We start from the raw sequence: 288,358 nt of genomic DNA on the forward strand, positions 1-288,358 counted from the left end.
CTCCCTGGGTGGCACATGCCAGGAGGCGGCATTTTTGAGGGGGTAAAAATAGAAAATAGAAATAATCTCCATATATAATAAAATGACTTTAGAAATTCCCCTCTAGACCAAAGTATCATAGGTTTGCAACAACGGATGCCACATATATCTGTGCTATTAGCCGCTATCTTATGTAACTTTTGAACACCTTTACAGACACATTCAATCGTGATAATAAAATACCACATTACATCCTAGGAGCAACACCACCACAATCACACCATTTCTAGAGAAAGAGGTACTTACTTTCCATCTAAATATTTAGTCCTTCCGCCGCCACCAGTCAACACCAGAAGGAAGTCCACACATATTCTAGACTTACACTGTCTATAACTGGCTCATAAAAATGCAGACATTCCATTAACTTTCACGCATTGTAATAAAAAAATAATAAAGTCTCCCGCCAGAAAATCTACTGCCTCTGATTGGTTGCCGGCTAATTCTCTTATTCCTTAATTAGATCATTTTAAACTAACACTTCAAAACATCACATTATGACATTGCTAGGACACAGTAGTCAGTGTATCTTCTACATCCTTCTTTATTTCTGTCTTTCTTTGTGTTTGTCAAAATAAACAACCTACCGTAATAAATTCAGAAACTTTACTGGTTGTATTCATTTCTTTTTATTGGCAACTGTTTTTCCTGTTTAATTTTTTTTTTTTAAGTTTGTTTCTTTCAATTATCGAAGACATATATTTTTGGCTTTGCTTGTGTATGAAAAGTTCGTTTGCTACTACGTTATTCAGCCCCTACAACAAATGATAATAATCCCCGAAGTTAAGCAATGATGAGTCTGGCCAGTACCAGATGGATGACCATTTTGGGAATGCTAGGCGCCGTATGTGTTTGAGACAACACCTGCATCTAGTATCACGCTTGGTCCTCTTGACTCTGTCTGGCCATAGGTGTGTCAGAAACTTTGTGAAAAATATTGAATAATTCGACCCTCTGTCTTTCCAAGCTTATAACTACTCGAAAAATGTAATTCAAACCCTATTTTTTTTTTCAATTAAAGGAGCAAGGAGCAAGGTTTCATTTAAAAAAAAATACAAACAACGTGTTTTTTTTTTGTTGTTTTTTTTAAAAAAAAGGTTTTAAACTTCGGACTTTACAGGTAAATTTTCCAAAAAACTGTTCTGTTTTTTGTTTTAAATTAGAATATATTATTTATTGATATTTTATCTTCAATTTGTGATATATAAAACTTTGGCACATAAATTAATTATTTACTTTTTAATAGACATTTCAAAATGGGGGGGGGCGTGAATTAATTCGACCCCCTGCCTTTCCAAGCTTATAACTACTCGAAAAATGTAATTCAACCCCTAATTTTTTTTTCAATTAAAGGGGCAAGGACCAAGGTTTTACTTTAAAAAAAAAAATACAAACAACGTGGTTAAAAAAAAAAGGCTTTAAACTCCGGACTTTACAGGTAAATTTCGAAAAAAAACTGTTCTTTTTTTTTCTTCTTTTTAAATTAGAATATATTATTTATTGACCTTTTATCTTCAATTTGTGATATATAAAACTTTGGCACATAAATTAATTATTTACTTTTTAATAGACATTTCAAAATAGGGGGGCGTGAATTAAAAAAAACGTTTGTCTAAAATATTATATTCGGCTTATTGGAAAGCGCATAAAATTTCACGTTGACTCTGAAAATATCGTAAAAATAGAATCAATAGAAAAATTGTGATAGATTTTTAAAGTTTAAAAATTGAAAAATACTGAACTCGTAGAAAATCAATTAATTTCATTAATGTTTTTTAAAAAATAAAAAAAATAATATTTCTATTACTTTTTATACAACTTTGATAGTTTATTTTGGAAGTATAATCCATAAAGAAAATAAACAACCTACTTTTAAAAGAGAAATTACGAGTTTTTTTATATTTTATTCGCAGTTTCATGTTAGAGGTGTCAAAAATTCCTACAAAAATTCTGATACACCTAGAGGACCAAGTGTTTCTGGACAATAGAGTGTGGTGGATGCAAGTCCTCACACTTTTAACTAAGTCAAGCTCAAGTCACAGATCATCATCAGCGGCACATTTGGACGTAATTTTGGACAAAGAAGAGGTAACAACTGTTTGTAAATACAGAACTGTTTTTTTTAGGCCGCATGATCTTTCATAGATGAAAAAATAATACATAACAACAAATTGTCGAAAGAAATTACTGTATTTTTAGCAAAATGCGCAGTTATTTATTGATTTTTTTTCCTTTTTTTGGTATCGATACTTCAAAGCGTTTCGTATATAATAGTATATTGGCAATATGGGGCTCACTAAAAAGAAATTATTAATTTATTTTTCAAAGATTTAAAAATAGTGTTTTTCGTAAAAATAATATATATATATATATATATATATATATATATATATATATATATATATATATATATGCTAATCTGAAAGATAATAATAATTAAAATATTGAACGAATTTCACACTTCAAAACACAAAAGATGAAAAATTATACACATTCAAAATTCGGATTTTCAATCTTAAAATCTGATAGGTGCGCTGTTGGTTTTTTGTTTGTTTGTTTTATTTCCAATCCTCGCACTCCTCGCCATACAATATATTTTGTTCAGTTTTGACTGATTATTTTAAGCATATTTGTACCCACAAATAAAGAGGGGGTGGGGTTGTAGGCAAAAATATATGTATATGAATATCGATTATGAGTAAACAATTACACTATTATACAGTCGTTCTTCACTTAATAATCCTTGCAAATTGCGTATTGATTGGATAATTACTTGATTATTTTAGAAGATTTTTAAAGAGAAACTCTGTCAAAAAATATTTGTTCCTTCCTTCCGGTTTGACCATGCCTATGTAAAGGGACATTAGATGCCCCCATTGGGCACTACAAGCGAGGGAAAAGACCATTCGAGCTTGTCTTCATAGACTTTGTTACAATACCCAATTTGGAAGGAAATATTAGATAGTTTCAGCGTACATTTTACAGCCATGCCATGTACAAGATACTGTCCTATCGACGCCGTCAGTGGATTGTACCCGTTTTTCCTTCAGTGCAGAAAGATTCCATGCATATTATCCTCTAACCGAGGCATACACTTCACGGGAGAAGTCTATCAACAATTCTGTAATCAGATGTCTATTACGCAGGAGCTCTACTGCTCTTAGTGCCCACAAAGTTCAGAAAACATCGAGAGACAAGACCGCACGATAAAAAAAAAAAAAAAAAAAAACACCCTATATATGATATGCAAGGACAGAAACTGTGAATGGACAGATGTTCTTAAATCCATCGTTTTGTCTATGAATGACACGGTCAACAATGTCACTTAATCCCATTGTTTGTATTTTTCTTGCGACTATACACTTATTTATGACAATATTTACGAGTTTCCCTAGTGAAGCAAGATAATTTAATGTGGATGGTTATTATAATGGTACTAGTTATCGAGTTGTGTACTACTACGCTTCCAGCATTCTAAACTCTTTGCAAATGTCTTCCTTTCCCCACAACTATTTAGTTTATATTTAGATTGATCAATAGATTTTTTTTTTTTATTTATTCATTTTTTTTTTTTTTAATGAAGAAGCGAGGATAGTGTGTCTCGGTCCACAATATTCAATAAATACATTTTGTGACATATTTTGTAAGTAATCTTTTTAAAAATCGGGGGAAAATAACGCAAAATCTTGTGAATAAAAGTAAACTAACAATAAACAAAAGGAAGGCAAAATATAACAAGGAGTAAATGAAATCCAGACCCCAAAAGTATATCAGTTTGGTCAAATTTTATTGACAGAAATAAAATGTGTGTGCCGATAATCTGTTTGTCTTCTTGTTCGACAGGCCGGCAAATTTAATTTCTGTCTTTTACAGAAAAATATCCCAGTTTCTTTGTTGGTCCTTTTTGAGGCTAACTATTTCCCAGTAGGTAAGGCTTATAGAATAAGAGACAATGAAATGGAGTTTCATCCTATATTCAAAAGCAACTTTATTTGTCATCTTTGTTAGTAGCATGTACAAGAGAGGAACAGGTTAGCAGGTGGAAGTGTTCTTGTGTAAAGATAGATTTAATATATTGCCGTCTTGTTGAGGAGAGAATAGTTCTGTTGACACGTGTTTATAGCTAGTAGTCGTCGGGACAAAGGAGGTTGGTTAAAGGAGAAAGAAAGAGCAAATTCTTTAGTGTATTTAAGTGCTGTAGTGAGTTTGTGTGTGTCGGTATATCGACGAGAGCAGTTCTTTAGCATGATAAAGAATGTCTGTTTGGGTACCACACGTGGAAACAAATGGGAGTTAGAAGGTCGCCATGTTAGCTTGTTGTACTTATGTTCGGCCTAGTGTCAAAGGCCCAGGCGAACTCTGCTGCCCAACAGTGTCAGGAGGAAAGAGGAGTAAGAGTTTCAGATTTTATGTACTCGGTCACGTGATTGAGAGCTGGCGTGTGATTGGACAAGCCAGGGAGAAAATGGATTTCAAATCTCAAACTGCGAGAATTAACTCCTGCCTATGATTGTAGCAAGTTTTTGCAGCTACAGGTCTCAGAGCCTTATAATTAACTGAGAATGAAATTGTAACATCAACGTTGTGTTTAACGTTAAAAAAAAGGTTTTAGACAACGTTCGAAGCCCAGCATCTTATGCTGATGTCGACTAACTCAAAACTAGTGTAAATGGGCAAAAGGCCCTTCCTCGCCCCTCACTCCTGTCAGGGCTAGGAAGGTGAATGCTGTATAGTAATGATGATGATGATGATGATGATGATGATGATGATGATGATGATGAAGCAAAGGATTACAGCACCACCACTAGCTACACCAGGTCAAGAAGTGTAAGCTTTCCACAGCACAAAGGCAAAAGCGTGCTACATCCCACCTTGCCTCCTGGCACTGCTAGGATTTAAAAAAAAAAAAAATCTCAAACTAGACAACTCAGTTTGAACTACCAAGACAAAAATAGAGATCAAATTCATCTTTGCAATGCCTACGAATTACTATTAATTTTTAAAAAAAAATGATTTTCTATATGAAAAAAAAAACACTGCTTCATTAATTTACACAATTTTGGGAATACAACATTTTCGTTCCATAACAGGTGCGTATATTATAAAGATTTTGTTGTGTTTCTTCATTATTATTGCGAAATTTGAAAAATTGAAATATTGAATTTCAAGTAAAAAAATTTTTTTTAAAAACTTAATTGTCATGTCACGCAAATGAACATATAAAAAAAATACTTAACATTATCATCCTAACTTTTTTACCTTTTAAAGAAGAAGCTTCAAATAAACTGCTAATATATTTTTTTAATTTTACAACATACCAAAATAATGAAAATGCAACACTAAAATCGCGTTTACATTATCGATGCTTTAAAACAACATTCCTGTGTAGTGACGTTTTTGAAGCTGTAAACATATCCATGTTTTAAGAAATCTAGCAAAAATCAAATAATCGTCATATTTCCCTGAAATTTTTTATATTTATTCATTAATAAATAAACTTACATAATAAAAGTAGGTTTCGTTAAATATATTAGATGAAATATTTTTTAGGTGTTCTACCTCCTATAATTCATGTTACGAAAACTAAACAAAATAAATGTGGATCCATAAAAATTTCAACATTTTTCAAAGTTTTAAAGATCAAATACGTTTTTTAAAAAAATCATTTTTTAATATATATAAAATCCTGTTATTTATTTCAATTACTTTAAAGTTGTAAATAAAATTAAACATAAAATCCATATTATTATATTAAAAAAAAAATTAATAAACACTTTTTCTTGATAATTTTTTTCTCGGTAATATAATTATTTGAATTACAACAACAACAACAACAACAACAACAAACAGAATTCTAAACAATAATAATTTTTTAACAGCTTTAAATCATATTAAATTCCGATATTCCGAGAAATGAAGTTTAAGCAAAGATTTTTTTTTTATAACAGGTTTCAATATTATAAAAAAAATATATTCATATTGTAGAATATATGGCTCCTGATATAATAAAAATCCAAAATCGGCCTAAAAAATTCGTTTGGATTTTATTATTTAAATTGATAGAGTGTGAACTTTATTTTTGCGCCTTTTTCCAAAAAAACTACGAAGGCCTTTAAGCAGTATTATCTTTAGATACAGAAGACGTTCAAATAAATTTTATTAACTCTCGTCTATGTAGTTCGTAAAAAAATCTATAACTATGAAAATCCGATAGCAAAAACCATTATATCGCCAATGCCCATGCCCATGCCCATCCATAGAAATTGACACAGAAAATAGCAAACACACGAAATGATGACGTTGCTGTTATTGTGTAAAACGCTGACGTTTTACACAAAGCTGTAGGGGGGGGGGCTAATGTACTCTAATTATCTTCGAAAACTATTTTCATTAATAATTAACTTTCTACCATATCGTTTTTTGTAACTTTTGGATATGTTAATTAACTTCATTACTTTGGCATGACATTTAAGTAGAGGGCATCGGTTTTACTTGAAATTTGATATTTCGAATTTCACTCTAATAACGAAGCACAGATTTTCCATAGAAAAGATGAAGCTCACCGTCAGTAGATTTGTATGCAAATATTGCAAAAAACTTGAAATGAACAGTGAATTGTTTTAATGTAATCTCGTGGTTCTAGTTTACTTTCTTGGTTTAAATCAATTTGTCAATACGACCACTTCACCGTTTTTGCTTTTCCTTAATAGTTTCGAAAAGTAAACATTATTTTAATCCAACATACGCCTCTTTTGTTATTTCCTATTCATTTATAAGCAGTTGTCCCTTAAACATCGACAAATACAAGCCTAAGTTTATTGAAAAACGTTTCCTCATGTCTAAGTCGCAAAGGAACCTTTTATGACAGGAACAAAACAATTATCTACACCGCTTCATGATGTTCGTATTTGTTTAACAGTCAAGATTTAAAAAAATATATTTTCATTTTTAAATAGTGTATTTATTATTTAATTTTCATTCTATATTCATATATTTTATTTTAAATGTATTGTACACACACAACAGGAACTCCAACAAACCGACCCAATATTTTTTGGGGGAACGCAAAATAAGTCAACTCGTTTTTTTATGTTTTTGTTTCGTATTGAATTAAAAGGTAAGATTGTTCAATAACTTTTCAAACAATTTTAAATATGCGTTTATGTCAACGGAGTTGTTAATCTAAAGGAAAAGGATAACTAGTATTGACCAATCAAAAATAAGCATATTTTGCGAGAGACAATTTACGACGCCAAATAATCAATCGGAGAATGAAATAATTTTAAATGATAAAAAGAAAAAAAAAATTTTTAACTTAAAAAAATTAATCTCCACAAGCGCCTAATGAAGTTAGTCCTAGAAATCGCCGAAACAGCTTACGGTACTTCTACACTTTATCGCCGAAGCTGGAGACGCCATTTTATTTCACGCACCTGCCGTAAAAATGCAAGGGAGAAATCAGTATTTTAAACTATGGCCGAAGTTAGAAATAAATAACAAAAAAATTAAACTAGATAAAATTCCGGGAAGAACTATGAACAAAAAAAAGTAAATAAAGAAAGTGAAAGAGAACATATATCCGTAATTGTTTAATTGGAAATGTTTCGATTTAATTAATGAAAACGGGGAAGTTTTTCATGAAACATAATTTTTTATTAATAAAAACAAAATGAAATGACATTCATAATTGTTTAAACTAGGCGAGCGTTGTTATTTACTTGACGCTTCGGCCATAGTTTAAAATACTGATTTCTTCCTTGGATTTTTATGGCGAGTGCATAATTAATTTCGGCACTTCTGCATGTCAGTGAGATATTAGCAACCGAGATGAGTTATCGACCCCTGTTCTTCGAAAGAGAACTGACGTCTAGTGAGCATTATGTGAACCTCAAATATAAACAAGTGTTTACGATAACGCAAAAATATATAATCTATATATATAAAAGCAAAAATGTGTGTATGTATGTATGTATGCGTGTTCGCTTTTTGTGTATGTCTGTAAAAAGCTTTTTTTGCTGGACTTTTTGCTTGGCTCATTCCTTCTTAAAACTTTTTATATCACGTCTAAATGGGATTATATATGAGTTACGAATGGGGGTCGCCTGTCTATTTAATTTGCCCGACTTTAACACCTTATTTTTTCCAGATTTTTAGAGCGTCCCGTGTATCTTTTGCTTTTCAGTATAAAACAAGCGAAACCTGGCTTACAGCTGCATCATGTTCAAGGTCAAACATCACGCAACTTAAGGTTCTCACACCTGTTAATTTCATTTTATAAACGTTAAATTAAGAGGTTTCTCATTCCTCTTCTCTCGTAGCCGAGATGGCTAGGTCCCGGGGTTTTTTTCCATTTCATTTCCATCTCCACGTCAAAGGTTCGGGCTTCAAGCCTACTTTTCTACTAAAACTTTTTTTTCTCTCCCTTTTACACCTCCTAACACCTGGCCAACACACACACCTACAAACACCCATGCCACGCCAGGTACCCCCCCCCCGCTAGTAACAAAATAAATAGCACAAAAATATGAAAATCGAAACATTTATTGCATAAAAAATGTATCAAAATATAATTTGGCAAATGTGTATTTCAGCCGCGTAAATTATTTGACAGACAAAAATTTATAAAAATTATTTATTTTTATATAAAACACATTATTAGACCCTAAGGCTGAAATGAAACCCGAAAAAATTTAATCTGTATTATTTTTTCAACGTTTTTTATTAGGCTAAATATACAACAATCAAGGCCGCCATTTTTTAAAATTTGGCCTTTCTAAGGCTTGCCAGATTGGCTTTTTTTAGGCCAAATTTGGCCTCAAAAAGGCTAATCTGGCAAGCCTTAGAAAGGCTAAATTTTCAAAACAAGATGGCAGCCTCGATTGTTGTACATTTAGTCTAATAAAAAAAAATTATACAAATTAATTTTTTTCGGGTTTTATTTCAACCTTAGGGTCTAATAATGTGTTTTATATAAAAATAAATAATTGTTATAAATTTTTGTCTGTCAAATAATTTACACGGCTGAAATACACATTTGCCTACACTTTTAATGTATTGGTATAACTTCTTTTCCATGAGTGATATGATAAAAAGCAGAAAACATTTATAGATTGTTTTTAGAATTATTTGTTTGTTTGTTTTTTACGGTAAGGTTCTATAAAAAATGTAGTAAAATATAATTTTAAAAAACATGAAACATAGATTTAAGAATATTTTTTTTGTACCGAAACATTGTATAAAAGTGTAGCAGAATATAATTTTAGTTTGCAAGCACTTTTAGAAAGGAAGAGTTATCGACCCCTTTTTTTGGCTGACAAGTGACATATGTCGACGGTTCTTGAAACTAAAATACATACATTCGCCTAATGTCACTGACATGCAGAAGTGCCTTAATTTCTGCAAATAAAAAAGGAAACCTAAAATAAATAACTTTATGTGGTTGCTTATGGTGACGATCGTGTACTGTTTCGGCAATTTCAGGGATTAACTTCATTTGACGCTTTTGTTTCATTTTAATTAAATACTTCTTTTAATATAAACATTATAATAATAAAAAACTCCTTACTCCTTTATGCAAGCGAATGCACAATAACGTAGGCATGACACTAATTCTCCACACCCATAAAAGTATAACTAAAAACTAGTAAAATAAAATTAATTTATCGTAATTTTTACTCTAGATTGAAGAAGGACTAAAGTTTAAATCACATATAAACATTGTTGGTACTTGTACAGTTTAGTCAAAATATTAAAAAATGAAAATATCGAAAAAAAGTTTAAATTGTATGTATCTGTTATGGAATGAAGTTCTCCGAAAAAAATTTCACTTAATTTCATCAAGTAGTTTTTGTTTTACAGCAAAAATACAATTTGTTATGATACCGAGCAAAGTAATTGTCTGTATTTTTGAGATGAGGTGTTTTTATTGATTGAGATTGTCAGACTGACTTCCTCATCTTGGTTGTTATTGTCACAACGTTTCGGCCGTTTTGCCCTCCGGCCTTCGTCAGGTGTTTTGTATCAAACTGAGGAACCGTTTGTTAAGAGTCTCGAACCCAACCCTTTATTATTATTATGGGGGTACCGTGTTCGGACTCCAGCTAGGCTTTGGGACATAGTTGCTGATTCTCTGTTTTGAATGTTACTTTTTCACTGCCTTCGTTCAGGATTGAACTCAGCACCTTTGGGTAACTGTAAACTTTGATACAACGTCTAGGACCACACGGCCATATGTCACTCAGCAACTATGTCCCAAAGCCTAGCTGGAGTCCGAACACGGTACCCCCGTAATAATAATAAAGGGTTGGGTTCGAGACTCCTAACAAACGGTTCGCCAGTTCGATACAAAACACCTGACAAAGGCCGGAGGGCAAAACGGCCGAAACGTTGTGACAATAACAACCAAGATGAGGAAGTCAGTCCGACAATCTCAATCACCGAGCAAAAGGTTCGATTTTTAAGAAGAAACGCTAGTATTAAAGATGGGGAGGGAGTGTCGGCGCTTTAACTGGAGTTATCTTCCATGACGTTTCTAAACTCCAAACAAAAATTAAGAAAAAATCCAAGATGTCTGTTATAAAAACGTGTTTTTCTGCTGTAAAAAAAAAAAAAAAAAAAAAAAAAAACTACTTGATCAAATTAAATGAAAATTTTTTTCGGAGATCTTCAGTTCATAATAGATACGTACAATATAACCTTTTTTCGATATTTTCATTTTTTTAATGTCTTGATTAAACTGTACAAGTACCACATTTTTTTTTCACTTCATAAAACGGCGAAATTTAATTCGATCATCACCAAATGACAAAACCTTAAAAAAAACGACAAAAATTTAAAATGGCTGTAAATTTTTCGTAGATACAATAAAACTAGTCCAATTGATCATAAAAACACAGGAAAAAAAATTAGTGCAAATATACATTATACTTTGTTAAAATTTTAGTTCAATTATTAGTCAAGTAAAATATAACAGTAAAAACCTTACCTTTGGCTTGAAATATGATAACATAGACATTTAATTTTTGTATATAAAAATGTCACATCTGAAACTCATAAAACTTACAACAGTTGCAATTCCGTTTACTATGAAAGAAACTAAGTGTAAGGATTTCATCGTTTATTAACAGATGATAAAAAAAACATGGAAAAACATTAAGTAATGTTTTATGGAGTAAACTAAATTCCATTTCTTTAAATAAATGTATTTATTTCTAATTATAAGATTACAAAATAATAAATTTTCATGTTTGTTTATAGAAAAATATATTCCATTTGATCAAACAGAAAGTAAATTAATTAAAATATTTTTCGATATCGTAATTTGTAGCCCGAAAAAGTAATATTTAAATCACTTTTATGAAATTCCTCTTTATTCTAGAAAATATCAATTATCCTATAACAAAACATTATTTAAATTTTAAATCTTAGAATTAATGCACTAAAATAATGTTATTTCGAAACACATTCTTAACATGGGAGGGTGTTTCACGATTTTGTCAGAGAAAACGTTTGGAATCAATTTTGGTATGAACTCTGAAGAAAACGTCTGTCGTGTACAAGAAAAAGCGAAATATGTAATAACTATGTATTTATTTTTTTTCATATTCTACATTTTTCTTCTTTTCCGCTACCAAAACACCTTCAATATGAAAACATTTTTATAACCACCGAGTAATTTTGAAGTCGGCACCGAAAAGCGTTTAGATTATTTCACACCATTTTGCTAATTAGACATACTGACATCTTTACCGAATTCAAAACAACTCATAGCGAGGTGTGAAAATTGAATATTTTAGAATAAAAAAGACAACGACAACGAACTAGGATTACCTTTGAAGAAAACACTCTAATTTTTTTTCTATATTGGTCTATTGTACTCGAAATTATTCACATTCGAATGAAAATTATTTTTTATTTATTCAATGACCAAAAACGGCATCGATTTATTTTTTGTAATTATTAACAGTAAGATTGTCTGTTTATTCATAATAAATTGTAAGACCGAATTTTCCACATTTTTTTCACTAACCTTGAAAAATTCAATCATTAAAAAAAAAAAGATAAGAAATAATTTCAGAAATCATTTGAAATTACACAGGTAAAAACTGTCAAATGTAAATGATAAATAATTTTTTAAATTTTCGTAAAACTAAAATAATTTTGTAGCTTCTTTTTTTTTTTTTTTTTTTTTTTGAAAAATCGAGCAAAATCATATAAATCAATAACGTTTGTGACCCAAAAATTAATATATTTATTTCATCCCCCTATTCTGATAAGATCGTGTTGGGAGGAAGGGGGGAATATGAGAAATATTTTTGTATCAGTTTATATATAATTGAGATTTTTCTTTTGAAATATTTCAAAAGAAAAATCTCAATTACATATAAACTGATAAAAAAAAAAATTCTCATATTTTGTAATGTATGTAAAAAAAGTTAACGAAATTGATTAATCATTTGATTTTTGAGAAAATTTTAAAAATCACGTTGCTTCTATTGTTTACATCAAAATATGTAGAAATAAACATTGGATTTCATTTTTCCCGTTTTTAGCTTTTTGAGGAATTTTTGAAAATTCACCGGCTTTATGGAGAGTAAAAAAATGAGATTTTTTAGGATCTTTCTTCTTGAGAATACTATCAAAATTATAATGAATCAATTCTATGCCACAAGTTTTTAATGTTATTATTTGCTATGAGGGTCGAAAATTCTGCCTTCCTTATGATCATGCCTAACAATAACGTTAGTCTTGGGTTACTTTTATATTTTATTTCGAGACATTAAAAAAATGAAAATATTGAAAAAAGGTTATATTGTACGTATCCGTTTTTGACTGAAGATCTCCAAAAAGAATTCACTTAATTTGATCGAGCAGTTTTGTTTTTTTTTTACATCGGAAAAACATGTATTTATGACAGCACATTAAAGTTAGCCATCTTGAAGTTTTTGAACACGCCACGCGGAGATAACTCAGGTTAAAGCACCAACACTCATTCCCCATCTTTAATATTATTTTCTTCCTAAAAATCGAACCTTTTGCTCGGTATCATAACAAATTGTTTTTTCACTGTAAAAAAAAACAAAACAAAAACTACTTGATGAAATTAAGTGAATTTTTTTTTTCAGAGAACTTCATTTCATAACAGATACATACAATATAAACTTTTTTCAATATTTTCATTTTTTTAATGTCTTGACTAAACTGTACAAGTACCTATTTCGAAATTACTAGCCGATTTAATTTATTATCATATGATGGAAAGAAGAGAAAAGGAAAGAAAACTGAACATATGACTCACAACTAAAATAATACACAGACGAAGTGTCGAATGAATACAATGTTTAGTTTGTTTTTTTATTTTTTTTTCAATCACCTGTTCTTGTTTATCTTTGTCTGCGTTGCAGAAAAATGTTATTCACACATTTATTTGCGGGTATGCTTAAAATAATTAGCCAAAACTGAGCAAAATATATTGTATTGTGGGGAGGGTAAGGATTGTAGATTAAAACAAAAACAACTGTGCACGTATCAGATTTTAAGGTTGAAAATCCAAATTTTGAATGTGTTTAATTTTTCATTTTTTGTTTAAAATTTTGTGTAAAATTCATTGAATATGATAATAATAATTATTATCTTTCAGATTATAAACAAAAAAGTATACATTTTCATTATTTTTGCGAAAAACACTACTTTTAAATCTTTGAAAAATAAATTTATAATTTTCTTTTAATGAGCCCAATATTGCTAACATACCATTAAATAGAAAATGCTTTGAAGAATTGATACCAAAAAAGCAAAACATCTATAAATAATTGTGCATTTTGCTAAAATATGATAATTTCTTTCGGCAATTCCTTGTTTATTCATCTATGGTAGCCCAATATTGATCTTAGAGGCAGGAGTTGTTTTATTCATATACGACACCTAGCATTCCCAAAATGGTCATCCATCTGATACTGGCCAGCCTCATCGTTGCTTAACTTTGGGGGTTACATAGCCAACAAATATATATATATATATATATATATATATATATATATTTAAAATTTATGGCATGAAATGGTAAAATTTCAAATCAAGAAAATTTTTATTATTATATGTAAGACAAAGAATACATTTCAATTAGTATATCTCCTTAACCTATAGGTTTTCAATGTCTACCATCTCTTCAGAAGAGAAAATCTTAGCAAATATTATAATGGTTTACACCTAATTTGCTAAAAAAAACAATATGAGTAAAAGTTACTAAAATCATTCTGGCAACAAAAGATTCTTTAATTTATGAAATATTTGATTGAAGGAAACTTTCCTTTCCAGTCCTGATTTGGATCCATTTCACACTAAGACGGATGAGAAGAAAACATGACTTCTGTGTTCAAATTATAAATAACAGATGTACACTGGCAGAACTTCCACGTATTTGCAGTACACAACTTTCAGTAAATCTGAACGAAAGCATTTCTACTACAAAATAGGTTATACTCATAAAAAATAAAATTGATAACATTGTTAGAAGTAAACAAACTTAGCTTGTATACTACCAGAGGACAAAATTGTTGACCTTCCTCTCAGTAAACATATCATAGCAAATGTTCAAACACATGATATCCTGGAGTTTTATACCAACCAATAAAACATGACAGGTTCAAAAGATGTAAAACCTGTTATGATGCAAGATGATGTAGGGGAATTATGGAAATGACACCGGTTGTAAATACACTGGTGAGTGGTTTCCCTTGGCTGACAAGGAATTCAAGAAAGCACTTCTCCCATATGGTGAATCAAAACCCATGTTAGAGAAAGTATGTAACCTCACAGGGTAGGACACACTTATCTTCCATGTTAGATACAAGCCTTAGATTGATGGAAGATATCCATCCAATCAATAATAGAGGTCTCCACCAAGTGGGTGAATTATTAACATTTTTATTGCATTTTTATGTTGTGTTACTTGTCCATATTGCATTTGCAATGTGTTAATAAATGTTTATATTTGTACTTGAGTTCCGTCCAGTTAAGCATTATACATAATTCATGCTTGTGAAATATTTTCTGTTTTAGATTGATTAAGGTGTGCTTTCAGTAGAGGTTTCTGTGCCAAACACTTCATTGATATTGTGAGCTGTTTTAGCAGCTTTTCAGCCTAGCTCGAACTGAAATAAGAAAATTGTGTGAATTTGCTTTTTTCCATATTGTATTTAATGTTCTGAAAAGAAAACATAATTGTTTTAAAACGATTATAATTTAAGTGATTACATGAGGCGATAAACACTGTTTAAAATGATATATTAAGTAACGGTATTATAACAAAAACTTATTTGAAAATACCTCATTTGAAATCAAAATTGAAAATTCAACAAGACTTTTCTTGTCAACCTATTGATAGTAACTACAATTTATGCTTGTTTCACAAATCTCATAAAGCATTGTAAAACTATTGTGTTATTCTGTCTTGTTTCTCTGATTATTTCCAGTGCTTTGTGCAAATTATGTGCTGCCATTTTTACTGCAAAATATAAGAAGGTATTTCTAATAAAAATTAATTTTAAAAAAGTAAAACTATCTGATGTGGCAAAAACCTTTAAACTTAATAATCATAAAACTCTCTGAACCACGAAAAAAGAAAGAAAGAATATTTTTTGAGTAAGGTCTGTACGTTCTAGGTAAGTGTTGGGAAAAGTTTAAAAAATAAGCAAATCACAATCTCATCTCACAAAGATTGCACTGTCATATTGCTCCAGGAAAGAAAATAGTGGACAGAAAGAGGAGGCGAAGAGGAAGAAATGAGAATAAGGTAAAAGAGCAAAAATAAATTTCACTTGAAAATTCTGCAATAAATCGAGCATTGATAGGCATGAAGCACCAATAAGTTATCGTTTCTGAATTTTTGAAATAAAGATTGATTATTGTCGAATTCGGGTATCTTTCTGTTAAATTTGGAAGTTTTGAATGAAACCCTGTATTTAATGCACTGGGGTAGCATGTTTTTGTTCTATCAGACAAGACTCGGTAAAAGTCCTAAATAATTTGCAGTTGTAATTTGAGTGTCGACCACACTAAGGATTCAAAATTCAATCTCCAGAAAAGTGTAACATTACATCTTAATTTTATCAAGTACTTTTTCTACTCTGCAAGGATCCATGAATCATGACTTGTTTTTGACTTCTCTCAAGTCATGGCTGACAGAACGAGAGCATGTTACCCCTGTTGATTAAATAAAGGGTTCCATTCAAGATACGATACATATTGTTGAAGTCTTACAGGAAGATTCCTTAGTTCAACAAGATACACTTGAAGAAAAAGGTTATATCAACTGAAATGTTGCAAAAATAATACTGAAGATGAGGGCAGTAGCCCAAATAATTTAAATAATATGAAATCATCATTAATTCAGATTCTCCTACTCTACATTTAAAATAGAAAATGCCATAACCCACTGATCATCTAAATATGACAATTCAATGGTAAATTAATCTGAATATCAAGCCATAATGTTTTCAAGGGAAATCACAGAACTTCTTCAATAATTGAATTCATTATTTTCAAGATTAATAAAAAGGCTGATCTAATCACTAATATTTCCCAGAAAAAGATTAACAATCGCATGATTTTTGTAAACTTACAAATACTGTGTCAAAGCAAAAAAAAAACTACCAACAAAATATGTCAGGTCGTTGACATTAAATATTTCCAAACTACGTAAACCAATATTGAAAGCACTCACATCCGCTTTCAGTAAGACTCAAAGAGATGTGGTTTCTTTCACTCGACTATTCATGTGATATTACAAAACTGACACACTTTTCCTCCTATATTAGGCAAATCACAAAGTTTCAAATTCTAGACATTTCTATGAAACCGCACATCAACAAATTATAGACAAAACTTGCCAAACCAGAGGCGTAAAACATTTTTAAATCACAAGATTCAACAAATATTGCAAAAACGTTCCAAGATTGACATGCCACAAAAGTTAATCAAATACAAACTAAGAAAAATAAGAGATCCTTTATTTGATCCATTTAATTGTTATGTATATTTTAAATGTCTCATATCAAAATGTTTTGTTGTTTATTCATCATAATTAAAGTTACATAGAACATCTAGTTAAAATTCACTCTAATTTTGTAACTGACATAAATAACACTTGTCGGGGCTCTACGGACAAATTTATTTTTAGTTGACCTTGGACAACTAAATATTTTCGTTTACTAGCCAAATAGAAAAGTTACTAGCCAAACCAACGTGATTTTTTGAATATGACATTATCATTATGTGTACAAAGTTTTCCCCGTATTTTTAATAAGTGTAATTCTTAATATACAACAAATTTTATGTTGAATGTATTAACGTTCTAATCTCTTCAGATATATGTTTTTAAACATCCTTCGTTAAAAAGTATATATTGTTCTCTTAAACTTTTATTGTTTTAATAATTTAACTTTGTTCGTTTTATTAAAAAAAATGAAAACATATTTTGCATTCAGTAGTGAGCTTTGGAAGATTATCAGCAAAAGAAATGCAATCGTCAAAAGATAAGCGTTTCATTATTTCTAGTTGCCACTTTGAAAAATCACTTGCAAATGTGACTGTTTCACTCGCAATATAGAGTCCTGCTTGTATCCATTTTGATATGTACCATATACAGACATCTTGGGTTATTCTCAATAATAATAATAAATTGAATGCTTGTGTGCCTGCAAACAATAAAATTTGAATTTCATTTATTTCTTTTACAGATTCTCCTGCTTGAAAACTATTTCCGAATTTGAAATGATCATTATTTTTTTTTTACTATACAGACAAGTATGCTTATGCATGAAAAATCAAAGAAAAGTTTGCTGTGAAATACTATTTTGGATTCTGCTATTTAATCACCGTTTTATTATTGAAAAATCATGCAACTTTAACAGATGTCAGTTCTGTTGCATAATTTCTTAAAACAAAATGCAATTCAACTATATATTGAGTGTTTTTTTTAGTAAAATCGAGTTTTAAATATCAAATATGTAAAAAGCAAATTTATTAATCTATTACATGTAGGACACTTTTTTTAATGAACAAATGTGAAAAGTATTATAAAAATTCATAGGTGAAATAACTAATATTTTCATTATAAATACATTTCAATTTTAAAAAACCCAATATTCGAAAAAACAATGGAAGCTCACACGCCAGAGAAGACATATATTTGCAAAAAATGTGACATTATGTTTACAAATGAAGCAAATTTAACAGAGCACATGAAAACACACCCCAAAGAGATTCTGTATACTTGTGATAAATGTGCATATTCTTGTTCAATTAAATCAAACTTTGAGAAACACACCCGATCACACAATAGAGAAGGGTGTCATGCATGTGAAGTGTGTGGCTCTTCTTTTACTAAGAAATCACATTTAGTTGCACATGTTAGAACTCACACCGGCGAAAAACCATATTCTTGTAAAGTATGTGCATATTCCTGTTCACAGAAGTCTCATTTAGTGAAACATACTGCGATTCACAGTGGAGAAAAGCCATATTCTTGCAAACTGTGTGAATATTCCTGTGTTCAGAAATCAAATTTTGTTCGACATATGCAGACGCACAGTGATGAAAAACCATTTTCTTGCAATGTGTGTGAATCTTCTTTTGCTCAGAAATCATATCTAGTGAAGCATATGCAAATTCACACTGGGGAGAGGCCATATTCTTGTGAAGTATGTGGCTCATCTTTTATGTATAAATCGAATTTAGTTCGACACACACGGACTCATACTGGCGAGAAACCATATTCTTGTAAATTATGTGAATATTCTTGTTCTCACAGATCAAGTTTAGTTATGCATATTCAGACACACAGTGAAGAGAAGCCATATTCTTGTGAAGTATGTAGATATTCTTGTTATTTGAAATCGAATTTGGTGACACATATGAGAACTCACACTGGAGAAAAGCCATATTCTTGTGAAGTTTGCCATTCTTCTTTTACCACAAAATCAAGCTTAGTAAAACATATGAGAATTCATACTGGTGAGAAACCATATTCCTGTAAATTATGTGAATATACGTGTTCTGAGAATTCAAATTTAACAAAACATATACATGCGCACCATGGACGAAAGCAATATTCTTGCAAGGTGTGTGGGCATTCATATTCATATAATTCAAGTTTACTAACACATATGAAAACTCATACGGGAGAGAAACCCTATTCTTGTGAAGTATGCATGACTTCATTTACTAGCAAATCAGATTTAGTTCGGCATATCAGAACTCATACTGGTGAAAAACCATTTTCTTGTGAATTATGCGATTATACTTGTTCTCAGAAATCAGGTTTAGTGATCCATATGAGGAGTCACACTGGGGAAAAGCCATATTCTTGCGAAGTTTGCAGCTGCTCTTTTACCATGAAATCAAGTTTAGTGAAACATATGAGAAAACACAGTGGAGAAAAGCCTTATTCATGTAAACTGTGTGTGTACTCCTCTGCTAACAAATCAAATTTAGTGACACATATGCAGACACACAATGGTGAAAATAAAGTGAGGTATCCACCAAGGAAAAAAGAAGTGGGAGTCACCTCGATCCCATTGGATGAAGATCTTTAAGAACATTGAGGGAAATGTTGGTAAACAGCATTAATAATATATTTTCTCATCTTTTAACAATCCATAATAAGACGTTTTAGTTTTATCATTTGAATGTTTATGCATTTTTAAACTTTTTAATGAATTGAATACCCAAATCAGATTGTGATAGGAAATGAAATCCCAAAGAACCGATCAAATTTCCTGTTTTCAGAACATGGTATTTGTTTTTTCGTATTGAATTTCAGGAATGTATATAAACCTAGCCATGCCCCAACGCCTCTCCTCAGGTCATGTCAGAGATCGGACACAGATATAAAGTTCTTGGCAACCCCACGCATCACTGAGCCTCATAACATTGAAAGTTCACAACTTGTGATAACCGAGTAATACCTTGTCAATATCTAGTGTTGTGCAGTACGTCTCTGCTGTAGAAAAAAAATAAAGAATTCCCCATTCTTCTGTGTTCGCCCCTGCTGTATAAAGAGTGGATTACTTCTTAGGTGGTCAGTTTGAAGCCCGTCACTATTTAAAAAAAATCCTTTCAAATGTTCCAATAGAATTAAAAACAAACTCGACAAGAAGTGAATTTATGCAAAAATATATCCTAGGAATCACTAGTAGACGAATACAAGTTGTTGATCACAGAAAAACAAAAATAATTCGCTATAATATTTGAATTTGCATGTATATAGTCGTGCATAAACCAATACCCTTTTTTCTTTTTGTTTGTCAGTGGTAATTAAAAGTATGTTTAATTGTCATTGCTGGTCATTAACAGGAAAGATGGAGGGGAGAGTATGGCAGTAATATATGCGCCCTCTCAATCTCAGCCTGTGTTTCAGTTTTACTTTCAAGATTCCACCACAAAGAAAAAAATCTTTCTCTGGTTCACAAATCACCATTTGATTTTAACAGGGGAGTAATTTCTTGGCTGATATATTCTGATATGCTGTGTTGCTCTCGAGGAAGGGATCCCAGAAACATGCTCTAAACCTCTCTCTCTCTCTCTCTCTCTCTCTCTCTCTCTCTCTCTCTCTCAATTTTAGCTGTATAGCACTTTTTATACTCAGGTAAGTGGTGTGGTATTGGCAATTTCCCTAACCACCAAAGTCAATAAGTAAATCTCACCCAATCTTTTGACTCTCAGACATTGGTTTATCCCAATCAAACAGGTGTGTTCATCTGCACAGTATAATTCTTTGATTCTCACAACAGGAGAAACATTTGGGTCATCCTTGATACTAGCTTGATATCAATTGTCATTATAACAACTTTTAATCAAAATGATACCAAGTGCACCTAGCTAGGATTTTTAGCTAAACCAAAACAATTGTATTTTCTCACCCATCATTTGGGAGAATTTCAGCTGACCAGTAATCTATTATATAAAAAGCAAAATGAACACGCGCATTTTTGTATGTCCAAGAAAGGCTTTTTTCGCTGGGCTTCTCGATAAGGTTACTATTTTTGAGAAGTTTCCTTCTACCCCTAGATTATAATATCTCGGATTCGAAAACGGACATTGTCTCTATCTTTATTTTGATCGAGTTTTTAAAAAATCCCTGGTTTCCAGTGTTTGTTTGTCTTTCTCATACAAATAAAGCGAAACTAATTGAAACAAAGTGACGCGCCTGGCCTTTGTGGCTAGGACGTCTTGAAGGCAATAAGCTTTGATCAATGTGGTATCAGACAATTGCTATTCATTTGGACACTGCCAAAGCTCCTTTTTTTAGCGGGAGCTGGTTTTCTCCAACATTGTGGGGAAACAAGTATGGGGCAGAAAGCTGAAAGCTTAACTGGCCTCCAGCTAGACAATAATTTCTATGCCTGCATGAACTCATTCACTTAACTATCCATTTCTGCAAGTCAACTTTTTGATTGACATCGCTAAATTTGAATGCTTGTCACTTCCTGTTGCATGATGGCGTAGCGGTAAGATGTCAGGTTTTCTTTCACTTTCTTTTCTGCCTTTGCATCATGAGTTCAAGCCTGCCTGCCATTTTTTTTTCTGTGCTCAACAAACACCCGGGCAACGCTGGCCACCCCCGCTAATGAAAAAGTAAATGAAAATGAATGTCGAAGATCTACTCAGTTGATCTGAGGACAGTTCGCTAGGTCTAGTCTCTGACCAAATAGAGTTGGTTCGACATTAATTTTCACTTTTATCTGAGAATTATTGGTCTATTTTGCTACAGCAAAGTGGTTATGTCATGGTAAGATAAAAAAAAATATTCTATTTTATTCTTAATTTCGAGCTGAATGAATTTTAAGGAGTATAATTAAAATATGTGAATAAATAACTAAACAAATATTGAATGTTTCAATATTGTAAAATTGCAGGTTTAAAACCTTGATAAAAACAGCAAATCTTAATCGTGACAATCGCAATAGTTTTATTTGCGTTTTCTAAAAAATAAATGTTGCTTTGCACGTCATTTATATTTTCTTTCATACATTTTCCTTATACTGATCCAATTTCATTTTTTGCCTCATTCCATAAGAAATAAATTAAAGAGTTATTCACATGTTTATACACTAATTTCACGGATTACAAGACAAATATCTCCGAAGTATCTGAACTCATTAACTTGTCATGATCCTAATATTTTCACAAACTATTTGCTTAATTGAAAACTCGTACTCATTAGAAATGGTATTGGTTTATAATTGAGGTATAAGATTAGTGTCGCATCATTACGAAAGGTTTGTGGGCAGATAATGAACAGTTAATTAACTGCAATGTGTTAATGTAATTATCAGAAAATTTCAAAGCATTTTCTACTGTAATAAACGAATGTGGAAAGGAACTAAAACTCAGTGAATTTAAATTTCCCTTCAGTAAAGATATCATAAAAAAGAATCAATGGGGTGTCATAGTAAACAAAAACAAAAACGACGTATGAGGCTATAGGGAAAACTGATGCAACGTGTTTGAGTATAGAAATAATTAAATACCTGAATTTTATAATACATTGTAATAATACGTTATAAACTTTTGAGAAATTGCTTTTTATCTTGCAAACTGGATAAACTGATGGAAAAATGTTTCCTTTTGAAATAATATATTTTTATAAGCTTTCACCTGTTTTCCACGTTAAACATTTCTGCTTTCTATTTTGAACTAATATGTGTGTGTGTTTTGAATGCGATTGATTGTACTTGCTTTGTTGCGATATATCCTCAGATATCATTTCTTAGTAATTACTTTTGAATTTGTGGAATTTATGTTTACCTTCCTTAAAGCAAACTTTTTTCACATATGACTGCCTTTAATATTTATCGGAATCCAGTATGCTTATGGCAAAAGTAAATATAAAATTCGCCTACATTAAAAAATGAGTATGAATATAAAAATCATGATTGTGGATTGACTTTTCGTGGTAATTGAAATATAAATGGGTGTATATATATATATATATATATATATATATATATATATATATATATATAATAGGATTTTCAGAATGTGAGAGATTGTATAATAAATTCCACAACCAAACAACGTCGCAGCCTACAAGAGCCATGACAGTCAACGAACCGGAAGTCCAAGACTTCCGGTTCGTTGACTGTCATGGCTCTTGTAGGCTGCGACGTTGTTTGGCTGTGGAATTTATTATATATATATTATATATATATATATATATATATATATATATATATATATATATATATATATATGTGTGTGTCTGTATGTATGTATGTATGTATGTATGCATGTATATGGAAGTTAAAATGTGTGAGAAGTATTTTGTTAAAACATTATTTCTCTCACACTCTGAAGTTTTCAAACTATGTGCTAACCAACAAAATTATAGCTAGTCAATATAAATGTTATTTTGCTGTTTTTGCTCTGAGGATAATAGTTCAGTAGCCATTCTTTGAAACTCCATGGAATGGGAAATAATTATTTTTAATCTGTATCCATTATTTCAAATAATAAATGTTGTAAATTATAATCTTCAAAATGTTTACTTCTTTCATATACGGATGCTCTATTTTGAATTTTGAATATTGAGCATGTTCATCCGGTTAGGATCGTCCTATATAAATACAAGTATTAATTTTTATATATCCTCTTAAAATTTCTAAAATTTTACATTTTGTAAACTTGAATTTCTGAACTATACACACACACACATTAATATTTTATGATTTATTCTTTTTATATATATTAGTATAAATAATAACTGTATTTTTCGCCATTTTCTTATTGGCGAAGTGGTATTATCCACGGGAGTGGCATGTATTTAATAGCTGTCCTGTTTTAAATCTCCGAAACAGCTACATTGTAGCCAGCTGAGGATCCTCGTTTTTCATTTTTAAATTTTAGTTAAGGTTTCCTTTTTCATTTTTATATAGATTAATTCTCTTTTATAACTTAATACTTTTAAGAAATCGGCTTATGCAAGTGCTGAGTCCCTTTTTATTTAACGATTTTAGTGAAGGCTTTTTTTTCATCCTTATATAATTGAATTCTCTTTTGTAATTATAACTTTTTTAGTAGTCGGATTATGTAGGTGCGAAGTTTGTGATAGGGTAAATTAAGTTTCTTTTTGTCCGGGAATTTAAACTGCATTCTTTATTTTTATTTTTATATTTTTTTTCCACTCGAAGATTCTTTAGACTTTTAGGGTTTAGATGCTTTTAGGGCACAACCTAATAAAATAAATAATTCAATACAAGCTTCTGAAATGACGAACGCAACAACTTCATAAAATGTAACACATAACAGGTTTATTAAGGAGAATGTCTACCAGATGATTTGTTCCTGGTCAAAAGCTGGACTCCGGCTACCTGGTGCTATTGTGGTAGTTATTCGTTAATACCGGTTGAAATAACACTGAGGTGGAGAGAGCGAAGAAAAAGGGTCTGTTCCGTTTGGTGTCTCTCTCAGTAAGGGAGAGTTCTTATTCTTCAAACCGGATGCTGGCCAATTTCCTTAGGGGATAGGAAGGATCAATGTACCGTACGCCTGATTGGTCAGTATGTGGCCAAATAGCACAGGGGAGAGGCATTGATTCGTGAAAGAAAAAAGTTTCCATTTATTTCTGCTACATAACCCCCTGCTTAGGCTGAAAGCCGACAGAAAAAGGTAGCATAAAAAATAGTGAAAAATAAAAATGTCTTTTTATTGTATTTATTTTTACGAGAAAGAAAAAAAAAATGTTCTTACTTTTGTGTGAAAAGTTGGGGAATATTTGCAACTTCTTGTAATAGAATATTCTTTTTTCTTCTTTAAATGCTTTAGAAGTCTGTTGTTTATGGTCTGTTATCTGGTGTTTCAGCTCGCGTTTTCTTCCAAGAGAATATATCGACCACGTGCATCTAAAGATGTGGCGCTCACCCCTTAAAATATATTTTTGTATATATTTATTCTCCGGTTAAGAAAACGGTAAAGGTCCGGTGCACTGCAGAACAAGGAAATAGCGTCTTTTCTTATTTTTCTCAAGGAAATGTATCTGGTTGAAACGTTTTTATTTTTATTTTTTGTAAAAATGTGGGCAGAATTTCCTATATGTAGCCGTCATAAAAGAAAAAGATGTTTTTTCTTTGTTTTGTTCTGTTTCGAGGAAGTGTATCCGGTTTTACAAAAAATGTTCAGATCACGTCGGGGTAACCATTTTAGGGTTTTGATGCTTTTAGGGCACAACCTAAGAAAATAAATAATTCAATACAAACTTATGAAATGACAAATGCAACAACTTCATAAAATGTAACACATAACAGGTTTATTAAGGAGAATGTGTACTGGGTGATATGTTCCTGGTCAGAAGCTGGACTCCAGCTACCTAGTGCTATCACGGTAGCTATTCCAGTGGAATCGTCAATACCGGTTGAAATAACACTGAGATGCGGAGAGCAAATAAAAAGGGTCTGTTCCGTTTGGTGTCTCTCTCAGTAAGGGAGAGTTCTTATTCTTCAAACCGGATGCTGGCCGAATTCCTTAGGAGATAGAAAAGATCAATGCACCGTACCCCTGATTAGTAGGTATGTGGCCAAATAGCACAGGGGAGAGGTATTGATTCGTGAAAGAAAAAAGTTCCATTTATTTCTGCTACAGACTATATATATATATATATATATATATATATATATATATATATATGTATGTATATATATATATATATATATATATATATATATATATATGATTACTTCATTTAATCACATAAATTAATATACAAAAGTATAAATTTATGCATAAACTTTAAGAATTTACTTCAACAGTGCTCAATACGTAGGTAGAGCTAGGTAGTAAGATATAAAATATAGTGTGGATGAAACGTGGAATATTCTGTGTAGCTTAATTGCAATATATATTTTATAAGTTACTATATATATATATATATATATACATTTTTCTTAAATCAGCCTTGACAGCTGTGTTTTAAAATCTCTCCATTTCTCCCTTTTTTTTTCTTGATTCCATTTATTGAATTATTCCACAGAATTCTGCCTTTTGGATTACTTTGAACTATCTTCCATTGACGTGGTTCCTTTGGATTTTACTTGTGGAAGGGGAAATTTAATTAACTTTTATGGATTTTACCGTTATTGGATATTTGACCCTTCACCAGACCATCATTTCACATGAAATTACCTTTTTCTTCCCCCTATTCCCTCTGCTTCACTATTTTTTACCAAGTATATCTATGACTTACTTGTAGTTTCATTAAATACTTTTGCAATCAAAATCCGATCCCGCATTTTGCTAATCCCTACCCTCTGATGAGAAGGAAAGCATTTCTTCGAATCTCCGTGGATTAAAGACTATCTACTTATTTTGTGCTCCCTTTTAAAATTTAAATATGTTTCTAACCCTTTTTCAGGGTGTTATATAATAATAATTATAATAATAATAATACATAAAGAACAAGTAGCTAATAAAGCATGTTAATAAAACATGTTAAAAAGCACCCTGATTGAAATGAAAAGGTATATGGTGGGTTTCTCGTAGGGTAGCAGCATTGAGCTTTTGTAGGTCCATCGTATATCTCGGTGACCCATTCTTTTTCAGTGCAACCACCATTCTGGAGCACTATGTTGTACGTGTACCCACTGGTACAGGTTCTATGATGCCCAATGCCACTACTCGGTCGAGGTCCTCCTTAACTCTTTTCTTTCAATGGTGTGGGACTGGGATTGAGATATGAACAGCTGGTGTCCATGGGTTTTCCTTTCATCGCCTGCAGCCGTTGATGTGAGCATACATTGAATGCACTGGATTCAAAATGCTCCTTCATCCGTCGTTCCAATCAGGGTCTGTTTTCTTCCATAGGAGAAAAAGGGATACTGTCCAGTTTAGGTGGGGCATTAGTTCTTTGTGGCCACCCACATGGTGCTTTTCCGCCATCACTAGTTGCTACATTCTGCTAGGAAGTTGGGTCTGAAAAGTTCTCTGGTACCAGACCAAGGTCTTTTAAGGCTGACTCAGACAGGCAGAAATCTGATGTATTTTTTGATACATAATCTGATGTGTTTCCGTGATCCTACTCTGATTTTAGCAAATATCACGCCTTTTATGTTTAGTAGGTTTTCTGTGATTCCCTGAATTTGGTGACTGGTCGGTACTAGATATTTGTCTGGAAACTTCAGAATTTTTGGGATTTCTGGTCCACTAGAGCATGTCTGTGCCCCAGTGTCTGTGATCGCATCAACCGGTGAGTATGGAGACCAGCTGGTCCTATGGAAATTGTCTCTGGCAGTTTGTACCGAGATTTAGGGAAACCATTTTGTATCAATTCGGCGAGGGTACGACATTCTTCAGACAGGATTGTGGTTGCAGCTGCTACTGATGAAGAATGTCGTACCCTCGCCAAATTCATACAAAATGGTTTCCCTAAATCTCGGTACGAACTGCCAGAGACAATTCGCTGGTTTTGGCATATGAAAGAGAAGTTATATTGCTTGGAAAGGGTGACGATAATGGAAAATAAAATCCTCATACCCAGAAAACTATGTGCGGAGGTACTGGAATCGCTCCATTCAGCACATCAGGGTGTTAATGGAATGTTGGCAAATGCCAGACAACGGCTGTTTTGGCCAGGATTGAACACATTTGTCAGACCCAGGCCAAGTGCAAAGTATGCAACATAATGGTCTGTCAAAACCCAGGGAACTTCTAATGCTGCCCTCAAACCCCGAGTTCCCATTTCAGAAGACTGTGATGGACTTTTCCGATTTACGAGGGAAGAATTACCTAGTATGTGCAGATAGATACACCGGATAGGTAGAAGTCACTCTGATGTCATCCAGGAATGTCAAGGCCACATGTGATGCTCTACAAAACCAGTTCTGCATGTACGGTGTCCCAGAGGAACTGTCAACCAATGGTGGACCACCATCTGATTCCAGTGAAACAGTTCCTAGATAATTCGGGCATAAGGAAACAAACACCGTTGGCATATTATCCTCAAAGCAATGAGAGAGCAGAATTGGCCATTAAAACAGCTAAAAGGACACTTATTGAAAGCACAGACAGTTGCAGTCACCTATGCCATGACCAGGCTGCTAGGTCCCTATTGACTCATTGCAACACCCCGGTACAAGACCTACATATGTCTCCAGCGATGATGCTCTATGGTCACATGAAAAAGAATCAGCTCCAGGACTGATATCGAATCCATAAACACTGGAGAGAAATTAGTTATTATAGGGAAATAGTGATGGCAAAAAGACATGAAATGAAAAGGAATACAATGTAAAAAGTCGCCCACTTCAGGAACTGAAAATCGGGGAAATGGTGCAGGTCCAAAACAAAGTTGGTCCACATTTGCGCTGATGGGCAAAGATGGGAAGGGTGGTGGAAACGCTGGGTAACCGGCACTATAATGTACGCATTAATGGGAGTAACCGGGTAACTCGTCACAATCGCAGATTCCTCCGAAGAATAAACCTTCTGGTAGATACCCCTTGTCACTCGATACCTGAGGAGCCCCCAGGAATGTTGGATAGCATAGACAACCTAACAGGGCCCAAGATACCGGGAGAATGGTCCAACACAGATAGGAATCAACACCAGCCCAAAACATCCGGCACTTTGCCAGAACAGATGGAGGTGGATAATACAGCATCCCCTGGGATGATGGAGGTTGAAGAAGACCAACCGGTGTGTCATAGCAGAAGGGTGACATGAACACTCAGGAACCTATCCCCACTGACATGGGGCACATCGCACAACTACTCCAGAGCTTCAAAACATTGGACCACAACGCGAGTATCTTGTGACCCCAGTACATGTACACTATATGTCGTTGGCTGTGCTTGAACTGCCTTTCACAGTGAGTGCAGACAACTCCATTCCGATTTGGAAGGTTGACTTGAGAGCGTTCTTATATGAATCCAGTAGATGATATTGCCGACATTTTTTTTAATGAGCAGTGCCAAAGAAATTCCTGGAGGTAGCTGTTAAAACTTGTCAATCTATAACATTAATAACAAAAAGTAAGCTTAAACTTTACAAAAAAAAAAGAAAGAAAATGCAACGATAATTGCAGAGGAATTGTGTAGAGTTGAATGTAATAAAGAAGAAAATGCCCGCATATGTGTGCATTGTGTGGTCATACAACTTACCTTCGCATGGGATCTGAGAAAGAGAGAAATTAAAGATGGCAGCCATGGATTTATAAGGTGTAGTCTCATGGAATCTAATGAGATTTCATCTTCCACTGCACATCTATGCAAATGGAATGGGGTCAGGTTTCTAATAAAATGCCTGTTGCCAGAGGTGGTTGGGGGAACACATGCTGGAAGTTGAAAGAGAAAGCTGACAATTCTAGCTGAACTTTTGCTTATTGTATTTTATTTTGTTTTGCTGTTTACCAGCCCATTTAACTGCAAGCTATTTCGACGTAATGGGGGACAAGTTTGACCATAAGTTAATACCAGTACTCGATGTCTTAACTGGGTGGAGAAGGTGGAACTTCATTGCCTGGTGTCTAGTGTGAAGAGCATTGAACATGTGGTTCCTCTACGTCTGTCTGGCGGGGCTTTCGCGGTACATCAACAGCTTAGTCTTGAGGAAAAACAGGATTATGAAAGGATCAAGGCAGCATTATACAAAGCATTTGCTATCGACCCCGCCACTGTGAAGTGAGGCTTGGACAGCCGCATGGAAGTGGTCGGAAAACCAGGAATCAGCCAAACTGCGACCAAATGAGGCCTGCATATGAAGAGGAACTTCGTGAAAGGATCGAGGCAGCATTATACAAGGCGTTTGCTATCGACCCCACCCCTGCTTGGGAGCAATTTGAGGCAAGATCAGTGTGCGCACCAAGGCAGCCAGCGAGATGCTGATCAGACGGAGGTTGGAGACCATAAAAAAGCTGGTAACAAAGTACAACCTGTCTGTCACTGGTCACTTCAAATTGCAACCTTGCTGATAGGCTCACTCAGGTGGCCTAGAGATGGTATGACACCATGAAGAAGAAAGCCGAGCCAGTACCATTATGTACCGCCTCTATTGAGGTGGTGGATGAAATCAGGAAAATACACCACCTCAGTGGACACCCCGGAGTGAGACAGACATGTTATTTTGTGCAGTTGTCTAATCTGTCGGTGTCCAAAAGTGCAGTGAAAGCGGTAGTCCAGAAATGCTAAACATGGGGTCAATTGACCCCATCCCGGCCAGATGGCGAAAAGGTCAGCTGGGAGTAGACTTGGAGCCGACTGGGTATGGACATAACCCACTACAGCAGCCAGCACTTCCTCACCCTGATTGATGGGTGACCAATCAAAGAAGAAAGCGCCGGCATGTGTTTGTATATTATGTGGTTATACAACTTACATTTGGATGGGATTTGAGAGAGAAAGAAATTAAAGATGGCAACCATGAATTTATAAGGTGTAGTCTCGTGGAATCTCATGAGATCTCATCTTCCACTGCACACCTATGCAAATGGAATGGGGTCAGTTTTCTAATAAAATGTCTGTTTGAAGAGGTGGTTGGGGGAACACGTGCTGGAAGTTGAGAGAGAAAGTTGGTAGTGACGAATTCTAGCTGCACTTTTGCTTATTGTATTTATTTATTTATTTTATTTTTTTTTTTTTTGCTGTTTACCAGCCCATTTAACTGTAAATTGTAATAAAAAAAAAATATCAGGTGCGTATCGTCCTCAAGGTTGCCAAAAGACCATAAAAATATTTGAAGTAAAAAAAATGGCCCAAAAAGGTCAAATTATTAACTGTAGCCGAATTTTCAAACAAAGATGCCAAATCGAAATTACAAAGATTGTATGCGTTTATATATAAACATTTAAATGATTTATTGTTATGTTGCGGACTAACGTTGTGTTGACATTAATCCCGCAAATTCAAAGTGATAATAATCGAGTGTAAAACGGAGTTGAAACAATCAAGCAAGATGACTGAGACGAATGGATTAAATACAAAATTTGTTTTTAAAAAAAAATTGTAAATGAATGAAAAGAGAAAGTAAGAAAGTTTCTTCTTAATTGAAAGTTTCTTCCTGCGACTGAGGTGATTGAATGAAAAGATGTAGAAAAGTGAAAGTTCTTGGTTAGAAATAACCAGTCTTTTTACGAAGAATTAAACGGTACTTGTACAGTTTAATCAAGCCATTAAAAAATGAAAATATCGAAAAAAAAGTTTAAATTGTATGTATCCGTTATAGAACAAAGTTCTCCGAAAAAAAATTTCACTAAATTTCATCAAGTAGTGTTTTTATTTTACAGCGGAAAAACACGTTCTTATGAGAGCGCGTTGAAGGCGGCCATCTTGGATTTAAAAAAAAAATTGTTTGAATTTTAGAAATGCCAAAGGGAGATAACTCCAGTTAAAGCGCTGACACCCCTTTCCATCTTTAATACTAGCTTTTCTTCCTAAAAATCGAACATTTTGCTCAGTATCATAACAAATTGTTTTTTCGCTGTAAAAAAAAAAAAAAAAAAAAAAAACTACTCGATGAAATTAAGTGAATTTTTTTTTTTTTTGAGAACTTCATTCCATAACGAATACATACAATTTAAACTTTTTTCGATATTTTCATTTTTTTAATGTCTTGACTAAATTGTACAAGTACCAATTAAACAATATAAAACGTCACCGCTTACTTAGCGGAGAGATAGAAAAGGGTAAAAATAAAAAGTCCATTAGGGTAGCATAGCAAGTCCGTATCCACTGGAGGAATTAATTGACGGGCGCGTGTGTGTTTAACGTCCAAACGCGGACGGGTCGCTGTTGATGTTTACGACATGGTGCTCAAAGGTCGACTGCCCTTTTTAAGCGCAAAAATGCCCTAATTATACCTCTCTGACCGGCTCCAGAGAACATTCTGCTGAGAGAAGATGTTTTTTCAAAATGCGCGGGGGGAAATGGAATGAATAATGTTTCGTTATTTGCGCCTGCATGTGTGTGTGTGTGTGTGTGTGTGTGTGTGTGTGTGTGTGTGTGTGTGTGCGCGCGCGCGCATGTGCGTGCATGCACGCGCAAATACTCCCCCCAGATTGAAAAAAAGATATAAAACTGTTTTCTTTTTGTTTTTTTGTTTTTTAATATGTCAAAATATGTTGGAACTTCCTGTAGGCAAGGAAGGGTGTAAGAAAATAGCCGGCATGGCAAAACATAAGCTACGATGTGCGCGCACGCACTGCGACAGTTATTTGTGTGTGTGTGTGTGTGTGCTTGTGTGGATTGGTAATGTGGTGTGTAAAAATTACGAAAATGGCTCCTTAGAAAAATAATTATTAAAAACAAAACTTTCTAAGTTGCGATTTTAATTTAACCCTTCCAAAATCGAAATCAAGAAAGATAACTGCAACTGAAATATACGTAATTGTTGAAAATAGACGTCAATTCTCTGAATTTGATTAATTTGATTGATTTGACTAGGGATCCCCAAAAACTGATTGAATTTCTTCAATCGGAAAATCTATTGGCATCTCCACGAACATCAGGCACATTCTAATAAATTAATTTAACCCAAAAATATGATATTTAAAGGGTTTGTACACATAGATTCGAAAAAGTTGAAAAAAAAACAAACAAATATATAACAAATAAATGTTATCAAAGGCAAGATAAGCTATTTTTCTACCTTACTGGATGTTTTTAGTGTTTTTATTTAATGTAACATGTTTATTCAGTTCGAAAACATACAGTGTTTACCGATGTATTGGAAAATTTTAGATGGCGCTCGACTCTCTCTTTGACACGGTAAGTTTGGGAAAAGGAGTTATAAATTAAAAACTAGACAAAATATTGTTATAAACTCGCTCAATACCGTCTGACATATATTCGGTGGGGTTTTAACAGTATTTTGCATATTTTTTAATATTTTTAAATATCATTTTGATAAAGAATGGATAAGAACGAGAACTAAAGAATACAGGCTTTATTTGAATTATTTATTTTCTTAGGTTGTGCCCTAAAACCACAAAACCATAAAGACGTCATGACAGTCCCCATGACAGTCATATGTACAGGGGAAGTAACTCTTCCTAACTTCATATTTGTCCAAGGGACTTAACTTAACTTAACAACATCTCCCTTCTTCAATTGAGAATGAGTTCATCTAATTATTTTATTTATTTATTGTTCATGAGAGAATATAGTATTATTGGTGTAATAGTGTGGTGAGCTTTATAGGTCTAGTCGCCGTGGAACCTTTATGCATCTGCGGGATCTTCTCGGCTTGAGGGTAGATATACAGGACAGGTGTAATTTACTAATCAGCTGCATTATGCCTGATCCTCCAACCCCTTCCTCTAGCTAAGGTCTAGGGATGACCTGCTCTGAGGTGTGTGATAAGTTTTTTAGCACTATCGATTCCAATGGTTTATGATTTGTGTGGATTGTTATTTTGTTAACCCCCCTTCCCTCCACACACACATAATGGTGAAATCTCTCCAAGGCAAAAATGATGGCTAACATTTCCCTCTCGATGTTTGAGTATTGAGTTTCTGGTCCTGAAAGCCTCTTGCTTCGAATGCAACTAACATCCTCTTTTGTAGCAGAGCTGCACATATACCTGCAGTCGATGCATCCACATGAAACACAATGGGTTCCTTTGGGTCAAAATATCAGAGTGTTGTATTTCTTCCGATCTCTTCTTTGATTTCCCCAAATGCCTTTTGTTGCTGGGGTGACCATGTGAATTCATTTCTGTTTGATGTCAAGTCATAAAGGAGTTTAGTCAAAGTTGTACGTTGTTGTGGTGAAAATTTGTTCAAGTAATTAACCAATCCTAGGAAACTGGGTCGTTGCATTTAAATAATCGCCTCTACTTTCTTAGGATCAGGTTTGATACCGTGTTTCAAAATGATGTGACTAAAAATGGGTATTTCGGATGTTTTTACCACAAATTTTTCCGAGTTGAATTTGCAGTTTTTCCTCTTGCCCTAAACATTAGTTGCTTAAGTTCTTCGTCATGATCACTACCATCTTCTTCGAATCAATATATGATTACGTCATCACATATAGAAAGAACGTTTTTAAGGTCACTAAAATTCTTTTGCATGGCTCTCTGAAATTCATTCTGGGCACATTTTATTCCCATGGGAAACATGTTGAACGAGTATCTACCGTATAATGTTATGAATGTCGTAAGTCATCTGCAATTCTCGTTCAGTTTTAGATGCCAGTACCCAGATTTAATGTTGATGGTGTGAATCATCTTGCGCTATTTCACTCAGCAGTGACGTCCTCAAATGTTGGAGTTGCATAATGTGGTCTGCACACTGTTTTATTTTTCAGGATGCCTTGTGCTACTAAGAAGTCTAATTCCATTTTTAACTTCTCTTTGAGAGCTATTGGGATTCGTCGTGGTGGGTGTACATCTGGTGGTACTTTGGGGTCCACATGAATAATTTATTCACCAAGTAGACAAGACCATTAGCATCAAATACATTGGGAAATTCCTGAATATTTTTTTTTCTTTCATTTAAATTCCCTTTCCAACTTGATCTTAGCATTGGAATGGGCTATGTATTTTTTGTGATGCTTGCTCATTATTTGTTTGCACCTGATGATTTTTTAACCGTCTGGATCGACTGACTTCACAGCTAAGTTTAGGGTCATTAACCCTAACTCCTGTGATGTCTGTAGTCCTTTCAATATGGGCCATTTTGAATTCATAACCTGGAATGTTGCACCGACAAATTTTGTTGCAGAATCTTACCCCCAGCTGGCAGTTTCCTTCTTGGTCAATTGTTGTTCCACCAAAAGCAATTAGCCATATAGCTGTTGCTTTGAGCAGTACTCCATGTAGTTTTTTGTATATTTCCTTAGATAGAAGGTTGCTCATAGCATCTGTATCAACCTCCACATCAATGTCTATTTGCCTCTGATTATTGCCACTTTTTAATATAGCATATGCCTCGGTAGTGGATGATGGCAACTGTTGAATGGTGTGGAAATAAATGTCTTCTCTTGAATGTTACTTTCGCCTTGCATCGCCATGTGGATTCATTTGTTTTTATGCTACTGTGGCTGTGTTGTTCTTTTCTGGTCTTTTATCTTCCATCTTGGAGCGGCAAACATTGGCAACGTGTCCTTTTTTGTTGTATATCGTGCACGATTTTCCTTTTGCTGGACATTCTCCACGAGGATGTCCTTTGCCGCGATATCACCACTCTGTTGGCTTTTTACTATTCCTAGCCTGAATTGCATGTGTACTGCTCTCTTCCACTGGGGTGCGTATCGTTTCAACTTGCTTGCAAGTTGCCTCCTCTGTCTCTACTACGCATAGTTCTTTTGCTATAGTCAGATCATTACTTTCTTTGATTAAGGATTTCTGTGCTGACTTTAGATAAATTTAGAATATGAAGAGATCGACTAGAAGAGTATCCTCCACTATTTGGTCATATTCACGTTGTTTAGCTACTTGATGAAGCAGTTTAAAAAATGAGTGTGCCGATTCATCCGAATTTTGTCTGCACTGTTTGTGTCTTGCCACGGGAAAATTCGACCTTAGGTTTCATATACTATCTAAAATATTTAATGTAGTTTTTGACTGTCCTTTCTTCTTCATGCTAAAAGACGAATGTGTCACTTATTTCTTGTCCTTCAACACCAGCCCATAACAAAAGATATCTAACCTTGATATCGTTGTTAACACTGTGCATCAGACCTTCAAAATGAAACTGTCGAATAAATCTGTCCCTCGATTTGGTGAGGTTTGCTCTAGACAAATCTATTGTTGGTGATGGAACTTGGGATGAAACTGCCATGCTAAATAATATTGATTTGGTATAAGATAATTATCTTACCTTTCGTGTTTAATCGCTATGCATGTGGTCGTCACTTTTTTTAATATTTTTTTTAACTTGTGTGGCAAAATAAATATGACTGCTTATTCATTATTTCCAATTCGATTTGTTTGGGTAAAAAAGATGTCCTTGTAATCCCACTTTTGACACCATGTTATGTTGGGGGTTTAATCCAAAAGAATAGTTGTGATACAGGATGGATAAGAACAAGAGCTAAAAAATACCGGCTTTATTTACAACGGACACCATGACAGCAAGTGTACAAGAGAAGCAACTATTCCTTACTTCTGATTTATCCAAGGGACATAACTAACGTAACAATTGTATATTAATTTTTATTTATTGCGGACTATTATCCTCATCTTAATAAATAATACTTATCTCAATGAATTCCAATTAAGTAATATATAACAATTGTAATTATTTTTCTGCTGAACCATTTTTCATATTTTATGGGATTTATACTAATTTCAGCATGACACGTAAGTATGTAATAATGTTTTTCTATCGTCGCCCTAAAGAAAACAACACATGCACATACTTTATTTGGCTTGTCGTTGGAAAGCATAAGGTTATTACATACAAACTATTTATCAGCAACAATTTTATATGCGATATTCGTTTTCAGAATACCCAAAAACCTTGCAGCAACTGCTGTATACAGCCGGAACAAATCTTCGGCAGAGATATTTCATAGAAATCACCATTTTTAATACACATGCGTATGAAGTATGCGCAAGCTTACAATATCATAATTTGCCCATTTGCAATAAAGGAACAACATTATGTTTTGCGCACAGTGACATAAAAAATAGTTTGAGATGTTCTAGAACACAGTTATATAAGCTTTTGCGCACATAAATCAAACCATCCAAGATGCAATTCTACGAGTAATCATTTTCTGGAGCAAAAAGAAAAAGGATTAATTGCTAAAGTGACATACGTGTGTGTGTATTCAGTTCATATGAAAACAGCTGTTTGGAATAACTTGTTGAAAAGAATTAATTCTCGTTCAATATGGTAACTTTCCATGCTAAGAATTGAGGTGAATGATGTGCGCAAAGTAATGTTGGTGATTTAATGTCCCACAAAACGGAGCCAGGCAGCAATGATATTTACTCGTACAACTACATCCTGGACTGGTTTGATTTATGCATGCTAAAGCTTATATACTTGTGTTCTAGAACGTTCCAAACTGTTTATTGTATCACTAAGCACAAAATGCACGTGTGCGGATGGGCAAATTACGACGTCGTAAGCTTGCGTGTGCATGTTGAAAATGGTAACTGCTATCAAATGTCTCTGCCTAAGATTTGTTCCGGCCATACATAGCTGTTGCTATAACCTTTAAATGTCATCAAAAACAATCTTTTGTTAATTCATACTAATTTCAACAGGACACATAAGTAAGTACATAATAATGTTTTCACCTGAAATGGGTCGGCTTAAAACATCACCAATCTACACAAACAATGAAAAATATATAAATGTTTATCTATTTATACACACACACTGTTATTTTTGTTAGCAATTTTTATGTTTCTTGTTTCTGCAATCTTCACTGTTTCCTTTAAAGCATCTACGAAAAAATGCAATTTTCCCAATTTTTCTGTAAAATTACCTTTAACTATGGATAACTTTCTACTCGATGAATTTTCATAATTTTTGGATATATTACTATTTTCGTCATAGCGTTTAAATAAGTAATATTGTTTTTGCTTAAAAGAAAGGCACTTATGTATGACAGTGATATATTAGCATCAGAAACGAGTTATCAATCCCTGTTCTTGGAAAGAGAACTACCACCTAGTGGCCATTATATGAACCTCAAATATAAACAAGTGTTTACGATAATGCAAAACGAAATAAATAACACAAAAATATATGAAAATCGAAACATTTATACAATATAAAAAATGTATGAAAATATAATCTTAATGAATTAATATAATTTCTTTTTAATGGTTGATTCTATGGCAGTTACCATAAATTTTAACGACGTTTGAAAAGGGGTCACCATTTCAGTCGGTCCCCCTTTTGGGGCACCTTCGACATTAGAGAGAGAACAAGAGTGCTGAAAAAGAATGGTTCTGGAAAAGAAAACATTGGTTATAATTAAGTGCGACGAGACTTTAGGATTGAGGATGTTTTATAAACGTTTCCAAGATATATTGGTACAAAGAGGATGGTACATTTTTTTGATAAAAGTCTTTACCCAGGGAAACTGGTCCGTCACATGTTGATGCTTCTATTGTTTCCGCATGTCTGAGACAGATTTCTTCTTTGTATCTCCCTCCAACACAGTCCTCTATTCCGATTGGCTGAAACCTCTGGTGACGTTGAGAGAAGAAAGGAAGGGAAAAGTAGAAGAGTAGGGAGAAAGAGAGAAATAAGGGAAGCATACTGTAGCAGCATTATAGTAGTAGTTCACTACACGAGTCCCCCTCCAAATAACGGAGTTAAGTACCCTCCACAGAATTATTAAATATGTGTATTGTCTAAATTTGTTTAAAAATAAAAGTACTCATTTTTATTTTTCCACGTTACTTTCCTACCAGATCTAGACTTATATGTGTCAGCAATTTTATCTTCAACTTTGTCGGTACATCTGTCTTAATAAGTTTATCATTAGTAGTACCGTCATTTGTCTGTGCCTTCTCAGTCGGTCTAATTTTATTAGTACTAGTTGGTTCTATGTACGGCTTTAATCTATCTATTGATACGTGTGTATGAGTACCATTGTTCATATCGATCTGATAATGCTTATCTGATCGAGTCAAAACTTTATAAGTACCTGAGTACAGGGCTTCTAATGGTTTCCTAACTCGATCAACTCTGAGCCATACTTTTTCACAGGAAGATAAACCTTTTGGTATAAATGTTTTGGGACTGTCATGGATATATCCTTTTCTGTTGTCGAGTACATCAATTTGGGACATCCATTCACACAAATTACGTATGTACTGGATATTAACTGGAGTTTCTCCTACTCTCTGCTTGTGTATCAACTGCTGAGGAATCAATATCAGAGCTCCAGTAACAGACGTAAAAGGGGAAAAGCCTGATTCATTAGGGGTGCTACATATACCCAGCAGAATCACCGGTATCGCTTTCATCCATGATTCTTTTTGAGTCATTATTGCCGCTTTAAGGGTACGGTGTGCTCTTTCGATCATTCTGTTACTTTGAGGGTGATAGGAAGTTTTCCTCAATTGGTAAAAACCTACCTTGGCTAATTCCTGGAACAATTCGCTCTCAAACTGACTACCTCTGTCAGTTACAACATGCAGTAGGACTCCAAATCGAGATATCCATGCATTGATAAATGCTTCTGCTACCGACTGTGCAGTTATCTCAGTCATAGGATGTACTTCAATCCAGCGAATTGCACGATCGATGCAAGTAAGCAAATATTTGTAAGGGCTCATTGCGCATTAAGGGCAGGAGTATAATGATATCGATATGTACCGTCTGGAAACGTGCAGATGGTAACTCAAATTCTTGGACTGCAAACTTTGTGTGTCTGTTAACTTTTGATTGTTGACACACTACACACTACACATTCTGCACAGAATTGTTTAATCGTTTTATCTAAACTAGGCCAAAAGTATCTGGACTTGACCAGTTTTATAGATGCTACCATACCAGGATGCGCTAAGATATGTAAACTGTTGAAATAGTCTGGGGTACTTTGTTGAAGTATCGCATAGGACTGAGCCGACTTCGTTTGACACACAGTATTCTTTCAAATTAGTGTATGACTTAATTTCGTTGTCACCTTTTTGTGTCTGGGCTATTTCAGCCAAGTCGCATGCATCTATCTGCACAGCTAATGCAGGCCGAGACATACAGTCTGCAACTATATTCTCAGCTCCTTTAATGTACTCCACATTAGCAATATATTCGGCAAGCACTGATTAGTGTCGCTGTTGTCGATCTGACTTTGCTGGTGTCTGACTATAAAAGGCTCCGCATAATGGCTTATGATCAGTGAATAATGTCACATGACGACCTTCTATTCTACTTATACAACATAATCTGCTAAGTCTATTTTGTTAATCACTACAGCATCGATTCCCATTACTGCATTGACTGTAATTTCACGCTCCGTTATGTTATCACGGATGGATCTATTTTTACAATCCACTATAATGTTAAATTTGTTTAAGAACTCAAATCCTAACAAAGGGTTAGTGACATCTGTGATCACTAAAATCCATTGAAAAGATCTTCTCAAACAGGATATCTTAACTTCGAAGTTTGTCTGACCATAGCATTTTATGCTTTCACCGTTAGCGGTAGAGATATGAACTGGAGTTGGCTCCAGAGTAATTCCATTTACTACGGAATGTGGTAAAATGGAAACACTGGCTCCTGTATCTATGATAAAATTGATTTTAGACACTCCTATTTTAGCAGAAACTTCTAATAACGGCGGCACTACTGGAACAAACGCAGTCCACCTTTCTAGTTTTCCGAATCACTAGGGGTGGGAGAGGAAGGGCGCGAGTTAGGCAGAGTCTGTAAACTATTCTTTTTCTATGGCCACTTACACCATGGCTTACATGTACGAGCCTCCTCCGCAAAATATATATGGGCTCTACATATCTTCGGCCGCTGTTTCCTTCCATATGGACATAGGCTGGCTGGAATGGTTTCACTAGACTGTCTGGTAGTAATATAGTCGTTTTTCCAAGCTCGACTCTCAACCGCCTGAAATACTGACATATTTTCTATTAACGGCATCAAGTTGTCGGATCGTCGAACCAACTCCGTTAAGGGCATTTCAGTGTGGGCTGCTATTACTGAGGTGATTTGCTTCAGAAGTGTGTGTATGAATTTATGGCGCACTATCTCGTCACTTGCCCCTATTCTATGTGTGACCGTTACCATCTCCTCGAGGAATAATGATGGACGACCAGCTAACGTAGTGGTCTTCATCAACTTCTTCAGGAGTTCAGGTCTGGTCTTTTCATATGCAGACAGCACAGACTCCTTTAACTTCGCATAGTTTAGGGACTGCAGAATTGCTGGAGGTATATTTGTTACCACATCAGGCGGCAATGTGCTGATAACCGTATAGAACTTAGTATCATCGCTCGTAATGTGTCTGAGATGGAATTGAGCTTCTGTTATCAAAAACCATCCCTTGACACTTGTCTCCATAAATTGTGAGGGTTTTATGCTAACCTGTTGTGCGTCCATTATTATTATTACTAATTATTATTATTAATTATTATTATTATTATTATTATTACTAATTATTATTATTATTATTATTATTACTATTAATTATTATTATTATTATTATTATTATTATTATTATTATTATTATTATTATTAATTATTATTATTCCTATGATTATTATTAGTTACTATTATTATTATTTATTCATTTATTTATTTTTTATTTGTAGCTGCAACTAAAGGAAATGACTGGGGTGTGATAAGCAAGAAGAGGGAAAAGCGAGTACTCACCAGAGGTTAATGAAACATAGATTGTTTTTAGAATTGTTTTTTTTTTCGGTAAGGTTGAATAAAAATGTAGCAAAATATAATTTAAAAAACATGAAAAATATATAGAAGTTTAAGAATAATTTGCTTTTTTATTTTTTGTACAGAAAGATTGTAAAAAAAATATAAAAATATAATTTAGTTTGCACTAACTTTTAGAAAAGGAAGAGTTAAGGGGTCGATAAGTTATCGACCCCTTATAAGCGATATCTGTCGGCGGTTCTTGAAACTAAAATACAAACATTTACCTCATGTCACCATCATGCATAAGTGCCAACAGTCGCCTCTCTTTGACTATTTCTATGTATAGTTTTAAATGCAAATGTGTAGTTTTTAGCGGCATAAATGATTTGACAGACAAAAAATTATAAAACTATTTACTTTTTTTTATATAAAAAACATTATTAGACCCTAAGACTGAAATAAACCCCGAAAGAATTTCATTTTTATTATGTTTTTTATCATTTTTATTAGACTAAACGTACGACAATCGAAGCCACTGTATTGCTTTTAAAAATTTGGCCTTTTTAAGGTTTGGCAGATTGGCTTTTTTAAATAGAAAGCGGAAGTCAAAAAGAAACAGATGTAACATAACTTAGTTGTTCCTATTTACAATGTCTCCCCACGGGACAGAGTTAGACACCAGGGTCGTTTTTTTAATGTGGAGAAAAGGAACAAAAATAAAAATTGTCTCAGTCGTGGAGGATTTCTCCTCCACTGACAGAGAACAAGAACTTGAAGTGCACTGCAGCAGTGCAGCGCAGCACTGCAGCAGTGCAGCACTGCAGCATCTGAAGAATAGATACTACACTTTGATCTTGACCCGAAGGCCAAGTAGTTCGAATTTCGAATGTTTGTGCCACTCGGAATCCCTACGTTTGTATTTTTTTATATGTAAAATTCCAAATATGAGATTTTTATCGTCCGATTATTTGGTTTGAATCTTTGTGTAATTCATATTCACCCTTAATTATTTCAGTCTGGAAAATTAATAAATAATTTCTAAAACTTGATAGCAACTTACCACACGTTTCCATAACTTGTAACTAATGAACGGACCTCTTTCACACAAGGAACGTTTCAATGCTTGACACCGTTTCATATTGACGTGAAGTTTTTTTTGTGTGAAATGAGTACTTTCACATTAAAAAGGTGGAATTTTTTTTTTATTCGTCCAGTGATCTTTTTGTCTTTTATTATTTGTGGATAAACAAAAGAAAGAAATTGTGACGATTGATTAAGAAATCCCAACACGAGCAAATTTTGTTTTGAACATAAAACAAAAAAAACATAATCTCGATTTTTGCTTTTGCTTGTTTCACATTCTAATTTCTCCAGTTGAAGGTAAGATTTTAAATATTTAATTTTTTTTTTTAATAATTTTAATATTTGAAGAAGATGATTTTTTTTTATTTAAATATTTACATGAGTTTTTTTTTTTTAATTTTATTTTAAATTTCAATCTAATAAAAATTTTGATTGCGTCATCATAGGTAACTGAAAAAAATATTAATTTTCGGGTTTTTTTTACTATACACATATATTTGAAAAATATATAACAAATAAATGTTATCAAAGGCAAGATAAGTTACTCTTCTACCTATCTGGAAAAGATTTTAGCGGTTTTCTCACATGTAATTGTTTCGAAATCATACAGTGTTTATCGCTATATTTGACAGACAAATGACGGCGTGCTCTGTTTTAAATACGTTAAGTTTGGGAAAATGAGTTCAAACTAAAAAAAAAATTTTTTTTTTTAAATCCTCTCTCCATGTTAAGCATAGCTTTCTAAATAATGACGCTATTATTTCAACACGGTTCAAGTACCGAGATTTTAAAAATAGAAAATTCTATTTAAAAATAGAACGATTCAATAAATGCACAAACACTAAAATTTATCCCAGCTTATACTTGAAGATAAATGTGTGTGCTTTTTGTTTTGTTTTTTGTTTTGTTTTCAACATATAGGTTACAATAAATAGTTACAACATTAACATAAATCTGAAATCATTATATTGCAATAATGGCTCCCAACTTCCGGTATATTTTAGTAGCAATACCAGACCATTTTTTTTTCTTTACATCCAATAAACTCAATTTAAATATTAATGAAAAGAGCATTGAAAAAAAAAAAAAAAAAAAAAAAACAAGGAAAAAGGTCTTCAGATTTGTTTTAATCGGTCCATTAGAACTGGAGTTATAACCATTCAAGTATAAAAAAAAATGCATGTCCCACTGGAGATTTTGTCTTAAGTGTGGTAAATAATGAGCTAACTTACCAAGTGTAACTGCTGGGGCGAGGAGGTTCTTATAACGTCTAAAGTCAAATAATAGCTTGGTGAATATTTATACTAATAGAGGAGGGTTCGTTTTGTTATAAAAACCTTTCTCACTAGTGGAGAGTTACTATCGTTTTGTTACTAGTAGTTAAGAAGAGACCTGAGAAAAGGGTCATGAAGGAAGTAATTCTTTCGCAACCTCAACCTCGCTTCAGGCCAGCTACAGTGAAACTATTTTCTTTTTGCAACAGTTTGTGATAAAATTACATAACGGTCAACTCAAATTCCTAACGGAACATCAAACGGCATTATCAACAACAAACAAGTGACAAAAGTTTCACTTTCGTTACAAGTCATGAAAACCTCTAATACATAAACTGTGGTGGCTTCCAGGGAGCAGCACCTGACCAGAATATCCATTCTGAAAATGAAAATTAAGGGAAGGCTTCGATTGTCCCATGGTGTAGAAATTACTCCTGCTACATTTTGTATATTCCACCAAAAAATTTTGGCGTACATAAATGAAATCGAGATTTTCATCTGTAAACCATAGATTTCCTGGGTCTTAGATGAGGAAAGAGAGCAGATGGAGTCTGATTCGTTAAGTTCTCAACTGGCTATTCAAAAGGAATTAGAAGATCTCTCTTCCCATTTATATCTGCCAGAGGCCAGTGGTTATTTGTTTGGAGCAACCTTCACTTCCCTATATGTCTGTATCTTCTACAAATAGAACTTCTTTATTGTTTTCAGTCAGACTTCCTCAGGTCCAGATTATGGGACCCACATTCAGAAATAGTGAAATAGAAAACAATAGAATGAGCTTCTATAATTTTCTTGTCTAGATTTGAGAATTGTGCTGCAGGCATGGCAAAATATGCAAAAAAATTGAATTTTTTAAAATGCTCTCTATCCTGAAGACCTCTGCTCTTGATTAATCACTCGAGTTTTGTCAATGCGAATTATTAGCAGGCACTCCTGGTGTTAAAAAAGGAATATCTAGATGTCAATGATATTATTGACAAAATATTTCAAGATATTACTGATTTTTCCCGAAAAAAGAATGGTTCTTATGCAGATCTTGGGGGGTTTCATCAGCAGGACTGCTTCTATTTTGAAGGAATTGGCCAGCTCACTTGATCGCGACTTCTTTGATGATTCGGCGGGGGGGGGGGGTTAATGGCCAAAATTCTATTTTTTAAGTTTTCAAGAGAGTTGAAGAACAAGCTGATTCTATTATGTGGAACTAGAATTGTGAAACACCAATGAGGCAACCAAGCGTTTGTGTAGCAGAATTAGCAATTCTCTCTTTCTACAGTCCTTTCACCAGTCTACACCCGGGAAATATATACGCATTCATATGTCCTCCAGTTACCCTTCTTAATTGGATTATAAACTTCTGTACAAAGCATTAACTTTTCATTTGCCTTTCACAAAATAATGATTTCTCCCTTACACATTTCCATCCCTTTTCATTGGTTGCTACCTCTCAACCCACTTATTCGAGAATAGATACCTTATTGAATAAACGAACACATTAGTTGTTAGAAAAAACATGGCCAATAAACAGCCGGTTTCTTTTCTGTTTCATTTTCCTTCTCCCCACAATATTAATTAACTTTTTCTACTGTTGTCATTACAACTTAGTGTTTTATGCAAATTAAGACAAAGACATAATCACGATATTCGAGGTTTGCAATACCAGCGGGTGAACAACATATTTCGTAAACATCTACACACAGACACATCAACATACACAAAGTAAGATAGACTTATAGGGAGGCATGCTGAGAGGCAGATACACTGATACCTACATAGAGAAAGAGTGAGAGAGAGAGAGAAGGAAAGAGAAACACATTTGGAATAAAAAAAACACAATTATTTTACTTCAAAACAATATGGATAGAATTTTTTTGGTATTTTTTTTATTTTTAACCTTATACATCGTTACTATAAATTTAATACACCGAACTACTTATGATTTTTATGGGAAAATAATATGATTACAAAAAATACCTCATTGCAATCGTCTGCAAATAAGTAGTTTTTCAATTATTAATCAATATAATTGTTTCGTGAGCATTATTATTTTTTTATGACTATTTTGTACCAAAATGACTGATGTAGGGGAGTAATCTATGTGCATAAGCACAAAACTATTTTATAGAAAATACAGTTGCAAAATTATTTTTTTAAACAAATATTTTGATTTACCTACAATAAACACAAATTTATTTTATAGAAAATACAGTTGCAAAATTATTTTTTTAAACAAATATTTTGGTTTACCTACAATAAACACAAATTTATTTTATAGAAAATACAGTTGCAAAATTATTTTTTTAAACAAATATTTTGATTTACCTACAATAAACACAAATTTATTTTATAGAAAATACAGTTGCAAAATTATTTTTTTAAACAAATATTTTGGTTTACCTACAATAAACACAAATTTATTTTATAGAAAATACAGTTGCGAAATTATTTTTAAAAAAATAATAAAGTAAAATTTTGCTTTATCTCCAATATTTGGGATGTATTTGCATTTTTAGCACAAAATTATTTTATAGAAAATACAGTTGCAAAATTGATAAAATAAAAATGATCGTTTACCTACATTATTAGTGACCTACTCATTGTATGGAAATAGGTAGTTTTTTGAATATTAAGCAATATAACTTTTTTTAATACTATTTCTTGTAAAATATACTGCTGGGTTAAATCAACGTGATTAAGCAAAAATTTATTTCATAGAAACTAAAGTTGCAAAGTTATTAAAAAAAAAATAACAAAAACATTTTCATTTACCTACGTATTTGTGACATTTGTGTTATACAAACACTAATATTTATTAGCAGTTTTCGGGCAATGTAGTTACCGATTTTCCATATTCTTTCTTTTTTTTCTTACAAAGGAATCACCACTTATCAAGGCCCAGAGGCCACTCGAGGATAAGGGTTACAGAGTGTATAGTAGTCAAAGAGATAATATAATAGCAATCATTAGAAGTGTAAATTTGGTAAATTGGATTGCTTAAGGGGAACGACTCATCAAGAACTTGTTTACATTAGACTTGAAGACGAATATATTGTAGTCAGCTGGAAAGCAGGCAAATGGAAGAGACTTCCACAGATGTGCAGTTCTAAGACAGAAGCTTTGTTCATGGAATCCACATTTAGGTCTAGGCACAGGTAAAGAATGGAGGAAACTATTAATAGTGTTTTCAGCTAGATGGGTGTTTCTTGTGAATGTTTGGTGAGGTGGGACACTAGATTGGAGCTCAGACGAGCACTTGCCATGAAAATAATGATAAAGAAGAGACAGGCTTGCAACATCTCTTCTGTGAGAAAGAGGTTGCAGGGAAGAGAAAAGGGCATCCCCCAGTAGGCTACTAAGTCTATTTTGAACTCTATCAAGGCAGGATAAGACCTTTCTAGCAGCTCCTGCTCAGATGTGGCAACAATACTCCATTTTTTGGACATACCTGGCTCTTATATAGGTAGAGAATTGCATCAGCAGTAGATATTTATTGGATCAATAGAAGGATCCTACCATTTTTCCAGCGACCTTAGCAATGGATTTGATGTATGTGTTCCATTTCAGATCAGGAGTAAACATCAAGCCCAGAAGCTTGTCAAAACATGGAGCCGCTCCAAGACGAGAGCCATTCATTTCAATTGATGCCAGATGAGGATCAGAGTGTTGATGATGTAAAGATAGAAGCTTGGTTTTAGATGCATTAAAAGTAACCAGCTACTTTTTCCCCCTATTGTACCACATGCTCAAAATCAGAGGAGAGAAAATCAGAGAACTTGGTTGTTTACGGCCTTTGATGTGCTGCCATAGATCGTAGTGTCATCAGCATACATGTCTGCAAATGATCTAAGGATGTGATTTGGAAGATCATTGATGTAGATCAGGAAGAGTTGGACCCAGGATGTACTCCTGAGGGACTCCAGCATTAATACTAGGAACTTCTGATTTCTGCCTATCAACCACTACTCTTATTAACCTATCAGAGAGAAATGATTTAATAATTGAGAAGACATTTCCAGCTATACCATAGCTAAATATTTTGTGAAGTAGAGCTTTATGCCATGCCCTATCAAAAGCCTTTGATATGTCAAGAGCAATTGCCCTAGAAAGGAAACCTCTATCAAGAGATTCACTAATTCTATGCAATATAATTGTAAGCACATCTGCTGTAGATCTAGCAGAATGGAAACCATATTGTATGTCACTAAGAAGATTATTTTTATTTTTTACTGTTTTATTTTTCTTGATCGATGCACATCTAATCAGATGAATTTCTGTACAAAACATATTTAACAACACTGCCAAATAAATTACCTTTGTGTTAAATTTGCAAAAGATAGGTTCAGCTGTTTCAGTACCTATGAGGAAGGAACTCATATACATACACCCACACATGGAAAGTGACTTTTATATAATAGTATATATATATATATATATATTATATATATATATATATATATATATATATATATATATAATGTATTCTAATAATAAATGTCCTTTGCTTTTAAATAAAAGTATGTTTTTAAAAAAAATTGAAATGCATATGGAATGCGATTTGAAAAAACAATTTAAAATTGGTAAATTGTTTTGTTTTTCATTCTATTTGGATGCCTGAAAAATAAAAGAAAGAAAATTAAATTCATCATATAAAAACAACAGTAACGATGTTAAAGATTTGAGTGTGTTAATTGATCTTTTACCGGTAAAATACAGACTCACAGAATCAGATTATTCTGGATATTAGATACCTGCAAAATGAATGGCCGATCCTTAAAATGTAAAAAACAGTTTGACTTCTGCCTTTACTCAAAAAATCACCAAAATTCACGAAATCAACTGATTTTAATGAATTTTTCAGAATTTAATAAAGGTCAGTAGATATAATAAACGCATTAATTTTTTTTTTAATCTAGTGAAAAAATACATGAAAAGTACAATTGCAAATTTCTACCCAGTCATGGCTGATACGATGAAAGCATCCTACGCCATTAAATAAAAGGTTCTGTTCAAAATTCTCTGCAGATTCCTGAGTTTAACAGAAAGATTCAAAAGTTTGATAAGATACACCTGGAGAAGGTCGGAGGTTGCATTGGACGAAACGAGAATAATACTCAATATGAAAACATATTCCAAATCTGCAAAACTTTTTTATTTATTTTAAGTTGTTTTTCAGTGTTTTCACATGTAATTCTGAATACATAGTAGGATGGGGTTTTTTTGAGGGGGGAGTAGCTAAAGGTATTAATCTTTTTAATCAAATAAAATAATTTTTGGTACTCATGCAGAGAGTGATCCGTGCTGAAATGATAACGTTATTATTTAAAAAGCCATTCTTAACATGGGGAGGGGAGGGTGTTTTGTACCAATTCTGTACTTTAACCGTACAATTGAATAAAAAACATATCATAAAACATTAATTAAGTGTGGAAATACGATTTAAAAAATAGCACGGATCACTCTCTGCATTAGCACCTAATTTTTTCCTCTATCTCATCAGCAATTATAGAAATTCTGCTTATTCTTTTTTGCTAGCCAACAAGGCCAATTCTGTTGTATGTGTAGGATGCTTTATTCCACATCCCAGTTCCATTGAATAAATGGATAGCAGTTTAGTAACATTAACAAAGTCACTTCAGTATTAATACTAACACATTAATTTCTTTTTTTACCTTAATTTTGAATTTCTCAGATTCGATTAATGTAAGAAGAAAAACTATCATTACTCTGAAGAAATTCAGCTCTTATTAGAACTTAATTTTATTTAGGACTAGCAAGGGGTACCCGGCGTTGCCCAGGTGTTTGGAGGTGTGTGTGGAAACTCCGGGGAGGGGGGGGGGTAAAAAAAAAGTAAGTATGAGGATCGAACGCGAACCCTTGAGGCAAAGTTGTAAATTCAAGTGTGAAAAAAAAGACCTGTGACGTTAACCATTGCCCCACCGCAACATGCTAACGGAAACACATTTGAATTTATTTAATTACTTGGATTTAGCAGGTGCCCATTTTAATGAGTTAATGAGGTGACTGCGGGATTTCATTTACTGCTGAACGCTTTTTTTCCCCCCCAAGATACAACCCACATGCGGCGAGCAACAAATGTTGAATATTTATCTTCCCGAAATCGAGCAAATTAAATAGACAGGCGAGCTCTGTTGTTTACTGTGAGATATTACGATTTATATGTGATATAAAAAGTTTTAAAAACTTGTGAAGCGAGCAACCGCATTTCTGAAAAAAGCCTTTTGTAGACACACAGAAAAAGCAAACACACATACATACATACATACATACATACATACATACATTTTCGCTTTTATATTTATAGATTATGCTTCAGATTCTATTTGCAAACAATTAACATCAACCTGTCTGAATAATAAAAAACTGCTAAAACTTTTCTAAACTCATTTCTGACTTTATTTTATTTAGTTTTATTGTTATTATTTGTACTCACTAGAAGTATCATTAGAGGTTGCTCACTGACAAAACCAGTGGTATTCCCTGAAGTCTGGGGGATAAGTCTCCTTAAGATTACCAGTATTCTTCACCTATTTTGATATCCTTTGCAAATGAATTTGTGTTATTGCAATAGTAGTTTACCATTGACTTCCTGTTAGTAATGGCCATTAGTTTTCATTGGAATTTGGGCAACTAAGCCTCATTAAAGTCTCATCTTTCACTCCTTGGTTTTTCCATCCTCATTGACTCTTTGACTGGCACTACATTTTTCGGAGCGGGGGCTAGGGGTAATGATATATTTAATTATAATTTTGAAGTTTTAGTTTTCTTGTTGCATTTTTGTTTTACTTCTGATGCATTTTCTATATGACTGATTAGCATTTCTCATTCATGTAGATTAAATTCTGCAATTGAGTCTTCCTTAAGATTTCAGCAGTTTTCAGTATTACTGTCCATTGCATATTCTGAGTTTTCTCCTTGGATCTGAATTCCCTTAGTCTTTTTTCCAAGTTGTTTGGGACTATTCTGAATGCTTCTACAGTTATTCGTATTATGTTGATTTTCTTCAGTTTTCATATTCCTTTCAGTTCTCTGACAAGTTCTGCATATTTGCTTCGTTTTTCTGTTTCTTAAATCTTCACTCTGTGGTCTTCTGGGGTGGCAAAATCTTCAGTTTGATGTATTCTTTCTTATTTATTATTATTATATGGATGGATGAATAAGATGCACAGAAATATATTGGTAAGTTGAAATGCAAAATGTTCAGTTTAATAATAATAATAATAATAATAATAATAATAAACAAATATGTTAATGTCTACATGTAAATGATACAATTTTAATTTCATTATTTTTTATTTACAGATATTGTTTGATGAAAACCATTTATGAATCGATATGGATCCCTATCTTATATATGATTTGCAATAAAATCATATATTTCTTCATGAAAACAAAAGCAAATTCTATTTTGAAAATATTGTCTCTGGATTTCGCTTTTAAACAAAGTTTCACAAACGTTGGAAGAAAAGAAACATGCTGAATATTAGAATGTTCTTGTAAACTGACTTAAATTCAAGAATAACATCTGTAGGTGGTTAAATATTTCTGATTATGTTTATGATAAAATAAAGAAATCAGATAAGTCACTAGATTCATGTCTATAAAAAAAGCTTTTGAAATCTAGACAAAATCATATTCAAATGACAAATGTTATTTATCATTTTTAAGTAACTTAACACTGGATAATGGAGGAACAAAGTGAAGAAATGACAGATCCTTGCCATGTCTTTGAGATGCCTTTTACTCCTGAATCAACCATGGAAGAACACGTTTATGCACATCGAAATGGTAAACGACATAGTTGTAAACTATGTGACGTTTCTTTCACAAGTAAATCAAATCTTATCAAACATATTCGCACACATACAGGAGAAAAGCCATATCGTTGTGAAATGTGTTTGTCGTCATTTTCAATCAAATCAAATCTTGTTGTGCATATGCGGCAACACACAGGGGAGAAACCATACTCATGTCATATCTGCGGATCTTCGTTCATCCGGAAATCAGCTTTGGATGTGCACATTGGAAAACACACTGGAGAAAAACCATTTTCTTGCGGAGTATGTGCCTCTTCGTTTTCAATGAAGTCACATTTATTTGCGCATATGCGAACACATTCTGGCGAAAAGCCATATTCTTGTGAGGTATGTGGATATTCTTTCACCCAATATTCACATTTGATTGTGCACGTTCGGAAACACACTGGAGAAAAACCATATTCTTGCAATGCATGTGGATATTCGTGCACTCAGAAATCAAGTTTAGTTGCACACATGGAACGGCACACGGGTGACAAGTCATATTCTTGTAAAACATGTAAATCTTCATTTAGTACTCAGTCGCTGTTGATTGAGCATAGGAAAACACACGCTGGGGAGAAGCCTTATTCTTGTGAGATATGTGGATATTCAACAACTCGGAAGTCACACTTGGCCATCCATATGCAAACACATACTGGAGAGAAACCATTCTCTTGTAAAGTATGTGGCTCGTCGTTTTCAACAAAATCCCATATCAATGAACACATGCGAATCCATACAGGTGAGCGGCCATTTTCCTGCGAAGTATGTGGCTCTTCTTTCGTTAGGAAATCTCATTTACATGTACACATGCGCAGGCACAAAAAAACTTAATACTTGGAAACAATGCCTGGAAGGCCAAGTTGTAATGAAATACAGTTAGCAACCATAAAAAGAACAATGTCTATTCTTACAAAAGCCCTTGGATATAAATCCAAATCTAAATGAAATAAAGTGTTAGCTCCAAGAGTTGATGTTTTGAAACTAAATGAAATAAATAAAAAAAAAGATAAGCATTAAGCTGGATACCCTACCAGACTAGATGGATTGTTTTAGAATCTGGTATGATCAAGAAACCACTAAAATGATATATTATAACAGGATTAGCTGGTTAATTAGGGAGAGGAAATGTTTGCCACTTTTTGCTAACTCAACATTTAAAAGGTACAGGAGAATTTAATGGAACACTGTAATACCGATATATCTCATATAGAGATCAAGTATTTTCTCCAAGAAGAGGCTCCTTGATTTCTGTGAACTTCTATTGAAAATAAAAGTGAAAAAATCCCTACCATTGTAAAGTTTGTGGATTTGGGTTTTCACAGAGTTCTAATCTGAAAATTCACATGCAAACATGCACAGAATCTTAAAAAGATATCTCGGTTGGAGTGACTAAAATAGTAGGTGAATATCTGGCATCCGGTATAATGCACCATCCACAATAGAAACAAAATGGTAAGAAAATTAAAACAAAATAGATTGAATTACTAGACACTACTAGCCTAAAGTATCTTCAATCTCTCTATACAAGGGTTTGTCGGAACACCTTGACATGAGAATAATTCAGCCTACAAGTAAACCCTGATTTAATATTCACAATAACATAAGATTTACAAACCAAAAAAGATTTCTTCTAGTGATGTTACGTGTGCATATCTTGAGATACACTAATGATGGACCCTATTCTTTTACTCCAAAATCAAATTTAGCCACTCATATGTTAAAACACATATCAAACATCTACCTTTGTTAAAAACGTGTAGCTCTTCTCTTTCTAAGAAATTACATTTATTTATGCATAACTATTAAAGAACTTGAGAGACAGAAGTTGGATGCCAACTAGACACTGTCCTTGAGTGTCACAAACAGCAACACATTAAACTGGATACTCCATCAGACTAAATAATTTTGTGTGATGGATGTGTAATGTGGCTCTTAAAGGCTAGCTTAGATTTACTGACTTCTAAAGGTCATCCAACACATGCTAGCATATCAAACACTTTAAGAAGTAGAAGAAACCAGATTTAAACAAAATCTTAGTTATCAGCCAAAGAAATTTCATCAGAGTTATATTTGGAGTGCTACACAACAAAAAGATCTACGTAGAAAAACTTTTTTAAAAGACAATAGTTTTTTTTTCGTTTATCTACCATTTGTATTGTTCAGAAGTTAACTCAATCATGAAAGAAAAAATTGAAAAAAGTAACATTTTTAAAGAAAATATTGTACACAACAAATGCCATATTACTGGAGAGTTTGAATCTCATACTAGACACCATCCCCTAGTGGCTTCAGTCTCTCTGTACAAGGGTTTGTCAGGACAACCTGACACAAGGATTCTTCACTCTACAAATAAACTCTGATCAAATATTCAAAATAACATATTATTCAAAGCCCAAATAAGATTCACTTGACGCGTTTATACATTGACTCGCATGAGGAATGGTGCATCTTCCTGTTATGGTATCTCATCAGCATTTAGTTAAGTACTCCAATGAATTAAATAAATTTTTGTTCTCAAATCTATTGAGACAAAGAGATCAAAATAAATATCTACTATTATGTAACTAGTTAATAAGTGAGAGGAAAATTAATATTCCTAGCTTCTTTACTAACTTAGCGTTTGAGAGAAAAACGTGAACTCTAATTGAATATTTGACTATTCATGCATCTACCTTTGATTTTTGAGAATTTCTACTAATATAAAATGAAACAAAGCGGGTATAAGCCATCTTCTCAAAATAAAATTCAGATATGCTAAAATAGATATAAGATAACAGATCCAGTAAGGAACATGTACTCAGACCAACTTCACTGTGAAGAAAGAAAAAAGAATACCGTTCACTTCACACCGGTTTGACCTTTACATTCGTAGTTCGCACACATTGGTTTTGTAAACAAATACCGCAACAAGAAAACTTTTCTAAACTAAACTTTGTACTGATAAATATATTTTAAAAATAATAACAAAATGAGTTATATTATGTTGCAACAATAAAACTTTCTTAAACCAAACTTTGCAGTGACATATTTTAAAATAATAATAAAATTGAGTTATATTATGTTGCAACAATAAAACTTTCTTAAACCAAACTTTGCAGTGATATATTTTAAAATAATAATAAAATTGAGTTATATTATTACATTGCGGCAATAAAACTTTTTAAACCAAACTTTGGATTGCTTTTTTATTAAATAATAATAAAACGGTTTATATTATTCACTTGCGGCCAAAATTGATTTTTCTCAAGAGTGCATTTATATATTTATGTGACCTTTTAGAAAATATTTTGTGGGGAACACAATTTTCTCTATATTAAAAACCGATGTTAGAATTGAGAATTTAGGACACTGATCTCCTGTCAGCATTCAGTTGAGAAGAAACAAGTGAGATTTAAAAATTACATTATTTTCTTATAACTTTTATTGTTATAAAGATGTATAGTAGTATCACAACATGCAAATTTTTCTATAACTTTTATTTTCCATAAAAAAAAATTGCTATTTGCTTATTTCCTCACAAGGGCAAAAAACTAAACGTTACAAAAACATTTCAAAATAAATCATGTATTTTATTAATATTATAGATTATTATCAGGACGTTGATCTTTTCTGTCAGTGGTCAACAAAGAAATCCTAGACCGAGGCAATTTTATCAAAATAACATAATAATCACTAATACAATACAAATTTTCTTTAGAAATGTTTTTATAACGTTTATTTTTTATTTAAAAAACAAACTTTGCTATTTGATTACCTCCCCACAAGGGCAAGGTTAAATACAAGATAAGTAAGGAGAAAAAGATCAAAACAGAAATCACACACCTAAACATTGATTTAAGAAACAGTTTAGGGCGATTCATCTCAATGTTCTGAATTTTAAATTCTTACGTCGGTTTTTAATGTAGCGATAATCCGCTTCCCCACAAAATATTTTGTAAAAAACTTATGTAAGTATCTAAACGCACTTTACAAAAACAAAAGATATGATTTGGGAATCTTTCAGTAGGACGACCCCCCCCCAGTGTGTTTGCGATATTGTGATGAATGATAAGCCTAGCTAGGACTAGCATAGAGACCAACCAAACGTACAGTGACGAGGATGATCATAGACCCCCTCTCCCCAATTTTTGAATGGTCTTGTGCCTAATTTTTTTTTTTCTATTGTGTTTTTGTACATTTCAGGAAAATAAAAAATATATAGCTCAATCTTGGCCACGAGTAAAAAAACAATTCCAAGTTTGTTTTAAAAAGTTTTCTTATCGCGATATAAGTTTTTTTTTTTTTTAATTATTTTTAAAAATAAAGCAATTCAAAGTTTGCTTTTTAAAGTTTTATTGTCACAATATAAGTCGAGGGAAAGGTGTCCTTTTTTTTTTTACTTTACAGTTAAGTCAGTCGGGGTACATATTCCCTACTTGGTCCAAAACACCTGCATCCATCCTTTAGAAACAGTAATGCTTTTCTTTTGAAGAAATCACACTTATTTATACATAACTGAACAAACACTACTTCAATATTCATCACCGAAACGTCTGTGGCGAAACACAACTTAATAGATCCCAGTATATTTGAAAGCATTTACCTCTACTCAGAATCAAATAGAATAGAATGGTGACTGCTTGTTTACTAATATGCAGGCCAAAATACTTATTATTGTTTTAGCAATCTATCTCCACTGAAACATGCGTGGCTTTACACTGACAGATCCCAGTATATCTGAGAGAATATACCTCCACTCAACATCAAAGAGAATGGGAAAATGACACTTTTTCATTACAAACAAATACAAGCCAACATAGCTACTATTGCTATAACATCATATCATCTTTGATCTTGGTTCTAACGAGGCCAATATTTAGCAAACCTCATTTCAACCTGGGAAATAAGGTATGAAATTGTCTTGGTTGGGTAATTGAATCCAGGCATTTTGTAAGAAAAATAAAGGCAACACCAAGCGAAATTCCTTACAATCGATTCATTTCTTGGAGGAACGAATAAAAAAAAGATTTACAGGCAGGCGTCAACAAAGATTGACCAGTAGAGAAATGGGCAGATTTTGATCTATTAAATTTATTGGCCACTTGTACAGTTTAATCAACACATTTAAAAGATGAAAATATCGAAAAAAGGTTATATTGTATGTGTTCGTTTTGGACCGAAGATCTCCGAAAAAAAATTTTTTCACTTAATTTAATCGAGATCTTTTTTTTTTTTTTTTTTTTTACAGCGGAAAAACACTTTTTTATGACAGTGCATTGAAGGTAGACATCTTTGGATTTTTTGAACATGCCACGGAGAGATAACTGAATTTAAAGCACTGACACTCTCTCCCCATCTTTAATACTAGCTTTTCTTCCTAAAAATCGAACATTTTGCTCGGTATCATAACAAATTGTTTTTTCGCTGTAAAAAAAAAAAAAAACTACTTGATAAAATTAAGTGAAATTTTTTTCCAGAGAACTTCATTCCATAACGGATACATATAATATAAACGTTTTTCGGTATTTTCAGTTTTTAATGTCTTGATTAAACTATACAAGTACCAGTTATTCTAATAGAGCTGCAATAGAAAGAATTCATAATAAATAGGAGGATAAAGAGATGTAGGCAGCGAGTTATTTTTAACAATTATGACTTTTACAAAAAAGAAACAAATCTTTAATCATGCAGTCTCAATTGAACTGAAGACAAAAAAAAAAGGGTTCAAGAATTTTCCTCGTTCGTCTTTCATTGCCCACGCAGTCAACAAATTGTATTCTTCTTCTTCACAAAATCACAATTACATTCAATCGTGTTAACAAGTTTGCGTTCTGTCTCTCGCAAAAAATAAAAATAAAAAAACGTCCTGATATGCAGTCATTTTTAATCCCGACGGTACCACAATTTGCATATCTCTCTTTGTACTGGACGGATTCCCGGTTCAAATGAGAGCGGTTCCTTTGTGAATCTTATTTTGTCGATTCTGCAAGAACAAATGTAACCAATCATCGCAATACCTGTAATGGCTGACACATCACCATTAATACAGTCACCAATGTCTGTTCCTTCTGTACCACATAAAAGTAAACTCAATGCAATGAAAAATAAAACCAATATTATCAAACCACAAAATGGATCTGTAACCTTGCTATTCAATCAAGACTCAAAAGCTAACTGTTCAATGCGAGTTATTTTCGATCTAATCAACTTGAGCAAGTCATAAAAGAACATTCATCAAATCAATATCAATTGATCAATTTGCCTGCTGACAAGGAAATCAATATGTAGTCAGTTTGCAATGAATTTGAACTGAAAAAAAGCATTTAGACGTTTGGCTGTTTTCGATGCCATATTAAAGGATCACAATTCGGAATCTACCAGCAACAATTTATTCATTTTTTTAGAAGTGTATGTTTGTTGCGTTAGTGATTGCGCAAGGACTAATTGTTTGAAATATATCACGAAAACAAAATATGTATTTGTGTTTCTGGAAGCAGTTTTAAAATAAATAAAAAAAACAATGATTCACATTTTTTATGATTATTTTTTATTAATTTTTGTTTCTTTCAGAAGCTTATATATATATATATATATATATATATATATATATATATATATATATATATATATATATATATATATATATAGTAAGTTATAAAATATATATGGCGATTAAGCTACACTGAATATTCCGCGTTTCATCCACTCTAGGACTCCTCATGCTTATGCGCAAATTTTGTGGTTGTCTGTCGTTTTTATATACGCACCTTCTATTGAGATTTTTGTTAGCCAATCAGCTTTCTAGTATCCACCGCGCCCTTCCTATCAGCCCATGAACATGCACTTACCGGACAAAGGACCATTTGACCTCTGGTTGACCTGTTCCTTTGTGTGTGCTCTGTTTTAGCCTGGATATCTTGTTTCCTGACCTGTTTTAAATCTAGGTTAGTTTTTTATGTTAGTTTATATATGTATATATATATATGTGTGTGTATATATATATATATATATATATATATATATATATATATATATATATATATATATGATAGTTTATGTATATTCATGTTTATTTAATTTATTTATTTGTTTATTTTCTATTGTTTTTGTTAGTTTTAAATTTATTTTGTATCGCTAGTAAATTTTATTCTGTGAACATAGTTGTTTGCTATTTCTCTTCTACAGTTTAATAGATGTTGGGGTTCTTTAAAGTACAGGATAGCAATATATATATAATCTAAAGAAGGTTTGAGTAAAAAAAAATGTAAAAATAAAAATAAAGAATGCAGCTTAAATTCCCGGGAAAAAAAAACAAACTAAATTTAACCTATCGCAGATGAAGCACCTACATAATCCGACGTCTAAAAAGTTTACAATTGCAATAGAGATACATTTTTTATTTGTTTTACATAAGCATTAATATGTTGCTGCACGTTCATGAGCATGTTTTAGTCAATCAGCTACAAGTAACTAAAGACCTGTTCAGACGAGATTGCTTATAGTTTAGTCTGTAATCATTACGGATTAAAGTTTTATATAAGCAATATCGCCTAATTATTTGAAGCTGGCTGACTGAAACATTCTCATGAATGTGTAGCGACATAAATATGTTTATGTAAAACTAATAAACAGGATGTCTTACCCTACTTTGGTATTGAGCACTCTTGCATTAACCTCTTCAAAACTTCGTCAGTTGATTTATCTCCAAAAAATATTAACCTGAAATATATATATATATATATATATGAGCAAACAGTTAATAAAATATGTTAAAAAAACACTTGGAAATGAGTTAAAAACATATTTAATCTGAAAAGGAAACACTAGATAAATGGATAGTCCTTAATCCGCGGAGTTTCGAAGAAATACTTTCCTTCTCATCAGAGGGTAGGAATTAGAAAAATGCGGGATCGGATTTTGCATGCAGAAGCATTTGATGAAACAACAAGTAAGTCAAAGATCTTACTTGAAAACAAAAAAAGTGAAGCAGAGGGAATATGGTGAAGAAAAAGGTGATTTTAAAAAAAGGTGATCATTATTCTTTTATCTCCCCCATATATATATATTAAAAGAATAATATCGATTCTTTAAGAGGAAACTTATCGGGATTATGCAAAGTTCAACAAATTGTTTTGGAGCTTATGCAGAGTATCAATAAAGTAAGAAAATGACTATAAAAATATATACTAATATACATAGAGATTTATTCAATAAGGGTGATACATCAATTAGGGGTGTAGGGTAAGTCAAAAATCTTTATACCATAGTATTCTGAAGCCTAATGCTTCTCATGAGAAGAGGAAAGAAAATGCTAGGTAACATAATAGGGATGCAACGTCTAGCAATAATTACATTAGGAGTGAAATAATTGTGCTGTGAGATATTAAATATTGAAGCTGTTTGGGGGTGGGGGAATTAAATTGATCTCTGTGATATAGGAGGAGTATAGTTTTATTATGTAATGAAGGTATGTGTGTAGTATATCTGCCATGGTGGGTTAAATATATGTTGTACAATATGTGTGATTGAACTCTTGGGAAGAACATAGGGTAAGTGAATTGAAAGAAGATGCTTATTTAATCATGTGTATTAATGGGTTACAGCTATGGAAGGGGTTTACTTGAAATAGGCGATTTATGCTATGTCGGTATGTTTTAGAAGAGGTATTTGAAATTATAACAGGACTTAAATGAAATATAAATTTTTAGGAATAATACTATAATGAGATAATAAATGTGAGGGGATAAATTATAAAGGTTACAATATAGAAAGATTTTTTAAGTGAATAAGATAGAGAATAAACAGAAGTGTAATAAGAGGATAAAAATACAAAGGAGTATGGGACATAAATATAAAAAATATAAGGAGTATAGAGTAATAATAAATAATAAAGGTATAAGAAATACAAAGTTATTAAATATAGGAGGATAAAAAATAGATATAAAAAATAAGCATAAAAGTATAAGAACCAAGTGCAAAAAAGAAATGAAATAAAATGAAAATATGCCAATAAGGGAAATTTGCAGTAGGAGAAACTTCTTAAAGGCAGAGGAGTAGAGATGTTATACAAAGTTTTTAAGTCCTTGATGAGTGCAAAGCAGTATCAAACTATTTTTTTAAACGTTAATAAATAAATAGAAGTTCCTCCCTGAGAAATACAGTCCTAATACAGTTTAAACAGTTATTTAAAGTAACGTGTTGTGGTTGGTGATGGAAATTTTGCAATCTTTTAAGATATTAAAGCTGGGACAAACATATAATGAATTAACATTACTTGTTTCGAGAGGAAATGGTTGGAAACGGCAATTAATTTCAGGGTGTGTTTTTTGATTCCAAGTTTCTCATGTCTGGTATGAAAATACGTTGGTCCTTGGTTGATGATGTAGGTATTTCTGATTTCCGTTTGCATATCCCAAAAGGATTCAAGTAATGTTATAATTATTTGTAGAAGTAATTCTTGGTTAGAGATAAGCGCAAACCAAAATGTTGGGAATAAAATGTAACACAGTTTGGAACTGAAGCAAATGATTAAGTAGTTGGAAACTCATGGTAAAAGACACAGGAATATAAAATATCAGTAGCTCAGTAAAGATGAGGAACAAAGAGATGAGGGAGGAGTAGGGTGAAGTGAATGCGCTAAAAGCCACTGGTAAGGGAGGCGATGGGTCTTAAAGTTAGTGCCAGTTTAGTTAGTAGGATTGGGTTAATTATTGAGAATTTATTTTGGTATGGTCGCTTATATTGGGTTATATGTCATGCGTAGTAACTGTGAGACTTCTCTGTTGTAATTAAAACTATATCGTGTCAGAATGAGCCAAATTTATTAAGATTTCATGTTGAATTTGTATAAAGAAATGGCAATTATAGGGATCTATTTGAAGGGAAAGTTAAATTCTAAAGAGGAAACCCAGAGGGTGCTTTTAGATATTAGGACTCAATTGTGGGGTGAGGGGGTGGCAGTTACAGAAAAATTTAATTTTATGCTTTAAGTGAAAATAAAGGGGGCTATGAGTAAAACCTGTTTGAGATGTTGTATTGGGGAGAATTCGATAAGTGATGATGAATATATAAAGAAGATATATAAAAATATTTCGTTACTATTGCATATCAACATTGGTGTGGATAGGTTGGTTGCTGGATAGGTTCAATAGGACGAGGGGAGGATGTATCCAGAGATGATCTAAGCATATGCTGGTAATATTTCTATTTTGTCGTTAAGAATAAATGTAGTGATGAGAGAAAATCCCTATAGGTGAGGTCTTGTGAGAGAAATGTAAATGGGAAGGAGTACAATAGTTGAATTACTAAAAGAAAAAAAAAATTAAGCTAAGTAGAAATTGTGTAAATGGGCAGCAGTACACTGGTCGAATTAATAATAAAATAAATATATAATAGGCAAAGAAGGAATTATGTGAATGGGCAGGAGTTCACTGGTTGAATTACTAAAAAAAACAAAATGATAATAGGCCAAGTAGAAATTGTGTAAATGGGCAGGAGTACAATAGTTGAATTACAGAAAAAAAAAAAAATAATAGGCAAAGTAGAAATCGTATAAATTGGCAGGAGTATACTTGTTGAATTACTGACAATAAAAAAGATAATAGGCAAAGTAAAAAAATTGGGTAAATGGACAGGAGTACACTGGTTGAATTAATAATAAAAAAAAGATAGTAGGCAAAGTAGAAATTGTATAAATTGGCAGGAGTATACTAGTGTAATTACTGAAAAAAAAACGAAAAGATTATAGGCAAAGTAGAAATTGTATAAATGGGCAGGAGTACACTGGTTGAATTACTGAAAAAACAAAAATGATTATAGGAAATGTAGAAATTGTGTAAATTGGCAGGAGTATACTGGTTGGATTACTGAAAAAAGAACAAAAAGATAATAGGCAAAATAGAAATTGTGTAAATGGGCAGGAGTACACTGGTGGAATTAATAAAAAAAAACAAAAAAGATAATAGGCAAAGTCGAAATTGTGTGAATGTGCAGGAGTACACTGGTTGAATTACGGAAAAAAAACGATCATAAGCAAAGTAGAAATTTTATAAATGGGCAGGAGTACGCTGGTTGAATTAATAAAAAAACAAAAAAGATAATAGGCAAAGTAGAAATTGTATAAATGGGCAGGAGTACGCTGGTTGAATTACAGAAAAAAAACGATCATAAGCAAAGTAGAAATTTTATAAATGGGCAGGAGTACACTGGTTGAATTACTGAAAAAAAAAATTAAAAGATTATAGGCAAAGTAGAAATTGTGTAAACGGGCAGGAGTAAATTGGTTGAATTACTGAAAAAAAATAGGCAATGTAGTAATTGTGTAAATGAAGAGGAGTGCACAGGTTGAATTACTTAAAAATAAAACAAAAATGTAAGTAGAAATTGTGTAAATGGGCAGGACTACACAGGCTGAATTACTAAAAAGCAAAACGAAAATATAATAGGCAAAGTAGAAATTGTGTAAATGGGCAGGAGTACACTGGTTTAATTACTGAAAAAAAAAAATTAAAAGATTATAGGCAAAGTAGAAACTATGTAAATGGGCAGGATTACTTTGGTTGAATTACTAAAAAAAAAAAAAAAAGATAATACGCAAAATAGAAATTGTGTAAATGGCAGGAGTACACTGGTTAAATTAATAAAAAAAACAAAAAAGATAATACGCAACGTAGAAATTGTGTAAATGGGTAGGAGTACACTGGTGTAATTACTGAAAAAAAAATGAAAAGATTATAGGCAAAGTATAAATTGTGTAAATGGGCAGGATTACATTGGTTGAATTACGAAAAAAAAATATATAATAGGCAAAGTAGAAATTGTATAACTGGGCAGGAGTATACTTGTTGAATTACTGACAAAAAAAAAGATAATACGCAAAATAGAAATTGTGTAAATGGCAGGAGTACACTGGTTAAATTACAAAAAAAAAAAAAGATAATAGGCAAAGTAGAAATCGTAAAAATGGGCAGGAGTACACTGGTTGAATTAATAAAAAAAACAAAAAAGGTAATAGGCAAAGTAGAAATTGTATAAATGGGCAGGAGTACACTGGTTGAATTACTGAAAAAAAAACAAATAAAAAGGTAATAGGCAAAGTACAAATTTGTAAATGGGCAGGAGTACACTGGTCGAATTAAAAAAAAAAAGAAAGATAATAAGCAAAGTAGAAATTGTGTAAATGGTTGAATTACTAAAAAAAAGCAAAAAAGGTGGAGTTCTAGTGTCAGATACTGAGTGCTAGATTGGGCATGTAAGAGAGGTTGGTCAACCGTTTATAGCAATGGGCAGGAATTGTAAATAGTGAGGCAGGTAGGGTTTATATCTCACAGGTGACTTAAGGACTTACAGATATTAATCCTGGTCGAAGGAGGTTTATTGACAGAGTTTAGGTTGTTTCCATACTAAAATTTTCTTTTGTACTCGCATTTGTATATTATTTCTGATTTACAATTCAGGATATTTAATTTTTCTAGTGCTGTTATTATCACTGTGGCCTCTGCGTTGCAGAGGAGGCAGTATTATGAACCCTGGGCTATACGACCTAGACTTGCTTAGTATTTCCCATTTTAGGAAGAAATTTATGTGTTTTTCTTTTAAGTTTCTTACTAGACTAAAGAAGATAGTTTTCGCCTTAGGTGTCTCACTAGAAAATGATTACAGGTGATTAGAGATTCTAGTTTTATCGGGAAGGAGGATAGTTCTACGTATGCGTGTATTTTGGGGGTGGAATGTGGTATATTCGAGGGTCTAATGTCTAGGGGGAGTAGTTGAGTACAGGTGTGCCGAAGATTGTTCATTGCACGATTTAGTTATGTCTATTCCTACTGGCTGCAGGATTGGTTGTTCAATAGATGTGTCATTATTTATTAAGTTATGAGTATCATTGTGGGTAGTTCTAGTTATTTGGGTTTGACTGGTCATGAGGTTGTCTGTTGTAGTAAGGGGCAATTCTGTCACTATGCATAAGTATATGAGATCTGAGTGCATTCCGGCAATTCTTCAGCGGGAAATTTTCGAGGGTATTATAGTTACTGTTAGAGTATGTTGGGTTTGATATTTTACTCTGCAGATTTTATTATTTTTATTATTAAAGTTTATAATTGTTTGTGCTAGTTTGGCATAGTAGAGAAGGATATGTTGATGGAATTTTTATTTAGGATAGGACTGAGGGTGTTTTAATGAGTTTTCTGTTGTCTTGAAGAATTCTTTCGGAATATTGGTTTTTACCCTTTTGTTATAGGGTTGGTTGAACCAAATGTTGGCCTTTCCTCTAATTCTTTTATTTTTTTTTTGGGGGGGGGGAGGTATGCTTTTTTTCTAAGTTATTCTTTGTATGTTTGTTTTGATTATGGTTATTAGGATTTGGTATTCTTGCATTTTTTTGTTTATATTTGCATTTAGTCATGTTATGGGTTATTATGCTTGGGGTGCCAGGATATTTTTTATTATTATTTGTATTGTACTTTATTTTGTCAGTGTATCCTGAGTTAGCGAGCGCAGTGTTGTAAAAGTTAGAATTTTATTCGAATATAGTTGGCAGGTAGGTTGGGAATTCTGTTAAATACTGATTCTGGGATTGCTTTAATGACAGATCTAGGGTTGTTGGAGAATTTAGGACATAGTGTAATGATAGATTAGGCTTATGGTAAGGACAGTATGACCCTTCATTTAGGTTTAGGGTTACGTCTAGGAAATTTGAGGTATTTTTTTTCATTTTCTATTTTACGCTAAAGCCATAACTACCAAAAGATTCTTTTAATTTAATAATGGTTCTATTATGGTTCTAGATACTAATAGTGCTTCGTCCCTATATAGGCCTCCTTGTAAATCGTTATTCTTAAATCTACATAGTACCCATAACTATATCAAAGTAATCTGGAGTGTCTTTCCTTGTCCAGAGTTTGTTATCAAATTGTATTAGTGTTTTTCTGTCTAGTAATATTAGCCTAATTTCCAATTCAGAGAGGTCTTAATTGTTTTTGCTAGGATGAGTTTAATAGGATATGACAGATAGATTGGTAATAATTTTCTATGTCAAAGGTTAACTTAGATAGGTTTTTTTAGATTTAGGAAGCATTCTATAACATCTTTTTAGATTTAGGAAGCATTCTATAACATTGTCTGAAGATTGCCAAAGAAGCTTATTTTCTTTTTATAGCACGGATGATTCAGTCTAAGATATTTTTACTTATTTTGCTCAAAGCTGATTTAGAAAGGCAAATTAGTCTGATAGATGGGTTACTTCTCAAGTTAGGTTTATAGTTCTTTAAAGAAAATCTTGTAGTAGCTGTGGTTAGAATTTCCGTGTGGTTATTTAAATGTAGGGTGGTTTGCTTGGTCATTAATGGTGTGTATTGAATTAAGGGTACTACTTCATAGGATTTGTTTAGTTCATTGTATATTAAATCCTTGTAAGTTTCGTAATTCAGTTTGTAATAATTTTTAGTTTTATCAGCACAAAGAGTTCTGTTTTAGTTTTAACTTTACATGCAATGCCATTTATTTTTTTAACTATTGGGTTAGGATGCTTGTTGGACTTCTTGCATTTTATTTTTTTGATTAGATTGATTAAGTTGCTTTCAAATTCCCCTAGATGTTCATTGGCCTTAGGAAAATAGGACTGATCCTCTCAATTATTGCCATAACAGTCTTCTTTTCGCTAAAATCTTTGAGACCATAATTAATCAAGCACTCGTTCACCACCTCGCTAAAGCACATCTCTCTAAAAAGCAGTATTAATTTAGGCAATGTCATTCTACTGCAGATATTTTAAACAGCCATCTCTAAATGCATATACCGTGCACTTGATAAGGCAGGCGAAGCCAGGGCTGTAGCCATTGACAAAATTTGGCACAAAGGGCTGCTAATAAAAATCAAATCGTACAGTATAACTGGACATATATTAAATATAATTAGATCCTTCTTGGACAATACGACCATCCAGACTGTCATTCATGGACGTCAATCTAAGCTGCAGAACATTAATGCAGGAGTGCCTCAGGGGTCGATCATTGGACCACTATTATTACTGATATTCATTAATGACCTCCCTGATAATATTGTGTCCGAGATGGGTATATTTGTTGATCATACACCACTCTATAACATGCACGAAGGAAGAACGGATGTATACATATATCTAAGACAATGGCAAAATCGTTAAAAAATGACCTCCAGACCATAGTGAAATGGGACCGCAAATGGATAGTAACATTTGATACTACTAAGACTAAGCTGCTTTCCTTTAAAAGTTACAAAACGCTTGTCCAAATACTGATATCCATGACAAATAGCACCCTACCTGAGAATTCTTCCTTCAAACTCTTCGGCATAACATTCACGGGTAATATGAACTGAAACAAATACATTGAGGATATTGTAAAGGCTGCTGCAAAGAAGGTGGGTTCCCTGTACCGAGTTAGAACACTACTCACACCTGAAAGTATCCTGTACCTCTACAAGGCTATCATTCGCTCATGTATGGAGTATTGTTACGACATCTAGGTTGCTGCATCTACCACTAGTCTCTCCCTCTTGGATAGAGTCCAAAAAAGAGTTTTCAATCTAATAGGTCCCACTTTGTCAACTAAGTTCCAACCCCTGTCCCATCACCACAATGTTGCATTTCTGTGCCTGTTTTATAAATATTCTAATGGAATATTTTCTGATGAATTCGTTGCACTTGTGCCTCCTCGACATACATATCTGTGACAAACCCACTTAGCAATAAAATCTCATCCCTTCACTGTTGAGGTCTCTAAATGCCAGAAAGCTTTCTACTCTAATTGTTTCTACCCTTGAACAGCTAGACGTTGAAATTCCCTTCTTGCTATCTGCTTCCCTGGCTCTACTGATATACAGAAATTTAAATGTAATGTTACATTTAAATTTCTACAATCAACATCTTGTAAATGTTTCCTAGTTCTGGTCCCAAATAGTAGCTTCTTACATCCAAGTGGCGATATACTTTGTAAGGGGTGAACATGAGGGAAAAAAAAGAAAGAAAAAACGAAATTTGCATAAATTAAAATATATTTGAGCCTATTTTACAACCGGCCAATTCCAGGTGACTACTAATATATATATATATATATATATATATATATATATATATATATATATATATATATATTAAATTTATTTATACAAACATTAATGGCTACATATGTGCATACATGTTTCTGTAGTCACCCGCATTGGGGGATTACGTCTTCAGGCCAAGAATTACCGTCGAAACTGATATTTCAACCAAATACATTTTCCTATTTCGTTTGTCAAGTTAGAATGTAACCTGGGTGGGAGTCATAAAACGGTGAGAGGACAAGTGAGGTCTTTGAAGATAATAAACATCTTTTTCATTTCCCTTTCCCCTTATCCAACCCATCTTTTGGTTTTTATGGCATAAGACACTTGAGAATTTAGTTTTTTTGTCTTGGAATCTGCAAATTAAGAACATTTACTATGGTCACTAAGTACTGACCGGTGTCTTTCAATCTACACCCATCCACACACATACATGCATGAAAATGAAAATATAAGACTATCTATTAGTATATATAGGTTTATTCATTTATTAAAAAGGGTATACATCAATTAGGGGTATGAAGAGTTCTTACTTACCTAACACCTTTATATCAACAATTGGCAATGTGCATATACCAATAAAAATTAAGTCAAAGCAAATTGACTCAAATATTAATCTTCATGATTATCATATATCAGTTTCTGGAATCAAACATTCATATAAAGTTTTCAAAACTAAGACAGCAAGAAATTAAAATTTGGAGCATTGTATTGTGTATTTTTCATGAATGTTAAAATTGTTTGGACACCATTCGGACAATTTCCAACTTTGTTATTCAAAAATATTCCAGAATGTCGTCTCATCAGACATTTAGAAAATAAAAATTATTTCCACCATCTTTGTTTCTTTCTTTCGTTCTAACTTTTGCTCGCTCTTTCTTTCCTTCCTTCCTTCCTGCCTTCCTGCCCCTTCTCTGGCATTCATGCCCTTTTCCCCCCTTTTTTTACGTCACATTACTGCCTTCTGATTGGAAGGGGGCGTTTTTGCACCAAATTGGAGCACATGTAGGACTTTTGAAGCAATATCATCAGTTGCTAAAAAGACATTGTCGAGAGTGTATAGTTATGAGGGAAGGACCTGATTCTGTTGTTTGGTAGGTTATCTGTCATCATGAGCCAGGTTGCGGTTATCTGTGCTTATTTTGCAAAGGTAATGGTGGTTTTGGAGTGTGGTTCTCCTGCTGCCATCAACTAATATGCGGTATTGTCTGTGGGGGACAGTTTCAACAATCGTGCCAGTGTTGTCCCATGTTGGTTTTGAATTGACACATGTTTCCCAAACAAACAAACAACATGTTAAATTGAATTAAATGAACTAGGATTTATTTTGTGAAGAAACAAATGAAAGAAAAGGGTACAACACGTGTTTAGTGGGTTGAGTTGTTGCCGGTTTTCAGTGTGTTTCGTGTTGTTGAGGAACCGTTCATTAATGGCCCTCTTGCGCATGTCGGCGAGTTCCAACCATTCAAGGCGAAATTTTGTGGGGTTTGTCAGTGTTCATTCACGAGGTGAGCAAATAGAAGTTCTAATGGTGACCCACCTATGTCAGGTGGTAGTGTGTTGCGATAGAATAGCAGTACTTTTGCCAATTCGTCCATATCCAGTGAACCATTGAGGCTAATATTCGTTGTTAATATCCTCTTCATGTGTTTGACAGCTGCCTCGGCTCTACCAATACTTTGTGGATAATATGCTGATGAGACTCGAAGGGATATGCCCCATGTTTTGAGAAATGTCCTCCACTCATCAGAGTTGTATGGGGGTCCACCGTCACAAGCAATTTCCTCCGGCTCACCATAATTCACGAAATACCTGTGTAAGATGGTTCATACCATGGACATCCTGGCGTCTTGTTGCATTGAGCATACCTCTGTCCAACCTGAATATCTGTCAGCATATATCATATATTTCCATCCAGCCATGTTGAAAATATATGTTACTGTCGACTGGAAAGGGTAGTCTGGGTGGACAGGCTCTATTGCAGGTTCTTTTATGGTTTGATGGGGCAATTTCGTTGCAGCGCTTGCACTGATTACACTTTTCCTGCAATTGTGCTCCCATACCAGGCCAAAAAAAAAACGTTGTCTGGCATTGCTTCTCATACTGTTGACCCTCTGATGGCCAACATGGAGTTGGTCGATGAGTTCGTGACATAGGTTTTTTGGAATTAATATGCGGCCTTCCTTGAATACTAGAGACTGAACCGTGTATAGGTCGCTTCGCATATTCCAGAAGTCTCTAACATTTGGCTGTAGAAGATCCTTGTGTTCAGGGAATCCCTTTTCTATTGTTTCCACGAGGTTCAGGTATTGGTGATCCATCGTGGCTTATTGCTGTATGTGTGGGCCATCTTGATAGGAGATGTTTCTTGGTTGTATCGGGATTCTATTCCAGCTTGCAACGCTTCTTCCATGCTGTCCGATTTAGCTGCTGTGACTTTGGTGGTAGGTATAGGAATACGTGACATGGCATTTGCTCCACCATCGGTGTTGCCTGGTATTGATATAGCCCTGAACTGGTACATCAGGGTCTGCTCTCTGAATTCTAAAATCCTGGGATTTTTTATTTCATCCAAGCTACGATCATTGAATATCGGCACAAGTGGTTTGTGGTCAATAGCAAGTATCAGGTGGGGGCAGCCTAAAACAAACATTTTGCAGCTTTCCAATCCAAACTTTATAGCTAAAGCTTCCCCTTCAATTGGTGCATACCGGTTTTCAGCAGGTCTAGTGAATCGGGAGCCAGCATATACAACTTTCCCATGTCCTGGCCCACAACGGTGGTCCATTGTGGACGGGCATGCACAATGTTTTTGGAATAGGGTAAATCCTATTCCTGCTCGACTCCAGTCTGTAGTCAGACATGTTGGACGATTTATTTCAAATGTTCGAACGCCATCCTGAATGATTTCTGGGATTGTTTCCTTGGATTGCTGGAAGAGTTGTTCCAATGTATCGGCCCAATAAAACCTGCTGTTATGTTTCAGTAGTTCTCCGAAGGGCGACATGATGGGTGCTTGGGCAAACGCATATGAAACTTGGTTAATCAAACCAAAGAAAGATCTAACTCGTGTAATGTTTGTTGGTGATGGGAAATTTCTGATGCCCTCAAGTAATTTTTGGGATGGTTTGTACCCTGTTAGGCTGATGCCGAAGCCAGCAAATTCTACATTGTCTTTTGCAAATTGGAATTTTTCTGGGTTAAATACTATTACATTTTCAGCACATAGTATGATGTATCTAATATTGTGCCAAAAGCACAGTGATATATCATCATCCCACAAGATAGAGTTGTCCACACTGCAAGCCATACGAAGGAAACCTTCTGTAATGGTGTCGAATCACTTTATGTAACCATCATTGGAACCTGGGGGGGGTCGCAAATACTTGTATCTGCCCCATTCTGTTATGAAAGTGGTGTCATCCCGTACTTTCACAGCCAAAGGAACACTGTGATATCCATTCCAGGCATCTAGAATAGTTTTTTTTCCCCCTGGGAGTAACGTGTTTATAAGATTGAATGGAGAGGTTGTGTGGTGTGTTTCTCATCTTGTCGCTGCATTTAAATTTTGGAGGTCGACCGTTCTACATGGGCTGCCATCTTTTTGGGGCACTGTGATCATTCTGGAACACCATGTCGTTGGCGTCCCTGCTGGTGCTGGTTCAATAATGTTCAGTGCTACATCTGCATCAAGCTGGGATTTGACAGCCTCTTTTCAGTGGTGGGGGACAGGGATTGATATGTGAACAGCCTTAGGTTGGTGGTTGTTGATGAATGTGATAGTAAGCGGTTCTCTGGTCATGGTCTGCAATTACTGGTGCGTACATGTATTAAATGCACTGCTGGCAAAGTGGCATTTGATCCAGCTTTCTATCTCTCCTAGATATTCCGGTGTGGCGAGAAATGGCAGCTTGTCTGGTAGTGGTGGACGTGGTGATTTGTCTGAGCATTCGCAAGGGGGCTAACATTTGGTCAGTTGGTTTGATGGCATCTTCGTTGTGGCTATCAGACTACTAAGTTTTGCTGGAAAGTCGTTGTTGATAATTTTTAGTTTTTTCAGAGCCGTTTGTGATATATAAGGGCCCTTAACTCTTGGGTTGATGTATATCACCTACAAATATGCTGCCTTACCGAGTGACATTGTGGCAATTAAGGCCCTCATTATGGGCAGGTTGTCATCAGTACCGGCATGTAACCAGTGCTTAGTGCACAGCAGATGTTCAGAAGTGCACCCAAGATTGTTTAATAAGTCCACACCAGCTGTACTTGTCTGAGCTCCCGTGTCTGCCAAAGCAGGCAATTGGACGGATTGGTGTTTCATATTTGTATGTCTGAATCGTCCAAGGTGTTGGTAGGCCTTTGTATCTAATGTGATGGTAATATTGAAAAATGGAGGTGGCTCTGGTCGGCCTGGTGTGAACTTGTTGTTGGTCCATGCACTATGCGGGATCCCCTCCTCTTCCTCTAGGCATTCAGGTTGCACAGTCATTGTCGATATGAATGAAGAATCTTCATCCTGGCTGTCATTTGAGTAATCTCCCATTATGGTATTTGACGATGCTGTGCCCTGCCATGTAGTTGGGAAGTGGTTCTCTTTGCTACATTTGTGGCATGATTTGCCCCAAGCGGGGCATTGTCTTCGTCCTTTTGGGTGTGTCTTGTGTCCACAACCTTTGCATTTGCCATCATTATGTTTCGTCTATTTGGTGGTGGAAACCTTTTTGTTGATGCTGATTTAAATTGGGCCACTTGTGTGATCTCTGCTGGTCGGAAGTGATTTGATGCTCTGGCGGTAGATTTCAGAGTCAAGAAACGTCTAGTTAAGTTATTTAGAGTTGGCAGTGCTCAATTGAGGTTGAAGGAATTAATGTTTTTAGCCAATTTTTCAATATTTCTTGTCCGAAGGGTGGAACTTCAAAACGATACTGATCTTGTGCAAAACCATCGCCTGTCGAAAGTTTTAGGCATACATACATACATACATACATACATACATACATACATTTAAATAGACAGTGAGATTTATATTATCGACTAGCCTGGTGTCCGGCAATGTCCGGATGTTTGGAGATGTGTGTTGAAAAAAAAAGTGATGGTAGTTTAGTTAATAATGAAGACAACAAAAGGAAGTCTCATTTTTACATTTAATAAACAAAATTTATTTGTTATCTTCGTCATTAGCTTTATTCGAAGAGAGAAACGTATTAGTAAGAGAATTCAGTGTTCGTACTCGCACGTGTTCTCTTAGTAGTCATGAAGAGTTCCTTGTGTGGAGATGAAGAATAGATATCTGACAATTAGATATAGATCAGGCCTGGTGAAGGAGAAAGAGACATGTGTTCTTGTGTGAGGATAGAATTAATATATTGCCGGCTTGTTGAGGAGAGAACAGCATGTTTATAGCTAGTAGTCGCCAGGTTAAAGAAAGCCGATTAGAGAGAAATGAAGAACAAAGACTTCAGAGTGTTGACATGTCATGGATGTGTGAGTTACATTATCGAGAACAGTTCTTTACCATGTTGCGGGACTTGTGGTATAGAAGGAAATGTGTGTTCATCTCACGTTCGGGTGTCACCAAATTTGTAGTGGTGTGGCAAAATAGGAAAAATGAATTGTTTTGAGGAAGGAGCAAACAACGTGTTAAATTGAATTAAATGAACTAGGATTTATTTTGTGAAGAAACAAATGAAAGAAAAGGGTACAGCACGTGTTTAGTTTGGCATGTGTCTCTCGCTGTTAGCTGGTGAGAGGGAAAGTCTATTGTTGTAGAGAGAGAGAGAGAGAGAGAGAGAGAGAGAAAGTCAATCCAGGCGATGGAGATAGAAAGCGTGTAAGGTGTACATACTTTCTGTTGACTCTTGCCCCCACACATAGTAGCAGGTGACATAAGGGACTGATTGGTCCGTCAACCGCTCAGGTCAGAAGCCGAATTGAAAAGAGGAGGAAACAGCTTATGTCTCTTGCTTTTATAGTTATTTTCGATGGTCTTTTGCGCTGTGCAGATTTCCTTTAAAGGGGAAGTGACGTTGCCCAAGTTTGCTTACATGTGCGCTTATGTGTGTGTGCATGTGTGTATGTTAGCGTGTGTGTGTATCCACGTGAATGTGAGTGTATGTACGCGAATGTGAATATATCTACGTGTGTGTATGTGCACGCGTATGTTTGTGTGCACGTATGTGTATGACAAGAAAAATGGCTTGAGATGTGAACGCGTGTTTTTGTGCAAGACTAGAAAAGGCTCACACAATACTCCCCTTCCCAGAAAAAAAAATATGCAGTGTATATATATATATATATATATATATATATGTATATATTTTATAAGTAATGTTTTGGGCAATTGACTTTTCTTCCTGTTTTTTTTCTTTTGGTGTGGTTGTTTAAAAGAAACGTCAAAAACGGAGTGTGTTCGTAAAAAAAAAGTATTTACTTATGCATGGAAAAGGCGTTTACTCTTTTTTTAGGCTGACAATTGTTTTTTTTTTTTTGTTGTGTGCTGACATGTGCAACGAGTTGCTTTGGCAGTGAAGTGAATTGTTCGTTTGGAAGGAAAATTTTTGTTTGTGTTGACATGGTGTGTCAAGTTGATGGTGTCTTCGCAAGTGAGTCTGCGGTATTGTGTATACATTGTTTGGATGAGCACTAGTTGCACGTTCGTTCGTGTTGAACGGTAGTGTCCATTTGCCGGCTGTCAACGAAACTTCCAGTTGTGAATTTATCAGTGTGCGTGGTGCATCTCAACTCGTATTGTTGATTCAACTTCCTATGTGTTAATAGGGATGTCCTGGTATTGTTACTTTGTTGTTGCCTCTGCTGTGTGGGAGAGAATGTGTATAGGCCTATGTGATTTTGCTCCTCACGTTTGTTGCAGGGTAATGTCAGGAAACCATGAAAAATGTTTGTACAGCTCAAATTTTTCTTTACATTCGGAATGAAGTCGACAGCTCCATGTTTATTTTTCTGACGAGGGGTTTCATCATTGTAGGTCACTTGTTTTTCTTTGTGGAAATGTTTGTTTGTTTTTGTTCATCAAATAAAATGCACGTCTCGCTCAAAACAATTCATTCAAAAAAAAGTAGAGTCACCATGTGTGTTTGTTTCACGTCGGTCAGTCGTCGGTTTATTGTGGACTCGTGGCATAGAAGGAAATGCATGTTCATCTCATGTCGGGTCACCAATTTGTTGCGGGACTTGTGGTATAGAAGGAAATGCGTGTTCATCTTATGTTCGGGTGTCACCAGTTTGTAGTGGATTTGTGGTATAGAAGGAAATGCGTGTTCATCTTATGTTCGGGTGTCACCAGTTTGTAGTGGACTGGTGGTATAGAAGGAAATGCATGTTCATCTCATGTCGGGTCACCAATTTGTGGTGAGACTTGTGGCATATATTATACATATCCCCCAGTCGTTAGGAAATAGAAAAAATGAATTGCTTTGAGGAAGGAACGAACAATGTGTTATATTGAATTAAATGAACTAGGATTTATTCTGTGAAGAAACAAATAAAAGAAAAGGGCACAGCACGTGTTTAGTTTGGTGTGTGTCTCTCGCTGTTAACTGGTGAGAAGGAAAGTCTATTGTTGCAGAGAGAAAGAGAGTGAGAAAGTCAATCCAGTTTGGCGTGTGTCTCTCGCATTTAGCTGGTGAGAGGGAAAGTCTATTGTTGTATAGAAAGAGAGAGAGAGAGAAAGTCAATCCAGTTCATTGAGATAGAAAGCATGTAAGGTGTACGTACTGTTTGTTGACTCTTGCCCCCACACATAGTAGCAGGGGGCGTGATGTGCGTGGGTGCCGAAAGGCAGCGAATGGTCCGTCGACCACTCAGCTTGAGAGCTGAGTCGAAAAGAGGAGGAAACAGGTTATGTCTCTTGCTTTTATAGTTGTTTCGGGTGGGCTTTTCCGTATGTGTGGATTTCCTTTAAAGGGGAAGTGGCGTTGCCCATGACTGCTTATGTGTGTGTACATGTGTGTACGTTAGCGTGTGTGTGTGTATGTACGTGAATGTGAGTGTATGCACATGAATGTGAATACGTGTGCGCATATGTTTGTGTGCGTGTATGTGTATGACAAGAAAAATGGCTTCAGATGTGAACGCGTGTTTTTGTGCGAGACTAGAAAAGGCTCGCACAAGCATGACAAAGAATGTTCGTTTGGGTACGGAAGCAAGTAGTAGTTTGAAAGGAAGCTTATTTTGTACTCACGTTAGACCTGGAGTGGGGGGGGGGGGGGCAAAGCTCTCCGGCAATGTTTGCTGTTAGACAGACCAGCGAGGGAGAGAATTAAAGGTTTGTGATTTCATCTTTTGTATACTCAGTCACGTGACTGAGGGCTGGCTTTTGATTGGACAAACCAGGGAGAAATGGATTTCAAATCTCGAAGTTGTGAGAAGTAGGCTCTGCCTGTAGTAGCGGGTGTCGGCTGCTACAGTAGGCAGGCAGACTCGAACCCATAATGCGGAGGAAGAAAAGAACATGAAAAAAAGTGACATCTTTGCTGTTGCGTCCATTGTTAAACCGGAAGTGACGAAGGTTTAAATTAAGGCTAACCAATTGAAAAGAGGAGATGACTTTGGAAAATATCGGGAAAAAAGCGGCCCCTCCCTGTAGCAAAGTGCCCAGTTGAGGGTGAAGGAATTATTGTTTTTAGCCAATTTTTCGATATCCGTCGTCTGAAGGGTCGAGCTTAAAAAGGATACCGATCTCATGAAAATCCGTTGCATCTGTTGACAGTTTTAGGCAGATATACGTACATACATGTATAGATTTAAACAAGCAGGTGAAATCTATATTATAAACTAGCCTGGGTGTCTAGCATTGCCTGGGTGGTTGGAGGCGTGTGTTGAGCAAAAAAAAAGAAAGTGGTAGTAGGCAGGCAGGCTTGAACCAGTTCCACGAAGGAGGAAAAAGAACATTAAAAGAAAAGTGACGTCTATGCCGTTGCCTCCATTTGCCAAACCGGAAGTGACGAAGGTTTAAATTAAGGCTAGTCAATTGAAAAGAGGGATGACTTTCGAAAATATCGGCAAAAAGGCGACCCCTCCTTGTAGGAAAGTGCCCAGTTGAGGATGAAGGAATTAATGATTTTTGGCCAATTTTGGTTATCCTGACGCTCCGTACTCCTCTGTTTACCTCGGAAGTGACGTCACACAAATCTTATAATACGGATGGCTACAATTGTAAAAAAATAATTTGTTTTATTTTTCTTTCATTTTGAGCTCCTTTTTTCTCCCGTTTGTTTTTTTTTTTTTTTTTTTTTTTTTCTCCCATTTCTTATTTTGAGCGGAGAATTTATTTTATTTTCATTTTGAGCTCTTTTTCTGATCCGGCGTTACCTTTTATAGGTACTCCTGCACTTTACGACCCGAGCTATTTTTAACACTATTATTTAGAAACCTATTATTTTACATGGAGAAGGGAGGGTGTATTCTAACTATTCTGTACTTTCACCTAACAATTAAATTTAAAAAAAATATCGTGAAACTTGAATTTAACTTGAACATACTATTAAAAAATAGCGCGGGTCGTAGAATGCAGTAGCAGCCTTTTATAATATAAAAGTTTGGTAAATATCCAGATCCGCTACTACAGAACACCGACCACTGCATTTTACGACCCGCGCTATTTTTTTAATAGTATTTTCAAGTTAAATTCAAGTTTCACGATATTTTTTTTTAATTTAATTGTTAGGTGAAAGTACAGAATAGTTAGAATACACCTTCCCTTCCCCATGTAAATAATAGATTTCTAAATAATAGTGTTAAAAATAGTTTGGGTCGTAAAGTGCAGGAGTACCTATAAAAGGTAACGCCGGATCGGAAAAAGAGCTCAAAATGAAAATAAAATAAATTCTCCGCTCAAAATAAGAAATGGGAGAAGAAAACAAAAACAACCGGGAGAAAAAAGGAGCTCAAAATGAAAGAAAAATAAAACAAATTATTTTTACAATTGTAGCCATCCGTATTATAAGATTTGTGTGACGTCACTTCCGAGGTAAACAGAGGAGTGCGGAGCGTCAGGATGACCCCATTTTTTTTATATTTGTCGTCCGAAGGGTGGAGCTTTAAAATGATATCAATCTCATGAAAATCCGTCGCCTCTGTCGAAAGTTTTAGGCAGACATACATACATACATGCATTTTAGGCAGACATACATACATACATATATACATACATACATACATTTAAACAGATAGCTGCAATTTATATAATAGATTAATGTTTTCCTAGTTTTATAATCTCTATTTCTAGTTTAGTTACTGTTTCATTTTCTGCTTATTTTAGTGCTTTCTCGAATAGATCAGGAGTTATTGAAGAGTAGTAAGAGTCAATATCAAACATAATGAATTTACTGTTTTTTTTTGTTTGTTTTTTTTTTTCCTAAAACCAATCTATTACTTCCCCAGAAGACATTCAAAATTTATGTTTAATTCTAGATTTTAAAGATGGAATAATCGTGCCTAATATTTTCTTAATTATATTGCCTAAATCAGAAACACACGGTGCGATTAATCTAATACTGGGTTTATTGTTAAAGTCAGATTTGTGATCTTTCAACAAAAATCTAGTGTTAAGAGGGATATATACTTCTATTTTATCTTAAATGTTCATTTTCTTTTTTTTTTTTTTACATAATTTAAGTGTTTGTGAATTTATGTTATAAATGTTGTGTAGCAGGGGTTTCATATTGAAAGATGATGCGAAGTTCATATTGGGGCATATATATAACGGGACTCATGTAATACGGACATAACAATAGTGATGATGAGGGAGAGAAGACATTTATATATATTACAGTTCTGGGATGCTTTGGACTTCATATATATATGCTGACTGGAGATGCGTACAAGTTCTTAACACAGAAGAGGGGAGATGCATAATCCTCGAAGGGTTACACAATGTTCATTATAGATAATGATAATAACAATTACCTTTTCCTGTTGTAACTGAATGCCGACACAAGACAACACGTACAAAACATGATGATGACTTATTTATTCATCGGATCGACCGGTCGAATGACGTCAGGAATTCGCTTGTATCTACATAGTTAATCTTCTACCCCTTCGCCTCTAAGGGATTAACTGACCACTGACTGCTAACTGACTGACTCTCAACTCTCTCTGACCGACTGAGCCTAACTGACGAACCCATGAAACTATATGGAGAACTGTCCTTTGTCTATGACGTCAGAAGTGTACTTTTCAAACGTGACTAATTGCACGTGGTTATGCATGTGTTTGTCCAAAACTCACTTCTGCAAACAAAATAATCCTCCCTAACCTATTTTTTTTAACCTAACCTATTTTTAACAATATATTTTTAATTTCCATTGTTCATTCTTTTACTGACATATTTAATATTCAGATTTCTAAAAGAATTAACGATAGCCTGAATTTCTAACATTCCATTTCTTAACTTTGCCTACAGGGTTCGATTCCAGGCTTATCCTAATCTAATTTTCACTTATTTAATATTCTTCTTATTTACATGGAAAGGGGACAGCCTTTCCCTGTAACATAAAATCCTTAGCATTTGTTTTTTTTTATACTTTTTATTAAGTTCACCTAAAATAAGATTATTATTATGAAGTCCATATTTTAATTAATAATGAAGACAGCGCAAAGAAGTGTCATTTTAACATTTAAAAACAACTTCATTTGTAATCTTTGTTAGTAGCGTGTATAAGAGAGAAACAGATTTGTAGCTGAAAGTGTTCTTGTGTAAAAATAGATTTAATATATTGCCGGCTTGTTGAGGAGAGAACAGCTATTCTAGAACTCTCCTATATAAGCTTTTGTTCATGTAAATCAAACCAGTTAAGGCTGCAGTTTTACCGGTAAGCAACATGCTGCCCTACTCCATCATTGTGCGATGTAAAAACACTAACATGACATGCGTGTGTCATACACTTAAATTCTCCACATGGAAAGTACCATATCAAACGAGAATTAATTCTTTTCAACAAGTTATTTCAAACTGCTGTTTGCATACATAAAAAAACAGACACGCACATGTCATTTAAGCAATCAATGACCATTTACTAAAAGCAGCCTGTAGCAGCCGACACCCGCTACATCACAGGCTGGAGCTACTTCTCACAACTTTGAGATTTGAAATCTATTTTCTCCCTGGCTTGTCCAATCACAGGCCAGCTATCTATCACGTGACAGAGTATATAAAAGGCGAAATCTGAAACCATTAATCCTCTTTCTCAATGATCTGCCCCATAGCACACATCGCCATGGGGCTTTGAACCCTGGCCGAACGTGAGTACTACAAGCTAACAATGGCTCTCTTCCAACTGCCATTTATTTCCACGTGCTGTACCCAAACGAACATTCTTTGTCATGCTAAAGAGCATACACCGACACACGCACACATACACACCTACTCTTTCTTACCACGAGAGATTAACCCTTTGCCCTGTCTCTACTATCAGACGCACATTCCTATATACGTAAATACACTAAACACCTGTCTCTTTCTTTCTCCTTCAACAGGTCTGACCTATATCTAATTGTCAGATATCTAATCTTCATCTCCACATAAGGAACTCTTCACGACAATTATAAAAACATGTGCGCGTACGAACACTGAAGTCTCATACTAATACGTTTCTCTCTTGTACACTTTATTCTCTCTTGTACACTTTACTAACAAAGATGGCAAATAAAGTTTGTTTATTAATACAGAATGAAACCCCATTGCGTTCTCTCATTTCTATATATGGGGACCCCGACGTGATATGAATAAGCAACCATTTCGTTGTCTCTTATCTCTATAAACCATGCATGTTCCCTCTCAACAAGAAAATCTGTAATCATGAACTTTTGCCTTTTCTACAAGACACTCATTGACAAGGGCTGTCTAATGAACATTTGTTGCAAAAACCCTTAACAATGGAACAATTTGAATTACTTTTTCTTAAACATGTTAATAAATGTTATTTTATCCCAGTACAGTAATCTAGAGTCCTTATTCGATTGTCGTTATTTTTCCAAAGTTATTCACGCCTTTTTAATTTATATGGATGTGGATGTCATTCGATAGGACTCTTCTGTAAGTCGGAGATCTCGTGAAATTTATCTTTAACGGTCCCAGTGATATTCTATCACTTTTGGCTTATGGATATGTCTGCACCTGCAACCATGATCTCAAATATTGAAGGACTCCAACTGCAAATCGGTAAATGCTGTCTCGCACCCCACAATGTTTTTAATTTTAGATTTCAAGTATTTGTGCTTTTTCTTTACCTTTAAACCTTTAAATTACACAACATGATGCTCAATTTTTTTTTCTTGTTGTCTTGGTTTTGAAAAATTTGTGTATATATATACCTACAGTATCTGAAATTTAAATAATTTTTAAACAAATAAAAATAAAAACAGATAAATTAAAATGTTTGCATGGAAAAAAGTTCTAAATATAGCTAAATGAAAAAGGGTTTAAACAGTTAAAAAATAGTGAAAATGAAAGAAAATTGAATAATTAAATGAAAGTTTATGTTTTTTTTTAACTAAAGAATCGTACTAAAACGCTTATGGTCTGCAGCGTCTGCTATATATATAGCCGGAACAAATCTTTGGCAGAGACATCTTATACCAATTACCGTTTTCAACATGCATGCATTTGAAGAATGCGCAAACACCTAACATCATAATTTGCCCATCAGCATACATACGATAAAGGACTATATTATGCTTTGTGCGTAGTAATACAACAAATAGTCCAGAACGTTCTAGAACTCGCCTATATATGTGCACGTAAATCAAATCAGTCCAGTCCACCCAGTCAAGGATGCAGTTCTTTGAATAACAACATCGCTGCCGACTCTGTCATTGTGTGACATTAAACCACTAACATGACTTCGCATGTGCATCATACACCTAAATTCTTGGCATGAAAGGTACCATATCAAACGAGAATTAATTCTTTTCAACAAGTTATTTCGAACTGCTGTTTGCATACTTATCAAACACAAACACACACACACAAAGACATACGCACACACGTCATTTAAACAAGTAATGATTTTCTTTTCCCGCCAGAAAAAAATCACGTGTGCCTCTTTTGCTCATGAAAATATGTAATCATGAACTTTTGCCTTTTCTACAAAACAAACATTAGCAAAAGTTATGTCTAATAAACACTTGATGCAAAAACTTTGACGTTGAAATGATTTTAATTACTTTTTCTTAAACATGTGCGCGAGCCTTTTCTAGTCTCACACAAAAACACGCGTTCACATCTCAAGCTATATTACTTGTCATATACAGACGCGCACACAAACATACGTGCACACGTCCACACATGTACATATATTCACGTTCGCGTATATACACTCACAGTCACGTGTATACACACACACACACACACGCTAACGTACACACATGTACTCACACACGCACACACGTACGCACACAAGGACAACGTCACTTCCCCTTTCAAAGGAAATCCACACATGCACAAAAGACCACCGGAAACAAGTATAAAAGCAAGAGCAATAAGCAGCATCTTCCTTTTCGGACCAGCTTCCGAGGTGAGTGGTCGGCGCACAAGCCACCGCCGTTTCGGCAGGTGCGCGCACGCGCGTGCATGCCTCATGCCACTTGCTACCATGTGGGGCAAAAAGCTAACAGACTGTACGTACACCTTATATGTTTTCTATCTCCATGGCCTGGATTGACTTTTTCTCATTCTCTCTCTATACTACAATAGACTTTCCTCCTCACCAGCTAACAGCAAGAGACGCACACCAAACTGGATTGACTTTCTCTCTTTCTCTCTCTACGACGATAGACTTTCCTTTTCACCAGTAAACAGCGAGAGAGGCACGCCAAACTAAACACGTGTAGTACCCTTTTCTTTCACTTGTTTCTTCACGAAATAAATCCTAGTTCGTTTAATTCAAGTAAACGCATTGTTCTTTCCTTCCTCAAAGCAATTCATTTTTCCTTTCTCAATTCAATTCATTATTCCTAATTTCCACCAGTCCGCTACAAATTGGTGACACCCGAACGTGAAATGAACATGCATTTCCTTCTATACCCTAGACCTTGTTAATAAATGTTATTTTTTCCCAGTACAGCAATCTCGAGTTCTTTGTTGGATGTCGTTATTTTTTCGAAGTTGTTTACGCCTTTTAAATTTATGTGGATGTGATTTGATAAGACCCTTCTGTAAGTCGGAGATCTCGTTTAATTTATCTTTAACGGTCCCTGTGATACTCTATCACTTTCGACTTATCCCTGCACCTGCAACCATGAATCCTGTAATCAATAGATCCAGACCACAGGTTGGTTATCCTGCCAAGCCACATATCCTACATTTGCTGAGGATAGTTCTTTTTTGGGATGCCAAATTTCAATCCACCATTTTGTCACGCCAAAAGTTGTTAGTTCGTATTATTATTCATCGGACTACTGTTTTCATCTTGAGTGTGATTTTCACAACCTTTCGGTCGATATAACCTCCGACATTCTTCATGTGTATCTTGTCGAACTCAGGAATGTTTCTGTCGAACTCAGGAATTTGGACGGAATTTCGAGCGGAACCCTTTATTTACTTCACGGAGGTAGCATGCTCTTGTTCCGTCAGCCATGACTGTATAGAGGTCCTAAGTAATTTGCAAGTGTATTTTTTCAGTCACCCACAAATACAAATAACCAATAACAATAATACAAATAAGCAATCCTCATCTCAAAAATTCAGAAATGTCAAAATTTGTTATGTATCATGTGTGCCATATTGATAGAAAGCTTCTATAAAAAAAAAGTTTCATTTTACATTTTTATTTAACGAATAAAATTACATATGAAAAACTATGTGCATTATTTTTTTTTAATCCAACTTAAGCAAGGGGAATGAAGTTGATTTTTTTTTTCTAAAACTAAACTGATGAATAGATTTTTGGGGGGACGCCAAGACGCCAAGTCGCCAAATTTCAATCTGGCATTTTGTTACACCAAAACTTGTTAGGTATCATGTGCAGTTTCAAAATAAAGCTTCTACCGAAAAAAAAGAAAAGAAAAACGTTTCCTTTTTACATTTTTACCTAGTGAATAAAAATAAATTACATATGAAAAACCGGGTTCATTATTTTTTTCTTAATCCAACTTATGCAACGGAGATGAATTTGATGTTTTAATTCTAAAATGAAACCGACATTTTCGATAAAATTGTTTATCGTGTACTGGTAAAATATTTTTCCTAAATAATAAAAATAAATAGAGTTTATTGTTACAAGAATATTTATACATTTATCTACTGAATAAACATAAAATTACATATGAAAAACTACATTTATAATTTTTAAAAATCCAACTCATCTAACGGGGATAAAGTTTTTTTGTTGCCATTTAAGATAAAAAATAAAATGAATATTAAAACTTAATGAATTCAAAAAATTTTAAAAGGTAATGATAATATAATCAATAGTAGCTAGATAAATGTATAAAGATTATCGTAAAAAATAAATTTTATTCAATTTTATTCTTTATTAGATTTTTTGGTAATTCTGGTTTGAACAGATTCTCTCTGGTTGAAAGAAGTGTTTTCTTATGTGTCTTTTGCTGTTATTTTGTTTTACTACAGCACTACAGCAGTAAATCAGTTTATGTTGTTGTGATTAAAGACGTTTAGCTGCCATAACTCCTGTTATATCGCATATCCTTCCATATTTACAAAACAGAAATCAGCAGGAGCAGTGATAGTGACAACAATGGCGGCGCTAAGACGACCCCCATTCGTCAACACAAACTCATCATACCAAACGCACAAAACAGCATCAAAACCTATTTCTTTCCATGTCTATATCAACAGCATAATTCGCAAATCATCGCAGCAAAGAAAACCACTAGAGGAAACCATTCATCAAAAAAGAATCAAATTCGAAGCATGAATATTACAGCCGACGTCCCTCCAGCACGTACATACATCACCACAAATAATTATCCCATAGAACACTGTAAAAGTACAATTCCCACTCGAATACATCCATAACTTCATCAGCTTCAATTTGATATGGAGAAGTAAACATACTCCCCAAACAGATAAATCCTTGCTGTACATTAAAACGTGAAAACTGACACAAATTTAAAATGAAAATGACACATTAACGACCAGTAGCCATTCATGTCTACAACTACATCTACAGGACGAGCTGGTTTTTCAACAAGTAACCAGAATCGGCTAGACCGCCAAGCAGTGAAGTCTGTACTGTCAGCAGCATAGTCACTGCCAACTCACTTAACACCAGCAGCTTAAGCCTTCGCTGACATCACCTGAGACAACATCAGCAGCAATCCCAGCTACAGTATCAGTAACAGCCAGCAATCACTGACCTCATCTGACTAATCACCGACCTTACCTGACACAAATGGCATCGCAAGTCGCCGCATCAGCAGCAGCTAACCATCACCAATCTCACCAAACGACACCCACAGCAGCTATCCAAATTACCCCCTCCTTTGTCACCGACTCCTAGAGTCTGCTGACTGACCGCCATCCCTGTTCCAAGCAGCCGACTGACATTCTCGTCTTCGCTCTCATCACCGGCACATTCTGATAATACCAACAGCTTTTATTACAATCATATTGACACTCATTAAAAGTTTGAACTAAACTTCTTTGTTTGTCCTTCTTGCTTCCACACACTCAATTTTGTAATATAACACTCATGTGATCCAACATTGCGAACTGGGGTCCATTATCAGTGATCATCTGATCCCTGATCTGGTATAACATGTCGTGCAAAGTGGTGTATAAGCTTAGTGATCACTGTAGTTGCCTGTGTACTTGAAAGATGATCAATGTCCCAGAAGTTGTTTATGTAATCAACTATGCAGCGACTATCTGCAAATGTAAAGAGATCTCCTGCTACTTTTGCCCAGTCTCTTTCAGGAATTTCAAGAATTATTAACGGTTGAGCAGAATTACCTACTTCATATTTTCTACATGTGGTGCATTTTGAAACATAGCCTCTGATCTCACTGTTTATATTTGGCGAATACACACATTCTCTCTCTCTCTCTCTCTCTCTCTCTCTCTCTCTCTCTCTCTCTCTCTCTCTTCTGTAATATCATTTGTCTCCTGGTATGTGAAATGCTACTTGTCCTTCAACACAATCTATTGGACAATCAGACCTACTACTCAGTTCCAACCCGTCTCATTCAGTCATTTATATTCATGTATGCTAAAATATTCTAAAAATATGGTCTCATCCCTGGATGAAGATGTACTTGGCACCCATATTGGACTTTTAATTATTGATTGTGATGAGTGACATATTCTGAATTGCATTCACATCAAATGGGAGTGGAAACCATTCTTTACAATTACCTGCGGCAACATCTACATGTTTCTGTCTTCCTTTGTGGCTGATTGAAATTCAAGCAACCTTTTCTCTGTCACAGGGATATTTTCATTTTCTCTGACATCATTATCATATTCACTGTTCCCTCCATGGATTCATGCCCTTGATAGTGTATCTACAAGAAACATTTAGGTAAGTTTTTATGTGTGAGTGCACAAAACTCCTAATAAAAGATTAATTTGCAACATAAAAGCGCAGATAATTCATCAACACCTCTTTTTAGAACAAAACAACGAAAGGGTTTATTTTGAAAGAAGAAGGACTGTGTTTGAAGTGAAAGAAAGAAAAGGAATAGAAAGTTCTAGGGTGTTCTCATGTCGGGAAACAGAAACTTGAATGGTCCCCAGGTTGTCCAGTGGAGGTCTTCAGTCAAGTAGTCGAAGCCTAGGGGGATTCAGTGGACAGAAAGTGAGAGGAGAGAGGTCTGAGCTCCTCTGCTGGTTAGTTCCTGACAGGCGAAAGTAGTTCATTAAGAGACATATAGGATTAATGTGCCCTAGTAGCTAAATGGTCAGTGCGTGATTGTCTCAGTCAGCAAGGGGCATTGATCCACAAAAGAAAATAGTTTGCTATGGTGACTGCAACAAACATCTTATAAGGACGGTACAGAGCTATAATATTGTAAACTCGCAACCTCATCAACATATGTGCGAGCTTTTCTAGTCTCACACAAAACACGCGTTCACATTTACAAACCACGTTTATTGTCATACACATACGCGCACACAAACATACATGCGCACGTACACACACGTACATGTATTCATGTTCACATACATACACTCACATTCATATGCATACACACACATGCTAATGTACACACATACACGCACATGTATGCGCATGAACAACATCACAACTATAAAAGCAAGAGACTTGAGCTGTTTCCTTCTTTTCAATTCAGTTCGCAACCTGGGCGGTCGACAGACCAATCACTCCCTCACGTCCCCTGCTACTATGTGTGGGGCAAGAGCCAGCTGACAGTACGTACACCTTACACGCTTTCTATCTCCATGGCCTGGATTGACTTTCTCTCTATATATATATACAACAATAGACTTTCTGTCTCACCAGCTAACAGTGAGAGACGCGCACCAAACTGGATTGACTTTCTCTCTCTCTCTCTCTCTCTCTCTCTCTCTCTCTCTCTCTCTCTCTCTCTCTCTCTCTACAACAATAGACTTTCCTTCTCACCAGTTAACAGTGAGAGACGCACGCCAAACTAAACATGTGCTGTACCCTTTTCTTTCGTTTGTTTTTTCATGAAATAAATTCTAGTTCGTTTATTTCAATGAACGTATTGTTCGTTTCTTTCTCAATTCAATTCATTTTTCCTATTTTGTACGACTGGTGGATATATATAATATCACGTGAAGGATTTCTCCTCCACCGAAAGAGAACAAGAAATGGAAGTGCAGCATCCGAAGAACAGATGCTGCACTTTGATCCTGACCAAAAGGCCAAGAGTAGCGGTGAGCCCGAGCAACGGGCGTGGAAAAAGAAAGGGAAAAAAGGCAGTTGTAAACAACGAAAGGAAGAAAGGGAAAGACAGAAAAGAAGATAAGATCATAGCTTATGGCGGGAGAACGTGATAACGTTAAATCAGCCATGACAGCCCGTGGGTGGCGAGGATACCAATGAAATTCCGATGTACAAAGCGAACAGTGTCGACAGCCTCTAGGCGATAAGTGACCCCTATTGAAAAGATACGTGGCCTTTGTGGAATCGGATTCAGCTGTTTTTATGTTCTCTCAAAAATAATTAGATAAGACATTTCTGTTTTTACGACCTGTCAAGTTCCATTAGGCCCGCGCCAGCCGAAATTGAGAACGCCCAAATGCCAACAGAGGAAGAAAGACAGCTCCTTTTTGGGGTATGGGCCGCCTGGCGAAGATTTGACGGACAGCGAGCCCTTAGTTCTGATTGGCCAACGACCCGAAACGGGAAGAGACCCAGTCCACGCCCCCACAATATAAGCAGTGAGCCTTGAGAGATTGAGAGACAGAGAGAGTTTTGCTTCCTTGGGTCCGACGAACGAAGATTCCCCCATCGATTGACCCTGTCACGTAGATAATTGAGTTTTCTGTCGGAGAGAGAAGAGAAAACCTCGCAGTTAACAAGTGGCCAGTCCCTAACTAAACAGCTAACTGCGATTGTACCGTGATTGAAATACAAGGAAGTTTGTACAAAAGGAAACACTTATTGACTTGGTCTTTTCAATTGTTTTGCATGACAAGTCTGTTTCAGGAAACCGGGCATTGACATCCTCGCCGAGGAAACACCAGAACCGACAACCGGGGTCATTCCACCACTGGACGATGCGCGGGTGACGTAGGTGTCACATATATATACAACAATAGACTTTCCCTCTCACCAGCTAACAGTGAGAGACGCGTGCCAAACTGGATTGACTTTCTCTCTCTCTCTCTCTCTCTCTCTCTCTCTCTCTCTCTCTCTCTCTCTCTACAACAATAGACTTTCCTTCTCACCAGTTAACAGCAAGAGACGCACGCCAAACTAAACACATGTTGTACCCTTTTCTTTCATTTGTTTCTTCAGGAAATAAATTCTAGTTCGTTTATTTCAATGAACGCGTTGTTCGTTTCTTTCTCAATTCAATTCCTTTTTCCTATTTTGTACGACTGGTGGATATATATAATATATCCGCCAGTCTGCAACACATATTTTCCAGTCACTTTGGGCATTTTCCCAATTCCTTTTTCATTATTCTTTCCAATGGCATAATGATCGGTCAGCACTCTGATTTGTTGACCAAACGTATAATAGTGACACTGTTCACAGGTGTATAATAGTCCTTATCTTACTCTACCCTCGTGGGGGAGGCAAGTAAACTGGAAAAATTTTACAGCAAAAAAAAAAAGAAAAAAAGACACCCCTCTATTCATTTTTATGAAAATAGGAAGAAAAACACCTAAACAACTTTTTAAAAAATCATGAGAAATTTTATTTATTTTTATTTTATTTTATCATTTGTTATTTTATTTATTTATTTTATTTTATTTTATTTTATTATTTGTTATTTTATTTATTTATATTTATTTTATTTTATTATTTGTTGTTTTATTTATTTATTTATTTTTACTGGTCCATCTTTTGAGCCAGACAAAAAAACAACCATTATTATACTGAAACCCAAAATTAACCGTAAGCTATGTTTATTGTCTTTGTCACGTGTTATGTGTTGATTATTAGTTTTTTATTTTGTTTGTTTTTCCAACCCTCTCCCTCCATCTCTCTCTCTCTCCCCCCCCCCTCCCTCTCTCATTCTTAGTAAGAGCTAATTTATGATACACAATTATTTTACAAGTGAACTTATCGTTTGCATTTTTCGCCATTTAAAATGTTTCCGTAAACGGTAAACGTCGACGTCGTAATACCCTGGCCAAAAATCGAATCGGAAACTCGAAAAGAAAACGAAACAAACTTTATTTTTATTACCAGAAAAGATGTATTTCTCTTGTTATTATTTTGGTAAGAACAAATTACTATTTCGTTATCTTTTTTACTAAAATAAAATTGTTAATTCTTTTTTTTTTTTTTTTTTTTTTTTCCATGCGTACCACATCTAGGGTACCACAATTTTACATCAATTTAAAAAATGTTTCGGAAAAATAAATCCAATGTTGCTTTAATTCGCAAAAATTTTTCATTTAAATTATTAATTCGTTGTTGTTGTTTTTGTATAATAAAGCAACAACACAACAAAAACAATGTTACTTTATAAATAAAAATAAATATTTCCCCTTTTTCCCCAAGTGGTCTTTCGACAATGTCTTTTCTGTACTTCGGACTGATGATGTTTTGGTCTGTTGTCGCTTTCTTTATATATATATATATATATATATATATATATATATATATATATATATATATATATATATATATATATATATAAAGCTGAATGTCTGTGTGTGTTTGTGTGTGTGTCTGGTCACGAATAGGCTCCTATATGGTTGACTATTTTAAAAAACTGATTACATATAATGTTAGAAGATGTATCGAGACACAGGAATGGGTATGTTTGATCTGGCAGAACGGTGGTTCATTAAAATTGTGGGGTCTGCGTTCGTGCCTGGTCCACAAAGTATGGAAATAAAAAATTTTAAAATTAAGAAAAAACGTTTACAGGTGTTTTTGATATAGATATACATAAGAATACTTTGATAAGTATGTTTTAACTTAAACAGGGATGGTATAATAAAATTGTGGGGTCTGCGTTTGCGCCTGGCCTCCATAGAATGGAAATAGGCACAAACTTTAATAAAGACTTTTCATATCTATCTGTGTAAGTATACTTTGATAATTATGTTTCAGTTTGAAGAAATATGGTATAATAAAAATTATGGGGTGTTCGTTCACGCCTGACCTCCATAGAATGGAAATATGTCACAAAGTTTAACAAGGTTTTTTAATATAGATCCACAGAATATTGTGATAAGTGTTTCAGTGTGAACAGGTATGGTAAAATTATAATAAAATTATATTATAAATTATGGGGTTTATCTATTTTATTTTTACTTTTATCATATTTTGCTTTGGTTTTGATACGCCCAAATTCGAAGCTATCTCTTTACAACCCTTCCTTTTCATAACCTATCATACTTTTATAAATCAGAGTCCATTTTCTGTACGCTGTTTTTGAAGCCAGTCAACGACAGGTACTTTTGCTAGTATATATATAAAATAATTGCTGCAAGCCTCACTTACAAGGTAAAAAAAAACTTGGCAAGCTGGATCCGCAATCGCACATGCACCTACTCCAGACTAACTCCTTGCCTTCACGCTGCTTCCGTCGCTACTGTTCATCATCTCCACATGGCCACCGTCACTTTAACAAGCCAGGACTATGCTTCTATCATAGTCGTTTTGGCACAGAGGAACGGTGCTTTAAAGTGCCTTGTTCATATTCGAACCAGGGAAACGATCGTTTGGAGAACTGAGCACAGCACATTCTCCATAGAACTCCCACAACCATGCCTACTTTATCACTGACTCTTTATCCCAAGCGTGTTGCTTGGTTGATACCAGAGCTGCCTGCAGTATTTGGCCACTGAAACTCCTCACTGAGAAGCCTCCAGTATCGTCCATCACACTGCAAGCAGTAAATCACTCTCCCATCCCCACATACGATCAAATTTTTCGTTCTCTGGACTTGGAATTACGGAGAGACTTTACATGGGTCTTTACTATAGCGGATTTACCCTACCCCATACTAGGCGCAGACTTCCCAGTGAATCCGGCCGACATTTCCACGACTGTGGTTACAACCCCATTTGGAGCATTTGAATTTTTAACTATGCCCTTTGGTTTACAAAATGCGGCTAGTACCTTTCAGCGCTTCATGGACGAAGTAGTGCGTGACTTGGACTTCGTCTATAACCATTTCAATAGTAGGCGGAGGTGAGTGACATGTTCCTCAGGTGAGGCACTTGCCATAAGAATGTTGTCTATGTTGTAGTGTATAGTTTGAATCTCACCTATTCTGGGAACTATCCAGGATCTTAGGGATCACACGGATTTGGACAACACCCAGCTTCTAACGAAATGATAGAACGCTTCCATCGCCAATTGAAAGCAACATTACGTGCTTACCCTGACCAACAACGATGGAGCGAATATGTACCGGTTGTCCTTCTTGGCTGTCATGCATCGATCAAGGAGAACCTGGGATACTCCCCAGCCGAACTTGTCTATGGAGTACTTCTATCATTGACAGGTCAAATGCTGCCCTGAATAGAATTAACAGCAACCAATTCAGCTCTGTAAGTCGACAGACTGCAAGCTTATTTTAGTAAGCTCCCACCAATATGCACTAGATCCTCTGTCCCAGAGGACATTTCATCTTGGACTTACGTTTTTCTCAAAAAGGATGCCATGAAAACCCCTCTAACTTCACCTTATACTGGCCCTTATCGCGTACTTTCACGTACTGATAAACTTTTCACCCTAGATATCAGTGGTAAAAGAGAAACTGTCTCTATTGACAGGGTAAAAAAAAGCCTTTCTAGACACAAAAATGCACGAGCCATCTCCATCTACTTACACACAGCATCAAAATACGCATACACCTAAAGTGAGTACTCCACCCAAAGACAATTATATAATCACTACACATAGTGGTCGTAGAGTATATTGGCCAAAGAAATTATGTAAAACTTTGTACATATAAAATGCTTTTGTCCAATTTCTGCTTAAAAAAAAAAAAAAAAAAAAAAACTGAACTTTTTACAAGAAAGATATTTTTCTTCTTCAGGAAAACCAGCTTTTCACAGAAAAGCGAGAACATTTTTTTTTTTTTTTTCACAAAAAATTGTAAAATAACTGTACCATTTCTTTTCTTCTTTATTGGCTTTCCGCCTAAGCAGGGGGTGATGTAGCAGTCACAGATAACTATTTTCTCTTGTGAATCCCCCCCCTCTCAGAGATCTCCGGTCACAGGCTGACCAATCAGCTACCAGGACGCATTGATTCATCTGCTCCCTAAAAGTCTTAAGGAAACGTTAGTAGTCAGATCCGGACCACGAACCTAGCAATATCTATCCTCTTTCCTCCCCTGTCTACCGGACATCTTGCTATAGCATTGGCGGTCTCGATTTGAGACAACTGCTATCCAGCCGGGGACGACACGGCGGTATTGACTGACCTTCGACGACCTTAAAAGAACTTTCTTTTCCTTCTTCCCTTTTAGCAGTCTGACCTGCCAGTTCCTGCTACAAATAAAATACTTTCATTGTTATTGTTTAAAAAGAAGTTTGTGTTTCTTTTGTGCCTTGTTCTTTGCTATAATTTATTAGAAAGGTAAAACAATTACCTCTCTTAAATATCGAATGCTACAAATTTGTTTTATTAAAATTATATTTTCTTACGCAGACTTTTAAATAAATGTTTTTACAATTTTACGTTGATACAATAAATGCTTTGGTTTTCAAATATGTTGTGTTCGGTAAAAAAAATTCTTGTTTGTTTCCTTTTTCTCCTGTTATTTGACCAAGAAGGAATTAGTTTTGTTTTTTTTTCATTTTGTTATTTTTTTTTTCATTTTCATTGAAAAAGAATTAATAAAAGAATTAATAAAAGAATTAATAATTTTATTTTATCTTAGTAAGAAAGATAACGAAATAGCAATTCGTTCTTACTAAAATAATAACAGGAGAAAGACATCTTTTCTGGTAATAATAAAAATAAAGTTAGTTTTATTTTGTTTTCAAGTTTCCGATTCGCCTTTTAAGTTTTAGAGGCGCGGACGATGTTTTTAGTGGTGATTTTGGGCAGAATATTCCGACATCTACCTTTGCCCCGTAAATTGTAGGAAAAAGTCGTTTTAGTCTGATCCAAAAGCTGTACCTTAATTTTAATTTCAAGTTTTGACATTTCGAATTTTATAAAGTTAATTTTAAATATTTTTTGATTGTCAGTGGCCTACTGGCCTGGTCGAATAATAAACACCAAGTCCATGCATGCCGCTTGTTAAAAATAAATAATAATTTTTTCAAAATTATTATTTATTTTTAAAATTATTTATTTTTAAAGTAGTAATTGTGTTAAAACATTGGTTAGCCATTAAATTAAATGAATATAATTGTTTTAAATAAGTTTGAAGCTGCGCACTCGGCAAAAATCGCCGTTAAATATAATGACGTTTGGTGATCATTTGATCTAACGAGGATTTTTACCTGCCAGAGGATAAAACCGGCCAGAGGATATTATGCAAAATTGCCAGTTTTAATTTTAAACGTAGAAAGCATACATTTTACTGATTAACCTCCCTTGTTGTTGACTCTTCCATGACAAAATAATATATTTTTCGCTGGTGAAATTTAGCTTGAAAAGTTTATGTCATTTATGTCTTGCAAAGAAAACAACTAAGACGAAAGGTAAGTACAGTCATCGCAGTTGTGCTAACTGTACAACTGAATTTTAAGTTCGAGTTTGAAAACAAACTTTCCGTTGTATATGTTTAAATCTGATACAATCAAAAAGAATTCAATTTAATTTGTATTTCTTTTGTAGTCTCCGATTTCCACGGATTATATATTTTTTTTCTTTCGTCTTCACATTTTCCCAAGTTCAAGCGCAATGAAATGACCCAAAGATTTTTAAATACAAAATAAATGATTTTTATATTGGATAGAAAATTGTAACATAGTAATAAAATTAGCATCGTAATAAAAAATAAAGCACCGTAAACCGTTTTTATTGAACGTGTAAACATCAGCGTACGAAATTGCTCATTCGTAATTATTTTATTTTATTTTTATTGTTACAAATTACGATACTATTCATATAAAAAAGAAACAAAAATAGTCTTGCGTTTTTTATTTACTACTGAAAACTATAAAGGTATTTTTTGTTTAAACAAAATAATATATTTCCACTAAGATTTAAATAAAAATAATGAGTTCATTATATTCTACGATCATTATTTAATAAATACTGGAAATTTCATTAAAATTGGTTAATTCCCTGATTTTTAGGTGAATTTTTAAGTAAAGGGAAGGGTCAAACTCCAAACTGTTTATATATTTTGAGCATCGGCATTCATTTTGCCCGTACCTAGTATTTACACTATTAAATCATGTGTTATTTTGTTAAGAAAATTATATTGAACGAATTGGAAGTAACCACTTGATTAAATAAAGTAAACGAACAAAATATACATTTTTTATATATTTATAACTATTTATTTAACAGAAAAAAGAAATAATTTTTAGAAAGTGTATTATTGTCTTTAGAGAACAAAATATGGTAAGTTTTTAGTTTACCGACCCCTCCCCTCGGCATTTCCCTTTAATTTTTCGATTTTTAAAGGTTTTCAGGTATGCTGAAAACGAATATCGCATTTATTTTTTGTGCAAACAAGTAGTTATCCCTTTGTGAAGACATTCAGTATCCAACGTAATCACTATCAATTTACTGGCGGACATCTTGTTTTCCAGTACCCCAAAAAACGGCAGGAAAGGTCAACTTTGCCACACGTCACTGTAACCCCCTCCCCACTCCACCACCGGCGTTGCGCGTTGACGCAAAAAAAAAAGGAAAATTTTATTGGAGGGGGAGGGGATTCCAAGAAATCTTGAGGGGAAGGAAAGAACGTAACACAAGACCACAAATTAAAACCGTGTTTAGAGTAATATAGGCACCGCCAAAACTGGTGGGGGGGGGCTGGTCAGTACTTTTTGACGGACCGTCTTTTTAAAAATCTACCAAAAATCAGGTAATTATCCGATCAATACGAAATTTTCAGCGATTATTAGGAGAAGAATGAACTTTATAACAGTGTACTTATTTTTCATAAACGATATTTATATATATATATTTGTTTTTGCTTACAACCCCCCCCTTGTTTTGAAGTGGGAACAAATATGCTTAAAATAATCATCTGAAACTGAACACAACATATTGTGTTGTTGTAAGGGACAGAATTATAGATTTAAAAAAAAAAAAAATTGTTTGCATACCTTATTTTGACGTCTGAATATCAGAACTTCGATTGTGTTTAATTATCCCGCTTTTGAGTTTTGAAGTGTGAAATTCGGTGAATATGTTAAGTAAAATAATTAATTTAAGTTAAGCAAAACAAAAAAAAAAATTATTTTAGGATTTATACGAAAAAAGCCATTTTAAAATTTTTGATAAATAAATTAACAATTTTTTTTTAGCGAGCCGAATAATGCATGACCATTATTAAACAGGGCATGCTTTGAATAATCGATGCAAAAAAAAAATTGATAAATATTGTGCCCTTTGTGTTAAAAATAGCATCATTTTTTTCGATCCCGTTTGAAAACGTTTGCCGCCTTTTGACTACGGTGGACCAAACGCGCTGAAATATTTTTTTTTATTCTGCTTTAAATTGTCCCCCCCCCATTTTGGGGAGCCTGGCTCCTACACACATACACATTAAAAACCAAACTCATACAAATGGTCACCCATCTGGTACTGGCCAGCCGCAGCTTAATAATACATTGAAATTTTCGTCACTGAAAAATAAGTTTTTTTGGCCTGTTTGGTCTTCCATAGTTTTCTTCTTATCAAACGCAAACGTAAACAGTGTCGATATAGACTCTAGTTCGACGCGAAATATCTGGTTACCTATATGAATAAGTGGAATTATTTGAAATTCAGGTACTTATATTATAATATTTTTGCATATTCTCTTAGAAAATCATCCTAAGTCTTAGTTAGACAATAAATGAATAAATAAATTATTTCAAAAACCTTTTTTTTTAATATTTATGTACGTTTTTTGTGCAAGACAAAAAATGTCAATTGTTAACTTTTTGGGAAAATTTAACATTTAAAATTTAATTAAAAATAATATAAAAAGTTTTACATTATTCTGTTTTCTAGATGATAAAATTCAGGGTTTTATCTTTCTGGAAAAAAAAAAGTTACTCAGAAATAATGGATTTTAATAAATGTAATTTAGTTTTAAAAAACAACAACAACTTGATTTTTCGGCCATTTTTGGCGGTGCCTAGAGTAATATTTATCATCAAAATAAATTAAAATCAAACTTTAGAAAGGAAACTGAAGGAAAATTAACATTTTTTTAACGAAAAATAAAATGTTTTATCTCAAACGAACATGAAAATATATCATTTTTTTTTTAACAAGAAAGTGTTTAAAGTAATATTTATATTTTTTTTAACAAGAAAGTGTTTAGAGTAATATTTATAAATTAAGGTGCTAATGCAGAGAGTGATCCACGCTAATTTTTTAAATCGTATTTCCACGTTTAATTAATGTTTTATGATATGTTTTTTTTATTTAATTGTCAGGTTAAAGTACAGATTAGGTATAAAACACCCACCCCATGTTAAGAATGTTTTTTTAAATAATAACGTTATTGCAGCACGGATCACTCTCTGCATGAGTACCTAAATTAAACTTTAGAAAGAAAATACGTTTTACTGAAGGAAAATGAATATTGGTAAAACGAGTAAGACTCGAAAATTCCTTCTTTTTTTTTTTTTAAGGATAAAAAACGAAGTACTTCACGGGGAATATGAACCCTGCGTAAACGGGTTTTAATTTAATAGCTACTCCCTGGGATTTTCTTTCACTTTCTTCATATATATCTCACCCCCCTTTTTTTTTTAAGCGAGCATGTATTTGACATATAATCGGTGGGTTTTTAACAGTATTTTTTCTAATGTTTTATTTTTAACTCTTTTTCCCAAACTTACTGTGTCGAAGAAAGTCAGGCGCCATTTTTTATTTTCCAATACATCGGTAAACACTGTATGTTTTTCGAGCTGAATAAACATGTTACATTAAATAAAAACACTAAAAACATACCCAGTTAGGTAGAAAAGTAACATATCTTGCCTTTGATAACATTTATTTGTTTTCTGTACAACTTTTTCGAATCTGTGTGCAGTAATACAAACACTTATTTAAAATTTAAGACATTAAATTATAACCCATTTACGCAAGGTACTTTAAAGCATCTAAATATCCAAAAAATATTTTAAGACATCTAAATATCCAAAAATATTTTAAAACATCTAAATATCCAAAAATATTTTAAAACATCTAAATATCAAAAAATATTTTAAGACATCTAAATATCAAAAAAATATTTTAAGACATCTAAATATCCAAAAATATTTTAAAACATCTAAATATCCAAAAATATTTTAAAACATCTAAATATCAAAAAATATTTTAAGACATCTAAATATCAAAAAAATATTTTAAGACATCTAAATATCCAAAAATATTTTAAAACATCTAAATATCCAAAAATATTTTAAAACATCTAAATATCCAAAAATATTTTAAAACATCTAAATATCCAAAAATATTTTAAAACATCTAAATATCCAAAAATATTTTAAGACATCTAAATATCCAAAAAATACTTTAAAACATCTAAATATCCAAAAAAATATTTTAAAACATCTAAATATCAAAAAAATATTTTAAAACATCTAAATATCAAAAAATATTTTAAAACATCTAAATATCCAAAAAATATTTTAAAACATCTAAATGTCCAAAAAATATTTTAAAACATCTAAATATCCAAAAAATATTTTAAAACATCTAAATATCCAAAAAATATTTTAAAACATCTAAATATCAAAAAATATTTTAAAACATCTAAATATCCAAAAAAGTATTTTAAAACATCTAAATATCAAAAAAATATTTTAAAACATCTAAATATCAAAAAATATTTTAAAACATCTAAATATCAAAACAATATTTTAAAACATCTAAATATCAAAACAATATTTTAAAACATCTAAATATCCAAAAAAATATTTTAAAACATCTAAATATCCAAAAAAATATTTTAAAACATCTAAATATCCAAAAAATATTTTAAAACATCTAAATATCCAAAAAAATATTTTAAAACATCTAAATATCAAAAAAATATTTTAAAACATCTAAATATCAAAAAAATATTTTAAAACATCTAAATATCCAAAAAATATTTTAAAACATCTAAATATCCAAAAAATATTTTAAAACATCTAAATATCAAAAAAATATTTTAAAACATCTAAATATCAAAAAATATTTTAAAACATCTAAATATCAAAAAATATTTTAAAACATCTAAATATCAAAAAATATTTTAAAACATCTAAATATCAAAAAAATATTTTAAAACATCTAAATATCAAAAAAATATTTTAAAACATCTAAATATCCAAAAAATATTTTAAAACATCTAAATATCAAAAAATATTTTAAAACATCTAAATATCCAAAAAATATTTTAAAACATCTAAATATCAAAAAATATTCTAAATATCCAAAAAATATTTTAAAACATCTAAATATCCAAAAAATATTTTAAAACATCTAAATATCAAAAAATATTTTAAAACATCTAAATATCAAAAAAATATTTTAAAACATCTAAATATCAAAAAATATTTTAAAACATCTAAATATCAAAAAATATTTTAAAACATCTAAATGTCCAAAAAATATTTTAAAACATCTAAATATCCAAAAAATATTTTAAAACATCTAAATATCCAAAAAAATATTTTAAAACATCTAAATATCCAAAAATATTTTAAAACATCTAAATATCCAAAAATATTTTAAAACATCTAAATATCCAAAAATATTTTAAAACATCTAAATATCCAAAAATATTTTAAAACATCTAAATATCCAAAAATATTTTAAAACATCTAAATATCAAAAAAATATTTTAAAATATCTAAATATCGAAAGAATATTTGAAAACATTAATAATTCGTAATATTGTGATAAAACTTTAATAATTTGTAATATCTGTGATTTGGCGGTTTTACCCTCAAATAAAAACCAAATATTCAAATATTTTTTTAAAAACCATGAAACTTTGCTGTGCATAATAAAAGAAAATAAAAATATTTAAATAATTTTTGAAATATTTTTTATTTTATGTTTTAAAACTTTAATAATTTGCAATATCGTGATTTGACGGTGTAAATAGTGATGTGACTCTTCTAGAGTTGTCGGACGTACTTTCGAGTTTGCTGAGCTTAACTGCAAGACTAGGTGTATCAGAATCGGCCATTAAAATGCTGTATATGAACTTGAATAAATCAACTTAATATCTTTCGAAGCTTGTAACTACTTGAAAAATGTAATTCAAACCCTAATATTTTTTCAGTTAAAGGAGCAAAGACCAAATTTTTGAAAAATAGCAGGTTTAATAGCAAATTATGCAATATTTGTTTTTTTAAATCGGTTTCCTTTAAAAAAGATTTAAAGAAAATCAATGAAATTTTACTTTGTTCGATTATAAAAAATCGATATAAATTCGAAAAAATCACTTACCTATAAAAATACTATTGAATGTTTAGTTCCATTTTTCATTGCTCAGAATTTATCCATATTTACATTTTAAATTCCATTTATTTTTTAAACATAAGAATTTTTTAAACCACTATATGAAAAACGTGCGATTACGCAAGCATTTTTACGTCTTTATCGAAAAAACGGAAGTGCCGGTTTTTTCTTGTTTAAAACTACAGATGGACAGAAGGCAGTAAAATCCACACGTTCGCGTTAGCCGTCTAGCCTTGTGCCTGAAGAAATGTGTTCCCATAGTTTAAAAATAGTCAAATTTTACTTATAAGATTTTGCATTTAAAAAAAAAATACTTGAGGAATTTTTCTTTTCTTTTCTCAAAGAAATACATAAATTTTTTATTTATTATATTTTCATTCTTCTTTATCGAGGGAAATTTTTTAAAAATATCTAAAAAAAAGAAAACATTGAATGAAATAAAAAAATGTCCTCAGCGTCCAATACTGACTGGAAAATTCTAAACATAAGCTTCCACTTTAAAAAAATATATCAACATGTTTTAGAAAAAAAAAGATTTACACTTTAAACTTTACAGGTAAATTTGCAAAAAACACTTTTTTTGTTTTAAATTTGAATATTTTATTTATTGATCTTTTATCTTCAATTTGTGATATATAAAACTTTGGTACGTAAATTAATTATTTAAATTTTAATAGACATTTCAAAACGGGAGGGTGAATTTAACAAAAATCGTTTGTCTAAAATATTAAATTTGGTTTCTTGAAAAGAGCATAAAATTTCACATTGACCCTAAAAATACGGTAAAAATTGAACCAATAGAAAAATTTTGATAGATTTTTAAAGTTTAAAAATTGAAAAATATTTAACTCGTAAAATTCAATTGATTTCATTACATAAAAAAATGGCTGCTTTTTAAAAAATAATATTTCTAATTTTTTTTAAACAACTTTAATAGTTTATTTTGGAAGTATATTCCATAAAGGAAATAAACAACCCACTTTTAAAGGAGAAATTATGAGTTTTTTATATTTTATTCGCAGTTTCATGTTAGAGGTGTCATAAATTCCCTCAAAATTCTGATACACCTACTGCAAGACTGCCTATATATATATATATATATATATATATATATATATATATGATTGATATACAAACCGAGTACATTTCAAATAATTAACCTCTCTCTCTCTCTATATATATATATATATATTCGGTTTGTATATACCAATCATAATGGGCTTTAAAAAAATCTTCATCATAAATAAATTATTTTATAATGAAAACAAATTTTTTTTATATTTAAATTTTGTAAATTTGAAAAAAAAGTCCAAGCTTAATAGATTCCTTTTTATTGTCTACCAGAGCATAGATAGTGTAATATAATAAGTCTCCAAGTTCCAAATATCAAGTTTTCTCAGTTGGCCATTTATTACTTTTCAAAAGGTATACATTACTTTTTGTTTCGTATTGCTACTAACAAGCCTGCAAAATTATGTTATTGCTGTATATTTAGTCACGTACTCATCAGATGTTTACCTTAAAAAACTTATAAAAACACCATTTGGATAATTTACATGGTTCATGTAACCGACATGCTCTGCCGATCCTTCTCGATTACGAAGATTATGGTCATACTGAATTTATTTTAACTTAAATTATTTTCGTATTTTTTTATTATAGTTTTAATATTTTTGTTTTCATTTTATTTAACATTTTTTATCCGCTTGTTTTTATTTTTTATTTTACCATTCTTTGAGTCCTATTTTTAAGTTATATTAATTACTAGCAGTTCAGCCCAGCTTTGCTCAGGCCCTATGTACTGTTCATGACTTCATGTGCATATATATATATATATATATATATATATATATATATATATATATATATATATATATATATATTGAAATGTTTGACTCCTGTCTAGGTAACCTACATCTAAAATTTCAAGTGTTTGGACCCAAAATTGGCGGAGGAGTTCGGTAGAGTCTGAAAACGTCACCTCTTTCAATTTTGACCTCTTGGCAGCCCAATTTTCTGCCCAAATATTGATTAAAAAGCTTGCTGTATGTCTGAATACTCTTTATGTAAAATTTCAAAGGTTTAGACCTAAAATTTGCTGAAAAGTTTGCTAGAGACTGCAAAGGTCAAATCTTTTGAACTTAGACTCCTTGGCAGTCAAATGTTCAGCCAAAAATCGATTAAAAAGCTTGTCCAATGTCTGAAGATACTTTCTGTAAAATTTTAAATATTTAGACCAAAATTTGGCTGAGTAAATTGATAAAGACTGCAGAGGTCAAATTTATTTTAACTTTGACCTCAATTTTGACCCTTTAACATTCATTGTTTTGGGCTCAAATCAAATTACAAAGTTTGATCCATGTCCAAGTAACCTACATCTAAAATTTCAAGTGTTTAGACCCAAAATTGGCGAAGGAGTTTGGTAGAGTTTTCAAAGGTCACATTGTTGAACTTTGACCACTTGACAGCCAAATTTCTGTTCGAAAACCAATTAAAAAGATTTTCCCACATCTCAATACCCCTAATGTCTGACTGAAAATTGACATAGTAGTTTGGTAAGAAAATGGACACACACACACACAGACAATTTCACTTTTATAGATATATATATTATACTTATAGTTTATTTTTTAGTTGGAGTATCCTCATTGCAGACTTGTTAGTCACAATACGAAATAATATTGTAACGGCTACCTGTTGAAAAGTAATAAATGACCAACTGAGAAAACTTGACATTTAGAACTTGGATATATATATATATATATATATATATATATATATATATATATATATATATATATATAAATCTAATTCTTGGTTCATTAGTTATTCATAAAACGATATTTCTACATTAACAATTTCATTGAAATTTTCAGACAGTCTATCCTTAGAGTCGAGGAATGTTTTTATGTTATTAAAATAAATTAAAATTGAAAATTATAAAATTAAATAAAATACAAATATTTTTCGTAAGTTGATTCTGCAAGACTCTTCTCGGGTTTTACTTCTGGTAGAACTGAACTTCTGTTTTGACTCTCAGATTACAAGATTTCATTTTCTGTTTAATCGATAAGTAAAAAAAAACATCCCCTATTTTTTAAATTTAAATTCATTTATCTTAACGCTTTTCACCCATCAAACTTTACATTTTGATTGTTTAGTTTCTTTCACAGCATCTAACGACATCTTGAATTCCAAGAATCCTTTTTTAAGATTTAAATTCATTTTGTTTGTTATTTGTTGTTTAGATAAATACTTGCAAAAAAATACACAAAAAAGTTTATTTCACCTTTTCTAAACTATAAAAAAAAAAAAAGTTGCTGTTTAATTTTTACGACTTGCCCCAACGTATTATAAACGCCCTAACCTTCCCATGTTAAAAACAGCTTTCGAGTTAACCCCCATCCCAAACCTTGGAAGCCATTCTTAACATGAGGAGATTGGAGGGGGGTGTATTCCAGAAGCCGTTTCTAACATGGGGAAGTTGGGGTGTTTATAATACACTGGGGCAAGTCGTACAAATTAACGAAGTTGCTATTATTTATTGCAAAAATTGCTTAAAATTTATTTATTTGACAAAAAAATTACATTTTCTACAAACATTTAATAAGAAATACAATTGAACGGTAGGTTTTTGTTTTTTCTATTGATGTTTCTACATTTAAAATTTTACTTTACTTTTCCTAGCGTTAAGCCGAGCTGAATGCTGAGAAAATAATTAGACAACACTTAAAATTTAATTCATTGTCGATTTATTCAAATAGTCCTTTGGAAAATAAATATTTAAAATAAAGTGGTGCTTATGTACTTATGTAACCATGCTATTTTTTAAAATAGTATTTTTACAATATCTTTTTGTTTATTAAATTGTTAGGTGAAAGTACAGATAATCCGGTCGGTTTCTAATGTGTGGAAAATCTAGCTCCCGGAAAAAAGGGTACTCTGGATAGTAACAAAAATAAAAATTGCTTCAGTTTTGAAGGATTTCTCCTCTACTGATCGAGGAAAAAAACGGTGAAGTGTAGTTCACCTTCTGTTTCTCTCCCTCCCTCTCTTAATATCTCTCTCCCTCCCTCTCTTAATATCTCTCTCCATCCATCTTCCTCTCCCTTTCAATCTATCTTTCTCTCTATATCACCTCTCTTTGAGCCCCTTTTTCTCTCTCCCTCTATCTCTCTGTCCTTTCCTCTGTCTCACTCCCTCTCTGTTTCTAGCTCTCACCCTCTCTCTGTCTATCTCTCAACCCCTCTATCTCCTCTTTCTCTATTTCCTTTTCACTTTCTCTTTTCTGTCTATATATCTTCCTCTCTATCTGTCCATCTCTAATCCCTCATCCTATTTTAGTCTCCTAAATTAATTACAGTGAATAAGACATTGTCAAAACATGGATAAATCCTATTTTAGTCTCCTAGTTTACTTACTGTGAGAATAGAAGTTATTTGGAAATTACTGCTACCTTGAACAGCACCAGGAGTAACTGATAAAAACCTTTCTAATTAAATTGATTTTGGCAGCCATTCGGTGACAAAATGACATAGCCTTAGCCCTTACTGCATGCGGAATACCTGCGCCATTGCTACTAAGTAGAAGAACTATTTATTCTCCTTTGAAACATTCAATTTTTCAAAAATCTCATGTTCGACATCTCCAAAACATCCAGTATGGGGAAAAATATTACAGAAATGCAAACTTATTGTTTGGGATGAATGCACAATGGTATGCAAAAAATCACTTGAGGCTCTTGGTCGATCGTTGCAAGATTTGTATGGCAATGTCAGACCATTTGGGAATGCAGTAATATTGCTTGCAGGAGATTTCAGAATCAACACCAGCAGATGAAATAAATGCTTGCCTCATGTTTGTCCTAAACAAAGCATAGTGCCGGTTGGATATAAAGGGTTATAATTTGGGACCATGTCTACAGGAGAATGTAAGAGGTTGAGTGAGATGTCTGTTTACATTATATGTATATTAATAGTCAGGGAAGCAGGAAGGGAATTCCAAAATCTAGCAGTCTTGGGAATATATTAAGTTTTAACACTTCTGGTGTAAGAGTTGTAATTCCCCTACCCCTCATTCTGGCAAATTGCTGCATTTTCAGAACAGAAATGTATTTTGTCAGTAGTAGTACATTTTAAATCAAATTTGCTGCTTTTGTAGTTCAAGTGTAGGTATTTATTTCCTTCTCGTTGCATGAAAATGTGACACAAGTTTGAAAAGTAGGGAGAGTCAAGCAAACACCTCAAAAAAAGGGGCACTCTGGCCTTTTAAAATTTGCCTGGGTAATCCCACCAGCATTCTTCTGCAAGAGGGCCTCAGGTAGTAATCAATAAAATTACTCCACCTGAAAGACAAAAAGCAATGACGTGGGAGAGTATACCTCTTAAGCCTACCCAGAACAACACCTCTGTCCCACAGATCCAAGGTCAAAAATAGTCAAGACTGTTGAGTTCGATTGTGAATATAACCTATTCAAGCTTTGCTTGGTAAGTATGTAGAATACAAAAGTGACATCTAACAATGTCTTGCCTATTTAAGCAAGTATAATCGTTTGTAGAATATTAAAAGCAACAAAGAAAAATTATAATGTTTTAATAATAATAAACCGGGTGTTGTACTGACCATGCCCTTTCTCTCTCATTCTGTCATATGTCAGTATGCACTCAGGTATCTTTTTAAAAGGCTTTGCCAAGTATCCAACGTTCACAGCGGCAGTAAATATAATCTCTTGCTTCTATATATGAATTCTTTTATCATTTTTGATTGCACATTTTTCGTTTTTTTCTTTTGTTATTATACATATGATTTGCTTGAGATTTAGAATGGTGCTGATATCGGGATAGTTATTTTTTTCAAGGATAATGTGGAAGGGAACTATTGCAAGATTTTGTAATCACATTCTACTCATGGGTTTGAAACTTTAAATCGTGGCTCCAGCTTTTATTTGTAAATTTGTGACTTATATGCGTGGAGAATACAATTTTATATTGTCTGAACATAAGAGCTAAATTTTGATACATTTAGTATATCAAATATTCCAATATAGAAATACACTGCTTCCCATGTAAAATATATCCTACTTTTATAAATAAAAAATAATTTCAGAAAGATTTTAGAGTCTTTTTAGTTTACTAAGAATATAATTTAATAAACTTTATATAGATAGTGAAAGCTATTTAAATTAAAAACAATGTTTTAATGTGATGTAATGCAATTCAAAACCTATTAAAAACTTATGACATCAGTTAAACTATGAAAGTATTTATTACAATATAAAGATTAACAACAGATAGAATACAACACTACTTTTTACTCACATCTTTACATGAAATAAAAACTATTAATCCAAGGTGCTTACACTTGTGAGAACATATCTTCCCGCACTTGACAAGAATTGCAGAGCCCAACAATGTATGTGGTCTTCTTTTTCATCTTCTCCTCATCCAGTTCTGACTGTTGTCATCCCTCACATTGGCAATTGCCGAGGTTCACAAGAATAGAAAAAATTTAAAAACTCAAAATACAAATGCAAGAGAAACAAGACTCCAACACATTCTGCAGACATCAAATAGGCTCTGGGTGCATGTGTGACACGATTATGGAAAACAACCTTTAAAATACTAAGCTCAACATTTACATCTTCTGTCAAAGCTGTGTTCATTAGTTGACATCAGATCATCTTGATCTGCTGTAAATTGTTACAAAATTCATTGTCACTCCTAAAAATATCTGTAATCTAACTCTAAATGTATCGACATGTATGTCTGATTTTTTGTGCAGTGCTCAGCCACGTCTTGATTAACAATCCTATTTCAGCTCCCTTTGTGTCCCTTGGTGAACAACTTCTGCATTGTTTCTCTACTTACCTTACTTCCTATACCTCTGTTCTGCTGATAAACATATTTCCTCCTTTTTTATATATAGTTTTCCTTTTTACTTTCTAAGATTTTGAGTGGGGACATTCATCATAACGCATGCTGCATATGCAAATTTGCTGTTAAAATGCATTGTAAAAATTATGGAATTAACACGTGATAAAATTTATGCATGTTTTATATTATAAAAATTCTTCTAATAAAATATTTCATTCATTCACAGGAAACAGCAGCAATGGAGAAAAGTGAAAGTATTTTATGTACATATTCTTCAGATATGTGTCGGTAACCATTGCAATGTTTTTATTTTCAAAAAACATAACCAGTGTAAAAAACGGCTTGTCTTGTAAAGCGTGAAGATTAGCAATTTGTGACAAGAAAATTTTATGTAAACACAGACATGCATAAACACACTGCTGAGAAACCTTACCATTGTGAAGTGTGTAGCTCATCATTTACAAAGAAATCAAGCTTAAAGATACATGTGCGAATACATACTGGAGAAAAACCTTATTCATGTGGAATTTGTGACTCAGCATTTGCAGATAGATCGACTTTAAGGAAACACATGTATAGCCACACTGATGAGAAACCTTATCGTTGTGAAGTGTGTGGCTCTTCATTCACAAGAAAATTCAGTCTTTTGACGCACATGCGAACTCACACTGGAGAGAAACCTTATTCTTGTGAAGTGTGTGGTTCCGCATTTAAAGAATCCTCTAAGTTAAAGGTACATATGCGAACTCACACAGGGGAGAGACCTTATTCTTGTGAAAGTTGGGGCTCAACATTTGCAGACACTTCAGCATTAAGAAAACATGTGAGAATTCACACTGGAGAGAAACCTTATTCATGTGAAGTGTGTGGCTCAGCATTTGCAACATCATACAAGTTAAAGATACATCTACGCATACACACAGGAGAGAAACCATATTCTTGTAATAGCTGCGACTCATCATTCACAAATGTATCATGTCTTCAGCGACATATACGAACGCACACTGGGGAAAAACCTTATTCTTGTCAGGTGTGTGGCTCATCGTTTGCAATTTCGTCAAATCTAAAGATACACATACGATCTCACACAGGTGAGAAGCCTTATTCTTGTGATATTTGTAGCTCTTCATTCACAAACAGATCTGATTTAAAGGAACATGTGCGAACTCACACTGGAGTAAAACCTTATTCATGTAAAGTGTGCAGCTCATCATTTACAACGTCATCCAAGTTAAAAATACACACACGCATCCACACTGCGGAGAAACCTTATTCATGTGAAATGTGCGGCTCAGCATTTGCTTACTCTAATGCTTTAAGTAAGCACATACTAACCCATACTGAATGATAGGATAAGAAGGAGAAAAAACAACCTTAATAGAAGTTTGTCTCTATAATACGGGGTTAAACAGATCTATGACGGAAAAAATAACAAAATGCCAAGGTCTTATGTATGACATGAAAAGAAACTGGAATCTTATGAAGAGATCTATCATCTCAGTAAGTATAAAAGCAACTAGACTCATGAAAAAACATTTTTTAAACTACCAAATATACCTGATGGACCAAGTGCAAGAGGGATTCAAATAATTGTACTTAAAAAAGGGACGATCTGACAAAAGCTCCCTTGGTTAGAATGTATGAGATAGTAAAAATGTTTTGCATCCAGTAGGAAGCCCATCTCCAGTTTGAACAGAATGACAAAATATTTTTTTTTAAAGTTCAAATATTTCCACTGGACCATTTTTAAACATCTGAATATTAAATGCAGTAGCAAGTTTTTAAACATCTGAATATCAGATGTAGTAGCAAGTTCTGGGAACATATACCAGAAATAACAGTTGGAAATAAATTGTAAACCATCCACTATAATTATGCAATTTTTTCGTAATCGTCCGGAAAAAATTAGTTTTTATTTTTACAATTTGCGATACTTTATTTTCATAAAAAAGCACAAATTCATTCATTTTTTTACTACTGAAAACAATAGCTTTAGTAAAGGTATTTTTTGTATAAATAAAATAATATATTTCCACAAAGATTCAAATAAAAATAATCTGTTCATATTATTCCGTTACTATTATTTGATAAATATTGAAAATTTCATTAAAACTGGTTAATTTCCTGATTTTTGGTGAATTTCTAAGTAAAGTGAGAGGTCAAAATGTTTATACATTTTGAACATCGTCATTCATTTTGCACGAACCTATGTTTAATATACTTTGGCGTTCTTCAGTGTGCAAATTATATGATCTTTTTTTTTTTTTTACTTTTTCAGCTTATTGATTTATGTCGTTATTTTTTATTTTTATTATTTTTGTTTATTTTTTTATAGATCTAGCTTGATAGATGGTCTTTATGTGATGCCCAAATCTGGTTGTTGTATAATAATATATACAAACTGAAAAAGCCACCGGCAAACTAGAGAAAAACTTTCTAGGTTTGTAAGATTGAAGTTTTTAGCATTGCAAGCGCCATTAACCATTTCAGTTCATATATCATTATATATATCATTATATATATCATTATATATATCATTATATATATCATTATATATATGTCAATGCATTAAAATGATGTACTTACAGACTTGCATGCAGCATTTGAAGTTTAGTGTAGATTGTTTCCACAAGTTCAAATGTAACTCGCATCTTATCAATAGTGAATTGATACTGAACTTCAATTGAAAACATTGCCAGCAAAATAAATATTTAAACTGCAATGCCCTTGATTGCTCTGAGTCTTGATGCCAAGTATGCAAGTTTCTAATACAGAGATTATCCACACATACATAAAATAAGATTTGTCCTCTTTACTACACACTCTGTATGGTTATCAATTTAGTCCAGTTCCCCATTTTTCATAATATTATGCACACTTAAAGTATGACACTGGGCCTTTAATATTTTCATTAATTTCTAGAAAAAACATTATATAAAAACACAGACCAGTTGGATTCATTATGTGGCTTCCAAAGAAAAATGTTTATGTGCTTATAGATCTGCATAACATCTAAAATAAATAATATTTGTTATATTAAATAAACTGCTTCCTTTTGACTTCTGCTTTCTATTTAATGGAAAAAGACTTGCCAGTGTATAGTGAGGAAAATGGCCTTCTGATAAATAATTACATAATTCTAATTTAATTGTATTGTAAAACTTTACATAAAAAGTGGTCTTTAGTCTGAAAATATATTTGAAAAGTTTAAATAAGAATATCTTTTAAATGTGTTTTAATATCTTGTAATAAAAATATATTTTTAAAATATTTTATTTAACCTTTAAAAAACATTTCCATGTAAAGACTAAAAAATTTTAGGTACTTCTACAGTTTATCACCGAAAATGGAGACACCATTTTTTCGGGCACTTGTCGTTAAAAATCAGAGGGAGAAATCAGTTTTAAACTGTGACCAAAGTAGGAAATAAATAACAAAAATAATTACAAAATTTTATTAAAATTATATTTTCTTATCCAGATTTTTCAATAAATGTGTTTACATTTACTATATTTTAATACATTTTTATACAATGCTTTGGTTTTCAAATGTCTCTTGCCCTGTTTAAACAATTAGAAAGATGTCATTTTCATTTTCTGTTTTAATAATAAAAATATATATACTTTTCATGAAAAACTTTCCCATTTTCATTAATTAAATAGAAACATTTCCAATTAAACAGTTATGGATATATGTTTTCTACGTATGGGCAAATATGGACAAATAAAGATGGGGGACATAGTTTTGAAAGCCGATTTATCATAATTTTTTTGTAGGTTTCTGACTACTTTTTGATTTTATTTGAAAGATTAAAGACTAAAGTTAATTTCTTAAAGGAAAAAAATATTTGTACAAGTGAAAAAAAAGTTATGAAAAATGTTTTCACGGCGAGCTAACCAATTCAGCTAAATTTTTAAGTTAAATAAAATCATTGTAAAAATCCTTTAAAAGGATTATTATTATTAGTTTTCTGGGTCTATTTCAAAAATAATAAGTAAAGTTCTAAGATATTGAATTAAATAAAAAAAACACCTTCTTTGTACAAAAAATAGCTTAATTAGTCTCCCAAAAGCAAGTAATTCTGCTTTTCGCCAAAATGCAACAAATAAACTTTCGTAAACACGATTATATGGAAGCCCAAAATTACAGCTAATCGAAATGCTGTTTCAAAATGAAGTCATGATATTAAAAGAAGGGGGGTAGCAGTTTTCTTTTTTCCCCATACGTGCATCCATACATTCCTATCCTGAACATTGTATCATTTTTATAATTTTTCAATTTAATTATTTTTTATGATCCTATTTTTAAATTATTTTTTTTTAATTATTGTTCAAGATTATATAAAAAATATGTTACGCTGAATGTTTCCCATTTTGCGAGCAAGGAAATTATTAAAATCTTGCATATAAAAGTGATGCGAAATCTGTAATTTAATAAAAAAAAAGTAGAAATATTTTTGCTATTATAATTTTTGTGTGAAAATATTAAATAAACAATGCTTAATTCAATGGTAATATCGGCAGTTTGAGAAACTAATTTTTCTCCGAGTTATATTGAATTCATTAATACGGAATTTAGGGGCTTTTTCATAATGTTCCTATAAAAATTAAATATTTTTTTAAAAATTGTTATAATTTATGATGCTTTATTTATATAAAAAAAAGCTAAAATAAATTAATTCATTTTTTTTTTACTACAGAAAACCAAACTTTAGTAAAGGTATTTTTTTAAACAAGATAATACATTTCCACTAAGATTTAAATAAAATCAATGGGTTCAATATTATATTCCTAATATCATTATTTTATAAATACTGAAAATTTCATTCAAATTGGTTAATTTCCTGATTTTTGGTGAATTTTTAAGTAAAAGGAGGGGTCAAAATGTTTATACATTTTGAGCATCGGCATTCATTTTGCATGTACCCATATTTATTTACTTTTTTTCATAGTTCTTTCCGGAGGTAATTAATATATAGTTATTTTTTATTTTCTACTTTGGCCATAGTTTTAAATACTGATGTCTCCCTCTTATTCTAATGACAGGTACATGAAAAAAATGGTGTCTCCATTTCCGGTGATAAACTGTAGAAGTAACAAATTTTATTCCAAGATATTAAAAAGAAAACATTTTAAAGTAAATACTATTTTTCATGCAAAATTAAAAAATTTAAATGTAGACTAAAAATATTATTTTAAGGGGCAACAATTTTTGTGAAAATTTTTTAAAAAATACTTAGGAAAAAGTTCAAAGTAAAGACTAAAAAATATTTTGCTAAAAATAAAACCATTCCAAAAATAAGCATTTCAAATCTCGAATTGTTAGAGTTAGTTTCTACCTGTGATATAGCAAGTGTCGGCTGCTACATTTTATTTAGCTTGCACATAGAGGAAGTAGATAAATTATAGTCATATTCCTTAATAGAATATTCATTGGAAACTTAAACAGGCACTTCGATGTTTATACTTCCAAGATTCTTTACGAGCTGTATGTCTGATTTAAACAATACATGTGTTCAAATGATATTTTTATCTAGCCACCAAACTGCCGAGCATTCAACTAATTTGAAAGTTCAATATACTGCAAATGTTTAAACGTTGTCTTAAGGAGAATAGTTTCCCATCTCCCTGGAAAATCTCATCAGTATGCCCTGTATTTAAGAATTCAGGTGATCGCTCATCCCCCTCTCAGTACAGGCCAATAAGTCTCCTGTGCGTCATGAGTAAGTTGCTAGAATCTGTGTTAAATACAGAAGTAATCAAACATCTCAACAAAAATAACCTTCTTAGTGACACTCAATATGGTTTCCGTTCTGCTAGATCTACAGCAGATGTCCTTACAGTTATATCGCATAGGATTAGCAAATCTCTCGACGGTGGCAATCTTTCTAGGGCAATTGCTCTTGACATATCTAAAGCCTTTGATAGGGTATGGCATAAAGGTTTACTTCATAAGATCGCTAGCTATGGTATAGCTGGAAAAGTCTTCTCAATTATTAAATCATTTCTTTCTGATAGGTTCATAAGAGTAGTAGTTGAGGGGCAAAAATCAGAAGCTCACAGTATTAATGCCGGTGTCCCTCAGGGATCCATCCTGGGCCCAACTCTTTTCCTGATCTACATTAATGATCTTCCAAATCATATCCTTACATCATTTGTAGACATTTATGCTGACGACACTACCATTTATGGTACCACATCTAAGACAGTAAACGACCAAGTTCTCTCCAATTCTCTCTCCTCTGATCTTGAGCACGTAGTACAATGGGGAAAGAAGTGGCTGGTTACTTTTAATGCATCTAAAACCAAGCTTCTCTCTTTACATCATCAACATTCTAATCCACATTTGTCATCAATTGAAATGAATGGCTCTCATCTTCAGGAGGCCTCAAGTTTTGACAAGCTTCTGGGCTTGACCATTACTCCTGATCTTAAATGGAACACGTATATCAAATCTGTTGCCAAGGCCGCTGGAAAAATGGTGGGATCTTTCTATCGATCCAGTAGATATCTCACTGCTGATGCTATTCTCTACCTATATAAGAGCCAGGTACGTCCAAGGATGGAATACTGTTGCCACATCTGGGCAAGAGCTGCTAGAAAGGACTTGTCCTGCCTTGATAGAGTTCAAAATAGACTTCGTAGCCTCGTAGGAGATGTCCTTTTCTCCTCCTTGCAACCTCTATCTCACAGAAGAGATGTTGCGAGTTTGTCTCTGATGTATCGTTATTTTCATGGAAAGTGTTCAACTGAGCTTCAATCTATGGTCCCCCCTCGCCAAACTTTCACAAGAAACACTCGTCTAGCTGTAAACACTATCAATAATTTCCCCCACTCTTTATCTGTGCCTAAACCTAAACGTAGATTCCATGAACAAAGCTTCTTTCTTAGAACTGCACGCCTGTGGAATTGTCTTCCGTTTTCCTGCTTTCCGGCTGACTACAATATGGTTGTGTTCAAGTCTAAAGTGAATAAGTTCTTGATGAGCCGTTCCATATAAGTTATTAAATTTACCAAATTTTCATTACTAATGATTACTATATTGACCAATTTCTACTGTACACTCTTTAACCCTTATCCTTGAGTGGCCTCTGGGCCTTGATAATGTGGTGATGCCTTTGTAAAAAAAAAAAAAAAAAAAATGTTAATGAATGCGTTTGTGATGTAAATTTTACAAAACATCAATTATTTCTAACAATAACTACAGTTGCATAATCTCGACTTTCAAATTTTATCAATGTTTTGGATTACTTTCAATATTTGCAGGTTCGATCTGTTACATTTATTTAAGCCAGCGATGAAGATGACATGCTGTTTTTCTGTTCCTTTTTATTTTTTATCCCACTTGACTGGAGATCAATTTTTCTTTGGACCACTGCACTGTCCGAAAAAACACTTTCCATTATTTCAGCTGCTTTGAAAACTTTCCAACCGGGCTATTAACATCATACTGGATTTAATTTTGGACTTCATTCTCTCTAAAGAATTATTTTCGCCTGTTGGATTACCTTGAGAGAATCTTCATGAAAACTTAAATATTTTGCATGGTTTATTTTTATTTTTTTACATATCCAACATTTTTTCACTTGTTTTTCTTGGCAATTTATGACTATAATAAATAAATTGTTGTTTCACTTAATGCCATAACCAGCAAATTCTGGCATTGCTACAAATATAATTTGCTGATTTCTTTCTGTCCTCTGATGAGAAGAATAGCAAGAATAGCATTCTTTGAAACTCCATGGAATAAGGACTTTGTAAATTGTTTTTTAGTGTATTCAGTTGAACAATAAATTTTGATTTTAAATTTCAACTTACATGTTTAATTTTCTAATTATGGGATTACATAATATTTTCCATATTTTAATTTTAAAATTGTTTGTAAAGCTGAACCAAGAATCGTCAATATTTTGTTCAATTTCTTTTATTTACTTATAATTTTTGTTAGCAAAGAAATTTGTATTGAGAGAGAGAGAGAGAGAGAGAGAGAGAAAGAGATTTGTTCTTTTCTATTTATCGTCTGTGTGAAAAAAATATAGAGGAGAGAGGGTTTATAATGAAAAAAAAAGAAAAGGTAAACAACTGTTTAGAAGAGAAAGAAAAGATACATGTCTGCACACATGCATAAAGGATACGCCCGAGTAAGGAGAGAAATAAATGGTGAACAAACAAGGAAAAAGAAACGAGAAAGAGGGAATAGTACATTGGTTGGCATGCATGCATGAGACAACAAAAATGTAGAGAGGGTGATATAATAGATAGCATCCACGTGAAAAGTTATTTGCCATGAAGAAGAAGAAAATGGAAAGGAGCAGCTAGAGAGGTAGTTGGAGATACAGATTAGCAGACGACATGCAGGGGCGAGGGGTGGTGAAGTGCTACTGTATCACTTAGAGGTTACAATATACAATGCGGAAGAAAGAAAGACTAGAGGATTGCTATAAATTGTTGGGGAAATTATACAACTGGTGTGCATATGATATGCAAAAAAAAAAAAAAAAAAAAGTCGATGGATCCTGCTGTAAGAAAAGAGAATCAGAATAAAAAAATATTTTTTCAGCCAGCGACAATATACACCGGATGGTAAAAGAAAATGAGATAATTTGTAAACACAAATGGTACGACCAGAAATAAAAGCATGAACTGATATTATTCCATACAAAAAAGTCTATAAACAAATAAAGGACTGTGAGTTTATCACCCCTTTTTCTCTCTCTCTTGTTGACTAATAAGTTTTTATGGACCTTTTGTGTCGATATGACGAATTTTGCTCAGTGAAATTGATTAATAGAATAGGTTTTATACCTACTAACTTGATTATCTTCTTTTGTTTTATTTTTCTTGCTTTTAGTATTTCATACATCTATAATTAATTTTAATTGATATATTAATTTTAATTGATATTTATATTAATTGGTTAACAGTGTCGTCTTTGTTGCACGTGTTCGTTGTTCAACATTTCTTTTTTCCTGTCTCTTGAGAATAGAATATTCCATCCCCTGTTTTAGTGTGATTTTGCCGCTAACTCCAGGGAACTTTCTTTTTTAAAAATCAATTTGATTCTGTAACAAATTTGGAAGTTTGTCTGCCAAAGACACTATGATAGTTCTCCCGAATGAAACCAAGAAATATTCTCCTTATTTCTCCGCTCCACTTTCTACGCGAACTGCCTTCATAAAGATAAACATTTCATTTCTGTTTTCTCTTCGAATGTTACACCAAAAAGGAACATTTACCCAGTCTATAAGGATTTCTCCTTTTTCAATTGACACTAAACAAACAAGGTCGATAGCCATTAGTTGCATGTTCTTGTGTAATGAATAAATGCGTGAATGTAGGATTGACACGAAATTCTTAAAGATAAACTAAAATGACCGAAAAATGGGCTGAAATGACTTAAATAGATAAAAAGTAAATGACTTAGAATGACTTTAATGAACTTAAGGATGAATTGAATAACCTTAAGAATGACTTGAATGCGTAAAAAATAACTGGAATCCTTCAAAAACAACTTGAATGATCTGGAGAATGACTTGAATGGCTTTGAGACTGACTGGTTGTAAAGTGGGTGATCATTTTTACATTAAATTAATACAGAAAAGTGATCCCCCACTTTATATCACAAAGTTACAAACATACAGCATGTAGTAAGAACAGATACTACACTTTGATCTTGTTTATATATTTTATTACTTTTAACAATTTTGACAATACAATTAAGTAAAAAACAAAAGATTCTTAAACAACAAAATTAGGCACAAGGCCCTACAAGAGATTGGGGAGGGGAAGGGTTCAGGGTCTTTGTGACTAAAGTGATTAAAAGTAATAAATGTAGACTTTGGAGTCTTACTCTTGACTGGTAACATTTACCAAAATACCTCATTCACTCTATGGATCTTAATCTAACTAATAAATCCCCAGCGTTTAAGAGTCAAAAACATATTTACAATTTATAAACAGTTGTCTGTGTGTTTGTGTATGCATTTTTTTTTTTTTTTTTAATTTTGTGTGTGTGTGTGTGCATGTTTGAAAAAATAAAATTCAATTTCATTAGAAAATAAAAAGTTTTTGAATTAAGAGAAAGATTGTTCATGGAGTGGGGAAAACTAATCAAAAATGTTCATATCAAAAACAAAAAATAAATCCTACTGGGTTGTTAGTGAGGCCCCCCTGTACTAATCTAGGTGACTAGACCCCCCCTCCACTGTTTTCCGGGGAACCGAAAACAAGCAGGGCGATCCCTAATGGGGATTGGGAAAAATACCTTAATGGAAGTGGGAGAAAACAAAGCAACGGGTGAAGGGGGTTGGAAGGTGATCTCTGAGTAGGTGAGTAGGGGAATGACCAGGGATGTTGAAAAAACAAGTATGTGGCACAAAGGGGATGGGAAGACTCAGAGGTTCTCTAGTACCAAAAAATAAAATCAGGAACAGGATCTTATTTGTACCACCAGTCAAGAGTCTTCTTAAAATGACTTAGCTAGAACCTAAGCGGGATGGGTTCCGAAGGACCCAGCACCGCCCGTGCCATGCTTAAGGAGGGAACACGTATTGAAACTTGGCTCCTCGACGGATGCACAGACTAGTGCTGTGCACCCACCTCTTGTCAAATTCTACTCTAGGCAACCTCCTCCAATCGCATCTGATCTTTACTTTAAACAAATGTTTAAAGTAAACGATCAGATCCAGATCCAGAACAGATGTCCCTTCGTGGACCAACTTGAGGCGCATGATCCAAATCACCATGCGCACTACTGCGAGGATCGCCAGGAAAACCATTCTTTCCTCCCTGGGGAACGGCGGCTCCATGTTGTACTGCACTTGGATCTTGGCCAAAAGAACAAGAAAAGCTTAAAAAGCTAAGAACAGCTTCTATTAACAACAGACCTTTGATCTTAACCAAAAAGGCTAAACACAATAGTGTTACAGACCAACCGACGGACCAATGCTTGCAGGCGACTAAAAAAACAAAAAAACACATGAGTGTAACCCAAAGAAACGGTAAATAAATTTACACTTCCTTTAATAAGCCAAGTCTGAATATTTGTTTTGATTAATTTTTCTAAAAATTTATTTTAAGGGAGCTGTTTGTCATTTTTGTCTGGCGAGCAGCTTGCTTCACTGGTGACCCCTTTTTGTCAAACTTTGGTAGAACAAGCGAGGAGCTGAATATTTCTAATTTGGCAGTTTAAAGACCTCTAACCTACTAAACATTTTCTAACCACGTGGTGGCCGCACTCACGCACGAGGTGATGGCTGAAGTCCGCGACTTGATTATGGCACCCTCGAGATCTATTTCCTATGACACTTTCAAGTCGGAGTTAATCAGAACGACCGATTCTCAACAAACGTGTATCCAGCACCTGCTAATCGAGGAGGAACTCGATGACCGAACACCATCCCAACTACTAAGATGGATGAAGCAATTAATGGGCGAAAGGGCTCTACAGCCAGACATCCTCAAACAATTATTCATTAGCAGGTTGCCGTCCAGTATCCAGATGATACTAGCGCCTTCCAAAGACACCACCATAGTCGAGGAATTGGCGAACAAAATAATGGAAGTAACGGTTTCCGTAGCCCCGGGGCATGCACAGGCCTCAAAGGATTTCTTTTCCGAAACCTCAGGCTCCTCCGCAGATATCCATGAAGAACTGGAGAGACAGACCCAACTAATCTAAAACCTGAGAGACCAGATTTGCAATATGGAGCTCAGACCAAGTAGATACCCACGTCCGAGTGGACAGGACCATTCTTGGCGACTAAATAACAGTCGAAATGGTGACAGGCTGTGTCATTTCCATGCGCGTTATGGTAAAAAGGATTTCTGATGCCGTAAGCATTGCTCTTTCATGAAGAACGATAAGCAAGCAGGAAATGGGCAGGCCAAGCAGTAGGGGCGACCGATACCCCTAGCAGAAACCACATTTGTTGCACCTTTTACATCACAGACAAGAACACTGGTACACGATTCCTCATTGATACCGGTGCAGAAGTTAGTATAATCCTCAAGGAACTGGTGAAAGAGAAACCACCCCAGTTGACTTTCTGTCTACAAGCTGTGAATCACTCCTCTATTCCGACCTTCGGAGAGAAATCGTTAACATTAAACCTGGGATTCCGATGCATCTTCCAATGGATTTTTACTATCGCGAAGCTGCCCATTCCAATTTTGGGAGCGCATTTCTTGCATTATTTTGGCATACTTGTGGACGTCAAGTACGGCAAATTAATCGACAATAGCAGTAGGCTTACCGTGCAAGGGAAGATTAATAGAATGGTGGAGATAAGCCCGGTCATATTGAAGGATGCTAGGGACTCATACACAGACCTCTTAAGGGGCTTTCCTGATAGAACTCGTCCTGTTTTTAGTAACGAAAGGGTTACACATGATGTTACCCACCACATCTAGACCAGAGGACCTCCTGTGAGCGCTTGCCTGCGCAGACTCAAACCTGATCCTCTGAAAGTCGCCAAGCAAGAATTTCAGCACATGTTGGACTTGGGCATTATTCGACCCTCTGACAGTAATTGGTCATCGCCACTCCACATGGTGCCCAAAAAGTCAGCAGATGACTGGCGCCCTTGCAGGGATTATCGAGCACTTAACAGTCGCATGACTCCGGATAATTATCCCATTCCTCACTTCCAGGATTTCTCAAACTCTCTCCATGGTAAATCAATATTCTCCAAGATCGATCTCGTCTGTGCATACAATCAGATTCCTGTGGACCCTGAAGATATCGCCAAAACTGCCATTAATTACTACCCCATTCGGACTCTTTGAGTTTCTTCGAATGCCCGTTGGACTAAGAAATGTTGGCCAGTCTTTCCAGCAATTTATAGACGGTCTTACGTGGATTACCGTTCGTTTACACATACATTGATGATCTACTCATAGCGAGTTCATCCGAGAGTGAACACATGCAACATCTACAGCAATTGTTCCACAGATTGTCGGAATACGGTGTTATCATCAACCCCAGCAAGTGTGAGTTTGGAGTCTCTTCACTTTCCTTCCTGGGACATTTAATTGATTCGGAGGGTATCCGCCCTCTACCGGAAAAAGTCCAATCCATTGTTGATTACCCGCCTCCCACTTCCCTTTGTAAACTTCGGGAATTCCTCGAGTTGATAAATTTTTACAGGTGTTTCGTTCCTCACTGTGCCGAAATCGCACAACCCTTAATGGATGTACTCAGGAACAAAAAGAAAAAAATGAGACAATCACCTTGAACAAACCGGAATTACACTTCTTCAACAAAGTAAAAGAAGCATTAACAGCTGCGATAATGTTGTTTTTCCCCATCCGCACGCACCCCTAACCCTGTCAGTAGACGCATCTGATGTGGGCATTGGAGGGGTATTACAGCAGTTCGTAGACAACACGTGGCAACCGCTATCTTTTTTCTCCAGGCAACTTCAGAATGCCGAGACCAAATATAATACCTTTGGCAAAGAACTTTTTGCCGCTTATTATGCGGTCAAGCATTTTCGCTACATGCTAGAAGGATCCGACTTCAATCTCTTTACGGACCATAAACCGCTATCGCACGCCTTACTCGCCAAACCAGGCAAGCATTCACCCAGAGAAGCTCGTCATTTGGACTACATTTCTCAGTTCACTTCAGCCATCAAATACAATAAAAGCACTGAGAACATTGTCGCATTATCATGCATGTACATTGATGCCATTCAGCCTACCGATAGTATCGATCTCAAACAGATCGCCACTAACCAAAGGAATGATGAGGAATTGAATAACTTGCTACATTCTGAAAACCTATCATTCAAACAGGTTCCCATACCCTCTTCAAGCGAAGTGATTTGGTGCGATATCTCAACCGGACATGAGCGCCCTTATGTTCCTCCCAAACATAGGCGAGCCATTTTCTCTCAGCTGCACAACCTATCACATCCTGGCATCCGCTCTACACAGAAGTTGGTGACGTCTCGTTTTATATGGACAGCCATCAATCGAGATATACGCAAATGGACCAGGAGTTGCATCCCTTGCCAAAGGTCTAAAATTCATAGGCACATTAAAAGCCCACTTTCGACCTTCTCAACCCCTGAAGCTCGTTTTCAGCACGTCCATATAGACTTAGTGGGCCCACTCCCGCCCTCCAGAGACTGTGCACATCTGTTGACTTGCATTGGCAGGTTTTCGAGATGGCCTGATACTTCTACTGAAACTGTGGCCCAAGCACTTATCACACACTAGATAGCTTGTTACAGGGTGCCTAACACCATTACAACCGACAGAGGTAGACAATTCGACTCTTAGCTCTTTTCAGAACTGTCTCACCTGCTCGGATGTAAACACATGCGCACTACTTTGTACCATCCGTTGGCAAATGGCATGATTGAGCGTTTTCACAGACAATTGAAAACGTCCTTGAAATCATACTCCGATCCTAACAGATGGATGGAATACCTTCCCTTCGTTCTCCTAGGTATTAGGTCCACCATCAAAACAGACATCGGTCTGACCCCGCCTGAAATGGTCTATGGAACCTCACTGACCCTGCCTGGACAGATGGTCACACCAACCACCCCCGAACGCTTCCAGACACAGCGAGTTACACCTCCTGTGTAAAGGAATATATGGCAAAACCTCTCAACATCATGCCAAGGGCACAAGGTGTAAACACGCATGTTCCTAAGGACATGAACTCATGGACCCACGTGTTCATCCGGAATAGTGGCGTGACTACCTGTCTTCAGTCGCCGTACTCCAGCCCTTACAAGGTACTAAAGAGATACCCGAAGTTCTTCATAATCGAGATTAATGGCAGACGTGACTTGGTCAATGTTGATCGCCTAAAGAAAGCGATTTTTGACGATGATGTCGTACTCATGCAGAAACCAAAAACTACGGTCCTTTTCGACTTTTCCATGTATAAAGACGAACCAAACTTGTAATGGTGATGAAAGCATTACTAAAGTTGCCACTTCAAATGACGGTTCTGAAAGAAAGCCACAAAATGTTTGCCATACACATATAAATGAGGGCTATATGAATAGGACCTACACTGAAAATAAGGGATGAACAAGTTGTCCAAATAATGGGAGAAAGTCACAAATTGACACTACTACGATTACTACGGCAACTACTAATGATAATAATAATTATAATAATAAAAAAAATAATATAGGAGGAAGAAACGAGGTTCATAATATCCGCGATACTATGGAATCCAATCCTTCGATTAAAAAACGCATACTTTAGTGAAGAACAAATCCCATGATGATGCTAATCATGATAAAAATGATGTTTATGTGATAATGATAACAATAAATAAAATGATGAGAATTCAAACGCTAGTACAACTGAGTTTGGTGACGGATGTAATGACGATTCTACAGGTGTGCTCGATGACAGAAATTCTGAGGACATAGGCGAGTTAAATGACTAAAAGACTAGTGATTACAAAGATAAATTTAACAGCTGAAACGACGTTAATTTTCAGAACTAATTAAGTGAAATTGCTTACCCACCCCAGACGCAAACACCATTGCAGTTTCCAGCCTTAATAAAAAGGATTATCCATAATTGTTATTTAAGTCACAGCAGACATTGGGAAAAGAAACACCATATTATCGTTTGAAACCACCCTGGATAAAACAATAGCTGATATGGAGGCGGTACATGGAACCCACATCAATTTTCATTACTTAATCATGAAATAGCATTGTGCGTAACACCATTACACTTTCTAATGTGCAAGTTTTATGTAATAACATAATTGGATTACATATTTTATTTTATATTTTAATTTTAAAATTGATTATCTTCTTTTGTTTTATTTTTCTTGCATTTAGTTTTTCATACATCTACAATTAATTTTAATAAGTTAATTGTTAATGTTGATGTCTTTGTTATTTCTGCATGTGTTGTTCAACATTTCTTTTTACCTGTGTCTTGAGAATAGGATATCCCATTCCCTGTTTCAGTGCCATTTTGCCATGCATTTAATAGAACTTGTTTAATCCATTTGCTTTTGTAACACATATATATTACTATTTATTACTACATCTTATTAGTATATATATAATGGTTTCCATATTATATAAAATTCTATACTGTGTTTGCTTAGTAGGTGATGTCACCCAGCATATATGCTGCCTCTTTAAGTCATCTTACTGTCCACTGTTTTCTCTATCTATAATACTGGTGCTACCAGATCAGGCTGTCTGAAAATATTGGCTTCCTGAAAGGAAATGGACCTAACATTGATACTTTTTGTTTTTCTACTTACTTTTGCAAAACTTAATTATGTTCTGCAAAACCAAAAACAAAACCCAACCTTTTCCCACCTTTTCCTTCTTCCCATTTCCCCTTTCTCTTTCTATGCCCCCCACTTCCTGACTGGTTTCCTAACTTAAAATGTACCAAATATTAATACTGTAACCCTTTTCCCTTTCTGATTGCAAAACTCATTCATGTTCTGCAGGGCAAAGAACAAAAACGATAAAATCCACTATAAAACAACCAAACCAAACACTTCAAACTACTGACTAAAGATACAAGGAGCTTGAAGAATAAAAACCTTCTACAAAATAATTGAATGCAATATGAATACTATTTCCAAAATAATTAGATTCGGCATAAAATAAACCGAAAAGGGTTGATATGCCATAAAACAACTAAACCAAACTTATAAATATTTGAAGTATAAAAACTGGATGCAGCATTAAATAACCTGAAAATGGTTGATATACCGTAAAACAAAACAGCCAAACCAAACCTATCTATAATCAATATATCTAACAGCACCTAAGTTCAACAAAATTCACCTGAACAAAGTCGCAGGTTACATTGACTAAAACGTTGTGAAAATTAATACGTATTTTTAGCATTTTTATAAGAACACTGAGAATAGATCGTACCTGTTAATTTGAAAGTGAAAATAAAAATTATGTGAGGAAAAGTATTGACTTTCCAATCTGTTTTTATTATTCGTCTGAAGATGAACATTTCTTCAATGTGTTCTTCAATCAATTCCATATTTTCTGTCAATTGTTAAAAAAAGTTTTTAAAAAATTACAAAATATCTGAATCCTAAAATCTGGCTTATTTATAAACAAAGATTGTAATGTTGAAAAAAATATCAATGTAATCTTCAACTATATGACTGATATTGGCCGAGAAAATGACTTCCATCATGACAAGACTTTATGAGTGTATCTCCTGGTGTAAAATAGTTCATAAAACATTACTTCAAACCTGAAGTGAATACTTTATCAACCCTAAATTGATTGAGTTGGTGTAAATATTAAATTTCTTTCATCCATTTGTTTTTGTAGTAAAACGTAGGTTCAGTAAACTGTTTTCAATGAAATAGGAAATACACACTAAAAATGATATTTCTTTTCAGAAAGTTTAGGTATACTCACTGTGAAACTTGGCTTTTCTAAAAAAACAAAAAACAACACGTTCTTAAGAACATGCATTCTCTTAAGTGTGTGTGTGTAACTATGTCCTGGGTATATATATATATATATATATATATATATATATATATATGAGAGAGAGAGAGAGCAACTTACTTAGCTACACATTTGGAAAGATTTTCTCCAATGTTTTCTAAAATATACAGACTAAAACTCTTTTCTTTGTAAAAAAGCCAAATAATTCAACATATTGCTTTTATTCAGTTTGCTTTTCATGTAAGAAATAATGTAATTTCTGCAAAGAACTTTAGCTTACTTTATTATATGGCATTTCTCAATTGTTTTTTTTTTGGAATACTAAACTAGAAGCTCATCACATGAAGATAAGTACATTATCATTTGTAAAATTTGTACTCTACTGAATATGGATTTTATCTTTTGCTTCATTTTTCTCCAGTTCTCAGAAATTAAAGGGCTTCCATCCCTGATCTTGATCTCTATATGTGGATATTCGAATATTCCATCAAAGTTGTCCTTTACCTCTCAGACACCGAGTTAGTAAAGAAGTTAAGAACATTATTTCCCTCTCTCCAATTGACCATCTAAATATGTTATAATATACCTTTCTTGTGGTCTGTTGGTCTTACTGGATTACAGGACAAAGATTCCTCAAGTCTGGTGGAGTATCGACGACACCATTGCAGAAGGTGCACCATTCCTCATAAAAGCTAGCTTGGGTTAGCTTTAGCGAGATCTTATTTGGGCCATGAATACTCTGTGATTTTGAATATTTGGTAAGGGTTTACTTGTAGGGAAAAGTATCCTCATGCCAGGTTGTCCTGACAAACCCTTGTGCAGAGGACCTTAGACACCCGAGGACAATCTCTAGCAGTCATTCAGTCCTCTTGTTTATCTACTAAGTTTCTATCGTTTATCCACTATGTTTCTTCATATGATTAACTAAACTTGGTTTATGAGAACAAGAATAATTACATAATACACAAGAATATGGCCTTTCTTTTGTGTGAGTCCTCATATGTATCACTGAATTTGATTTTTGAGAACAAGAATATCCACATATTTTACAAGTATATGGTTTTTCGCCAGTATGTGTCCGGATATGTTCTACTAAAGATGATTTAGTTGTAAAAGAGGAACCACATACTTCGCAAGAATATGGTTTTTCTCCCGTATGGGTTCTAATATGATCAACTAAATGTGATTTCCTGGAAAAAGAAGAGCCGCACACCTCACAAGAATATGGCTTTTCCCCAGTGTGTGTTCTCATATGATCAACTAGACGTGATTTTCTGGTAAAACCAGAGTTACATATTTCACAAGAATATGATTTCTCACCACTATGTTTTTGCATATGAGCCAGTAAACTTGATTTATCAGAACAGGAATATTCACATATTTCACAAGAATATGGCTTTTCCCCAGTGTGTGTTCGCATATGTCTCACTATGTTTGATTGTTGTGAACAAGAATATTCACATAGCTCGCAAGAATATGGCTTTTCTCCAGTGTGAGTTCTCATATGTAACCCTAACCGATATTTCAGAGGAAAGGAAGCTCCACATACTTTACAAGAATATGGTTTTTCACCAGTATGAGTTCTTACATGCGTCACTAAATGTGATTTCTGAGAAGTAGAATAGTCACATAATTCACAAGAATAATTTTTTTTTTCAATATGATTTCGCATATGTTTCAGTAATTGTGAATTCCGTATAAAAGAAGAGCCACATATTTCACAGGAATGTGGCTGCACTCCTCCGTGCAATTGCATGTGTGTCTCAAGGTCACATTTCTTTGTACAATTATATGCACATATTTCACATGTATACAAATTTGCTTCAATCAGTGTTTCCATGTTTTCTGTCAAACTTTTAGAAAACTCTTGTGAATGAAATAATTTACAAAGAAATAGAAATTTTACATGAAACAATATTTCTCGTTTTTTACTTATCTAATTTTACAGTTCATATTTACAAAAACAAAGTTTGTGTAAAATCTATTTTGTTGAAAATACATTAACGTTGACAATATAATGATTTCTTCCTGATCGCATTTTCTACAGTGATTGTGAATCTTGTTGCTAAACATGAAGATAATATAAAAGTATTTTCTAATATAGAATTATTTTCGTAACAGTTCACTGCATTATTTCTGAGACAAAAAAGACTTACAGATGGTACAGATAAATATATCAAATATAATTTTCATTCATTAAAAATTAGATCGATATGCAAGAGATTATTAAGCTTTCTTTCATTGAATTTCGTGCACTTAACATCCTTTTATGACAAAAAATTAAATTTAAATTTAAATCTGTTTTCATAAATGATACAATCAAATTGACCTTTGTCCACAAGGAATTCATTGTATTTAACCCCAGTGATATTTTTCCATGTTTTTTTTATTTTGTGAAATAGTAGATTTCAGAGAAATCTTTTTTCTCAATAAATTCTTTTGTTTTTCATGAGAAAATGAGTGTCATAATAATAAATCCCAAAGAAAATAATGATCCACTGTAAGTCACCAAAGGCTTTCTAGCAGGAACATCTGTAAATAAAAACATAAATTAAATTAAATTTTTATTTTTTGCATTCATGCAATAGGATTTAGTCCATAATTGTCAGCATTATTGGTTTGCGTTCAAAGTTTCTAGGTAAGATTCACTCTTGAAATGCATATACAACATTAAAAAATAAATAATAATTTTTTGCATTTGAAAATTAGGAAAATGTGTTAATTAGGAGTTATTCTAGAGTTTAACTTAGACATTCTACATGGCTTCAATCAATTTTAACAAGCACATTTTACTCTTTTTCACCCCAAACAAGGCGTATTGCCACTTGGACATGTATGGCTTATAATTAGAATCATATCTATAATATACTATATGAGGAGTTGAATTACAAGATGTCTAATCACATCACATTTAAACTTCTGCATGCTAATAGAAGTCAGGAAAGCAAGAAACAGTGAGGGAATTCCAAAGTCTAACAGTCCATGAGAAACAAAAACTAATAGAGCAGAAGACTTTTTAGCATCTAGGGACCTCAACAGTGAAAGAGTGGGTTTTTGATATAGATGTACATAAGAATACTTTGATAACTATGTTTCAACTTAAATAGGGATGGTATAAAATCATGGGGTCTGCGTTCGCGCCTGTACTCCATGGAAATATGGCACAAACTTTAACAAAGACTTTTCATATCTATTTGCTTAAGTATACTTTGATAATTATGTTTCAGGATGAAGAAATATGGTATAATAAAATTATTGGGTGTTCGTTCGCGCCTGACCTCCATAGAATATAAATATGTCACAAAGTTTAACTAGGTTTTCAAAAGGGGTGAGGGTCCACAATAACACCTTAACTTTAATCTTAATTCACGTTAGCTTTTATTTATTTTTTTGAGTTGAATCATATTGTGTCGAATAAATTCACCTCATAAATTCACGTTCTTATTAAAGTGATAGCTAAAAAAAAGTCAGAACTTTAGACAATTCTCAACACAAATTTTCATAACTGTTTTTATCCTTCTCCGCTTGCACATGGCACTCTTTCAAAAATAGATAAATAGATAAATAATAAAAAATAAGAACATTACTTGTTATCGTGTCAAAAGAAGGAAAAAATCCTGCTCACGTGATTACATGTCTTTTTAAAAACATTTGCATAACATTTTATTTTATTTATATATCTGTTTAAGCTTTTTTTGTCAGTGTACTTGAAGGAATGCAGTTGATTACAACAATTTCTGCATGTTCTTTACATTACAATAGTACAACCCTGAATCTGACAGTGCAATACTACACCATTCAATACTGTAAAACTGAAGCGAAGCTGTTCTGCTTGAAAAGGGCGCCATTTTCTTCTTATTCATATTTATATCGATTATTTGCTTTAAAAAAACTAAAGTAATTACGTGTTTACTTTTTTAATATCCCATTTTGCTGTTTCGGATTATTTTACTAAAGTAAGTAAAGCTTCATTATTTTTCAAAACTGTTTTTGTTTCTTTGTTTTTCGATATTTCGTCGATATTATTTAGTAAGAGTGTTTAGCAGAAAAGCCAACAAACGACTACTCGAAAAAATAAATATACAAGAAATAAATGTTACAATAGTCAATAAAAGTTCAGTTCATGTGGTTTTTTTGTTTTGAAATAGTTTTTAATGCTCTTTACTTGAAATAATTTCAGCGAACCAAAATTAAAACCAAATTTGAGGCGATAACTACTTAAATGAATTTTTATATAAACTACACATGCCATAATCGAATATTCCTCAAGCACAAAATAACGGAAAACATTAAAATATGTTTATAAATATTCCTTATGTTGACGGGACTCTCTTAAATTGTTAACACAGAATGCTCAGGTGCCCCTCCTTCAAATTGAAAACGAAGCTCTACATTTCAAAGTCGCTGTCATTTTGATTTTTTTTTTAAACCTGTTTGTGAATTAAAAAAAAATTTTCTTTTACAAACTACTTAAAATACAAACCAATGAACATTTCTACCATAAAAGTAACTTTTCTTGACTTTGATAACATTTATTTCTTGCATATTTATATTATTATATATATAACATTTTTTCTTTGTAAGGAAACATCATTTTGTTGGTCACTCTTGGCTACGAATGGAAACAAAGTTGATATAAAAAAATATATTTTCGCAAAAATTATCTTTACTTTAATCATATTTTGCTTGGGGTAAAATTTTTGAGTATCAAAACCTATCTCTTTACAACCCCCTCCTTTTCATAACCTATCATACTTTCATCAATCACAGTCCATTTTCAGTAGGCTGTTTTTGAACCCAGTCAACGACGGATACTTCTGCTAGTATATCTTATATATATATATATATATATATATATATATATATATATATATATATATATATATATGAATGGAAAAGTATAAAAAAGAATACGAAAAGTATAAAAGCTTATAACTTTTCTTTATTCGTTTTCAATTGGTGACGTGCAGGAATACAAAATAATATTATGAAAAAAAATTTAAAAACTTTTTTTACTAGCACATAATTTTCGACCGATCCTTCAGTCTTCATCAGTGTAGTGAAAGCACGGGGAAAAGGGTAATGGAAAAGGAAGCTTTATATATATATACTTTTTACATCATATATAAATATATACTTTACATGTATATGAATATATACTTTACATGTATATGAATATATACTTTACATGCATATGAATATATACTTTACATGCATATGAATATATACTTTACATGTATATGAATATATACTTTACATGTATATGAATATATACTTTACATGTATATGAATATATACTTTACATGTATATGAATATATACTTTACATGTATATGAATATATACTTTACATGCATATGAATATATACTTTACATGCATATGAATATATACTTTACGTGCATATGAATATATACTTTACGTGCATATGAATATATACTTTACATGCATATGAATATATACTTTACGTGCATATGAATATATACTTTACGTGCATATGAATATATACTTTACGTGCATATGAATATATACTTTACATGCATATGAATATATACTTTACATGCATATGAATATATACTTTACATGCATATGAATATATACTTTACATGCATATGAATATATACTTTACATGCATATGAATATATACTTTACATGCATATGAATATATACTTTACATGTATATGAATATATACTTTACGTGCATATGAATATATACTTTACGTGCATATGAATATATACTTTACATGTATATGAATATATACTTTACGTGCATATGAATATATACTTTACGTGCATATGAATATATACTTTACATTTATATGAATATATACTTTACATGCATATGAATATATACTTTACGTGCATATGAATATATACTTTACGTGTATATGAATATATACTTTACATGTATATGAATATATACTTTACATGTATATGAATATATACTTTACATGTATATGAATATATACTTTACATGTATATGAATATATACTTTACATGTATATGAATATATACTTTACATGTATATGAATATATACTTTACATGTATATGAATATATACTTTACATGTATATGAATATATACTTTACATGTATATGAATATATACTTTACATGCATATGAATATATACTTTACATGCATATGAATATATACTTTACATGCATATGAATATATACTTTACATGCATATGAATATATACTTTACATGTATATGAATATATACTTTACATGCATATGAATATATACTTTACATGTATATGAATATATACTTTACATGTATATGAATATATACTTTACGTGTATATGAATATATACTTTACGTGTATATGAATATATACTTTACGTGTATATGAATATATACTTTACGTGTATATGAATATATACTTTACATGTATATGAATATATACTTTACATGTATATGAATATATACTTTACATGTATATGAATATATACTTTACGTGTATATGAATATATACTTTACGTGTATATGAATATATACTTTACGTGTATATGAATATATACTTTACGTGTATATGAATATATACTTTACGTGTATATGAATATATACTTTACATGTATATGAATATATACTTTACATGCATATGAATATATACTTTACATGCATATGAATATATACTTTACATGTATATGAATATATACTTTACATGTATATGAATATATACTTTACATGCATATGAATATATACTTTACATGCATATGAATATATACTTTACATGCATATGAATATATACTTTACATGCATATGAATATATACTTTACATGTATATGAATATATACTTTACATGTATATGAATATATACTTTACATGTATATGAATATATACTTTACATGTATATGAATATATACTTTACATGTATATGAATATATACTTTACATGTATATGAATATATACTTTACATGTATATGAATATATACTTTACATGTATATGAATATATACTTTACATGTATATAAATATATACTTTACATGTATATGAATATATACTTTACATGCATATGAATATATACTTTACATGTATATGAATATATACTTTACATGTATATAAATATATACTTTACGTGCATATGAATATATACTTTACATGTATATGAATATATACTTTACATGCATATGAATATATACTTTACATGCATATGAATATATACTTTACATGTATATGAATATATACTTTACATGTATATAAATATATACTTTACATGTATATGAATATATACTTTACATGTATATGAATATATACTTTACATGTATATGAATATATACTTTACATGTATATGAATATATACTTTACATGTATATGAATATATACTTTACATGCATATGAATATATACTTTACATGCATATGAATATATACTTTACATGCATATGAATATATACTTTACATGCATATGAATATATACTTTACATGCATATGAATATATACTTTACATGCATATGAATATATACTTTACATGCATATGAATATATACTTTACATGTATATGAATATATACTTTACATGTATATGAATATATACTTTACATGTATATGAATATATACTTTACGTGTATATGAATATATACTTTACGTGTATATGAATATATACTTTACGTGTATATGAATATATACTTTACATGTATATGAATATATACTTTACATGTATATGAATATATACTTTACGTGTATATGAATATATACTTTACGTGTATATGAATATATACTTTACGTGTATATGAATATATACTTTACATGTATATGAATATATACTTTACATGTATATAAATATATACTTTATATATACATGCATACAGTATATATACACATACACACACACATATATATATATATGTTAATAACAGGGAGACACGTTACTTAGGTTTGAATAATGACCAACAAATGTTTCATACTCTCATATTTTTATTATCATCAAAATCAGTGAACTTGCCAATTTTTCAATCAAATCGATTGATTGCCTACTCTAGTTTGGGAAGCATCATGGTGCACCGGGAGAAAGCTTTACAAGTCTCCCTGAAATGGCTTAATCCACAATATGTTGTAGTCTACATTGCACTGTAGAGAACATATTGTTGATTTTATAAAATTATTTCCTATAAAACGGCTTAAAGTTTAAAATGCAAAGTCAAGTATCATGGTTCAATTGTGCTCTAAACAGAAACAGAAACATTAATTTCCAATGCGCCCCTGTTAACTCAAAGAACATACTTTTTATTTTCTATGCCTGGGTTTTTGCTTGTGTGGTGATAATGGCTGGAATTTAAGTTTAAAATGAAAACGTCAAGTATCATGGTTTTATTGTGCTTTAAACAGAAACATTTATTTTGAATGTGTCCCTGTCATATAAAAGAACCTGCTTTTGATTTTATATGCCAAGCCTTTCTGCTTATGTGATAATCAAACTTCTCAAATGCACTTGTAATGTTAGGCTGCATAAGGTGTTAACTTAGGTCAAAATCATCTATTCCTTCTTTCATCAGATTTTTTTGAATAACAATACTTATCAAAGGCATTCTAATACAAAACCTATTTAAGAACACTGTCAGATTCATGAAATACATTTGAGCGAAGTTTCATTAAAATTGGCCCAGCCATTTCAAAGTTCATACACATATTTCGTAGTCTCACACACACAAACACATACAAAGTTCCTTTTGTATAATAGATAGATAGATAAAGATGGGTGCATCTGGCATTGACTGGTTGTAAAATACATTTAAATATATTTTCATTCATGCAAATTTCGCATTTATTATTATAGTATCAATTCTTTATTGAATATTACATTGTACCTAATATATAGCACTGATTACAAAAGTTTTAAAAAATTGAGAGTGTAATCAGCTAGAATCTTTTTTTAACTTAAAAGTTGAACAGCTATGAAAACGGAAGTAGTCCCATTAAAACAACCGATTTTCATGCAGTAGAATTTATTTTTCTATATAGTCACCACATTCTAAATCCCGTTTTGTCAGTAATTCACTGACGCATCTCTGTTTCTGATGCACGTTTATGATAGGGGTTGCTTTCTTAGAGTCTTACACTGTCAATATCTGCAACGGAGAGGTTAAACTTTCAGGTCCTGAATGCATGTTCAGTTATAACAATGTAATCTTCTTATCTATGTAGGTGAAATAAAAATAGGAGCATTACTTTTGGAACACACCTCATATATACGAAAAGGTCTTCAGTATCATAGTATATAAGAAGGGTGGAGGGCAGGTGTTTTCTGTCTGTCAGGACGTTCATGATTTTCATCGCGACTTTCAGTAACTGAAATGATGTAGTTGTTTTTGCGCTCATATTCTCTAACATGTAAAAACCATTCAAATTAAATCATTTCATGTTTCTGGTATTGTATAAAGCAGGGTTTCCCAAAGTGGGCTCCACAGAACCCTGAGATTCTGTGAGTCAGGCTGAATGGCTCCAAAAGCCCTTTCTTAAAGAAGACCAAATATTTTATATAGAAAAACTAAATGGCTGCAGACATTTACTTATTGATCTTTTTACTGGATAGAGATACATAACTACAGGTGCAAAGAGTTTCAGGATGGTTCATGAAAAAGAAAAAAATAAATAAATTAACAAAAAATGCAACAATTTTTGATTAATCAAAAACCAAAAAGGTGGTAAACATTATCATTAGTTAGTGTTATAATTTGGAATTAATGTTTTTCATATTTATTTTAGAAATTATCCTGTTAGTGCTACACGAAAATCCTTTGCCCTTCTGGGGGTTCAATAGTGTCCTGAAGTTTGGGAAACCCTGGTATTGTTGCATATTTATTTTATAGTAGAAAATATTTAGGTTCTTGTCCAGAATTCCCCCTATATTAAAAATACAAAAATAAAGAAAACTTTGTATGGTGACAAAACGAAAACATCATATTTTTATTTTTAAAGGAAATCAAATTTTATGAGTAACCAAAGAACGGATGCCTTGTTCGCTATTTTAAAACAATATGAATATTAAAAAAAAAAACAAAAAAAAACAACAATAATTTGAACTTGCAAGATTTGTTATAATGCCTACAGATTCCCATAATTTGCTTGAAAATGATTTTCTTTATAAAAATAAAATTACTCGATCAATTGACGTAATTTTTATGAATGATTTTTGTTTTGTCTCAGTTAAGTATATCATACAGATTTTTAATTTCTTTCATTTTTTTTATATATGGCATAATTCCGGGATAGAACCAATATTTTTTCTTTATATCGGCTTGAATAATTTATTTGGGGGAGATGTTCTTTTAATCTGAGATTCATATTTTTTTTTAAGCAAAAACATCTAGCATGATTGTTTCATTGAATTTTTGTCCCCGATCGTGCAAAATTTTCGACAAAAACAGAATTCTTTCAAAAAATAAATAAATACTTATCATTTGCCAATAAGAACTTTTGAATAAATTTTATTTAAACACACACACACACACACACAAGAATTTTGTCTTCAAAAGTTATACGTTATTGTAAAATTTCAATTGAGAGTATTCTGCTACAATTTTTTCTTCTTTTCAAATGACATATGGACAAATATGCATTGTCAATAATTTTTTTAAAATTTTACTTTCAATAAATTTCTAGTTCTCTGATGTCCAAGCTAATTTGTCATTTATTTTATTTTAAATTATTAGAGAAAATAGCGTACAGACGGGCAGGTCTTATCGTTGTAAAACAACAATTTTTCTCACTGTTTAATGTCAGACATGTTTTCTTGTTCTAACTTAAGATAATGCACTAATTGTGTTACAAAGTATATAAAAAAAGTCTTACCTTTCTTGCAGAAAAGTCAATATAAAAAATACCCTCCCCCCCTCCCATGAAAGAACGAGTGATTTCATTTTCTTTTCTGTTCAAAACTTGGTCAGTTTGTAAGAATTTCTTTAGTCAATCTTTGATACAAGTTCTCCTCTGTGTGTTAAATTAATTAAAGAATAAGATAAATGAAGCTTGAAAATTAAATATATATTAATATAAATGTGATTTTTTTTTTAAGAAAAAAAAAAAAACTGCGAAAGAATGAAAAGTCACCAAGAAACGGTGACAAGTATAAGTTCGTTCCTTGCGTCAAAAAGGCCGTCCATTCGTTACGTGTGAGGAAACGTTTTACTATCAAGATTAACGTATTTGTCCACGAGATGAAAATTGTGTTTGATGTTTTTAGACTTAAACATTTCAAATACTCAGCTCTAATAAGAGGAAAAAAGCACGCAAACAGCAAATCACGTAATGATAAAACAGATTGGTTCTTGTCGAGATTTCTACCTATATTAAAAACAAAAATAAAGCAAAAAAAAAATGTCGAAACGAAAAATATTCCAAAAATCACGTAAATTGATCAAATAGTTTTTTTAATAAGAAAATCCCATTTTATGAATATCGGAGAATGCTCTCCCGCTATTTACTACTTCAGCTACTACTACTACTACTACTACTAATAATAATAATAATAATAATAATAATAATAATGATAATAATAACAACAACAACAACAACAACGAAGGTAACACAATTGAAAATTTACGAAATTTTTGTTGTCATGACGACAAATTCCCATTAATTGCTTAAAAATGGTTTTCTTTATGAAGATAAAACTACTTGATCATTGATGTACGTGATTTTTTTGGAATATGATATTTCCGTTTCTTCACGAGCTGGTACATAATGTAGTACATCATACATTTTTTTTTTAATATAGAGGGAATTATGGACAAGACGCAATAGATTTCGACCAAGAAAGTTATTTAGTTACTTACAAAATTGGCAGTATATTTGTTTGATACCAGGTGCTACTGCTAGTTATTGTGGGAAAATATAAAGATTACAAACAAACTTGTTTTTGTAGCTGGACTTCTTTTATATGTAGCATCGAGTTGCGTCGTGAGTGGAAGAGATTAAAAATAAGTAGAAATTCTAAGGAGGAAAATTAAATTATTAATTTGTGTGCACGATAGAGAGGAGAAATCTTGATTAAACACAAGCAAGTAATTATGGACTTATTTACAAACAAAGGGAGATAATAAAAAGACAAGAGTTATCCAACTTTCAACACGAGTTGTCGGACTTTTAACACCCCCCCCCACTTGCTCTTAGAATGCTCCTATTGTGTTGTTTTCATTTATTTATTTATTTATTTATTTTATTTTTTATGTATACGAGCATCATAACGGTAAATGAATTTAAACTCCAAATAAAAGTCCTTTAAATTTTTCTAGTTTTGATAAATATCCAGATACGCTACAACAGAACACCGACCATTCTACTTTCTTTTTTGTAGGTAATTGAGGTCGCTGACAACGAATCTGACAGTCAAACTTGGGGCAAATTTACCGTTTGCATGGTATTAACCCCTGAACTACTTTCCACCATTTTGCAGCTTCCGTTTACGCTACGCGCGTGCGCTGCAGCATAAACGACGGCTTGCTTCACCAAGCAAACTGCCTTCTCACATGGCGTATCAATCAAAAAATTACGGACTGACATTTTTTAATGACTTACAATTAAAGAAAAGTACAATAAATTGGGGGACCTTTTTTTTCTTTTTTTTTTTTTTTTGTCTCGCATAATTTTTAATGCGGTTTACAAAAACATAAGCACCAAACATTTTTCGTTCTTTTTTTTGCAGGAGGAGGATTCAATTATAGAACTTATGTGGCTTAATAGGTGCTTCTGCAGTTTAGTTAACCATTTTTCCATAAATGCACCGACATTTACCAATTAGAACACCATTTAACATTTTTCGAAGATTTTACTGGCGCCCCAACACCACTTTCACGTAGCATACACGGAAGCTGCAAAATGGTGGAAAGCAGTTCGTGGGTTCAGGGGTTAATACCATGCAAACGGTAAATTTGCCCCAAGTTTGACTATCAGATTCGTTGTCAGCGACCTCAATTACCTCTAAAAAAACAAATTAGTGGTCGGTGTTCTGTCGCAGCGTATCTGGATATTTACCCTAGTTTTGCTTGATTTGGAGGTTTTGTCATGATGTCAGCTAGCATGCCTGTTGTGGGACAATAAATTATCTCTGTACTCATGTTATTAAGGGCGTCCTTGATAAAATGGTATTTTGTATCTATATGTTTACACCTTTGTCAGTGTACAGGGTCTTTGGAAAGTGTTATAGCACTTTCATTGTCCTCAAATATCTAATTGGCGTATTTTTGATATGGGTACATTTCTGTGAGTAGCTGTGTGAGGTACATACCTTCATGGGTCGTTTTTGCTAGTGCCACATATTTACCTTCTCATGTAGATAACCCAACCATGGGTTGCCTTTTTGATTTCCAGGAAATAGGTTAGCCATTTTGAGTTAAACTGAAACAGTACCTAGACGTGCTTTGTCTGTCATGTTGGTTTGATGCCTAGTCGATATTGCTGCATGCAAGTAGCTAGAGTTGATCATACGTTTTTGCATAGCATAGGTGGTGTAATGATAGCGTTGATCTTTCATTTCAGTCAGTTTTATATAGACTCTTTCTTTCTGGTTTCGTGATCTAACTTTTGTATGCACTCACGCATGCGCATAGCAATTAATCAATAAAGCGGGGCGCCATTATTCAGTTCCCTTCTTACCAACTAAACACACGTGTTCCAATCTTATTCTTACACATCCATGCACAACACAACATGACATGGTGGCAAGCGGTATTATCATACAACACACAATCTTATAACGTCACAGACAATTTAAAAAATAAAAAAGAGAAAGGTAAAACAGTGAGTAAAAAGAAACAAAAAAAACGATTTTTTTAATCTCTCGCTGAACAAATTTTTTTTCTAACCTCCCACGCCACACAAATTGTCTGTACCTTTTTTCTTCACACTTTCTTATCGTAATGGCCACAATTTCATTACAAGTCCCTAGTTTTGATTGGGACTCGACATGTATTGCCAAATCATTCAAACTATTTCGACAACGAATGGAACTTTACTTCACCGCCAAAGCGATAAAACACAAGGATAAAGTCCCTCTAATACTTCTTGTGACTGGCGAAGAAGGTTTACGCTGGTATAATAGTTTGTCGATGTCAGATGATGATCGCAAGCATCCACAAATAATATTTGCTTTATTTTTTGAGCAGCTAGAACCGGCAACAAATCACCGCGTTTGTAGACTGGAACTCGGAAAATACCAGCAGAGACCAAATGAAACAACAGACATCTTCATCAACAGATGTCGACTGTTGGCAAAGAAATGTGACTTCAGTGCCAACGAATTAAACGAACGCCTCGTCGAGTTACTAATTGCCAGCACACCAATACTCGAACCACAAAAGGAACTGTTAAACAAACTGAAGGGTTACGGAATTGAGGAAGCTGTTCGATTAACCCGTTCCCATGAGGCTTCAGCAGTTTATGTCAACCAGCTCCACCAGTTACAGGAATCACCACAGATAGCCGCAATAAGCCGTGGTACACACCAGTAGCAAGGGATTGGCCGAAAACGTGGACAAACCTGCAAAAATTGTGGATGCAGTCACCATTTTGGCAAAGAACACTGCCCTACCAAAAATGATATATGCCACACATGTGGCAAAACAGGTCACTGGGTTACAGTTTACATCTCAGGGAAGCACAAAACCAAGAGACAACAAGGAAGGCCTTGGCATAACAGTCATAATCAACAATGGGAGTTTGGCAAGAAAATAAACAGCATCGCCAAACACGATGACCAAGCCATGACTAACATAGGCACGGCAATGGAGAAGCTCACCTTTAACTCCATCACAACTAACAGTGGAAAGTCATCAAACATGAAAGATCCTCAAAATGACGCATTTGTTGATCTAAGCATCAAGCTAAAGGACCACTCAGGCACTCATACCTTCAACCTGAAAGTAGATACAGGGGCACAAGCAAATACATTGCCTATCCGCATATTCCGAAACATGTACCCTAGCAGTATAGACCCAGCTGGAAACCCAATGCCCGGATTACTCACCTCAACACAATGTCTGTTAATAGCCTTCAACAATACCAGGATAAACTGTTATGGCACCACAACTTTTAGGCGCAAGTATAAAAACTCCCCATGGCTGGATACCCAATTCTATGGGGTTGATGTACCAGAAGCAGTCGTATTGGGAATGCCAACATCAGTGGCTCTTAGGGTAGAGACAATGAACTGTGCCATCTCAGCCCAGCACCAACTCATCAATAGTGTAGCTGACCTAATGCATCTATACCTTGAGAGATTTGACCGTATTGGTGAATTTCGGAACACTCACAAGCTTGTTGTCAACCCCAATGTACCATGCCACATAAACCCACCAAGAAGGACACCTATAGCCATGCACGGAAAAATCAAATTGGAACTCAACAAGATGGAAGCAAGGAGTCATTCGTCGCATCAATGAACCCACAAACTGGGTAAGCTCTCTCACTTATGTCACCAAACGTGACAACACAATTAGGGTTTTTTTAGACCCCCCGAGCACTAAATAAAGCTCTCATACAGCCATGCCACCAAATTCCAACTGTCGAGGAGCTCAACCACCGATTTGTAGGAGCAAAATTCTTCTCAAAGTTGGATGCTAAGTCTGGGTACTGGTCTACAAAGCTCGACCCTGAAAGTCAGCCACTAACAACTTTCCAACCACCATTTGGAAGGTATTGTTTTGAACGACTGCCATTCAGTTTGTGTGTCAGTCAGGACATCTACCAACTCGAGATGGACAGAATACTCGAGAAATGCACTGGTGCTTGTGGTATAGTTGACCATATCACCATATATGGGTCGACAGAGCAGGAATATGACGAAAACCTAAGATGTTTCATGGAGGTCGCTACCGAAGAAGGCCTTACCTTGAACTCGGAGAAGTGCAAGATCAAATGCCATGAAATATTCTTTTTTGGAAACCTGTACACACACACCGGACTAAAACCAGACCCGGCGAAGGTACGTGACCTACAGAAAATGTCTGAACCACATAACAAGACGGAACTACAACAATTCTTGGGTATGATGACATACCTGTCTCGTTTTATCAAGGACTTCAGTTCCAAGACAGCAGTGTTGCATGACCTATTACGCAAGGACTCTGCTTTGCAGTGGGAACCTCACCATCAGGAAGCTTTCAAAAAGATAAAAATATCTGAAACGTCCCTGCTCCACTATTTTGACCCTAGAAAACCGATATACATGCACTGTGATGCGAGTTTACATGGAATCGATGCAGCTCTGCTACAACCAGATGAGGAGGGCAATCTATTGCCTGTTACATATTCTAGCAAGAGCCTCACACAGACAGAACAGAGATACATTCGTGTAAGGGTCATCTTAGGGTCCCTGGACATTCATATTTAGGAGGGGGAGATAATTCCTCTAAGTCCATAGGTACCATGGGGGAAGGTTTAGGTTCAGAAATGGAAAAATCAGCATCAGCATCAGGATCAATGGGCATTGGAGAAGATATCTCAGGTGTTGTATTTTGTTCTTCTGTAAAAGTTGGATTAGCTAAGTTATTCTCTGCGCAAGGATTGTTCGACTTTTCTGGATGAACCAAGGTTTCAGTTGGGGTCATCTTTTTAGATAGTCAAGTTTCCAATGGAAGCTAGGTCACGTAGAGAGATTGTAGATTCTCGTCTGTCATTAGATTGCACGTGGGCGTACTGAGGGTTTGCTTCTAAAAGTTTTACCTCATCGACCAAGGGTTCATATTTACTATGCCGAACATGACGACGCAGTAATACAGGTCCTGGTACAGTTAGCCAAGAGGGTAGAGAATGATCACTAAGTGACTTCCGTTGGTAGGAAAATAGTCTCTCATAAGGAGTGGCATTAGTTGCAGTACACAGTAGGGCTCTGATTCAGTGTAATACTTTGGGAAGTACAATTTCCCACCGTGATTCTTTGAGCTTACTAGAAGCCATAGATATAGTTTTCCATATAATGCCATCGTATCGCTCACATTATCCATTTCCTCGAGGATTGTAAGGAGTAGTCCAGCTAGTTGATATGCCTTAACTTGTGAGATACTCCCGTATGTCTTTGGATACAAATGAAGTTCCTCAATCAGAGTGGATGTATGAGGGTGTCCCAAACATTGTAAAAATTTGGAATAAACATTCGATTACTACATTAGTAGTTATATTTGCACAAGCAAAAGCAAATAGAAAACATAAGTACTTATCCACTACTACTAGTAGGTACCGGTTCTTCGATGTAGATGGGAGCGGTCCTTTGAAATCTATGTTGAGTCTTTCCATTGGCTGAGTAGCTTTGATAAGAGGGGTTGAGTTTGGAGAGTGGAACCTTGGTTTCCATCCTGCACATATGGGGCATTCGGCACACACTTTCTTGATTTCTTCTATCGAATAAGGAAGATTTCGAACTTTCACAAAATGTGCTATTCGTGTGATTCCCGGGTGGCAGAGAGATATATAGATATCTGATAGTTTAGCTTTGTTATTGATGGCTCCACAATAAGCTCGTGGGAGTGCGTCAGCAGAAATATTTTTTTCTTTCTGGCCAATACATGATATCATAATCGTAGCATCCCAATTCCATTCTCCACCTTTGAATTTTATTGTTTTTAATTTTTCTGGGTCTTTTTAAATTGAACATGTAGTTCACTGCTCCTTGGTCAGTAACAATTATGAAACGCCTGGTAGATAGGTAGTGTGACCATTTTTTGCTTCCACAATAGCATACGCGTCTTTTTCGACGGAAGCATGTTTGCGTTCAGCGTGAGTAAGAGACCTTGAGAAAAAGGCAACTGGTCGACCAGCTTGCTTAAGACTGGCTGCTATAGTGGTATTTGAGGCATCAGTTTCAACCACTAGAGGAAGATCTTCAGTTATTGAATAGATCAGAGACTTTCCAATTTCGTCTTTGATGTTATTGAAGGCCTTCTTAGATTCTGTGTTGATGCGAAAAGAGTCATTGTTAACAAGCGGTTTTATTTTCTCAGAGAATTTAGATATCCATTGCGAATAATATAAAAATAATCCAATGACTCGGCGCATAGCAGCCTTGTCTTTCGGAAAAGGTAGATCATTCACCATCTGGTTTAATTGTTCCGTGTGTTATTGTGTAACCAAGAAAATCTATTGAGGTAGTTGACAATATAGACTTTGCTTCGTTGAAAGTCAGGTTATGGACCTGAGCAACTTTCCAAAATTTGCAAGATTTTCGTCATGCTCCTTTTGGGTATTCCCGACTATAACTATATTGTCAACATATGCATGACCTCCTTGCAACTTATGTTGCTTGATGATGCTGTCCATCGTCCTTTGGAAATAAGCGACACCATTAGTGACGCCAAATGGAACTCTACAAAACTGATATAATTTTCCGTTCACCTCAAAGGCAGTGTAGATTTTCTCTTCCTCTCGAATGGGTATCTGGTGATACACACTCTTTAAATGCAGGGATCTGGAAATTTTATATCTGGAAATTTCAGCAGAAAGATTATCCATCCTTAGTAGAGGGTAAGCATCTAACGATGTGAATCTACTGATTGTTCGACTGTAATCAACAACCAATCTTTTTCTGTGACGCTCACCAGTAACTATTCAAACTTAGGCTCTCCAAGGTGAGGTACTTTCTTCAATTACTCCTTCCCGGAGCATTTTCTCAATTTTTGACCATATAAATTGTTTATCTTGATTTCCAAACCTCCTAGATTTAGTGGTAATAGATTTACAGTCCGGGGAAAGGTTTGTGAAAAGAGATGGTGTTTCTACTAAAGCAGACTGTACACTGCAGGAAACAGAGCTAGGGATTTGAAGACTTCCCTTATGACCACCAAAGTTAAAAGAAACACTAGAATACTGCCTCATGAAGTCTCAGCCGAGAATGACATCACTGCAAAAATCCGGTAAAATTCCAAATTTTGTGTTAGCATACCACTCACTTTGTAAATCGATATTAACGGTACACTGTTCTTTCACCGAAGCATTAAGTGATCAGGAGGCCATATGTACCCTTCCAGTAGCTGGTTGTACTTTCAATTTATTTTTCTTAACAAAGTCTTCCGAGATGAAGGATCCAGTGCTCCCAGTGTCTATCATAGCTGTTACTTCAGTTTTCCCAACTATAATGTATACAGAAGTTGGTTCTAAACTACCCGAAGAAGAAGCAGATGTATTTTTAAAAAAATTGTTTTTCTTTGTTGGAGGATCAGACAATATGAACATTAGCTTACGTAATTGTGAAGATGCTGACGTGGCTTGAGATTGTGCAGTCACACACACACACACACACACACACACACACACACACACACACACGTGTGCAAATAAACGAACCTTTATTCATTTCAATTTTCCCCGCGCATTTTGCAAAAATATATGTTTTGCCAGCAACAGCACAATTTCAAATACACCCACACACCTTTCTCAAACAACAAAAGTAAAAATAGTATATTTTTGGCGGACGTAGTTGAAAGCACCATCAAGTGACACAATTAGCCAATGGGAAAATTAAGATCATCTTTTTAACGATTTTCCAAAAACCAAAGTATATCAGCAATAGCAATCGTTTTCTGGAGCCGGCCAAAATGTATAAAACAGTCGTCTACTGAGAGATTTCAGCTTCTTCCCTCTCAGCTCCCCTTGACGACTCAACGAGAATATGCCTCGTGTTCACAACATTGTCACCGCTAATACTGTCAACACCACCATACACACGCCATGCGGACACTCAAAAATCACTTGTGCACACACGCATTCATTCCGCACATCTTCTAAATTAATAAAAACAAATCACTCTCTTCTCGAATTACTTTCCTCATGGGACATTTTAAGTAAGGCGAACTTCGCCAGAAAAACACAAACTTTAAATTCATAACCTTCAAAACTCATTAACGGAATTTTGGGTTCGTTACCAAAATCCGTTTTCCATGGTAACAAAAATGAAAGAAAAAATGGGGAAAAAGCATTTAAAGCAAATTTGTTTGAAATAGGAAACTAATAGAAATGAGCAAAAGAAACACAGACCCGAATGTGTTTAAAATGATCCAAATTTATTAAAATAAAAAGTTATTAATTGCCTTTATTTCCCAAAGCTAGGGTTTTAAAGAAATCCTTAAGAAACATTTAAAATAAATTTTTAAAAAAACAATACAAAAAAGACGACAATTTTTACTTGTAAGAAAGGCTGAAAGAAAAGAACATATAAAAACAAAAAAAAAATAGTTCTTTTGAGTCCTTGTTTAAATTCAGTCCTTCTTTTAACAAAGTGTTCACCATTTCTACAAAATGATTTTTTTTCTTTTCCGAAAGGAATCACAAACAAATAAAGTCTCTTTGACCTTAAATGGGAGAAAGAGGTAAAATATTTTTCCTTTGTGTAGGCTCAGATACCTTTAAATTCAAAGGAAAGAAACGAAAGCAATAAAGCCGCTTTGGTAGGCTTTATATGTACAAATGAAATAATTCACGGGATAAATTCTGGTATTAATGGAATATTTTTTGTGAAGGAAACTTCAGTTGAATAATTTTTCCTGGAGGTCACATGTGCCGATAATCTGCTCGACTTGACGGCGAAATAAATTTCTGTTCTTTGCAGAAAAGAAATTCTCAAAACACAGCCAGTTTCTTCTGTTAATCCCTTAGAGACTAATTATTTTCCAGTTGTAAGACCTTGTTGTCTTTTAATAACTGGGACTAATTTTCCAGTAAATAAAACCTTGTACTTGTTAATAACTGGAACAAAATTACAATGAAACTTTAGTAAATCTTTTTCTAAAGGAGAAAGAAAGGAAAAAAAACCGTGACGAATTTAACGTCAAATCTCTTTGACGGAGCACGAAATAAAACCTCCTCCTCGCAGACAGGTGATCTTCGAACTGATGAAAATGAGCAAAGGCCCTTTCTTCCTCCCTTCCTCATCCCCTTTCCAAAGGGAGGGAGAATAGTAGACTGCTGGAAGTGAATTATGACGATGATGATGATAAAGTGACCTGCAAACGGCCGGTCAAAGAGTGCTAAATGCTGAGATGTTGAATGTGTGTATATAAAATAATAAATAAAAATTATTTCTTTATTAAAATTTCAACATCATTAATTCCACGACGGACTTTCACCTAACATTTTTAATTACAATGACTTTGAAAGAACCTTCACCAGTTGGACCTTTGTGTAATCACCTTATTGCTTTTGTTGCAAAGAAAACACGATCGTGTTCTTCAAATTCTATTTTCTTTAATAAATAATTTCCTACCCCATCGATTTTCGTAAGTTTTCGATATAATCATCTTAATAATACGAGGAATACGTAGATACCTTTGTTTTCATGTGAAATTCAGTAATTTCCTAATAGTGTAGAAGCGTCAAAATTTCTTTTTAAATTATTAACAGTAAGATTGTCTTTATTCCTAATAAGTTTTAAAACCGAATCTACCACATTTTATTTTTTCATGAACCTTGAAAAATTCAATCATTAACAATAAAAAATAATTTCGGAAATCGTTTGAAATTTTACAGGTAAAAACTGTTGAATGTAAATAATAAATCATTTTTTTTTTAAATTTCGTAAAACTTAAATAATTTTAATATTTTCCAACTTCGTTTTCTACCAGAAAAATCTATAAAAATCATATAAATCAACAACGTTTGTGACTCCAAAATTAATATATTTATTTCATCATTCCAGTATATTTTAATATGTAAAAAAAAAACAAAAAAAAACTAAGATGTGAATCCTGTGGGAACATGATGAGAATTAGCAGCGAACCGGATGTTAATGTATCCACCATGAGAGACAAAATGAAAAATCGTCTTTTGCACATGGCTCCACGCATCGCTTCCGCTTGGGAAGAAAAAAATAGGATAACCACAAAATAGTTATCGACCAATGGCAGAGCTCCGCACCTAAAATAAACACCTCGAATATCACAGTCACTGGGAGCCGGTTTGTCACTATAAAACGAGGGATTTTAGGGAACCAGAAGTGAGAGGAGGAAAAAGAAGACGAAGACGCCAGGCTGCTAGCTGCTGATGAAAGAAGTCACCCGCTTTCCAGTTACAAGCCAGGACACGCATCACCGACAGCAGGATGACCGGCCTACCCCTACCACATCCATCGTCCAAAAGATAAGTTACGTTTACAAACATCCATTCCTTGTCAATTCATACATACCTACAAACATTTTACAAACATCCATTCCTTGTCAATTCATACATACCTACAAACATTTTACAAACATCCATTCCTTGTCAATTCATACATACCTACAAACATTTTACAAACATCCATTCCTTGTCAATTCATACATACCTACAAACATTTTACAAACATCCATTCCTTGTCAATTCATACATACCTACAAACATTTTACGAACTTTCATTCCTTGTCAATTCATACATACCTACAAACGTTTTACGAACATTTATTCCTTGTTAAATCGTACATACCTGCAAACATTCTACAAAGATTTCACCATAATACAAACTGTCAAATATCTCCATCGGACAATCTATTCTTCATTAAATCACATTCCATCCTACGAACACTTTGCCTCTCTTAATACAAGTTGTTAGTAGTAAATAAAATCGGCTCTCAACCTTCAATATTCGTCTGTCTTTAATTATATGGAGTCAGAATCTACACACTTCCAACGTTGTTCATTTCATGTATTCTTTGTTGTGACCTCTATGGCGTCCTTCCTACCCCTAATCCTACCATAAAAACCGAGGCCATAATCCCTCCTTCGAAAAAAAAAAAAAATTCTGATAAGATCGCGTGGTATTATAAAAATGATTTTTTTCTATATTATTTTATTTCAATTTATATATAGTTCAGCTTTTTTTAAATAAGTCTGTAAAAAAAAATTAACGAAATCGATCAATTGTGTTAAAGCAAAATATGTCTCGCACCACCAACTTCAAGAAACAATTGAAACGGATCATGTCCCGTCACCAACAGTTGAGGCTACACCTACTCCGCCGAGACGCTCCAGGCATGTGAAACATGCCCCAGAGTGGCAAAAGGACTTTGTTATGTGAAAAAACACATAAATGACATTCATGCACTCTTAGTGCACATCAGTTGATTCCTACGTGCAGTGGAATCAACCAGGACTTCCTATTATCTACCCATTTACACTATACCCAACATTTCCATATGTTTCTTTGTTTTCAAGTTTTATATGTCTTTTTCAATCAGTAAGTCTAGCATATCACACCAACATACATATGGCTTCCTTACTAAAAGACTTGGAGGGGAGATATAGGATTATCAGACAATTATGGTACATGTATACATATTTGTTTATTAGTCACGTGTGTACTTATCGCAGTTTCTGTTTCTGTTATTTTCAGATCTTGATCATTGTTTAATCAACGAATAAAGATTGACAAATAGAGCAGAATCTTATTAAATAGGATTAGTGAATCTCTCGATGGAGGCTTCCTTTCTAGGGCAATTGCTTTTGAGATATCAAAGGCCTTTGATAGAGTATGGCATAAAGGTCTCCTTCACAAGATCTCCAGCTATGATATAGCTGGAAATGTCTTCTCGATTATTTAATGATTTCTTTCTGATAGGTTCATCACCTTAAATAATCCAATTTACAAAATTTCCACTACTAACAGTGTGTGTGATTATCATGAAAAAATAGAAGCTTGGCTTTAGATGCATTAAAATTAACCAGCCACCTTTTCCCCATTGTAACATGTGTTCAAGATTAGAAGAGAAAGACTCCAAAAGATCTTTGTCATTGTCGGCCTTTAAGGTGTTGCCATAGATTGTGGTGTCGTCTACAAATGATCTAAGAATGTATAGGAGGTAAATGTAGTGCATTTCTCTCCTAATAATTACTTAAATAAACACAAGGCCAAACGACATTGCTTTTAACAAAACAACAACCAAGGGTTTATTTTTTATTTTTTTTAAGGCGAGATTGTATCTCAGACTGGAGAGAAAGAAAGAAAGTATAAATGTCTGTTTTAAGGTGTCATCTGCCATCAGACTGCTGTCATCAACAAGTAGCAGTGGGGGGAGGGAGTGAGAGAGGGCTGTATAGGTTGCTTGCTGGCGTCCCATCTGTCAATAGCAGCTGAGATCCCAAAGGGCTAAAAACAAAGTTCTTAAGGGAACGGCTAAAATCAATGCAATGGTCAGTGCGGCCGAATCACTTTGGCACAGAGGGCATTGATCCGCTTATAGTAAATATTTTGTTAACTTGCTACAAATGTGATCTGGGATATCATTAATGAACAGGAAGAATTTTGGGTCCAGGCTGGAACCCTGAGGGATAACAGCATTGATACTATGAGCTTCAGATTTCCACCCATTCACGACTACTCTTGTTTGCATAGTAAAATGGAAATAACTGAAAGATTTAAAGAATAGAATGGTCACCAGGTAGCAAGTGCCGTCTAAAATAAAAACAGAATTCTGCTAATGCAAAAAGTTTTATACAAGAGATAAGAATATAAAAGTTATTTTTAGTGTAAGTAAGTATTTCGTTGTTGTATATAAAAATAAAAAAAGCAACTTTGTTTTCTTTTCTCTTGACATCCGTGTCGTTACAAAATTTTACCAAAACGTGTCTCCACGCGTAACGAATGAACGGAACTGTTTACACAGGTGGCGAAATAACAATGAACACCGCACCCTGTTAACCTTTCATTGTTTGTCTTTAAACGATTTCACGTTTAAATCGTGTTTTTCATATTTTAATTTATATTCGTTTCAATTTTCATCTATTTCATTTTTTTTAATGCATTAGGCACACAAAATTGAAATGTGGTTGGTTGTTGAAAGAAATCCCAACAAACCGAATAAATGTGAGAGGAAAAGAAAAAGAAATCATCCCGTTTTCTAGTTCTTTCTGTTTTAACACATTGCAATTTCCTTGGATGAAAGGTAAGATTTTTCCACGTTCTTATTGTTCAATAATTATAAATAATTTTAAATATTTAAATAAATATATTCATTTTTCAAATCAATAAACATCTTGATTCCGCTCTTGATAAAAAGTTTTTAAAAAGTTATTTGCTAGACATCTACCATTAAATAAATATGAAATCATTTTATTTGAGGTGGTTAAATTTATTTAATGTTATTTGCGTTCTTTCCCAGAATTATAGTCATAAAATAAAAACAAAAACATAGAAAAATCTCTATGATGTACGTACCGTGACAAAACGAAAATATCATTGCAGTAATGCCGTTAAATAATGTTTACGACGGGTGATATGAGAAAAACAAGGCATTACAAATGTTGCTTATCTCAAATAGGGTTTGTATTACTATTAGCATTACAAGTTGGGGTTTGTATTATTACTGTACACATAGATTCGAAAAAGTTGTCAAAAAACAAATATATAACAAATAAATGTTATCAAAGGCAAGATAAGTTACTTTTCTACCTAACTGGATATATATTTTTGTGTTTTTATTCAATGTAACATGTTTATTCAGCTCGAAAAACATGCAGTGTTTACCGATGTATTGGAAAATTCAAAATGGCGCCCAACACTCTCTTTAACATGATAAGTTTGGGAAAAGGTGTTATAAATAATAAACTAGACAAAATACTATTAAAAAAACATCGAATATATGCCAACTTATGTCACGGTAACATATAATGAGCGAATTTCTAACAGTATTTTGTCTACTTTATAATTTATAACATCTTTTCCTGAATTTCTATGCTGATGACATGACCATCTACGGCAACACATCAAAGGCTGTAAATGACAAAGTTCTCTCTGATTCTCTCTCCTCTGATCTCGAGCACGTGGTTCAGTGGGGGAAGTCGTGGCTGGTTACCTTTAATGCATCTAAAACCAAACTTCTATCTTTACATAATACTCTGATCCCCATCTGGCATCAATTGAAATGGATGGCTCTCGTCTAGGAGAAGCCCCGTGTTTTGATAAGCTTCTGGGTTTGTCCTTTACTCCTGATCTGAAATGGAACACGTACATCAAGTCTGTTGCCAAGGTCGCTGGAAAAATGGTGGGATCCTTCTACCGTTCCAGAAGATATCTCACTACTGATGCAATTCTCTATCTATATAAAAGCCAAGTACGTCCAAGGATGAAATACTGCTGCCATATCTGGGCAAGAGCTGCTAAAAACAGCCTATCCTGCCTTGACAGAGTACAAAATAGACTTTGTGGCTTAGTGGGGGAGGCCCTTTTCTCTACCCTGCAACATCTCTCCCACAGAAGAGACGTTGCGAGCCTATCCTTGTTTTATCGTTATTCCCATGGCAGGTGCTCATCTGAACTCCAATCTCTGGTCCCTCCCTCGCCGATCTTTCACGAAAAACACCCGTCTAGCTGAATCCACTGTGAAAAATTTCCCCCACTCTTTATCTGTGCCTAAATCAAAACGTGGATTCCATGAACAAAGCTTCTTTCTTAGAACTGCACGCCTGTGGAACTCTGTTCCATCTGCCTGCTTCCCACCTGACTACAACTTGGATGTTTTGAAGTCCAACGTTAACAAATTCCTAATGAACCGCCCCCTTAAGTAAACACTTCATCAAATCTCCACACTAATGTACTGTACTTGCAATAACCCTTATCCCTGAGTGGCTTCCTGGCCTTGATAAGTGGTGACCTCCATGTAAAAAAAAAACAAAAAACTTACCGTGTTAAAGAGAGTGTCGGGCACCATTTTGAATTTTCCAATACATCGGTAAACACTGTATGCTTTTTGAGCTGAATAAACATGTTACATTGAATAAAAACACAAAAAATGTATCCAGTAAGGTAGAAAAGAAACTTATCTTGCCTTTGATAACATTTATTTGTTATAAATTTGTTTTTTTGACAACTTTTTCGAATCTATGTGTACAGTAATACAAGTTGATTTTTTCTTTTTAGATAATTCTTATTTTATCAACTTGAATGAAAAGAGCTATGTAAAAGATGCTTAAAACCGTTTGAATTATGCAAATACCATCAGTAGTTCGAAAGTTATAATAATTTTAAGTGCCAAAATTTAGGCTTTTCCGTGGACATTTTTCTTTAGAAATAGTGGGCTAAATTACGGACCTCAACATTTCAAGAAATTCGGTAATTTCGCCACCATTTATTTATTTTTCAAGCTATTCCCATTCAACTTGGCACTCTTATGTAAAATTGTGTGCTTTTTTCTGGTTATGCAGTCAAATTTGATGTATCTCTTTACCATAAGTCATGACTTATAAATTCAGATGTACAAATTTCAATTTTTTTCAACTGGCGCATGGTATCATACAGTGGGTGTCTATTCATGAACAAAATTAAGTATTATAGTTGTATTTAAATATAGCTTTATTGAGAGTAGGCGTTTTCCTGCCTCCTCACCAAACAAGAGCTTAACCTGGGTGTAGCCATTGAATGCCTAAAGAGCATTCATGGCCGGTATTTACTACGCTCTTCAAAGAAAAAAAAAATGAGTAGATATGAATCTCAGAAATAAATCAAAGAAAATTTTTCATATAGATTTTGGATTTCTGTAAAAGATGGAAATTCCCATAGTCAACCAGAACTTATGCATTTGGGGACCAGTCCAATTTTCAATTTTGTAAATCCTTTCTATCTGGCCCAAAATATAGTCCTATTTTCTGAAATGTAACCATAAATCGTTGATGTAACTTTCACAATACCAGGATACCAGGAATCCTGATAAGCAACAACTATATATTCACGAGTTGATGGTAATTTTTGTCATTTCTATTCTGTTGTTTTACTGAAAATTCAACTATGTAAACTGTAGAGGACTAGGATATATATATCCTAATCCCGTTACAAAAGAAAATAATGAAACGAATGGAATGAAGGAAACAAAAATTTAATTGCTGGATAAGATAAACGTGTTGTTTATTTACTGTTGAAAGAATGAATGTTTTAGGTATAACACGTGTTCATGTCCGCACGGGTGTAACCATTGTTTGTTGCGGGACTGGTGGTGTAGAAAGAAAAGGAAATGTGTGTTCATCTCACGTTCGGGTCACTATCGTTTGTTCGCGCGTGGGAAGAGAAGTGAGTAATGTAGTGGAAATGGGAATGATAGTCCAGCGTGTAGACAAAGAAAAAGATAGAGGGTTAAGCTGTGCGCCATTTTAGCAGTCAGCTACGTGGAGTTGTTCTCCTGCACAAGTTGTAGATAGAGAGAGAGAGAAAGTCAATCCAGGTTATGGAGATAGAAAGTGTATAAGGTGTACATACTGCTTGTTAGCTTTTTGCCCCACATATAGTAGCAAGTGGCATGAGGCGCCTGCCAAAAGGGCACGCTGTTGGTCCGTAGACCACTCACCTCAGAAGGCGAGTTGGAAAACAAAGAAGCTTGCTTTTATGGTTGTTTCCGGTGGTCTTTTGCGCATGTGTGGATTTCCTTTGAAAGGGGAAGTGACGTTGCCCATGTGTGCGTACGTGTGCGCGTATGTGTGTATGTTAGCATGTGTGTGTATACACGTGAATGTGAGTGTATATACACAAACGTGAATATATGTACGTGAGTGGATGTGCGCGCGTATGTTTGTGTGCGCGTATGTATATGACAAGTAATATAGCTTGAGATGTGAATGCATGTTTTTGTGTGAGAAAAAGGCTCGTGCAAAACAAAGAAATAAAATGATAATTTTTTACCTTGTTTCCACCTTAACATTTAAAATGATTACTTTTTAGGTTTTAGGGTATGCTGAAAACAAAAGCAAATATCGCATTTAAATTTTCTGCAAATAAGTAGCTTTCCGGATATTAAGCAATGTCATTTCTTATGTTATTGCTGGTGACCATCTTGGTACGCGAGAGCATGCAAACCTAACTCCGAGAAACTATGTACAAACATACGTACCAAGATGGCCACCAGCAATAACATAAGAAATGACATTGCTTAATATCCGGAAAGTTACTTATTTACGGAAAATTTAAATGCGATATTCATTTTCAGCATACCCGAAAACCTTAAAAGATAGTCATTTTAAAGAAAACTGTTGAGGTGGAAACAAGGTAAAAATTTTTAAAATGCATCACAATGAAATTCTTTATCGAACCGCCTAATTATTATTATTTAGATATCTTCAGTTAAAAAAAAAAACGGGTTTGTTTTACAGATTCAAAAAAATGGTCTTGACAATAAGTTAAAAATAAATTCAAGTTTCACGATATATTTTATTTAATTGTTAGGTGGAAGTACAGAATAGTTAGTAAAACACCCTTTCTTTCTCCATGTTAAGAATGGGTTTCTAAATAATAACATTATTAGTTCAGCATGGTAGCATAAGTGCACACATACCTTTTATTTGTTATATATTTTATTTTTTTTTTTTTTACCACTAAAAACAAACGTATGTACTTAGTACATTTTGTTGTTTTTTTTATGCTTTTAAGTACATGTGATGTGTACTACAAGCGTTAACAACAAAATAGTATTGTTTGGAAATCAAATTTGAAAAACTTGATAATTTTTTTTTTAATTGACAAACCCAGAATAAAAAATGAAACTTTTTTTTCTGCTTTCGTTTTGAAAGCAGAAAAAATAGCTTTCTATTTTTAAGAAAATACAAACTCGCTAATACGCTAACCATCGCTGTCATCGTTTCTCCTTAAGCGGTTTGAATTTCTATAAAAGATAAAATTGTAAAGAAATTTCTGCATAATTAATAATTATCAAATATTTACATATTATACATGAAAATAATTCTGAAACTATTATCTATATGAAAATGGATGATATATACCGATTTGTCGTAACTTTGCTTCCTATGGTCGTAAAAATAAAAATCAAACACCAGTAGAGGTGGACTTCTTTGTTTAAATAGCCTGTAAAATTTCAGCCATATCCAATCAAATTTAACCTGCGCATATGTATCCAAATGTAATGTATGAAATGTAAATATTGAAAAAACTGTTTCCCTTTTTGCTGTCATAATTTTTTACCGTTTTTTCATTTTTAACTTGGAGCATAAAAATATTGCACGCATAAAAGAAAAAAAATTAACATCATTGGAATGCTTATTCTATTCTCTTTTCAGCAATGTAATTCTTTTAAAAATTGACCAACATATAAAAAAGATATGACTTGTTGAAGCACATTAGGTAAGTGATATTGCAGCTGTCCACGAAAATACAGCATACGCTTGTAATGCTATTATTATATTCATAGATTCGAAAAAGTTGTCAAAATACAAATATATAACAAATAAATGTTATCAAAGGCAAGATAAGTTACTTTTCTACCTAACTGGATAATTTTTTAGTGCTTTTATTAAATGTAAAGTGTTTATTTGGCTCAAAAAACATACAGTGTTTATTGATGTATTTGAAAAATACAAATGGCGACGGACTCTGTTGAATATGTAAGTTTGGGAAAATGAGTTTAAACTAAAAAACTATAGAAAATACTGTTAGAAACCCACTCAATATATGTTACTGTAATAAGCTGATAGATATTCGGTGGGTTTCTAACAGTATTTTGTACAGTTTTTTTAGTTTTAATTCATTTTCCAAAACTTACATATTCAACACAGAGTCCGTCGCCATTTGCATTTTTCAAATACATCGGTAAACACTATCTTTTTCGAGCTGAATGAGCACTTTACATACAGTAAAGTAAAAACACTAAAAAATATCCAATTAGGTAGAAAAGTAACTTATCTCACTTTTGATAACGTTTATTCGTTATATATTTGTTATTTGACAAGTTTTTCGAATCTGTGTGTACAGTAATACAAATCTATGTGTACAGTAATACAAATCTGTGTGTACAGTAATACAAATCTGTGTGTATAGTAATACAAAACTATGTGTACAGTAATACAAATCTATGTGTACAGTAATACAAATCTATGTGTACAGTAATACAAATCTATGTGTACAGTAATACAAAACTATGTGTACAGTAATACAAATCTATGTGTACAGTAATACAAATCTATGTGTACAGTAATACAAAACTATGTGTACAGTAATACAAATCTATGTGTACAGTAATACAAATCTATGTGTACAGTAATACAAATCTATGTGTACAGTAATACAAATCTATGTGTACAGTAATACAAAACCCTTAAACATTATTACATGAGGGGTCATTTCATGTAAAAAGTTAATTTATTTTACCCATCGAAACTCGAGAAATACACAATTACATTGTGTAAAGATTGAATGAATAAAAAATCAACATCGCTGTACAGTTCCCATTTTGTTGTGTAAAAAAAAAAATATATAAGAGGGGTAATGCTTACGTTGGGCGAGTCCATCCGTCGGGGGATAAAGGAACCCACATGAGTGAAGCATAGCAAATGGTTTATGGTCAGGGGGGGGGGGCCAGGTGGTTTAAAACCTATAAAAGAGGTTCTTCCATTCTTTCACCAGTTGAATTTCAGTTATTGTGGCGACCAGGCTGTTTGACTTGCTCCGGCAGGAATTTTTCATACTGTTGTTATCAGACTCAGTTGGGAGGTTGCTAAAAGAGTATTTCTTTTTTGTAACCCTGATGTTGGCCTGCTCACCTTGGAGTGTCACCCTTCAACCCATTTTTTTTTTTCGACAGTTTGACTAAAAAGCAGCCTTGACCTTGCAATCAAAAACTAAGATTGAGTCAAATGGAAACAAATCCACGGGACTTCCATGAATTTGTTTAGTTTGAATCTTTATGAATTTATGTTGAGAGAGCGAATGTAACAAATAAATTCAGCAAAATCCTTTGCGTCATCACGTGCATTTCATGGCAATTTAAACAACTTTTTTTTTTACTTATGTAGAATATATTCTAAGAATAAAACAATGAAAAAACATGAAAAATAAAGTTAAATAACTTTTAAACAATTTTGGTGCTAATGCAGAGAGTGATCCGCGCTATTTTTTAAATCGTATTTTCAAGTTTAATTAAAGTTTTATGATATGGTTTTTATTCGATTGTAAAGTTAAAGTACAGAATAGGTACAAACATCCTCCCCTCCCCATGTTAAGAATGGCTTTTTAAATAATAACTTTATCATTTCAGCACGGATCACTCTCTGCATGAGTACCACAATTTTTATTTTAAATGAAATTGTTTTTCTATATTTTAGAATGACAAATCATTTAAGCAACTTTTAAGCTACTTTTATTTTTAAGTAAAATTTAGTTTTAATTAAAAATGTAAAATAATTGATGCAGAATAAATGCACGTGGATGCAGCAAAGGATTTAATCAAATTTATTTGTGCCACTCGCTCTCTCCACATAAATTCATAAAGAGACGAATCAAACAGATTCACCAAATCCCGTTGATTCATTCTGTTTGACTCAATCTTGGTTTTTGATTGCAAGATCGAGGCTTATTAAATGTTTTAGTAAAAACATTTTGGTCAATAAAATGGCAACTGTACAGTCATATTGATTTTTATTCATGGAATGTGTATTTCTCTAGTTTCAATGGGTAAAATAATGAACTTTTTACACAAAATGATTCCTTATTCAATAATGTTTAAGATAAGCAACATTTTGAAGGCCTTATTTTTATCATATCACCCGCAAACCCTATGTAGCGACATTACCCATATTCCAAAAAAAAAAGTAGATTTATTTTTAAATAAGTAAATCAAATTTATGAGTGCTCAAGAAGTGATTGTCTCGCCAGTTATTTTGAAAAATATCTTGAGAAACAAAGAGAGATAACTCAACAATAATTTATACTTATTGGATTTATTTACAAATTCCCATTAATTGCTTTAAAATGATTTTATAAAAAATAAAACTACCTGATCAATTTATGTAATTTTGGCAATATATTTTTGTTTCGTTACGGCTACGTATATCATACATATTTTTTGATTTTTGTTTTTTTTTTTTAATGTAAAATCAATTTTGGACAAGGACCAATTTATTTAACGTTGTTTTTGTTTACTAAGACATTTAATTAAAATCAAATTTTTGTGGAAGCATGCAGGGACATATTTCAATATAAACAATTTGTATTTGGGAACAATTGTATATCACGTTTTCACTCTGACAATATTGTTACACATCAGACTATGCTAGCAAGGTTATTACATTTTGCTCAAAATTCATAATACCACTACAAACGTCCTTCCTTATTCCTGTCAATTATTCATCGTGAACCCTGCCATCCAGAAACATGGGTTAGAGAATAAAAAATCCTATAAAAATAATCAACAAAAATTTCTTTGATTAATTGTTCATTCAGCATGCAAACATGTTCTTATTCATTTAGATTTGGTTATATACATAGGTACATAATGGTGTGTGTGTGTGTGTGTGTGTGTGTGTGTGCATGTAGATAGCTTATAATTCTTTGTGTTGGAAAAAAGAGCAATAATTCAAGGATTAGAAGTCCTTTTTTTCAGTTCATTACCACGATTTTGTTAGTTTAGTTGTCTGATTCACAATGCAACAGAGAAAGTGATTCCATAACAATTATTCTCATTGTCACTCCCATATAAGTGCAAATACTTTTCTATCATCAATGTAAGATTCAAATAAGCAAATTGAATCAAATTAAATGAAATACTGTTTTCAGACTCCACCTTTTTCCCACAAAATTTATTGTGCAATCAGTTCCCTAGGTTTTGCCCACACATCAATAATCGAGTTTATATGTTTCAAGCACTACATTTTTATGGCTCGATACATAATTATTATTGTGGTTAAAAGTAAAGAACCTTACCTCATGCATCGTGCAGCTTGTGTTAGGAAAGAAAAAAAAGAGAAAATAAAAATGGCCGCCCCCTGGTATTTATGGACTGAAAATCACGTGATGTGACGAGAGAGGGGAGGGTGTATGCAAATGAGATGTGGTTGGGTCTCTCTATAAAAGAGCCGTCTTCTTTATTTTGGTTGTCAGTGTGGAAAGTGCAGAGAGAAGAGAACAGTTGGATTTGAGTTTGAGACTTGATCTGAGGTTGAGTTCAAATTTAACGCCAATTATATGATATTCTTATTGTGATATCTTTTTTTTTTTAAATCCTTCAGTTTAATGTCGGTAACCATCCCCAAATTCATGTAAACAAAAAAGGAAAGCTTTCATGGGACTGTGAAATTCATAGTTATCATAGTTACACATGTTTATAAATACTGATGGAGAACTACCGCATCTTGTCTCTGATGCTTGTGAAATTTGGACTCTGCATGTGCTGTGCTTATATAGTGTAGAATTCAGGGTCATACTCTGCTGAAAATATTTCCACTGAGAAAGTCAAGAGGAAAACTGATGATTTTTGTCTTAGATTAAGGTTTTTGCTTACCATTGAATATTATTGATGAAACACCACTTAGCTTAACCATACCAGAAAATACAATGTAAAGCCTTGCCAAAAGAAATAAATATTTTTAAGAACATTTTACTGTTTAAAAAGGATGTTTTATTTACAAAATGTTTTTTAATTAAATTGTGCATATAATAAAAGCTGCTTTTAAATAAAAATGTTTCTTTGTTTTTTTTTAATATGTATGCTTTTAAAAGTGCTATCTAACTTGTTAGAAGACGAAAGTAGACAATATGCAAAACTTTTTTTTAATTAAAATTATTTATTTAAACTTTTGTTTACAATTTCTTTTGTAGACTTTATAGAATAAAAGATGTTTATATTTTTTTCTATTAGAGAACAAACAAAAAATATAAAATATATATTTTAGAATTTTTTATCTTTTACTTTATATATATATATATAAAAAAAACTTTAGAATTTATTTGCTCCTATACAAGGGCAATATTAAAAGTTTTACTATTTTATTTAATATGAATTTTATTTACAAAAAGGTATTTTAATTTAAAATTTTCATATAAGAAAATGTGATTATAAATAAAACTGTTTTTATAATTACGCATTTTTAACTTTGCATTGAATTTATAAGTTGGAAGATCACCAAGTCAGAAGGTCACCAATCTATAGGATGTGTTTTCGAATTGACAGAGGAGTTAATAATTTATAGAACAGCTTCTAAATTGTGCAACAAAAAACTTTGCTAGTTTGAAGAAAGAATTACCTACAGGGAAGATACTCATGACTAGCAGTATCAGAATTTTTGTAGGAATTTTTGACACCCCTAACACGAAACTGCGAATACAATATAAAAATCTCGTAATTTCTCTGTTAAAAGTGGGTTATTTATTTTCTTTATGGATTATACTTCCAAAATAAACTATTACAGTTGTTTTAAAAGTAATAAAAATATTTTTATTTTTTTTTAAAACAGTAATGAATTTTCCGAACTCAATATTTTTCAATTTTTAAACTCAATATTTTTAAATTTTAAAAATCTATCAAAATTTTTCTATTGATTCTATTTTTACGATATTTTCAGGGTCAATGTGAAATTTTATGTTCTTTCCAATAAACCGAATATAATATTTTAGACAAACGTTTTTTTTAAATTCACGCCCCCCCATTTTCACGCCCCCCATTTTCACGCCCCCCCCCCCCATTTTCAACTTTCTCTTAAAAAGTAAATAATTAATTTATGTTTAATAGTTTTATATATCACAAATTGAAGAGAAAAGGTCAATAAATAATATATTCAAATTTAAAACAAAAAAAAAAATCAGTTTTTTAGAAATTTACCTGTAAAGTCCGAAGTTTAAAACCTTATTTTATAAGAACACATTTTTTCTTTTTGTCTTTTTTTTTTTTTTTAATGAAACCTTGGTCCTTGCTCCTTTAATTGAAAAAAAATTAGGGCTTGAATTACATTTTTCGAGAAGTTATAAGCTTAGAAAGATAGGGGGTCGAATAATTTACGCCTCTCATTTTGAAATGTCTATTAAAAAGTAAATAATTAATTTATGTTTAATAGTTTTATATATCACAAATTGAAGAGAAAAGGTCAATAAATAATATATTCAAATTTAAAACAAAAAAAAAATCAGCTTTTTAGAAATTTACCTGTAAAGTCCGAAGTTTAAAACCTTTAAAAAAAAAAAAAAACACATTGTTTTGTTTTTTTGTTTTTTTTAAATAAAACCTTGGTCCTTACTCCTTTAATTGAAAAAAAAAATTAGGGCTTGAATTACATTTTTCGAGGAGTTATAAGCTTGGAAAGATGGGGTGGAATTATTCACTATTTTCACGAAATTTCTGACACTGCTAACTCATGACCACTAAGGTATATCCCATGATTGACAAAGAAAAAGCTTGAAAGTGAGCTAGAAATATTCTATAGTATTCCAGATGTTAGTAAATATTGCAAATTTATTGAGCTCCTGAAATTTATCTTGGAAAATAATTTAGATGATGTTCTTAGTTAAATTACAAAACTGATAAAAATCCTCTTGACAATTCCTATGACTACTTCAGAAGCAGAACGTTGTTTTTCAACCCTGAAAAGAATTTAAAAAAAATAAGAGCACTACGAGTTCTGAGAGACAAAATGCACTTGCAGCACTTTGAATTGCAAAACAGTATTTAGCACTCATTCAGAGGTCAAGGCGAAAATTATAAATCTTTTATCGAAAATTAAAATAAGAATGAAGTTTACTTTCAAATAAAGTATGAATGAATTACAATAAAATATTTAGTTCTAATTAAGATTCTGTAAAGTTATTGTATATTTTTATATGTATGTATGTTTATGTATAGATTATGTATTTTCTTTTCCTTTTATACAATATTAAAACAATATGCAAAATTTTTCTTAGGCAGCACCTCCACTAATCTTAGTCACAAGTTGCTATTGTTTACTACCATTAAAGTCTATGTATATTTTACTGTAGAGTATATCATAATGAATGTCCATATCATCTAGGCTATGTGCTAATTGAAAATGTCATTTCATATACCAAGTATACCCTTTAAAGTGTATTCATCAAGAAGTTTTGAGTTCAAACAAATAAAACTTATAGTAATAAACTAAGGGAATAGTTACATATAAATAATAAACATTCATTTTATTTAATTTTTATTTACAGATGTTCCTGTTTGAATTTGAATGGATCATTATTTCATAGATTTACTATAAATGTAATGGGGTTCTTGTATGGAAAAGGCTATATTAAATATATATTGATAAAAAATTCGAGTGAAGAAACCTTAATAACAAGATTTCAGACTAAACTGTCAAACTTAATAGAAGAATCAAAAAGAATTCAAACTGATAAATGTGATAAATGACACAATGTCAAACTCTAATAAAAGGTTTAAACATTCACATAGAAAAAGAACAATAATCAATCCTTAAAAATATACATCTATAAAGAACAGACACGACGGATTGTGTTAACATCTATCAAAAGCTGAAAAGATGTAACAGAAAATCCTGGTAACATATACCAAAAAGAATAATTGGAAATAAGTCATTGATAAAAAAATGTGAGTCATCATTTTAAATGTATTTTTAATATGAGAAATTCAATGAAAAATTACACTTTAGTAAAGCCATATATTTGCAAAGTTTGTGACGTTTTTTCCTTCATGAAACAAGTCTGACAGAGCACATGGAAACACACAGTGAAGACAATAAATACACTTGTGAAATATGTGTTTATTCTTGTTCAAATGAACTAATATTAGAGAAACACATGTGGTCACACACTGAAGTGAAGCCATATTCCTGTGAAGTATGTGGATCCTCTTTTACAAGGAAATACACATTAGAGACGCATATTCGAACACACACCGGTGAAAAGCCATATTGTTGCAAACAATGTAGCTATCCTTTTTCTCAGAAAACAAGTCTAGTGAAACATATGCAGACACACAGTGAGGAAAAGCCATTTACTTGTAAAGTATGTGAGTTTTCTTGTTCTCGGAAATATAATTTAGTGTCGCATATGAAAACTCACAGTGGAGAGAGGCCATATTCTTGTGAAGTATGTGGTTCTTCTTTTACCAGAAAATTTAATTTAATAATCCATGTGAGATCTCACACTGGGGAAAAACCATATTCTTGTGAAGTATGTGGATATTCTTTTTCTCATAAATCAAGTTTATTGATACACATAAAAACACACAGTGGAGAAAAGCTATATTCATGTAAAGTATGCCCGTATTCTTGTTCGCAAAAATATAATTTGGTGTTACATATGAGAACTCACAGTGGAGAAAAACCATATTCTTGTGAAATATGTCAATATTCTTCTTCTTGGAAATCAACTTTAATGAGACATATGAAAATTCACACTGATAAAAATGTCTAAAGTCTCTCTGTACAGAACAACCTGGCATGAGGATACTTTTCCCTAAAAGTAAACCCTGACCAAATATTCAAAATCACATTTCGTATTTGCTGCCCAAATAAGATCTCCTCACTATGGCTAACCCACATTAACTTTTACGAGTAATGGTGCATCTTCTCCAAGTGATGTTACCTCAAGTAACAGCACAAAGCTGGACACTCCACCAGACTTGATAAATTCTTGTCCTGGAATCCAGTAAGACCAAGAGACCAAAATGAAAGGTATAGTACGAAAATGGTTATGAAAAAAAGAGGAAAACTATGTTCTTAATTTCTTTACTAACTCAGTGTTTGAGAGATAAAGAAGTTTAATGCAACATTCGAATATCTATGTATCTCATATAGAATTCAAGTGTTAGCCCCAGGTAGTGGGCCCCTTGATTTCTGAGAACTTCGACTGAAGTAAAATAAAACAAAAAGCAGGAAATAGAGACATTATACTACAGGACACAATGGAGTGTGTTAATATCTCGTTCGTTAATATATCGTTCAGTTAATATATCGTACAGTGGAGATATTAACACACTCCATTAACGACAAATATGTCGAAAGTTAAAAAGTGAATGTAGCAGGAAGTTCCAGCAATTTACTAAAAAGAGTAGCTGAAAATGAGTCATGCACCATCTAGTATGACTATGCACTTCCTACAGCTATGCATATAAAAAAACTGGGCTATTAAACTTGACATAGTGGTATGAGACAAAAAGGAGAAAGAAGCAACCTTATTTAAAAGATGTTGCATAAAACAGAGCCGAGATGGAAAGCATAATGAAATGTCAAGGTCTTATGTACAACTTGAAAAGTAACTGGAATCTGATGAAAATCTCCATCATTCCAGTAATTACAGGAAAAAGAATTTTAAAAACTATTTGGCAAATATACTTTATGAATCAAATGGCGGATAGATATAAACGATTGCATAAAGACTAAGAATCTTCAAAAATATCTCGATTGAAATGTATGAGATGACGGATGAATGTCTGGCATCTAGTAGAATGCCTAATTTTAATGCCTAGAACAAAACCATATGAAAATTAAAAGAAAAAAACGAAAGCAACATTCTTGAAGATTATGAAAATATTCTTATTTTCTTACATCAAGTTTAGTGATACATATATAGAAACATATTGGTGAAAAGGCCACTTTATGAAGATCATAATGAACATCTTAATAAAGTGTGGATAAATGAGATTAAAACATCAATCTTGTTGGAACATGTTCTATCATCAAAAAATGATTGTCAATCGAAAGTCTGAAAGAATGGAATCCTAATATTCACTGCCACATAACGCCCACAAAACTGCTATCATACCATCTCACTCACACACCATCTCACAGGGAGACTATCTTTTCCAATTTGAATTTTCAAATATGTGTTAATACATATTGATATATATATATATATATATATATATATATATATATATATATATATATATGCATGTTGTTTTCTCTATTATTTCTTTTCTATTAACATTATATTATAGATCTTGTAATTAATACGAAGATTTGATTGTATAAAATATTGATACTAAAAATCTGATCCGAAAATGATATTTTAAACTGAAATATATATATATATATATATATATATATATATTAGATTAGAAAAGGAAAAGTGTCATATATTTTATATATATATATATATATATATATATATATATATATTAGAAAAGGAAAAGTGTCATATATTATATATATATATATATATATATATATATATATAATATGACATTTTTCCTTTTCTAATCGGCATGTGTTTAGTTTGCCTACTTAGGTAGTATTTTTTGTGTTGTGTGTTGTTTAATCTGCTTTAAACATCAAAATGAGGTCTGCCACCCTTCTCAGCCATGACCCAACAGGAGGAGGTCACCTTGATGAATGGAGAACCACCCGGGAAAAGAAAACTACACTAATTGCAGGTATGCATTCACTTTTTTTAAAGAGGACTTCCAAGTAACTATACACATAGTGTTAGACGACCCCATCATGTTATAATTTGGTTGCCATTCCCACAACGTTCCTTGTAATCATTGAGCAGTTACTAGCGTGACTGACACATGGTATTACATATTACCAGGATAGCATAGGAATGAAGCCAACCCATCAGTTAACTATTACATATTGGTGCCGTTTACCAGCATGTTGTTACATATTGTTGACGTTAAACCAGTATACACCCTGCGTTATCACAAAACACAATATCAGTCTGAATCACTAAGCGATCACAAATACAGTCATGTTAGTGCCTGAAAACCAGGAAACTCTCTGTCTAAAATCCACGGTTAAAAAAATCACAGCGACTCTTCTATCCCTAAAATATATTTCGGGCAGAAAAAATGCTAGACGACCCCCCCCCCACTCAATTTAATCCATGGTTAAAGATTCACAATGTCCCAATTGCTGTAAGGAAAGTACCACTAAAGCAGATGTAACATGCGCACAAAAATGATATAGAAAATTCCTGTCAATTAAATTTTGAATAAAAAAGAAAATATTGGAAGGAAAAACGCTTTGATTTAAAAAAGAAAAATGTGATTCCCTTACAAAATGAAACGAGATTGAAACAAAAGTCTCTCTAAGTATATGAAAGTATTCCTATTGATTGAAAAAATTGTCTCCATTAAAAAAAAAGAATGTTTGAAAAAAATTGTCTTAAAGCAAAACCTCTTGAAATATTTTTGCTCCAGAAAAATATGGCACATAAAAAAAGTGATATTCAAACAAAAGCCCTTTTAATAAATGAGAAATGAACATTTCAAATAATTCATCACTTTGAACTGTGATTAAAAAAATGTGTATCTGTTCAATGGAAATCAATCCAATTAATTAATCTTAACATGTTAATAGTGTCTCATTTCAGGTTTTCAAAAATATAGTAATTATAAATATGTGAACGGAACTCTTGATTTTACAAACATTTAAAGACTTAGGGAAAATATATATACAAGTACTCACAAACCGTACTTTATAATTCGAGAAATGTATTTTTGTGTGCAAATTTCATAAACAATTTTATTGATTTAGTAAGTGTTACATGCTAATTGATTCGATTGAATGTATGTTTTAAACTGTGTTGCTTTTAGAGTAAAAAAAATAAGACAAAACTCATGTCACATGGTGACTTCAATCTTACCTAGCAGACAGTTGGTTTTGGGTCTCTTCTCCCCCCCCCTCACCTCTACACCCTAATACTATATTGCTTACACAATGGAAAACTTTAGTTGAAACAGAAAAGATCAAACGATTTTATTGATGATTAAAATGAAATACTTAAATAATATGAAATTCTTGTTAAAAAAAATTTGAACACACGTTTTTACTTCTCAGATAGTTTTAAATTTTAGTCACTATATGCGTCACCACGTAAGAATATGCCAATCATTTTTATAAACAATGGAGCCAAAGTCACAAAGTGGGTGAGGTGAGATGAATTGAGTTGGGTTCTGCCATTGTCAGTGGCCTTGTGTAATTGTGTTTATGGGGTAGTAGTGGAAATATGATGAAAACCCTACTTCCTGCTTCTCCACCTGTTTCACCCTCTTTCTCTCCTTTATTTTAGTGCTTATATGGACCGGTCCCCATGGCAACCCATATTGGTTCAGTGAAATCTCATAACGAGTTGCAGCCAAAAGTCAAACATACTCGATTAAACTGGGTTTTCTGAATTTTTACCAAGTTTTCTTTTTGTTAAAAAAAAAAAGTTATTGCTTGCTTATTGGCATCCCTGAAGATTTCTTTTATCTAAAGGAAATTATTTTAGTTGATAAACTTACAATTATTGACATCCACATATCTTCTTAACGACAGTCTTCAGAAAGTGGTAGTGGGAGGTTATAATGGAAGCCTTGCTTCTCTCTCTCTTCATTTTTTCTCTTTTTTTTTTTATTCTAGTGCTTGTATAGATTGGTCCCTATGGCCGCCCATATTGGTTCAGTGAAATATCATAATGAGTTGCAGCTGGAAGGCAAAATTACACTATTAAACTTGGTTTTCCGAATTTCTAATAATTTTTAAGGAAAAATTATTTACGAATACGATACTTAAAATGTTTCCTGGAGTTTTGATAATTTTTAAAGAAAATTATCTGAACCTGAATTTGAAGTTGTTTCTGAATTTTTTAGGAATTTTTAAAGAAAAGTTAGTCGAGCAAATACCTTATTGAAAAGCATATGCTGAAATTAAATTGAATTATAAACGTTCCTAAGATGTTGATTGAAGAATATTTCTAAAAAAATTAAATTGCTTCTAAGAAGAAAATTTCCTCAGTCTAGAAAGATTTCTTCGGTGAATGAGGACAGAATAGGTTAAGTGTAACACAAGAACAGATGCTACATGTTGATCTTAACCAAAAGGCCAATGTTAAATGGCTATTTTCTAAATTATTTTCTATATAGAATACAGATCGATAGGGAGATTAACAATTGATTTGAATTTAATGGGGATTCGACAGTTCGAAACTTTATTTTTCTCAAGCTGTTAAATTGAACAGAATTAATCGTTAACTAATTTCTCTTCCAGGTTTGAAAGAAAGTAAATTTATTCGAAATGAAGTTTTTGAGATCTTTTAGAAAGAAATTGATTTTAATAATGATAAATCAAATACTTTGAAATGTTCTCTGAATTTTAAGAGAAAGTTAATTACGAATTAAATAACTTGAAATGTTTTCTAAATTTCATGAACAAAAGTAATAACCGAAATGCTTCAAAATTATTTTTTTTAAATTATTTTTTGAAAAAAAAGGACAAAATTGTTGGCATACTACTTCATTGACTTAATGTAAGTTTAGGTTCCTGAATCCATTCATTTTGTGAAAAACTGCCTTAATTGGGTATTCCAACGAACTAAATTTGAGTCCCTTTCTTTTTAATTAATCCTTAAATAACTATTACTTAAAAATTAAGAATATATTAGTTACAAAAAAATAAATAAATAAAAGCTTTGCAATTGTGAAATATTTCGTGGTTGGTGGTTTCTGCTGGTCATTCTACAGCAGACTCCTTGCTCTGATAAACATCCAATTTGTGTGGGTCGGTGCGATCATCTCACCTGAGATGAAGTCACATAAAAATGGCCTAATTAAAATAAACTACACTGGTTGCTGAAGGGATGTAATCCCAGCTGTAATAGATGTTTTTTATTTAACTTTTTGTCTATTACAAAATAAATTGAATAAAAATACATCTGGTGGCCTCCAAAAAGGTGTAATCCCAGCTGTAATACTGTGATTAAAAATCAAACCAATACTGGTAGTGACGAGACGTAAACCCAGCAAACGAAATGATAACAGGACCTGTTATGTAAGGAAGGGGTGAAAATTCCTCCTGGTAGAAAAATAATTGCTTTGCTGAGTTCTTGACAGAACGCAGGAGCAGTTGCTCATTGATCATAGACGGCTGACTGATGTACCACCCACAGAAATTTCGGGAGTTTTGAAATTTATGAATACTTACAATTTCAAAATGGATAGGAAGGAATGTGGCAGTGTGGCACTATATTTTGCATGCGCCACTGTGTTGTCACCCCCACCCCCCTTGCTGGGAGGTGATTTGATCACTCACTAAAGGATACAGGGGAAAGGGGACAACATTGCAATTCGCCAGAACTCATTCTTTTTCGTTGGCAACAGCATGGGGTGAGAATGTATATTTTTGTCTTTCCGTAAAAAGGGGATACCCCCTTTTTTTCAGCAATAGGTAAGAACAGCTAATGTTAGTTTAAAGGTTTAATGGTTAAAAGTTTAAATGTTATAAATTATCTATCTTTAATTTTTTAATTGTAATATATTGTGAATATATTTTTGTAAAATAAATAGTTAAGGTTTTTCAATTTGTGATGTGTGTTGTTTAATCTGCTATAAACATCAAAACAAGGTTTGCCACCCTTCTCAGAACCCAACAGGAGGAGGTCACCTTGAGGAATGGAGAACCACCCTGGAAAAGACCACACTAGTGACCAACGCATGGTGTTACATATTTGTGCCGTTTACCAGGATTTCATTCCTAGCATAGGAATGACCAGCATGGTGTTACAGTTCACTAGTTATTTGTGGACATTTATAAGTTGATGATTCGGGATGAAATTGAACGATTTAAAATTTTAAAAAGGCGATTCATTTCGATCATCTTTTATTCTGTTATGAAAACAAGTTAATGTTTGAATTGGAAAAAAGAATCAATAAATGACTAAGAATAAAATTCAAACTTTTAGTAGAAATGAATTATTCTATTGATGAAAATGCAGGACAAATTAGAATTTTAAACACAGATAAAAGACAAAATCTCTAGCTAGAATTTACATTCATTGCAGTTGTATTATGACTAACAATCCTATTAATCAATTGCATGGATAGATGATTATATATATATTATAGATAATTTTTCTAATGACAGTGGGAAATATACAATGCATTCCAACGTATCTACAGGGGATCATATAACGAGATGAATGGGATGACTGCTCACATATCTTTTAAATTTCTACATGCTAAGACAGAGAAACAGAAAACACAAAGAGAATTCCAAAATTTTGTACCCCGAGCAATGAAACTATTAGAGTAGAAGATTTTTTGTATCTAGAGATCTCTATAAAGTGGATTTTTTCTGTTTGATAGTTTAGTCAGGGTATGTACATCGATGAAGCACAAGTGCAGATAGTTCAGCAGAGCACATTCTGTTAACGTGTTTATAAAAACAGCACAAGGATACAACAACACGATGATGAGACAGAGGTAACTTGGTCGATAGTATGGGACCTATTAAATTTGAGACTGTCTTTTGGACCCTGTCTAAAGGAAATACTAGTGGTAGATGTACCGGTCCAGATGTGGCAGTAATACTTCATGCACTTCTCCATGCATTGGCAAATGGTTGCTTTGTAGAGACACTCATCTTCTTTGCAGCTTAGCAATGTCCTCAATGTCTTTGTTCCAATTCATGTTATCTGTTTATGTTGAGCCTAGGAGTTTAAACAATGAGTCATCAGGTATGGTTATTGGTGGTTGAGGTGGTTTCTTATAATTGTTAAAAGAAAGAAGCTTAGTCTTAGTAGCATTACATATTACCATTCCCCTACCGACTGAAGGTCGTATTCTAAGGTTTCTGTCATCGCCTTAGCCATGTCTACATTCATTTTCCATTTGTGTCTGTTGTACCTATTTACTATGCCTCCCCATGGGACAGAGTTAGACACCAGGGTCGTTTTTTAACGTGGAGAAAAGGTACAAAAATAAAAATTGTCTCAGTCGTGAAGGATTTCTCCTCCACCGAAAGAGAACAAGAAAATGAAGTGCAGCATCTGAAGAAGAGATACTACACTTTGATCTTTGTCTGTTGTAGAGCATAGTGTAATCAGCAAATACACATCTCGGACTCAATTTTATCTGGAAGGTCGTTTAGAAATATCAGGAATAATAAATGTCCAAGGAGCGACCCCTGAGACATTCGCACATTAATATCATATTGGTTCAATGTACATCCATCGAGGACAAGATGGATTTTCCTCTTGTCTAAAAAGGATCTGATTACATTCATCATTCATGCAGTAATTAAGTCAAAATATTTTTGCAATTCTTCATGAAATTTGCTAATCCACGAATTAGATTTAGATTATAGCTTTTTTTTTAACTGGGGGGGGGGGCATTAGACGTGAATGAAAAAATAATACAAATATTAATGTAATTATCTGATGTTAAATTGGACCAAGTAAAGAATAGATTCCCTATAGCAGAAGACGACGACTGGCGATGTTGCATGAACAGCAACTGGTGTTACACCATTTGGAGTAACACTCCTTGGAGGTGACCAGTGTAAGAAGAGTATTAAATAAAGATGGTTGCCGAGTAAACACAACGACTGGTGTTATGTTATATTCTATCCGTGGGCATCTTCACACATGAAACATGGTGATAGCGGTGGGATGTACAATAAAGAGAAGAAAAAACAAAACGATGGAAAGGTAGCAGAAAAAGAAAAAAAAAACAGATAAGTAACGTTTAATTTTTCGGTGTGAAAATTACGACGCCATGAGGTGGTGAGGAAAAAAAAAATGTTGGAAGAAGACATGAGTGCAATAAACAGACCGGTAGCTGTCATAAGACCACCACCATCCCTTTGTATGGAGCAGAATTTGACAGAGAATTGGAAGCTATTTAAGCTGAAATGGCATAATTATGCTATTATTACGTATCTGACAACCCAATCGATACAATATCAAACTGCACTTTTGCTTCATACGTTAGGGGATGATGCTTTGAAAGTGTACTACGGGTTTCACTTTTCAACGCCCGAAGATGAAAGAACGCCTACGAAAATTATGCAGGTGTTTGATAAATATGCTATAGGGGAAACAAATGAAACTTACGAGCGTTATGTTTTTCACACGAGAAAGCAAGGAGAAACGGAGACCATGGAATCTTTTATCACGGCACTTCGGACGTTAGTAAAAACGTGCAAATTTTGTGACAATTGCGTTTCCTCAGTACTCAGAGATCAAGTAGTGCTGGGAATACATAACCCTCAGACACAAGCTGAGTTACTTAAAATAAGACAACTGGATTTACAAAGATGTATAGACATTTGTAAGCTGTCTGAAAATGCTACGTTACAAGCCAGTATCCTAAGGCCTGATAGAGTGAACCGAGTGGAGTTCAGACACAAGAAAAAGCCAGGGGAAAAAACTGTGAGAGAATGCAGAGCGCGTACACTGCAACATGGACCGAACAAGGAAGTATGTCCTGCATTTGGCAAGACATGCTACAACTGTAATGGGAAAAATCATTTTTCTGCGAAATGCAGACTAGCAAGGAAAAAGAAGGTGCAGACTGTCAAAACGCAAGAATACGAGGATCAAGATGACAGTAGTAGTTCTTCAGACTTTGGGCAGGAAGACAGTGTAACAATAAAAGAAAAAGTTAACGCTGTGAATCATGAGGTGATAAAAGCGGAAATGATGGTGAAAGGAAAGCCAATTATTTTTCAGCTTGACAGTGGAGCATCAGTAAACATACTGAATGAGAAGCATGTAATGGGGAAAACACTGGAGCCTTCAAATAAGACACTGGTCATGTGGAATGGAACAGAAGTGAAGCCATTGGGAGAGTGTTGAATCAAAATGATAAACCCCAAAACTGGACAAAAATATGCAGTTAAGTTTGTCATTGTAAAAGAGCATTTCCATCCTTTACTGGGAGCAAATGCAATTCAGAAGATGGCACTCATCAGAATCAACCAGGACCAGTTCAAAATGATAGCCAAAATTTCCCAAGTGGGTGAATCCAGCAGCCAGAACTCTGACAGCATTATAGACGAGTTCAGAGATGTATTTAAGGAGGAATTGGGTCAGTTACCTGGAGCGGTACATTTGGAGGTGGATACAGCAGTAACACCAAATGTAGCTGCAGCACGAAGAGTGCCAGTCGCACTGAAACACAAATTAAAAGTTGAATTGGAGAAACTGGTTAAAAAGAAAGTTATTGAACCAGTAAGTGAGCCAACTCCATGGGTAAGTGCATTGGCATTGGTGATGAAGAAAAATGAAAATCTAAGGATTTGCATAGACCCAAGACCACTAAATAAAGCTTTGAAAAGAGAACATTTCCAACTACCTGCATTGGATGATTTGCTGCCAGAACTGGCTGACAGCAAAGTATTTTCCACCCTGGATTTACGAGATGGATTTTGGCATTTGAGATTGGATGAAGTCAGCAGTCGTTTGACTACATTTACCATGCCATTTGGTCGGTTTCGGTGGAAGGTTTTACCTTTTGGGATTACTCCAGCTCCAGAGATATTTCAAAAGGCCCTCTTTAACAATGTATGGGATTTAGAGGGTGTGATCAACAAAGCAGATGATCTTCTGGTGATTGGGAAAGGTAAAACAATGGAGGAAGCAACAGCTGATCATGACAAAAAACTGAGAAAACTGTTGCAGAGATGCCGTGATCATGGGATTCGATTGGATGCTGGGAAATGGAACCTATGACAAACATCTATATCTTTCCTAGGTCATGCGATAACCAGTGATGGGTTACTTCCTGACCCTGGGAAGGTAAAAGCTATAAAAGAGATGCCATGCCCAACAGATGTTAAAGGCGTGCAAAGATTGGCTGGATTTGTGAACTACTTGGCAAAGTTTCTGCCACATATTTCCGACGTGATGGCCCCAATTCGGAATTTAGTGAAGGCAGATGTGCCATGGACGTGGTCCCAAATTCATGAAAGAGCTTTTGAAAAAATTAAAAGGTTAGTGAGTGAGGCACCAGTATTAAGATACTATGAACCCAACAAACCTTTGGTCATTCAATGTGATGCAAGTGAGAAGGGTATGGGGGCTGCACTACTGCAGGAACAGGAAGGTCAACCTCTAGCCTATATCAGCTGTGCGCTGACTGACACAGAAACCCGATATGCGCAAATTGAAAAAGAACTGCTAGCAGTAGTCTATGCTATCAAACGGTTTCATCAATATATGTTTGGTCGACAGATAACGGTACTGACCGATCATAGGCCATTAGAAACTATCATGAAAAAAGAGTTGGGAAAATGCCCCAAACGACTGCAAAACATGCTGATGTGATTACAGGCTTACGATGCTACCGTTCTGTACCATCCAGGTAGGAAGATGTTCCTTGCAGACACGCTATCAAGAGCATATATCCACGGAGCGAACAGCGAAGATATGGACAATGAAGATGATGTCAAGGAAGCTGAATACATTCATGTAACAGAGAGGAGGCTGCTTGAACTGCGCTCAGCCACAAAAGAAGACCGAAGCATGCAGCAGTTGCAGCAAGTAATTGTGGAGGGATGGCCAGATGAAAAAATACATCTTGACCCAGAGGTGAGACCGTTTTTTGGTATACGAAATGAAATAACTGCACAAGATGGGTTAATTTTCAGGAGTAATCGTGTAGTGGTTCCAATTACCCAGCGGGCTATACTGAAGGAGAAGCTGCATTCTACACACCTAGGAATAGAAGGATGTTGCAGAAGGGCAAGAGAATGTTTGTATTGGCCAAACATGAACAGTGAGATCAGAGACTATGTTTCAAAATGCCCCACACGCAGAAAATACAAAGTATCCAATCCAGCCGAACCATTAATGGCTCATGAAGTTCCTGACAGACCCTGGGCGAAAGTGGGAGTGGACCTGTTTAAGTTTACAGATAGAGACTATCTTTGTACTGTGGATTACATGAGCAACTTCTGGGAAATTGATCATCTTCAAAATACAGAAGCTAAGACAGTAGTAACCAAACTGAAACATCATTTTGCACGACATGGAATACCAGATCAGGATAATGGGCCTCAGTTTAGCAGCCAGGAATTTTCCACCTTTGCTAAAAAGTGGTGTTTTATACATACACCTGTCAGTCCATACAATAGCAAGGCGAATGGGAAAGTGGAATCTGCAGTGAAAATGGCAAAGAACCTTTTCCGGAAAGCGATGGAGGATAAGGCTGATCCATACCTAGCAATGTTGGATCATAGGAATACACCATCTAAGAGTCTCTTATCACCAGCTCAGAAGCTGATGTCAAGGAGAACAAAAACGCTTCTTCCAACTAGAGAGGAGTTACTCAGACCAGAATTGGCCAAAAACCTCAAAAAGTGTGTCAAACGAGACAGCAGGAGACAAGAACAGTTTTTTAACCACAAAGTGAAACCACTTCAACCGTTACACCCTGGAGATGTAGTACGGATGAAACCCCACATAAAGGGTCAGAGAGAGTGGAAGAAGGCAATGGTATGGAAGAGACTGGATGAGCGATCATACAATGTAAAAGGCAATGGGGAGCTTATATCGACTGAATAGGGTCGACTTGAAAAAAAACTGCAGAAGCACCCCCACTTACATCGTTGATTCACCAGCCATGCGGAGTGCAGAACGAAATAGTCAGGAAAGAAGGTAACGGCATAGAAGAGAGAGATGACACAGGCCAACCTGGGTATGAAGGTGAATTGGGAGAGGGAGTTAACCCGACACCACCCCCAATGATATCAAACCCCGAACAAACAAAAGCAAGCTTACGGACAACACAGTCGGGAAGAGTAGTGAGAGATCCTGTGAGATTCAGGGACTACGCGAAATAAAGTAGGGAAGGGCAGAATAATCCATGTTTGGCAGGAGGGTAGTCTTCCCAATGAATGCCTGCCTAGGTCACTTTTTATATATATTTTATTTTAATTCCGTTCAGACGTTTTTTTTTGTTTTTTTTTTTTTTGTTTTTTGTTGTTTGTTTTCTTCTTTCTTTGAGAAAAGGGAAGATGTTGCATGAACAGCAACTGGTGTTACACCATTTGGAGTAACGCCCCTTGGAGGTGACCGGTGTAAGAAGAGTATTAAATAAAGATGGTTGCCGAGTAAACACAACGACTGGTTTTATGTTATATTCTATCCGTGGGCATCCTCACACATGAAACAGGCGACAACCGGCGCACATTTCAAGTGACACCGGTGATTCTACCTTGATGGCGCAATGGCGTTGGTTGTTTGTAAACACGTCAAATAGCAGACATTGTTGAATATTCGCGAGCAAGATTTTTTTTTTTAAATATATTGACAAAACTTTTAAAGATTAAAAAAAAAAAAAAAGAAATATATATTTACAAAACAGTTTTTTAAGTAACAAAAGTAACGTATTTAAATAAAAGATATTTAAATATAAATGGGTATCTTTGTGAGTGAGTTTTTAATATATTTACAGAACTTTTTAATAAAACTTAGAATAATAATAATTATAATAAAATAAATAAATAAATTTAAGCCGAACTTATTAATGGCAGAAACAGATAAATTACTGAGTTGTTCGGATGTTTGTGAATGTTTCACGGGTTTTTGCAACCGAGATTGATTTTAATGTATAGTGTTTTTTTTTTTGTTTTTTTTTCTTGTTTTTTTTTTTTTTTTTTTTCTGTGTGCGTTTTTAATACAATTCAGTATTTATTTAATCGGTAATCATGAAGAAAGAGAGAGAGCCTGTTTCCTCCGTTTAATTATAGGTGGCGTTACTGTCTGTCCACCCAGTTATGGAAGCATAAAATGTATATAATGGTTACAATGGTACCCTTGAAATAAAAATAAATGTTTTTGTTATATTTTAATTCCAAACATGTTTTGTTTTTTTGTTTTTTTTGCAAACGTATTTAAGTTTTATTTTTTCAAACATATTTACGTTTTTTTGTTTTTTTTTTTGTGTGTGGGCTCTTTCTTTGATCACGCGCACATATATATATATATATATATATATATATATATATATATATATATATATATATATATATATATATATATATATATACTCGCGGAAAACGTAAAATAAGTGCAGAAAAATTAAGAAAAAAGGGGGGGCCACAAAAAAGAAAAAACGTTCAGTTTTTTTATTATAAGAGCGTAAAAAAATACTCGCGAAAAAACGGTTGTACCCATAAATATGTTTAAAAGAAAAATATAGCAAAAACATTTAGTTTATGCTTGCAAAAAAAAAAAACGTAAAAACAAACAAAAAAACGTAAGTGTTTGAAAATAAACAAGCAACAAAACATAAATATTTGGAAAAATAAAACTTAAATATGTTTGCAAAAACAAACAAAAAAACGTAAATATGTTTGCAAAAAAAAAAACATGTTTAAAATTAAAATATAACAAAAATATTTATTTTTATTTCAAGGGCGCCATTATATACATTTTGTGCTTCCGTAACTAGGTGGACAGACAGTAACGGCAACGCCACCTATAGTTAAACAGAGGAAACAGGCTCTCTTTTTCTTCATGATTATCATTTAATCATTCTCTAAAACATTAACGTTAGCGACAATTAATATATTTTTAAAATAATATTTTTGGCAAATGTGTATTTCAGCGGCGTAAATTATTTGACAGACAAAAATTTATAAAAATTATTTATTTTCATATAAAACACATTATTGGGCCCTAAGGCTGAAATAAAACTCGAAAAAATTTATTTTTTTCAACATTTTTTATTAAACTAAATGTACAACAATCGAGGCCGTCATCTTGTTTTAAAAATTTGGCCGTTCTAAGGCTTGCCAGATTGGCCTTCTTGAGGCCAAATTTGGCCTATTTTACGCTCTTGCATAGAACCATGATCCATGTAAAAACGTAAAAAGGGTCAAATTTGGCCTTAAAAAGGCCAATGTGGCAAGCCTTAGGAAAGGCCAAATTTTCAAAACGTTGGCGGCCTCGATTGTTATACATTTAGTCAAAATGTCAAAAAATGTTGAAAAAATAATAAAAAAAAATTTTTTTTCAGGTTTTATTTCAGCCTGAGGGTCCAATGATGTGTTTTATATGAAAATAAATAATTTTTATAAATTTTTGTCTGTCAAATAATTTACGCTGCTGAAATAGACATTTGCCAATGATAACGCTTCATGTTTTTTTGTTTTTTTTTGGGTTAGCACGTTATGGACTTTGAACATATTCAAAATGTAATTTTCTCCACTTAAAATGCTTAAAATAAAATAATTAAAAGTTGTGGGAACATGATGAGTATTAGCAGCGAACCGGATGTTAACGCATCCACCATGAGAGATAAAATGAAAAATCGTCTTTTGCACATGGCTCCACGCATCACTTCCGCTTGGGGAAAAAAAAAAAGATAACCACAAAATAATTATTGACCAATGGCAGAGCTCCGCGCCTAAAATAAACACCTCAAATATCACAGTCACTGGGAGCCAGTTTGTCACTATAAAACGAAGGATTTGAGGAAGCCAAAAAGAGGGAAGGGGAGATTCGCCCTGCTTCGTTAGTGAACGCATGGACAGATTCTCCCACCTGACCTAAAGAAATGAAGAGAAGAGAACTCGCCCCGCTGCGTCAGTGAATGTATGGACGGATTCTGTCACCAAACCTGAAGAGACATAATGAAGAAGAAAAAGAAATAAAGCACCAGTGAACTGAAGCCGATTACGCTCTCATGTTATGGGCCAAACGCCTTCAATTCTAAACAACGCCTAATTCATACAAACCACAGAAGGGAGGAGGAAAAAGAAGACAAAGACGCCGGGCTGCTAGCTGCTGATGAAAGAAGTCACCTGCTTTCCAGTTACAAGCCAGTACACGCATCACGGACAGCACGATGACCGGCCGACCCCTACCACATCCATTGTCCAAAAGATAAGTTACGTTTACGAACATTCATTCCTTGTCAATTCATACATACCTACAAACATTTTACGAACATTCATTCCTGGTCAATTCATACATACCTACAAACATTTTACGAACATTCATTCCTTGTTAAATCGTACATACCTGCAAACATTCTACGAACATTTCACTGTAATACAAATTGTCAAATATCTCCATTGGACAATCCATTCTTTGTTAAATCACATTCCATCCTACGAACACTTTGCCTCTTCTAATACAAGTTGCTAGTAGTAAATCTGTTCTCAACCTTCAATATTCGTCTGTCTTTAATTATATGGAGTCAGAATCTACACACTTCCAACGTTATTCATTTCATGTATGCTTTGTTGTGACCTCTATGGCATCCTTTCCCACCCATAACCCTTTTTATAAACACCGAGGCCATAAAGTCGAACTAACTGACTCCTCATGTCATACTATTTAACGAAAAACATTTGGATCAAGTAAAGAATAGATACCCTGTATTAGACGACGCCGCCTGGCGGTGACAAGCGCACATTTCAACTAGCACCAGTGATTCGACCTCGATATTGGCACAAGAACATGGCGTCAGGTGTTTGTAAACACGTCAAATAGCAAACATGCTCGAATATTCGCCAATAATTTTTTTTTAAATATATTTACAAAACTTTTGAAGATTTAAAAGAAAAAAATATATTTACAAAATATTTTTTTAAGTAAGTAACAAAACGAACGTATTTAAATAAAAGATATTTGGTGCAATTCTATAAATGGTCCACTACTTGATCGATTTACATTTTGGCATATGACATTTTCATACAGTGACAAGTACGTACATTATAAAGATTTTTTTTCAGCTTTTTATAGTAAAAAATATTACTAGTGGACTCCACCAGTAATATTTTGGGTTTGTATTACTGTACACATAGATTCGAAAAAGTTGTCAAAAAAACAAATATATAACAAATAAATGTTATCAAAGGCAAGATAAGTTACTTTTCTACCTAACTGGATATATTTTTCGTGTTTTTATTCAATGTAACAATAACATGTTTATTCAGTTCGAAAAGCATACAGTGTTTACCGATGTATTGGAAAATTCAAAATGGCGCCCGAGTCTCGGTAAGTTCAGGAAAAGATATTATAAATAATAAACTAAAGAAAATACTGTTAGAAATTCGCTTAATTATACCGTGACATAAGTCGACATATATTCGGTGTTTTTAAATAGTATTTTGCCTAGTTTATTATTTATAATACCTTTTCCCAAACTTACCATGTTAAAGAGAATGTCGGGCGCCATTTTGAATTTTCCAATACATCGGTAAACACTGCATGTTTTTCGAGCTGAATAAACATGTTACATTAAATAAAAACACAAAAAATGTATCCAGTTTGGTAGAAAAGTAACTTATCTTGACTTTGATAATATTTATTTGTTATATATTTGTTTTTTGACAACGTTTTCGAATCTATGTGTACAGTAATACAAACCCAATATGTTTTACTATAAAAAGCTGAAAAAAATCTTTATAATGTATGTACTTGTCACTGCATGAAAATGTCATATTCCAAAAATCATATAAATCAATCAAGTAGTTTTTTGTTTTTTTTATTTAAGAAAATCAAATATTATGAGACATTTTATCGAAGAAAAACTTCCCACCATCTTATCGAATGATACAGTACACGCTAGCGACACCTGTTGGGAATATTATCAACGTCGTTTAAGTTACTTCATATCTCTATTACGAAAACAATACGAAACTAATAAAACAAAAAAGACGCAAATATTTTAGAACTAACGTCTTCAATACAACCTCTAGTTAACGTTTTCATTTTCTTCGTATTAATAAAGACGCTTTTTTATTTGTTGTTTTTGTTTCTCCAGCTTTCAAATTGGCCTTTTTTGGTCACTCTCCCTTAAAAATTTGGCTTCAAATATATTCATTAAGTAGCGACGTTGAAGGGGAGATAATTAAAAATTTATTTCCGCTGTAAGAGGACACATTTTTAAAAACCGGAGTTGATGGAAAACACATTTTTAAAAACAATACTTGACGAAGAGTAAGTATTAATACTCTCATTTTTTTTTATTGTTTCTCGATAAAAAAAAAACTAATCACGTTTAATTTTAATATGTTTTTATAATATTAAAAAAAGAATCTGCAATTTCAATGAACTTATTTGTTTATTTTTGTAATTTTCAGAAAGTTTTAAAACGATAGCCACTTCCACTATGAATTCGGCCCTCTTGCAGTTTAAGGAAACTAAAATATGGAGAAGAAAATGGGACATGAGTCATGTTCACCGGTAATAAGAACGCCACCTATTAGAAAAAAAAAATTTTTATTAATTTTTTTTTTTTTATTATTAAATACAGGAATTTAAAAAAAAATGATTTTTGGCAGTTACTCCCGCGTAATTTTATAAATAAAATTACAAAAAATAAAGATAATTAGAAATGATATTAATGAAACGATATTGAAATATATATAAAAATAATTATTGTAAAAGAAATTTTAAAAAGTTAAAGTCATATTTAAGTATCACAATTCGATTGGCTATAAAAAGTGAAACATTTTAGTTTATTTTAAATTAAAAAAAAATGGAATTTGTTTGTCAAAAAAAAATCAGCTGTTTCCTATTGTCAGTTTCAATATTCTTTTATTAATATTTCTAATTATCTTTTTTTGTTTGTAAAAAAAAATGTGTTTTCTACTATTGTCAATTTCAATACCGTTTTATTATTATCATGTCTAATTATCTTGTTTGTCATTTTATTTATAAAATTACGCGCAAGTGATTCAATAAAAAAAATCTAAACTGCTAAAAATGATTTTTTTTTTTTAATTCCTGTATTTAATAAAAAAAAATATTGTTTTCTAATATTGTCAATTTCAATATTTCATTTTATTTATAACATGACGCCAATTTTACTATCCAATCAGGTGGCATTCTTTCTCCCGGTGTTACACGACTTATGTCCCATTTCTTTTCTCCATATTTTAGTTTCCTTAAACTGCAAGAGGGTCATGAATTCTATAAATGTAAGGCAATATTATTATGTTCGAACAATTTTTTTTTCTTATTCATATTAGTCTCTTAGGTACGTGCAATTTAATGGTGGAAACTGATAGGGCCCATGATTTTGAAAATCGGCTTATCATAGTGGGGGGGGGAGCTCTTGTGCACTACTGTGAAGGAACCACATTTTTGATTTTTAGTTTGGACATTTGGAGAGGGCACAGTATGGGGTAGGCAACTTTCATTCCTTGTATTTGTTATAAAATTTTGACTGTCATGAAAATTGAAACTTAAAAAAATAATAGTTTTCTCGAATTTCACACACATTTCTATAATACATGTTCAAACATATTTATAAATGTTAAATCTCATACATTTTGACAACTGTAATTCATGCGTTCGTTTCAAACAATAAATAAATTATATTTCATTAGTTTCGAAAATTTCAGTCTTGTAACTTGTTATAAACTGACAGGCGAGACACACCTGTTTATGGGTGTAGGTCAACGTGTAAAATAGTACAGATTTACACGTGTTAACATTTAATGACCCAACATGTTGTAGAGTTCATTGCAAGGAACATAAGACAGGAAGAGGAAAGAAATTCAACTCGTTGTTTCAGGTTTTAACAAAAGATCTTTATTCCTCCTTCTCCAGCTATGCATGACTTCTCATCTTGACTGTGATGTCACACATGTGTCTCTGGTGTTTCTCAGTCTGTGCACACATTCTTTTATAATCTTTTCACTTTTTCCTTGCCGTATTGTCATCTTGCACATGGCTTGGTCATTAACATACAGGTGCGAAACATATGTCCATAGTCTGTTACATATTTTCATATGCTGAAAAAACTCTTTACAAGAATTTAATAAAACCTGCTTTGATAAATAAAAAGAAAAGCAAAAACTCAAAAGTTCACACAAAAACATTGTTCATTGTATGCCCAGATTCATTTGTTACTTTTTCCCCGGTGTACAAGGTTTTTGTTATGCATTCTTTTCTCATTTTCTTTGACAACTCTCGATTCTATCTAACTATTATATCAGTAATATCATTAATATTTCTCTCCTTGTACTTGTAGATTTCCATGTCGACTGCCTAAATAGTTTTCTTTTGGTTAAAACTTCCTCTCAGAAATTCTTGGACTAAACTAGTTAGTATAATCTCTTGCCTAGTTTCACGACTAATGTCTCTTAATTGCTCAGCTCCATACAGCGAGATTATTTGAGAACACTAGTTAATCTAACCTTTTGTTTAGTCTCAGATTCTGTTTAGTCTTTTAAATGTTTAGCTACTTTTAAAGAGATTACTGGAGATAATTATAGCTCATTTTGTCTCTTAACTGTTCAGCCCCATTTTGGTGAGATTATACGAGACAATTATGATTGACACCTGACCCAAAGTGCCAGGGGCATTATCACTGCCCCTGACTTAATCGGATATCACCATATTATGCAACAATTGTAGCATTTTCCCTTTTGTTAGATTCAGTACTATACCATGAGGTTAACTTTTATTTATTTTCAGCAACACTTTTTTTATTCACTTATTACTTCTCTAATTTCCGCTATTTTCTAAGTTACTTTTGTTCATAAACTGAACCATTCAGAAGCCTGGTCACTAATTTCTGATGGCTAAGTTACGTTCCATACTCAGGAAATTTGATTCATTGTCCAAATTCTGTCGGCAACTTCTTTGTATTCTACATCCTTCATTTCTGAATCCAAGGATTGTAAGAATCTTAAATGTATAGTAGCACAGTGGCAATGCTACTGATGCATCTTTTTCTTATAAAGAGTTCTAGTTTTGGGATCAACGGATAATATTCTGTTAATATCAATGTCTTACTTGACTGCCAAGCAATTTTGCTGCCATTGGTTTGTGTTTGGTTTTTGATTAATATGAATCCAAATAACAGAATATCGAAAATAAAAGCAGTAGACATGGTTTAAAAACTTACAAATAAAAACAATTTTTAAGTCACTCAGCATAGTCCATGCTAAGAATTTGATATGTCTTTTTTTTTAAACTTCAATAATTCGTAAAATAAAACTATAGCGATTTAGTTTGCTTCAGCTGAGAGCCAATCCTTAAACAGTTCAAATACCAATTTACAAGAATATAAATGCGTTCATTTCAAAATGTTTAATTCTAACTTCTTACTTAAAACCTAATAAGCTACTTGCTTTGTTAACTGAGCATGAAACTGTGTCTCCTATAATATTGCTTAACAGAGTCATAATAGTAGAACTCCTGTCTTTAACATTAAACTAAAAATATGACAGGAGAAAACTAAAAAATGAAGTAAAAAAGAGAGAAAAACCAAAACCTAACGATATTACTCACAGCATTGTGCAATTCTTTTTTTCTCCAGTTTTCACTTTCCCTCTCAGTTTGGTTAGTTCTTTCTTGTTTTCTCAAAGTGTCTGTCTCAATTGATCCAGTATTAAGTCCTTCCTTTGCAACTGCATTCTTCTATGGTGATCTTTTTTTCATTTTTTCTTCATTTTGAACCCGTTTTTGTGAAAATAACCGATCTTTACAGCGCCAAATAACTTTTGTTAATTTTAACATGTAGTGACCCAACAGGTTGATTCCATTGCAAGGAACATAAAAGAAGAAAGAGGAAATAAATTCAACTCACTGTTTCAGGTTTTAACAAAAATACTTTTTCTCATCAATCATAACTTCCCATCTCGACTGTGACGTCACCAATGTGTCGTTTACATTCCTTGGTCTGTGCACACAGTATTTTATAATCTTTTTCCTTGTCATGACGTCATCTTGCACATAGCTTGATCATTTGCATACAACTACCTTACACACGCACACTCTGTTGCAAACTTACTTATATGCTTATGAAATCCATAACCCCCTCCTCTATATCTGTCTATATATGCAATCTTATCCGAAAATTGCAAGAGAAGCTGCAGTTACCTTTATTTTTTTCCATCACGCCATCTTGAATTCAAGACGGCATAAGATGGCGTAATGGAAAAATATAAAGGTAACTGAAGCTTCTCTTCCAATTTTCGGATTTTTACCATGTCAAATCACATTTTAATTCCTTTTGACAGATTGATTATTGCTATTTCTTCTGATGAGTTAATGGCATAATAGATTCACTAATTGATATAATAATTAAGTGATTGATTTTTTTGCTATGAAACAGATACTGTCAAGAATTGTATAAGTCAACTGAATTAAAGGAATAAATTATAAGATGGTCAACATCATGAATTTTGGAATATAACTTTTGTCATTTATTCTTTATATTGCTCTGTAATTACATTGAGCTCTTTTATAAGGATTGATATATAATAAGGAAATATATTTCTACAGATATATATATATATATATATATATATATATATATATATATATATATATATATATATATATGGATTTTGGGAGCTCATCAAATACTGCCCTGTGTGCTCACAATGCTGATGGTCAGCCGCTAAGAGATCCATACCTCCTTTTCTTCTGGACAAATGCAGCCTAGGCAAAGACTGGTTTCTGTATATTATATCTGTGCCAAATAATATACAGAAACCAGCGTTTTCTTAGGCTGCATTTGTCCAGAAGAGAAGGAGGTATGGGTCTCTCAGAGATTGACCATCAGCATTGTGAGCACAGGGCAGTATCTGATGAGCTCCCAAAATCCACACCTCATGATGGTACAGCATACCATATATGAGAAAACAATTTAAAGTATGTAAATGAAAAATAAATGAAGAATAGACGAGAATAAAATACAAATAAAAATAAATGAATGAAAAATAAAAAATCAATAAAAATTAAAAAATAAAAAATAAATTCAAATATCAATCATCAATTATTTACTTCACACTCTTTATGTTCTAGTATTGTATATATACATATTAGTACAAATATGCATAAGTATACATACCCATGTCTATGCATGCAACCACACACACACACATACTTACACATACAAATACTATACACACTTGTAAACATGCCTTACCCACATCATAGTATGTATGTAAATATATGTATGTCACATCCCTATATATCTCATCACATTTCCTGTTATTTATCAAAATTAGATATTAGAATTCAAACTTGAATAATCAACACACTCTCAAATCCTAAACTACTTGTTATTAAGAACTATTTATGAACAGTTTAATTGCATTAATAGCAATGAAATCACTATGTAAATGTACATGAATATACATAAATATATATAGATACTTGTAAATCTTATATTTCTGATTAGTTTGTATGTTTGTATGTGGCGAGGTAATTTTACAAAATAAAAACAATTTTTTAGAGATGCTTAATCTGTCAAGGAAGGGGATCAGAATGCTTGTAAAACCATGGGCACCAAGATTAAGAGGAAGGACTGTTAACTAAAAAATGCCAGCAGGCAATGTAGGTAAGATTTATCAGACTGTCAGTACTATATCAGGGCCATTCGAAAAAGAGCAATAAAACATTTTTAAAAAGAAAAAGGAACACAGTTCGATTAATACTGAAACTGAACTTTATTCAGTATAAAATATAAATATCGGTAATCTGGAAGAAAAAGAGAGAGCCTGTTTCCTCTATTTAACTATAGGTGGCGTTACTGTCTGTCCACCCAGTTACGGAAGCACAAAATGTATATAATGGCACTCTTGAAATAAAAATGTTTTTGTTATATTTTAATTTTAAACATGTTTTTTTTCAAACATATTTACTTTTTTTTTTTGTTTTTGCAAACCTATTTAAGTTTTATTTTTCAAACATATTTACGATTTTTTTGTTTTTGCAAACATATTTAAGTTTAATTTTTTCAAACATATTTACGTTTTTTTTTTGTTTTTGCAAACATATTTAAGTTTTATTTTTCAAACATATTTACGTTTTTTTTTTGTTTTTGCAAACATATTTAAGTTTTATTTTTTCAAACATATTTACGTTTTTTTTTTGTTTTTGCAAACATATTTAAGTTTTATTTTTTCAAACATATTTACGTTTGTTTTTTGTTTTTGCAAACCTATTTAAGTTTTATTTTTCAAACATATTTACGATTTTTTTGTTTTTGCAAACATATTTAAGTTTTATTTTTTCAAACATATTTACGTTTGTTTTTTGTTTTTGCAAACATATTTAAGTTTTATTTTTCAAACATATTTACGATTTTTTTGTTTTTGCAAACATATTTAAGTTTTATTTTTTCAAACATATTTACGTTTTTTTTTTGTTTTTGCAAACATATTTAAGTTTTATTTTTTCAAACATATTTACGTTTTTTTTTTGTTTTTGCAAACATATTTAAGTTTTATTTTTTCAAACATATTTACGTTTTTTTTTTGTTTTTGCAAACATATTTAAGTTTTATTTTTTCAAACATATTTACGATTTTTTTGTTTTTGCAAACCTATTTAAGTTTTATTTTTCAAACATATTTACGATTTTTTTGTTTTTGCAAACATATTTAAGTTTTATTTTTTCAAACATATTTACGTTTGTTTTTTGTTTTTGCAAACATATTTAAGTTTTATTTTTCAAACATATTTACGATTTTTTTGTTTTTGCAAACATATTTAAGTTTTATTTTTTCAAACATATTTACGATTTTTTTGTTTTTGCAAACATATTTAAGTTTTATTTTTTCAAACATATTTACGTTTTTTTTTTGTTTTTGCAAACCTATTTAAGTTTTATTTTTTCAAACATATTTACGTTTGTTTTTTGTTTTTGCAAACATATTTAAGTTTTATTTTTTCAAACATATTTACGTTTGTTTTTTGTTTTTGCAAACATATTTAAGTTTTATTTTTTTCAAACATATTTACGTTTGTTTTTTGTTTTTGCAAACCTATTTAAGTTTTATTTTTCAAACATATTTACGATTTTTTTGTTTTTGCAAACATATTTAAGTTTAATTTTTTCAAACATATTTACGTTTTTTTTTTGTTTTTGCAAACATATTTAAGTTTTATTTTTCAAACATATTTACGTTTTTTTTTGTTTTTGCAAACATATTTAAGTTTTATTTTTTCAAACATATTTACGTTTTTTTTTTGTTTTTGCAAACATATTTAAGTTTTATTTTTTCAAACATATTTACGTTTGTTTTTTGTTTTTGCAAACCTATTTAAGTTTTATTTTTCAAACATATTTACGATTTTTTTGTTTTTGCAAACATATTTAAGTTTTATTTTTTCAAACATATTTACGTTTGTTTTTTGTTTTTGCAAACATATTTAAGTTTTATTTTTCAAACATATTTACGATTTTTTTGTTTTTGCAAACATATTTAAGTTTTATTTTTTCAAACATATTTACGTTTTTTTTTTGTTTTTGCAAACATATTTAAGTTTTATTTTTTCAAACATATTTACGTTTTTTTTTGTTTTTGCAAACATATTTAAGTTTTATTTTTTCAAACATATTTACGTTTTTTTTTTGTTTTTGCAAACATATTTAAGTTTTATTTTTTCAAACATATTTACGATTTTTTTGTTTTTGCAAACCTATTTAAGTTTTATTTTTCAAACATATTTACGATTTTTTTGTTTTTGCAAACATATTTAAGTTTTATTTTTTCAAACATATTTACGTTTGTTTTTTGTTTTTGCAAACATATTTAAGTTTTATTTTTCAAACATATTTACGATTTTTTTGTTTTTGCAAACATATTTAAGTTTTATTTTTTCAAACATATTTACGATTTTTTTGTTTTTGCAAACATATTTAAGTTTTATTTTTTCAAACATATTTACGTTTTTTTTTTGTTTTTGCAAACCTATTTAAGTTTTATTTTTTCAAACATATTTACGTTTGTTTTTTGTTTTTGCAAACATATTTAAGTTTTATTTTTTCAAACATATTTACGTTTGTTTTTTGTTTTTGCAAACATATTTAAGTTTTATTTTTTCAAACATATTTACGTTTGTTTTTTGTTTTTGCAAACCTATTTAAGTTTTATTTTTCAAACATATTTACGATTTTTTTGTTTTTGCAAACATATTTAAGTTTTATTTTTTCAAACATATTTACGTTTGTTTTTTGTTTTTGCAAACATATTTAAGTTTTATTTTTCAAACATATTTACGATTTTTTTGTTTTTGCAAACATATTTAAGTTTTATTTTTTCAAACATATTTACGTTTTTTTTTTGTTTTTGCAAACATATTTAAGTTTTATTTTTTCAAACATATTTACGTTTTTTTTTTGTTTTTGCAAACATATTTAAGTTTTATTTTTTCAAACATATTTACGTTTTTTTTTTGTTTTTGCAAACATATTTAAGTTTTATTTTTTCAAACATATTTACGTTTGTTTTTTGTTTTTGCAAACCTATTTAAGTTTTATTTTTCAAACATATTTACGATTTTTTTGTTTTTGCAAACATATTTAAGTTTTATTTTTTCAAACATATTTACGTTTGTTTTTTGTTTTTGCAAACATATTTAAGTTTTATTTTTCAAACATATTTACGATTTTTTTGTTTTTGCAAACATATTTAAGTTTTATTTTTTCAAACATATTTACGATTTTTTTGTTTTTGCAAACATATTTAAGTTTTATTTTTTCAAACATATTTACGTTTTTTTTTTGTTTTTGCAAACCTATTTAAGTTTTATTTTTTCAAACATATTTACGTTTGTTTTTTGTTTTTGCAAACATATTTAAGTTTTATTTTTCAAACATATTTACGATTTTTTTGTTTTTGCAAACATATTTAAGTTTTATTTTTTCAAACATATTTACGATTTTTTTGTTTTTGCAAACATATTTAAGTTTTATTTTTTCAAACATATTTACGATTTTTTTGTTTTTGCAAACATATTTAAGTTTTATTTTTTCAAACATATTTACGTTTGTTTTTTGTTTTTGCAAACCTATTTAAGTTTTATTTTTTCAAACATATTTACGTTTGTTTTTTGTTTTTGCAAACATATTTAAGTTTTATTTTTTCAAACATATTTACGATTTTTTTGTTTTTGCAAACATATTTAAGTTTTATTTTTTCAAACATATTTACGATTTTTTTGTTTTTGCAAACATATTTAAGTTTTATTTTTTCAAACATATTTACGTTTTTTTTTTGTTTTTGCAAACCTATTTAAGTTTTATTTTTTCAAACATATTTACGTTTGTTTTTTGTTTTTGCAAGCCTATTTAAGTTTTATTTTTCAAACATATTTACGATTTTTTGTTTTTGCAAACATATTTAAGTTTAATTTTTTCAAACATATTTACGATTTTTTTGTTTTTGCAAACATATTTAAGTTTTATTTTTTCAAACATATTTACGATTTTTTTGTTTTTGCAAACATATTTAAGTTTTATTTTTTCAAACATATTTACGATTTTTTTGTTTTTGCAAACATATTTAAGTTTTATTTTTTCAAACATATTTACGATTTTTTTGTTTTTGCAAACATATTTAAGTTTTATTTTTTCAAACATATTTACGATTTTTTTGTTTTTGCAAACATATTTAAGTTTTATTTTTTCAAACATATTTACGATTTTTTTGTTTTTGCAAACATATTTAAGTTTTATTTTTTCAAACATATTTACGATTTTTTTGTTTTTGCAAACATATTTAAGTTTTATTTTTTCAAACATATTTACGATTTTTTTGTTTTTGCAAACATATTTAAGTTTTATTTTTTCAAACATATTTACGTTTTTTTTTTGTTTTTGCAAACATATTTAAGTTTTATTTTTCAAACATATTTACGTTTGTTTTTTGTTTTTGCAAACATATTTAAGTTTAATTTTTTCAAACATATTTACGATTTTTTGTTTTTGCAAACATATTTAAGTTTAATTTTTTCAAACATATTTACGATTTTTTTTTTTTTGCAAACATATTTAAGTTTTATTTTTTCAAACATATTTACGATTTTTTTGTTTTTGCAAACATATTTAAGTTTTATTTTTTCAAACATATTTACGATTTTTTTGTTTTTGCAAACATATTTAAGTTTTATTTTTTTAAACATATTTACGATTTTTTTGTTTTTGCAAACATATTTAAGTTTTATTTTTTCAAACATATTTACGATTTTTTTGTTTTTGCAAACATATTTAAGTTTTATTTTTTCAAACATATTTACGATTTTTTTGTTTTTGCAAACATATTTAAGTTTTATTTTTCAAACATATTTACGTTTGTTTTTTGTTTTTGCAAACATATTTAAGTTTTATTTTTCAAACATATTTACGTTTGTTTTTTGTTTTTGCAAACCTATTTAAGTTTTATTTTTCAAACATATTTACGATTTTTTTGTTTTTGCAAACATATTTAAGTTTTATTTTTCAAACATATTTACGTTTGTTTTTTGTTTTTGCAAACATATTTAAGTTTTATTTTTTCAAACATATTTACGTTTTTTTTTTGTTTTTGCAAACCTATTTAAGTTTTATTTTTCAAACATATTTACGATTTTTTTGTTTTTGCAAACATATTTAAGTTTAATTTTTCAAACATATTTACGATTTTTTTGTTTTTGCAAACATATTTAAGTTTAATTTTTCAAACATATTTACGATTTTTTTGTTTTTGCAAACATATTTAAGTTTTATTTTTCAAACATATTTACGATTTTTTTGTTTTTGCAAACATATTTAAGTTTAATTTTTCAAACATATTTACGTTTGTTTTTTGTTTTTGCAAACATATTTAAGTTTTATTTTTTCAAACATATTTACGTTTGTTTTTTGTTTTTGCAAACATATTTAAGTTTTATTTTTTCAAACATATTTACGATTTTTTTGTTTTTGCAAACATATTTAAGTTTTATTTTTTCAAACATATTTACGTTTTTTTTTTGTTTTTGCAAACCTATTTAAGTTTTATTTTTTCAAACATATTTACGTTTTTTTTTTATTTTTGCAAACATATTTAAGTTTTATTTTTCAAACATATTTACGATTTTTTTGTTTTTGCAAACCTATTTAAGTTTTATTTTTTCAAACATATTTACGTTTGTTTTTTATTTTTGCAAACATATTTAAGTTTTATTTTTCAAACATATTTACGATTTTTTTGTTTTTGCAAACATATTTAAGTTTTATTTTTTCAAACATATTTACGATTTTTTTGTTTTTGCAAACATATTTAAGTTTTATTTTTCAAACATATTTACGATTTTTTTGTTTTTGCAAACATATTTAAGTTTAATTTTTCAAACATATTTACGATTTTTTTGTTTTTGCAAACATATTTAAGTTTAATTTTTCAAACATATTTACGATTTTTTTGTTTTTGCAAACATATTTAAGTTTTATTTTTCAAACATATTTACGATTTTTTTGTTTTTGCAAACATATTTAAGTTTAATTTTTCAAACATATTTACGTTTGTTTTTTGTTTTTGCAAACCTATTTAAGTTTTATTTTTTCAAACATATTTACGTTTGTTTTTTGTTTTTGCAAACATATTTAAGTTTTATTTTTTCAAACATATTTACGATTTTTTTGTTTTTGCAAACATATTTAAGTTTTATTTTTCAAACATATTTACGTTTGTTTTTTGTTTTTGCAAACATATTTAAGTTTTATTTTTTCAAACATATTTACGTTTTTTTTTTGTTTTTGCAAACCTATTTAAGTTTTATTTTTCAAACATATTTACGATTTTTTTGTTTTTGCAAACATATTTAAGTTTAATTTTTCAAACATATTTACGATTTTTTTGTTTTTGCAAACATATTTAAGTTTAATTTTTCAAACATATTTACGATTTTTTTGTTTTTGCAAACATATTTAAGTTTTATTTTTCAAACATATTTACGATTTTTTTGTTTTTGCAAACATATTTAAGTTTAATTTTTCAAACATATTTACGTTTGTTTTTTGTTTTTGCAAACATATTTAAGTTTTATTTTTCAAACATATTTACGATTTTTTTGTTTTTGCAAACATATTTAAGTTTAATTTTTCAAACATATTTACGATTTTTTTGTTTTTGCAAACATATTTAAGTTTTATTTTTCAAACATATTTACGTTTGTTTTTTGTTTTTGCAAACATATTTAAGTTTTATTTTTTCAAACATATTTACGTTTTTTTTTTTGTTTTTGCAAACATATTTAAGTTTTATTTTTCAAACATATTTACGATTTTTTTGTTTTTGCAAACATATTTAAGTTTAATTTTTCAAACATATTTACGATTTTTTTGTTTTTGCAAACATATTTAAGTTTAATTTTTCAAACATATTTACGATTTTTTTGTTTTTGCAAACATATTTAAGTTTTATTTTTTCAAACATATTTACGATTTTTTTGTTTTTGCAAACATATTTAAGTTTTATTTTTTCAAACATATTTACGATTTTTTTGTTTTTGCAAACATATTTAAGTTTTATTTTTTCAAACATATTTACGTTTTTTTTATGTTTTTGCAAACATATTTAAGTTTTATTTTTCAAACATATTTACGTTTGTTTTTTGTTTTTGCAAACATATTTAAGTTTAATTTTTTCAAACATATTTACGATTTTTTGTTTTTGCAAACATATTTAAGTTTAATTTTTTCAAACATATTTACGATTTTTTTGTTTTTGCAAACATATTTAAGTTTTATTTTTTCAAACATATTTACGATTTTTTTGTTTTTGCAAACATATTTAAGTTTTATTTTTTCAAACATATTTACGATTTTTTTGTTTTTGCAAACATATTTAAGTTTTATTTTTTCAAACATATTTACGATTTTTTTGTTTTTGCAAACATATTTAAGTTTTATTTTTTCAAACATATTTACGATTTTTTTGTTTTTGCAAACATATTTAAGTTTTATTTTTTCAAACATATTTACGATTTTTTTGTTTTTGCAAACATATTTAAGTTTTATTTTTCAAACATATTTACGTTTGTTTTTTGTTTTTGCAAACATATTTAAGTTTTATTTTTCAAACATATTTACGTTTGTTTTTTGTTTTTGCAAACCTATTTAAGTTTTATTTTTCAAACATATTTACGATTTTTTTGTTTTTGCAAACATATTTAAGTTTTATTTTTCAAACATATTTACGTTTGTTTTTTGTTTTTGCAAACATATTTAAGTTTTATTTTTTCAAACATATTTACGTTTTTTTTTTGTTTTTGCAAACCTATTTAAGTTTTATTTTTCAAACATATTTACGATTTTTTTGTTTTTGCAAACATATTTAAGTTTAATTTTTCAAACATATTTACGATTTTTTTGTTTTTGCAAACATATTTAAGTTTAATTTTTCAAACATATTTACGATTTTTTTGTTTTTGCAAACATATTTAAGTTTTATTTTTCAAACATATTTACGATTTTTTTGTTTTTGCAAACATATTTAAGTTTAATTTTTCAAACATATTTACGTTTGTTTTTTGTTTTTGCAAACATATTTAAGTTTTATTTTTTCAAACATATTTACGTTTGTTTTTTATTTTTGCAAACATATTTAAGTTTTATTTTTCAAACATATTTACGATTTTTTTGTTTTTGCAAACCTATTTAAGTTTTATTTTTTCAAACATATTTACGTTTGTTTTTTATTTTTGCAAACATATTTAAGTTTTATTTTTCAAACATATTTACGATTTTTTTGTTTTTGCAAACATATTTAAGTTTTATTTTTTCAAACATATTTACGATTTTTTTGTTTTTGCAAACATATTTAAGTTTTATTTTTCAAACATATTTACGATTTTTTTGTTTTTGCAAACATATTTAAGTTTAATTTTTCAAACATATTTACGATTTTTTTGTTTTTGCAAACATATTTAAGTTTAATTTTTCAAACATATTTACGATTTTTTTGTTTTTGCAAACATATTTAAGTTTTATTTTTCAAACATATTTACGATTTTTTTGTTTTTGCAAACATATTTAAGTTTAATTTTTCAAACATATTTACGTTTGTTTTTTGTTTTTGCAAACCTATTTAAGTTTTATTTTTTCAAACATATTTACGTTTGTTTTTTGTTTTTGCAAACATATTTAAGTTTTATTTTTTCAAACATATTTACGATTTTTTTGTTTTTGCAAACATATTTAAGTTTTATTTTTCAAACATATTTACGTTTGTTTTTTGTTTTTGCAAACATATTTAAGTTTTATTTTTTCAAACATATTTACGTTTTTTTTTTGTTTTTGCAAACCTATTTAAGTTTTATTTTTCAAACATATTTACGATTTTTTTGTTTTTGCAAACATATTTAAGTTTAATTTTTCAAACATATTTACGATTTTTTTGTTTTTGCAAACATATTTAAGTTTAATTTTTCAAACATATTTACGATTTTTTTGTTTTTGCAAACATATTTAAGTTTTATTTTTCAAACATATTTACGATTTTTTTGTTTTTGCAAACATATTTAAGTTTAATTTTTCAAACATATTTACGTTTGTTTTTTGTTTTTGCAAACATATTTAAGTTTTATTTTTCAAACATATTTACGATTTTTTTGTTTTTGCAAACATATTTAAGTTTAATTTTTCAAACATATTTACGATTTTTTTGTTTTTGCAAACATATTTAAGTTTTATTTTTCAAACATATTTACGTTTGTTTTTTGTTTTTGCAAACATATTTAAGTTTTATTTTTTCAAACATATTTACGTTTTTTTTTTGTTTTTGCAAACATATTTAAGTTTTATTTTTCAAACATATTTACGATTTTTTTGTTTTTGCAAACATATTTAAGTTTAATTTTTCAAACATATTTACGATTTTTTTGTTTTTGCAAACATATTTAAGTTTAATTTTTCAAACATATTTACGATTTTTTTGTTTTTGCAAACATATTTAAGTTTTATTTTTCAAACATATTTACGATTTTTTTGTTTTTGCAAACATATTTAAGTTTAATTTTTCAAACATATTTACGTTTTTTTTTTGTTTTTGCAAACCTATTTAAGTTTTATTTTTCAAACATATTTACGATTTTTTTGTTTTTGCAAACATATTTAAGTTTAATTTTTCAAACATATTTACGATTTTTTTGTTTTTGCAAACATATTTAAGTTTAATTTTTCAAACATATTTACGTTTTTTTTTTTGTTTTTGCAAACATATTTAAGTTTTATTTTTTCAAACATATTTACGTTTTTTTTTTGTTTTTGCAAACATATTTAAGTTTTATTTTTCAAACATATTTACGATTTTTTTGTTTTTGCAAACATATTTAAGTTTAATTTTTCAAACATATTTACGTTTTTTTTTTTGTTTTTGCAAACCTATTTAAGTTTTATTTTTCAAACATATTTACGATTTTTTTGTTTTTGCAAACATATTTAAGTTTAATTTTTCAAACATATTTACGTTTGTTTTTTGTTTTTGCAAACATATTTAAGTTTTATTTTTTCAAACATATTTACGTTTTTTTTTTGTTTTTGCAAACATATTTAAGTTTTATTTTTCAAACATATTTACGATTTTTTTGTTTTTGCAAACATATTTAAGTTTAATTTTTCAAACATATTTACGTTTTTTTTTTGTTTTTGCAAACCTATTTAAGTTTTATTTTTCAAACATATTTACGATTTTTTTGTTTTTGCAAACATATTTAAGTTTAATTTTTCAAACATATTTACGATTTTTTTGTTTTTGCAAACATATTTAAGTTTAATTTTTCAAACATATTTACGATTTTTTTGTTTTTGCAAACATATTTAAGTTTTATTTTTCAAACATATTTACGATTTTTTTGTTTTTGCAAACATATTTAAGTTTAATTTTTCAAACATATTTACGTTTGTTTTTTGTTTTTGCAAACATATTTAAGTTTTATTTTTCAAACATATTTACGATTTTTTTGTTTTTGCAAACATATTTAAGTTTAATTTTTCAAACATATTTACGATTTTTTTGTTTTTGCAAACATATTTAAGTTTAATTTTTCAAACATATTTACGTTTGTTTTTTGTTTTTGCAAACATATTTAAGTTTTATTTTTTCAAACATATTTACGTTTTTTTTTTGTTTTTGCAAACATATTTAAGTTTTATTTTTCAAACATATTTACGATTTTTTTGTTTTTGCAAACATATTTAAGTTTAATTTTTCAAACATATTTACGTTTGTTTTTTGTTTTTGCAAACATATTTAAGTTTTATTTTTTTCAAACATATTTATGTTTTTTGTGTGGACTCTTTCTGTGATCATGCGCATAAATATATATATATATATATACATATATATATATATATATATATATATATATATATATATACTCGCGGAAAAGGTAAAATAAGTGCAGAAAAATAAGAAAAAAGGGGGGGGGAGCGATATACAATTTAATACTGATAAAAGTGAATTTAGGAAACAAAGAATTAAATAACATATTAAACACCAACGATGAATAATTTTAAAAGTGAAAACAAACGATAAATAATTTTAAGAATGAAAACAAATGATAAAATACAAAAAATTGAAATAAAACAAATATTTTAAATACAAACAATAAAAGTTACGTGCAGAAATATTTTTTAATTTAATTTAGAGAAAAATCACATGGGTTGAATGTTATTTTTTGGAACTTTAGAGATTATTCGGACTAATGTTTATTTCACAACGTTTTATCATCGAATCTTGACTTCTCCTTTATTACATCCTCAGGCCGAAAATGATGTTCACATTCCTAAAAACATAATTAAAGAAAACATTCATACCATAATGTAAACTATTGCTAAAATCTAAGAAAAGATAGTAAACAAACATTTACAATAATAATCACAGTGTAGTATCTGTTCTGATGCTACACTTCATTTGTTCTATCCTCGCTCAGTGGAGGAGAAATCCTTCACGACTGACACAATATTTTTTTTTTGTTCCTATCCAGAGTGCCCCTTTTTGGGGAGCTAGATTTTCCCACATTAAACACCGACCTTGTGTTTAACTGTGTCCTCGTGGGGAGGTACGTAAATAAATTTAAAAAACAATATTTTTGACAATTATTCCCATGCAAAAAGTATTTATTTATTATTTTAAAAGAAACAATCAATTTTCATGTATAACGCTCAGTCACGGCTAATTTCATGAATAGCCACGTGGTGAATAATTTTCAAACCGACTTTAGAAAAAAGATATAGAACTTCAAAATAATTTTGAAATACTCAATGAAAGGTTTTATTTATTATTAAAAAGACATTTTGACAATTATTCTCATGCAAAAATTATTTGTTTATAATTTTCAAAACTAAAACAAAATTAAATTAAATTTTCAACCTTCCTGATAGACTTTTTAGCCTTATAAGAAAATAAACAGTTAAAAATATCAACATAATATTTGCTGTATTAGCAATAAATAGTGTTGTTTCTTTAATTTATATTAACAATGCTATCAAACGTTATAAAAGTGTTTGAATACAGTTCTAATTAAATACACGTTTAATTATTAACAAATAACATTACTTACTTTACTATATTTGGTTGGAATAAAAAATTTCCCTTCTAAAGGTACGTATCCAAATTGAGAAAATTTAGGAAAAGAAAATGTATGTACTTTGGGGCCTTTTGGATAATTTCCCCGGTAATTTGGAACAACGCAAGAATACATCATGTAAGCAAACTGAAAACTAGAGGAAACTGCTGCTGATAGCCTAGACCATATACCTACAACTTAATCTGATAATGACGTCACGCTGTCATGTGCATCGGCCTTCTTTACTCTCGGTAGCCACGGTAAAACCGAATTCTTTGTTAGTTTGTAATATATATATATATATATATAACAATAAATGTAAAGGGGTCAAAATTGGAGTCAAAGTTAAACAAATTTTGACCTCTGCGGTCTCTACCAAAGCTCATTTCTGGTCTAGATATTTGAAATTTTACATAAAGGGTATTCAGAGATAGGATAAGTTTTTTAATCGGTTTTGGTCGAATATTTGAGCTGCCAAGGGGTTAAAGTTCAAAAGAATTGACCTTTGCGCTCTCTAGCAAACTACACATCCAATTTTTTGTCTAAACATATGAAATTTTACATAACGAGTATTCTGACATACAGCAAGCATTTAAATCAGTTTGGGCCGAAAACTGCCAAAAGGTCAAATTGATAGAATTGACCTTTGCAGATTCTACCAAATCCTCCGCCAATTTTGGGTCTAAACACTTGACATTTTAGATGTAGGTAACTTGGACATGGGTCAAGCATTTTATTTGGATTTGAAACCGAAACAATAAATGGTAAGGGGACAAATTTTAAAAAAATTACCTTTGCAGTTCCTACCAAATTACTCAGACAATTTTTGGCCTAAATATTTGAAATTATACATAAAAGGGTATTCACACATAGGGCAAGTTATGAATCCAAGTAAAGCAGATAGTAAATAAGGTTGGTGTTGAAAGTAATCGAGAAAATAGTAAATTAATAGCAAATAATTTTGGGTTTGAGATTAATAGTGAACTAATCTGTCCATTATATCTATAAAAGTGAATTTGAATCTGTATGTGTGTACATTTTCGTAGCAAACTGCTCTGTCAATTTTTAGTCTACAGACTCGAGATTTGACATAAGGGGTATTGAGATTTGGAAAAATCTTTTTAATCGGTTTTCGGAAAGAAATATGGCTGTCAAGTAATCAAAGTTCAACGATTTGAGCTTTGAAAACTCTGCCAAAATCCTCTGCCAAACACCTAAAATTTTAGACGAAAGTTATGTGGACATGAGTACAAACTTTTTATTATATATATATATATATATATATATGCATATAAAGTTATTAACAATATATAGGGCCTAAGCAAAGCCGGGCTGCATTGCTAGCATATATATATATATATATATATATATATATATATATATATATATATATATATATATATGGATAATTAATTCTATGTCAACTTATCAAGAAATTTACGAGTTTGTTGCAAATTGCATCATAGATGGGCATCATAAAACTAAGAAGTCCTGAAAATTTAAGCTTGTAACTTCAAGGAACTCTGTCTGTTTTAGAGCATTTTCCATTTTGCATAAATCGCCCAAGGCTGACATTTTAATACTAAAGGAATTAAAAAATCTCATCAGATTTGCTCAGAAATGAAGCCTTCTATGTGAATTTTATTGAAAATATAGGGAAAATAATGTGGCTAAGATGATACCTTGTTTTTTTTTTCTTTTGAGCATTCATGCAGACACTATGAAGAACTTCTGGATGAAAATGGCAAAGTTCTATTGTTCACTTATATGATCTATTCCAAGTTAAGTCTTTTTTCCAAGGGTTCAGATGACGTTGGGTAAACCATTGAAATTTATATAAAATTCAAATTGAAATAATCTCTAAAAAGAGAAAGTGAAATATAAGAGGTAAAACAGCCTTACAGTCATCAGATATCTATAATATAAATCTCACCTGTCTGTTAGAATGTATGTATGTTTGTACACCTGCCTAAAACTTGTAACAGAGGCAACGGATTTTCATGAGATCAATTTAATTTTGAAATTCAAGCCTTTGGATGACAAATGTATTGAAAAGTTGGTGAAAAACATTAATTAATTCACCCTAAACTAGGCACTTTTCTATAGAGATGGATCGCTTTTTTTGCTGATATTTTCAAAAGTCATCCTCTCTTTTCGATTGTCTAGCCTTAATTTTAACCTATGTCACTTCCAGTTTGGCGATTGGTGCGACAGCAAAGACGTTAGGGGTTTTTTTTCACGTTCTTTTCCTCCTTTTCAGTACGGGTTTGAGCCTGCCTGCCTACTCCCATTTTTTTTTTTTTTTTTTTTTTTGCTCAACACACACCTCAAAACACCCTGGGCAATGCTGGGACCTAGGCTAGTTTTACAATAAAATAAACTTTATATATATATATATATATATATATATATATATATATATATATATATATATATATATATATATATATATATAGTGGTGAAGATTTTGTGTTTGAATCCACTGTTAATCTCAGTCAATGCAAATGATTGCCACAAGACATAACAAACTTCAGGTTTTACATTAGAGGTTTCTATCTTCTACATGCATGTCTTAATGAAGACTGAGGCTGCATCTTTCCAAGTGGTTGTGTTACATACAATATAAAAGGATGTGCTGCAATAATTGTTGGAAAACGTTTCAAGAGAAAGAAACACGAGGCAAAAGATGACAAAACAGTGTCTGCATTTTGGGGGGAAGTTAGTTGGCAAGTCCTTCACAGCACAAGAGGCATGATAATATTTTTTTTTTTAATTGTTTTTAATTTTTTGATGAAAACAAAAAAAAATAAATTTTAATGAGGGAATCGTCTTATTGCTGATCTTATTAAAGCTGGAACATACCTTTATGTAAGTTTTCATTACAGATGGCTTGTTTCTGACATAGGGTGGGGTTGAATTTCTGAAGGAAATAATGACTTCCTTGTTTGGGGCTTCAGTTTGCGCAATTCTTTTTTAACAGAAAGGATAAAATCTTAATTAAATTTGCCCTTCCAACGAATTTTATTATTATTATTATTATTATTATTATTATTATTATTATTATAGTATTGTGTTAGGAATGGAATGCCCACTTTCTAGTGAAAAGCTAAATTCTCTGCTCTGTCGTCAGAAAATTTCTTCTGTGTCTGCCGTCTTCCTGCTTCAATAAACACTGCTGTTCTTTTTTAAAATTTTCTTGCACCCCCCCCCCTCTTTCACAATGACCCTTCCTACTAGCAACAGATTTCTTATAATTTGATTGGTCAGTCACTGCCATTGGAAATGAGGGTCCACCCAGTGTCAGTTTTCTGCCCTTATTTTAGACTGGCTTAAATTAAAGAAACATGTGCTAGCGAGTCTCTGTTAATTTTTTCCTTTATTTTAGAATTTTTTTTATTACATCTGTAGGGAAGAATATGAGAATATAACAGTTTTATCATGCCTCAAAATACTAACCTAGAAATTTCTACATCCTGGCAAAATACATACAATACATACAATTTCTACATCCTGGTGAAAGATATACAACACCTAGTATTCCCAAATGGTCACCAATATGAGACTGAAATATAAAATTATCATTCTTTCACTGATAAATAGTTTAAAATATAAAATAAAATATATAATTCTAGAGAAAGCAAGAAAAGTCTATTTATAAATATTAAATAGTTCGTTTTTCATTAAAGGATTATTTATTTACTATACTATATATTATTTCCTTATTAAAAGTTGACTAATTGTTTGAACCTATATATCTACAAAATACAACATATCTACAAAATAAGTTTTCTAAAAAAATGGGATGAATCTCTGCATAAAATGAAGTTTATATTTTTCAAAATTTAAAAAAACGTATCAACATTTGGAAACCGTATATCATTATGTTTCTTTTCTTTTCTTTTACAGATTTTAAAGTTGGAAAAGTACAATTTTTTAAACATTAAAATGTATGATGGCTTCTTATAAAACTGAAAAATTGACAAGTAAAATATTTAGAAACTTGTGATTTTGAAAGGGATGATAATTTCATGTTGAATTATATTTGAAGACATTAAAATAAATACTGATTATTTCATTCCTAAATTCAAACCTTGCTTAACACCATCGCAGTACATATCTGCAGCCTATTGTGTATATATATATATATATATATATATATATATATATATGAAACATGACGCAATACTTAGTGTCTAAAATATATTAATTAACTCTAAAATGAAATGATATTGTAGGATTGTTAGACACAATATCCGTTTAATATAAGCAGTTTTATTTTCCACAGGCGATAATTCACATTCTGCTAAAAAAGTCAAAGATGAAGCATGATACAGAGATTGATGAGATATATGGAAGTACATTTTTACAGAAAAATAATTTAAATCAACATATAAAAGCTGATACAAGAAAGAAACCATATTCTTGTGAAATATGCAATAAATCATTTTCACATAAAGAATATTTAACACAACATATCCGAGTTCATACTGGAGAGAAACCATATACTTGTGAGGTTTGTGGAACTTCTTTTGCACAGAGAGCCACATTGGCAAGCCATATGACAGTACATACTGGAGAGGGATCATATGTTTGTCAAATATGTTTTAAAGCATTTTCAGCGAAAGGACATTTAAAACAACATATTCGAACACATACTGGAGAAAGACCTTATTCTTGTGAGGTTTGTCAGGCCTCCTTTACACAGAATTCAGCTTTGGCAAGGCATATGAAAACTCATACGGGAGAGAAACCATATTCTTGTGAAACATGTGGGAATTCTTTTGCACAAAAATCACATTTGATAGCACATACGAGAATGCACAGTGGAGAAAAACCATTTACCTGTGAAATATGCAATAAATCATTTTCACGGATAGGTCCTTTACATAAGCACATCCGAGCACATAGTGGAGAGAAGCCATATTCTTGTGAGGTTTGTGGCACATCCTTTACAGAAAAGCCAGACATGACAAGGCACATGAGAATACACACTGGAGAGAAGCCATATTCTTGTGAAATATGTGGGAATTCCTTTACACGAAAGTCAAACTTAATAACACATATGAGAATACACAGTGGAGAAAAAGAATTTATTTGTAAAATATGCGGCAAATCGTTTTTGCATGAAAGGAATTTAAACTGTCATATCCGAACTCATACTGGCGAGAAGCCTTATCCTTGTGAGGTTTGTGGGACTTCTTTTACAGTGAAATCAGTGTTGATAAGACACATGAGAATACACACTGGAGAAAAACCATATTCTTGTGAAGTATGCAGTAAATCCTTTTCGCAGTTGGGTACTTTACAAATGCATATCCGAAGGCACACAGGAGAAAAACCATATTCTTGTGAAATATGCAATAAATCATTTACTGAAAAGGGACAATTAAATATTCATAGTCGAACTCATACTGAAGAGAAACCATATTCTTGTGAATTTTGTGGGATTTGCTTTGCACATAAAACATCTCATACAAAGCATATAAAGAGACACACTGGTGAAAAGACATTTACTTGTGAAATCTGTAATAAATCATTTTATAAGAAAACAAATCTAACTAGGCATATAAGAACACACACTTTGATTTAACTATTTAAATGGTTAATTTGATAGAAAAACATCATGTTTTAAACTTTTTATGAGCTCATTTTATTAGAGGTAAGGGAACATTCAAATATTTATGTATCTCATATAGAGATCAACTGTTAGCCCCAGGAAGAGGTTCCTTGATTTCTGAGAAATAAAAGAAAACAAAAATGATTAAATATCCATTGGATACTGTAAAAAAAAATAAATATTGAATGCAGCAGGAGGTCCTGGGAACATATACCAGAAAGAACAGTTAGAAATAAGTCATACATCATACACTTTGACTATGCAATTTCTACGACTACATACTTTGAAACTAAAGCTATAAAACCTGCCATAGTAATATGGCACAAGAAGAAGAAAGAGGCAACCTTAGTAGAAGTTAATGATTAATCATTTTTGAAAAAGGATATTTAAGTCAACATATCCAAAACTACATAGAAAAGAAACTGGAATCTTAGGAATATCTCCATTATTCCAGTAATTATGAAAGCAATTGGATTAATGAGAAAAAGTTTCAGGAGCTACCAGGCAAGTGTATCTGGTGTGTCAGATGTGAGAGAGATACAAACATTTTCAATTAGAAGCACAGTAAGAATCTTAAAGAGATCTATCGGTTGGAATGTGTGAGATAACTAGAACAGAATAATAAAATTGAAAAAATCAAGGTATATCCTTCTGTATAAAGAATTTGTCTTATATAATCAAAAAAGAATACACACTAGAGAAAGACGAAATGCTTGTGTGATATGCCTTTAGTTGTTATGGAGAAAAGAATTTTAAATCAGCATGTCCGAACTCATACTTGAAGGAAGTCATATTCTTTTGAGGTTTGCAGGACTTTATTCACACAGAATTCATCCGTGTCATATGTTTGTAAAATATGCAATAGATTATTTTAGCAGAAAAATAAAGCAGACATCTTAAAAGTCACACCTGATAGAAGCCATTTTTAGAACTTCGTAGTAATTCACAGTGAAGCCATATACTTGCAAAATATGTGGTAACTAACCTTTCAACAAATCTAAATGCAAATACTCAACGTTTGGCCATCTCTTGTATAGACATTAGTCAATGCTGAAGAAGTGAACAACAGACCACCAGAACAAATGACCACCATGTAAAAAATGAAAAGCATTTTATTTTTAATTTAATTATCAGTTTTCATTATTTTCCATTTATTTTAAAAATAATGTTTAGACTTTGTAACTGCATTCATTTTAAGGTTATTAAACCAATTCATGCAAAAGTTTTATTTTTGTTTGTTTTTTTACAAACTTAGGTAAAAGTTGCATGGCTAAAAATGGTACTAGAAAAATAGCAACAGTAAAAATGGCAACAGTAAAAATAGCAACAGTAAAAATGGCAAAAGGGCGATAAATAGAAGAAATGACGCTATTGAAAAAGTCAGATAAATATAACATTTTTCAGATAACCTACTGATATATTAAACCATCGACAAAAGAATTCATATGATTATTTAATTTATAGTTTGACTTTTAAATCTTATTTTAAAGTGTGTATTTGTACACTCTATACTATGCAGAATTTCTTTATCAATTAAAGTGATATTGAAATGTCATAGATGTTGACTCATTGGAAACAAGCTATTTGCCTGTATATTGCTGAAAGTTTTTTTCAATGAAGTCAAAATTTTTAGTAAATGAAAGAGATACTATTTACTTCATTGCACAACATACATAGATACACAATGTTATCAAGATATCTGAATGATTAATACTATAACGTCTATTAATTCAATTCATGTAACTCCCTATACCAGCAGAAATTTACAATGCCATGCTTAAGGTGCCTACACCTTGGCTTCTACAATTCTTCAGGGCAGTTTGGTGCACTGAAACGTTTCCTTCTCATTGGAACAAGGCACTGCTTATCTCATTCTTCAAATAGGGTGACAAGAAAATCTGCTCTATTACTGGGAAATAAGCCTCATTGATGTGGTAAAGTCATTTGTCGTTCCCATGCTGTGTTAATTTCAAAGTGTACATGACTCCTATACAAGCCCTTCTCAAGGTAGCTTTTGATCAGGTAGGGGGCAGTTAAATGCAGTTAAATAAACAAACGTTCAGCTAGAATTCGTTACTGTCAACTTTCTCTCTCAACTTCCAGCACACATTCTGCTTACCACCTCTACCAACAGGCATTTTATTAGAAAACTGACTTCATTCCATTTGCATACGTGTGCAGTGGATGATGAAATCTTGTGCGATTCCATGAGACTACGCCTTATAAATCCATTGCCGCCATCTTTAATATCTCTCTCTCTCTCTCTCTCTCTCTCTCTCTCTCTCTCTCTCTCTCTCTCTCTCTCAGATCCCATCTGAAGGTAAATTGTATAACCGAATAATGCACACACACACGTAGGTGCTTTCTGTTTTGCTTATTATATTCAACTCTACACTCCTCCTTGGTTTCCAGATCACACATGTGACATTGTGGATGTAGTTGTTTGTTGTGGGCACTACTTCATCTTCATTGGAGCTCTCAGAAGGGGGGCTGGAACTATCGGCATCAGCATTGGGGTTCGCAGTCATACCATCATGGGGAATAGATCGGATCCACAGGTCATCGTTGGATGATTCACCATTACTGCTACTAGCACAGCTTGCTCACTGATGATGCCAGTGATTCGTCCTCTTTGAAAGCTAGTGGTGCATTGGTTATTGGGATGCTTCACCCAGACAGTGTCCCCTAACTCATACAGCCCTCGGGTTTCCTGCCAATCAGGCAGATGAGCATCAATGTCCTTGACATGCACTTGATACCATTGGTGGGTGTGCTTGCAGCAGTCATGGCATCCTTTCATGTTGCATGATATCTATAGACCACCTTTGCGATCGTGCATTGTTTTCTTTCCGAGATCCTCTTCACGCTTTGGTAGCACTGCTCTGCTATGCCGTTGCCACTCGACACATATGCACGTTGGTGTCTGAGCTGGACCCATCCTCTCATCTACAAAATGCCTGAACTCCCCACTGCAGAAGGCCGTGTCGTTGTCTGTGAGGATCTCTTCAGGTGGCCCCCTTTCATAAAATATGAACTTCGATTCATGGATGACACTGGAGGAATCCTGTTGTATTAATGGATGTCAGATCGTGACCTTGTTGGTCCACAATCGATCAGACACTGATCTATTTAAATATCTTTTATTTTTAAAAAAAATCTTGCTAGCGAATATTCGTCAAAATTTAATATTTAAAAATATTATTTTAAAATGTCAAGGTCGAATCACATCACCGGTGTTAGTTGAATTGTGCGCTTGTCACCGCCAGGCGGCGGCGTCTCCTACAGGGTATCTATTCTTTACTTGATCCGAATCTGTTAACATTGTAAATGAGATTAATGATATAAACATAACGCTTATGAATGTTTATTATTATCGGAAAATTAAAAATATCCAAGAATTTTAACAGACGATTTATATAGCATTTTATTTTCTATTTTTATTGTTTAAACGTTAATATCAATAATAATAATAATAATAATAATAATATAATAATGTGTTTGTATTTATTAATACAAGCAATTTCGCTTATCATGATATGAACATCTGATAACTTCAACCTACAATTTCTTTGTGGCACATCAATAATCATTCTAGAGTGCACTAATGTGCTGCAGCATGGTGATTGGAAACCTCCGGTCTAAGGAGTACAGGATATTTCAACATATAAGTAAACCTAACCAAATATTCCAAATAACATAGTAATTGAAGTCCAAATAAGATTCGCTCAGTATAGCTATACATTGGCTTATACGACTAATGTTGCCTTTTATAACAGCTGAATATTCCACCAGACTATATGAATTTTTGTCATGGAATCCTGTTTGGTAAGACTAAGAAACCACAGGAAACATATACTAAAACATGGTTAAGTGGTCACATTAGTGTTTTTGAGTTCTTTATTTGCTCAACGATTCAGGGTTAAAAATAGAACTTTATGGGAACATTTGAATTTCTGTATCCAACATAAAAATGAAGTGTAATCCCATGGAAGGATTCCATTGGTTTAAGAGAACTTACATAAGAGAAAAGAGAGAAACCATACTCAGGTATATGACGTACGTGTGTGTGTGTGTGTGCGTGTGTGTGTGTGTGTGTGTGTGTGTTTTACCACAAAGTCCAAAGTGACGGTTAATAAGCAAACACTATTGAGAAGCTACGTTTATTTTCGCTATATACTTTGAAAATAAATCCACTAAATCTTACATTGGTATGGAAAAAGAAGGGGAGAGTAGAAACCTAATTGAAGTCAATGTCTAATAACGCTGGATTAAACGGAGCTAAAAGCAGTACAAGAACTAAATACCATAGTCTTATGTATTTTATGAAAAGAAATTAGAATCGGGGGGATAACCATCATTCCAGTACTCATAAGAAATACTGGGTTCAGGAACAGAATTTTAAAAACTTGCTTAATATAAATATGGAAATGAGACAATGAAATGGAGTTTCATTCTATATTAATAAACAACTTTATTTGTTAGTTTCGTTAGTGGCATTAGTAGAAGAGAGACAGGTTAGCATGAGAGTTCAGTGTTTGTGTGTAAAGATAGATTTAATATATTGCTGGCTTGTTGAGGAGAGAATAGTTCAGTTCAGTTTACACACGTTTATAGTTAGTAGACGCCGGAACGAAGGAAGATGGTTACAGGAGAAAGAAAGAGCAAAGATTTCAGTGTGTTCGCATGTGTCGGTGTATGTTCTTTAGCATGATAAAGAATGTTCGTTTCGGTACTGCACGTGGAAACAAATGGGAGTTTGAAAAGGCCATTGTTAGCTTGTAGTACTCACGTTCAGTCTGGGGCAAAAGCCCCTGGCTAATATGTGCTGCCAGCTGAAGGAAGAGGAAGAAATGTTTGTGATTTCACCTTTCATGTACTCGGTCACGTGATTGGGAGCTGGCTTGTGATTGGACAAGCCAGGAAGAAATGGATTTCAAATCTCAAGTCATGAGAATTAGCTTCTGCCTGTGATTGTAGCAAGTGTCGACTGCTACATACCCAGTGAATTATATGAAATCTTAATGATTTCATCAGAAGGGATCAGTTAGATTCATAATAAAGATTGCTTGGTTAGAGTCTAAAATAACGGATGAATAGCTAGCATCCAGTAATGCTCCTTTCTCAGCAGAGAGAAGCCATATCCTTGCATTTTCGACAAGCAGAATTCAACACAACATAACAGAAATCATATTGCAAAGAAATGTATATTTTTGTGTGTTGTGGAGGGATCCGTCATAATTAGAATTACATTTGAAAATTGTAATGAGAATACACACTTAAAATGGAAATACAGAGGACAGAGAACATCACCACCTTAGAAACTAAAACTTTTAAAGCAACTTAACCTATGTAGAAAAGAATCATCTCAGTGGAAGATTGTCTATAGTATTTTTACCTGAAATTAATCCCTAGTTTAGTCATGTAAATTCTTGCGAGTTGAGAACAAATGACATCGAAGTTGGGTTCGTGTTTCACACACAACAAAACGTTGGCTTATTCTATTCCACCACTTGCTCGTTTCTTCCTCATATCATGCTGTGTTGTGCATATGTGCGTAATAATGAGACTTGGAACACGTGTGTCTGGTTGGTAAGAAAGGAACTGAAATAATGGCGTCCCGCTTTATTAATAGATTGCTATGCGCATGCGTGAGTGCATACAAAAGTTAGATCACAAAACCGGAACGAAAGAGTCTATATAAAAGTTACTGAAACGAAAGAGCAGCGCTATCATTATATTTCCCTTTCTCTGAAAACAAAGATGGCTTAGGTATGTAAAACAAAACAAAGAAAATGGAAAAGCTGGCTCAGGGTAGAGTGCCTGAACAGCTACAGCGAAGCAGGGGATCATTCTGCCCCATGAGATGCTTGATGGGAGGTTATGAGTGTTTGCTCATCACAAGTTCATTTTTGATGGTGGTCATACCACCCTACCACTACGGGTATGTTTTTGAGTGTCATTTGATATGTTTGTGGATGCACACACAAGTGGATCCACAGACGTCGCACATTTTTGTGGAGTTGTATTGGGGAGGTCTTGTGACATTTGTGGAGTAGGTGTCACTGGAATACCTCTTATGTGTTGTCGGTTTCTTCGCAGCACATGCCCATTGACATTCTCCAGGAGATAGGAGCGGTGACCATCTGCCTGGGATACTACAGTCGCTGGGTCCCAGTTTCCAAACACAGGATTCTGTATCCTTACCCATTGGCCACGGTATAGAGGTGGTAGATCTTCCTTGAGTGCATGTCAGTCAAAATACCTCTTTTGGTTCTGTTGGCGTTGTTTGAATGCGCTGTATATCTGATCCTGATGATGGTTGTCGTTTCTGATTTTGGTGATCAGTGGAGATTGGAATCGTCCACCCAGGAGTAGTTGTGCAGGGCTTGGCATGACACTTTAAATTGTGGTGCAGCGCCAGTGCAGCAGTGCGATCTCAGGAGTTTTTCCCGACTGATTGGCTTTCTTGAGAATGGTCTTGATAGTCCTTATTTGACGTGCTATGAAACCATTCCCTGGTGGTTTCTGAGGTGATGTGGTTTCATGATCGTGTCTGAATTGGCCCACTTTCCCTGCTAGACTTGTCTGGAAAAGCCTGTACAGCCAATCCTGCAATTCATTCCCCTTGTTTTACAATTTCTTCGTCCACTCTTTGTCTTAACCTTACTGCATCAATTGCGTCTACTCATTAGAGTATTCTTTGACTAATGCTGACTTCAGGTTTGTGGCACTTGATCTCAGTGCCACGGTTTCTAACACACTCTACAGCATGGCCGAGTGGTGATTTGTCCATAAGCGTAGAGATACAAAGAAATGCATTCCCAGAATTCCCTTTCTAAATCGATCTCTTTCTGTCTGAACCATCATGAGGTGAGCACGCATATTTCTGTCTCTTCGTAAATGAGGGGGAGGCACCCCCTTCCTCAACACTAGTTAGGTAGGTTAGGTAGTTTTGAAGAGCTTATTGCCTAGGTTTAATTGTAAAAACAATAATTATAATTTGTATATTGCATTGTAATATATTTTTTGTAAAATAAATAGTTAAGATTATACAATATATATTAGAATTGTGTCGCATGTCGTTTTTTTGTCTACCATAAATGTCTTCATTAAAGAATGAGGCGGCCCTGAGGAAAAGGAAGATTCCAACCTGAATGCCACCAAAGGTCAAGACGTTTCCTGGGAGAAGAAGGAGCCACACAGCCACATCCAACATCTCAGGTATGCTTTTCCTATTGATACTCAGGCCCTAATGATTGACCCATCGTCACATCCTCATGGAACCGTGGTCTAAGACGATTAGTGTAACAGGTGAAGCCAGTAACATGCCAGTGACCAGCTGATCGTGTTACAGGTTGACCAAAGACAAATCAGTATCTTCCTAGTACTTTCTTTCCAATAAATCACATGACCAGTCCTTTTCTGGCCTTGTAGGAAAGCAGAATCATTTCTGGATCCTGTAGCCCGTACTACCTGTTTTTTTTTTATCGACTTCAGTCAGTCGTTCAATTCACTTGGGTTTCCCCTGAACCCTGGAAGCGTTATATTCCCCAAAAGCACCCGAAAGCCTCCAATACCTCCGGATCCTTCATGCCTTCTTCTATTTACTGTCATCTTTCTTTCTGTTGATACAACTAAGTCAGTCTCGCTCATTCTCTTTTGACATGTTTTTACTTTATACACCCGTCACTAGCTGCTACTGACATAACCATCCAAATATGACAAGAACTGCTACCGACAAGCCAACAATTCAAAAAGGTCTACCAAGAAAAAGGTTACTTATCCAATTTCTTCGTACATAGTCAAATCTTCAAACTTGACAACCAATTATGATGTGGTAATTGCTAGAGTTGAATCCTGATCATGGCACCAATTATGACATTCACTGCGATGTCACAAGCACTGGGCCAAACTAAGTATTAAGAATTCTTGGTTACAATAAGAGATGACTTCATTGGTGGAGTGCAATCTAATCAAATCAAACAAAGGATAGTCAAGGAGAAAAACTTAACTCTGGCTCTTGCCAACAAACTAGTCTTTTCATTAGATATGTCCCAAAACAATCCAATCTCTATTTACAACTTGATTTTTTCAGGGACTACTATTCCTGTCCCCTCTCATTCACACTAAACGTTTATTTTAAATTTTCAAGATTGTGACATGCCTCTCCAGAATAAATATTCTTCAACTATTAAAGAACAATCTTTTATTATCGGTTGCGATTGAATGCTCCTTCTGCAGCCTTCATAAACATGGGCATTTGCCCTTTTAAGAAGAGCGAATAGAACAAAAAATGGGTGAAAATATATACAATGAATAAATGTTACCAAAGGTAAGAGAAGTTAATCTTCTATTTAATTTTTATTGATGTTTGACTTGAAAACAAAAGTTGTATCAAGTCTGTTGAGTTAGAACAAAAAAGAAAAGAATGGCGGTTTCATTAGAGCTATGTCAAGCTTCAATAATCGCTCAAAAATTGAAACAACAAAATGGTAGAAACCATTCAATAAATGTTACTAATCATGTCAAAATCTAATGTTTTACCAGTATTTTGTTTTATTTTCGATTGTGATGTGAATATCGAATCTCGACATCGTTCTAATGAAACCGCCAGTTTTTCATTCTAACTCAACGGACTTTTTTGTTTTAAAATAAAAACGCTTTAAAATAAGTTAAAACACAACAAACTTATCCGAGTAGGTAGAACAGCACCTTATTTTGCACTTGATGAACTTTATTTGTTGCATATTTATTTTTACATCTCGATTTTGTTTTGTTGGCTATTGTAAAATATACCCATAAATACCTTGTATAATATGAACTTAAAATAATGTTCACTACTTTGTCAATATACCTTTAAAAGCAATTTTCCAATGGAAGCAAAAGTGAAGAAACAGATGTTCTATATATATTCTCTTAATTGCGACTTAGTTGTTCTTAGTTTTAATTGATAGGTACGTGCAAAATAAATAACCGATGCTCAAAATGTATAAACATTTAGATTCCTTAAAAATTCACCAAAAATCAGGAAATTAACCAATTTTAATAAAATTTTCAGTATTTAATAAATAATGATCACAGAATATAATTAACCCATTATTTTTATTTGAATCTTGGTGGAAATGTATTATTTGTTTAAACAAAAAACACCTTTACTAAAGTTATGGTTTTCAGTAGTAAAAAAAAAAAAAAGAATCTATTTTTGCTTTTTTTATGAAAATAAAGCATCATAAATTGTAACAATATAAAGGAAAAAATAATTTTTTCAGGAACATTACGAAAAAAGTTCCTAAAGTCTGTATTAATGAATTCAATATAACTCTATGAAAAATTAATTTCTCGAACTACCGGCATCATCATTGAATTAAGCATTGTTTATTTAATAGTTTCACACAAAGAATTATAATCTCAAAAAAAATATTTCTATTTTTTTTTAGATTATATGTTTCACGTAAATGTTTTATATAAGATTTTAATATTTTCCTCATTTGGGTGAATGTGAAACTCTTGGCGTAACATAATTTTTATATAATCTTGAAATATATATATATATATATATATATATATATATATATATATATATTAATTTAAAAGCAGAAGCACAGAAAAATAGTTAAATCAAAAATGGTAAAAATTATACAAACATTCATGATAAGAATATACGTATGCACGACTCGGAAAAAAGAAAACCAGCACTCTCTTCCTCCCTCCAAAAAGGCTGTCTGAAAATGACGCCAGGGTGTCATTTTCAGACAGCCTTGTGATTTTCTGACATTTTGGGCTTCCATAAAATCCTCACTTAGATGACTTTGTTTGTGGTTTACTTAAGCAAAGCAAGAATGATTCGCTTTGTGTCTGTGGAGGGACTAATTAAGCTATTTTTTGTACAAACAAGGTGCTTGTTTTTTTTTGTTTGTTTTTTTTTTTTATTTAATTCACTAGGACTTTATAACTTTTTTATTTATTTATTTATTTTTTTTTTTTTTTGACGTGTACAAATATTCATTTCTTATTGAAAATTAACTTTAGGCTTTAATCTTTCAAATGCTATCAAAAAGTAGTCGGAAACTTACAAAAAATTATGATAAACCGGCTTTCAAAACTATGTACCCCTATTTTTTTCTGGCATTATTGCCCGTACATATTAATTGAATTATAAAAATGTCGAACAAGTTTGAACGGTTTACGTTACATTTCTAGGAGAGAAAAAAAAGATGAAAAAAGACAACATAAATTCACTTGATTAATTAAAAAAAAATAAAAACGTGGATATATCGAAGATGTTAACTTCAAAATGTTGACGTTTATTATTATTTTTCTAAAATAGTACGAAACTAATCGTGAAAAATTAAATAACGGTGATTTAATGAAACGTTTGGTCTTTAAATGTGTTAACATTTTTTATTATTATTAGTTAGATAATAAAACTGGCACTAAGGAATATAAATAATGCATTCTGCCGTTTACATATTTTAAAGATCGGACGCGAGAAATTTAAAGCGTAATATTTTAAATCGCAGTATTTAAATAAGTTTTATTTGCACTGACACTAGATTTGATAAAGTCACTGTTTGGTGACCTGGCCTTGGACATAAAGTGATAAATAATTATGTACAGATGATAAATATTTTGTTGTTGTTTGTTAAATATTATTAAATGATAAACCAGATTTGACAAATTTTATTTGATTATGTACCTCTACTTTTTAGCCTCTAAAATTTGAATTATCTCCCATTTCATGCCGCTTTTTAAAAAAGGCCGTAATATTTCATATTTCCCCTAATATTTTTAAATCATTATTTTAAAATAAGTATTAACTTATCAAGTTTTTTTTGTAGGGGGGGTACCTCCAGTTTTTAAACCCAACCCTATTTTTAAATTAATATCTACTGACTTATTAAAATAAATCAATTACTAAATAAACAAATGAAAGACTTATACCAAATGCAGTAAAATTTAATTATCTACCAGTGTTTATACTTTTAATGTGCTGAAACTCTCTTTAAGTTTGTTCTTTTATTTCGAAATAGTTCGTTTAAGGCGATTTTTGAACACACAAACAAACAAATGAAGAGAGAGGGTTAATTTTAAAAAAAAATATATATATATTATTTAATGTTTATAACAGTAACACTGACCCTAAGTTCGATTTACAAGCCCGTCCTCTGAACTTAGCGTTAGCGACAGTAATAGTTCTTTTACAATGTTTTTCAGGAACTAAGTCTCCTACAACTAAGGGACAAGTAATCATTTCTTGACCATGTGTCGTAAATATAGTTTGTTTGTTTGTTTGTTTTTTTAACTGAAATGAAAATAATAAGCATATTTAACACATTAAAATTATGCAGATCAGTAGATAATTAAATTTTATTGCAGTTGGCAAAAGGTTTGTTTTTTTTACGATTTCTCGACTGTTAACTATTCTGTACTATTTACTTGCATCTCCACAAGGTCAGATTATGACACAAGGGCAATTTTTAATGTAAGGGGGAAGAATTCTGCTCTCTTCAAAAGTGGCACTCTTGTCGGAATTTTATCTTGCTTCCAGATAAATTTGACGCTAAAATAACTAACCTGAAAAAAAAATGACAGCATGGAATAAAAAGGGGGAGGGGGTAAAGAATAAAATATAAAGGTCTTGCTTTAAAACGAAGAAGAGATTTTATTCACAATAAAATTAGTTGCAAATTTTTCGCTTTGTGGGCATTAAATTTAAAAAACGCCAAAGTAACATATTATGAAAAAAAATAACATTGGTTCTCATAATGAAGATGTTGCATCCATGAACGAACACAATATTATGCTTCAAAATAGTATCTCCTAATCACACTTGCATATGAAATAAATTTTAGGAACGTACTCACAAATTGAAAGCCAGTCAGGCACGTGCCTTTTTCCTTTTTTTTTTTTCTTTTAAAGTTTTTTTAGAATTTTCTCTCCTTCCATGTTTTGCGTGCAAACCGTAGACACGCAGATGGATTTCAGAAGCAAGACCGCGTCGTTTGCCCGGGAGTTTCTTTATCGGGTTTTTCTTCTTTGTAGGAGGTTCCAAAATTCCTTGTCACGTAAAATAAGGTATTTTCTTTAAAATAATTTCACTCCTTCTAAAATACGTGCAAAACCGTAGTCATGTAGGTAGTTTTCAAAAGTATGTCTCGTCACATATCCGGGTATTCTTGCCGGGTTTTCTTCTTTGAAGGAGGCTCGTCAAAATTCCATTCTCAGCGCCGGGCAATGAAACAAACGTCCAATCTCCACAGCGGAATTTCAAAAGAGGGCGAAATACACGCTGGACTCGTGATGTCATCACGGAGCTAGTATTTCCCTTTTCTCCAGATTAAGAGGAGTTTCGTACAAACCCAAAATGTACAAAAATAAGAATCAAAAAAGATACAAAATACAAAAAATCAAATACAAGAACCAGATAAAAAATAATAAATGTAAACCGGGGGGGGGGCATCATTATTGGTACAAAAAAAATTCCAACACTCTTCATTGGGACGAAAATAAAAATACGTAGGTAGAGCTATGTAGTAAATTATGAAAATACATCGCATTTAAGCTACACAGAATATTTTGAATTCCATCCTCATAAGGATCGTCAGGTTAAGTACTTTTACCTGAGGATTACTTCCGGGATCAAAGGCGGAAGATTCCATGTAGCTTAATGGTCATAAGTGAAATTGTTTGGCAGTGTGTGTGTGCGTGTGTCTGTGTGTGTACATTTCCCTACCAAATTACTGTCAATTTTCAGTCTACAGACTCGAGATTTGACATAAGGGGTATTGAGATTTGAGAAAATCCTTTTAATCGCTTTTCGGCCAGAAATTGGGCTGTCAATGTGTCAAAGATCAATAATTTGACTTTCAAAACTCTACCAAACTCCTCTACTAATTTTGGGTCTAAACACTTGAAATTTTAAATGTATGTTACTTGGACATGGATCAAACTTTTTAATTTGATTGGAGCCAAAAATAATAAATTTTAAAGTGTCGAAGTTGGGGTCACAGTAAAAAAAAAAAATTGACCTTGTGGTCTCTACCAAATTACTCCGCCAATTTTTGGTCTAAACATTTGAAATTTTACAGAAAGTCTATTCAAACATATGGCGAGCTTTTTAATCAGCTTTTGGCCGAAAATTTGGCTACTGAGAAGGTCAAAGTTCAAAAGATTTTACCTTTGCGGTCTGTAGCAAACTGTTCAGCCAATTTTGGGTCTAAACACTTGAAATTTTAGATATAGATTACCTTGACATGAGTCGAACCTTTTAGTATATATATATATGCACATAAAGTTATGAACAGTACATAGGGCCTAAGCAAAGCCGGGATGAACTGCTAGTGTGTGTGTGTGTGTGCGTGTGTGTGATTACAATTTATATATTCAAATTTTATTTACAGAAAATTACTTTTCAAAATAAAAATTTATTGTTTGAACCAAAAAATTCAATGTTTAAAATAATTTCCTTAATCCATAGATTTTCAATGTAAGTACATCTCCTTAGAGGAAAAACGCTAGCAAAATGTTAATTTTGGTTCGAAATTATTTTGCTAAATAGCACATACAAAGAAAATATTAAAGATTAAATCCCTTTAAGGGACATAGAGAAGGAGAATGAGTGTTGAAAGCAAAAAAAGGGCATGATATTTGGTATCCAAATAAAGTATTAATCCTTGAAAATCGTAGGATGCTATTATTAAGTTCCATATTGGTTGAAGATTGGTGGAATGGAGTAAAAAAACAACAACAAAAAAAAAACAAATGTCTCTGGTAAGGCATCCAAAGTAGTAGGCAGTAATCCTTTGTGAATGGAATTAATCCATTTTCATTTTTGGTAGTTTAAATCCAAATTTCAATCCAAATGGTCAAGGTACGAGTTCAATTAAACTAAAGGCAAAAATAAAATATAATAGTTATATTTTTTATAATTTGGATTTGATTTACATTAAAATCCGGGAATTTTGAAAATTTAGAAGTCAAATGGTGAACATTAAAAAAAAAAGAAAGAAATGCTTAAGCACAAATAAATAGTCCTTAATGCTATTAGGGACTATTTATTTGTGCTTACCGGAAACATTTGGTTTTTACCCCTATTCTACCAATCTTCAATCAATATGGAACTTAATAATACAATCCTACTATTTTCAAATATCATATCTTTTTCTTTTGCTTTCAATATTCATTACCTTTCTCTATGACCCTGAAAGGAATTTAATCTTTAATATTTTCTTTGTATGTGCTATTTAGCAAAATAATCTCAAACAAACATTAATACTTTGCTAGTGTTCTTCCTCAAAGGAATTGTACTTACATTGAAAATCCATGGATTAAAGAAATTATTTTAAACATTGTATTTTTATTTTGAAAAGTAATTATTTATAAATGAATTTGAATATATAAACTCTAATTTTATTTGCTCTCTCTAGTATGTTTTATTTAGCTGAGATTGTCTGATATGAATATTACTTTCTAACAATATTTTGTAAGACTTGAAACATCTAGATTCACTAATCTATAATCTAATTCTTTCCTAATCTTTAAGTATATATATATTGTGCCAGCCTGTTCTAGTCTCACGCAAAACATGGATTCACATCTCAAGCCACTTTTCTTGTCATACACATACGCATGCACAAACATACACGTGCACGTTTACACACGTACATATATTCAGGTTCATGTACATACACTCACATTCATGTGCATACACACACGCTAACATACACACTTGTATGCACACATAAACGCACACATGGGCAACATCACTTCTCTTTAAAGGAAATCCACACATGTGCAAAGGACATCGGAAACAACTACAAAAGCAAAAGATCTGAGCTTTTTCCTTCTTTTCGATTCGGCTCCTGAGTTGAGCGGTCGACGGACCAACCGCTCCATTTCAGCGCGTGCGTCCGGCATGCGCTTCCGGTGCATCATGTCCCTTGCTACTATGTGTGGGGCAAGAGCCAACAAACAGTATGTACACCTTACACACTTTCTCTCTCCATGGCCTGGATTGACTTTCTCGCTCTCTCTCTCTCTCTATCTCTCTCTCTCTCTCTCTCTCTCTCTCTCTCTCTCTCTCTACAACAATAGACTTTCCTTCTCATCAGCTAACAGTGAGAGACGGGTGCCAAACTGGATTGATTTTCTCACTCTCTCTCTCTCTCTCTCTCTCTACAACAAGACTTTCCTTCTCACCAGTTAACAGCGAGAGACGCATGCCAAACTAAACATGTGCTGTACCCTTTTCTTTCATTTGTTTCTTCATGAAATAAATTCTACTTTGTTTATTTCAATAAACGCGTTGTTCGTTTCTTTCTCTACTCAATTCGTTTTTCCTATTTAGTACGACTAGGGGATATATATAATATATCCACTAGTCCTCTACAAAGTGGTGACCCGAACGTGAGATGAACACGCATCTCCTTCTATACCACCAGTCCCACTACAAATTGGTGACCCCGATGTGATACGAATAAGCATGGTGACCCTACTTTTTTTTTTAAATGCATTGTTTTGAGTGAGACATGCGTTTTATTTGATAAATAAAAAAGCGAACTTTTCAACAAAGAAAAACAACTAGTAAACAACCACTGACAAGAATCTCAACAAGCAATAATGGCATTGAACCCCCCTTTTTCCTCTTCATGCTAACGGACCTCATTTTTCCAGAACTCTTTTCCATTTCAGACAACCGGCACATCACCCTGTTATTTGACTAAACACAAGCAATGTCGGGTATACAGACGGCGAGGAAAAAGAGAATTTCTCCAGCAGCGGACGAACAACAATGACGAAACCCCTCGTCAAGCTCAATAAAGAAAAATAGACACGGAGCTGTCGACTTCATACCGAATATAAAGAAAAATTCGAGCTCGACAAACATTTTTCACAGTTTCCTGACATTACCCTGCAACAAACGCAAGGAGCAAAATCAAATAGGCCTATACATATTCTCTCCCGCACAGCAGACGCAACAGCAAAGTAACAATAACAGGACATCCCTATCAACACATAGGAAGAAGTTGAATCAACAATACGAGTTGAGATGCACCATGCACACGGATAAACTCACAACTGGAAGTTTCGTTGACAGCCAGTCACTGGACACTCACCGTTCAACATGAACAAATGCGCAACAAGAACCCGTACAGGCAATGTACACACACTACTGCAGACTCACTTGTAGAAACTCATGTGAATATGAACAAAATTTTCCTTCCAAACGAACAATTCACTTCACTGTTCAAGCAACTCGTTGCACATGTCAGCAAAAAAAAAAAACCAAATAAATGTCATCCTAAAAAGTGAGTAAACGCCTTTTCCATGCGTCAGTAAATACTTTTTTTATGAACACACTCCTTTTTTGATACTACCAAACCAACAGCGAAAAAAAACAGGACGAAGAGTAATTGCCCAAAACATTACTTATTAAAACAAATATATATATATACATATATGCATTGCATATATTTTTACTGGGAAGGGAAGTATTGTGCAAGCCTGTTCTAGTCTCACACAAAACACGCGTTCACATCTCAAGCCACTTTTCTTGTCATACACATACGCACGCACAAACATATGCGCGCACGTACACACACATGCACATATTAATGTTCATGTACATACACTCACATTCATGTGCATACACACACACACATACATGGGCAACGTCACTTCCCTTTAAAGGAAATCCACACATGCGCAAAGGACACTGGAAACAACGATAAAAGCAAGACCTAAGCTTTTTCCTTCTTTTCAATTCCGCTCCCAAGCTGAGCAGTCGACGGACAAACTGTTCCCTTTCAGGGCACGTCCGCACGCATCACGTCCCCTGCTATGTGTGGGGCAAAAGCCAACAGACAGTACATACACCTTACACACTTTCTCTCTCCATGCCTGGATGGACTTTCTCACTCTCTCTCTACAACAATAGACTTTCCCTCTCATCAGCTAACAATGAGAGACGCAAGCAAAACTAAATTGATTTTCTCACTCACACTCTCTCTCTCTCTCTCTCTCTCTCTCTCTACAACATTAGACTTTCCTTCTCACCAGTTAACAGCCACAGACGCACGCCAAACTACACATGTGCTGTACCATTTTCTTTAATTTGTTACTTCATGAAATAAATTCTAGTCCATTTATTTAAATAAACGTGTTGTTGTGTCTTTCTCAACTCAATTAATTTTTCCTATTTTGAACTACTGGGGGATATATATAATATATCAACCAGTCCTCTACAAATTGGTGACCCGAACGTGAGATGAACACGCATCTCCTTCTATACCACCAGTCCCACTACAATATATATATATATATATATATATATATATATATATATACTTAAATATATATATATATATATATATATATATATATATATACTTAAATATATATATATATATATGATGATATAGGATGGATGATGGGCGCATCCCTAAAGACCTTCTCTATGGCGAGCTTGCCTCAGGCTCAAGAAAGAGGGAGCGACCCCATCTTCGCTACAGGGATGTCTGCAAGCATGACATGAAGGCTCTCTCGGTGGACAGGAATACATGGGAAGCCTCTGCAGCTGACAGAACTGCCTGGAGGAAAATGATACGCCAGGGGATTATCATCGGCGAGAGGACCCTCCATGTTGAAAATGCTGCAAAGAGAGTTAAGAGAAGAGCGAGTGTACAGGCGGAACAGCCGGACGAAGCGGCAAATTGCATAACAACCTTCGTATGTCAAGGCTGTGGCAGACTATGCAAATCAAGAATTGGTCTCTACAGTCACACAAAAGGATGCAAACAGGCAACATCTTAATACGGCGCTGATCCATAGTCGTTTCGACTGACGGATGCCACACACATATATATATATATATATATATATATATATATATATATACATATATATATATATATATATGTATATATATACTTAAATGTATATATATATATGTGCTTATATGTATACATATACTTAAATGTATATATATATATATGTGCTTAAATGTATATATATATATATATATATATATATACTTAAATGTATATATATGTATATATAAACTTAAATGTATATATATGTATATATATACTTAAATGTATATATATGTATATATATATACTTAAATGTATGTATATATACTTAAATGCATATATATACTTAAATGTATGTATATATACTTAAATGTATATATATACTTAAATGTATGTATATATACTTAAATGTATATATATACTTAAATGTATATATATATGCTTGTATGTATATATATACTTATATGTATATGTATATATATACTTTATTGTATATATATATATACTTTAATGTATATATATATATATACTTTAATGTATATATATATATACTTTAATGTATATATACATATATATATACTTTAATGTATATATATATAAAATTTAATGTATATATATATACTTTAATGTATATATATATATATATATATATACTTTAATGTATATATATATATACTTAAATGTATACATATATATACTTAAATGTATACATATATATACTTTAATGCAGATATATATATACTTAAATGTATATATATATACTTTAATGCATATATATATACTTAAATGTATATATACTTTAATGTATATATATATATATTAAATGTATATATATACTTAAATGTATATGTATATATACTTAAATGTATATGTATATATACTAAAATGTATATGTGTATATACTAAAATGTATATGTATATTTACTAAAATGTATATGTATACTTAAATGTATATATATATATATATATATATATTAATGTATATATATACTTCAATGTGTATATATACTTTAATGTATATATATATATACTTTAATGTATATATATATATTAATGTATATATATATATATATATATATATATACTTAATTACATATATATATATTTAATGTATGTATACTTTCATGTATATATATATATATATATATATACGTTAATGTGTATATATACTTTAATGTATATATATTCTTTAATATATATATATATATATATATATATATATATATATATACTTTAATGTATATATATATATACTTTAATGTATATATATATACTTTAATGTATATATATATATACTTTAATGTATATATATACATATATATATATATACTTTAATGTATATATATATATATATATACTTTAATGTATATACATATACTTTAATGTTTATATATATATATATTTTAATGTATATATATATATACTTTAATGTATATATATATATATTTCAGTATATATATATATACTTTAATGTGTATATATATACTTTAATGTATATATATATACTTTAATGTGTGTGTATATATATATACTTTTATGTATATATATGCTTTAATGTATCTATATATGCTTTAATGTATCTATATATACTTTAATATATGTATATACCTTAATGCATATATATATATACTTTAATGTATATATATAGATATACTTTAATGTATATATATATATATAGATATACTTTAATGTATATATATATACTTTAATGTATATATATATATATACTTTAATGTATATATATATATACTTTAATGTATATATATATACTTTAATGTATATATACACTTGTGCCCGATATTATTCATACCCCTCGGATCTTTGAGATTTCTATAAGAATATTGCTCAAACCAGAAGGTAGACAATATCAAAGGGATTTTAAACAATAAATCAAGCATAAGCATTTAATTTAAACTCAACAAATAAATAAATTATGCAAGTTTGAAACATTATACAAAGAAAAACAATAATGGCACTAGTTCAAAATTATTCATACCTCTCTTACTAATAGTCAATAGCATGCCCTTTATTCTTAATAACTGCCTGTAACCGTTTTGGATATTTATCAACAAGGTTTTTACAAGCATCAACACTGATTTTTGACCATTCTTCAATGCAGTAGTTCTCCAAATCCCTCAAATTTCTAGGTTTCCGCTTTTTAACCTCAGTTTTCAATATGTGCCAGAGGTTTTCGATAGGGTTCAGGGCGGGACTCTGGCTAGGCCATTCCAAAACATTAATTTGATTATCCTCAAACTATTTCTTGACTATTTTGGCAGTATGTTTTGGATCATTATCCTGTTGAAGGACCCAGTTTGGTTCTAAATGGAGCTTCTCCGCATCCTGTCCAATGTTTTTCTGGAGTATCTCCAAATATTGCTCCTTCTTCATGGTTCCATCTATCTTGACCAAACTACCTGGACCACTAGCCGAAAAGGAGCCCCAAAACATTAGGCTACCACCACCATGTTTCACCGTGGGTATGGTGTTCTTTGGGTTGTAAGCTTCTCCTTTCTTCCTCCAAACGTAAGAAGCATCCATATGGCCAAACAATTCAATTTTTGTTTCGTCAGTCCACAAAATACTTGAGAAAACGGACTGATGTGCTGCAAGGTGTTTTCCAGTGTGCAATGGAGTCCTTCTTGGTCTTCTTCCTTTCAGACCATTTTCATGCAGAGTCCTTTGCAATGTTTGCCTTGATATTTTTATGCCAGAAGACTCCAGATTTTCTAAAATGTCCTTAGTAGTGGTGGTTGGATTTGCATTAACACTTCTTACAATATTCCTGGTGGCTCTAGCAGACAGTTTCCTTTTCCTTCCTCTACCAATCAAGTTGTTTGTTGTGTGGTGGCTCTGAAATTTTTTGATGATGCTCTGTACTGTTGCTGTAGGGACCTCAAATTTCTTGGAAATTGACTTGTAACCTAAACCATCCTTATGTGAATTCACAATTTTAGTCCTAAGATCATTACTAAGCTCTTTTTTCTTCCCCATTCTAATAATTTTTATTCTTTTATTGGTTTTCAGTTGATATCATTTTAATTTCTGAAAAATGCAAAAAACGAAATGAAATTAATCAAAGGTTGTATAAAAGCATTCAAAATAAGAATCAAACAGGAAACAAACAGTCAGAAACTCGATTAATACTGAAAAAAATAAGGGGGTATGATCATTTTTGAACATTGCAAATTTTATAAATAGCTGTATATTTCTTTTATTACAAGTATCCCGAGATTTTAAAATAACGAAAATGATCAGAAGAGGTTTATTAAGAATATGTATCAATATGGACGTAAACAATAAATTCTTACAAAGTTACACCTAATAAACTCAATTTTCAAGGGGGGGGGGTATGAATAATATCGGGCACAAGTGTATATACTTTAATGTATATAGATATACTTTAATGTATATATATATATACTTTAATGTATATATATATATATATATATATATATATATATATTTAATGTATATAGATATAGTTTAATATATATATACTTTAATGCATATAGATATACTTTAATGTTTTTATATATGTGTATTTAATATATATATATATATATATACTTTAATGTATATCGATATATATGCTTTACTTTAATGTACATAGATATATATATACTTTAATGTATATACATACCTTAATATATATACATATATATATATATATATATATATATATATATACTTTAATATGTATATAAATATATACTTTAATCTGTATATATATATATATATATATATATATATATATATATATACGGTAATTTATATATATACGGTAATTTATATATATACGGTAATGTATATATATATACGGTAATGTATATATACATACGGTAATGTATATATGTATACTTTAATGTTTATATATATGCTTTAATGTATATATATATATATATATATATACGGTAATGTATATATGTATACTTTAATGTTTATATATATACTTTAATGTATATATATATATATACTTTAATGTGTATATACATAGATACTTTAATGTATATATATATATACACTTTTATGTATATATATATATATATATATATATATATATATATACTTTAATGTATATATATATACTTTAATGTGTATATACATAGATACTTTAATGTATACATATATACACTTTTATGTATATATATATATATATATATATATATATATATATATATACTTTAATGTGTATATATATATGTATACAATTTAATGTATATACATATACTTTAATGTGTGTGTATATATATACTTTAATGTGTGTGTATATATACTTTAATGTGCATATATATATATATATATATATATATATATATATATATACTTTCATGTATATATATATACATATTAATGTATATATATATACTGTAATGTATATATATATTCATGTATATATATATTTAATGTGTATATATATACTTTAATGTATATATATATATGCACTTTAATGTATATCTGTATATACTTTTATGCATATATATATATATATAAATATATATATATATACACTTTAATGAATATATATATATATATATATATATATATATATATATATATATATATATATATATATAAATATATATATATATATATACATACATACATACTTTAATGTATATATATATTTAATGCATATATAAAAAAAAACACCGACTATATGTCAACCTATGTCACGGTAACATATATTGAGCAAGTTTCTAACAGTATTTTTTTCTAGTTTTATATTTATAGCACCTTTTCCCAAACTTACCGTGTTAAAGAGAGAGTCGGGTGCCATTTGGAATTTTCCAATACATCGGTAAACACAGTATGTTTTTCGAGCTGAATAAACATGTTACATTAAATAAAAACACTGAAAACATATCCAGTTAGGTAGAAAAGTAACTTATCTTGCCTTTGATAACATTTATTTGTTATGTTCGGAAAAAAATCTTGTTTGTTACTTATTTGCCGTGGTATCTGATCAAGAAGATATTGGAGTTATCGCCCCCTAACATTGCCGGGGTCCATATAGTGCAGAAGTGCTAAAAATAAAACGGGTGCAAAATTTCACATATTTTCTTTCAAGTCTGTTTGCTTATTTATTTTAACCTAAAGGAGGAAGTCCGGTTTAGTAATCGTACATTTTCACATCGTGCCCAGGTTTTCCACTAAGGGTCGGCGCCTGTGCTTCTGAACGAACCACCAAAATTAAATTATTATTGCTGTTGTTGTTGTTGTTTTTCTTCTTGTTGTTCATGACCATGTTTTTGCTTTAAAGAAAGAAACTACCTTCAATATTTGTAAAATGAAACTCCCATTTAATTATGAATCGATTAATATCATAAATATCTATTAGACTATTAGAAACAAAGAATTTTGGAGACCAAATTATCTCCCTTGATCGTAGCTTTTTTTTTTTTTTTTGGAGCCATGAGGGAGAAGTTTATCAGCAAGTCGAGTTTCTTTTGAACAACGTACATTGCCATTACAATCAGGTAAATATTGCATGAAAAATATGTATTAGTTAATCTTGTATTTATTAAATGTTAAAAAATGATACTGATCTTATATGTTATGTTTGAACAAGAAACGTTAATAGGTTGTGAATAAGAATTAAAAGGGCTAAACAAAGAATGACCCCTTCCTCCCACTTTTTTTTTACGCCAAGACTGACCATATAGTTAAAATTTAAATTATTATTTTAAAAACATATAAATTATTCTTTTAAAATTTCTTAATGTAATTGCGTCTATCCAAAAACCGACATTTTGTTTTAAAATGTTATTTTCATTACTAATGATGTCAAATAAAAAGTTGGTATTTTGTTTTGTTATCGTAACCATTGGAACATGGTTGAGTTTGGAACATGAAAACAAAAACAATAAAATCAACATTAATGTTTGGTGCATTTTAGGGTAAGAAACTGAGTTGTAAATGAAGACGGGTAACCAAATTTATTATTCGATATTTTAGAGGAAAATTCAAATTTGAACGACACGTAGGGAGGTGTGAGTATAAACTTCTAATTTTTGTGGGTGAGAATCTCTGGCAAAAAAATTGGAAAGGAAGCATGTTGTTTGTTTTTATAAAAAAGTAAAGTGAGGAAACAATAATTTTTTAGCATATACTCTTTTTGTGAACAAAAAAAACGTGGTGGGGGGGGGCACATAATAAAATGTGTTGAAACAATATAGTGCTAATTTCAAATAGACATCCAAAGATCGACGGTCATTATTTAAGCATTTCCAGTGAATGGATAAAGCTGAAGCTGTTCTACCTTTTTTGAGTTTGAAGATAATAATATTTTGGCAGGCGACAAATTTTACTTTTTTAATTTGGAAATGAACCTATCCACAAGCCATGCCTTTATCACACTCCCACCCATCCACCCACATTCTGGCCATGCTTTTATCCCCCACCCACCCACATTATTGTCATCCTTTTATCCTCCACCCACCCACATTCTACCCATGCCTTTATCACATACCCACATTCTGGCCATGCCTTCATCACTCACCCACCCATCCACCACATTTTGGTCATGCCTTTATCACCCACCTACCCACATTTTGGCCATGTTTTTATCCCCCACCCACCCACATTCTTGTCATGCTTTTATCTCCTACCCATCCACATTCTGGCTACACTTTTGTCCTCCCCACCCATATTTTGGCCATGCCTTCTCCCTCTACATTCTCACCATATCTTCTCCCTTCACATTCTGACCATGCAGTCTCCACTGCCTTTCCACAGTTTGGACATGCTTTGTCCTCCTCACCACATCCACAAGAAAAAATACACAAATTAACTCTGATTGCATTCGTTCATCAATGCAACAGAAACTGGCAAACAAGCCAAACTAGCCAAACTTGTTAAGGTCCCCACCTTAATTATAATTAATCAGTCATTAATTATATAACCTCTGTGGACTATATTTTGTCCCTCCTCTGTCTAAAAAATCTTTTTGTTAATCTAAAATCAAAATACCTGAAAAAATTATTTTCACACAAAAAAGACAAAAAAATTTCCTTTCAAGTAAAATCAGCAAAACTATTACATTCTTCTGGAGGAGGGGGGAGCACTTTGCATTAAATAACTTGAAAAGAAAAATTCCTTTTATATCCAAACAACCAAAAATAAAACATTAAATAATACACTTAAACACGAGAAAAAATTAACTTTTTTTTTCATTAAATAAATTCTTGCTTTTCCCAAATCCCTCACCTTTGAACAGTTTGAGGTTACTTTGGCAACCTTTGGGCAAGGCAAGGGCAACCTTTGGACAAGGTGTAGCACCTGTTAACTTCCCTTTGATGTTATGGATGGTTATCATACAGTGGGTAGAGGAAGCTACTTGACTGTTGTGGAAGGCAGTACATCTAGGAAAGGGGATTCTGTGGAAAAATCAAATCAGATAGAGGATCCCATATTAGAATCTTCTAGTGTCAAAAACAAAACATCCTGTCATTAGCCAGCATGGAAGTAGTAAGGTTCAGAAAACTGTCATGAGAATGCTTATGTCAATTTGCAATCTGGTCTAACCAGAGATAGCAAAGAAATTATGCTGCTCTATCCAAAAAAGTTACTTAACCCACACTTCCTCAATTTTTCATATCTCCTACTCCTAAACAAATATTTTCTACACTATTTAGTTTTCTAGTGTTTGCTAAACAAACAGTCTCACTTTGCTGCAAGTTGATTGTTTTTATATCATTTATTTGGCTTCATTGTGATAAAGATAAATATTGATGGATATCTTTTGCAGTTTCCCAAAAAGAAAAGTTTAATGAAAAATCCAAAATATACTGAGGTTTAGAGAAAAGATAGATGGAAGGACACATCATAATTATGTGCTTGTAACTGTGTGCCATATAATCATAGTTGTGGCATTCATCCAGGGTCAGTTGTGTCGGCTCTTTTCAATATGTTCATGTTCTGAACACAGGCTGACCAGGCACAGCAATTGATTGCTGCTTCTGTTATGAGTGTAAGCCATTTGTGGTTCCAACAATGGACCCCGTAAAGGTGAAGACCCAGAACCAGTTCAGCATCCTGCTTCACCGTCCTGAGAAAGGTTTTGAGTTGTTCACCACAGTCTTTCTTCCAGCTTGGTTGATGACTTCACAAATGAGGTCACCTCCATGTTGTTGAAGGGCATGACCGAATAAATGAAGGTGTCTGACAGAGAAAGAGTTTTGGAAGGAATGGATCTTGCAGCGAATATGAACTGTACTGTTGAAGATAAACCATTGCCAGCAGACACAGAGGATATGATGTAGGCAGTGATAGTCGAATACCTTCAGTTTGTGTAGGTCACTTGCCCACATAGGCCAAGTCTTGCAGCTATAAAGGAGAATAGTGTGGATAAGGGCTTAGTAGATCCTGATTTTGGTGTTCAGCCTTATTTCTTTTTAAGACCAGAGCCGTGATCAAAGTTGACAGGTGGTGTTGCAAGAATTGCTGATGCAGTTAAAAATGTCTTTCTCCATTTGGCAGTTTAGATGGGGTGGAGATACTTGAGCCGATCAACTACTTCAAACGTTCGTATATCAAGAACAATCAGCTGCTATTCATTTGGAAGGATAACTGCCATCAGTAATTTTGTCTCATTGGCGTTTATCTTCATGCCATTCTTTGAAGCATAAGAGTGCATATTGTTAATGGCCGATTGAATGTTAGTGAAGCTTTCACCCAATATAGATATATCAGCATAATAAAGATCAGATATTTATAGACCACGACTTACTGTTGTACTATGAAAGTTGGCTGGGGCATTTAATGTGACCCAGTTGATAGCATAATTAAAGAGCATAGGCAAGAAAATACATTCTTGTTGGATGTCAGAGTGAATATCAAAGAAGTATGACTCTCGACTGCAGGTAGAGAGATAGTAGGCTTTGATTAGGTTTTGGGGGCATGTAATTGTATGTGAGAATTGAAGAAAAATAGTTAATGTAGTTAATTATAAAATTTTAACTCTTCTGTACCTTCGATTAACAATTTTATGGTTACAGTCGTCATGCTTTACTACTGTATGTACACAGGTTCTTCCTGGAGAATTTCATCAACAACCGCTTCATCTAATGGTATGAAAACTCCCTGTATCTCTAGTATGTGACATGACACCTTGTTAAGTGGCAAATTATTCTTAAGTAGTACCTGTTACTGTTGTCAGTCTTTGGTGCCAAACTATACAAAAGACTGCCTCTGAGGCAAAATTTGGCTTCTTTTTTTTTTTTTAACAGTTTTTATAGCTTGAGGGTGATTTTCTATGATTTCCTTGCCATTTGGGTGATAAGCATATCTAAAATATTGCCTAAAATCCACTTCTCACTCCGCTTTCTAAAGACTTTCAAGTGGAAGGACATACTATTATCCATCAGGACCTCTTCTACATAAACACCTCAACAACTCTTTAGCTCTTTTATCTCATTTATGCCATACCATTACTCTCCCAATCCACAGTCACAGTTAAGTATGGTTCAGGATGGTAATGTGTGATATCAATGGTTAATCACCTCCAGTTTTCTGTTATATGTAGCTCACCTGGATGGTGCAAAGTCAATAGATTAACCCTCGCTATATTGCTCAATTACAACCTGAACATCTACAATTGTGATGTTTGATTCACTTTTTTCACCAGATGCAAAGTTCTTTCCTTGCTAAAATGATGCTGGTCCTTCAGATCTGATAGATAGCACACTGGAATCACATCTTTCTTCCTCTGTACTCAGGCTTTTTTCAATCTGGTCAGCATCCTCACCTTGTATTTCTGTGAGTGAATCAATGTGACAGTTACCTTCAGTTCACATTCTTTGATTGAGTTTATAAATGCCCTAAGTAGATGCTTGATGAGAATCTCACCTGCTCTCTTTGTCCTGATACACTTTTGTCTTAATCCATGATGCTACTGTTAGCAAGTATGTTCTAATATCTGTTGGTTGTAATCTTCATTTAAAAACCAGGTTGATACACTTCATTGTGGCTGTCTGCAACATTGACATGGGCACTATCATCCTTTTTTTCATAGTCAAGCATCATCTTTAGCAGTTATTTCTCCTATTGCCAATCTGTTAGCATCACTCCATATTACCACATCCGATCTTCTTTTATGTGCCACTCCCTTTACAGGTCCACCTTTTTCACATCCACAATAACTTCCTGTATCATACGCATACACTTCTTGGTCAGTTGCATCCTTCCATCAGTTCATACTAGTCTGTCTTTTAATAAAGCTGCATACAATCCACTGCTATCGGACTATGGAGCAATGATTAACTACACACAGAGAAAATTTCTTGCTTGGTTAAGCCATCTTTTAAGAACCTCATTTCCTCTTCCAAACATCAACTTTCCTGCCTTATTCTGCTGTAATTTTAATCCCAACGACATTTCATTTTTTAATTACTTTGATGGTTTAGTCATTAATCCATATGTGTTGACATGGTTTCTCATCCTTTCAAGTTACCTCTGTCTCATCCACCAATATATCCTTGATATAAGGACAAGTGAGTCATTTTAGCACATCATCTCTAGTCAACATGGTGTCAAGCACAGTCATCATAATTTTTACTGTGGAACTTGATTAAAATCTTAATCTAGTCAAGCAATAAACCTAATTCAACAAATTTATACTGCTGTAGCTTCTTGTCCAGATGAATATGATGGTAGACCAAATTTAGGTCCATTATTTTGATTGCTTTACCTCCTCATGATTTCTTTGCATATGTCAATTCTGTCTTTAATGTGGTGGGCCGCATATTTGTTCAATTCTCAGAAGTCCAACACTGACCTGACTTTTTTTAGTAGGTTGAGCCATTGCTATTATTGGCAGAATTTCTTCAACCTTTTCTGACCATGGTATTAAAATTCATCAATTTACCTCAAATTCGTTCTCAAACTGCAGTCATATTTCTTCTCTTAGCATGCTTTTGTAGCAGTCAACATGAGTGGTCCTGCAGCCCATTAGCATTCTACTATCTGCATATCACCATCAAAATGGGCTTGGAAGTCCTCATCTTCAATTTGACATAACCTGGGTTTTGTTGGCTGAATGGCATTTTAGTATTTGTGCTTCTTTCCATTCTAGTTATATGCTGATTGTCAAACTTTACCTAGCTCTTAGCAATTGTAGCTCCTCCTAGACCATCTATAACACTAGGCAGGCCCAGTATCACATTGATTCCCACAGCAGGTCTATCTAGTACAGTCACATGGAGTCATATTAGTATATTCTTTACCACGATTTTGGCATCAGTCTATCCACAATATTTCAGCTCTCTGCCATGTAAGATTGCTGACTCTATTCCAAAAGTCAACAACACCTGTCACGATGAGTGTACTCATACAGCTGGTATCAACAAGGTCTCTAACTCTCTTCCCATTCCACTATCTATGGCAATAAACTCTCACATGTCTTTTCAGAATTAAAGGGTGATTACTTGTACAATTGCATCCCATTACTCATTTTCCTGAAGCAAAGCGCAATTCTTACTAATGTGTCCAACTTAGCCACACTAGAAACACATAATGTCTGGCCTTAGTTCTCTACAATCTCTCATCAGTTGGGTTTCTCTATCTGAAAGATTTTCGAGTAAATTTTCAGTTTTGCTTCCTCACTGTTGACTCCTCTTTGCCAGGCTTATTTATGATTGGAGTTGAAACTGGAATGTGTTGCATGCCTCAAAATTCCTCTACCTCTGTGGTTTTGATCTCAGTTAATCATTGCAGTTCCATCAAGATATCCAGCCAATCCTGCCAGTTGCGTTATTTCTGCTGCATACATGTCTCTCGATTTTCTGGTTCAGGTAACATTAAAAGCACCCTCTAAAAATGCTGTCTTTAATCTTTTCTCAGACCCTTGGCATCAGTCTCAACCTCTCCCATTTCCAGATAGACTGCTAATGCATTGCCTTCTGAATACATTAGAATCAATGTTGCAACATCAATCTTTTCAGCTTATTAAGCCACTCGATTTTATAAACTTCTTCATTAAATGGCCTCAGAATGTCACTGCTTAACTTCTCTCATTCGCCCGATTTCTCTGTTTCACTGAAATAGCTTGTAGTTTATTATAAAAATAAATTCTTAATCGTTCTCTACTTTCAAAATTAGATTATTAACTATTCTGTACTTTCACCTTATAATTTAGTGGTTAAAGTCGTCATGCCTCACTACTGTACGTATACATACTGTGGTCCCAACTCATAACTCCAAAGCCTGACTCTTATCTGAAAACAGAGTTTTTAACAAGTCGACATTATCTTATTTGTGTATGAGCAATGAAATTTCACGTTACTTTGCTATACCAGCAATTTGCTTTGCTTTTTGGCCTGTGATCAAATGTACACAAACTCTTCAGGAAATTGTATCATGTTAGATGAAGATGAAGATGAGGAAATAGTAAAGGAAAGTGCGATCGATTCAGTAGATTTGTACGAGTGATAAGAAATCTCTGTTTGGTTGCTGTCCTCATCTTCATTTGTTTTATTTTTACTCCACAAGAGAAAAAAAATTTTGTTCTGTAGATGTTTTTTTATAATATTACTAGCAGGCCACCTGGCATTGCCTAGTCATAAAATATGCATAGATATTATATTTTTATTAATGCAGAATTCTTAGTTATTATAAACAGAAATGCCATAGGTATTAAATGTAACGTTAAATTCCTTAAAAAAAGATGAAGTAAAAAACAGGAAAGAAACTGTGACGTGTGCATGCAAGTATTATGCTTTTTCTAAACAATTCATTTCTTATAAGTAAAAAAAATAATACTCAAGCTGAGATCAAAATCAAAACCTAAAGACAATGAGTCAAATACAATAATCATTAGGCCAACTCGACACAATTTTAAATGATGTTTTCCAACATGCTTATTCTTAACATAAGTAATCTGTCATGGGAATGATTCACACATGCGCATTCATGAAACAGTTGAAAAATAGATAAAAATCCAATCAACCCCACGTACCAATTTTTCAGTTTTGACCCCTTAGCAGCCCTTTTTTCCACATGAAAATTGATTAAAAAGTTTTCCACATGTCTGAATAGCTTATATACCAAATTTCAAGTTTGTAAATAAAAAATACATTGAGTATATAGGTTGAGAAGTTTCCTCACACACACACACACACACACATTCTCACTTTTATAGATATATAGATAATTTAGTGGATACTCCTTAACAAGCAAACAAACTTTTGAGTAAAATGATCTTGATTTTCGAGGTTGGGGTTGCAGCATTTTTTACTTTATTACAATATTGTTGTGTTTATTTATGTTTCTCTGTGACAAAAGAAAAATAAAAAAATTAAAGTGTTTTTTTATTAAATTTATAAAGGTATTTTTATTCAAGTAAAAATAAATCCAAGATATTCAGACATATTAACTGTTACATCCCTGTATCTTATTTATCTTTGCTTTTTACCGTGGAAATAATCAATTTGACTGACGAGCATGTTTTAAATGTCTCATAAAAATGTATATAAAATAAATACTTATAGATAAAATAGTTATCCACAGACATGGGTTTCATTATATCTTGGGCTCATCAGTGTGGCTGACTATACTGAGGTTCAATCCCACAAGCACAGATCCTGTGATCAGGTGCTATTTTATCTTCTAAAATTTATGTCAAGTTTTTTGTTGTTATTTTTCTTGGTAACAGTTATATTCTAGGTAAATGTATGAATACATGTATATAAATATCTACATATAAATAGAAACACATAAATATATATTCATCAAATACGATAACTATTAGGTTAGTATTGTTTACTTAATTATTATGAATAAAATAGTTATCTATGGACACATGTTTTGCCGTATCTACAACTCATTATAAATATATAAATATTTGATAAAAATATTATTTTGCATTTAAAATTAAATCATAGAATATTGTATCTGAGATTGTGATTTTTTTTATGGTAGAATCTTATTTTGGGAATAATAGACTTATTCAGAAACTATAAATATAATTACATTTAAACATCATTTAATGATTCATAGCAGAATGACCTATAGAATCATGACATGTACTTTTATTAATACACTTTTTCTTATGTATTTCTGTATTATGTTTGTCTTGATTATGACCGACCTGAAAAGCTACAATTATTTTATTATATGTTGATCTATTTTATAATATTTTAAAATACATATTACCTGTACATGTGAGTAAATATCAGTATCCACGCTTTTTCCATTTTCTTTTATGTTATGAATCCAACAAATCCATATCAATTAAAAAATTAAGTACAAATTAATTACCGTTGTTTCGAGAATTCATAACTTTCTGACAACGGTAATACAGGTCATCATAATAGTGATGAAGATTTAAAATACTTTATGTAAAAACAATTTTTTTATAGAAATTGTTTTGCATCTAATTTTTCTTTGATTATTATTGAATGTTTGCTTAACAAAAATCTTTTCTTCATTAACAGGGATAATGGAACAATGCCAAAGCATTTTATGAAGATTTACAAAATAGAAAAGCTATTTTGAAAAATATATACATAATTCGCAAAGGCCTAATTTGGAAAGAACAATGCAAACAGACACAACAGACAAATCTTATTCTTGTGAGGTGTGTGGTTCAACATTTTCAGACTCTTCAACGTTAGAATTACACGTTCGCACGCACATTGGAGAAGAACGTTTTGATTGTAAGGATTGTAGCTCATCATTTGCGACAAAAAGCGCATTACAATTGCATGCACGGAAACATAGTGGTGAAAAATATTATTCATGTGAACTGTGCGATTTGTCGTTTTCAAAGCGATACCATTTAACAATTCACATGCAAACTCACACTGGAAAGAAACCTTACACGTGCGACATATGTGATGCATCGTTTTCTGAGAAATCCAAGTTGAAGCGACATGCAAAAATCCACACGGGAAACAAAGCTTACGCATGCGAGATTTGCACCTCGGCATTTTATGAGAATTCTGATTTGAAAATCCACATGCGAACACACACAGGTGAGAAACCATACGCTTGTGAAGTGTGTGACTCTGCATTTGTACGAACATCAGATTTGCAGAAGCACATGAGAACTCACACCGGGGAAAAACCATATTCGTGCGAACTATGCAGCCATTCATTTGCAGACACATCGCATTTAAAAATCCACATGCGAACGCACACCGGAGAGAAACCATATTCCTGCGATGTGTGCGGGGCATCGTTTTCAAGGACGTCGGGTTTAAAGACGCACATGCACATCCACATCGGCGAGAAACCTTATTCATGTGGTGTCTGCGGTGCATCGTTTGCAGTGAGATCAACTTTAACACAGCACATGCGCAGGCACACGGGTGAGACGACATGTGAAATGTGTAATTCTTCGTTCTCGTCGATGTACGAACTAAAGATTCACATGCGTCGACACACAGGTGACAAACCATACTCATGCGACATTTGCGATTCATCGTATCCAACAAAATCAGAATTACGCGTGCATGTGCGCAAACACACGGGGGAAAAACCCTTTTCTTGTGAAATGTGTGATGCTTCGTTCTCGGAGGGTTACCAGTTGAAAACGCATATGCAGATACACACAGGTGGGAAACCTTATTCATGCGAAATGTGTGGCACTTCGTTTACCCTACCGTCGAGCTTGAAACGCCACATACAACGACACACTGGAGAGAAACCTTATAGTTGTGAAGCATGTGACGCGTCGTTTATATCGCGATACGAATTAAAAGTTCACATTCGAAAACACACGGGTGAAAAACCTTATTCGTGCGGATTGTGTGATAAAGCGTTTGAAACGAAAAGTAAATTAAATGCACACATGACAACACATCCAGCAGAAAGTCTCGATGACTATTAGAAAGATTTAATCAAAGCTTTCAGATGAATACTAAAGAGATTTAACCTAAGAGTTTAAATACCTACCATATGTTCAAGGAAAAATAATATAGTAGAGAAAAATTTAACCAAACATGTTGGATGCCTCGCTGAGAGTGTCGATAGTATATCTTTACAAAGGTTAGGCCTTACTGGCATGAGGATGCTTCCCTTTAGATGTGAACTAATGTGAAATTATATTGTGGAGAAAAAAATTTTAACTTTGTGAAATGTGAAGATTTCAAAAAGGACTGAAATTTACAATACATGTTAAAGGAGGAATATATTACACACATGGTTTCAAAAAAATTTGCATCATAAGAAAAAAATATTTGTGAAGTGCGCAACTTGTACTTCACAAAAACACACTTTAATATAAAAACTGTATTGGCTTATTATCACTTTAATATAAAAACTGTATTGGCTTATTATCAGGCTAAACTTTTCAGTTTGGTTGCTATTAGTAGTTAGAACAATCAAAAATATTAATCCTCATTTTTAAATTCCAAAATTTAATTCTAAAGTACTGAAAATGACCTTATTTTTTTCAGAGTGTTTGCATCTCACTCAAAAATCACTTGCAAACTTAGAGTGGGTGAAAATATATATTTGTATTATTTAGACTACTGTTCTGATCTTTAATGTTATTTTCACAATGTTTTGGCTGATATTACCTCCAACCTTATTTAGGTGTACCTTGTCAAACTCCACAAGGACCTGTGGTATAATAGATAAAGTGCTTGATAAAATTCATTTGTAAGTTACCCCGATGTGAAAATAGCAGTCAAGATAAGAACAGTAGTCAAAATAATATGAATTATCAATCCTCACCTTAAAATTTAGAAACATAAAAAAATCTTGCAATGATTTGAAATATGGGAATGCATAACTGCTCTTTTACAGCAACATCAAATTTTCACTTACATATGCACATATACACAGAATTTTTATGAAATTGTTGGCATTATTCAAATACTAAAACCTGCATATAATATTTTTTTAGTTTTTAGATCAGCAATTTCGTTAAAATATGATTATTTTTTTGAATTGTATAAAAACATTTTCAAACAAATTGGAGTCTGTAAATATTATTCGCTGAGAAAATCGTAGTTTTTAATAGTTTATATCCTATTGGAATAGAAAATAGACTCTTTTTAAATGTTTTTTTGCATCGAGATAATTTCATTTCGTAATCAATTCTTAGGCAAATCTACTCATGTTTATTTTACATGCTTGCAATAAAATATACGAAAATGATTTGAAAATTTTCTTTCTTTTTGATTTCTGACTTGTATGTCTCTTTAATCTATACTGTACTATTTTTCTTACAGACTATATCGTTTTTAAGCTGAAAGTTTCTTATTTACAGCTAAAAGTATAAATCTGGATTAGGTGTACTTTTGGAATTGGTATTTTTATTTTTGGAATTGCATCATTAAATATTTAGAATGCAAAATTCTTAATTCAGTGGATTTACACTTTCAACATTTAGTGGATTTAAACTTTAAAAATTTGGTGAATTTACTAGTGGTGGTACGATTAATCGGAATCGTTAATCATAAGAATCATGTATTTTGGGAGGAATCGGAATCAGAATTGCATTGTTAAAAATACCTTAGATTTACGATTCTTTTATTATGATTCTCTTATATTTTTAAGTTTTTAAGTTTAAGTTTGTTTGAAGTGAGATTAATGCTCTCAAAAATTTATGATAAAAACGTCATAGAACTTTTCATAACACATTTAATATGATATACAAGAATTTTATTAACTACTTTAAATGTAATTTTTATTTATCTTAATGAGTTTTCTTATTCCGTCACATACATAGGCACTGTCTGTCTGTTTCGAAATTTCGAGGCCCATGATTAGTTATGTTTGCACTGTTGCGAAACTTTAAGGGCGCAAGGTAACATTGTTTTTATTTGTGAGTGAAGTTTATTTATGTATAAAACAGCCTAACTACGTCAAGTCTATGAAAAAGTCAATGAATAATTAACCCTTAGAGAAGAAAGATTTTACACTGCTCTCATTGCAAATAAATCATGTTAAAAATCAGTGGTTTTTCCAACTGGTGATTAAAAAAGGGGGGGGGCTTATCTTTTGGCAATTTTTTTTTTTTTACCGACACTCTTCCATTAATAAATGAATGAAAAATCTCTTAGTAAATGAAAAATGTTTTGTCAACCTTTATATTTTTTAAGAATAAAACATGTAATGTCAAATTATTGAAACAATAAAAGGTTCGAAGGCTGTTTCAGGAAATATTTCTAAAACTAAAGTGAAACTGATCACATGTTATCAGTTCGCAAAACTTTGACAGTCAGTCGGCATTTTTAAAGTATTCAAAAACAAAAACATTAGAACTATATATTATGCTGACTGACGGTTCTGTTTAAGGTCTTTTGAAAACTACCAAAGAAAAAGAATTTTGCTATCTATTAAATAAATGCGGTAAGTGAATTTAATTTTTTTTTTTTTTTTTTTAGAAATTTACATTTCATTAAAATATTCTGCGAATGAAGCAATTAAACATTTTTTTAACTTTGCACAACAAAAACAAAAAAAAATGTGAAAATTTTATTAAAAAAGGATAAAAGTTTAACTTTAAAAAAAAAATACTTTGAACCCTAACTTTGCAAACTAACTAGTCACTCAGAGTTGTTCAACTAAAGGACTGTAGGAGATTGGTCGACATTCACCGATGCCTGATATGTGAGCATAGGTAAATGTTTCCCAACCCCTAACAAAAACAAAAAATAAAAAGGTTGGATTAAAGCAGAGGTGATTTCGAAAGTTCAATAAATGACTTTTATTTAACAATAGAAATAAACAATTACCAAAAATTTACTTTTTTGTATAGAAAGAAAGAAGTGAAGACATTGAATAAGAATAAACACTAAAGAACGATAAGTATATAATTATATAATAAAAAATAAATATAGAAATGCCTAAAATAAACCAATTTAGATTAAAAAAATAACATTATTATTGTTAAAAATATTTTTTTAAAGTCAAATAAATAGGAATAATTTGAGACGATTGAATATAAAAATGTAATCAAAGATTTAGTTATTTTAAAATTTTATTTAGAAATAAGAATATTCTAGAAAGTGGAATAAAAATCAGTTAGTGGTTGAAGCTGCAAAAAAAGTTAAATTTTAAAGAGTTATCGAAGATAAAGAGAAAATAAAACAAAAAAAAAAATGAATATCAAAAGATAAACAAAACATGTTATTCCCTTGAAATTTGATGTTATTGTATTTTTGTTGAATTAATCATGACTTAATTTTTCTTTATATTTTTTAATATATAAAATAACTCCTGAAATTGATTGTTATTAATTTCATGGTGCATGTTTAATTCATGGTTAAAATATTTGTTTTGACTTTTATCTTCAATGAAAGAAATTTTCAACAAAAAAAATCAAATCGTTTTCGAAATTCCCTTCATTGTATTTCCACTTTTTCGCTGTACCAAATTTTTTCGCTACACAAAAACTTTCGATTATATAATGGTATATTTCAAAACAACAATTCCATCGGAATCGTCAATCAACATTTTCCTGGAATCAAAAAAAATTAGGAATTGTCGCAACACTAGAATTTACACTTTCAACATTTAGTGAATTTATACTTTCAACATTTAGTGGATTTATACTTTCAAAATTTTATTTCAGTTTGAAAGAAAAATGTTGGGAAATAGATTCTTTCAAATATTTCAGATTTTTCATTGAGTTTCATTTAGTTTTGAAACAAATACACAGATTTGTTATGTTGCTGACACAAATCCTTTTGAAATATCTAGTTTTAACATTCGTCTTGGTCTCTCTTGCTTCACATATTGATTAGAAACCTATTAATTAGGATTAATACAATGTTTGATTTAGACAATGAATGCTGCTAACACTTGGTTTCTTTCAATTACTAACGGATACATTAAGTTTCAAAGGACAAGACTCCTTAAGAAACTAAAAAATTGAAATCGTCTGGCCTTTTCTTAAGTGCAAAGAATTCTAGATAATTTTACTTTCTTTCTAACTCCAATAAAAACCAAGTATTTTTCAACTTTATAAATTACAAATTATAATTCAACTAGCAAGATCCCATTCCCAGTGTTTTTTTTTTGTTTTTGTTTTTTTTGTTTTTTACATCACATAAATTATTGACAATGGATTCCTTTTCTTATTTGTTTAAATAAATTGAAAAAAGTCAGCACCAAAGTATTTTATCTATGAAGGCATCTAAAGTAAATATGTGAGAACATCAATGATATTGTGCCGCATATGTGTAAAGTTTAAATTGCATTTTTTGTACTTTTGCAAATAACTAATTAAAAGTGTAGTATCTGTTCTTGTACTATATTTCATGTCTTATATTATTGGAGGAGAACTTCTTGTAAAATGTGAGTCAACATAGGTTTATCAGAATGCATAGTGTTCCTTCATAGGAGGTGTGTTCTTAATGTGGAGAAAATACATCCAGTCTGTTGTGATATTATTTTATTTCTGTTGTGCTCTGTAATTAGAGGAGAATTTTTTTCTAAAAACAGTCAATATTTTTTGTGTCTGATTCAGTGTATTATCTAAGTCTGCCCGCGTGTAGAGCTAAATAAATAGTAACATACACAATTAGATACTTCCTAACCAACAGTATCTTTTTAAGAAGAATGTTGATGCTGCAATGTAAAAGAAATGAGTTTGTACATTGTGCTGTTTTACATGTGTTTATTTTTTTAAATATTTAAAGTAGATTCCATGAACAAAGTTTCTTTCTTGGAACTGCGTACCGATGGAACTCTCTTCCATTTGCCTGCTTTTTGGCTGACTATAATATGGTCGTCTTCAAGTCTAAAATAAACAAGTTTTTCGTGAGCCGTTCCCCTTAACTAATCCAATTTACCAAATTTCCACTAACAAATACTACGACATTGTCCCATTGACCATTGTACACTTATTAACCCTTATCCTTCAGTGGCCTGTGGCCTTGATAAGTGGTGACTCCTTTGTAAAAAAAAAAGGAAAGTTTTAAAATTATTTACAAAATAAATTCAATAGAATAACATGAGTTTTATAGTGGAACAAATTAACAACACACCCAGTTTTGGTTTGGATCAAAGTGTAGTATGTGTTTGTATCTTCAGTCCCCAGTCATTGAAGCAGAAATCCTGAAGAATTGAGGCAATTTATATTTTTGTTCCAATTTAATATTCCCATTTTGGAGAACCTGTATTGCCCTCCATTAAGAATCGATAACGTGTCTCACTTTGCCCGTGTAGATATGCAAATAATTAGGCATATAGACCTTAAGTATTTTTTAAAGTAAATTTGTGTTATGTTTCTTGTTGATATTTGTTTATATCAATTACTTTTTTAAAAATGAGCTGATTAAAAAGTATTAAAACATTTTCGTAATAATGAGAATGCTTATTATGTTTTTTGTTACTAGTATTTATGTTAAACTATTCTCTGTCTGTAGTAGTTGTTTGTTATTTTCTACAAAGATTTTCAAATGGTTATTGTGTGAAAAGAATGAAAATGTAAAGAAAGCAGTCAACTTCAACATTATGTAACATTTAACAATTTTTGTTTTTCATGCTGAAAAGCAAGGGGAGGTAAGTATGTATGACGAAAAGATATTCGCCAACAATAATCTAATATAGGTGCATTAAGAATCGGTAAGGAAGAAGTAACATGTGACTTTGTTCTATCACGCCAATGTTGTATTATTCCGTTGTATTTGTTAGGATGAATAAGTAAACATAAAGGAGAGATCACGAGACGTCTTTAGCGTACAAGAAGCCAATTTTATTACATGCCAAGGGACGTAACTCGTACAGTTAAAAATACAAAACAAGATGAAATAATCCATATCTTGAATTTTTTCATAAAGGAAATGTTTGATCAAGCAGAGTTTGCTGGAAGAGTTTCGGATATGAGTCTCTCCTACAGGTCATATCTTTTGGGGGATTTCACAACACGACCCGATCTTGTGATTGTTCCAGATGGTTTATTAGTACTGGACTGTGTTATATGTGCAGGACTGTATGTTTCTGCAGATTGTATGCAGCTGCTTGTGTGCATATTTGGAGTTTCTGTAGGATGTATGTCTGAAATATTGGGTGGTGTAAGCTACGTATGATGTGAGGGTGTATATTATGTATAAATGACTGTGTCGTATTAAAGGTGTGAGCAACTTTCTTGAGATGTCTGTAGTTTCTGCAAAGAATCTGTCCCGATGGTGTCTCGATAATGTGGGAACGGGGTTCAGCGCAGGCTTGTCTGACAACAGCTGGAGTCCAGCTACTCAAGTCTTGATCTTGTATCTGCACTCGTTGTCCTGCGCTAAAATTAAGGCGGTCCTTAGCATGTTTTTCATGTTGCCTATTTTGCGACCACTGTCTCTGGATTTTCTCCTCTGGATTTTCTCCTTATAGATATTTTGGTTCACGCATTTTGTCGGGAGATTACTGACTAGTTTGCAATTAAAAAGTAATTCTCCTGGGGATAGGATAACATGATCTACCGGAGCCGATCAAAGACACAATAGATTCATGTTTATGTCTTGATTGCTCACCATGGCTTTCTTCGTGGCTGTTTTGACTGTCTGTACACAGTGTTCTGCCATGCCAATCGATTGGGAATATCTAGGAATAGAGGTGATGTGTTCAAAATCCCATGCTTTAGCAAATTCTTTGAAATGCTGGGAGCTAAAATGTAATCCATTATAACTAATGAGCCTTGCTCAGCAAATAATTTACTTGATAAAACTAATGACTTCCATGCTGGAGAATTCTCTGAGTCTGCAGAAGAAGAGGTACTTTGAGTAATAATCTATGATGGGGAGATTATTAGCTATATTCAGGTTCAAAAGATCAGTGGCTATGATTTGCCATGGCCACACAGGAATCATGTGGCATAAGAGTCTCAGCAGTTTAAGATATCTGCAGTTCTTGGCATATGGCACATTGCTGTATAATTAGGTCAATGTCATTATTGATGCTACTCCAGAAAACACGGGTTTTGCCTCTTAATTTGCAGTTGTCACTACCTCTGGTTGCATTGATTTAGGGATCGGAATTCTGTTACCTTTGAGTAATATGCTATTCTCAATAGAGAGTTCATCTCGACATGATCAGTATGGTTGAAGGTAATTTTCTGTGAGATTCTGGCCAACCGTTAAGAATCCGCATCTTTAACTTACACTACTGAATCATCATTCGTTGCTTGAAGAATCTGTGTTAGCTTCTCAGTCGAGAATTGAACAAAGTCTACCTTGATGTCCAGATCTATGATTTCCTTACTCCTTTTTTTTGGGTAGCCTGAGTTCATCAGCCAATAGCATTTCATTGCCTGATCGATATTTTATAATCAGGTCATATTCTTGGAGCCTCAGAAGCATCCGTTGAAGTCGAGAAGGCATTGCTGTCAAGTTTTTGAGGTAAATCATTCCCAACGGTTTATGGTTGCTCTCAACTTCGAATAAAGAGCCATAAATATAAGTTTGAAAATGTTTACAGCCAAATACGATGGTCAGGAGCTTGCACTCGATATTGGTATCCGGCTGCTCTGTCTCTGTCAATGATTTTGAAGCAAAAGCTATGGATTTGCCTTCTTGTATTAATGCTGCTCCCAATCCTCTGGATGATGCATCAACTTGCATAATGGACTTTTTGGAAGGGTTATAATATCGGAGTAGCATCTCCTTGCATATTAAGTCGTTTATTTGTTGCAGCAACTTTTGGTGGCTATTACTCCATTGATAGTCAGCATCTTTTTTTAAGAATTCCCTCAGTTGTGCTGTGAAGTCTGAAAGTCTCGAAATGAATGGTGCCATATAAGTAATGATTCCCAGTACTTTTTACAGTTCGATAGCATTGGAGGATCTGGGTGCATCCCATTCTCATTGAAGATCGCACTGAAGAATTGTACTTGCTTTTGGTCGATTGCACATTTGCTGCTGTTGAATGTGAGGCCAGCATTTTGTGCAGTTTCCATCAACTTTCTTCAGTTGTGGTCATGCTCCTCTTTGGTTTTACCATGGATGATCGCATCATCAATTTATAATAACGCACCAGGGCATTTTTCAATGATCATGTCCATTTTTTGTTGGAAAACATCCTGAGACATAACCAATCAAAAAGGCATTCTCTTAAAACAATATTTCCCAAAGGGTGAGTTGAATGTGATGAGTAGCTGTTATTCTTGTAGAGTTTGATTGACCAGCAGCCGTTTTTTGTGTCGAACTTGGAGAAGAACTTCGCACCAGACATTCTGTGTGAAAGATCCTCCATGGTGGAGGTTTTATAATGGCAACACATTATGTTATTGTTTAGATCTTTAGTATCTAAACATAGGCAAAGTTTTACATTGCTCTTATGCACATACATGTTACGCATAGCTAAACATCCACCACTGCCCTCACTTGCCCTCTCCCCTTTCTATAGAACTCTCCTAAAAAGGAGGAGGACTATGTCTGGTAACATGGTTGCTCAATAAAGCTGCTATTATATTTTAACTTCTGTGTCGTCTTCACTCTGATACTAACCCGTGAACGTAACATGGTAGCAGCAGTGTTTATGGAATTAATGACATCCAAGGAACCCGACAAATCATCAAAGAATGTGTAAGCAGTATTACTTTTGGTTTTAACGTCTGCTATGTTTTCTTTTTATCGGTCGGTCGCTCCAATTAATGGCTTCCCTTCGCCTCGTGGTCCCTGCTAATCTCTGTAGTCAGTTATTATTATGATCGTTATTATTGATATCGCGTTGCTGGCGCAAGTGATTCTTACCAGAACTTTTTTTTTTTTTCTGCCTCTTTGCATTGATTAACTTTCAAAACAAAACACTTCTGCCTCGCGGCAATGTCTGCCGAAGAGAATATGACTGCTGCAACTAATACCGTTTTATTGACTAATGATTTGTCCGGCTTACACATAAGTCCACCAGAACGACTCATATTTAGTGGGAATAAGGCAGACTCCTGGAAAATATTTCATAAACGATGGTCTAACTACTCGTTATTGATTGGTTTGGACCATAAACTACAAGAAATTCAGGTTGCCTTTCTGGAAAACTGCTTGGGCAATGACGCCATAAAAATATACCAGGGCATGCAGTTTGACACCCTGGAGATGGACTGCACTGTACAGGACATACTACAAGCACTGGAGGAGTACTCCGTCAGAATTAACAACGAAACCTATGAGAGATTTGCGTTCTGTCAGAGGAAACAGGGTGAGGGAGAGGCTTTTGACAAGTTCTACAATGATTTAAGAGTACTGTCGAAGACGTGTAATTTTTGTACCCGATGCAGTGACTCACTTCTGCGGGATCAGATTGTAGAAGGTGTCTGTGACCAATTAACCAAACAGGAGCTACTGAAGATACAGCACCTTACCCTACAAAAGAGTGTTGGCATATGCAGAGCGGCTGAAATGGCCACAACCCACAGTCAAAGAATGGGACTGGATACATCCCTGGTGATGAGGGTACATTCAAACCAGTCAAATGAAGGAACCCGTCTCCAAAAGAGAATGCCTATTTTCCAACTACGCACACGTGCCAAAGCACAATAGATGCCCAGCCCATGGCAAATTGTGCCATGCATGCAATGAGAAGGAACATTTTGAATCCAAGTATTCCAACAAAGACAGAATGACGTGAAAACAGAGACAGAGCACATGAATGTATGAAAGTAAGAAATGTATTGCACTCCCACCACGAGTACACCAACTGAATACATCCTCAACAGAGGAGGATGAAGATACACCCACTGGGTGAATGCGATAAAACCCCCCAAAAAACAAAACAGGCAAAATAAGCCAAGTGCCTTATGCTTCTGAACAAAAAAGAAGTTGTTTTCCAGATTGACACAGGGGCATCCATTAATACCCTCCTTGAAAGGTTTGCAAAGAGGATGCAGCCATACAAAGGGGTCTTATTAATGTGGAATGGGTCTTTGATGAAGCCACTAGAGGAAAGCTTCAAGGAAGTGTTCGATGATCAACTGGGCAAGCTGCTGGGTGTTGCCACTCTCCAGCTCAAACCAAACGCAATACCAACTATAATACGCAATTGGAGAGTACCTATAGCTATACGCTCTGAACTGAAAAGGAGTTAAGCCAACTAACGACATTAGGAGTGATCAGACCAGTAGATAAGCCCACTCTATGGGTTAGCCAACATCATAACAAGAAAAAAAAATGGGACAATGAGAATATGCTTGGATCCTCATGAGCTCAATAAAGCACTCATGCGAGAGCACCACACCATACCAATTCTCAAGGACGTCCTTCATGACATGAGAGATGCTAAAGTATTTACAAAAGTGGACCTCTTATTAGGGTATTGGCACGTTGAGCTCGATGATGCATCCAGTGATTTGACCACCTTTCAGACATGCTTCGGACGATATTGCTGGCGTTGGTTACCATTTGGCCTGAACTCCTCAGCAGATATATTCCAAATAAAGCTGAATGAACAATTCCAAGACATGCCTGGAGTTGTTATCATTGTAGATGACTTGGTAATCTATAGAAAAGACCAAGAAGAACATGACAGACGGCTCCACAAACTACTCCAGAAATGCCAAACAATAGGAGTTAAACTCAACCCAGAAAAACTGGAGACCGGACTAGACGCGATCACTTTCATGAGGAATCGCATCACTAAAGACAGCATTGGAGTCAACCCAGAAAAGGTAAGGGCTATCACTGACATGCCAGCAACAGGAAACATTGGGGCTCTCCACACATTCCTAGGTATGGCGAACTACATAGGGAAATTTATTCCAAATCTTGCAACAGTGACAAAACCGCTCCAGAACCTCACTACAAAAGATATCCCATGGTCATGGTCAGATTCCCAATAATCAACTTTTGACACTATCAAAGAAGCAATCGTGAACTCACTCGTCCTTTCATACTACGACCCCCCACAAGGAGCTGATTCTCGAGAATGATGCATGTGAGTACGGGTTAGGAGCAGCGCTCATACAGGTTGACAAACCAATTGCAATTGCAAGTAGATCCCTATCAGATGCCGAACAAAGATATGCACAAATTGAGAAGGAGATCATGGCAGTTGCATACGGACTAGAGAAATTTCACCATTGTACACATGGAAGAGAAGTAGTAGTTTTGACTGACCACAAGCCGCTCGTCTCAATCAGCAAAATGCTCCTATCAAAGGCACCAAAATGGCTACAGAACTTCCTGCTACGGGCCAGCAATACAACTACACACTACGATATAAGCCAGGGAAAGATATCCCATTAGCGGATATGCTGTCACAAGCACCAACAAGCAAGCCAGAGTTGGAAGAAATAATGTCAGTGAATAATCTGACAATGCAGCTGATACAAGACCACAGGCTCGCAGAGATTCGCCAAAAGACAGTTGACCCCAACATGAGAGCACTGGCAGAAGTAATCGCTAAAGGGTGGCCGCATAATAAGGAAAGCTTACCCAACTCTATCAAATTGTTCTTTGATTACAGAAATGAACTCATGGTACAAGATGGGCTAATACTGCGAGGACAGAGAATAGTCATACCGCATGCTATGCAGAGTGAGATGAAACAAAAAGCACATGTCGGCCACCTCGGCATAAATACATGTCTGCGAAGAGCGAGGAACTTCATATTTTGACCAGGAATGTCTAAAGAGATTAGACAATACATCGAAGCCTGTGGCACCTGAGCAACATATGCAGACCGCCAGCCAGCAGAAGCACAGATCATAGCACCAGTGCCGGAAAGACCTTGGCAACAAGTAGCCGCAGACCTTCTATCATGGGGAGGGAAAAACTATCTGATCACAGTAGATAGACATAGCAATTTCTTTGAAATTGACAAACTGGATACGCCCACATCAGAAGACCTGATTAAATACATGAAAGTGCATTTCGCACGTCATGGAATTCCAGAGGTACTGACATCTGACAATGGTCCTCAATTTTCGTCTTACGCATTCAAAAAGTTTGCAAAGAAATGCCTATTCATACACCAGACGATATTGCCAGGCAACAGCCAAGTAAACTGTGCTGCCGAAGCAGCAGTAAAAATCGCCAAACGCCTCTTCTAGAAATGTAAAGCGTCAGGAAAAGATCCATTCCTGGGACTGTTTAACCTATGCAACGCACCAACTGAAGGACTAAGCACCAGCCCAGTACAAAGACTCTTTGGTAGAAGGACAAGATCAACGGTACCAGCTGTCGAATTAAAGCTCAAGCCCCGTTACCCACAAGCATGGAGGAAACAGGAGAGGAGGATTAGGCACCATAAGATGGGAAAAGAACTTAAAGGCCTCAACATGGGTGATAATGTTTGAGCCCAGCCACGCAGTCCTTACACAAGAGAATGGAGGGAAGCAACGATCTGAAAACGAATGATGGGTAGGTCCTATGAAGTGGAAGCAAGAGACGGACAACGATACTGCCGAAACAGGCGATTCCTGCGCAAAACGCCTGAGTCAAAACATTCCTTCCCAGGACACATCAAGCAACACACACAGCTGATGATCACCCTCAGTCCCAAATACAGCCTGACAATCCCATATTACAAAAAGAAAGGATTACACAGGAAAATGAACCGACTGAAGAAAGCATTTGGGAAAGGAATGACAGCCAATAGCTGACCACGCGCTCAGGACGCATTATTAGAAAACCTGCACGCTACAATGAATGAACAATTCACCTTCCCCCATGTTGCTATTCAAAACCATATCCCTACCCGTCCCCCTTAGAAGAAAAAAATGAACAAACACCCTCCCTAACAGGGGGAGATCTTGCGTATAGCTAACCCTTCACCACTGACTGCCCTCACTTGCCCTCTCCCCTTTCTATAGAACTATCCTAAAAAGGAGAACTATGTCTGGCAACATGGTCGCTCAATAAAGCTGCTAATCCGTGACCGTAACAATACACAATACTGCTCACTTATTCCGTTGGTTCATCTAGACCTAGGCAAATTTTATGCATCAAATAATAAATTTGTAGTTTAATTTACAAAACTTTTAATAAACAACAACAAAACAATATTGCAGAATACCGTTTACAAACATTTTTTTTTTCTGTAGCAAAAATATAAACGAACGAAACTAATAAGATTTAACAAATATGTAAATATTTACAAATCTTTTTATTTAATTTTTATTTCAAACTAGCCTGGGTGCCTGGCCTTGCCCGGATGTTTGAAGGTGTGTGTTGAGCAAAAAAAAAAAAAAAAAGTGGTAGTAGAGAGGCAGGCTCGAACCTGTATCGCGAAAGAGGAAAAGAATGTGAAAAAATAAATAAACAAAAAAAGGTGGCGTCTTTGGTGTTTGCACCCATCGCCAAACCAGAAGTGATGTAGGTTTAAATTAAGGCTAGTCAATTGAAAAGAGGAAATGACTTTTGAAATCATCGACGAAAAAAGTGACCCCTTCCCTGTAAAATAGTGCCCAGTTGAGGGTGAAGGAATTAATGTTTTTAACCATATTTTATATATATATATATATATATATATATATATATATATATATATATATATATATATATATATATATATATATATATATACTGAAGGGTCGAGCTTAAAAACGATGCCGATCTCGTGAAAATCCGTCCGTCGTCTCTGTCGAAAATTTTAGGCAGACATACAACCATGCAATACATCAAGTGCAAAAGAGATTCAGACAATTGTACTTAAGGGAACAGCGAGGATACTAAAAAGAGCTCTCGGTTGGTTTCAATAAAAAAGCGGGGCGGGGCAATGTTGGCAGCTGGTTTGGCTGCCCCATACCCGGCATTACAATCTTCAAAAAAAAAAAAAACAATTAGACAGGTAAGATTTATATTATAGACAATCACTATAGGTATTTTCTGAGTGTCTTCTTACACAGACATTCCTTTACATGGTAATCTAAGTGGGATCTTTGACAACTGAGCATTGATTTAACAAACCGTTCATAGCGATTCCAATAGATTTTTTTATTGTCTGCGTATGAATTTGATTTATAGGATTCATGTGAATGGTTAACGGTGTAGTGGGGAAATCTCAAATCATACTCTATCGTGCTATATGATTTTCCACTCATATGAGATTAAATTAAAACTTAATATTTAAATATAGACTGAGGTAATTTTTGTACCAATCAAGAGTACCTCTTTGTTGGGAGGCCAAATGTTTTTTGTAGTTTTTATTTCAATATAAATATATTATTTTATAAATTAAAATTAATTATAAATTGCATAATTGTAGAGAATGAATTCGGTAAAAAAATATATATTTTAACAACACGATGTCTGCATTTGTTTAATCAGTTTTGTGGCGCTTCTACAGAATTGGGACGGGGTTTTGTAGTCGATAAATTAAGTTTTCAGACGAAAAACGATGGTTTCAACTGATTTTTTTGCCAATTCTAATAAGTTACAATCGTAGCTTTCAAATTATGCAGTCGAAATTGCCCGAATATTATTGAATTATTAAATAAAACTACTTTAGTCGTGTTAGAAGGTGAACGTTTTTCGCCATCTTGTTTAAATCAAAACGGAAAATTACCTCTCTTTTGAATTCTCCTGTGTTTTACGATCGTTTTCATCAAATTCTATTTTTTATTTTCTTTAATAAATAATTTCCTACCTTATCGATTTTCGTAATTTTTGGATATAATCATCTTAAAAATACGAGGAATACGTAGATACCATTGTTTTCATGTTAGGATTTCTCAAATTTCGCCACAATAGTGTAGAAGCAAGAAGCGCCGTTTTGTAAAAAGAAAAAAAAAAAAAAAAAAAAAGAGCTCAGTCTACATTAAAAATATATATGGCAGTCTTGCAGTTAAGTCCCGGCAAAGTTCGACAACTCTGTCACATCAGTATTTTACACCGTCAAATCACGAATATTACGAATTATTATTATTTAAAAAAAATATTAAAGTTTAAAATATAAAAATATGTAATTAATATAAAAAAATATTTTAATATTGCGAGTAAGCACTTGATTAAATAAAGTAAATGAACAAAATATACATTTTTATATATTTATAACTATTTATTTAACAGAAAAATGAAACAATTTTTAGAAAGTGTATTATTGTCTTAACAGAAAAACGAACAAAATAAAATCTGAAGTAATGAACCACGTAACAAAATATAAATTTATTTCTTAAAAAAATGTATTGTTGTCTTATGCTTTTAATAATTCGTGGAAATGCGTGTCCTTTCTTACGCCTTCTCCACAACTCTTCCATTAGATGGGAATGGAACAAATTATCATTAGTCGCTCCTCATCTTCCTTTTCACATGTGACCAGAATCTATCCACAGTTTATTAAATATTAATTACATATTTTTTTTTTTAACTTTAATAAATTTTATTTTTATTTTAAAACTAATAATTCGTAATATTCGTGATTTTGATGGTGTAAAATACTTCTAGAGTTGTCGAACTTTGCCGGGACTTAACTGCAAAACTGCCAGGGAAGGCAAGTACATAACGGATAACTATTACTACTTTCTTCGGGCTAAGATCACAGTGAAGTAATGAAGTATCTGTTATGAGCTACGCTACACTTCAACTTTCCTACCCTCAGTCAGGAGGAGATCCTTCATGATTGAAACAATTTTTATTTTTTGTTCCTATTCAGAGTGTCCCCTTTGAGGGAGCTGGATTATCCCTCACATTAAAAACCGAGCTTGTGTCTAACTTTGCCCTTGGCTTTCTAAATAATAATGTTATTATTTCAGCACAGTCCATAAACTCAAGAAATGCTTTTAGAATGCTTAAGTGAATCGGAAATATAGTTTTTCTCTTTACAAATTTTTTTTTTTTTTTTTTTTTTTACAAAAAAACAACAACAAAAAAAAAACAATTCATAATGAATTATATTAGTTCCCAAGTTTTACCATGACTTCCCTGGGAAGTCTTCCCATTATCTGAGACGAAAATAATGAGAATTGAGAAGGGACATTTTCTGCATTGACACCGTCTTCCCGTCTGCGACGTTTACACTATTTACCATTACTGTTTATAAAATATATTATAGAATTAATTCTAGACAATTTGTTTTGGGAGATGAGATCGATGAGAAATACGAAACATCGTAAGCGGCCAATCTTTTTCCGCTGCTGTTTATTTCCGGAAAAAAAAGGAAAACACTCGTGTCTTTTTGTTATTCTCCGCTCCTCACCCCCAACCCAAATCGAGCCACAAATCTTCCCAAACTTTAACAAAACAGCTTACTCAAACTCCTACACAATTAAAAGGTAAACTATTTAATATTTTTGTATATTAAATTTGCTTGTTTTCTAGAAAAAACAAAAATATGTTATGATCAGAGATTTTCAACAAGAACGTAAAACATTTTTCTGAAATTAAATGAATACCCTTTTTGGCATTTGTGTGTGTACTTTGGGTATTTTTGGATAATTTTTTTGTCTTCATTTTAAAAAAAAACGATTTTATGAACAGGGAGAGATAAATCAAGAAGATCCTATTCGAAAATATCAAAATTTCGATTAACTGTTAGTTGAAAAAACAAAAAACAAAATAAAAAAATTTAAAATAATACAATAACACAAACATTGATTGAATTAAGAGAGAATTTAGATAATTCTGAAATTAATGAAGGTTGTTTCCCTCTTATTTTAATTTTCTTCTTTTTTTCAATGTGGATGGGGTATCCTACCGGATGCCAGACAATCGGCGATTGTCTGGCATCCGGTGTCACAATCGCTAATAATTTCAATCACTTCAACCGAGAGATCTTTTTAAGAATCGGACCAAGCAGAGAATACGGACCCCGGGTTGACTTTACTTAGAAAAAGATAGACTTCGGATGACACCGCTTTAACCTTCACCTTGGTAAGTTCTAGCGGTTTTTGCGACCAAGAGTGCATTTTTTAATATACATATATATTTCACAATTTTAAATGATCTTTGGATTGATATATTAATTTAAAAAATAAATAAATAATTAAAATATTAAAAGAGTCATACAATACCTCTAAGGGAAATTCATTATCTTCTGCCTGTTTGTAGTCATCAGTGTGTCGAGGTCTTAGCTGATTCATACGCCAAGGCAGTCAAATTTACTACTTCTTACTGAATATAGCATGTACCCAATTCTTTTCATAATCAACCCTTCTCCCAAAAGCTTTTTCCAGTCCTATAGTTCAAGAAGAATATTTTGTCACCAGGTTTGTAGAACCTTGTCAAGTGATTTTACCTCGTTGCTGTTGTCTTGATGGCATTTGGTAAAATCCTGTCAAATATGGATCTGATTCCGTGCGAACATTAGTTCAGCTGGTGACAAATAGGCATTCGTGTTTGGGTTAAGAGTGATCCTGTATACAGACAAAAAATTTTCAAGACTCTTCTCATCAGTATCCATGCCTTGGTGTTTTCTTAAAGCTCTTTTGAACGTATCAACAAATCTTTCTGCGAGGCCGTTTGATCTTGGATGGTATATTGCAGTTGTTAAATGTTCAATGGATAGCACCTTGCAGAACTCTTCAAACTCTGCTGGTAAATTTGGTGCCGTTGTCACTGACAATAGTTTTAGGTACTCCAAAACGACTGAAGAGATGTCTTAATGCATCTATAGTACTAGTCGATGTCGGATGTTTACACTTAAGCACTTCCGGCCATTTTGTAAAGCTGTCAACAACCACTAAGAAGTAATGTCCATTCACGGAGCTGCATAGTCAATGTGTAACGGCATCCATGGTGCATCCATCTTCAGCCACGTTTGTATCTGTACAGGTGGTGCCTTTGCTGCTAGCTGACACCTTCGACACTCTCTTACCATTTTTTCGATGTCCTAGTCCATATTAGGCCAATATGTATATCCGTGCATCAAGGCCTTCATTCTGGACATGCCTGGATGACCGCTATGGAATTCTTTTAGCATTCTCTTTTGCAGTGTGGTTGGTATGACGACTCTGTCTGCATACAATAAAGTCTGTGAGCAAATCAAAAATGGCGAAATTTTTTAGTCTTTCTTTGACTTTTCATTTAGCTGCACCTGGTTTTTCGTTCTTACAATGAATTCATCTGTTTCTGCTGCCTTATTGATGTCATCTAGAGTATGTGGTGATTCTCGAATCGTGTTGCACAGCAGTCTGTAGAGTTGTTTTTCCTCTCTCAATGCAGCTATCACTGTGTCCTCTAAAGGTTCTGCACGCTTTTGAATCAATCTGGATAGTCCATCTGCATGTCAAATATTTTTGGATGAAATGTATTCCATTTTAAAATTAAAATTCAACAATTATGCTCCATCATTGAAGTCTGTTTGTAGTGTGAGTTGGTATGTCTTTTTTAGATCCAAAAATAGTCAACAAGGGCTTGGGGTCAGTCAGCAACGTAAAAATCCTGCCATGAATAAATCTATGGAATTTTTTAATTGCATAAATTATTGCTAAACTTTCTTTTTCAGTTTGAGAATAGTTTCTCTCTGCAGGTAAAAGTAATTTGGAAGCATGAACTATTGGCTTCATTGATCCGTCTTCCAGTCTATGGAGAAGTACTGTTTCTATACCATAATCACTTGCATCTGACGCCACAATCAATTCCTTCTGTGGATCGAAGTGTGCCAGTGCTAAATCAGATAGCAGGCATTTTTTAATCTCTTCAAATGCACTTTGGTACTCTTTTGACCAAATCCACTTTCGTCCTTTTTTTTTAATAATTCATTCAACATTGCTCTCAACTTATGCATTTTTGGGATATAGATAGCATAATATTGTGCAAAACCCAAAACAGATTGTAACTGGCCAACATTGCTAGGTGCTGGCATCCTCTCAATGGCTTCTGTTCTGTGAGGATCCGATCTTCTGCCTTTGCTGTCAATGATTTGACCCAGATATTTTATCTAGTTTTAAAAAATTAACATTTTTTGGCACTCAATTTGAAACCAAATTCCTCAATTCTTTGGAAAACTGTTTTGATATGCTCCTTATGTTCGTGCACATTTCTACTCTTGATAAGAATGTCATCCAAATATGCGATTGCAAAATCTAAATCAGCAAAAATTGTGTCCATTATTTGCTGAAATAATGCTGGAGCTGCTTTCAAACCAAAAGGGATCCTTTTAAGACTGAAGAGTCTTAAATTAGTATTGATACACAAATACTTCACTGACTTTTACCTGAAGGTAAGCCTCAGATAAATCAATTTTGGAGAAAATTTTATAAAAATGTCTTCAGGGGATGGGAGTGGATAGCTATGATCCATAAGACAGTCATTGAGGCCTGTGACAGAAGAATGTCAGAAAAATCAGCACATACCCGAATCTTCTTATTTTTCTTTTTAACATGCCCACTCAGAATAGTCAACTTTTTCGACTACACCATTTTCCTGCAGTCTCTGCAGTTCAATTTCAATATCTTCTTTTGAAGAAAAAGGCACGTTTCTTTTTGGCTTAAAAACAGGTTTCACATTTTGCTTTAGTTCAAAATTCACTTCGGTCTTAGTACACATACCTAACCCCTCAGAAAAAAACCCTGAGGTTTTTAAGACCGTAAGAAAATCCTAATTTTGTTTGGAATTTTTGTTTTTCAGCTACACTCACACTGTTACAAAATGAATATATGGGTAGCTCCCATAAATCAAACAAAACGATCCAATCAATTCCGAAATGGCAAGAATTTATACCTGGAACAACTGACACTTTTGTAGAAAAAGTTTTGATCCAAGGGATACACTGCAATTAAATTCTCCCATAAATTTTAATCTCTTGCCGGATACTCCTTTGGCAATTTTAAATGCTTTTTCTAGTTTTGAACACCCAGTCCTCTTCTAGGTCACTTCATCGATAACTGAAATATCGCTACTTGTTTCCAAAAGTAGTTTCACCATTTATTTTGGTATTGACAAATTTTATTTCATTTTAACATTTAAAAGCAACTTGTTAGTAGCATGTACAAGAGAGAAACGGGGTAGTAGCTGAAAGTGTTCTTGTGTGTAAGGATAATATGAATATTATACCGGCTTGTTGAAGGAGTTCAATTTACATGTGTTTGTTTATCAATAGTAGTCAGAATAAAGAATTAGGCAGTTCTGCGACATAGATAAGCTAAGCCTGTTAATGAAAAAAGAAAGGGAAAGGCGTTCAGTGTGCCTCTAGTCTATGTATCAACGTGAGTAGTTCTGTAGCTTGTAAAAAAAGTTTGTGCTTGTGCCACATGTTGTGGGCAAAGGATTAAAGAGTCGCGTGATGTAGATTAGATATCCAACAAGCCTATAAAAAGAAAGAGAAAAGTGTTCAGTGTATGTTGTAGGAGCATGCGCCCAATAGTAGAAATGGGGCAGAGGGTTAGTGTCTCATGGTAGGAAAGAGTACATGTGTGAAGCACATGTGGAAGTAAGTTTTGATGATAGCCATGTTGGCTTGTGGTAGTCAGGCGGTGTTTGCTGCCAGCCAGCAGGGAAAAAAAGAGAAGGAGAAGAGCTGCCGATTTCACATTATATGTACTCGGTCACATGACTGAGAGCTGACTTATGATTGGACAAGCCAAGGAGACGGTTGATTTAAATCTCAAGCCACAAGATTTCTCCCCTGCCTGCTATTGTAGCAAGTTTCGACTGCTACAGGACTCTACAAAAAATCAATCTTGATTGCGAAAATCTGCAAAGCATTCATGAACTTCCAAACAAGTCAGTTATTTTATATTTGTTTCTGCCCTTTAAAACTTTAGTTTAAATAGTTTTATTTAAAAGGTTTTAAATTTTCAATTATTACACCGGTTATTATTTTTTGTTTTGTTTTGTAAATGTATAAATATATTACTTGTAAACAACTACTTGCTGGCAACAATTTTAGATGTGATATTTGTTCAAAACATGGTAAAAATGTGAATCCAAATTTTGGTTGGTTGTTTTTGTTTTATGGCATATCAACTCTTTTCAGTTTTTTAATGCCAAATTCAGTTAGTTTAAAAAAAAAATTTTAATAGAGTATGTTTGTTTTTGTTTTTTTCAAGTCGGTTTCTATTTAAACCATAGATGGGACCCTAACAGGCACTACCACTCCGGGTCAGAGTGGACCTGGGAGCAATGGCAATTAAAGGGTGGCTCCACACTCCCCAAAACCTGCAAGCTGGGGCCTCACCATCGGATATTGTTTAAGATCATATCCAGGACCCCAAATTTTGGTGTAAATAGTTTTAGTAAAGAAATTATTATTATTATTATTATTATTATTTATTTTTAATTATTATTTATTTTTAATAACAATATCCATCCAATTAAAATTGTGTAAATATATAAAAGATGCACTCTTGGTTACGAGAACCGCTGGAATGTACCAAGGTGATGGTTAAAGCAGTGTCACTGAAGTCTGTCCTTTTTTAAGTGTAGCCAACCCAGAGTCTGTATTCTCTGCTTGGTCCTAAGAATCTAACCGTTTCTTTGGGCACAATTGTTTGTATTTCTCTTGTACCTGGTCATTATATGAAAATGTATGACTTTTAACATTTATAAATAGTTTTGAACAATCATTATTGGAAAGTCTCTGTGTCAATAATTTTTTTCTTTTTTGAAAACGTACTTTGTTTTTAGAAACTTTCATAATTAGCAAAGGCATTTTTAGAATTTTCTTAATTTTATTTTGATTCAATAAATGTACATATAATGAATGTTTTTTTTTTGTATTATTGTACTATTCTAGTGTATTAGTATTTATGCAAAACTGACATTTTCTGATAGGGTGATTTATTACCCCCTCTGTCTGAAAGGAGTTATTCAAAAATGAAAACAAAAAAAGAGTCTAAAATAATCAAAATGCACAAATGCTTCTTTTTTTTCTTTTAATCCTATTACTACATGTCTCTTCAAATCTGAGTAAAACTGCAGTTTAGTCTGAATAAATGGGATGAAAATTTTACGCACAGGCGATGAATATTATTTATCATGCTGCTTTTGGGCGTCATTTGCTTAAAAAAGAGAGAGAAAATCTTAAACTCGAAACTTGACTAACACGAGACAAAAACGTGTCTTATGCAAATTGAAACGCGGTCAGGTTTGGCAATATAAAAAATATAAAAAGCCGCATTTCTTGAATTGGGACAAGTTTATTTTTTGTCAGCTCAACGCAGTTGAATGGAACTTTTATCAGGGAACTTGGCAAACGTAGAAAATAATTCTTTTTTTTTCCCCTCAATTTAAAACATTTATTATTAGATGCAGCATCTGTTTGCTGGGAAAAAGAAAAACTCAGCATGAGCAACAACTGAGGAAGATTAGCAATGGACATAACCCACCACAATGGTGAGGATTTTCTAACTATCATTGACTGTGGCTCTTCTAGATTTGACATATGGTGCAATATGATGAGTATGCCTTTGACAGTTATAGTTGGTGTCAGCTTTCTAGACAAGCAAATACAATTTTTTCTGAACTCATAATGTGTATAGACTGCATTGTATGGCATTCGATCTTACTCCTTTCCTGTGCACAACACATGGATCTTTTGACTGCTGTTGTCTTGTACATCTGATCATCACATCTTTAAATAATTGACTCATAGTCCATTTGCTTCACACTTTTCTGTATTCTCAATCTAAAATAAGTAATTTATTCATTGTTTGGACTACTCTCATCAGCAGCATGTACATAACTCACTGTGAATCACTTCAAGGATAATGATGAATAGGAGAAGCTGAGAACTGATTTCTGTTTGATTTCAACTTCTATGGAGAAATCATCTGTGTATGTGTTATCTACTTTTGCACTGCTACTAGCATTGGTGTACATAAATTTTACTACACCATCACAAAATTAAATTCAGAATATGTTCTCCTGGGAAAAAGCTAAGAGGTTTGCCAAAATGAAGTTGAGTGAATATTCTACAGTAAGATCATAAACACTGTACTATATTCTGATCAATCTATTTCCATTTTTTAATTAAGAGTTCTTTTACATCAGAAAACAACCAAATCATTTTAATAGATTTTTATATTTAATCTTGATCAATATTTTGGTTTTCTATTAGTCATAAATAAGAGTGGAGAAAGGTTAGCAATGACACTCAAATACTGGGTACTAAAGAAATAACACGTTAAATGTGGACATCATTTGCTTAAAGCTTTAAGACTTTCTCTCTCTTTTTTAAGCAAATGACGTGGGCGTCATTTGCTTAAAAATAATATTTCCAACATTTTTGCCAGGGATTTTTTCTAATAACCCCAAAGCCAACAGAGTCTAAACCATTCTTGTAATGACTTGTTTTCTGTTAATTGTGTTGTAATGCTCGTCCTGTACAATTTTAGGAAGTCCACCATTTCAAATTTTGCCTTTTCTCTTTGAGAAGGGGTGAGTGTTTTGCTAATCGCCTGAGACACCTATACTGGAGAATGCTGATATGGCAGCTTAGTTATCTTTTGCAGTGTCAGAGTACTTTCTCTTGAGGGTGCTGACTTTTCAATCCCACAGTGTCACATTTCTCACCTTACCTTCATCAGTGGGAGAAATTTCTAGGATAAAGCAGAAAAGGAGATTTTAAATATGTATAAATTCTTTCATGTTTATGTATATATTTAATAAATAAAATTATGTGAAATTCCCATCAATAGATCTAAATAGCAGTGCATCTACCAAATCAGTATTTGATATTTTTATAATCCATATATGAATTGGATGATGGGGACTTGTAAACTGGGTTCAACATTGCACCTTCACTGAGTATTCGAAAATTGGTTGATTAGCTTGGAGTTGACAAATTGAGAATCACCCATACTTGGTTTTGTTCACAAAAAGCCACACCATGGTCAACACAATCTCACCACAGCACAAGCTTTGCACAAGATGAGTTGAAATTTGCCATCAATTGCTTAGCAAACCATTGGATGAGAATTTTTGGAAGTGCATATGAGAAGGACAAGAGACATCATTGCTTTCAAAACAAGATCGATTCAGCAAGAAAATCATGTTGTGTGTTTGGTGGAACTCTGAAAGAATTGTGCATTTTGAGTTGGTTCCAAATAGTCATGTCATCAGTGCAAAACTTTACAGTAAGCAATTGGAGCAGATCTACAAAAAGTTGAAGCAAAAGTATCCACCTCTCATCAACCAAAAGTGCCTTTTGAGGCAGCAGGATAATACCAAGCCACACCCTGGCAGGAAGGCCAAAACAAGTTTGAAGAGCTGGACAGCATTGAGGTTCTGCCACATCCAGCCTACAGTCCTGACTATGCTCCATCAAATTACAGCTTTTCTGCTCAATGCAACCTTTTCTGAAGGGTTGCCAATTCGACTCATTTGATGAAGTAAAGAAAGCTTGGCAAGATTTCTTTGATTCATATGGTACTTTGAGTAGATCAATAGTAGAAAGTCTTGAGAAATTATGATCTATTGTGAAGATTAATTTTTGTTTTCTCGTTGTTATTACTTGGTGAGTAAAATTTCATTTTTTCGCAAGTGTTTACAAACTTTTGGAACAATCTAATATCAATTATGCTTATTTATGTATTCAGTAAAAAATAGCAATTTCTTTTTCTTAAGTTGTCAAAAATAAATTGTTTTGTCACTTGCAGTTGGATATCATGCATATATATCTTTTATATCCTTTAGAAAAGTGATTTTTACATGTCTTGGAACACGTATTCTGATAGTTTTTTACAATTGTTTTGTTGATATGAAAACAAAAGTCAGTTTTCCATATCTGTTATGACATTTCAGTGTTCTGTTTTTCATTTGTTTAATAAAAATGTCTCTAGACAAAAAATGAAGCCATTTGATATAAGGAGATAAATTACTTTTTCTTGGTAAAAACAAGCCAACGATAAGTACCATAGGCATAAATTCCAATGCAGAAAACAGAAATACTTCCCATCTATCAGAAACATTAGTCATGGAATGTGAAAGACTAACAGACAAAATACAATTGTGACAATTGAAAGAAAACCCAAAGTTCCATTTCAACACTCCTAGGTTTAGTTTATGTAAGAAAGAAAATGTTGAACTTTTATTTTTGTGATATTCATCGAGTCACTTTTCAAATCATAGCTTTCTGATGGGAAACATACTATTCAAGCAAAGTTTCCCATAATGTAAACAAATAATTGTAAAAATATTTTTTGTGCAATTTTCTATTTTTTATCCATGCTGTACTGATTAAATTTTTTTTTCTTCATTTACAGAAACAATGGAGCAAATATAAAGTATTTCCATGCATATATAAGCAAAACAAATAAGTTCACTTCCTTATTAAAAAAATGCAAAAAGAAAATTTAACTAAAATAATAGAAAAATCTTATTCTCGTTTATTGTGCAGGTTAGCATTCAAAAGCAAACACTAAAAAGCACTTCTTGCAAAGTGTGTGACTTTTCAGATATATGGCACTTTATATAAACAACATGGACGCACATACTGGAGAAAAAACCTTATTTATTATTTTTTTTATGGAACAAAAGCATTCTTTCAAATCATGTAAAAAAAGTTCAATTGTAACCAGAGAATTGAGCTAAAATAAACAATAGAAAAAGCTTATATTTGTGAATTTTACTGTTCCGCATTTAAAAACAAACACTAGAATAAAAAATAATTCTTGCAAAGTGTGTGGCTCAATATTTTTCAAGCGAATCATATTAAACAAAAAACATGAATATACACACTGGAGAAAAGTCTTTTTCTTGCGAAGTGTGTGGCTTAGTATGTGCACAAAAGTCAGCACTAGAAATGCACATCCGAATCCACACTGGCAAGAAACCTTTTTCTTGTGAAGTTTGTGGTTCAGCATTTTCACGGAAAGGAACTTTACAAACACACACACGGACGCACACTGGTGAAAAACCATATTCTTGTGAAATGTGTAACTCTTCATTTGCATGGCCATCCTATTTGAAAAACCATATGAAAACGCACACTGGTGAGCAAGCTTATTCTTGTGAAGTGTGCCACAAAACATTTTCATGGCGCGCAAAGTTAAAAGAACACATGCGAATACACACAAGAGAAAAACCTTTTTCTTGTCAAGTGTGTGGCTCAGCATTTTCATGGCAATCCTATTTGAAACGACACATGGAAACACATAATGGGGAGAACCCTTTTTCTTGTGAAATTTGTGGCTTAACATATTCAAGAAAATATCATCTACACACACACATGCGTATACACACTGGTGAAAAACCATATTCTTGTGATGTTTGTGGCACAGTATTTTCAGACAAATCAAATTTTAAAAAACATATCAAAGTCCACACTGCAAATAAACCTTTTTCTTGTCACATGTGTGGTTCGTCATTTTTGCAGAAATCATATTTAAAAAGTCATATGACAACACATTCAGGAGAAAAACCTTTTCCTTGTGACATATGCAAGTCAACGTTTGCACATAAGTCGACCTTAGTAAAACATCTGAAAATGCATGCTAGAAAGACCAAACTGTAAAGAAGTACAAATAAAAGCTCTAAAAAATACATCTGTATGACAGCCCTTGGATATCTTGTGTGATTCAATATTTTATGAGATACCAAGTTAAAATAACACATTAAAATGCATCACTATGGCGTTAATAAAGCTGAATGCAAAAAAAATAAATATTAGAGCCTAAGAAATGATTTAAAAAGGACATGGTATCTAACAGAAATACACATTATACCCGTTGTGATAGGAGCAACTGGCCTAATGAATAAAACAATACTTGGAAACAATCCCTGGAAGACCAAGCTGTAATACAGTTGCCAACAATAAAGGGAACAATGTCCATTCTTAAAAGGGCCCTTGGATAAAAATTCAAATCTTAATGAAATCACGTGTTAGCTCCATGAGGAGTTAGCTCCCTTGATCTTTTAAAACTAACTGAAGCAAATTTGGAAAAAAGTAAAAGAAAACTTTTTCTTGTGACATTTGTGGTTCTGCATGGCTGTCATTTTTAAAATGACTCATGAAAGCACACTGAGGAAAGGGGAGAACTTGAATGCCTACTAGACAATATTCTCGAGTGTCTAAGGTCTCTCTGTGCAGAGTTTTGTCAGAACAACCCGATACTCTTCTCTAAAAGTAAACCCTGACCAAATATTAAAAATCACATAGTAGTGGCAGCCTAAATAAGATATTCTTTCTATAGCTAACTCACATTAGCTTTTATGAAGAATGGTGCACCGTCTCCAAGTGATGTTACCTTAAGTAATAGCATGGAGCTGGATACTCCACCAGACTATATAAATTCTTGTCCTGGAATCCAATAAGACCAAGAGATCAAAATGAAAGATATACTACAACGTATAAAAATGGTTAATTGGGGAGAGGGAAATTATTTTCCCAATTTCTTTACTAACTCAGTGTTTGAGAGATAAAGTTCAAGTGTTAGCCCCAGGAAGTGGGCTTCTTGATTTCTGAGAACTTCTAGTAAAGTAAAATAAAAAAGGAAAACTTTTCTTGTAAAGTTCCTGGCTCATTTAAAAACGCATATTCGAACACATTCCCAAGCCAACTAATGTCTGCATGCCCAATCTTATTGGCAGATGGCTATTACACAGCTCATCACAACAAAGTATGCAAGTACCTCCATTGGAAGATCTATGGAGAGATGCAACTTGACAAATCGCTGAACATCTGGGAATATGAACTACTACCGATAAGATCGAACGGAAAAGTGGCCGTGTTCTATGACAAAGACATACAGGCGGGCAGATGCATAAAAGACAAGGCCATCAAACCAGATATTATTGTATGGAACAAGTCTGAAAAAACTCCACTCATTATCGATGTCACAGTCCCAAATTAGCTGAACAGGGAAAAGATAACAAAATATCAGGACCTAAAAAATGATCTAAGAACGACATGGTCTCTGAAAGAAATAAACATTATATTGGTTGTGATACGAGCAACTGGCTTAATAAAAAAGAACCTTCAGAAATATTTAGAAGCAATCCCTGGAAGACCAAGCTGTAATATATTACAAATAGTAGCCATATCTATTCTTACAAGAGCCCTCGGATATAAATTTAAATCATAACAGAATCAAGTGTTATCGCCAGGAGGGAGCCCCTTGATCTTTTAAAACTTACTAAAAAAATAAAAGAAGGGAACGATCAGGCATTGATGCTCAAGGCCAAGGATTAATGACTAATGCATTCAAGATGTCAGGTCTCAGTAATGACAATAAATGTAGGTTCTGTAATGAAAACTATGCAGGCTACACAATTGAAAAGTGTGAGTCATCTGGTATCAAGTTGCAAGGTTCTTTTGGGGACGACTACTACACAGCGAGACATGATGGAGTAAAAAATAAAATATCCAGTGTAGCAGCAAGTCCTGGGAACGTTGAACAGTTGGAAATGACTTATATCCATATATTACGACCATGTAATCCCTACAGCCATCTACTTTGAAATGCTGCTGTCAAACCTGACATAGTTATATAGAATAAGTCCGAGAGTGTCAACCTTAGTTGAAGTGAGTGTCCCTAATGATGGAGGTCTGAACAGACCTGAAAGAGAGAAACAGACCAAATATCAAAGTCTCATGTATGATATGAAAAGAAACTGGAATCTTAGGGAGATATTAATCATACAAGTTATTATAGGTGCTACAGGGCTTATGAAGAAGAAGTCCTACCTAACTAATATTCCTGGTAAACCAAGTGCAAAAATATCCAGACAATTGTACTTAAGAGAACAACGAGAATACTAAAAAGAGCTCTCGGTTGATTTCAATAAAAAGCAGGGCAATGTTGGCAGCTGATTTTGCTGCCCCATACCCAGCATTACAATCTTCAAAGAAAGAAAGTTAAAAGGAAAGAAGACCTTGGTATTTTATCTTTTTCCTTTCAGCTCTTTTTACCTCAATCATGCCAAGTTAAACAGAGCTGAAGGTGAATAGATAACGAAAAGCAAAGTCTTATGTATGGCATGAAAAGAAACTGGAATCTTAGGAAGATCTTTATGGGGGAATCTGAACTCATGATAAAGAATTTCAAAAGCTACCTGGTAAATATATCCGGTGAACCAAGTGCAAGAGAGATTCAAGTAATTGCACTTAAAGGGACAATCAGACTCTTGAATCAGCTTGAAGAAACTGATAATTTTTTTAAAAAAGAGAGAACTTGACTGCCTCCTAGTGAAAACCTTCCTGACTCAGGAAGTGGCATTTCTGCCATGACAGACGCCAAGCATGGTCAACCATCAGGTCTTGATAACAAAGATCCTGATCCCCTATCTCCATCATTTTTAGTAACAAAAAATGAAAAAATATGAAGCTTAAAAGCACATCCATGGACTGTTGCTCAAAAGGTGTTCCTGTTTTGCTACCAAAAGTTTGAAAAGTGTAGCAAAACAGCAAATCAAATTCTGGTTGAGAAAATAAAAGAAACCAGCCTCCCTGAGAAGAAAATGTATACACTAGTTGCTGGACTAAGATCATTGGTTTCCTACATGGAAATATATCAGAAGACGAAATCACTCTCATTAAAAATACAGCCCTTAATGAGGCAAAAAAAAAGACTACCTTATCAAGGAAAAAGAAACTATATGAAAACAAGGGTCTAGACAGGAAAGAGAACAAAAGTGGACAATGTTATCGCAACAGAATATGCTTTAAGCAAATGTGACAAACAAAACAAAGGACAGAAACCTGGAAAATAATATTCTTCCACTTCTATCCAGGCAAAAAAAATGTCCTACCCTAAAAATTAACCTGTCAGTGACACAAGAGTCTGAAGTTTTTTTTATAATGCTGAGATGAAGTACATGAAAATAGAAGTACCAAGTCTCATTAGAAAGAAACAGATTCCACCGAAAAGCATGATCACAATTTCCATCATCGACTATGGCGAAAATAGAGCAGATTTACAGCAAAAATGTGCTTGTGTCTGTCTGTTGCACGGGCTGAGAAGGAAAAACAAAAATATCCAAGATGGCGACCATGGTCTTTTAATGCCTATAATCTTGAATAGTTCTCGCACATGATTTTGAGGTGCACCCAGGCACAATAAAAGTAGGTTGCTGGGGGGAGTGGGAAAAAAACACTCAGACTTGTGTAGAGTGAACATTGTTAGACTTTTTCGAACCTTTTTACATTGGACTTGAAGGCAACGATATTGTAGTCAGTCAAGAAGCAAACCAGCAGAACAATGTTCAATAGGGAGGTAGTTCTAAGAAAGAAGCGTTCAGATTTGTGTAGAGTGAACATAGTCATGCGACTCAGACTTTTCCGATTCACCTCAGAACCACAGCCAGAGCCACACCACAACTCACCTGTTAACATATTTGACTTGTCTGTGCCCATGAAAAATCAACAGGGATCCGCTTTAACACCAGGATCTCCTTTGTTGAATGACTCCCCTACAGGTCTCTCATCACCAGCTGGTAACAATGAAAAACCCAAACCAGCTGCTCATAGAACCTCGTTTCTTCCTTGTAAGATTACCAGTGAGGAGATTACTACCAGCACTTGTACAAGCACGGCTACTTCAGAAATTGCCAAAACCCACTGTCTTGGAGGAAGAACTATGTAAAATGATTGAGGAGGGTCAGAGGATGGAGCTGGAACTGCCAGAAGTACAAACTATGAGAGTATCTGATTGGCAATACAAAGGTTAACATTAATACAACACGTCTCTCACAGTTGAAATGGATCTATTATACTGCAAGGACCTGTATTGATATTATTAGAAAACAGTCCCGAAATTACCACAATGTGTGTCTGGAGTACAAAATAAAAACACCATGCTGGAAACCATAGCTCCAAAATCAGTGAACCTTTTCAGAAAGGAATTGTCTCACACCAAACAATTCCTTGTCGCCCCTGCACTGCAAAAAAATCGAAGCAAGGGGAATCAATGGTAGGATTCCAGCACCTGCCAAAAAAATTTAAAAAAAAAAAAAGAGAGCAAAAACTTCTAGCAAATTTTAATGAGGGATATAATAACTTTAGAAAAAACACCTGAAAAGCAAGAACTGAAGGATTCTTGGATGCACTTTTTAATAATGAGGGTACCTACAATAAAGAGGCCAAATGAATCCTGCTAAAAGCAATAAAAACAAACTAGAAATTTTGGAGCCAGAGATAATAGCTGGAATGATAAAACAAACAAAATTACAGAAAGCCTGGTATAAACAACCTACCTAATTTCTGGCTTACGCAATTAATAGCTTTTCATAATCATAGTTGCTTCATCAGACTATTGAGGGGTTAAGAAGTCATGCTAGCATAACTGTTAAAAGGTGATACAACCCTCATACCCAAAACAATTGAAACAGCACCTAATAAGTACAGACTCATATGTTAACAACTTTCCTCCAGAGCATACCTGAAAAAAAACAAGTAGGGTGCAAGAGAAAGTGTTTCGGCATAAAGAACCAGTTGTTGATTAATAAGACCAGCTTTGAGGGCTGTAGGAAGAGGCAGAGGGACCTAAGCATGGTTTGAATTGATTACCAAACTGCAAATGATAATATGCCCCACACATGGCTACTGCTGTATTTTGATTTATATAAGATTAATCAAGTAATCAGAGACCATGAATGTACATATAAAAATGTGACCAGCAACCATGACATTAAGTCGCACTAATAGAACTAACAATTCCTAACGTGATGATCAGAAGAGGTGCTTCCAAAGGGATAGCCTATTTCCTTTACCCTTGCCTGGTGATAGATACATTAAGCAAAGCCTCAATAATAGCTGGAGAGCTTACAATCTGATCTAGAGCCACCAAGAGGATGTGAACAAGAGTCACCCACATGATCTTCAATTCCATATTAGATGCTGACTTAAGTCAATTCTTGCAGGTCGTGCATAACTACTCGAAAAATATTTGAATGAAATTTATTCCGAACAAATGTGCTAAGTGCTACATTAGAGTTGGCAAGAAGGTCCAAACAGAAAGCATGCAGCTTGATGAAATACTAACATCAAGAACCTAGAAGAACAGGAAAAATACAAATACTTTGGCATAGAAGAGAGCAATTCAATCCAGATTGCAAAGACGAGAGAGAAAAATTTCAGCGAATATATACACTGTGTAAGAAAAATCTGTAAAACAGAGTTTACAAACAAAAACAACATAACTCCATTAACTAACTAGTCATGTCTGTGATAACATACAGCTTTGGCATTGTTGATTGGCCACAAAGAAGCATAAACAAACTAGACATTAAAATGCAGAAAATATTAACATTGTATAGAATAACATACACTCTCTACCTGGGCTGTATGTGTCCAGAGAAGCAGGAGGTCTCTCAAAAATTGATCATTAGCATCATGTTACTATTGTAAGCACTGGGAATTATTTGATGAGTTTTAAAAATCCAAACTTCAAAATGATTCATCAACATCACAAAACAAGAGCTAGCAGAACAACTTTTGTTCAAAAATATAGTTTCCGTTCTGCTAGATCTACAGCAGATGTGCTTACAGTTATATCTCATAGGATTAGCGAATGTCTCGACAGAGGCAACCTTTCTAGGGCAATTGCTCTTGACATATCTAAGGCCTTTGATAGGGTATGGCATAAAGGTTTACTTCACAAGATCTCCAGCTATGGTATAGCTGGAAATGTTTTCTCAATTATTAAATCATTTCTCTCTGATAGGTTCATAAGAGTAGTAGTTGATGGGCAAAAATCAGAAGCTCACAGTATAAATGCTGGAGTCCCTCAGGGGTCCATCCGAGGCCCAACTCTTTTCCTGATCTACATTAATGATCTTCCAAATCACATCCTTACATCATTCATAGATATTTTTGCTGACGACACTACCATCTATGGTAGCACATCTAAGACAGTAAACAATCAAGTTCTCTCCAATTCTCTCTCCTCTGATCTTGATCACGTTGTACAATAGGGAAAGGAGTGGTTGGTTACTTTTAATGCATCTAAAACCAAGCTTCTCTCTTTACATCATCAACGTTCTGATCCCCATCTGGCATCAATTAAAATGAATGGCTCTCGTCTTGGGGAGGCCTCAAGTTTTGACAGGCTTCTGGGCTTGACCTTTACTCCTGATCTTAAATGGAATACGTACATCAAATCTGTTGCCAAGGCCGCTGGAAAAAATGGTCGGATCCTTCTATTGATCCAGTAGATATCTCACTGCTGATGCAATTCTCTATCTATATAAGAGCCAGGTACGTCCAAGGATGGAATACTGTTGCCACATCTGGGCAGGAGCTGCTAGAAAGGACTTTTCCTGCTTTGATAGGGTTCAAAATAGACTTTGTGGCCTGGTGGGAGATGTCCTTTTCTCTTCGCTACAACCTCTATCTCACAGAAGAGATGTTGCGAGTTTGTCTCTGCTTTATCGTTATTTTCATGGAAAATGTTCGACTGAGCTTCAATCTATGGTCCCCCCTCGCCAAACTTTCACAAGAAACACTCGACTAGCTGAAAACGCTATCAATAATTCTCCTCACTCTTTATCTGTGCCTAAACCTAAACATAGATTCCATGATCAAAGCTTCTTTCTTAGAACTGCACGCCTGTGGAATTGTCTTCCGTTTTCCTGCTTTCCAGCTGTCTATAATATGGTTGTCTTCAAGTCCAACGTGAACAAGTTTCTGATGAGCCGTTCCACTTGTTAACATATTTACCAAACTTCCATTACTATCGATTACTATATTGTCCTTTTGACTACACTCTTTAAAAGACTAAAATCAGTATTTTGATTGTGAACACTCTGAAAAGAATTTTTTACAGAAGTTATTGAAATAAAAATATGCAAAGTCAGGCAATGCTGATTATATTTTTTAAAAGTTACAATAATTTCAGCGTATTATTTTGTTTCTGAATTTTTTAGATAAAAATTAATTATTTAGATTATCCAGACAAATATTCTCATCTTGCGTGTTATTTTTATGATGTTTTGGCCAATATAATCTCCAACCTTTTTCAGTGGATTAAATTATTCCATTTGAAATTCTAAATAACCACTGTAAATATGATTCTAACTTTGCGTCATGCACACTTGCGGTATTATGGAAAAAAAAAATTTCAATTTTTAGGGAAAGCAAACAAATAGTTATATATTACTAGCAGAGAGTGCCCAACCTTGCTGGTCATAAAATACATTTAAATATATTTTAATCATGCCGATTTCATATTTATTATTAGAGAGCAAATTCTCTGTTGAATATTATATTGCACTTAATATATAGTACTGATTTGCAAAGTAAAAAAAATGACTTGCGTGCCATCAGCTAGAATTGAAACCAAAAAATTTAGCATGCCAGCCGTGTTCCCACATTTAGTGCTCAGCCGTATTCGCTACCATTTGAGCTAACTTGACAGATAGATCAAAAAGTTATAAAATTAAACCACTTTTAGCTATGTTTAGTTTATGAATGCACAAAAGCAATAGAAATGTCATCAAGTTGAAATGAACATTTTGTATTTCAACTTGCCAATTTCTGTGCACGTTATTCATCCATCCAAACAAAGATTTTACTCATCATAAACCATCCTTGGTGTATGATGAGTAATTCCTGTTAATTTCATTGTTATGTGACCAATAGTTTAAGAGTTTAGCAGTGAAATATTTACACACAGACACATATACATACATCTGTTTTGTTTATATAGATTATTTATTTATTATTTAAGATTTTCAAATTTTCCCAACTTTCCTAAATTCTCATCTGACTGTGTTAACACAATCCGAACTAATTTGGAGAAATATTATTATTCACAAAATAAACTTTCTAACAGAAATTTGGAAGATTCTTTTTAACATAATTTACTGAATTTAAAAGGAAAAAACGAATAAATTAAACAATTATCACAGTGGAGGTCAAACTTCAAAATATATAAAAGATACCCAATGAAATGTTTTGTCTTTTTATATTTTTTTAATTGGAAATCTTTCCGGGCAGTGAGTGAAGCCACTTGATTTAAGGAGCTAACAAGAACGAAAAATTATTATTGCAAAGAGATGAGATGTCTATCAAGCTCAGTTTTTAAAAAATAAAAGTCATAGTTAGGAAGAAAACAGTCAACAGGAAAAGAGTTCCAGAAAAGTTCAGTTTTATTAGAAAAAAAGCTACTGGAAGAGGAAGCTGTTTTACAAAGATGTATCAAAACAACAAATTGATGGAGACTACTAGTCAAACGAGCTGAAACAAAGGAAGCAGGGGATAGATCAAATAATTCTGAGAAACACATGCCATAATAGTATTTATAGAAAAGACTGAGATTAACAACATCACGTATGTGAGACTTTACAGAGAAGAAATGAATCAAATTTTAGGTACGTTTTTGCACATTATTACAAACATGCAAATGGGACAGAGATTTACCAGCCCAAATATGACAACAGTACTCCATGCATGGTTTGATAGTAGATTTGTAGAAATGCAGTAACCTAGCCTCAGGTGTGAGAAAGTGCTTAGGGCAATAGAGACAACTGATTTTACGAGAAGTAGAAAGTGCAATGGATCTAACATATGAATTCAAGAAAGATTTGATAAGGAAGGAAGACCAAGAAGTTGCAGTCCATTTCTCCTCAAGAGCAGGGCCATTCCTGAGAATTGCAAGAAGAAAAGGAGCACACCTATTATTGGAAAGCAAGCTTAGTCTTAACAGGATTAAATGGCTTATCATACCCCAAATCTACGACTGAACCGAAGTTAATTTCTAGATTACCTGCATATTTCAACTGATCCTAGGGACAACACCAGAACAGAGAGTGGCATCATCATCATAGGTGTTAATCTTCTAAATGGTATTCTCTGGAAGATCAATGATATGGAGAAGGAACAGAGATGTAACAGAGTGAATAGAAATTTCAACGTTTAAGAACAACAGAAATTGAATCAGAACTGGAAGCTTTAGACTGGTCAAGATCGGAAATAACCCTAGTAGCTATCTTCAGAGTGATAATTACAGAATCAAGAAATTTATCAGTTTTCCAAGAAAAATCAGGAAGAACTGCATCAGAATCATCAATAGAAGAATTTTCAGCAAAAAGATGGACAAAGCAATCAGCCTCATCCTTAGATAATAAATAACTCGATGACGATTAAATAGTAGATTTGGGGTATGATATGCCACTATTAAAAACATTATTGTAGATTCTCCAAAAATCACAAGAGCCAACCTTTTGAAATGAGATAGTCACGAATCCTTTGAGAATAGCTAGACTTAATCTCAGAAATTGCTCTCTTTCAGGTATTGCTAGTTCTTTTGTAGAATTGTCTAGAAGACTTAGAACCATCCCGATGATACTGCTTAAATGGGTAATGGTAGAATCACAAACAGATGAAAACCAGGCAGAAGAATATGGTTTGGATTGAAACTTATGATGAGGGAGGAAGGTGTTAATTCCAACAATAAACCAGTCAAAAACCTCCTTAGCAGCATCATTTCGAGATGATGAAATAGTAAGGTGTTTGTTGAGAGGATGTGAGGCAAACATGATATTATCAAGGGACAAAAAGGTAAAATCACTCCAAGCTGTTGGATATAGCATCAATAACAGAGCAGTTATTGTTAGAAGAAGAATGATAAAAAAGGAATAAATAGAAAATTGAATGCAGCAAAGATGCATGAAAAAGTCTAAGCAGACGAGATGCAAATAACCATCCACATGAAATGTCATATAGACTATCACAATCAGCCTTCTGGTTGTTAAAGGTCTTCCTTTTTATTCTTTTTTTTTTATTACATTTTCACCACAAACAAGGCACATTGCCACTTTGGTGTAGGGGGCTACTATCAGGGGCAGCAACTACTGGGGCACTATGTTGGGATTTGGGCAGCAAGATGTCGGTTCACATTACACTTGAACTTCTGCATGTCAGTACAGTTAGGGAAGAAGGGACCTGGAATGGAATTCCAGAGTCTAGCGGTTCTGGGGAAGAAACTACTGGAGTAGAAAGATCTTTTACATGTAGGGATCTCTACTGTGTGGGGGTGGGATTTAGCTGTCTGTCGGGTTTGTCGAGGGTGTCTACGTCATGTGGGCACAAGTGTCTGCAGTTCGTCTGAGCATTCACCATTAAAATACTTATAGAACAAGGAGAGGGATGCAACGTTTCGTCAAATCTGGTGAGTTCGCCAGCCATTCAAGAACAGGGATCAATCGTTCTCGGAGCCAGGAAGACATGGTGTTGGCAGAAAAATGATGTCTGTAGCCTCCCTATCAAACTGGTTATCCAACACTGGCAATAAATTAATCTCCAGGATATCTTGGTACACTTTTGTGTTAACCGTTTCTTTGATGAAGCATAAATTACCAACACCTTTAGCACTCATACAGCCACAAACCATGCAAGACTGCGGGAACTTCACAGAATTTTTAACGCATTCTTGGTTATACCGTTCCGTGGTTCTTCGCCAAACATGTGGCTCTTGGTCGCCGAAGGAGATACAAAATCGAGACTCATCTGAAAAGCAACTGCTCATCAAACCTGGACTGCAGACGAATGGTGGCCTGTGATCTTTTCAGATGAGTCTCGATTTTGTATCTCCTTCGGTGACCAAGGGCCACGTATTTGGCGAAGAACCACGGAATGGTATAACCAAGAATGCGTTAAGAATTCAGTGGGGTTTCCGTAGTCTTGCATAGTTTGTGGCTGTATGAGTGTTAAAGGTGTTGGTAATTTATGCTTCATCAAAGGAACTGTAAACACAAAAGTGTACCAAGATATCCTGGAGATTAATTTATTGCCAGTGTTGGATAACCAGTTTGATAGGGAGGCTACAGACATCATTTTTCTGCCAACACCATGTCTTCCTGGCTCCGAGAACGATTGATCCCTGTTCTTGAATGGCTGGCGAACTCACCAGATTTGAACATTATTGAAGCCTTGTGGGACCAAATAAAGAGGAAGCTCCGTAAAGAAAAACCTACTACCTTTGCAATCCAGAACACATGGGATTCAGTCTTTACACAGGATTGCGAGAATATTGTTGATTCCATGCCCCGGTGAATTAATGCTGTTATCAAGGCAAAAGATGCTGCTACTAAATGTTGGTGAATTTTATTTGTATTAGTGTTAATAAAAAAACTATTTTGTTTACTTACCTGCATTGTTCTATTATTTTGAAACACAAAATATTCAAAAACTGATATTGCAATTGATATGAAAAAAACATTCTGTCATAAAACAGCTATTTCAGTTAGTTTAGCATGATATTTTAGCACCAATTACATCTCACAGATTGTCCACAATAAGAATTTAGCGCTAAAAAACATGGTGTTCTATTTTTTTGACCAGCACGAGTATATATATATATATATATATATATATATATATATATATATATATATATATATATATAGTGCAGTATATATATATATATATATATATATATATATATATATATATATATATATATACTATCCATTCATGTGAAATCTTTTTATCATTTTTCTTTTACCTCCTATTACCCTTACCTCACCCCTTTTTTTAACCAAGTAAGATCTGTGACTTACTTGTAGTTTCATTAAATACTTTTATATGCAAAATCCGATCCTGCATTTTGCTAATTCCTGCCCTCTAAAGAGAAGGAGAGTATTTCTTCTGGAACAACCTGTATATATAGTGTAGCATATATATATATATATATATATATATATATATAGTGTAGTATATATATATATATATATATATATATATATATATATATATATATATATATAGTGTAGTATATATATATATATATATAGTGTAGTATATATATATATATATATAGTGTAGTATATATATATATACATATAGTGTAATATATATATATATATATATACTACACTATATATATATACTACACTATATATATATATATAGTGTAGTATATATATATATAGTGTAGTATATATATATATATATATATATATATAGTGTAGTATATATATATAGTGTAGTATATATATATAGAGTAGTATATATATATAGAGTAGTATATATATATATATATATAGTGTAGTATATATATATATATATAGTGTAGTATATATGTATATATATAGTGTAGTATATATATATATATATAGTGTAGTATATATATGTATATAGTGTAGTATATATATATAGTGTAGTATATATATATATATATATATAGTGTAGTATATGTATATATAGTGTAGTATATATATATATATATATATATATATATATATATATATATATAATCAAAATAATTGTTGATTAAAATAAAAATTGAATAAGTTACGATATTAATCCACCAAATATTCAAATAAGGAATTAAAATTAAGAATAAACCCAAAATAAAGATTTATACTTTATTTTAATTCCTTTTTTGAATATTTGATCGATTAAAGATATTCTAATTTATTCCATTTTTATTTTAATCATGAATATTTTTGTTAATTGCTCTATTTAGTATATTGAATTCTTGATCATCTAATATAAAGATAATAGCTATCTTTGTCATTACACATGGTTAAGTTCAAGTTCCGTCCGTCTACAAAATATTTCTGCGAAACAAATCCCTTACTTTGAAATGTTTTTATAAGTTTCTTATTATATTAAAATTAAACGAGATTTTTCCGCATGTCACATTCTCAAAATATTATTTATTTTATTTTGAAATGTTTTTGATTATTTTTATCTTTACTAGAACCTAAATATAAAACCTCCGAAACCTTTCCTAATATCAAACATGATATCTTATACACCTGAAAAAATCACGTCAACCGAAACGTTGTACTGTTCAAATAACACTCAAGATGAGAACAGTAGTCCGATTACTATCATTTCTGAATTATCGTCCTTGATTGTAATCGGTGATCTCCCTTGAATTTTTTGTGGATTTTTCAAAACTGATTTTCAATCTAAAGAAAACAATGTCTTTAATCAAACGAATGTATTGAAATTATTGACGCCTTCTTTTCTTTTATTATTCAGAAAAAAAAGAAAACTGCATAAAAGATGGCATGAGACTGTAAGTCTATTAAATTTCATCTTCATTTAAGTTAAACTTCTCTAATAATAATAATCCGAATCTTTCAAGTCTAGATAATCGTTAAAAAAATAGAAAATTAAACAAATACAATAAATGTCACGTAGGTACCTCCAATGCGCGCCACAGTTTAACCCCCCCCCCCCCATATGTAACACGATGTAACTATCATCCTAACTCTTTTTTTTTTTACCATTTAAAAGAAGGAGCTTCAAATAAACTGCTAATATTTTTTTTTTATTTTTTACAGCATACAAAAATAATAAAAATGCGAGACAAAAATCGTGTTTACATTATCAACGCTTTAAAATAATGTTTTTGAAGCCCTAAACATACCTATGTTTTAAAAATCTAGCAAAAAAGCAGTCATCGTCGTAATATCTTCGCATCTCACAATTTAGGTATGGAAGCACAGAATACAGATACAATTTTCAATCATTTTTTTTTTCTTTTTTCACCCTGTTATAATAAAAATATATAAAAATACGTAAACTTTTTTGTCAATTACTTTTTTATTCTTTAATCGCATGTAAAAGATATGCGATTTAAAAAAAAAAATTTAAACAATTGATAAAAAAAGTTTATGTATTCTTATAAATTTTATAAATTTTTTGTTAATATATTTTTCAAACATATTTAGGTTTTGTTTTTTGTTGTTTTTTTTGTTTTTGTTTTTTCAAATATAGTTAGTTTTATTTAAACCTGCCTAATCTATTTATTATATTGTTTGAATTTAGTGTTTTTAACATATGTGAAATATTCACATTTTTAAACTGTTAAACTATTTTCTGTTCCACATTCACCTTTTTGAAAGTGCTAAATCTGTGACGCATTAATATTTTTTTCACGTTTCTGTAAATAAAGATAAGTGTGTCATGCCTACAGTCAAGCATGGTGGTGGGAATGTCATGCTCTGGAGCTGCATGAGTACTGCAGGTATTGAAGAGTTACATTTCATTGAGGAAAACATAAATTCCAACATGTACTGCCAAATACTGCAGCAGAGCATGATCCCCTCGCTCCAGAAACTGGGTCGCAGAGCAGTGTTCTATCATGACAATGACCCAAAACACGCATCCAGGACAACCACTGCTTTACTGAAGAGGCTGAGAGTAAAGGTGATGGACTGGTCAAGCAAGCATGTATCCAGACTTGACCCCAATAGAACATCTTTGGGGCATCCTCAAGCAGAAGATGTCTCAAATATCCGCCAGCTCCACGATGTCGTAATTGAAGAGTGGAAGAGCATTCCAGTGGCTACGTGTGAAGCTCTGGTAAACTCCATGCCCAGGAGAGTAAAAGCAGTTTTGGATAATGATGGTGACCTCAAAAAATATTAAGAGTTGACATGTTGTATGTTAATATTGACAACTTTTCGTAAAGGGGTGTACTCACTTTTGTTGCCAGGGATTTAGATTTTAATGGCTATATTTTGAGTTGTTTTGAGTGGAAAATAAATTAACTCTGTTATATATGCTGCAGACAGACTACTTTTGATTTTGTCAAAATATTATTTTTTCAGTGTTGTCCCATGAAGAGAAATACTTAAATATTTGAAGGAACGTGAGATCAACATTATACCAGTTGTGATAGGAGCAACTGGCCTAATGAAAAAATCTTAAGAAATACTTGGAAACAATCCCTGGAAAACTAAGCTGGCACGAAATATAGCAGCCATAAAAGGAACCGAGTCTCTTCTTAAAAGAGCCATTAGATATAAATTTAAATCATAATGGGATCAAGTGTTCGCCCTAGAATGAATCCACTTGATCTCTAAAAACTAACCAAAATAAGATAATAAAAGTGAGAGAACTTGAATGCCTACTAGACACTATCCTTGAGTGTCTAAGGTCTCTCTGTACATGGATCTGTCAGAAAAACCTGGTATGAGGATACTTTTTCCTAGGAGTAAACCCTGACCAAATATTCAAAATTATATAATATTGGCAACCCAAATAAGATCTCCTCACTATAGCTAACTCACATTAGCTTTTACGAGGAATGCTCCACCTTCTCTAAGTGATGTTACCTCAAGTAATAGCACAAAGCTAGATACTCCACCAGAGTAGATGAATTATTGTCCTGGAATCCAGTAAGACAAAGAGACCAAAACGAAAGATATACTACAACATATAAAAATGGTTAATTAGGGAAAGGAAAATTATGTTCTAAACTTATTTACTCAGTGTGGTAAAGGCAAAATAGAACTTTAATGAAACATTCGAATATCTATGCATCTCATATAGAGATCATGTGTTAGCCCGAGGGATGAGGCTCCTTGATTTCTGAGAACATTGACTGAAGTTAAATGAAGCAAAAGGGAATCAGATCTCTTTCATTCCATTAATCAGAGAAGCAACTGGACTCACGTTAAAGAATTTTCAAAATTACTTTAGTGAAATTGTTTGTATCTCTCTTGCACTTGGTTCACAAGGTATATTTGCTAAGTAATTTTGAAAATTCTTTAACGACAGCGATTAGAATCTTTAAAAGATTTTGGCTGGAATTTCTGAAATCGTGAATTAAACATACAATTAGGAATGGGTTAAATTAAATAAACTTTATTTCATTTTGATTTCTACTTCCGGTGCTTCTACATCGTAAAAGTGAAATTCGTGTCGCAATATTGAATTTCAAATGGTACCTGTCATGTCGTAAATAGTACCGTACCTAAAAATTACGAAAAACGATAAGATAGAAAAACACTTATTAATGAAAAACAGTTTTTGATAAAGGTTATGAGGCACAAATGTGTTCGACAGTTTGAATTGCGCTTGCGTCACGTGACGTAAAGAAAACGGCAAGTAATTCTGAAATTCAGAACTTAATTACTTCTCCTGTCAAATTTTCGCTGTTTTATTTAACCACATCTAGTTATTTCGCTCGATTTCACAGATTCTTTTCATTATTAATTATTTTTCTATATTATCATTTTTCGTTTTTTTGTTTTTGTTTTTTTTGTTTGTTTGTTTTTTTTTGGGGGGGGGGTATGTTACGATTTACGAGATGATAATTACGTAGGTACCAGTTGTTTTACTTGGAATTTAGTTTTTCGAATTTTACTCTTACGATGTAGAAGCACGCTACTTTCTGTTTGGCGGAAGTCGTATTAATGTATACCGAGGAAAAGTCTTTTCTGGTTAATACGTAATTCAAGTTTTATTTTAAAGCTTAAAAAAAAAACAACAACAGATATTTATTTTGTAAAATGCTTCTTTTTCGAAATGGATTTATCTTTAATAAAATGCTATAATAAAAACATTTTCTTATTGGTATTCCGATCATATTTCTCGAGACATTTCAGTGTTGCAGTGTTGCATTACTCTCCTTGTTTTCTAGACGGTGATAGCAGATTTGGCGTCCCCGACGAAACATCTTCCAACAGATATTTTAATTTAAGGAATTTATCACATTCTTGGACGAAGTATTAGTATTATTAATATTATGATGGTTATCCACTGTTGATTTTATACACTAGCCTTTCTACTTGTGCGGTGATATAACTTTTAAAATGCACTTGTGATTTTAGATCATATAACTTTGGTAAAAATTGAACTATTCCTTTTTTAACCGTTTATTTTTATTTATTTATTTATTTATTTATTTTTTATCGATTCTCGAAGATCTATCTAAAAACTCCCAGACACAAAGTACATCTGTTTGAAATTAAAAAAAAATTAGCCGAGCCGTTTAAGGATTCACAAGGAATGAACTCGCGGGTGGGGTGGGGGGCGCACACGCACACACAATGCCTTATATATATATATATATATATATATATATATATATATATATATATATATATATATATATGATGATTGCTACTTTTTGACAGAAGCTTACAATCTCTTCAAGTTGATGTCGGGCGTCCATGTGCATGTAGATGGCACTTCTGCCCAGCTACACTTTTGCATAACTGTTCAAAGATGTGGAAGAGGAATTGGTTAGTATTTGCTGGTCCTTGTAGAGGGACTATAATTATGCACCTTTGAGTGTCGTGTCAAACTGCTTGCAGATTTACATACGAGTCCACAAATATTATAACAATACTTGGGTGGTTTAAGTGGCAGCACATCCTCATAAATTTGTTGGCCTTGTCTAAAATTGTGTGATTTCACGTGGTTTTCTGTTCTTCTACGTTCATTTTTCCCCATATTTTTCATTAAAATGTGTAGCTTATTTTCATCAGTTACATGGTTAGGAATGCTATACTCCGCTATAATCTTCATTTTCATATCAGTGCAGAATACATGAATACGGAAATGAAGTTCACATAACTACTAAAAGACAATCATACGATAATGTGAACATTGATTAAAAACTAAGAAAATATAGTAAACATCTACAACATTAAATCGGGGTGGTGGTGAATTTGGGAGGGGACATTATTATTATTTCACTCACTAGGAGTTGTCTCACAGGCAGTAACCTGTGGTATTCGCTGGAGACTGGGTGACAACAAGTCTCCCCAGATTTCCAATGTTCTCCACCTCTTGACCACTGGTGCAGATGATTGCATGCAACAGCCGTTTGCCATTGATTTTTCGTTGGCATCAGCCATTGGTGTTTCCTTCAGTTTGAGTGACAAAATGCCTCTCCAAGGTACCAGATTTGAACTGCACACTTCCAGTAGAGGTCTGATTAGTACTTTCCCACCTCGGACTTTCCATCTTCCCTGACGCTTTACAACTACTTGGTGTGGTGCTAGTCGATGTCATCTACAGTTTTTTTTTTTTTTGGCACTTCATAGGAAATGTAGACCCTGCGTAAACCGGTTTTAATTTAATGGCTGCTCCCTGAGGTTTTCTTTCACTTTCTTCGTATATATCTTGTACACGTTTTTTGTAATCGAACATGTATTTTATTTTTTGAATTTTTTTATTTCTTTAATTAAATTTGATTCATACTTTTATTTCATGCTTATTTTTATTTTATTTTCATTTTGTTTTAATTTATTTTTATTATTATATTTTCCACACTAATATTTTTATTTTTTTTAACATTTATTTTTTTCATAAATTTTTCATTTTTCTGGTCAAATAATGCTTTTGGCCTTTTTTTTGCCTCAAATAATCCCTTCAAAAAAGTTTTTGTGATTAAATAAACCAATGAAACCTTTTGCGTGTGCACTTTTTAGGGAGCAACCATTAAGAAAGTTTTTAGGTGGTTGGGATTTGGGCTGAGTGTTGCATCTCAAGACCATACAATTGTAACACTGTTTCTGATGTCAGGCGACTCCACTCTACTTTGCTGGAAAACCACAGTGAGTCGTGTAGTTGACACTTGTTAAGAATTCCAGTTATCTCTCATTCCTGTACATCAGAAAAGTAAAACATCTAAATAAATTAGAACTGACAATTGGTGACAGAAGTCTGATTAACGTCGGTGGAAATCTCAGCAATTGGCCATATGGCTTATGTCAAAGAAGAATTTAAAACAAGCTTTGTTTTTCTTCATTAGTGTAGTCTCGATAACAAAGTTTAAGAAAACAGAAAAGATCTGTAGCAGCCAACACCCGCTACATCACAGGCAGGAGTTACTTCTCACGACTCGAGATTTGAAATCCATTTTCTCCCTGCCTTGTCCAATCACAAGCCAGCTCTCTATCACGTGACAGAGTATATAAAAGGCGAAAGCACAAACCTTTCTTCCTGTTTTCTCCTGACCCTGCCAGACAGCAGACATTAACCTGGGACGAAAGTCTCAGCTGAACGTGAGTATTGCAAGCTAACAATGGCTCTCTTAAAACTACCATTTATTTCCACGTGCTGTACCCAAACGAACATTTTTTGTCATGCTAAAGACTGACATACACACACACCTACTCTTTCTTACCACGAGACACTAACCCTTTGCCCTGTCTCTACTATCGGATGCACGCTCCAACATACATAAACACACTGACGTCTTTGTTCTTTCTTTATCCTTTAACCAGCTTCCTTCATCCCGGTGACTGCTACCTATAAACACGTGTGAGTGGAACTGAACTATTCTCTTCTTCAACCAGCCAGTATGATATTAATTCTATCTCTACACAAGAACACTTCAACCTACTAACCCGTTTCTCTTTTATTCTAACCACACTAACGAAAATGACAAATAAAGTTGTTTATTAAATGTTAAAATGAGACTTCCTTTTGTTGTCTTCATGTTTGCTGAATTGAGGCAAGGGGAAGTGATGGACCTCTCACATAGTTTGATAACAGATTCCTTAAAAGAAAAAACGTGAATTCATAAAATGATTTGCTTTAGTATTAAAGTTACTGTCACACAGACTTAGGGTTGTGCTCGTTTTGTGCGCTCTGGGCATCAGAGCAGTAATTTACAGGTCCATCAATAGACGAATTTAAAAGTGTTGCCACTAGAATTTAGAGTGTATGACCTACTCATAGATGGGTTAAATTTATGGTCCTGTGATGCAAGATCGTTCATAAACTCCTCATTATAACACGTTATTACATGTATCCTGTCGTTATGACCAGGATATCACATCTCTGAGATACGCACGAACAAGTGATCACAAACACGCAGAACTCTGTTTTCTTGAAGAAAAAAGAAACAAAAAAATTGGAAAAAAAGAACAATTAACAAAGAAAAGAAGGTTATTGTAAAAGATAATGATCCAAATTGCTGAACATTAAAAGAACTGAAGGTACAGATGTGTGTAGCAATGCTGTATTTCATAAATGATTGCTAGCATTTCATGTTCACTATTGTACATTAACAATCAGTCAGCATTTTGGAACCAAATGCAACTAGCTTTGCCTGCTTGTATCACTGCTACTCTCAAGCTCTTCTCTGAGATGTCTACTGCTAGTGATACTGATTTAATGTAGTCTTAGTAAGATAGAAGAGCATCGGCTGTAATCATATCGTTTAAACCATTTTTATAATCTCAGTCTCAGATTTATTGTGACTGTGATTTTAAAAGACCACACAATTGGTGTGCTTTCTCTGAGAAGTTTGAAATATACTGGAATAGGTAGTTCAGCATTCTCAAGTTTTATATTATCTTGATGCCTTTATAGGTTATATTTAAATGCATGTTGAGTTAGCATTTTGGAAGAATAAAAGAAAACGTGTGTTTATAACGTTTCACTGTTTGAGTTTTCCTTTCCACTTAGCCATTAGATTGGGGATAATATGGGCTGTTCGTTACATGGGAAAGTCCCATTTTGTCACAGTATCTTTGTAATCATGGAACTTGAATTGGGGGCTATTATTGGAGATTACCAGTTTAGGTATTCCATACTTGGAGGAAATGTGTTTTGTTCGGCTTATCACTGTTTGTTGGATGAATTGAAAATATTAGATAAACTCCCCCCACCCTCAGAGTCTGAAGAGGACTGTGCCAACCTTATGCCAAGATTGGTTCGGTGTATCATGCAACATCAGTGGCCTTGAACTCTGTTGATTCCAGATTTACCCTGATACCTGATATTCAAGCTGGACATGAATCAGTTTTTGTAATCATATCTTCCATTTCTTTGTTCATGTTCAGTCCAAAACGAACCTGCCTGGCATTGGATTTAGTTTTTTCAATTCTTACTGCAAGATCCTATGCATTTCTGTTTGCATATTGGTTGATACAACAATTTGTCGGCCTTGTAATATTAGTCCCTTTTGGTATAACAGATTATCTCAATAATTAAAGACAAGGACTGGCATTGAGGCAATGTCAGTGATCTGGCAATAGTTCATCATTACAGGTTTCGATTGTCAGCTGTTGTTGATGTTTGTCACTGATGAGTATTGAAGACATTACAGAGTCTACAAATTAGTTCAGTTATTTGTTGGTGCATTGTGTTTCTGTGCTGCTTGGTTAAATTGACACTTTGATTTTCATGCTTGATTTTTTAGCTTGCAGATCTTCCCTAGTTTTTTCTTGTAAAAGTTTGGAAGTATTTGCTTAAATGATGAAATCATCTTGTGGTTGTCTACATCCTTCAATGTGTTAAATAATTGGTGCTATTTTCACATAACATACTTCGCTGACATCATGTATAGCACATGAGATGCATGTGAATCTGAATCGCCCGCAGGTGAGAAGCTTCAAACTTTCTTCATCGACCTTGATTTGCTAGAATATATTAAGTGCATCGAACTTGGTGAAAAATTTTGCATTTACACTTTCATTGTATCCTATGCTATTGGTAATCTTTAGCGCTCTCTTTTGATGGCCTTGTTGAGATTTCATGAGGGAGCCACTGTGTTTGTCTACTACCACTAGTGATGAAACCCATTTTGTAGGGTCATGAATTGATATAATTCTGTCATCTTTCAAGTTAATTTTTCACATTCTTGTAATATAAATGCAATATTCCATGGAGCGTTTATGACCGGAGTGATTTCTGGGTTCATCGTAATATGATCGATACCAGGGACTGTACCAAGTTCTCTAAAACAGTTTTTGAACTCCAATAGAAAATAAAAATTGCTTTTGTTAATCTTGACTACTCTTTTAATGAGGTTCAGACTGGTACAGGCTTTCAGGCCAAGTATAAGAGATGGGTATAGGTAGTTGTCACAGTTTTTTTTTTTTTTTCTAATAGTGTCAATATTTACTGTGACAAGTTTGCCTTGTTCATTTGTAGAAAGACATACAATGGCTAGTTGAGGAACCATTCTTCATATTGATAGTTCCCTTGCAGATCATTGTAGCCACTGTATTGCAAAAGTTTTATATGTTTAGTTAGCCGTAAGATGTTGAGGGTACTTTCATCTGTTTAGTACATTTGTCAGAATGTCTTTAATGACAATGTGTTGCCTGATGATCTCAAATCAATTTTCAAGTAGATGTGCTGAATTGGGAATCTGAGATTGTTTAATATTTAGGGTTGTACATGCCTCATCTCCTACCTGTATAGTGATGTTGTGCATGCACTTGACACTTATTGTGACAGAGTAAAAGTTCTTGTGATAACTTTCAGTCACTTCCAGCACCTATGTAGTCAATATTTTTCTTTCTGCGTAATCTGATTGCCTCTTTTGATTATGATGCTGGCTGTTGCATGATTTAATTCTGTGATCTGTTTTTCTTGTTTTTGTTTTATTCTGCAGCATCTAAACCGCATACAGAACATTTATCATGTTGGATATTAGACTGGACAACAACCAGTGATCTTACTAAAAATAGTTGCTATTAAGAATTATTGTTTAGAGAAATAATGAATAAGCTGGAATGTAAAAATAAGTTTTAGCTAAAATGTTTAGAAAATTAACTTAGCTAAATATAAACAAAATATATGTTAGATTGACCTTCAGCAGTTGGCGTATGTGGCCATTAATGAGACATGTCGGATCACTTACGTCACTGGAGCTCATGAATGAAACATGTTCTTTTGCAGATAACGTACCGGAACTGACAGGGCAAAGAGTTGGGAGTCTAGGAATTGTCAGCAAACCATGTAAACGTGCATTGGTATGAGCTCTGAAAGCCTGCAAGTGAGGCTAGATCAAGATGTAGACACGTAAGGCAGGCTCCTGGGGAACCTAGAGACAGATCTGAAATAAATTTATATGTATAAAATATAAATCGTTGTCCTGTTGTATCAGAATCAGCATGTAAAGAAAAGTTTCAGGCATGTCTCATCGATCTATTGTGTTTGTATGATGTACATTGTCACAGCACCCAGCAGATGAATACAGATGACCTCCAGACAAATAAAAGTTATGAAACTTCTTCCATATTCGCCCCAGCTATGTAATATAAACACTTTTGATGCCCCGCTATCCAACATATACACTTTTTTGCATGCGACTATATAACAATCATATACTGAACATTTCTATGACTTATAGCTTGTGCCAAAATTTTTGCATTTTCTGTCTCGGTTGATGTGGATTTTCTCATGTTAGAACACACCAAGTATTTGTATTTGTTCATTTCCAGCTCAAAGGGATTAATTTATTTTGTGACCTCTGAACTTGCTGCATAACTCGTTCTGGAATATATCATGAGCTTTTGAGGCAATTATCAATTCAATGATGCATTAATGCAGTTCTTCTGAGAAGTCGTATTTAAATGTTTTGTGTTCTAGGTCTAATCACAAAATCATCCAAGATTTCACTTGGTTTTTGCCTGTATTGCAGTAGATGAAACCTATGTATTTTGAAGCGCACATTTGCTTTTATTTGTACTTCATTAAAATTATTGTGATGACTTTTTTGTTCATCAGTCAGATCACTGGCACTCAGGTGCTTTAGTTCTTCATCACCCATGCCATGACAGATTTTTCTGGCTTGTTTGCTTTGGACTATGATCTTCTCATCTTCTAGATATAATGTCATTTTTTTTATTTTTTGCTTAAATAATGACATTGCTTTATAAGGTCAAGGTCAGACCAGCTAATTATTGGTAAATGAGATGTCGTTAGGGCAGTTTCATTATCAGGTAAAGTTCAAGAACGAAGTTGTTTTTCGATACTATCTGATTACTTCTCTGGTTGGTGTAATAATCTGCATTTTTGGGGTGAAAAAAATATTCTGTCTTTAAATTTAATTTTTCAATTTTTACAAAATTTTATAGTCCCTATCTTTGACAGGAAATTATCTATCAGACAATTACATTTTCAAACTAAAATTGATATGGCAAAGTAATTATAAAGTAACATTTTCTAAGATGAGCAAGAAAAGATTGACTGTGTTTCATGACATAACAATGATGCTGGTCTTCATTCAGACTCACATGTGATGTGGAAAAACGTTGCTTTTTGTACCTTGTATGAAATCCACACAAATTTTCTTGTTTACAGAAGCCCTCCCTCCCTAAAAAATTAGCTTTAAAAATCATATTTTAAAAATAATTCATTTACCTCTAATCCTAACCCCTACACATAAGTTTTGACAATAATGGCCTGATGAGAGTTATGGTGATTTTATATTTATAATCTACACTGTAAGAAAATGTAAGATCAACTATATAATCTTTAACAAAAGGATCATCAAATGAAAAGAAATCAAGGCCATTCTATCGATAACAAATGATACATTTAAGTCATCCATGTAATATTTTTATATAACTTCAAAATGAAAACTGATTTTTAATTTATTTAATATACTTTTATTAATTTAAAAATCGTATTAAAAATTGATTCATATACCGCTACTCCTAACTCCTTCACAGAAATCTCAACAATAATATTCTGATGGTGTTACGTTTATCCTACACATGAAGTGCAATGTCAACTTCTATAATAATCTCTAACAAAAGGATCATCAAATGAAAAGATATCAAGGCTCGTCTATAGATAACAAATGATATATTTAAGTGACCCACACTGTTTGCTGTTGGCTGTCAGAAATTAAAAACAGTGAAGAAAGGAACAGTAATAATACCGGGCAACAGCTGTCTTTTCTCAAAGCAGTACGTCATCAAGTGAAAATAGTTGTACTTGAGATCAAGTTAACAGTGGCAAGAAAAAAGACATCTTCTTTCATAGGTGTCAAGAAGCTCTTTAGTTGTTCTGAAAACCAATCATAATTAGGATATAGTCCTTCAATTGTCCAGTCGAAGGAATGTGATTGGGCATGTTGTGACAAAACCACATCACTATGGTTGCTTTCTGCAATAGGAATGAAATACTAATGATTATGGTTGTTACATATTCACATATGAAGTAAAAAAAAAAAAGATACTTGCTGACACTTTTCCTCCCTTCAAGCAAAATCAAAGTAACCTACCAAAAGAACATGAGAGAGCAAAAAGTGAGTGAATCTACTTGACCAGACAGTAAAGGCAAGCTCCAAACATTGTAGAAGTTAATGTGACCTAGCCAGCCAATGAAAGGCGAGAAAACATTGTTGGTATGCAAATGACAAAGACCCTAGAAGAAAAGGACGAAATGAAATTAAGAGATGAAAACGCAACAGAAAGAGGTGATGCTCAAGCTTTATTTTACTACTAAGAAAAACGCAAAGAACGCTGAATGCTCTTTTCACAAAAGCTGCACCAAAAAATGGAGCTGAAATCGAGAACAATAAAATAGAACGGTCTTGAGTTGAAAGATGAAAAATATTATGAGAGAATTAAAAATAATGGAATGAACTAAGTTCAATTACATATAGGGATGATACACAATAAGTATGAGTTAACAGGATTTGAAGACAGTCATAGTGTAATTTCTAGGTAAGCAGTTTTGAGGTAATGTTTTCCACAGGTAGAAAACCCTCACAAAGAAGTTCCATTCATGGAAACACAAGCTGTTTTCTGTTGTGGTGGTAAGACGACTACTGGCTGTTTCATTGAATTTAAATTATTAAAATATATATTTGAAAAGGCTTAATTGAAAAGATCAATTAAGAAACTGAATAAGGTCATTAAGTACACAATTAAGAAACTGTGAACGTATCTTATTTTAAATGTATGATACAAGGTCACAATGTGATAATTATTCTTTATTAGTTTTTAAAAAAGAGATCCTGGTTTGTGCTGGCTGTGCCTATGGTATATTCCTTATTGGATCTTAATTTGGGGTTTGTATTTTCTCTCTGCTGTAAAGTAATTAGGGTAATTTATGTTTAACATCCAGTCAGCTTCCCCTGAAATAATAATCTCATCTTCATG

The 288,358-nt window shown here is 32.8% G+C and overlaps 3 protein-coding genes and 3 long non-coding RNA genes across 8 annotated transcripts in view; 4 read left to right on the plus strand and 2 right to left on the minus strand.

The window, feature by feature from the left end:
* The first annotated feature begins 6,933 nt into the window (after window positions 1–6,933).
* On the plus strand, window positions 6,934–237,212 carry LOC145242818 (uncharacterized). The gene is made up of 7 exons (XM_080105943.1): window positions 6,934–7,153; window positions 17,775–19,627; window positions 19,859–19,996; window positions 107,008–107,973; window positions 120,041–120,565; window positions 200,943–202,269; window positions 234,589–237,212. The coding sequence occupies exons 2-7, from the start codon at window positions 18,195–18,197 to the stop codon at window positions 235,936–235,938; spliced, it is 5,739 nt and encodes a 1,912-aa protein (XP_079962069.1). The 5' UTR covers window positions 6,934–7,153; window positions 17,775–18,194; the 3' UTR covers window positions 235,939–237,212.
* LOC145242370 (uncharacterized) lies at window positions 42,376–54,293 on the plus strand. Its single transcript, XM_080105376.1, has 2 exons — window positions 42,376–42,697; window positions 50,992–54,293. The coding sequence occupies exon 2, from the start codon at window positions 51,375–51,377 to the stop codon at window positions 52,320–52,322; it is 948 nt and encodes a 315-aa protein (XP_079961502.1). The 5' UTR covers window positions 42,376–42,697; window positions 50,992–51,374; the 3' UTR covers window positions 52,323–54,293.
* LOC145242371 (uncharacterized) lies at window positions 124,451–136,126 on the minus strand. The gene is made up of 2 exons (XR_013862718.1): window positions 135,824–136,126; window positions 124,451–126,589 (listed from the first exon to the last, which is right to left on the minus strand). It is a non-coding gene; the product is annotated as an uncharacterized LOC145242371 (long non-coding RNA).
* Window positions 148,628–161,438, plus strand: LOC145242372 (uncharacterized). Its single transcript, XR_013862719.1, has 2 exons — window positions 148,628–148,885; window positions 160,870–161,438. It is a non-coding gene; the product is annotated as an uncharacterized LOC145242372 (long non-coding RNA).
* A 13,657-nt stretch (window positions 237,213–250,869) lies between the features above and the next one.
* On the plus strand, window positions 250,870–264,664 carry LOC145242374 (uncharacterized). Its single transcript, XR_013862720.1, has 2 exons — window positions 250,870–252,201; window positions 261,073–264,664. It is a non-coding gene; the product is annotated as an uncharacterized LOC145242374 (long non-coding RNA).
* A 23,001-nt stretch (window positions 264,665–287,665) lies between these two features.
* The window catches only part of LOC145242366 (uncharacterized), a 19,712-nt gene continuing 19,019 nt past the window's right edge, over window positions 287,666–288,358 (minus strand). For all 3 annotated transcript variants that reach the window (XM_080105370.1, XM_080105369.1, XM_080105368.1), the window contains one exon: window positions 287,666–288,358. This exon is cut by the window's right edge and continues 1,245 nt beyond it. The gene's annotated coding sequence lies outside the window, so the exon portion shown is untranslated.

Source organism: Euprymna scolopes, chromosome 21 (assembly GCF_053919585.1).
Source record: "Euprymna scolopes isolate OS-2025 chromosome 21, ASM5391958v1, whole genome shotgun sequence".
Classification (NCBI taxonomy): Eukaryota; Metazoa; Mollusca; class Cephalopoda; order Sepiida; family Sepiolidae; genus Euprymna; species Euprymna scolopes.

Bases quoted from the DNA above. Each gene is read 5' to 3' on its own strand.
- LOC145242370 (XM_080105376.1), top strand. From the start codon at position 51,375: ATGGAGGAACAAAGTGAAGAAATGACAGATCCTTGCCATGTCTTTGAG.
- LOC145242818 (XM_080105943.1), top strand. From the start codon at position 18,195: ATGGAAGCTCACACGCCAGAGAAGACATATATTTGCAAAAAATGTGAC. The intron at 19,997-107,007 runs GTAATACCTTGT...ATTTGTGACAAG, and splicing joins TCACAACTTGTGATAACCGA to AAAATTTTATGTAAACACAG. The intron at 120,566-200,942 runs GTTGGTGACGTC...AATATCCGTTTA, and splicing joins GGCATCCGCTCTACACAGAA to ATATAAGCAGTTTTATTTTC.